This window comes from Hyla sarda, chromosome 10 (assembly GCF_029499605.1).
Source record: "Hyla sarda isolate aHylSar1 chromosome 10, aHylSar1.hap1, whole genome shotgun sequence".
Classification (NCBI taxonomy): Eukaryota; Metazoa; Chordata; class Amphibia; order Anura; family Hylidae; genus Hyla; species Hyla sarda.
Window position 1 is genome coordinate 32,378,998 of NC_079198.1, and position 288,358 is coordinate 32,667,355.

The window sequence follows — 288,358 nt, forward strand, 5'->3', positions numbered from 1 at the left end:
CCAGCAGATGGCTTTCTGTGCGAGCGGCGGGCATCACGCGCCTTTCCCCGACTTGCGAGGCGAACTCGTGGGAGAGCCGGAAGTGACGAGTAACAACAAACCAGCGTGGACGGTCACGTGCGAAGTCTCTGAGGCAACCACTGGCGTCACTCCCTGCGCATGCTCATGCGGCTGTCGGGGAGATCGGACGCCATCTTTAAGAAGGGAAAAGGTTTTGGCAATGATGTGGCAATCTCCTGGTAGGTATTACTTGCTCGGGGACCGCACAGGGAGTCCCGGGTACCGGTGCACCCCTGTGTAGTCCTGGGTGGGGTTGTACCTGGTCAGCCGCCATAGGTAGCCAGCCTGGGTCGTCCTAGAGCTACCCGTCACTGGAGAAGTGCCAGAATTGGAGCGAAGATGTGAGGTTGAGGGTGGTTAGGGAGACTGTTGTGATGTCCAGTGGAAAGCTGACCAATGAGCAAACCAACTTCATCCTTTCCCTTTTACAAATTGTTTTGACCAAAAATTATTTCACATTCAACGACACCTTCTACGTGCAATTGGTCGGGACCGCGATGGGCACGAACGTCGCGCCCACCTACGCTAATCTATATGTCACACGCCTTGAGGAAGAGTACGTCTATGTGTCTCCCCACTTCGACTACGTTCTGAAGTGGTGGAGATACATAGACGACATTTTCCTCATTTGGACAGGCACCGAAACCCAACTCTCCGAATTCCATCATTTTCTCAACTCCACCTCATCCGGTCTACAATTCACACTCACAGCATCCAAATCCCAAATACATTTTCTGGACACCACCATCATCATTAACAACAACCATCTTGAGACCGACATTTACTCTAAACCTACTGACTGCAACTCCATGCTAAGATTTGACAGCCATCACCCCCGCAGCATGGTCCGCTCCCTGCCTCTCAGCCAAATGATCCAGGCAAAAAGGATCATCCACTCGGAGGAGAAAGCGGACCATGCGCTTGACAACATGGTCACCAATTTTCTCACAAGAGGTTACCCCAAACACCTTGTTACTGACAGCAAACGCAAAGCCATGTCCCTAGACAGAGACACTCTCCTCAAATCTCAAAACAAACAGCCACAAAACCGACTCGCCTTTGTATCCACCTTTTCGGGCACGTCCCACAAAATATCCAACATAATTAGGAAACACTGGCATCTTCTCCGTGATGGAACTGACAACATTCCAGAGTTCAACAACTACCCAATTATGTCATACAGACGCCCTGCGAATATCAAAGACAAACTCGTCAAAGCTGACATAACAGCACATAAAAGCAGCCAAAGCTACCTTACCAGCATCAATCAGGGCTCCTTTCCCTGCAGAACATGTGTCAATTGCCCCTACATGACAAAAGGCAAACATTTCACCCACCCCAGTACTGGCAAACAGTACGCCATCAAACAATACATGACCTGTACAACCCCTTACGTGGTCTACGTCCTTCAATGCCCTTGCAATCTCCTATATGTTGGGGAAACCACATTGGAAGCAAAGGTAAGGATAACCCAACATAGATACACGATAAGGAAAGGTAAGCTTGATTTACCAGTCCCCAAACACTTTGCAGAACACAAACACACTGAGAAAGATCTTAAATTCACTCTAGTCGATCATGTCCCCATTCTCAAACGGGGGGGGTAATCGAACAGCCAAACTCAAAAGGAAGGAACTATGGTGGATATATGAATTGAACTCTCTGAAACCAGCAGGGCTCAATGTTGAATTTATTGTAACTCATGATATTTGCAACGAGCGCTAAATCCAGGTTGTAGCATCTTTTTGTGTGTCATCCCTAAATCGTGTAGGATTGGTTTGTCTATTTATTTCCATTATTATTTCTCACTGTCACCCCCACATGGCACATTTTTGTACTAACTACCTTCTCTCTCTCTTTTTGCATCCACAGAAGTGGGCCCACGGTCTCTCACTCATTTCCCTCGTTCCTACTGACAGACACGGCAACAGACAGGGGGCACCCGCCTTTCCCATCCGCAACATCAGCATTCCACTGGACATCACAACAGTCTCCCTAACCACTCTCAACCTCACGTCTTCGCTCCAATTCTGGCACTTTTCCAGTGACGGGTAGCTCTAGGACGACCCAGGCTGGCTACCTATGGTGGCTGACCAGGGACAACCCCACCCAGGACTACACAGGGGTGCTCCGGTACCCGGGACTCCCTGTGCGGTCCCCGAGCAAGAAATACCTACCAGGAGATTGCCACATCATTGCCAAAACCTTTTCCCTTCTTAAAGATGGCGTCCAATCTCCCCGACAGCCGCATGAGCATGCGCAGGGAGTGACGCCAGTGGTTGCCTCAGAGACTTCGCACGTGACCGTCAACGCTGGTCTGTTGTTACTCGTCACTTCCGGCTCTCCCACGAGTTCGCCTCGCAAGTCGGGGAAAGGCGCGTGATGCCCGCCGCTCGCACAGGAAGCCATCTGCTGGGTGAGTGACCGGATCCTCCGCCCACTTTTGCTAAAGAGAGACTTTTAATGCACTGTACTCCATATAACAATGATTTTACTGCAATACATGGATGGATTATTGCTAATGCCTGTATATACATTGTTGTATAACTTGTTTCTTTTGCTTGATCACTGTGCACCACCACGATTTCGTTTTGTTTACATGTCAATCATGCTTTATTGATGGGCGGTCCTGCGTGACTATAAAAACCCACTGTGAATAACCATTTGTTGCTTGACAAAGACAGCGAGAGGCTGTCGAAACGTAGCTCACGGTGGAGTGAATAAAAGACATCACTTTGCACTGAATCAACGGGAGTGCCCCTGCTTCTTTTTTGGATATACGCTTATTGGACCTCTTACCAAGGTTTACAACAGGAGGCACCCACGCATCTTATCTTTCGGAGTGCTGCTTTCCTCTCCTTCTATATATATATACATATATATATATATATATATATGTATACTAGCTGAGTACCCGGCGTTGCCCGGTTTTTCCTTCCTAATCCTTGTTGGGGAGGAAAATAAACAAAGGAGGAAGCTTTTGACTTCATATCCCGTCCTCATATATTGTTGCCATATCCTGACCTCCTATCCCAACTTCCTATCCCGTCCTCCTATCCCGTCCTCCTATCCCGTCCTCCTATCCCGACCTTCTATCCCGTTCTCATATCCCGTCCTCCTATCTCGACCTCCTATCCCGACCTCCTATCCCGACCTCCTATCCCGTCCTCCTATCGCGTCCTCGTATCCCATCCTCCTATCCCATCCTCCTATCCCGTCCTCCTATCCCGACCTCCTAACCCATCCTCCTATCCCATCCTCCTATCCCATCCTCCTATCCCATCCTCCTATCCTGACCTCCTATCTCGACCACCTATCCCAACCTCCTATCAATTCCTCCTATCCGGTCCTCCTATCCCATCCGCCTATCCCTTCCACCTATCCCGTCCTCCTATCCCGTCCTCCTATCCCGTCCTCCTATCTCGACCTCCTATCTCGACCTCCTATCCCGTCCTCATATCCCATCCTCATATCCCGTCCTCCTATCCCGTCTTCCTATCTCAACCTCCTATCCTGACCTCCTATGCCTTCCTCATATCCCGTCCTTATATCTCGACCTCTTATCTCGTCCTTCTATCCCGTCCTCATATCCCGTTCTCCTATCTCGACCTCCTATCTCGAACTCCCATGCCGACCTCCTATCCTGACCCGTAATATTTGTACCAGGTATTGAAATATGTCCAGCCCGACAGAAGTTATTTGGGAACATACATTTCCCATTGATTTGCATGGGACTTTAAACAAAAACCCTGACCCTCACAAATGGGGGTAGTTAAGGGTTAAATTAACTATCCTATATTTTAAGTGGACATATAAGTAACATGTGACCAAGTATTATCGAAATATCTCCAGCCGTTTGGAAGTTATGCAGTAACATATATTTCCCTTAGACTTGTATGGGACTTTAAACAAAAACCCTGCCCCTGGCAAATGGGGGTGAGTAAGGGTTAAATCACCTATCCTATGTTTGTTGTTGACATATAAGTAACATGTGTGCCAAGTTTCATGTTAATATCTTTAGCCGTTTGGACGTGATGCTGGAACATACATACATACATACATAAACACACACATTGAGTTTTATACATATAGATTTATGTGATATATATGTATACATATGGGATTTAACTATGATGTTAAAAATACATTCATGTTTGTTTGTTTTTTTGTTTTTTTTTTGTATGTGAAATATAATAAAATAAATGTGTTACATAAATTTTGAAAATAGTGCCCCCAAACAGTGATAGTGTCCTCTTTGTGCCCCTATCTGTAGTTATATCCCTTTTTCTGTACCCCTATCTGTAGTAAGGACCTCTCCTGTGCTCCCATCTGCAGTTGGGCCCCCTCTTTTGGCCCCTATCTGTAGTTAGGCACCCTATTTGTACTAAATAAACAGTGTCACTGAACCCCTTGATGCACTATGCCATTATGCTGTTCCACTACCACAACTATGCACTATTTCCCTTATGAACTGTTCCACCTAAATTAACTGTGCCCTAATGAACTGTGACACTATACCACTGTGCCCTGCAGAGGCGGCTCTCTAATTAGGCGATTTAGGCGGACGCCTAAGGCCTCGTGCTAAAAGGGGCCTCGCGGCCGCCTAAATGGTCTAGTTAGAGCTGTGATTTTGGCGCCATTTTCTTATTTTTTTTTCAAATGTCCCGCCCGGGCCTGCGCGCAGGGGGGAAGGGAAGCCTGCGTGCGCACTGCGCACACAGCATCCTCCTGCGTCCCCTGCTCGAATCTCCCCTTTGCGGCGCAGTGAGACGAAAATGGTGCTTGACGGCGGAGAGAGCTGCATTTGCGACGGACTGCTGTGGAACTGCAAGCTGCGCGGGCCGGTGTGAGGTGAGATTTCCGAAGGTACCGTACCCTTTCCTCCCCCCTGTTACCCCTTCTCAACCCTGTCCAACCACCGTCACCCAGGTCCACCCTCTGCACCCCCCCCCCCGTCACACATGTCCACCCCCCCTGTCATCCATGTCCGCCTTGTCTACCTCCCGGTCCATCCCTGTCACCCATGTCTAGCCCCCCTCAAACCCCGCTAGTCCAGTGTTTCCCAACCAGGGTGCCTCCACCTGTTGCAAAACTACAGCCTAAGTTTGTCCAGGCATGCTGGGAGTTATAGTTTTGCAACAGCTGGAGGCACCCTGGTTGGGAAACATTGATCCAGTCCATACTCATCCCACACCATGGCCAGTTAGGATGTCAGCTGTGTACACTGTCTGTAATAATGTTATAATAACATGTTCACCCCCCTGTCACCCATGCCCACCCCCCTGTCACCCATGTCCACCCCCGTGTCACCCATGTCCACCCCACTGTCAACCATGGTCACCCTTGTTCACCCTCCTGTCACCCCTGTTCACCCTCCTGTCACCCGTGCCCACCCCCCTGCCACCCCAGTTCACCCCCCTGCCACCCTTGTTCACCTACTGTCACCCCTGTCCACCCCCCTGACACCCCTGTTCACCCTCCTGTCACCCCTGTCCACCCCCTGTCACCCCTGTCCACCCCCCTGCCACCCCTGTTCACCCCCTGTCACCCGTGTCCACCCCCTGTCACCCCTGTTCACCCCCTGTCACCCCTGTCCACCCCCCTGACACCCCTGTTCACCCTCCTGTCACCCCTGTCCACCCCCTGTCACCCCTGTCCACCCCCCTGCCACCCCTGTTCACCCCCTGTCACCCGTGTCCACCCCCTGTCACCCATGTTCACCCTCCTGTCACCCATGTCCACCCCCTATCACCCATGTCCTCCCCCTATCACCCATGTCCACCCCACCCTCTCACCTATGTCCACCCTCCTATCATCCCGTCACTCATGTCCACCCTCCTGTCATACATGTCCGCCTTGTCCACTTCGCTGTCTATCCCTGTCACCCATGTTTTACCCCCGTCTACCCCTGTAGTCTACCCTGTCACCCATGTCCACCCTCCTGTTCACCCATCTGTCCCTTTGTTACCCCAGTCCACCCCTCTGTCACTCATGTCCCTCTTTTACCCCCTTGTCACCCTTGTCCACCCCTCTGACCCCCAGTCTTTCATGTCCACCCTCCTGTCATCTATGTCCACCCCCCCCCCATCCAACCCTCTGTCACCCCTGTCCATCCCTGTCACCCATGTTCACCCTCCATTGTCCACCCCCCTGACCACATCCTTGTCACCCATGTCCACCCCCTATTCACCCCTCTGTCACCCCTGTCCACCCCTCTGTTACCACCTTGTCACTCCTGTCCACCCCTCTGTCACCACCCATGTTCACTCTTCTACACCCATATGTCACCCTTGTACACCTCCCTACACCCCTCTGTACACTCCTCTACACCCCTCTGTCACCCATGTACACTCCTCTACACCCCTCTGTCACCCATGTACACTCCTCTACACCCCTCTGTCACCCATGTACACTTCTCTACACCCCTCTGTCACCCATGTACACTCCTCTACACCCCTGTCACCCATGTACACTCCTCTACACCCATGTACACTCCTCTACACCCCTCTTTCATCCATGTACACTCCTCTACACCCCTCTGTCACCCATGTACACTCCTCTACACCCCTCTGCCACCCATGTACACTCCTCTACACTCCTCTGTCACCCATGTACACTCCTCTACACTCACTATCACCCATGTACACTCCTCTACACCCCCTGTCACCCATGTACACTCCTCTACACTCACTATCACCCATGTACACCCCTCTGTCACCCATGTACACTCCTCTACACCCCTCTGTCACCCATGTACCCTCCTCTACACCCATCTGTCACCCATGTACACTCCTCTACACCCCTGTCACCCATGTACACTCCTCTACACCCCTCTTTCATCCATGTACACTTCTCTACACCCCTCTGTCACCCATGTACACTCCTCTACACCCCTCTGTCACCCATGTACACTCCTCTACACCCCTCTGTCACCCATGTACACTCCTCTACACCCCTCTGTCACCCATGTACACTCCTCTACACCCCCTGTCACCCATGTACACTCCTCTGCACTCACTATCACCCATGTACACCCCTCTGTCACCCATGTACACTCCTCTACACCCTTCTGTCACCCATGTACACTCCTCTACACCCCTCTTTCATCCATGTACACTTCTCTACACCCCTCTGTCACCCATGTACACTCCTCTACACCCCTCTGTCACCCATGTACACTCCTCTACACTCCTCTGTCACCCATGTACACACCTCTACACTCACTATCACCCATGTACACCCCTCTGTCACCCATGTACACTCTTCTACACCCCTCTTTCCTCCATGTACACTCCTCTACACCCCTCTGTCACCCATGTACACTCCTCTACACCCCTCTGTACACCCCTCTGTCACCCATGTACACTCCTCTATACCCCTGTCACCCATGTACACTCCTCTACACCCCTCTTTCATCCATGTACACTCCTCTACACCCCTCTTTCATCCATGTACACTCCTCTACACCCCTCTATCACCCATGTGCACTCCTCTACACCATCTGTCACCCTTGTACATTCCTCTACACCCCTCTTTCACCCATGTACACTCTTCTACATCCCTCTGTCACTCATGGAAAAAAAAAAGTGCGGAGCCTTATAGGTTTGTTTTGCAGGTTTAACGGTGAAGAATTGTGGGTGGAAGAAATTGTCATGATGGCCCAGACCAAGTGGAGAAGAGAAGGCAACGAAGCAAATTAGAGAAGACGTCATTTGTGAGTTGCTGTATAAAGCAGCACTTTAAACTACATACCCACTGATAAATAGATATAGTGCATTGCGGGTTTTTTATCACGCTTGGGGGGCCTCAGATATATTTTTGCTTATGGCCTCAAAAATTCTAGAGCCGCCTCTGGTGCCCTGATAAAGTATGCCACTGTGCATTAATAAACTGTTACCACGGTGCCCTTAAAAACTGTGCCAGTGAGCCAATGTGCGTAAATTAATCCATGCCCTTGTCCCCTCATGGATTGTGGCACCATGCCCTAATATACTGTGCCACCGTGCCCCTAATAATCCCTAATGAACTGTGCAATTTTTCCCCTCACTGACCTGCCATTGCCCCTAATGAAGTACCACTTAGTCACAATAAACTGTTACACCGTTGCCTTAATGAATTGTGCCACTGACCCCTTAATCATTGCTTCTTAATCTGTGGCTCATCAGCTGATGCAACACTCCAAATCCCATCATGTCATGACAACAGTGCAAGATGGGAGTTGCAGTTTTGTACAAACTGGAGAGCCACAGATTGGGAAGCACTGACCCTAAATGAACAGTCCCCAGAGAATACTCACTTGTCCCAGAAACTGCATTACTCCACTGCTCTGGCCTCTCCTGGTTAGGCCTAGCCAGAGCAATAAGATACAGAACTAATCGCACCATCTGCATTATGCTGGGCAGCCAGGCAGAGAGCAGTGACCTCCTCGCTACAGCCAGTGCTTAGCTATTCAGTTGTATGTGTTGTAGGGAGAGCTAGGTGGAGGACTCGAGGTGTGCACCATTGGTGCCCTCACCATAATCCGGGGCATGTGCCCTGGATCTCTGAGTGGGCCCTCTTTTAAAGGGGTACTCCGGTGGAAAACTTTTTTTTTTAAATGAACTGGTGCCAGAAAGTTAAACAGATTTTTAAATTACTTCTATTAAAAAACCTAATCCTTTTGGTACTTTTTAGCAGCTGTATGCAAGAGAGGAAATTCTTTTTTGTGTTGTCCACAGTGCTCTCTGCTGACACCTCTGTCCGTGTCAGGAACTGTCCAGAGCAGCATAGGTTTGCTATGGGGATTTTCTCTTGCTCTGGACACTTTCGGATATGGGCATCAGGTGTCGGCAGAGAGCACTGTGGACAACACGGAAAAAAAAGTGTCTATTCAAAAAATAAAGATTTTCCTCTGTAGCATACAGCTGCTAAAAAGTACTGAAAGGACTTAGATTTTTTAATAGAAGTAATTTACAAATCTGCCCCCTCCCATAGACTTGCATTGAGGGGGTGTGACGTGACGTCACGAGCCTCACTGCCCGCACCCAGCGTTTGGAACAAAATGTTCCGGATGCTGGGCCAGTGGAGTACACCTTTAAATTACCTAAACAACCCTTTTAATCCTCTGGCAGTACCAGGTCATCAATCTGATCACAATGTAAACCGTGCCGCATATTTGAAATAATTTCCAAAATAGCAGGAAAAATAGGTTGGAGCCAGTACTTAAAGAGACATTTCACTACAATAAGCAAGAAAAAATGTGTGCCTTCCCAACTCCACATTCATCCACATTAATATAATAAAAAAGAATAATGTCACAACCCCAGATATTGCATTGCTAGATTTACTGCCAGAGGTCCGCCTTAGTAGGTGAGCATTTGGGGCAAGCTGTAAGGTAGAAGGAAGGCCCCTTACCATAGAGGTATAATGAAAGAATAGGCCACTCTGTTTAAAATGCATCCGTAATTGCTTACTGGCCATTGAGGAGCATGTGGTTAGAAGTCCAGAGCACAGTTTGTCTGCCTAGTCAACCAGATCTATTTTATCAGAATATGTTTTTGTGTGAATACATGAGGAGTAGCACTGTTTCTGCCTATTTTATAACATATAACATTTTTACCAATATGATATCCCATCTGCATGCTCAATATGTAATGTCCCTGATCTAGTAGGTGCAATCTAGCTGCATGATATCTCATATATTGTCACGATGCCGGCTGGCAGGTAGTGGATCCTCTGTGCCAGAGAGGGATTGGCGTGGACCGTGCTAGTGGACCGGTTCTAAGCCACTACTGGTTTTCACCAGAGCCCGCCGCAAAGCGGGATGGTCTTGCTGCGGCGGTAGTGACCAGGTCGTATCCACTAGCAACGGCTCACCTCTCTGGCTGCTGAAGATAGGCGCGGTACAAGGGAGTAGGCAAAAGCAAGGTCGGACGTAGCAGAAGGTCGGGGCAGGCAGCAAGGATCGTAGTCAGGGGCAACGGCAGAAGGTCTGGAAACACAGGCAAGGAACACACAAGGAACGCTTTCACTGGCACTAAGGCAACAAGATCCGGCAAGGGAGTGCAGGGGAAGTGAGGTGATATAGGGAAGTGCACAGGTGAACACACTAATTGGGACCACTGCGCCAATCAGCGGCGCAGTGGCCCTTTAAATCGCAGAGACCCGGCGCGCGCGCGCCCTAGGGAGCGGGGCCGCGCGCGCCGGGACAGAACAGACGGAGAGCGAGTCAGGTAGGGGAGCCGGGGTGCGCATCGCGAGCGGGCGCTACCCGCATCGCGAATCGCATCCCGGCTGGCAGCGGAATCGCAGCGCCCCGGGTCAGAGGACGTGACCGGAGCGCTGCCGCGGGGAGAGTGAAGCGAGCGCTCCGGGGAGGAGCGGGGACCCGGAGCGCTCGGCGTAACAGTACCCCCCCCCTTGGGTCTCCCCCTCTTCTTGGAGCCTGAGAACCTGAGGAGCAGACTTTTGTCTAGGATGTTGTCCTCAGGTTCCCAGGATCTCTCTTCAGGACCACAACCCTCCCAGTCCACTAAAAAAAAATTTTTCCCTCTGACCTTTTTGGCAGCTAAAATTTCTTTGACCGAGAAGATGTCCGAGGAGCCAGAAACAGGAGTGGGAGGAACAGATTTGGGAGAAAAACGGTTGAGGATGAGTGGTTTGAGAAGAGAGACGTGAAAGGCATTAGGGATACGAAGAGAGGGAGGAAGAAGAAGTTTATAAGAGACAGGATTAATTTGACACAAAATTTTGAAAGGACCAAGATAGCGTGGTCCCAACTTGTAGCTAGGGACACGGAAGCGGACATATTTAGCGGAGAGCCATACCTTGTCTCCAGGGGAAAAAACGGGGGGAGCTCTTCTTTTCTTATCCGCGAACTTCTTCATGCGTGATGAAGCCTGTAAGAGAGAATTTTGGGTCTCTCTCCATATGATGGAAAGGTCACGAGAAATTTCATCCACAGCGGGCAGACCAGAGGGCAAGGGAGTAGGGAGGGGGGGAAGAGGGTGACGGCCGTACACCACGAAAAATGGGGATTTGGAGGAAGACTCAGAGACCCTGAAGTTATACGAGAATTCGGCCCATGGGAGGAGATCTGCCCAGTCATCCTGGCGGGAGGAAACAAAATGTCGCAAATAATCACCCAAGATCTGGTTAATCCTTTCTACTTGTCCATTGGACTGGGGATGATATGCAGAAGAAAAATTTAATTTAATCTTGAGTTGTTTACAGAGAGCCCTCCAGAATTTAGACACGAATTGGACGCCTCTATCCGAGACAATCTGCGTAGGCAACCCGTGAAGACGAAAAATGTGTACAAAAAATTGTTTAGCCAACTGAGGCGCAGAAGGAAGACCAGGAAGAGGGATGAAATGTGCCATTTTGGAGAATCGATCAACGACCACCCAAATAACAGTGTTGCCACGGGAAGGGGGTAAATCAGTAATAAAATCCATACCAATCAGAGACCAAGGCTGTTCGGGGACAGGCAGAGGATGAAGAAAACCAGCGGGCTTCTGGCGAGGAGTCTTATCCCGGGCACAGATAGTGCAGGCTCGCACAAAGTCCACAACATCCGTCTCCAGAGTCGGCCACCAATAGAAGCGGGAGATGAGTTGCACAGATTTCTTGATACCCGCATGACCTGCGAGATGGGAGGAGTGACCCCATTTGAGGATTCCGAGGCGTTGGCGAGGAGAAACAAAGGTCTTTCCTGGAGGAGTCTGCCTGATGGAGGCGGGAGAAGTGGAGATCAGGCAGTCAGGTGGAATGATGTGTTGCGGAGAGAGTTCAACTTCTGAGGCATCCGAGGAACGAGAGAGAGCATCGGCCCTAATGTTCTTATCGGCAGGACGAAAGTGAATCTCAAAATTAAATCGGGCAAAGAACAGAGACCACCGGGCCTGGCGAGGATTCAGCCGTTGGGCAGACTGGAGGTAGGAGAGGTTCTTGTGGTCGGTGTAGATAATAACAGGAGAACTTGATCCCTCCAGCAGATGCCTCCATTCCTCAAGTGCTAATTTGATGGCTAGAAGCTCTCGATCCCCGATGGAGTAGTTCCTCTCCGCTGGAGAGAAGGTCCTAGAGAAAAAACCACAAGTGACAGCATGCCCGGAAGAATTTTTTTGTAGAAGAACAGCTCCAGCTCCCACTGAGGAGGCATCAACCTCCAATAGGAAGGGTTTGGAAGGGTCAGGTCTGGAGAGGACGGGAGCCGAAGAAAAGGCAGACTTGAGTCGTTTAAAGGCGTCTTCTGCTTGAGGAGGCCAGGACTTGGGATCAGCATTTTTTTTGGTTAAAGCCACGATAGGAGCCACAATGGTAGAAAAATGTGGAATAAATTGCCTGTAATAATTGGCGAACCCCAAAAAGCGTTGGATAGCACGGAGTCCGGAGGGGCGTGGCCAATCTAAGACGGCAGAGAGTTTGTCTGGATCCATCTGTAGTCCCTGGCCAGAGACCAAATATCCTAGAAAAGGAAGAGATTGGCATTCAAACAGACATTTCTCAATTTTGGCATAGAGTTGGTTGTCACGAAGTCTCTGAAGAACCATACGGACATGCTGGCGGTGTTCTTCTAGATTGGCAGAAAAAATTAGGATATCGTCCAGATATACAACAACACAGGAGTATAACAAATCACGAAAAATTTCATTGACAAAGTCTTGGAAGACGGCAGGGGCGTTGCACAGTCCAAAGGGCATGACCAGATACTCAAAGTGTCCATCTATGGTGTTAAATGCCGTTTTCCACTCGTCCCCCTCTCTGATGCGGATGAGGTTATAGGCGCCTCTTAAGTCCAATTTAGTGAAGATGTGGGCACCTTGGAGGCGATCAAAGAGTTCAGAGATGAGGGGTAAGGGGTAGCGGTTCTTAACCGTGATTTTATTAAGACCGCGGTAGTCAATGCAAGGACGTAGGGAGCCATCTTTTTTGGACACAAAGAAGAATCCGGCTCCGGCAGGAGAGGAGGATTTACGGATAAAGCCCTTTTTTAGATTCTCCTGGACGTATTCGGACATGGCAAGAGTCTCTGGGGCAGAGAGAGGATAAATTCTGCCCCGGGGTGGAGTAGTGCCCGGGAGGAGGTCGATAGGGCAATCATAAGGCCTGTGAGGAGGTAGAGTCTCAGCTTGTTTTTTGCAGAAAACATCCGCGAAGTCCATATAGGCCTTAGGGAGACCGGTTACTGGAGGAACCACAGAGTTACGGCAAGGGTTACTGGGAACCGGTTTTAGACAGTTCTTGGAACAAGAGGACCCCCAACTCTTGATCTCCCCAGTGGACCAATCCAGGGTAGGGGAATGAAGTTGAAGCCAGGGAAGTCCAAGGAGAATTTCCGAGGTGCAATTGGGGAGGACCAAAAGCTCAATCCTCTCATGATGAGATCCGATGCTCATAAGAAGGGGCTCCGTGCGGAAACGTATGGTACAGTCCAATCTTTCATTATTTACACAATTGATGTAGAGGGGTCTGGCGAGACTGGTCACCGGGATGTTGAACCTGTTGACGAGAGAGGCCAAAATAAAATTTCCTGCAGATCCTGAGTCCAAGAAGGCCACTGTAGAGAAGGAGAAGGCAGAGGCAGACATCCGCACAGGCACAGTAAGACGTGGAGAAGCAGAGTAGACATCAAGGACTGTCTCACCATTGTGCGGAGTCAGCGTACGTCTTTCCAGGCGAGGAGGACGGATAGGACAATCTCTCAGGAAGTGTTCGGTACTAGCACAGTACAGGCAGAGGTTCTCCATACGGCGTCGTGTCCTCTCTTGAGGTGTCAGGCGAGACCGGTCGACCTGCATAGCCTCCACGGCGGGAGGCACAGGAACAGATTGCAGGGGACCAGAGGAGAGAGGAGCCGAGGAGAAGAAACGCCTCGTGCGAACAGAGTCCATATCTTGGCGGAGTTCCTGACGCCTTTCGGAAAAACGCATGTCAATGCGAGTGGCTAGGTGAATAAGTTCATGTAGATTAGCAGGAATTTCTCGTGCGGCCAGAACATCTTTAATGTTGCTGGATAGGCCTTTTTTGAAGGTCGCGCAGAGGGCCTCATTATTCCAGGACAATTCTGAAGCAAGAGTACGGAATTGTACGGCATACTCGCCAACGGAAGAATTACCCTGGACCAGGTTCAACAGGGCAGTCTCAGCAGAAGAGGCTCGGGCAGGTTCCTCAAAGACACTTCGGATTTCCGAGAAGAAGGAGTGTACAGAGGCAGTGACGGGGTCATTGCGGTCCCAGAGCGGTGTGGCCCATGACAGGGCTTTTCCGGACAGAAGGCTGACTACGAAAGCCACCTTAGACCTTTCAGTGGGAAACAGGTCCGACATCATCTCCAGATGCAGGGAACATTGGGAAAGAAAGCCACGGCAAAATTTAGAGTCCCCATCAAATTTATCCGGCAAGGAGCCCAGGAGCGGCCACTCGCTGCGGAGGAGGTGCAGGAGCTGGCGGAGGAGATGACTGCTGAAGCTGTGGTAGTAACTGTTGTAGCATAACGGTCAGTTGAGACAGCTGTTGGCCTTGTTGCGCTATCTGTTGTGACTGCTGGGCGACCACCGTGGTGAGGTCAGCGACAACTGGCAGAGGAACTTCAGCGGGATCCATGGCCGGATCTACTGTCACGATGCCGGCTGGCAGGTAGTGGATCCTCTGTGCCAGAGAGGGATTGGCGTGGACCGTGCTAGTGGACCGGTTCTAAGCCACTACTGGTTTTCACCAGAGCCCGCCGCAAAGCGGGATGGTCTTGCTGCGGCGGTAGTGACCAGGTCGTATCCACTAGCAACGGCTCACCTCTCTGGCTGCTGAAGATAGGCGCGGTACAAGGGAGTAGGCAAAAGCAAGGTCGGACGTAGCAGAAGGTCGGGGCAGGCAGCAAGGATCGTAGTCAGGGGCAACGGCAGAAGGTCTGGAAACACAGGCAAGGAACACACAAGGAACGCTTTCACTGGCACTAAGGCAACAAGATCCGGCAAGGGAGTGCAGGGGAAGTGAGGTGATATAGGGAAGTGCACAGGTGAACACACTAATTGGGACCACTGCGCCAATCAGCGGCGCAGTGGCCCTTTAAATCGCAGAGACCCGGCGCGCGCGCGCCCTAGGGAGCGGGGCCGCGCGCGCCGGGACAGAACAGACGGAGAGCGAGTCAGGTAGGGGAGCCGGGGTGCGCATCGCGAGCGGGCGCTACCCGCATCGCAAATCGCATCCCGGCTGGCAGCGGAATCGCAGCGCCCCGGGTCAGAGGACGTGACCGGAGCGCTGCCGCGGGGAGAGTGAAGCGAGCGCTCCGGGGAGGAGCGGGGACCCGGAGCGCTCGGCGTAACATATATATTGCACACACAGAAAAGGGCATTATTTTCCCCTATATCTTTATAGAACACTATCAGAAGCAGCAGCATGGAGGACACTATAGAGCAGTTCTGAGCAGTATAAACTGTAAATCAATCAGTGAAGTGAGATCCAACACTTACTAAAGCTTCAGTCATTTCTTTGGGTCTCTCTGCCTCTATCTCACTCCACAATTACCTTCTTCTTCCTCCTTTGTCCTTAAGCTAGGATTCCACTTGTTTTTTTTTTCTGGCAGTTTTTGGAATACTGCCACTGCAGTTTTTGAGCCAAAGTCAGAAGTGGATCCATAAGGGAGGAGAAGTATAAGTCCTTCCTTTATATATCCTATTCCTTTTGAATACACTTCTGGCTTTAGCTCAAAAACTGCAGTGGCAGTTTTCCAAAAACTGCTAGAAAAAAGTGGAAACTTAGCCTCAGACTTCTATTGGCAACATGTAATTAGATCCCTCAGTGAGATAATATTCCATTTCATCTCTCAAGACAGACTTAGCAGTTTCTTACAGCATGTATGATACATTTAGAAGGGGAGGAGAGAAGCTAATATATATATATATATATTTTTTTTTTAAAGAGTCATTTTGTCTTAATAAGAGATGTTATAAACGTATTTGTTGATTTTTATAGTGTTTGTTGAACGGTTGCCGATCATTTATGTTTGGTCAGTATGCAACAGTATGTATTTTTTTTCAGTACGTATGTCAAATGTAACAAAATAATCAGCAAGAAGGTGTATAATATATATATTATACTCCTTTTGCTGTATATTTTGCTGCATTTCATTATGTCTGGGAACACAGCTAATTATATTAACAGTATTTCAGTTCATATAAGGATTAAGAAGGGTGTAACCAGCTGACTCAATGTCAGAAAAAATTCCATCTACGAATGATCCTTCTTTGTTTCTTCTTCACTTATTTTACACGATTTGTTGTTCATACCTCAGTTGGTCACTGATGCATTTACATGTATGAACTTTTTAGTCCTTTATGAATGTTCATGTGTTTACAATGTATCATATTGAAAGGATACAAACAAGTACTTTCACTTTCGGCACCCCTGGCTCAGAGTATGGTGTGAAATATGAGAACACCTTGATATTTCAAGATTATTCTTGTGAAAGTGAAAGGTATTTTGAAGGGCGTATGTCTTGTTATATGAGATGTTTACCTGTGTTTATAGCATATGGAATTCATGAATGCTGGCGTTTCTGCACTAGTGGGCTGCATACAGGTTAGTGACAACATTATTTACATACAACTATAGAAAAAACTGCATTAGGACAATAAATTGTCTCTTTATCTAGTAAGAATCATTACATCTCTATGTTTATATGACTTGAGAATTAATTAACAAGAACGTTCTGCTTTGCTTTTAATAGTGTAAGACGCACTGACTTTTTTTGTGGCAAAAGTCTCATCCTTATTAAGTGACCGTTGCAGTCCACAGGAGTGCACTAAATCACATGCAATGAAATTAGGCATACATACATATATATATATGTATATGTACAGTGGTCTCTCAATATACGATGGTAATCCGTTCCAAATGAACCATCGTTTGTTGAAACCATCGAATGTTGAGGGATCCGTGCAATGTAAAGTATAGGACAGTGGTCTCCAACCTGCGGACCTCCAGATGTTGCAAAACTACAACACCCAGCATGCTGGGAGTTGTAGTTTTGCAACATCTGGAGGTCCGCAGGTTGGAGACCACTGGTATAGGAAGTTGTACTTACCTGTCCCTGCCGCTCCGGACCGTCACCGCTCGTCACCGCTGCCCTGGATGTCGCCTTCCATCGCTGTCGCAGCCTCCCCGGGGTATCCCCGACACTCCGGCAAGGACTCTGCTTCCCCGGAATCCTCACTCTTCTTCACCGCCATCACGTCGCTACGCACGCTGCTCCTATTGGATGACGGGACGGCGTGCGCAGCGACATGATGACGACGATGGAGAGCGCCGACGATGCAGGGGATCACGAAGAGGACGCGCCGGAGCCCCGAGGACAGGTAAGTGATCGTCAGTGGACCACACGGCGCACCGTAAACGGCTATCCGGCGGTGCCTGAAGCAGTGTGCGCTGTTGGATAGCCGTTTATGCGATGGCCCCGACATACAAAAGCATCGTATGTTGATGCTGCCTTCAACATGCGATGGCCTCTGAGAGGCCATCGTATGTTGAAATGATCGTATGTAGGGGCCATCGTAGGTCGGGGGTCACTGTATATATATATATATATATATATATATATATATATATATATATATTATACTTACGGTACCTTGATTTTGTCACCTACTGCACTGCTTTTTGTTTTGCATTACCTTCATCTATCTTTTGATCTCGTGTTGCAGCACGCTCGACTCATTAGGTTGTATGTTTCAAAAATGGGCATGGTTTAGGCTTGTTCTAGTTTCACAAAGTTTCTGTCAAAAGGTTTTGTCACAACAATACCGACTCATATGTTGTATTAATTTAAACTGCAGAATTTACCTTTTGCATGCATAGTGGTGCAGTAAGCACTTGCCAGATTTTTAAACCATCACAGTTAATAATATAATATAACAGTAGACAAACGCCGCCACTCTAGTTATAACTATACATAATCCATCTTAAAAATGGCCATAAAAAGCCACTTCAAACAAATAAAATGAATTATTTCTTTGAAGAGACACTGTATGGCCATTTTTAAGATGGATTTAGAATAAAGTAGATTTTAACTAAAGTAGATGACTGCTGTTGGGTATGTTTAGGAGATTTTTCTTACTCTGCAAAGTCTTTGACTTTCAGAGGGCGGCAGAAATTGCTACGATATTGGGGTGGGATCACAGAGCCCTCAAATGTTTTTTTGCATATAGTCAATAGGGTGACGAGCAATGTGTTGAGAAAAAAAAGACACAAATTGACTGCCGAAGATTTCAGAAGATTTAAACATGAAGTTACAAAAAAAACATTATCCTCCAGGGCTGTCATGTTTCAGAACTGCAACCTACCTGGAGTGGTCAGTACTAGGTACTTCAGTGCTGAGAGGGCTTTGTAGTTGTTTAATAATACAATTAATCCTTAAAACTACAACTTGCCTAATAAGGGCTAATTCACACTTCCAAATCTGTGCACTGGGATATTCCAAGTGTGTTCTGCTGAAAGAATTAAAGGGGTACTCCGGTGAAAAACTTTTTTTTTTTTAAATCAACTGGTGCCAGAAAGTTAAACAGATTTGTAAATTACTTCTATAAAAAAAAATATATATATATTAATCCTTCCTGTACTTATTAGCTGCTGAATACTACAGTGGAAATGCTTTTCCGTTTGAAACACAGAGCTGTCTGCTGACATCATGAGCACAGTGCTCTCTGCTGACATCTCTGTCCATTTTAGGAACTGCCAGAGTAAAAGGAAATCCCCAGAGCAAACATATGCTGTTCTGGCAGTTCCTAAAATGGACAGAGATGTCAGCAGAGAGCACTGTGCTCGTGATGTCAGCAGAGAGCTCTGTGTTTCAAAAAGAAAATAATTTCCGCTGTAATATTCAGCAGCTAATAAGTACAGGAAGGATTAAGATTTCTGTTTAACTTTCTGGCACCAGCTGATTTAAAAAAAAAAAAAAAGTTTTTCACCGGAGTACCCCTTTAACATGTTGGAATCTGGGGTTTAAAATTTCTGAGGCAAAACTCGATTTTATGTAATGGACAAACACAAAGTATTCCATCTTTTGGAAGCGTGGAAAAATATTATGTGGATTTCAAAATAATTTACAAATAAAAACCCAAAAAGTGTTATATGAATATGCATTAACTTACTGTGAAACCCCTAACAAAGATCTGGTGCAAGTCACATTATTAGTAAATAGGGTCTGCAGTTTAATTTCAGTACAAATACTCCTGTTCTGTGAATGCCTCAGAGTTTGTTGGAGAGCATTACTGGACAAAGAGCAGCATGAAAACCAAGGACCTCACCAAAGAGGTCAGGCATAAAGTTGTGGAGAAGTGCAATGCAGAGTTAGGATTAAAAAAAAAATCACAAGCTTTTAACATCTCATGGAGCACCATAAAATCCATCATCAGAAAATGGAAAGAATAATGGCACAACTGCAAACCTACCAAGACAAGGCCGTCCACCGAAACTGACAAGCCGGGCAAGGAGAAAACTAATCAGAGAAGAAACCAAGATGTTACTTTGAAGAACGTTCTTCATCTGGGGTGGGAGAATTTGTCTACAGGACAACTATTAGTCATGCACTCCACAAATCTGGCCTTCATGAAACAGTGGCAAGAAGAAAGCCGTTGTTGAGCAAACCACAAGAAATCATGTTTGGAATGTGCCACAAGCCATGTAGGAGACACATCAAACGTGGAAAAAGGTGGTTTGGTCAGATGAGACCAAAATTGAATGCTATGTTTGGCAGAAACCCAACACTACCCATCCCCCTAAGCACACCATCCCCACAGACTAACATAGTGGTGGTAGCATCTTGCTGTGGGGAGGCTTCTCAGCAGGTACAGGGAAACTCGTCAGAGTGGATTGAAAGATGGATAAAGAAATGGATTGAAAGAAAATCTGATGCAGTTTGCAAAAGACTTGAGACTGAGACAGAGGTTCATCTTTTAGCAGGACAATTACCCATTTATACAGCCAGAGAACTACAATGGGACAGTTTATATGGAAGCATGTTAATATTACCAAATGATTCAAGCAAAGCCCAGACCTTAATTCAATTGAGAATCTATGACAAGACTTAATAATTGCTGTTCAATGACGGTCTCCATCCAATCCGAGCTTCTTCTTGAGCTTCAGCTGTAATTGTAGAGAAAGGTGTTGAATACTTATGCATGTATGTTGTATTCTCAAAGTACTGTGCATGTTTTGTTGATTAAATGGTATAAGTCTATCTAAGTCCATTGAATTCAAGTTTGTAAGAGTAGAAAAATGGGCAAAATGTTCAATGGGATAAATGCTTATGCAAGGCACTATAATGGCGCCACTATCAAGAAACACATTGAGTTCATACAGTAAAATGGAAGAGTATGAACATTAGTTTGGGGGCAGAAAGAGAGTTTAGAAGGGGTCAGTAAGGGAAGAGAAGATTTATTGTGGGATGAAAGAATAGTAAAGAGAGAACACATCAATGCGTGGGTAGGTAGAGGGCATGGTAGTGCTGTAGTGCAGGTAGTACAACATCACTGCTGGGGCTTTAGGAAACTGGAAAAGCGTGTCAGCATGCAGTATGCATGCCACCCAGTTTTTCCATTCTCCTGAAGAGCTCCAATATGGTTGCTGTACCAGACAAATATTCTCTTCAGGAGACTTGGAAAGCTGAGGAAGTACTATGAGCCATGAACTGTGTACTGTGTGCCACCCAGATTTCCCAGTCTCCAAAAGAGTTTCAATATGATTGCTTTACCAGACACACATTTTCAGACTGGAAAAGCTAGGAGGCTGCCAGTACTCACTGCAGGGCTCACAGTGCTCCCCCAGCTTTCCCAGTCTCTTTACAAGACTATCAGTCTGGTGAAGCATCCATGTATATACCATTGTTGCCTGAGCAACGGCCGGGTCTAAAGCCTCACGCTGGTGGGGGCCTCGCTTTTGCCCCGACAACCGTGATGTCACAGTACAGGGATAATACACACAGTGGTGTCACAGTACAGGGATAATACACACAATGATGTCACAGTACAGGAATAATACACACAGTGATGTCACAGTACAGGGATAATACACACAATGATGTCACAGTACAGGAATAATACACACAGTGATGTCACAGTACAGGGATAATACACACAGTGATGTCACAGTACAGGGATAATACACAGAGTGATGTCACAGTACAGGGATAATACACACAGTGATGTCACAGTACAGGGATAATACACACAGTGATGTCACAGTACAGGGATAATACACACAGTGATGTCACAGTACAGGGATTATACACACAATGATGTCACAGTACATGGATAATACACACAGTGATGTCACAGTACATGGATAATACACACAGTGATGTCACAGTACAGGGATAATACACACAGTGATGTCACAGTACAGGGATAATACACACAGTGATGTCACATTACAGGGATAATACACACAGTGATGTCACAGTACAGGAATAATACACACAGTGATGTCACAGTACAGGGATAATACACACAGTGGTGTCACAGTACAGGAATAATACACACAGTGATGTCACAGTACAGGAATAATACACACAGTGATGTCACAGTACAGGAATAATACACACAGTGATGTCACAGTACAGGAATAATACACACAGTGATGTCACAGTACAGGAATAATACACACAGTGATGTCTCAGTACAGGAGGAGAAGCTAGGAAGGTGGAAGCTGAGACCGCGCTGTCATGGATTTTGGACGATTCCAGGAAATAATGTAAGAATGTTTTACTCATAAAACACACGCAACGCGCTTCAAAACCATCCGTTTTTTTCATCAGGACGCCTGATGAAAAAAACGGATGGTTTTGAAACATGTTGCGTGTGTTTTATGAATAAAACATTCTTACATTATTTCCTGGAATCATCCAAAATCCATGACAGCGTGGTCTCAGCTTCCACCTTCCTAGCTTCTCCTCCTGCATATCGTCACGCTCGCGAGTCGGCGTGGGAAGCCGCTGCAGTCTTTCGGATTATACACCTTTGTGAGCGTTGTGCCTTCCTAGCACAACTGAACCAGGTGAGCGAGTCATTTACAAATACTGCTTCACCGTTATTCCATATTTATTCCACACAGGGAGCGCTCCGTGTTCTTTGATTAGGTCACAATACAGACATAATACACACAGTGATGTAACAATACAGGGATAATACATACAGTGATGTAACTGTACAGACATAATACACAGTGATGTCACAATACAGCGATAATACGCACAGTGATGTCACAATACAGGGATAATACACACAGTAGTTAGTTGAGTAAATAACAACACGATTGCATTGTATGTGTATAGCAACTTTACAATCTTCATTCATTATATGTTGTATTATTTATTTTATAGACAACATTTATACAAAAGAGCTCTAAATATGTAAGGTATGGCCGATTTGAGTTCTAAAAGGTTTTCTCATAGGAAGGAGCCGGTTTGTGTTTGTTTTCTTGGGTCCATATACCAGTCTTTATAGATTCATTGCTTACAGAGGTCCTATTAGTTATAATTAAAGATATAAAGACTTGTTCCCCTCAGACCCAGTCACTGATCCACTATGGAGCGTCCTGTGATATTGACTTTGCTGTATACTGTAGTGCTCTTTTACTAGCTCATTCACTTCTCTTTTTACACGTCGCTCCGTGGCTCTACACTGAAGCTGCTTTGCATAAATGCAACTGAAATAATTTACTTGGCAGCGTTAATAACAGTCGGAATAACTCCACAATGCTCTTACGAGAAGTCACATGACTAAAGCCAAAGTGTCCTCATTGTGTTTGACAGCAGATACTTAACAACAGACAGCAGTAGAGACCCGGCGGCATCACAATCACCAAATACATGTATTGTCAAATACAGCACCAGCACTTTATCTCAAGTCTTCCACTCAGTGAGAACCACACTTTTATTTAACCCCTTAAGGACGCAACCCTTTTTCACCTTAAGGACTGAGCCCTTTTTCGCAATTCTGACCACCGTCACTTTACGAATTAATAACGCGAAAACGCTTTTACCGAATATTCTGATTCTGAGATTGTTTTTTCGTGACATATTCTACTTTATTTTGGGGGTAAATTTTCGGCGTTAATTGCATCCTTTTTTGGTGAAAAATCCCAAAATGTCATGAAAATTTTGAAAATTTTGAATTTTTCTAACTTTGAAGCTCTCTACTTGTAAGGAAAATGGATATTCACAATAAATTTTATTTTTCTTCACAAATACAATATGTCCACTTTATGTTGGCATCATAAAATGGACATACTTTTGCTTTTTGAAAAAATTAGAGGGCTTCAAAGTAGAGCAGCAATTTTAAAAAATTTCATGAAAATTGCTAAATCTGAAGGGACAGATGTTACAGAACTACAACTCCCAGCATGCCTGGGCAGTCGAGGCATGCTGAGAGTTGTAGTTTGGCAACATCTGGAGGCCTATTGTTTGGGCACCACTGTAACAGTGGTCTCCAAACTGTGACCCTCCAGATGTTGCAAAACTACAACTCCCAGCATACCCAGACAGCCTTTGGCTGTCTGGGCATGCTGGGAGTTGCAGTTTGGCCCCTCTAGTGGTTGCCACAGTAAAGATCGTTTTACTTTCACTTTCAATTCCCCCCCCCACCCCACACTGTCGATTTCCTACCTGAGCAAAGATCCAGCAGGCTCCAACGAAGATCCCAGGTCCCCAGGCATCTTCTCCTGCAGGTACGGCCTCCATCTTCTTTCCAGATCCCCTCGACATCCAGGGGCGGGCAGAACGGGGGGTTGCCATGGCAACCCCCTGTCCTGCGCTGCCATTGGTCAGAACTCCGTTCTGACTAATGCCAGGGGATAGGAGGAGATCGCAGCTTTGCGACCTCACTCCTATCCTTTAGGCTGATCGGGGCTGTTGCTGACAGCTCCGATCAACCCTATTTTCCAGGTGATCGGGTCACCAGAGACCCGATCAGCCCGGAATTGGAGAAAATCGCATGTCTGAATTGACATGCGATTTTCTCTGATCGCCGACATGGGGGGTCTCAGGACCCCCCTGGGCGATGTGCCGGGGTGCCTGCTGAATGATTTCAGCAGGCATCCGGCTCCGGTCCCCAACCGGCTAGCGGTGGGGACCGGATTTCCCACGGGCGTATGGATACGGCCTCGGTCCTTAAGGACTCGGAATGCAGGGCATATCCATACGCAGGTCAGTCCCTCGCCGCCGTCGCTCCTGGGGCCCCGATCCCAACAGGGACGCCGGGGAGCGGATTGCGGGAGTGACACAGCAGCAAGTGCCCTGATTGGTCGGCCGGTAAACCGCCCGACGAATCAGGGCGATCGTGAGGTGGCACCAGTGCCACCTCACCCCTGCTGGCTCTGGCTGTTCGGGGCCATCAGAGACAGCCCCGATCAGCCAGTAATTCCGGGTCACCGGGTCACTGGAGACTCGATTGACCCGGAATCGCAGCAGATCACTGGACTGAGTTGTCCAGCGATCTGCGGCCATCGCCGACATGGGGGGGCATAATGAACCCCTGGGCGATATGCCGCGATGCCTGCTGAACGATTTCAGCAGGCATCCGGCTCCGGTCCCCAACCGGCTAGCGGTGGGGACCGGATTTCCCACGGGCGTATGGATACGCCCTCGGTCCTTAAGGACTCGGAATGCAGGGCATATCCATACGCCCTGTGTCCTGAAGAGGTTAACATTTTAAAAATTCGGCCGAAATGATTTAAATGTCTTAAATATTTTTCAAAACATTTTTCAAAATATTTGCAAAAAATTTACAGCATTTACAGTGGACCCATAATGGATGAAATACATAAAAATAAAAAAAAATACCAATGCACTGTGAAAAAAAAATGTGCAGACCTGCATTGCAAATCCATAGTATGTCGAATGTATGTCGAATTCCACAGTATGACCAATTCCTTGGTTGAACTTGATGGACGTATGTCTTTTTTCAACCGTACTAACTATGTAACTATGAATTACATTTCGGGTATGCTGCAAATTTTCCCCATTGACCTCAATGTCTGGAATTAATCTGTAGTGTTAGGTTATGTTCAATGATTGACATGTCTATTCTTTCTGCAGACACCGGAATTTGAATATCTGCACCGGAAACATATGGCGCGGAAATTCAAATTCCACTATGTGAACAGCGCAGCAGAATCCTTGCAGAAACACTGCAACAGGGGAATTCTAAACAGACTGAGATACATGGAGGGAGCGTGTTGGCCGCAGCTTCCTGCAGGGGTCGGAACAGCCACTTCCGGCACTGGGGCCACATTCAGGAGATTGTGAGGGACCTAAGGATTTCATCTACATAACTGAAATCTTCTTAAACAATGTTTACTCTTTAAAGGGGTACTCCGGTGCTTAGACATCTTATCCCCTAACCAAAGGATAGGGAATAAGATGCCTGATCGCGGGAGTCCCGCCGATGGGGACCCCCGTGATCTTGCATGCAGCACCCCGTTTGTAATCAGTCCCGGAGCGTGTTTGCTCCGGGGACTGATTACTGGCAACTACAGGGCGGGCGGCGTGTGACCTCACGCCCCCGCCCCTGTGTGATGTCACGCTCCGCCCCTCAATGCAAGCCCACGGGAGGGGGCTTGACAGCTATCACGCCCCCTCCCGTAGGCTTGCATTGAGGGGAGAAGCGTGACATCACACGGGGGCGGAGGCGTGACATCACACTCCGCCCGCCCTGTAGTCGCCGGTAATCAGTCCCTGAGCGAACACGCTCCGGGGACTGATTACAAACGGGGTGCCGCATGCAAGATCACGGGGGTCCCCAGCAGCGGGACTCCTGCGATCAGGCATCTTATCCCCTATCCTTTGGATAGGGGATAAGATGTCTAAGCACCGGAGTACCCCTTTAAGGTAATGGGGTTTGTTAAAAACCTATCTGCTTATATTGTACTGTGTATCTTTGCAGAAGTATCCGCAGCTTGAGATTCCAAAATATTTGCAATGTGAGAGCTCATCCTAATACCAGTTCAGGTTTAATATAAAATAATTGAACTAATGCATTTATAAACTTATTTCCTCACTGCGATGGAGTACCCTGGGACAATATGGAACCCACACCCACCTCAAAGCCACCAACCTCAACCACAAAACCTTAAGTCTGGTCTGGTCTGCTTCAGTTCACCCATTAAAGACCATGGGTTTTTTTCCGTTTTTTCCACTTAGATTTTTTCCTCATCACCTTCTAAAAATCATAACGCTGCTGAGGAAAAGTCCTACGGAGGACTTGAAACGCGTCCAGCTTTCCCTTCTAAGTGGCACTCCATACAGCCAATATCCCAGAGACAGAACCCTTCAATTTTCGGTGCATCAAACCTCTGTGCAACGCTACAGCCACGAGGATACGCTACACCGGGCTAATTATCAGAGCCATTACAAGGATCGGATCCTCTACAATTTGCTGTATCTTTTGAGACAAGCCTTGTCTGTAACAGCCGACCATCATCTGTTCTAAGCCGGGACCACCAGCGCCACATCAGGTACTATGTATACAGCTATGCTGTACTTTTGAAGCGCTGTAGTCCCCTGTTTATTTGCCCACCAAAACCCACTGCATAATTTGAGACAGCAAACTCTCTAGCAGCAGGTGTTTCATTCAAGAGAGCTAAACCCTTTACACAATTGTATGCATACATAGTATCACTTGTCTAGCAACAATGTATCCTCCCTATAAGCTCACTTCAGACATCGCTGCATATCGTTGAGACTGCACAGTCTCTAGCAGCGGGCTCTTTGCATAAAGAGCCAGAACTTATACATCAGATTACAAACGATTCACATACAAGGGGATTCATTTGAACAAAACTACTAAGAGATTAATATGCACTTTATTTTCATGGTACCCACCATCTGAACTATTAGATCAATTTCTCAAAAATATCTCAATTTTTTCGGCAGGCTTATCGGACACTGTGAATAATTTTAGCTGATTTATCGGATACTGTGGACACTCTTATATTTTAAAAATTTTATGAATTTTACTAATACCTATTGATATGAGTTACAAGTTACAATTGCCGTATTATATTTGTATATTTATTGGGAATTTTTATAGTGGATTTGCCGACTCACAAGGGCCCTGTGAGGTTCGGCACACACTTTAATTATCATATATATTTTATTATTATAAATATATGATCATCCAATATTCATTGACCCGTAGCCTAGATTTCCATTTTTTATTTATTGCATGCATTTTACACCGTGGGTATAGAAGTTATTTGAGTAGCTCGGGTCCCAGGAAACTAGTTGATAAGAGCCTCTCCTACTCTTTATACATTCATAACCCTTTCAGTTTTGCACCTACAGACTCATATGAGGGCTTTTTTTTGCGCCACCAATTGTACTTTGTAATGACATCAGTCATTTCACACAAAATTTACGGGGGGGGGGGGGGGCACAATTGGAGAGAAAAAACACCATTTTGTAACTTTTGGGGGCTTCTTATTCTATGTAGTGCACTTTTCATAAAAATGACAATATACATTTATTCTGTAGGTCCATATGGTTACAATGATACCAAATTTATATATTCGGACATTTACGCACGCAGCAATACTACATATGTTTATTTTTATTATATTTATATAATTTTTATGTGTAATTTGGGAAATGGGAGTGATTAAAATTTTAATAATGTGTTAAATAATGTGTTATTTAAAAAAAATTACTTTTTTTTTTTTTACACTTTTCAAGTCATTTGATTCCTCGTACAGATCAATGTGGTTTCATAGAACCACATTCATCTGTGTGCTCTCTGTGGTCCTGCCAGGCTTTATCATTCACAGCTCAGAAGTGGATCGCCCCCCGCGATCACGCTGCGGGGGGGGGGTATTGATCCACCCCACTAGACCACCAGGGAGCATTTACAGGAATCTTTAGATGCTGCTGTGAGCTTTGATAGTGGCGATGTAAAGGATTAATAGTCGACCACGGCGATTGCCACGTGCCGGCTATTAACGCCGGCTCTCAGCTACAAGAATCAGCTGAGGGCCGACCAGTATGGAGCAGGCTCAAGTCGGGAGCCCGCACCATACCCCGTTAACGGCACATAGGGACCAGGTGGACAAGATTTAAGAGTTAGGAAAGATCGAAGATAGGCGCTTTTTGAACCCTGAAAACATTTCTCCTGTTTAACAAAAAAATGATTGTCATGTTGCATTTATGTAGAAACAAAGTATTAGACTGGAGGGGCAAGCTGTGCATAACTAGCTTGCCCCCTGACTGGTGAGCAGTTAAGGGGTTAAGAAATATACAGGCAATGTTTTTTAGCCCCCTCCCCCGCCTGTAAAAACTTGTTGCTAACTATAGTGGTATGTCCCATGGGTGGGGGGGAAGGAGTGCACCAATCAGGGGTCTAATAGTTTCCCGGGCTTTCAGGGGCCCTCCCCTGGGTATTTATAGCTGTGGTGCCTCCCTTCCCCCCTCAATCTGCCCAGGACCCGGAGTTTTGACTGCTGGCTGGTATGTGTCTTTCCCTTATTTATGGCCTGGATGGAGCAGGAGGGTGAGGGCTGGCATGCTCCCTTGTGGCTGAGCTGGCCTCCCCTCCTGTTGCACCCTTGGCGGGTTCAGGAGGCTGGTGGACCTCTTATCAGTCCTGCCCTCCTTTCCCACTGTAATCCCTGTGAGCCCTGTCCCGTTCTTTTGCCCTCTCCCCTGCCTGTACTTTGATCCCTGGAGCAGGCTCTGATTACCTACTTGCCCCGTCCGTCTCTTTTTTCCCCCCTGTTGCGGTCCCCTTCATCTGCCTCCCCCCCCCCCTGTTGCGGTCCTTACCATAACCCCCCCCCTCCCGCCTGTTTGTCCCCTCCGCTCTGGAGGTGGCGGCCCCTGGGTGGCTGCTGCTGTTTTAACCCCCTTTAACGTTTGCGCAAATGGACGTTTATTAACGTCCATTTGCGCGTCCCCAGCTATAATCCGCGCTCACATAGTGAGCGCGCATTATAGCTGTTGGGTCCCAGTTGCTATTAGCGACCAGGACCCCTGATAATGCCGGACATCGCCGATCTGGCAGATGTCCGGCATCACCTTTTCAGACGCGGCGATCAAAGTCATCGCCGCGTCTGAAAATGTAATTGAACGCATCCCGGCTGCTCAGCGGGCTGATCGGGACCATCGCGATAAAATCGCGATGTCCCGATCAGCTGGGACGCAGCAGGAGGGTCACTCACCTGCCTCCTGCGCGTCCGCTCCTCAATTGATTGCTCCAAGCCTGAAATTCAGGCTTCAGCAATCAATCATTGATAACACCGATCATTGCCATGTTACTACATGGCAAGTGATCGGTGTCAGGTTCAGTGTGTGCAGTGTTATAGCTCCTAGGGGAGCTATAGCATTGCAAAAAAAAAAAAAAAAATGTTGAAGTATTTGAATAGTTAAGTTAATAAAGATCTTTTAACCCTTGCAATTTTACACGTTTGATCACCCCCCTTTTCCCCATCATAAAATAAATAAATAAAAAATAAAAATTAATAATAAAAAATAAAAAAAATAAAAAATAAAATAAAAATATCATAATAGTAATGATAAAAAATTAAAATCTATAAATAAAATAATAATACATAAAATACTGTATATTACAACAACATACACATGTGTGGTATCGCCGCGTGCCTACATGCCCGTAGTATAAAAAAATTAATTAATTAATTAATTAAAAAAATTAATAAATAAATATAGTCATTTAAAGCGCTCCGTCTATGGCGTACGTGTATAATATAAAAAAAAAAAAAAACATTACAAATTTATTAATTAATGAATAAAATACATAAATAAGTAATATTACTTGAATAAATAAATTTCACAGTCCAAAATAGCGTATTTTTGACCCCTTTTTATACCGTAAATATGAAAAACGGCGATCTCAAACTCTGATCGAAACGACAATGGTACTGCGGACAGCTTCAGATCACAACGCCAACTATATGAGCCCTCATACCGTCCCCACTCCTTTGCCCGGCTCCTTACCCCCACCACACTAGCACTCCCCCCCTGCCCACTGCTGCTGCTGCCCCCCCCTTTTTCCTCGTGCTCTTCCAGTGCTCCCCATGGTTCTTGCATCCACTGCGCCCCCCCCCCCACGCCTCCCCATCACCTCTCTGCCCCGAGTTCCCAACCCCCCCCCTTCCCCCACTGCTGCCGCTGCTGTCCTCCTTCCTCCTGCCTCTCCAATGCCCCCCGAGGAGGGGTAGGGAGTGCTCCCCTGATTTCGTGTTGCTCTTCCCCCCTCTGGGGCCGGATGGGGGCATAGACGTATTTGTCGCCGCTCTCGCTCTGGTCCTGGGGGGCGGCACAGGCGGTGTTTTTTGGGCCTTCTGTTCACCTGCGGGGAGTAGGTGTTTCGGTTCTTCCCGCAGGGTTCTCCCTCGGAGTCCTCTACTGCTGTTTTCCCGGCGTGGTTTCCGGCGCCGTTCCGGGCGGCGGCCGAGTGCCCGCGACCCGGCGGTCTCCAGCGTGCCTTGTCCCACGCCTGCGGCGGTGGTGAAGTGGTTCCTCCCTCTGTTGTGCTTCTCCATTTTCTGGAATTAGTGAGTGTTCTGATGTGGGGCTTTGCCCCTTCCCTGGTTTGTGTGCTCATTGCTACGTCTGTGTAGTGTTCGTCCTTTTGTTCCCGTGTGTTTGTTGAGTTTGGGTCTCGGATATGGGTGCATATCTGTGTTGGTCTCTGGTTGTGAGTTGGGTACGTCTCTTCTTGACGGGGTGCTTTGGTAGGGTATCATTTTCTGCGGTGCGCGCTTGGGTGTGTGGTCTTTTGGCCTTACGCTCTAGGTGGCCGGGGTTTTGCTGACTTAGCTCCCGTAGGCATGTTCCTTTTCCTGAATCGGTGGCTGCCACCCAGTCACGGTTTTGTTTCTTTGGGTTTTCTCCCCCTTTGTTTGGTTTATCTCTCCATCTTAAGTTGTAGTCTCTCTCCGCTGCTCCATTGTCCTAGTATATTTGTCTGCTGTTTTTTCCTGTTTCGCCCAATCTCATGTAGGCATGGGACTCCTGTATGTCGTGCTGGGTGCTTTGGCTGATGTGGCGGAGGGTAGGTTTCGCTTGAGTCTCTGGGGGTAGGTTTTGCTTGTGTCTCCGTTTGTCTTGCCTGTGTGGTTTCTTCTGTTCGTGGTGGTATTCCGGAGGGTGATTCTCCTGTGCTCTACACTTGTTGGGGTGTGGTTTGTTGCTGCAAGGCTGACATGCAAATTTGTGAAGCGTCCATATTTTGTGCTCGCTTCGGCAGCATGTATGTTAAAATTGGAACGATTTTGAGGAGATTAGCATGTCTTCCGCATGCCTTGTTGGCGTTGGTTTGCTGCTTTCCTATGGTCAGGGAGTAATTGCGTTTTCTCTGTTTTGGTTTCTTCAGGGCTCGCTATGTGCCCCGGTTCCGGTCCTTGCTGGTTTACTGAATGTTCCACGTGGAATGTGGTTCAGGGCGGAGTCTTTTCCTGCAGGTTGTCTCTGGCCGCCGAGCGTGTGTGGTATCTGTGCCCCCGCACATGTGCCCCTGGTGCACTAAGGGCTGACGTTCCGGTTGGTTGGGGTTTTTTCAGGCGTGATGCAGTGGTCAGGCCTGCTTTCAGTCCCCCGTTGCAGCTCATGGGGAGCTCGCTCTGTTCCCGGGTGAGGCTGGTTTGGTTGGTTGTTGGTGTGGTGTTTTGGTTTTCCAGTGGTGCTGCAGGGTGGTTTACTACTGGGTGTCTTGGTAGTCAGTGGGTTTCTGCCATGCTTGGGTTTTTTGTTTGTGCTTTTTCCTTTAGTGTTGGTTGTGGGACTTTGGGTGCTTGCTTCGGCAGTTCATGTTCTAGGATTGTAACGGTACTGTGTGGGTTGGCGTGGCCCCTGTGCTTGATTGCGCTATAATTTGATGATGCTTTTCTTTTTTGGGTGTGATTTGAGTGATCGGGGGCGTTTTGTCGGTCTGACATTTGGGGCGTTGTCACTGTTATTATTTCTTTCTTTCGGCTTTCTTCCTGCGCTCGGCTTGTTGCACCTAGTGCTTCGCTGTTTGGAGATAAGGTTTATTTTGCGGCTGTACTCCCTGGGGTCGGTATTGGGTGTTGACGCTTTGTCCCGTTCTCTGGCAGTGGTTCCGGAGGTTGCTCCCTCGGGTGGAGTCGGAAGGTTTGCTCATGTGGCTGTGGAATGGGAGACCACCTCGGGTTCGGGTCCTGGGGTAGGACTGAGTGATACAGTTGTGGTTAAATTTTCGCCCTGTGGGTCATCGTGGAGATTGGTGTATTTCTTGGTCCGCTTTAGTGGCTCCTGCGACTTGGTCGCACTCACGGTGAGGCGCTTGTGAGTAGTTGGGGTTGGTGTGGAGGCCGGGATGTCTACAGTCTAGGAGGGTCCCGAAGGTTCCAAATGTGTCTGTGGATAGGGGTTTTGTTTTTTGTACCTACAAGGTTCTGCTGTTTGACTTCCTATTTCGTTTTGATAGGCTGTGATAAAATAAGTTAACTGCTGTGTCCTATCCAAGGAGGTTCGAGATTTGGGCTGTATTCTGCATGTATCCAATTAACATTCTTAGTATGTGACGCTGGGTATCTTCACCTGTTCGTGTGAATCACCTACTACTCAGTGCAAAAAAAAAAAAAAAAAAAAAAAAAAAAAAAAAAAAAGGGTGCTTTCCCACTGTGCTGCGATCCAGTGGGGTGAGGTTGCCGCATGGCGGGGGGTGATTTTTCTTTTCTGCTTTGCGGTTGGTGGGATGTTGGTGTGTACCTAGGGGCTGGGCCCGTGAGCGGGTGGCCTTGCTGTCGGCGACCGTTTTTTCCTATCAGTTTTTGGGTCGCTTGGTGGCGGCTGTGGGTCGGATTTTTGGTTGTCGCTTTTGCGTCGTTTTTTCTGATCCGAGGTTTTGCGCTGGCTTTTTTCGGGGCTAGGTGGATGGGGCACTTTCTTTCTCCTCGTCTCCTTCCATGACACTTGGGTGTCTGATGTGTTTTTTGGGTGCCTATTTTGTGCGTTTTCAGGTCCGTCGGTCCGAGATTGCTTAGGCGATCTGGGACACACAGCTTGTGCTGCATTATGTCCACGAATGACTGTTTTTTCCGGTTGTCGTCCTATTGTTGACTGGACTGCGGTGGGGGCCTCCCCCCCCCTTTTTCTTTTATGCTCCCCGCCCTCGATTGTCTGTTTTGGGTTTTGGCTTCTCTTTGTAGGAGGGGGTGTTGTGAGTTTGGGATTCGCTCTCTTTTTGTGTCGGTGTCGGCGGAGAGGGCTCAGTTTCCGGAGAGGGTAGCGCAGCGCGTGGGGCGCGGGCGATCTGCATGTTGCGTTGCTATTTTCGCCCAGTTTGATGTTTCCCACATGTGTTTTTTGTTTTGCGAGCGGCTTTCCGCAAGGTGGTGCGAGTGCTGCGGCACTCTTCGGTGTATGGGCGAGTCTGAGAAATGAGTTCACACAAGAGTTAGTGAATACAAAAAAAATAAAAATTACAAAAAAATAAAAATAAAATGCAAAAACATAGGACCTGGCGGCAGGTACCTCGGATTTCCTGGAGAGGTTATGTGTTGGGCGAATTTCCTGGAGAGGAAATGTGTTGGGCGACTTTCCTGGAGAGGAAATGTGTTGGGTGTGTTCGGGGGGCTGAGTTGGCCCCAGGTGTTGGCTATCCAGTATCTCTTGGGTGGGGGTCGGAGCCCAGTGTAGGGCTAACTGGTCTCCTCCGTGGCGGTAAGAAGACGGTGAAAGCGGGGTCAACCCGGGGTAGACCTCCACACAGGACAGTGTGGCAGCACCTCTCGGGTTGGCAAGAAGCCAATCGGTGTCTTTGTTACAGTTAAATTGTTATTTATATAAGTAATTTTATAAATAAAGCTGTGGCCGATCCCCACCCACGGAAAAGTTGAATTGTTGTTGTGTCAGTTATTATTTAATTAATTATTGTAGTAAGGGGGAGGGGTAGTTATAGCCTGCTCGGAGCTAATTGGGTCTCAACAGTCTTGTGGTTTAGTATCTAGTTCACACATAGTTTATTATAGTCCTAGTGGTTGTAGAGGGACTGCTGGAGATCTTGTCCTTAGATCAGTGTTTCCCAACCAGGGTGCCTCCAGCTGTTGCAAATCTACAACTCCCAGCATGCCCAGACAGCCTTTCGCTGTCCGGGCATGCTGGGAGTTATAGTTTTGCAAGTGTTGGGAAACACTGCCTTAGATAGTGTGGCTGGGGCACGTGTATGTGCTCATTGTTCTATCACTGCAGACAATCAATGTCTGGGACATAGAGACATGTGACATGTGTAGAAGATGTGACATTATTTATGGATCCTTTGTGACATATTCTATAGTAAGTTTCATCATCCTAGGGACCATAGCAAACAGTTGTGTCACTAATTTAGCAAATAAAATGATGGGTTATAGCAATGGTCTCCAAACTGTGGACCTCCAGATGTTGCAAAACTGCAACTTCCAGCATGCCCAAAAACCCAGCTGTCCGGGCATGATGGGAGTTGTAGTTTTGCAACATCTGGAGGTCCACAGTTTGGAGCCAGTTGGGTTGTAGCATAGAAAGCTATGGAATGGTGTAAAATATGGGTTCTGTACTTTCATCCGGTAGGTCTCAGCTATATACTTCCGTTATCACTTTGTTCTCCAAAATGAGATTTTGGATCTTTATTTTCTCTTGCGGCGGCGCACAATGTGATGTCACGATGCTGATGCAGCCTTCACAGATCTTTTAAAGGAGCGGAAGGATCTATCACCAGCGGTCGGATGGAGGCATCATCAAAATGTAAGTAAATAATTCTATGTGAAGGGAGGGGGTGTAAATAAGGGGGGGGGGAGGGGTGTAAATAAGGGGGGGAGGGAGGGGGTGTAAATAAGGGGGGGAGGGAGGGGGTGTAAATAAGGGGGGAGGAAGGGGGTGTAAATAAGGGGGGAGAGGGAGGGGGTGTAAATAAGGGGGAGGGAGGGGTTATAATTAAGGGGGGTGCCAAACAAAGGGTCTATTCCGGTTGCCAAATGCTCTAGGTACGTCATGAAGTATCTGTAGTACACATTTTTATAATCCCCTGTGCTCGGGCTGCAAAAGGTAATAAAACAAACTTTAACTTACCTTCCTACGTTTCCCTCCGCTGTTATCGGTGTCTTGGTGCTGTGGTCCTCTGGTGTAACCGGCTTCTTCCTGCTTCCTGGGGACTGTCATTCATACTGCGCTCAGCGTATTGCCGGCAGTGATAGGCTGAGCGCACTGTCATGTAAGGAGCTTGGGCCCCACCTTCTCCCTGCTGCCCGGGCTTCTTACATGACAGTGCGCTCAGCCTATCACTGCCGGCAATACGCTGAGCGCAGTATGAATGACAGTCCCCAGGAAGCAGGAAGAAGCCCATCACCGAAGGACCGAGACACCGATAACGGCCCAATGGGGGGAACGTCTGAACGTGAGTTAAAGTTTGTTTTGTTACTTTTTGCAACCCGGGCACAGGGGATTGTAAAAAATGTGTACTACAGATCTCCTTCAAAGGGATATTCCAAGAATTTTTTTTATTTGACTGTGCTACAGGGGCTGTAAAGTTAGTGTAGTTCATAACATAGTGTCTGTACCTGTGTGTGACGGTCGTCTTAAAATTCTTCTGTGCTTATTTATTTTTAACCGCATACAAAATTACTCATGTCTCGGGATTTCCCAGGTTGCAGTGCGTTGAGACCTGACATCACTATTCAGGTGATCAAAGGTAGCCTGTCCTACTTCAATTTTGCAACAGCTGTAGCCCCCTGGTTAGAAAACACTGTGTTTTAATGGGTGGGGTGGCTGATGTGTGGGAGGAAGGAAAGTGATCTCAAACTCTCAAGCACGGAACTATGGGATCCAACAGGAAATACCCAGTTCTGGCAGGTAAGTACTAAAATCACCTTTTGGTGGAAACCCCTTTAAGGACAACTATGTAAATGTCCCAACTTGAACCCAATGGAATTTCCCTGGAGAGACCTGAAAATGGCTTCCACCAATAGGATTTGTCCACCCTCATGGAGCTTGAAAGAATCTGCAGAGAAGTATGAAAGAACATCCCCAAATCCCAGTGTGAAAACCTTGTGGCATCAACACCGAGAAGGTTGTAATAGCTGTCAAAGGTGTTTCAACTAAGAACAGGGTCTGAATACGTATATCACTGCAAAACCTGAATTTTTCCTTTTCAACAAGTTAGCAAAGATTTTTTTTACATTTTTTTCATCATGGGGTAATACGTTCATAATGATGATGTTTTTTTTATTTTAGCACAACATAACAAAATATTTAAAAAAATCTCAAAGATCTGTGTCTTTGAGAGAATTGGACTAAACAGGGTTATCTTTTTAAGACAATTTTTTATTTTAGAAGTATTCCTTGCCATAAGCTGATCACAAGGTATCCCAGACCTGGACCCGCCAGATATATGAAAACAGTGGTGGAATCTGGCAACAAGTGTTCACTTATACTATAGCGCCACTACAGGGAAAATGAAGCATTACACAGTTCCAGATGAAATCAATAAGCAGCTCATATATACGTGTTGTGTCCTCCAGCAGTGCTCATTGCAGCTTCTCTTTACAAAGGTATGACGGTCCTGATCAGGCTAACCTTTCTATTAACCCTTTAGTTCAAAATGGGTTTTCTAAACCAGACAATTCCTGTTAGCATGCTTTGGATTATAGCTGACCGCCGCGTCTGAAGCGAAAGTGACACTAACCCGGCTGTTCAGTCGGACTGTTCGGGACCGCCGCGATTTTACCATGGCAGTCCCGAACAGCCGGACTGAATAGCCGGGTTAGTGCTTACAGGACACCGGGAGGGACCTTACCTACCTCCTCGGTGTCTTCTCCATTCAGGGATCTCCTGTATGGCCGGCGCTCTCCTTCCTCGTCATCACGTCGTTGCGTAGTGTGTCGGCGTGTGTAACGACGTGAGGACGGCGACGGAGAGCAAGGATACCCAGCCGGCAGCAGAGACATTCCGGAGCGACGGGGACACGGTGACAGCGGTGGAGCGACATCCAGGGCAGCGGTGACGGGTCCGGAGCGGCAGGGACACGTGAGTATTACCTCCTATGCAGTGGTCTTCAATCTGCGGACCTCCAGATGTTGCAAAACTACAACTCCCAGCATGCCCGGACAGCCAACGGCTGTACGGGCATGCTGGGAGTTGTAGTTTTGCAACATCTGGAGGTCCGCAGGTTGAAGACCACTATTGGGTTCAAAATCTTTATTTTTTTAGATTTTGCACCTATAAATTGGGTGCGTCTTATACGCCGGTGCGTCCTATAGGGCGAAAAATACGGTATATGAAAACACAGTGGGGGGAATTTATCATTTGTGCCCATTTTACTCTACTTTTCTAGCTTGCACTGTTAACCTTGTGCCAGTTTCTAATTGCCAAGTTTATCATATTCTTGCGCGTGTATGTATGGTAAATTTAGAGCATTTTTTAAAATCACTTTTTTTGCTTTAAATTGCACAAAATTTGGTAACCGTTTAAAAAAATAGCAAATAACAAAAATGTCTAAAATCCTTGTTTCAATGAAACCACACTGCCAACATCTGTCAAAAAGCAAAGCTTGCTAGCTAGGCAGAAAATTGGCACAAATGTATAATAAATATGTTGAGGTAAAGAAGTCTATGAAAAATGAATTTTTGCTAAACCATAGGTGTACAAGAAATGTTGAATTCCCCACTTGAGTGTCTGAGTTACTGTAATATAGTACTCCTGGGACCATATGTGCAATTGCAAGGCTTCCTGTACACATCTGGTATTATAATAAGTTTTTAACCTCCATCTTTCAGTTTCGCATGTTACAGTTCACTGCATCCATGAGTATATATAATTTACATGAAAATGTTTAGTAACCTTCCCGCATCATCATGTACATGTACCTGATGAGAATAAACTGTCACAGCGCCGTCGGGCAGTGTGACAGTTTATTGAGCTTGTCTGTGCTGCACAGCTGAGCCCCCCTGAAGCTGGCCAGGGACAAATCGCAGCGGTCACCGGCCGGCGATCGCTGCTATTGGTCCGTCAGTACCGTGTGAAGCGATTGGTGGTGAGGGGGGCCCAATCGGAGGAGGCTGCGCTCCGATCCTGGGTTAATCCTTAATCCTGTAGAGCTCCCTCTGTCACTGATCGACGCTCTGAAAAGTAAAAGCAGAGCACTGATGGTTGTCATGGCAACATGAGCGATTAATCCCTATCTAGGGACTGATCTATCCTATGCCTGTCAGTACTGACAGACATAGGCATAATTCAATGGAGTACAGATGTGTACTCCATTGAATTATGTGTATAATGGTAGGGGGAAAAAGTGTGAAAAAAGTGGAAAAAAGTGAAAAATGTGAAAAAAAAGATTTTTTTTTTTAAATATCAAAATAATAAAATAAATGATATATCTGTATAATACACCCCCAAAAATAGTCCCCCTCAAATACATCAACATATCCTGCATAAAAAAAGTCCTCACACAATTGCGTCAGTGAAAAAATAAAAAAGTTGCAGCTCACAGAATGCGGTGACTTACAAACATGATTTAAAAAAAAAATTGTTCTCATGCCATAAATGAACTAAAATATTTTAAAAAGTATATAAATTTGGTATTGCCGTAATCGTATCAACCTGCAGTGTACGTTAACATGTCATTTATACTGCACGACGAACAACCTAAAAAATAAAAATAAAAGACAACCGCAGAATAGATTTTTTTATCTATACCACCTCATAAAAAATAAAATAAAAAACGATCAGAGTGTCACATGTCCCCCAGAATGGTACCAATGAAAGTGTCAACTTGTCTCCCAAAAAATATTTTTCACCCCAAGGCCTCTGCAATTTTATATGATGCCAACAAAATATCCTAAACTAAAATGATGCCCCAAAATCCACACAGCACGCCATGTCTGAGGCCTGTGTGAGAGACACGTAGCGCACAAAGGCCACATATAGGATATTTCTAAGTACGTCAGAATTCAGGGAATAAATCTTGAGTTTTTTTTCTTTGTCAACACCTATTGTGTTACAGAAAAAAATGGATTAAAAAGGAAAAATCTACAAAAAAAATGTATTTAACCCCTTAAGGACGCAGGACGTAAATGTACGTCCTGGTGAGGTGGTACTTAACGCACCAGGACGTACATTTACGTCCTAAGCATAACCGCGGGCATCGGAGCGATGCCCGTGTCATGCGCGGCTGATCCCGGCTGCTGATCGCAGCCAGGGACCCGCCGGCAATGGCCGACACCCGCGATCTCGCGGGCGTCCGCCATTAACCCCTCAGGTGCCGGGATCAATACAGATCCCGGCATCTGCGGCAGTTCGCGATTAAAATGAACGATCGGATCGCCCGCAGCGCTGCTGCGGGGATCCGATCATTCAGAACGCCGGACGGAGGTCCCCTCACCTTCCTCCGTGCGGCTCCCGGCGTCTCCTGCTCTGGTCTGTGATCGAGCAGACCAGAGCAGGAGATGACCGATAATACTGATCTGTTCTATGTCCTATACATAGAACAGATCAGTATTAGCAATCATGGTATTGCTATGAATAGTCCCCTATGGGGACTATTCAAGTGTAAAAAAAAATGTAAAAAAATGTAAAAGTAAAAGTAAAAAAAAAGTGAAAAATCCCCTCCCCCAATAAAAAAGTAAAACGTCCGTTTTTTCCTATTTTACCCCCAAAAAGCGTAAAAAAAATTTTTTATAGACATATTTGGTATCGCCGCGTGCGTAAATGTCCGAACTATTAAAATAAAATGTTAATGATCCCGTACGGTGAACGGCGTGAACGAAAAAAAATTTAAAAAGTCCAAAATTCCTACTTTTTTAATACATTTTATTAAAAAAAAAATTATAAAAAATGTATTAAAAGTTTTTTATATGCAAATGTGGTATCAAAAAAAAGTACAGATCATGGCGCAAAAAATGAGCCCCCATACCGCCGCTTATACGGAAAAATAAAAAAGTTAGAGGTCATCAAAATAAAGGGATTATAAACGTACTAATTTGGTTAAAAAGTTTGTGATTTTTTTTAAGCGCAACAATAATATAAAAGTATATAATAATGGGTATCATTTTAATCGTATTGACCCTCAGAATAAAGAACACACTTCATTTTTACCATAAATTGTACGGCGTGAAAACAAAACCTTCCAAAATTTGCAAAATTGCGTTTTTCGTTTTAATTTCCCCACAAAAATAGTGTTTTTTGGTTGCGCCATACATTTTATGATATAATGAGTGATGTCATTACAAAGGACAACTGGTCGCGCAAAAAACAAGCCCTCATACTAGTCTGTGGATGAAAATATAAAAGAGTTATGATTTTTAGAAGGCGAGGAGGAAAAAATGAAAACGTAAAAATTAAATTGTCTGAGTCCTTAAGGCCAAAATGGGCTGAGTCCTTAAGGGGTTAAAAATTCCGCCTCCACATTGCTTTTATTCCTATGAAACACCAAAAGGGTTAATAAACTTCTTTGATGTCATTCTGACTACTTTAAGGGGTGCAGTTTATAAAATGGGGTGCTTTATGGGATTATCTATCATACAGGCCTCTCAATTCCACTGCAGAACTGAACTGGTCCCTGAAAAATCAGATTTTGCTATTTTTTTGAAAATCTGGAAAATTGCTACTAAACTTATAAACATTCTAAAAAAGTAAAGTAATGTTTATAAAATAATGGGAACATAAAGTAGACATATTGTAGAAGTGAATTAATCATTAATTTGGTGGGACATGGCTATTTGTGGTACGAGCAGAAAATATGAAATCTAGAAGAATGCAAATTTTACTTTTTTTTTTTTTACATATTTTTTTTTACAAAAACTGCTAAATATATCAATCAAAATGTACCACTAATGTAAAGTACAATATGTCATGAAAAAACTATCTCAGAATTGCTTTCATAGGTGAAAGCATTCCAAAGTTATTGCCAAATAAGTGGATGCATGTCAGGTTAAAAAAAATCTGCCTTGGTCATTAAGGTCAAAACAGGCTGTTGAGTAAAGGGGTTAAATAGGGTTACAGAAAAGTATACACTGCATACCAAAGGCTGTGCTGGGTCAGAGACAAGTTATATAGGCTACACCTCGTAAGAAAGATAAATTGTATATTCTTCCTTGAAGAAACTCAATGCTTTATATATTATGACATGTGGGACTGCTATATGTGTATAGGGGAATATATTTGTGTATATATCCTATATGTACCTAAATTACAGCATAGTAGGATATGATACCTGGCAGCACCAAAGGGTTGTATTGGTGTAGCTGGCAACAGGAATGGACTAACAGCCAAAGTGGTAGGTACAGCTGCTGGTGGGGGGATGGTAACAATGATGCACTCTATGGGAAGGCATTAAAATGCATAGGTTTGGCGACAGTCAGTAAGTGTGTGGACAACCCTTGGGTTGTTTCAGTGGAAAGTGTTACTGGATTGTGTAGTGAAGAAGTAGGTCTAAAGCTTGGTATCAAGGGCATCTGCTGGAAGGTTCTAAGGCATTAGTGGAAAAAAGGCTAGAAGTCATTCTTCAGGCCCATGTAAAGCCGTGTAAGGTTACCAGTGAAGAGAAGAATGGGCCTTTGGGGGAGAAGAGCTTGTGCTACTTTGCCAAGTAAGACCTTGTTCTTGCAGAGCAACTGGTGAGCTAATATTAATCACTACTATTCTTTTGCTAGGAAAGAACAACCATGGAGAATAGTGGTGATCCATGTTCAGTGTGGGCCACTTCTAATGCACTGTACACAAAATGTACTGTCAGCCTGTGAGTAGTTGGCTCTAGGTAGTCTCCTTGGACCTTGGGGCCAAAGTTAGGGTCTATTCACATGGGCAGAATTTCCGCTGGAATGAAAGCCCAACACTTCTATGGAATTCCGCTCTCCTGTTGACACTTTGGAAATCCCACTTGTGGAATAGAAAGATTTCTGAAGTATTGGCTGCTGGAAATTCCACCCATGTGAGTAGACCCTTAGGGTGCATTTTCATCTAGAGTTGCCCGGAGTCAAGAAGTCCTAATACCAAAACCCCAGGGCCGAAGCCCAGGGTAAAAAATACCCCTATATACTCAATCCTAAAATGTAACTTTTATTGAGTATACATTAAAACATAACCCCAAAAGTGAAAAGTTAAAACTGGCACAAGGACAGGGTAATGTGGAAATAACAGTTGTTAGCCCGGAGAGAGAATCACATGGTACGCGTATGCGGTACTGCAGTTTACCGCTGATAAAGTTCCCTGCCTTAGTGTCCTATTGAAACATACACAACATGCCGACCTCTATATGTTTAGCCACTACAATGGCATTCTCAAGAGGCATATAGTGGCAATGGTTTGACATAAAATGGCGGAGGGGGTATTTATAATAGTGCTTATGACATCATAAGTCAAGAAGTGTCTCTGGTTGGCTCATTTTCTGATCATATCTAGTTTTTGACCATGGATTTAAGTCTGGTTGAGAAAACGGATATGGATCAGCCAACTGGAGACACTTCCCTCCTCGTGATGGTCCATTGAAATTAATGGGGTATGGCATGGATCCGGCAGAGAAACAGCAAGAAGCGGTTTTGAAATTCTTCTGCCATATCCGGCTGCCAGATCTACAAATCCCAAATGTAAATTCACCGTTAGTCCTGTTTGGGTGAGGCAAGTGGTAAAGTAATCTTACACCGGAGAGGCTATGGTTATTGCCTTTTAGGAGCTGAGGGAAAATTACTAGTTTCAGTGGTATATTGCTGTGGTGGAGTATGGTTGCTGTGCAGGTCTGTAAAGGGGCCTGGAAAGTTAATGTGTCACTAGAAAATGACATGTTCTTTTAAATCAAGTTCTTGTCTTCACATATGTTTTTAAGGAATGTTGGTGATGTTTTTCTCATTTTTCATTTTACTTTATATAGTATTAACACAATCCTAAAATATAGCATTTTTTATTCTGATCAGTAAGCCTAAAACTATGTTGAGACTTGCTGTTCTGTCTCTGATGATTGACAATATTACAGTACAAGAGAAGTCAATAGGAGCTCTGCCTTCTCTGTCCTGTAGAATGAAATCTGCATGTCACAGGGGTCACAGAGCATCTTTATTAGTCCCATACAAAGAATAGGGTCTAGATATGTTTATTGTGCCTAGATGACACTTTAGAAGCAGGATCTGCAAGGTAGGTCACCAGATAACCAGCAGGAAATGTGTGACAGCTGGGGACTTGTGTGAAGTACCAAAGTCCTGTGAGACTCCTGGGGCGTAATCGGAGCCTAAAACTATTTTTATATTTTTGAAGATATTCATTTTTTATCAACATTGTATTTCTAGAAATATTTCTTTAGAACTTGTTAGAAGCACCTTGTGTGAATGTAACCACTACACTTGAGAGTTTGCTGATGGAGATGACACTTGTATTGGTCTTGCACTATTAAAAGAAAAACACAAGCAGCATGAAATAGGGACAGGTTACCTTATCACAATCCTCTATGAGTGGTTCTAACACCCAAAAATCTGTTTAAAGGGAATATTTCACCTAGATTTTTTTCAGTTTAAAACTTGATGCTAAGGCAGGTTGTTTTTCCAATCTGTTTCTATTTTCTGATTGTAAATTGTTTCATTTCATTTTTTGTACATTATTATGGGGGCTGTCATCTTGCCTGAGGTGCTTTTAACAGCATTTAGAGACATTCTTTACTGTAGGATCTATGGACCATAGACAGGATCCATCCCATTCACTTGAATTGAAAATGTTATCTGTGAAATTCTACAGGGAAGGAGGTTGATGAGCTATGCTGTGAGTGGTGGTGGATCCAGTGTTATCTCTCCACTAGCATTTTCTTTTTATCATACTCCTTGTCTGTTTTGATGTAAAAAGGCATTACCGGCTATTGATCTGTACAGAACAGAAAGTCTTCACTTTGTTTTGGGCCTAGTGTCCAGAATGAAAATTACAAGATCTCATTATTATTATCAAATCTAGATGGTATAATGGAAAACTAGAAAATAAGCATCACTGTTATGGTTAACGCAAAAAAGGATCTAAACAACGTTTTTTTTATGATACTTTCCCATTAAAAACTGTCTGGGAATGAGACTCCAGGTCTGAGATGATCCCAGCTGGCTTTTCCCTTATTTTAGTTTAAATGAGATCTGTTGATCAAGCTGGGGGGGGGGGGGGGGGTGAAAAGAAGACTTATTCGTGGTCAACTCTTCAACTATGACTTCTCTGGTGCACTGCAGTTTTTACGGACGAAACATAAAACGTAATATGGGAACCTGTCCCCGTTTAATGCGGTTTCTGGTTTGGGCAACAACGCAAAAAGAATGAGATGCTACTATTTGTTCAGGGAATCAGTCAGGTGGTGTGAACTTGATTTTGATAATGGGAATGAATATCAGGTGATGGGTAGGATTATACAGTCAGAAGGTATGTACACCTAATACACACCCCTCAATGTAAAATGTACACACCCCTAACTGTATAAACCCGCTTATAACCTGATATTAATTCCCATTATTAAAATTAACGTTCCGTCAATCTGTCGATTCCCTGAATTGTGAGAAAAATTATAAACCACATTTTTTAGGTACGGAAGGGCGTATCAAGAAAATGTAGAAAAGGAGCATAATCAGGTCCCACTAAGCTATTTAATGATGGTATCGTCTTTTTGGTGTTGGCTACAGATCCTCTTTAAGAATGAGGAAGCCACCAAATTAGGAGCATCTTGTGCAAGTTCTAATGTACTTATTCTGTGGTGCAGGTGCACACCTGATCTTCTGCTACTTATTCTACTGTGGTCAGATCCAGTTTCACTTCTCTCAAGACAGCAATTGAAAACCTGTAAACAATCAGGATACACCCCTATAAAGTCAGTAAAGGTTTTGTATTTATGTAGTCACACATCTACTTGTTACAATCACTAACCAATATAAAATAGTATAAATAGCAGAGTGACCAAAGAATACTGTTACATAAGGATTAAATAATACCACCACATTATAACCAGACATTACCACCACATAGGGATCAAATCATGTGACCATGCAAAGACTGAATCACACCATCACATGGAGACTGAATTGCTCCACCATGCTAAGACCAATTAAAAGAGTAGTCCAATGTAGAACAACGTATCCCCTATCCTAAGGATAGGGGATAAGTTTCCCCCTGCGATCTCCAGTATGGGGCCCCTGCTCGCTGGCCAGAGAGTGCGTGCCGACCACCGCACAAAGTGCTCCGGCTCTGCCATAGCGCTGTATTGAGGGGGCATGTCGCCGCTTCGTGCGATGGTGGGCACGCGCTCTCTGGCCAACGAGCCGAGGCTCCATACGGAAAATTGCGGGGGGGCCCCAGTGGTCGGACCCCCCACCCCCCGCGATCTGAAACTTATCCCCTATCCTTAGGTTAGGGAATAAGTTGTTCTACACTGGACTACTCCTTTAATACCACCATATACTGACAGAGTAATATCACCATACAAATGAACAATACTACCATACAACAAATTAATAATATTTATATTCTGCGACTGGAGGATAAAGCCAAACTGTGGTGAGATACTATTGCCAAATAGGCACACTGCAGAGTATTATCATATTGTAGATCATATTAATATAATATGGTGGTATCATTCATACAATTCCCCATCTAAAATGTCCCACAGTAAATACCACCATTAGCATCATGCCCCTTCTAAAGATTGGTAAAAAAAAACAAAAAACATTGTGTAATACATATAGTGCTCTACATAAAATTATGGCAGGTATATAGTGTGCCTCAAAGTACCCCATCTAATCTGTTGATATTACACAGTGGCCTATAATAATTACAATTCCTTTATGTATATAGCAATAACACATTCAACAGTGTTATAGAGAGCTTGTCATGACTCATGTTGGTCTCGGTCCCTATAGCTCACAATCTAAATTTCAAATTTACCTAGAAGTATGTTTTGGAGTGTGGAAACCAGAGCAAACCTATGCAAACTCTATGCAGATGTTGTCCGGGGTGGGATTTAACCCACTAGGTCTCCAATGCTGAATGGCAGCAATGATAACTGCTGAGCCACCTTGATGCCTATATAGCTTAGGCTTCTTTCACACTGACGTTTGTGACCATCAGTGTACCAGCCGTTAGGAAGATAGTGGGAGAAAAATGTGTGTATGAAATGTCTTTTTCTCCCGCTATCTTCGGCCGCAATAACGAGAGCTTTAACGGACGTTAGAGGAATCCCATTCAAGTGAATGGGATCCTCTTTGCCCGTTACAACTCCCATTACGCTCCGTTACAATAACGGACGTTAATGGCAGCCAAAGTAAAAAAAGAGCCATTAACGTTTGTTTGTAACGGAGAAACAGTCATAGTGTGAAAGAAGCCTTAGATCATCATAGAACCTCTATTCTCAGTTGTCCATGTCCTCCCACAACTTTCTTATACTTTGATCACCACTAGTGATCAAAGTAATAAGACTGAGGTGTAGTCTTATTACGACACCAGACACCAGCCTTCATCTAAAATAATGGGTTAGACTTTTGCTTGCATGACATTACTGTCACGTTGTCGACGTGACATTTTCTCTGCAATCAACTGTCTAAGTTAGCTTTATTTCCCTCAAGGACATTGTACCATGACTTCTATAATCTGTGCTCGGCAGTCAGCTCTTTCTCATGCCATCCCTTCTAGCAATGAAATCACATGATCATAGCACTATGTAAAAAAATGATGGGCCTATTAGGACATTTATGCTGCCCTCTCTAAAAGTAGCGTGCTTCTCCTGCATTCAAGCTACTGGCGGACAGCTTTCTGATGATCAACCTACTTCTATAATATAGCCACCCAGGGGCGTAGGAAGCCCCACAAATCTGGGGGATAGCATTGTAACTGGGTATGGCTTTGAAAAAGGCAGAGCCATAAAAGGGGAGGGACTAAAAGGGGCAAGGTCACTCAATTTTGCATGGCAATATAAGCTCCTTATCACAGGTACCTTCAGGGAGCAGTGAATTCAAGAGATAGGTATCTGTCAGAACTGTGGGAGGTAGGCTGTGTGTGTGAGGTCGGGACAAGGGGTTAGTGTAGGCACCATTGACACCATGATGAAACAGGGTGTAAATGTATGCTTTGGTAGCAGTCTGGGTGTATGAAGTGCGCTGACAAGCTGAGCGCTCTTCGTTTATTGCTAATGCCGGACATCAGTGATCACATCCCTCCCCTAATAAAAGTGTAAACAAAAATAAACACATTTGGTATCGCCGCATGTGGAAATGACAGAACTATTAAAATATAACATTAATGAAACCGCATTGTGAATGTTGTAAATTTTTAAAAAATACTTAAGTCCATAATTGCTGATTTTTGGTCTCTTCATATACCAGAAAAAGTTTATTAAAAGTGATCAAAAAGTCCCATCAAAACAAAAATGATACCGATAGAAACTACAGACCATGGAGCAAAAAAATAAGTCCCATAAGTAAAAGTCTTATAGAAGAGGACAATTTTAAGCATTTAAACCAGGAAGAATAAAATCACCATACATATTACCACCATACTATTACTGACCAAATCCTGAATACTAAGACCAATATTACCAATAATCTTAGTATACAAGGAACAAATTATGCCAGCACACAAAGACTGGATAATACCACCATACTGAGTAAAAACCACTATGTACAGAGTAACAATACCAATAATACCAGAACATAAACAATAACAGGACCAAATAATACTTCATCATCAAGAACACACTTTACATCACACAGTTACTGACTAAGGCATCATACTGTTATTGAATAAAACCACTATACACAGACCTGTATCTCCCTGTACATTGACCATAAAGAAGTAGATACCAGCTGTACACAGAATCTGTATATAGAAAAGCAATAGAAGACAGCACTGGATAAATCCATTGTCCCTGTAGTCATCCCCAGATAGCCAATACGAATACCAAACATACAACAAAGTCCAAGACCAAAGCACCAAAAATGGAAAACTCCGGCTATGTGAAAAGATCTATCATTTATTGGTTCCTCAAAAAAAGCTTTTGGGGAACCAGTAAACTACTGCTCTTTTGCACATAGCAACAGTTTTCAATTTTTGGTGCTGTGGTCTTGGACTTTGTTGCAGGACCTGTATACCATATAAGTGATGGTATACAGGACCATATAAAGGTAGATACCAGCTGTATACAGTATCTGTACACCATATAAATGATTATAGTTATATCTAGGGACTTACAGGTACGGTCATTTCTGATCAACGATGTCCTCTTTCCTTTTCATCTGCATCTGGATCAGACTGACATGTTAACTTCTTCCAGCAAAAAAACATCTCTTTAGCATCTGCAGAAAAAACATGTTAGACTTAGCATTTTTCCAGTGCACTAACCTCCCATAATTAGGATAGCAGGTCCCCCATTAAGTATGCCTCTCCCCCACTGTAGACCTCCCCCCCAGTAGGTAAAAACATCAGAAAATAGGTAATATGTTAGCTAGGTAGATAGGCAGGTAAGTAGGTAGCTATCTACATGCATAGGTTGTTGGCTACGTAGGTAGCTAGGTATGTTCAAAGTTAGATTGGTTGTTAGCTAGATAGGTAGATAAGTGGATAGATTGGTAGGTATCTAGGTAGGTTGTTAGCTAGCTAAGTAGATAGCCATACAGGTAGCTAGTTAGGTTGCTAGGTAGATAGTTAGCTAGGTAGGTAGCTAGGTTGGTTGTTAGCAAGATAGGGGGGTAGCTAGCTAGGTAGGTTGTTAGCTAGGTAGGTAGGTAGCCAGGTTGCTAGATAGCTAGAAAACCAAGTAGGTAAGTAGCTAGGTAGGCAGGCAGGCAGCTAGCTTGCTACATAAGTAGCCAGGTAGTTAGATAGCTAGGGAAGTAGGTAACAAGGTAGGTAGGTTGTTAGCTTACTAGGTAGGTAGGTATTAACACTTATCAGGTTAAAATGGTGGGTCTCCAAGTACCTTAATAATATAAACTGATTTGAATAGGGACCTTCCATATGATAAAATATACCTGGTTATATGTGGTTTAGCCCACATTCATCATATTGCACTTGAGTATTTGTTTTGTTACATGACATCAATTCCTTTATATATCAATATGTTCTCATTTATGTCACTGTTCACATGTAACTCTGTTTATTTACTGTATCTGACTACGTTCATTCTGGGGTTGGTAACTAGCCTTCACATGTACCAGTTGTGATATTCTATTATATTCTATTGCAAACAAACAATTATACTCGCCCCCCCCCCAGTCACTGTGGTTGGTCCGATCTGTTAGCAGTCATCATGTTAGTTACCATAAAAGAACAATATAAATACTGGAATATCGGAATAACTAACCACAGTGACTAAGGAGAGCGTACTTGTTTGTTTGCAATAGAATATCCACGGACTAAAAAAAGTACATATGTGTGAACAGTGGCTTGGAGAAATAACTGGTACATGTGAAGGCTAGTTACCATCCCTAGAATGAATGTGGTCAGATACAGTGAATAAACAGAGTTACATGTGAACAGTAACATATATATATATATATATATATATATATATATATATATATATAATCCTTTATACTCCAAATTCTTTTATACTTGTATTTAACTATAGGAAAAACCATAATGACGAGAAAAGAGAATGCTACTGTAATACAAAAGAACTGATGGGAAGGACGGGTTTGTTTCCCAGGTTACACAAATGCCTGTCCTCAAGGTGCAATACTCTGCATAGGTTTGACACTTAGCTTGCTTATAATACCTGTATGCCTTTGTGCGTTGATCTCCATATCTCAAAGAATGTCCAGGTAGAATTCCGTGCAGAAGGTCTGTTTTCACACAGGTATTATAAGCAGGTTAAGTGTCAAACCTATGCAGAGTATCGCACCTTGAGGACGGGCATTTGTGTAACCTGGGAAACAAACCCGTCCTTCCCCTCAGTTCTTTTGTATTACAGAAGCATTCTCTTTTCTCTTCATTATTATTTTTACTATCATTAAATACAAGTATACAAAAATACAGAGTATAAAGGATTTTATATGCTGAGTATATATATATATATATATATATATATATATATATATATATATTCTGAAGTATTTCTTCCCTTCTCAGTTCACTCATCAGGTGGTATATATATATAGAACAAGCTTTAGCCATTACACTTGTATTCCATTTACTGTTAATAAACTCACTTGTTAAATAATATAAATAGCCTTGATTAATATTATTTTTGGCAGCTAGAATATTATTATTAGCCAAACCCCCCCCCCCCACCTTCCGGTCATCATGCCCCACCAACCCCAATCCCCTCCTACCCCAGAGTACAAAAAAAATAACAGAAAAAACTCACCTAGTCCCACGCAGCGATCTCCAGAAGAGTCGGGCCGCATTCTCTCTTCTCCACAGTGCAGGCGCTGATGAGTGACGTCATGGGCACCTGCATCGGAGCAGAGGTCACGGCCGTCTTTGAACTGTGTGCACGCATGCACATGCAGTTCAAAGAGGCTCCGCACCGGTAATTGTAGAAAACATTAAATCACCGGTGCGTGACTGGCAACGGACCCAGGGAACATTTAATTTGGCAAAGTCTGCAGGACTTGGGGGGGGGGGGATTCCCCATTGATCTGTCCCCCCGCATGATTTTCTTGGGTGATGTGTCCCCCCCAGTCGTCATCCCCCCCCCTCCCCCGATTCCTACACCAGTGTAGCCACCTTTACCAACATAAGTGTGATCTTATATCTTTGTACATGACAACACTGAATCGCATTCAGTATTCACATTTCAATGTTTATTAAATGTTTCAATATAAAGATGATGTATCTAGTCATCCTGGATACATGGAGTTGTTGGTTGGTTTGACAAGGATAGTAATCCCTGATATGTCACATGGCTAAGTGGTGCAACCAAGCATTGTCTGTATCCCCCTCATTTTTATCTAAATAAATTAAGTTTTAGCAATTTTTTTTTTTTTGCATGAGTAAAATCTCTATACATGAGCTTCTATATACTCATTGGTCCCAAGGCGACTTTTTTTGGTCGGATTGTCCAGTCTCTTCCCTACGATAAAACGTTCTAATGTAAATGTAGACAGATGTAGGTGACTCTCTATATGTCCTAATTATTTGCACTTACAGAACAAGGTCTTTTTTTGGCAGGGCTGAACTGTGGCTAAAGAGACTGTAGAAACTGCAGGACTTCAGGCTAGCAACGGGCTTGACTTGCTTGTAGACGGTACTAGAGGAAATGAGGCCTATTTGTTGGAGGTATGCCTTACATTACCTATACCTAAGCTCACAGAAATCAGCCTCCTTAGGAATGTGTGGTATATAACAGCAAAGTTACTGACATGACTATGGCCACGGAAGAAGTTCCCTGGAGAAGAGATAAAGAACCACCTGTATTTCCAGGCTAGGGGGGGGGGGGGGTGAAGTTAGGACAATTTCTGCATTAAATGGCTAGGAGTCTTACTCTGCTGTCAGAGAAAATACTTCAACAACTGTAATGTGAGACAAGTTTTAGCAAGACTGTACTGTCTGCACGCTGGAGACCTCATTGTATACATGTGCCTCCAGCACTTGAAATACACACATTACTGTCCAGCAAACCTTATATTCATTTTAGCCAACCAACTAAGATCAGTGTAGCTGCTGGTACAGCTTGTGCTGGGCCATCACAGTTTTCCCTTATGTCCTGGAACAAGTCAATGAAACCTAATAAACCCTGCAAATGAATTGTAAAAATAACCATTTAGTCATAGTGATTTGTAATATCATGGACTCATTGTTAATCCCATGCGCCAAAGGGAAAAAATTGAAATGTGTTTTGACAAGAAATGTAGGTTATTGGTAAGGGTACCACGTAAACCCCAGGATTTATTCAATTACATCCATCATCAATACAAGAACTAATATGAGGCCTAGTGCTCGGGATGTGCATAAAACCTAATGTTTACTATATGCAATTAAAATAGTAATAATGTGCCCAAGTGGGCACATTATTACTATTTTAATTGCATACAGTAAACGTTAAGTTTTATGCACATCCCGAGCACTAGGCCTCATATTAGTTCTAGAAATGTGTTTTGCCATCATTTCATAATTCCCAAAAGTGAAAAGTTTTGTTTCCCGACTATCAAGATAATGTTCTGATTTATTTCTACATCAGTATCATTTATATGTTTTTGTTACCCCATAGAGAATCAGCTAACACATCCTGAAGCCATAAATCTGTCTCCACTGTATATTAGGATAAGAAATTGATAATCTTACAGTTACAACAACAAACACAAGTTTCTAGCCACTGTTCACCAGGATTGACCTCATGTTGCATTTGCAGTCCAAAGTACACAATTGACTTCATGACTAATGGATTTGCTGACCTCCAATGATATTATATCCCTTCAAAAGCTAAATAAAGGGCCAAAATACGTTTTTACAAGTGAATGTTTTTCGCACTCATAGGAAGCAAACAAGTTATTTAGCCTTAAAGTGTGATGTTTGATTTTAAGCTGTTTTCCCAGAAACAGCACTTAAATAGCCATAACTGTTTCAACAAATTTAGCATAAATAAATAGTACAAGCAAATGTAAGAAACATCGGGCTACTTTGCTGTCCACCTTAAACTTTTATTCACTGTGAAAAACAGCTTAATTCTGTCTTGTGTTTAGAAACTAGCTCTTTTTCCAGGTTTTCAGTGTAAGTTTATGGAGAGGAGAGGAGTGAGAAGGGAGATGAGAGTGACTGAAGCTCATTCCAGGGCTTGATTCACAGTGTAGACTGTTCATTACTGCTTTATAATGTCCTCCATGCTGCTGCTACTTCTTAGGGTGTGTAATAAAGAAATAGAAGAGCAGGATCCATGTCTGTGCGTGTGTGCGTGTGTGTGTGTGTGTGTGTGTGCAATTTATGGGAGCCACCATAGAAGCTAGGATATACCCAATAGATCAGGGACAACTGAAAATTAGAGATGGAGCATGGTGAAAAATCAGGGAAGAAATAGGGATGCTCCTTATGTAAACACACCATAGCTTATCCTGCAAAGTTACCTGAAAGGAAAGTGCTTTAGAAAGTGTCCTTGTCAGGGCCGGTTCTGCCTAAAGGCAAAATAGGCAGCTGCCTAAAGCGCCCTCTTGATGAGAGTACCGCTCTGCCCACTGAAAGAAAGTTAGTAGCCAACACCACCATCACCCCCCCCCCCCCACCACCACCACCGTCCGTTACCATAATAATCAGCATTCTTCAGCCTGCTGGAGGAGCGCAGTGCCACCTCCGAGGCAAGACAGGCAGGTCAGGTCTGTCCAGCATCCTGACATTGCAAGCGCCTCCATACATCCGCCCCATGAGGAGGAGGTTTGTCACAGTGTGTCACCCCTGTAGTAAGGTAGGCGTGTCAAAGGGCGGAGCCAATGGGCGGGGTGGAAAAAAAAATCTTTTGCCTAAGGTAGCAAAAATCCTTGCACCTGCCCTGGTCCTTGTCAGGGGCTTTACTGCTGGGATCTCCACCCATCATGAAATCAGGGTTCATTTGGCCCTAGATCAGATGCACCTGCAAACGTCAGCATTGTTGCTTGTCATAACTGGTTCTTACTCATCTACCACAAAGTAGGAAATCTGCCTGTTTTATTAGCTACAGTTTCTCTTTCACTTGAATGCCTGAAAATTCAGCACATCCTACCTGTCCTATTGTTATAGTGCTCCCCTGTTAACCCCTACAGCAATCTGCCCAACAACATAACTCACAAGGGTTGGATTTCCCCATATTGCTAAGGCACAACTTAAGACATTCAATCATAAGACATAGTCAGACATATTCTGTACATATAAATTAGCGCAGAGATGACAATAATAGCAACAAAAGGAGTTTATCAGGTGACAACTCTGTCCTGTTAACTTGGATTGGGGTCCATCCATCCAAATCAGCACATACAGTTTAATCTAAACAGAAATATTATGTAAGAACTTATATTCGTTTTTAAAGGCGCATCTTAAAATATACATCCTTAAAGAGACAAGGGCATAATAACAAATTCATATAGTTGATGCCAGTCACATCCCACTGGTACAACACCTGTCTATGGATATCTTTTGTGGTCTCCCAATTTGTTTGCCCTATAAGTACAGTAGATCTAATAAAAATACTTGATACTTAGGTGGGCACCTTTAAGAGATACAATGCCAGGCCAAGTGCCATTTGTAGCCTCTGGATGGCCTTTGAGTAAATAACCTCCGTCACCAAAATTTGATCCGAAATTTGACCTGAATGTTAAAAGGGTATTCCGTTAATTTTTTTAGTTTGACTATGCTACAGGGGCTGTAAAGTTAGTGTAGTTCATAATATAGTGTCTTTACCTGTGTGTGACGGTTTTCTCACAATTCTTATGTGATTTTCATCCCAATATTTATTTTTAACAGCATACAAAATGACTGCTGTCTCGGATTTTTCCCAGCTTGCAATGCGGTAAAGACCTGACTCACTAGTCCGCTGATGACAGGAAGCCTGTCTGCTTCAATGGGTGGAGAGAGCAATCTGCAAGTAATGCAACAGCTGGAGGCACTCTGATTGAAAACCACAGGTCTGCAGCTCATTTATGTTTTAATGGGTGTGGTAGCTGGTGTGGGAAGGAGGAAAATGCTATCATGGGATTTGTAGGCAAACAAGAAAACTGAAAACAGGAAATACAAGTTCAGAGAAAGCTAGCCACAGTGTTCTGGTAATCTCACAGCTTAGCCATTTAGCCCAAGACAAGTGCAGATCCTTCCTAAGCATGTCCATTACTGTCTGCCAGGTACGTACTAAAATCATCTTATGCTGGATAACCCCTTTAATATGCTTCTCAGTGTAATTTAATGAATATAGACACTAATATAAAATAACACAAGGATATATAAATGAGCTACAACTGAAGTCAAACCTTGGCATAAATGTCAGAATATTCCGAAGACACCTAGTGGCGATGTAACATATGACAGCACATGTGCAGGATAGAAACAGAAAGTACATAAACCATACCTTGCTGAAGTTATATCTGAACTATTGCATAAAAGGGGGTTATATTTGCAGTTGGTGCTTTATTTTATACTCTAGATTGTATAATAGGACTTATGTTGGCCACAAAATATGTTGACAATTGTGTCCTACTGATGAACAGGCAAACAACATGATTATATTGCCTTGTAGTAAAGATTCATTATTCTTTCATTAAAGTATAGCAAAAATGTGATCCTTTTCTGAGTCCCTCTTTAAAGGGCAATAAATGGAGGAAAAAAGCGGAGGTAGCGCCGGGTGCGGTGTAGGTCTTTAGCCGGTGTAGGTGGGTACCCAGGTGGGGGTAGCGTATTCCTTGCCGGTGATGGTAGCTTGGTATGCAGGCCAGCAGCGTGAGGACGGAGCCCAGAGGAGAGTCCGTAGAGTAATGCAGAGGTATAGGAGAGAAAAGCTGCGATGGCGCTCCCAAGGAAGTAACCCAAAGTCATGGGTATTGGTGCAAAATAAATAATAATTTATTCTTACAGCATAAGAAATCTAAGAAAATATTAAATATAAAGCAAGATGCATTTCGGGAGTCACAGCTCCCTTTTTCAATTGCAGGTGGTTGCTGTATGGCAAGGTGACAGGTATAAGTGTTTAAATACATGAAAAAATGGCGCCAAAACCAGGTGAGCTGGTGACGTCATGTGGGGTAGATGCCGGGGCCAGGTAAGGGCCGGGCATTAAAGACCTATATAATAAAACATATTCAATGAAGGGGCATGAAAATCACATAAAACATGTAAAAAAGCATAGGTATAGTCTTTTACAGGAGTATTTGGATGTTCAAACTGAACCACGAGAAATGTCCTTGGTGGCGACCAATCAGGAAGCTGCCGGCGTCAAGTCTTTGTCGCTGGTGGCGGTGGAAAAAAGTTCAAAAGTGTCAGCCAATCGCTGCTGGACCAATCCTGGTGGCGGCCAATCAGAATGAAGACGTGTATATCCTCTACGGGTGTATCCTAGAGGCATCGGCGGCAAATCCATTTTGAAGAATACGACCAATAGCTGCTGGGCAGGTCCCGGCGGCGACCAATCATGAAGTGGGATGTGTTGTAGTGCTGTCAGGATGCCGGTGTCAGACTTTATCATCGTCCGGGCGGGCTGTCATCTAATCTGGAGGTCATTGAAGTCCGGAACACACTCGGAACTTGTCATAGAGGAGTTGTAAACCTGTAAGGGGGTAAAGAGGTAGAAGGGGAGAGGAGAGAAAGGTGGTTCAGGCGGCGGCTTGCTGTCAGCTTGTCCCGCAGTGAGGAGGCATCTGGTGCGACTGTCATCGAAGTCCGGAACACACTCGGAACTTGTCATGGAGGAGCTGTAAACCTGTAAGGGAGTAGAGAGGTAGAAAGGGAGGAAAGAGACAGGTGGTTTTGGCGGCGGCTTGCTGTCAGCTTGTTCCGCAGTGAGGAGGCATCTGGTGCGGCTGTCATGATGTCATCGGGACCTTGTGCTGCCTTCTGGTATGGCATCTGGCATCAGAGAATGGGCTGGGGGTATGGATTACGTGACGTTTTCAATGTATTCATTCAGACCCGATGTATTCATTCAGTCAAGGTTTTGAGGGTGAAGATCCAGAAATTTTCACGTTTCCTCAGTACTGTGAAGCGGTGGGCGGTGTCGGCGGAGGTGTGTTCAATGGGTGTGATGGTGTGACACCTGAAGTCGCTGCTGTGCTTTTCCGCTGCATGCCTGGAGACACTGTGGAGTTGGTACCCCTTGGTGACCTTGGATCTGTGCTTGTTAATGCGCTGATTCAGTGGTTGGATGGTATGTCTGACGTACTGGAGACCACAGGGGCACTCGAGGAGGTAGATCACGTAGGAGGAGCTGCAGTTGATGAAACTCTTGATGGGGTAAGTGATGTTGGTGATCCTGCAGGTGAACTTAGTGCATTTGTTTGCAATGTTGTTGCAGCATTTGCAAAGGGGTTTGCTGCACTTGTATGAGCCGGTGACAGGTGGGGTGTCCAGCAGGGTAGTTTGTTTCTTTGGTGCTTTGAGCTTACTGGGTGCCAGCATATTTTTGAGAGACCTGTTCTTTCTGAAATTGATATTCGGTCTGGGTGGCGGAATGTCTTTAAGGAAGGGGTCCAGCAGGAGATTCTTCCAGTGGTCTGTGATGATCTTCTTGATGCTTTTGTGGTCATCATTGTAGGTAGTGATGAAGTTGAAGGAGTGGGTATGTTCTGGTGGGTCATTGTTGGTGACCTTAGGTTTCAAACACTCTTTCTGTGAGAATTTGCTAGCCTTGAGTTTGCTCTGGTTGATGAGTGAGGTGGGGTAGCCTTTGGATTTGAAGCGCTGGTCCAGGATTCTACTTTGGTCCACAAAGTCTGAGGGTTCGGTGCAGTTTCTTCTGATTCTTTTGTATTGACCAAAGGGGATGTTCTGAGTCCACTTCTTGAAGTGGCAGCTGTCATAGTTGAGGTAGCTGTTCCCATCCACTGACTTGAAGTAGGTCTTAGTCTGGACCTGGTTGTCCTCGGTGTGGTAGACAATGACATCCAGGTATTCAATGGAGTCCCCTTGAGTGGTTAGAGGTGAATTGGATGTTCCAGGAGTTTTCATTGAGGGACCTAAGGAAGTTGTTGAATTTCTCCTTAGAGCTGTCCCAGATGATGAAGATGTCATCTACGTATCTTTTGTACAGTATGCAGTGTTTGAACAGTTCATGTCTGTACAGTACAGTGTCTTCGAAGTGTCCCATGAAGAGGTTAGCGAGATTAGGTGCGAATCGGCTCCCCATCGCTGTGCCACAAGACTGGTGGTAAATGCTGCCGTTGAACTGGAACGTATTGTTCTGCAGGATGAAGAGGATTCTGTCCAAGATGAATTGGCACTGGAGTGGTGGCATGGTGGGATCACTTTGAAGAAAGTGGGATACCGAAGCAATTCCCAGGTGGTGGTCAATGATAGTATACAGTGATGTAATGTCCGTACATTACACTACAACACATCCCTCTTCATGATTGGTCGCCGCCGGGACCTGCCCAGCAGCTATTGGTCGTATTCTTCAAAATGGATTTGCTGCCGATGCCTCTAGGATTCACCCGTAGAAGATATACACGTCTTCATTCTGATTGGCCGCCACCCGGATTGGTCCAGCAGCGATTGGCTGACACTTTTGAACTTTTTCTACCGCCACCAGCGACAAAGACTTGTAACCCGGACTTATACGTCCTCCCTCTGATTGGCTCATCTAAGATCTCGGACAGCCAATTAGCATCCCGCCCACATCTTTGGACTTCATCCTCATACGGCCTATGACAGCATAACTATACACAGCCAAGTACGGCTCGCTCTTGATTGGCCACCTCTTCACATCTCGTAGCAAGCGGCCAATCAGCTTCAAGAGGCTCGTCTCCATTCATTTCCCACAGCGGCAACCCTGCACAGCGATGACAGCCTCCTCCTACTGCCTCCTGATTGGTCCCACGGACGCCGGCAGCTTCCTGATTGGTCGCCACCACGGACATTTCTCGCGGTTCAGTTTGAACATCCAAATACTCCTGTAAAAGACTATACCTATGCTTTTTTACATGTTTTATGTGGTTTTCATGCCCCTTCATGAATATGTTTTATTTTATAGGTCTTTAATGCCCGGCCCGTCTTTAATGGCCCCGGCATCTACCCCACATGACGTCACCAGCTCACCTGGTTTTGGCGCAATTTTTTCATGTATTTAAACACTTATACCTGTCACCTTGCCATACAGCAACCACCTGCAATTGAAAAAGGGAGCTGTGACTCCCGAAACGCGTCTTGCTTTATATTTATTATTTTCTTTGATTTCTTATGCTGTAAGAGTAAATTATTATTTATTTTGCACCAATACCCACGACTTTGGGTCACTTCCTTGGGAGCACCATCGCAGCTTCTTTAAAGGGGTACTCCGCTGGAAAAAATGTATTTTTATATCAACTGATGCCAGAAACTTAAACAGATTTGTTTATTACTTTTATTTAAAAATCTTAATCCTTCCAGTTCTTATCAGCTGCTGTATGCACCACAGGATGTTCTTTCCTTTTTGAATTTCCTTTCTGCCTGACCACAGTGCTCTTCTGTCCATTTTAGGAACTGTCCAGAGTAGGAGTGAATCCCCATAGCAAACCGCTCCTGCTCTGGACAGTTCCTGACATGGACAGAGGTGTCAGCAGAGAGTACTGTGGTCAGGCAGAAAGGAAATTCAAAAAGAAAAGAACTTCCTCTGGAGCGTACAGCAGCTGATAAGTACTGGGAGGGTTAAGATTTTTAAATAGAAGTAATTTACAAATCTAAAGAAAAAAAGGAAATTTTAGGTGCAGCTCACAACTATACACTTACCGAGGTGAAATGGGGTAGACACCTGTACCACGGTGTGTTGGAAATATCAATAAAGAAAGAAAATGGTTTCCCCCACCTCAAGGTTCGTGTTTATAATAGAGATAATTATAAAAAATATTACAATAAGACCGTACTTCAATTATTCTAATATTTTATTAGAATTTATCATACATATTTTAAATTCCACTCTCACAGGGCCCCTGTGGGAGAAGAAATATATTTAAAATACAAATGGAAATAAAAAACAATATGATCAATATGTCACTCAATTGCTATATTATTTGCAAAGATAAATTCATGGACACCAAGATATCTATTGAATATAGCTGTCCTTTGTATTGTAGCAATAGTTACTACAATGTTAATATATTGTCTCTGGTCAGATTTTTCAATGTAACTGTGGACTGTAACAGATGTTATAATAAATGGTGATCTATTACCAGTTCTTTGTAGTCGGCAGTTACTCACTGAGCTGCAGATATACTTGCAGGAACATGTGCTGGCATGCACAGGTGGCGGCTGGTCCTGACGGCGCAGGGCCCGGGTAATACCGCCCAATGGAGTCCGAGGCGATGAATGCAGAGCCTCGTGGTTACTGGTCCTGATGGCGCAGAACCCGGATAATGCCACCCGATGGAATCGAGGAAATGATTGCAGAGCCTCGTGTTCTCAGCGTCTGACGTCAGAGTTCATGCGGACTATGGGAGCTGAGACTGGTTAGACTCAGACTTAGATGCAGGTAAGTCCTGGAGATGGATTGCTCGTTCAGAGCTATAGATATTGTCCAGAGTACGGCTGTCCAGAGTCTTAGCAGTAAAAGGTCTTTAGGCAATGAGTGGCATAGATAGCATATGTAAAAAACTAGACGCGTTTCAGGGTGCTTAGTAATCTCTGACCCTTTCTTCAGTAGTCATATTTTCTAATGGCAACAATGGTCTTTTCATATACAACTATTTCCAATTAACTAAATTAAAAGAGCAAGAAGCAGTAAAAATGTGACATGGATTTTTGTATTATCAAGGCCTATCATTACCAATGGGTGAATCGTGCGGTGCATAAACGCTTAATGTGAATAAATTCTTTATATCCCATTGTTCTTTTCGATAAATAAGTAAATAGTATATGAATTACTGAGGCAGATAAAAATTTTGATATGTGTATCATGTAAGTAAGGTTCCATGAAAGAATATTGTATAATAAGATTTTTCTTGCAGGAAAAATTGACACCAGTGGGTCTCTAATATGTCGGCGCAGTAATAGATATCTTGGTGTCCATGAATTTAACTTTGCAAATAATATAGTAATTGAGTGACATATTGATCATATTGTTTTTTTATTGTATTTCCATTTGTATTTTAAATATATTTCTTCTCCCACGAGGGCCCTGTGAGAGTGGAATTTAAAATATGTATGATAAATTTTAATAAAATATTAGAATAATTGAAGCACGGTCTTATTGCAATATTTTTATAATTATCTCTATTATAAACACGAACCTTGAGGTGGGGGAAACCATTTTCCTTCTTTATTAAATTACAAATCTGTTTAACTTTCTGGCATCAGTTGATTTCAAGAAAAATGTTTTCCAGCGGAGTACCCCTTTAACACTGTCCTGAAGAAAGATCTTAATTTTAAATTTTTCTTTTCAAAACGTGGAAACTTCATTCTCGTCATTTAACCCCTTAAAGAGGGAACTCAAGGGAACTGAACTTCTCAGACACTTGTCCCCTATCCACAGGATAGAGCATGAGTGTCTGACAACCAATCAGAATGCTTCTTTAATTTTTCATAAGCCATTTTAAAGAAGCAATTTGATTGGTTGCTTTGGCAACTGGTTGTTTCCTCTGCACAGGTTTTGATAACTCCCCCAAAATGTACAATCATCTGCTAAATAATAAAACATTAGGTAAAACTTCTACCAATAAGGATGTGGAGGTACTGGTGGACAGTAAGGTCAACTTTAGTGACCAGTAAGGCGTAGAAGCTCGTGACAGGAACATAGTTTTTCTTCTTTATAAATCATTAGTCAGACCACATGTGGAGTGTTGTATCCAATTTTGGGCACCTGTATATAAAAAGGACATGGCTGAACTGGAGCAGGTGCAGAGGACGACGACAAAGGTAATTAACCCCTTGGGGATGGAGCCCATTATGACCCTAAGGACGGGAGCATTTTTTTGCAAATCTGACCACTGTCACTTTAAGCATTAATAACTCTGGGATGCTTTTACTTATAAATTTGATTCCGAGATAGTTTTTTCATGATATATTCTACTTTATGGTAGTGGTAAATTTTTGTCAATACTTGCATCATTTCCCGGTGAAAAATTCAAAAATTTCATTAAAAATTTGAAAATGTTGAACTTTGAAGCTCTCTGCTTGTAAGGAAAATAGACATTCCAAATAAATTATATATTGATTCACATATACAATATGTCTACTTTATGTTTCCATCATAAAGGTGACATGTTTTTACTTTTGGAAGACATCAGAGGGCTTCAAAGTTCAGCAGCAATTTTCCAATTTTTCACAAAATTTTCAAAATCGGGACCAGTTCTGTTTTGAAGTGGATTTGAAGGGCCTTCAAATTAGAAATACCCCACAAATGACCCAATTATAAAAACTGCACCCCTCAAAGTATCCAAAATGACATTTAGTAAGTTTGGTAACCCTTTAGGTGTTTCACAGGAATAGCAGCAAAGTGAAGGAGAAAATTCTAAATCTTCATTTTTTACACTTGTATGTTCTTGTAGACCCAGTTTTTGAATTTTTACAAGGGGTAATAGGAGAAAAAGCCCCCAAAATTTGTAACCCAATTTCTCTCGATTAAGGAAATACCTCATATGTGCATGTCAAGTGTTCGGCGGGCGCAGTAGAGGTCTCATAAGGGAATGAGCAACAATGGGATTTTGGAGAGTGAATTTTGCAGAAATTGATTTTGGGGGGCATGTCACATTTAGAAAGCCCCTATTGTGCAGTAAGTATTTTTCATTTTCACGGACCACTGTTCCAAAAATCTGTCAGACACCTGTGGGGCGTAAATGCTCACTGTACCCCTTATTACATTACGTGAGGGGTGTAGTTTCCAAAATGGGGTCACATGTCGGGGGGTCCATTGTTCTGGCACTATGGGGGCTTTGTAAACACACGTGGCCTTCAATTCCGGACACATTTTCTCTTCAAAAGCCCAATGGCACTCCTTCTCTTCTGAGCATTGTAGTGCGCCAGCAGAGCACTTTACATCCACATATGGGGTATGTTCTTACTCAGAAGAAATGGGGCTACACATTTTGGGGGGCTTTTTTCCTATTTTCCCTTGTGAAAATGAAAAATTTAGGGTAACACCAGCATTTTTGTGAAAACTTTTTTTTTTAACGTTTTCCCATCCAATTTTAACACCTGTGGGGTGTTAATGCTCACTATACCCTTTGTTACGTTCCGTGAGGAGTGTAGATTCCAAGATGGGGTCACATGTGGGTATTTATGTTTTTGCGTTTATGTCAGAACTGCTGTAGAATCAGCCACCCCTGTGCAAATCACCAATTTAGGCCTCAAATGTACATAGTGCGCTCTCACTCCTGAGCCTTGTTGTGCGCCCGCAGAGCATTTTACTCCCACATATGGGGTATTTCCGTACTCAGAAGAAATTGCATTACACATTTTGGGGGTCTTTTTTTCCTTTTACTGCTTGTGAAAATAAAAATATGGGGCAACACCAGCATGTTAGTGTAAAATGTTCTATTTTTTTACGCTAACAGGCTGGTGTAGCCCCCAACTTTTCCTTTTCATAAGGGGTAAAAGGAGAAAAAGCCCCCCAAATTTTTAGTGCAATTTCTCCCGAGTACGGAAATACCCCATATGTGGCCCTAAACTGTTTGCTTGAAATACGACAGCCCTCTGAAGTGAGAGAGCGCCATGCGCATTTGAGGACTAAATTACGGATTGCATAGGGGTATTCTACGCCAGTGATTCCAAAACAGGGTGCCTCCAGCTGTTGCTAAACTCAGTCAGTGGCTGTCCAGAAATGCTGGGAGTTGTTGTTTTGCAACAGCTGGAGGCTCCGTTTTGGAAACCCTGCCGTACAATATGTTTTTCATTTTTACTGAGGGGGACAGTGTAAGGGGGTGTATATGTAGTGTTTTACCCTTTATTATGTGTTAGTGTAGTGTAGTGTAGTGTTTTCAGGGTACATTCACACTGGCGTGTTACGGTGAAATTCCCGCTAGGAGTTTGCGCTGCGGCGAAAAACTTGCTGCAGCCCAAACTTGAAGCAGGAAACTTACTGTAAACCTGCCCGTGTGAATGTACCCTGTATGTTCACATGGGGGGGGGGGGGGCAAACCTCCAGCTGTTTCAAAACTACAACTCCCAGCATGTACTGACTGAGGAGTTGTACTTTTGCAACAGCTGGAGGCACACAGTTACATAGTTACATAGTTACATAGTTAGTATGGTTGAAAAAAGACATACGTCCATCAAGTCCAACCAGGGGATTGAAGGGAAGGATGTAAGGGGATAAGGGAAAGGGATGTAGTTTTATAATTCTGCATAAGCATTAATGTTATTTTGTTCCAGGAATGTATCTAACCCTGCTTTAAAGCTGTTAATTGTTCCTGCTGTGACCAGTTCCTGAGGTAGACCGTTCCATAAATTCACAGTCCTCACGGTAAAGAAGGCGTGCCGCCCCTTTAGACTAAACCTTTTCTTCTCCAGACGGAGGGAGTGCCCCCTCGTCCTTTGGGGGGGTTTAACCTGGAACAGTTTTTCTCCATATTTTTTGTATGGGCCATTTATATACTTATATACGTTTATCATATCCCCCCTTAAACGTCTCTTCTCAAGACTAAACAATTGTAACTCCTTTAATCGCTCCTCATAGCTAAGATGTTCCATGCCCCATATTAGTTTAGTCGCGCGTCTCTGCACCCTTTCCAACTCCGCAGTGTCCCTTTTATGAACAGGCGACCAAAACTGAACAGCATATTCCAGGTGAGGCCGTACCAATGCTTTATAAAGGGGGAGTATTATGTCCCTGCCCCTCGAGTCCATGCCTCTTTTTATACATGACAATATCCTGCCGGCTTTGGAAGCAGCAGCCTGACATTGCATGCTATTTTGTAGTCTGTGATCTACAAGTACACCCAGATCCTTCTCTACCAGTGACTCTGCCAGTTTAATCCCCCCTAAGACATACGACGCATGCAGGTTATTAGTACCCAGATGCATAACTTTACATTTATCCACATTGAACCTCATTTGCCAAGTGGATGCCCAGACACTTAGTCTATCCAAGTCATCTTGTAACCTATACACCTCCTCTATAGACTGTACCGTGCTACAAAGCTTGGTGTCATCTGCAAAGATAGAAACAGAGCTGTTAATACCATCCTCTATATCATTGATAAATAAATTAAACAGCAGCGGGCCCAGTACTGAACCTTGGGGTACACCACTAATAACCGGGGACCAATCAGAGTACGAATCATTTACCACCACTCTCTGGGTACGATCTATGAGCCAGTGTTCAATCCAGTTACAAACTAAAGTTTCCAAGCCCAAGGACCTTAACTTACCTGTCAGATGTCTGTGAGGGACAGTATCAAATGCTTTGGCAAAATCCAGAAACACTATATCCACAGCCATTCCTCTGTCAAGGCTTCTACTCACCTCTTCATAAAAGCAAATTAGATTGGTTTGACAACTTCTATCCTTAGTAAACCCATGCTGGCTATCACTTATAATACTATTATCCCCTATGTATTCCTGTATGTAATCCCTTATAAGTCCTTCAAACAATTTACCCACAATGCACGTTAGACTTACCGGTCTATAATTGCCTGGCGAAGACCTAGAGCCCTTCTTGAAGATTGGTACCACATTAGCCTTGCGCCAGTCCCTTGGCACAATACCAGACACCAGAGAATCTCTAAATATCATGAACAAGGGTACAGATATTACTGAACTTACCTCTCTAAGAACTCTTGGGTGTAGTCCATCCGGCCCTGGAGATTTGCTTACATTTACTTTACTTAACTTACCTTGTACCATCTCTACATTAAGCCAGTTCAATACATTATATGATGTGTTACCAGCACTGACCTGACCAATGTCAGCTCCTTCTTCCATAGTATATACAGAACTAAAGAACCCATTCAGTAGCTCCGCCTTCTCTTGATCGCCCGTGACAACCTCCCCATTATCATTATTAAGGGGTCCTACATGCTCTGTCCTTGGTTTTTTTGTATTTATATATCTAAAAAAAATATTTAGGATTAGTTTTGCTTTCTTCGGCCACCTGTCTCTCATTTTGAATTTTTGCTGTTTTTATTACATTTTTACAGATTTTATTAAGCTCCTTGTACTGTTTAAATGTTATAGCTGACCCATCAGATTTGTATTTTTTGAAGGCTATTTTTTTGTTGTTTATTGCTCTTTTAACCTCATTTGTCAGCCATGTAGGATTTAGTTTTAATCGTTTATATTTGTTCCCCTTTGGTATATATTTAGCTGTATAGTTATTTAGAGTTGATTTAAAGATGTCCCATTTACCTTCTGTATCAGTATTTGAGAACACCTCCCCCCAGTCTATGTCCTGTAGTGCAGCCCTCAGCCCAGGGAAATTTGCCTTTTTAAAGTTATATGTTTTTGCTTTCCCCGTCTGTCTTTGTTTTCTACATTTTAAGTCAAAAGTAACTATATTGTGGTCGCTATTACCAAGGTTTTCCCGCACAGTTACATTACCAACCAGCTCTGCGTTGTTGGAAATGATCAGATCCAACAAGGCATCACTTCTTGTTGGGTCCTCCACAAACTGGCCCATAAAATTATCCTGCAATAAATTTAGGAATTTTCTCCCCTTTGTAGTTTTAGCCAACCCCCGGCCCCAATCTATATCTGGATAGTTAAAATCTCCCATTATTACCACTGTACCTGCCCGGGCGGCCCTCTCTATTTGTTTATACAGCCGACCTTCTATCTCTTCAGTGATATTAGGGGGTCTGTAAATTACACCAAATATTATTTTTTCAGTATTTCCCTCCTTTTGTAATTCTACCCACAGTGATTCCACCTCCTCAGAATCATCACACACTATGGCATCGTTCACATTGACTTTCATACCACTTCTTACATACAGACAGACTCCACCACCTTTTCTGTTCATTCTATCCTTGCGAAACAATGTAAACCCCTGCAGATTGACAGCCCAGTCATGCGAGGAGTCCAGCCATGTCTCAGTGACCCCAACTATATCAATATGTTCCTCCAGTATCAAGGCCTCAAGCTCCCCCATTTTATTTGCTAGGCTTCTGGCATTTGTGAACATACACTTTACATTTCCATTAAGTTTTACACATATAGTCTCACTAATGGGATTTTCAGAGTTATTGGGGTTAATGTCATTTTTTGAGTTATAAGGGCTAATTGTACTATTTAAGTTATTGGGGCTAATGGGATTTTTTGAGTTATTGGGTCTAACGTTATTATTTAAGTTATTGGGGCTAATGGGATTTTTTGCGTTATTGCGTCTAACGTTGTTATTTAAGTTATTGGGGCTAATGGTATTTTTTGAGTTAATGGGGCTTATTGTAGTTATTGAGTTATTGGGGCTAATGGAATTTTTTGAATTATTGGGATTACAATTTTTCGGGCTACATTTATTTTTACAGCTGGTTTGTAACGCATGAATCTCCTTATCCACTGTTCTTAACCTCCCCCCACAGGACTCCTCTCCACCCGCCATTATGTCCTGACCCCTCTCTAACCTATCCATCCCACTGTCTGCTTTCTTTGCTTTATTATCCTCCCCCCACTCACCTAGATTGGAGAACCTTCAGTTAGGTTCTGTTAACTAACTCAGTATTTTCCAACCAGTGTGCCTCCAGCTGTTGCTAAACTACAACTCCCAGCATGTACTGACAGACCGTGCATGCTGGGAGTTGTACTTTTGCAACAGCTGGAGGCACACTGGTTGGAAAACCTTCAGTTAGGTTCTGTTAACTAACTCAGTATTTTCTAACCAGTGTGCCTCCAGCTGTTGCTAAACTACAACTCCCAGCATGTACTGACAGACCGTGCATGCTGGGAGTTGTACTTTTGCAACAGCTGGAGGCACACTGGTTGGAAAACCTTCAGTTAGGTTCTGTTACCTAACTCAGTATTTTACAACCAGTGTGCCTCCAGCTGTTGCAAAACTACGACTCCCAGCATGTACTGAGTGCCGAAGGGCATGCTGGGAGATGTAGTTATGCAACAGCTGGAGTTACGCAACTACAACTCCCAGCATGCCGAGACAGCTGTTTGATGTTTGGGCATCCTGGGATTTGCAGTTTTGCAACATCTGGAGGGCTACAGTTTTTAGACCACTGGACAGTGATCTCCAAACTGTGACCCTCCAAATGTTGCAAAACTACAAATCCCAGCATGCCCAGACAGCAAAGAGCTGTTTGGGCATGCTAGGAGTTGTAGTCTTGCAAGATCTGGAGGGATACAGTTTAGAGTCCACATTATAGTGGCCTCAAACTGCAGTCCTCCAGCTGTTGCAAAACTACATATTCCAGCATGCCCAAACAGCAAACAGCTGTCTGGGCATGCTGGTAATTGTAGTTTTGCAACATCTGGGGGGCTACAGGTTAGAGACCACTGCAGCCCTCCAGATGTTGCTAGGCAACTTACCGGCTTCCGTAGGATTCATTGGGCCGTCCTCTTCTGCCGCACGACATCGCCGCCCCCCGATCACCGTCGCCCACAGCGTCCGGAGGGGTAAGTGACCTTCGGCGTTCGATCCCCTTCGTTTCTTTGTTCTGCCCCGCCTATTGTGGGTGGGCAGGACGGGGAAAACTAAACTAAACCCCCTCCGCCCCCGATCTGCTATTGTTGGTCGCGTATAGACCACCAACAGCAGGGATAAGAGGGGTGGCATCTTTGCCACCTCACTCCTATCCCTTCAGGGGTATCGTAGGTGTCTTAGACAACCGTGATCCCCCTTATATTCCGGGTCACCATAGACCCATAATCGGCACAAATCGCAAGTGTGAATTCACTTGCGATTTGCGCCGACCGCCGACATGAGGGGGGGGTCTAATGACCCCCCTGGGCATTTGCACGTGGTGCGTGCTGATTGATATCAGCAGTCACCCCGGTCCGGTATGGATACGCCCGTCGTCCTTAAGTACCAGGACGCAAGGGTGTATGCATACGCCCTTCGTCCCCAACAGGTTAACGGTATGGGGGGATTACAGGACCAAGACAGGTTATCAAGCTTGGGGTTATTTAGTTTGGAGAAAAGAAATTTTAGGGGCGATTTGATCACAATGTACTAATATATGAATGGACAGTATACAGACCTTTCTAGCAATCTTTTTATACCTAGGCCGTTAATATGACAAAGGGGCATATTCGATGTCTAGAGGAAAGAAGGTTTCACCATCATCACAGACAGAGATTCTTTACTTTAACCTCTTCAGGACATAGGGCGTTTGGATACGCCCTGCATTCCGAGTCCTTAAGGACCGAGGGCGTATCCATACGCCCGTGGGAATTCCGGTCCCCACCGCTAGCCGGTTGGGGACCGGAGCCGGATGCCTGCTGAAATCGTTCAGCAGGCATCCCGGCATATCGCCCAGGGGGGTCATTATGCCCCCCCATGTCGGCGATGGCTGCAGATCGCTGGACAATTCAGTCCAGCGATCTGCGGCGATTCCGGGTCAATCGGGTCTCCAGTGACCCGGTGACCCGGAATTACTGGCTGACCGAACAGCCATAGCCAGCAGGGGTGAGGTGGCACTGGTGCCACCTCACGATCGCCCTGATTCGTCGTCCGGTTTACCGCAACCCGTCACTCCCGCAACCCGCTCCGCCCCTCTTCCAGAGGACGTGAGCGGGTGCGGTACCCCGATCCCCGGCGTCAATGTTGGGATCGGGGCCCCAGGTGCAGCGGCGACGACGAGGGACTGACCGGCGCGGCGTGGATCGTTGGAGGTGAGTGACAACAGATCCCAGCATGCAAAAAGGGCATGCTGGGAGCTGTAGTTATGCAACAGCAGGAGGCAGACCACCACAACTCCCAGCATTCCCTTATGGGCATGCTGGGACTTATAGTTTTGCAACAGCTGGAGGCACATTTTTTCTATGGAAAAGTGTACCTTCAGCTGTTGTATAACTACAACTCCCAGCTTGCACAAACAGCTAAAGTGCATGCTGGGAGTTGTAGTGGTGCATCTGCTGGTTGCATATCTACATCTCCCAGCATGCCCGTTGGCTGTCGGTGACTGCTGAGAGTTGTAGTTTTGCAACAGCTGAAGGCACAATGGTTGTGAAACTTAGAGTTTTTTTTTTTTACCTAACTCAGTGTTTCACGATCGGTGTGCCTCCAGCTGTTGCAAACTCCAACTCTCAGCAGTCAATGTACACCATGCACCGTACATGCTGGGAGTTGTAGTTTTGCAACAGCTGGAGGCACACTGGTTGTGAAACACCGAGTTAGTACACAAACTCAGTGATACATAACCAGTGTGCCTACAGCTGTTGCAAAACTAAAACTCTCAGTATGTACAGTCTGTCAGCGCATGCTGGGAGTTGTAGTTTTGCAACAGCTGAATGCTCCCCCCCCCCCCCCAATGTGAATGTACAGGGTACACTCACATGGGCGGAGGTTTGCAGCAAGTATCTGGCAGCAAGTTTGAGCACTACATATATCCCTACACAGCCCCCCTCCCCTCCCCAATAAAAATGAAAGCGTCTGGTACGCCACTGTTTCCAAAACGGAGCCTCCAGCTGTTGCAAAACAACAACTCCCAGTATTGTCGGACAGCCGTTGACTGTCCAGGCATGCTGGGAGTTTTGCAACAGCTGGAGGCACCCTGTTTGGGAATCACTGGCGTAGAATTCCCCTATGTCCACCCCTATGCAAGTCCCAAATTTAGGCCTCAAATGCGCATGGCGCTCTCACTTTGGAGCCCTGTCGTATTTCAAGGCAACAGTTTAGGGTCACATATGGGGTATCGCCGTACTCGGGAGAAATTTTGTTACAAATTTTGGGGGTATTTTCTGCTTTTAACCTTTTTAAAAATTTAAAATTTTGGGGAAAAGAAGCATTTTAGGTAAAAAAAATTTTTATTTTTTTTTACATATGCAAAAGTCGTGAAACACCTGTGGGGTATAAAGGTTCACTTAACCCCTTGTTACGTTCCCCGAGGGGTATGGTTTCCAAAATGGTATGCCATGTGGGTTTTTTTTTTGCTGTCCTGGCACCATAGGGGCTTCCTAAATGCAGCATGCCCCAGAGCATAATTTGCTTTCAAAAAGCCAAATGTGACTCCTTCTCTTCCGAGACCTGTAGTGCGCCAGCAGAGCACTTTTCACCCCCATATGGGGTGTTTTCTGAATCGGGAGAAATTGGGCTTAACATTTTTAGGGGTATTTTCTGCTATTACCCTTTTTAAAAATGTAAAATTTTTGGCAAAACAAGCCTTTTAGGTAAAAAATTTTTTTTTTTTTTACATTTGCAAAAGTCGTGAAACACCTGTGGGGTATAAAGGCTCACTTTATCCCAAGATACATTCCCCGAGGGGTCTAGTTTCCAAAATGGTATGCCATGTGTTTTTTTTTGCTGTTCTGGCACCATAAGGGCTTCCTAAATGCAACATGCCCCCTAAAAACCATTTCAGAAAAACATACTCTCCAAAATCCCCTTGTCGCTCCTTCCATTCTGAGCCCTCTACTGCGGCCGCCGAACACTTTACATAGACATATTAGATATGTGCTTACTCGAGAGAAATTGGGCTACAAATCCAAGTAAAAATTTTGTCCTTTTACCCCTTGTTAAAATTCAAAAATTGGGTCTACAAGAACATGTGAGTGTAAAAAATGATGATTGTGAATTTTCTCCTTCACTTTGCTGCTATTCGTGTGAAACACCTAAAGGGTTAAAACGCTGAATGAATGTCATTTTGAATACTTTGGGGGGTGTAGTTTTTATAATGGGGTCATTTATGGGGTATTTCTAATATGAAGACCCTTCAAATCCACTTCAAACCTGAACTGGTCCCTGAAAAATACCGAGTTTGAAAATTTTGTCAAAAATCGGAAAATTGCTGCTGACCGTTGAAGCCCTCTGGTGTCTTCCAAAAGTAAAAACTCGTCAATTTTATGATGCAAACATAAAGTAGACATATTGTATATGTGAACCAAAAAAATTTATTCGTAATATCCATTTTCCTTACAAGCAGAAAGCTTCAAAGTTAGAAAAATGCTAAATTTTCAAATTTTTCATCAAATTTACGGATTTTTCACCAAGAAAGGATGCAAGTATCAACAAAAATTTACCACTATGTTAAAGTAGAATATGTCACAAAAAAACAATCTCGGAATCAGAATGATAACTAAAAGCATTCCAGAGTTATTAATGTTTAAAGTGACAGTGGTCAGATGTGCAAAAAACGCTCCGGTCCTTAAGGCCAAAATGGGCTTGGTCCTGAAGGGGTTAAAGGGGTACTCCGCCCCTAGACATCTTATCCCCTATCCAAAGGTTAGGGGATAAGATGTCAGATCGCCGGGGTCCCGCTGCTGGGGACCCCCGGGATCGCCGCTGCGGCACCATGCTATCATTACTGCACAGAGCGAGTTCGCTCTGTGCGTAATGACGGGCGCTACAGGGGACAGAGCAGCGTGACGTCATGACTCCGCCCCTTGTGACATCACGGCCCTTAATGCAAGTCTATGGCAGGGGGCGTAAAGACCGCCACGCCCCCTCCCATGGACTTGTATTGAGGGGACAGGCCGTGACATCACGAGGTGTGGAGCCGAGACGTATCGATGCTCCGGCCCCTGTATCGCCCGTCATTACGCGCAGAGCGAACTCGCTCTGTGCAGTAATGACAGTGCGGTGCTGCAGCAGCCGATCCTGGGGGTTTCCAGCAGCGGGACCCCGGTGACCTGACATCTTATCCCCTAACCTTTGGATAGGTGATAAGATGTCAATGGGCGGAGTACCCCTTTAAGAGCAGTGAGACTACAGGACTCTTTGCTACATGATGTTGTGATGTTTTTCAGAAAAATTCAAATATTACAAGTTATTGATATTAGATTTATGGGGACAGAAAGTTGATCCAAGGATTTATTCTGATGCCATATTGGAGTCTAGTAGGACTTTTTCCTCTGTCATGGGGCAAATAGCATCAGCCTCATGGGGGGAAGGTTGCTTCCTCTTGATCCACACAGTAAGGTTTAAGGTTGAACTTGATAGATTCCTTTCTTTTTTCAACTTTATAAATGTTGTAACAATGTTTCCTCTATGTTTACCTTATTTCTGTATTGTATACACTATATATCCAATGTACATACATATTTTTTTCCCCTAATTATTTTTCCTCTAAGAAGTTCATAGATCCTGGTAATAATGTGAAAATTCCATATCCCACGCTGGCTAAGCATTCCTTCTACACACATGAGAGATTTCATTCATAAGAGCTGGATTTCAAAACAGATCATTGAGTGTCCCCTACAATAAAGGAACAGTGACATTCTCTATACAAGTGAAGGGCTGTTTATTAAGTGTGACCACTTTTATTACTGTGTAATTGACACATAGTCCACCCTCTGCATCTCAACATCTTTTAGACATTCATTTCAAGATTTAGTCCCCTATTAACACTACATATATTTTCCTCTATTTGTATAAATCCTAAAAACAGAGCACGGTGCTTATTACCATGATATTATACACAGAAGTGTTACTTGAAGCTTCTGGCCTCCAATTCAAAATCTATAGACTTCCTTCATGTTTCATTTGTAATATCAGTAGTGGTATCTTTTAATGTAGTAGAGAGACCCTTAGGCCCCTTTAGCCACCAGATACAACTGCTAACTCTGCACCCCATATAGCTACACCCCTGATACCAATATATATAGACATTCAAGTTTGTCCATACATATGCTGTCAACAAAACTTGTCTGCCCATTGGATTCCAATGATCAAAGCAGAAACCAATGAAACAACCTAAATTTTTCTTATAATCCTTTTTGTCATACGAAAATGGTGAGCTGGGTTGGGTTTATGCCAATTATACCAATTTGTTTGCCTAAAAAGCTACATTGTGGTCCCACTAAAGCAGAGGTCTCAAACTCAAATTATCCGGGGGCCACTGGAGGTAGCAGCTGGGTGAGGCTGGGCCGCATGCGCCCATTACATATAATGCCCTCATCATACGCCCCTCATCATCCACCAGCAACACCCTCCACCAGCAGTAGCACCCCCATCATCCACCAGCAACCCCCCCCCCCCCATTCCCCCTACCTGTGGTAATAGCATGAGCTGACGAATGATGGGGGTGCTACTTATGGGGGTTCCCCACATTAGGTAGGCAGCAGGTTCCCCACATTAGGTAGGCAGCAAGTTCCCCAAATTAGGTAGGCAGCAGGTTCCCCACATTATGTAGTAGCAGGTTCCCCACATTAGGTAGAAGCAGGTTCCCCACATTAGGTAGGAAGCAGGTTCCCCACATTAGGTAGGCAGCAGGTTCCCCACATTAGGTAGCAGCAGGTTCCCCTCATTAGGTAAGCAGCAGGTTCCCCACATTAGATAGGCAGCAGGTTCCCCACATTAGGTAGGCAACAGGTTCCCCACATTAGGTAGGCAGCAGGTTCCCCACATTAGGTGGGCAGCAAGTTCCCCACATTAGGCAGGCAGCAGGTTCCCCACATTACGTAGTAGCAGTTTCCCCACATTAGGTAGAAGCAGGTTCCCCACATTAGGTAGAAGCAAGTTCCCCACATTAGGTAGAAGCAGATTCCCCACATTAGGTAGAAGCAGATTCCCCACATTAGGTAGAAGCAGGTTACCCACATTAGGTAGCATTTTCGATTATCCCCCTCCCCCCCCACCAACTCTCTCACACACACACACAGACACATACAGACAGACACCCACACATGCACACACACATAGAGAGACAGACACACACACATGCACACACACATAGACAGACAGACACACACACATGCACACTGTCACGATGCCGGCTGGCAGGAGGTGGATCCTCTGTGCCAGAGAGGGATTGGCGTGGACCGTGCTAGTGGACCGGTTCTAAGTCACTACTGGTTTTCACCAGAGCCCGCCGCAAAGCGGGATGGTCTTGCTGCGGCGGTAGTGACCAGGTCGTATCCACTAGCAACGGCTCAACCTCTCTGACTGCTGAAGATAGGCGCGGTACAAGGGAGTAGACAGAAGCAAGGTCGGACGTAGCAGAAGGTCGGGGCAGGCAGCAAGGATCGTAGTCAGGGGCAACGGCAGGAGGTCTGGAACACAGGCTAGGAACACACAAGGAAACGCTTTCACTGGCACAATGGCAACAAGATCCGGCGAGGGAGTGCAGGGGAAGTGAGGTATAAATAGGGAGTGCACAGGTGAACACACTAATTAGAACCACTGCGCCAATCGGCGGCGCAGTGGCCCTTTAAATCGCAGAGACCCGGCGCGCGCGCGCGCCCTAGGGAGCGGGGCCGCGCGCGCCGGGACAGGACAGACGGAGAGCGAGTCAGGTACGGGAGCCGGGGTGCGCATCGCGAGCGGGCGCCACCCGCATCGCGAATCGCATCCCGGCTGGAGACGGTATCGCAGCGCACCGGGTCAGTGGATCTGACCGGAGCGCTGCAGTAGCGAGAGTGAAGCGAGCGCTCCGGGGAGGAGCGGGGACCCGGAGCGCTCGGCGTAACAGTACCCCCCCCTTGGCTCTCCCCCTCTTCTTAGAGCCTGAGAACCTGAGGAGCAGACTTTTGTCTAGGATATTGTCCTCAGGTTCCCAGGATCTCTCTTCAGGACCACAACCCTCCCAATCGACCAGAAAAAAAGTTTTCCCTCTGACCTTCTTGGAGGCCAGTATCTCTTTTACGGAGAAGATGTCCGAGGAGCCGGAAACAGGAGTGGGAGAAACAAGTTTGGGAGAGAAACGGTTGATGATGAGTGGTTTAAGAAGAGAAACGTGAAAGGCATTAGGAATACGAAGAGAAGGAGGAAGAAGAAGTTTGTAAGAGACAGGATTAATCTGGCACAAAATTTTGAAAGGACCAAGATAGCGTGGTCCCAATTTGTAGCTAGGGACACGGAAGCGGACATATTTAGCGGAAAGCCATACCTTGTCTCCAGGAGAAAAAATGGGGGGAGCTCTTCTTTTCCTATCAGCAAACTTCTTCATGCGTGATGAAGCCTGTAAAAGAGAATTTTGGGTCTCTTTCCATATGGTGGAAAGATCACGAGATATTTCATCCACAGCGGGCAAACCAGAGGGCAAGGGAGTAGGGAGGGGGGGAAGAGGGTGACGGCCGTACACCACGAAAAATGGGGATTTGGAGGAAGATTCAGAGACTCTGAAGTTATACGAGAATTCGGCCCATGGTAGAAGATCTGCCCAGTCATCCTGGCGGGAGGAAACAAAATGGCGTAAATAATCACCCAGGACCTGGTTAATTCTTTCCACTTGCCCATTGGATTGAGGATGATATGCAGAGGAAAAGTTTAATTTAATCTTGAGTTGTTTACAGAGAGCCCTCCAGAATTTTGACACGAATTGGACGCCTCTATCCGAGACGATCTGCGTGGGCAACCCGTGAAGACGAAAAATGTGTACAAAAAATTGTTTTGCCAACTGAGGCGCTGAAGGAAGACCAGGAAGAGGGATGAAATGTGCCATCTTGGAGAATCGATCAACGACCACCCAAACAACAGTGTTGCCACGGGATGGGGGTAAGTCTGTAATAAAGTCCATACCAATCAGAGACCAAGGCTGTTCGGGGACAGGCAGAGGATGAAGAAGGCCAGTGGGCTTCTGGCGAGGAGTCTTATCCCGGGCACAGTCAGTGCAGGCTCGCACAAAATCCACAACATCCGTCTCCAGAGTCGGCCACCAATAGAAACGAGAGATGAGTTGCACGGATTTCTTGATACCCGCATGACCTGCGAGATGGGAGGAGTGACCCCATTTGAGGATTCCGAGGTGTTGGCGTGGAGAAACGAAGGTCTTCCCTGGAGGAGTTTGCCTGATGGAGGCTGGAGAAGTGGAGATCAGGCAGTCAGGGGGAATGATGTGTTGCGGAGAGAGTTCTACTTCCGAGGCATCCGAGGAACGAGAGAGAGCATCGGCCCTAATGTTCTTATCGGCAGGCCGAAAGTGAATTTCAAAATTAAATCGGGCAAAGAACAGAGACCACCTGGCCTGGCGAGGATTCAGCCGTTGGGCAGACTGGAGATAGGAGAGGTTCTTGTGATCGGTGTAAATAATAACTGGAAATCTTGATCCCTCCAACAGATGCCTCCATTCCTCAAGCGCTAATTTAATGGCTAGAAGCTCTCGGTCCCCGATGGAGTAGTTCCTCTCAGCCGGAGAGAAGGTCCTAGAAAAAAAACCACAAGTAACAGCATGCCCGGAAGAATTTTTTTGTAGAAGGACCGCTCCAGCTCCTACAGAGGAGGCATCAACCTCCAATAGGAAGGGTTTGGATGGGTCAGGTCTGGAGAGCACGGGAGCTGAAGAAAAGGCAGACTTGAGCTGTTTAAAGGCGTCTTCCGCTTGAGGAGGCCATGACTTGGGATTGGCATTCTTTTTGGTTAAAGCCACGATAGGAGCCACAATGGTGGAAAAATGTGGAATAAATTGTCTGTAATAATTGGCGAACCCCAAAGAACGTTGGATAGCACGGAGTCCGGAGGGGCGTGGCCAATCTAAGACGGCAGAGAGTTTGTCTGGATCCATTTGTAGTCCCTGGCCAGAGACCAAGTATCCTAGGAAAGGAAGAGATTGACATTCAAACAGACATTTCTCCATTTTGGCATAAAGTTGATTGTCACAAAGTCTCTGAAGAACCATGCGGACATGCTGGCGGTGTTCTTCTAGGTTGGCAGAAAAAATCAGGATATCGTCCAGATATACAACAACACAGGAATATAAGAGATCACGAAAAATTTCATTAACAAAGTCTTGGAAGACGGCAGGGGCGTTGCACAGGCCAAAGGGCATGACCAGATACTCAAAGTGTCCATCTCTAGTGTTAAATGCCGTTTTCCATTCATCCCCCTCTCTGATGCGGATGAGATTATAAGCACCTCTTAAGTCCAGTTTGGTAAAGATGTGGGCACCTTGGAGGCGATCAAAGAGTTCAGAGATGAGAGGTAGGGGGTAGCGGTTTTTTACAGTGATTTTATTAAGACCGCGGTAGTCAATGCAAGGACGTAGGGAGCCATCTTTTTTGGACACAAAGAAAAATCCGGCTCCGGCAGGAGAGGAGGATTTGCGGATAAAGCCCTTCTTTAAATTTTCCTGGATATACTCAGACATAGCAAGAGTCTCTGGGACAGAGAGAGGATAAATTCTGCCCCGGGGTGGAGTAGTACCCGGGAGGAGGTCAATAGTACAGTCATAAGGCCTGTGAGGAGGTAATGTCTCAGCTTGTTTTTTGCAAAAAACATCCGCAAAGTCCATATAGGCCTTAGGGAGACCGGTTACAGGGGGAACCACAGGGTCACGGCAAGGAGTACTGGGAACCGGTTTAAGGCAGTCCTTGGAACAAGAGGGGCCCCAACTCTTGATCTCCCCAGTGGACCAATCCAGGGTTGGGGAGTGGTGTTGAAGCCAGGGTAGTCCAAGGAGAATTTCGGAAGTGCAATTGGGGAGGACCAAAAACTCAATTTTCTCATGATGAGGTCCGATGCACATTAGGAGGGGCTCCGTGCGGAAACGTATGGTACAGTCCAATCTTTCATTGTTAACACAATTGATGTAGAGGGGTCTGGCGAGACTGGTCACCGGGATGTTGAACCTGTTGATGAGAGAGGCCAAAATAAAATTTCCTGCAGATCCGGAATCCAAGAAGGCCATAGTAGAGAAGGAGAAGGTAGAGGCAGATATCCGCACAGGCACAGTAAGACGTGGAGAAGCAGAGTTGACATCAAGGACTGTCTCACCTTTGTGCGGAGTCAGCGTACGTCTTTCCAGGCGGGGAGGACGGATAGGACAATCCTTCAGGAAGTGTTCGGTACCGACACAGTACAGGCAGAGATTCTCCATGCGGCGTCGTGTCCTCTCTTGAGGTGTCAGGCGAGACCGGTCGACCTGCATAGCCTCCACGGCGGGAGGCACAGGAACGGATTGCAGGGGACCAGAGGAGAGAGGAGCCGGGGAGAAAAAACGCCTCGTGCGAACAAAGTCCATATCCTGGCGGAGCTCCTGACGCCTTTCGGAAAAACGCATGTCAATGCGAGTGGCTAGATGAATGAGTTCATGTAGGTTAGCAGGGATTTCTCGTGCGGCCAGAACATCTTTAATGTTGCTGGATAGGCCTTTTTTAAAGGTCGCGCAGAGGGCCTCATTATTCCAGGATAGTTCTGAAGCAAGAGTACGGAATTGTACGGCGTACTCGCCAACGGAAGAATTACCCTGGACCAGGTTCAACAGGGCAGTCTCAGCAGAAGAGGCTCGGGCAGGTTCCTCAAAGACACTTCGAATTTCCGAGAAGAAGGAGTGTACAGAGGCAGTGACGGGGTCATTGCGGTCCCAGAGTGGTGTAGCCCATGACAGAGCTTTTCCAGACAGAAGGCTGACTACGAAAGCCACCTTAGACCTTTCAGTAGGAAACTGGTCCGACATCATCTCCAAGTGCAGGGAACATTGAGAAAGAAAGCCACGGCAAAATTTAGAGTCCCCATCAAATTTATCCGGCAAGGATAGTCGTAGGCCTGAAGCGGCCACTCGCTGCGGAGGAGGTGCAGGAGCTGGCGGAGGAGATGGTTGCTGAAGCTGAGGTAGTAGCTGCTGTAGCATCACGGTCAGTTGAGACAGCTGGTGGCCTTGTTGCGCTATCTGTTGTGACTGCTGGGCGACCACCGTGGTGAGGTCGGCGACAACTGGCAGAGGAACTTCAGCGGGATCCATGGCCGGATCTACTGTCACGATGCCGGCTGGCAGGAGGTGGATCCTCTGTGCCAGAGAGGGATTGGCGTGGACCGTGCTAGTGGACCGGTTCTAAGTCACTACTGGTTTTCACCAGAGCCCGCCGCAAAGCGGGATGGTCTTGCTGCGGCGGTAGTGACCAGGTCGTATCCACTAGCAACGGCTCAACCTCTCTGACTGCTGAAGATAGGCGCGGTACAAGGGAGTAGACAGAAGCAAGGTCGGACGTAGCAGAAGGTCGGGGCAGGCAGCAAGGATCGTAGTCAGGGGCAACGGCAGGAGGTCTGGAACACAGGCTAGGAACACACAAGGAAACGCTTTCACTGGCACAATGGCAACAAGATCCGGCGAGGGAGTGCAGGGGAAGTGAGGTATAAATAGGGAGTGCACAGGTGAACACACTAATTAGAACCACTGCGCCAATCAGCGGCGCAGTGGCCCTTTAAATCGCAGAGACCCGGCGCGCGCGCGCCCTAGGGAGCGGGGCCGCGCGCGCCGGGACAGGACAGACGGAGAGCGAGTCAGGTACGGGAGCCGGGGTGCGCATCGCGAGCGGGCGCCACCCGCATCGCGAATCGCATCCCGGCTGGAGACGGTATCGCAGCGCACCGGGTCAGTGGATCTGACCGGAGCGCTGCAGTAGCGACAGTGAAGCGAGCGCTCCGGGGAGGAGCGGGGACCCGGAGCGCTCGGCGTAACACACACACACATAGACAGACAGACACACACACACATAGACAGACACACATGCACACACACACGCACACACACATAGACAGACACACATGCACACACACATGCAGACAGACACACATGCACACACACATAGACAGACACACACGCACATGCACACACACAGACACCCACACATGCACACACATATAGACAGACAGACACACACACACATGCACATAGACAGACACACACATGCATACACATATAGACAGACACACACACACACACACACATAGACAGACAGACACACACATGCACACACACATAGTTACATAGTTACATAGTTAGTACGGTCGAAAAAAGACATATGTCCATCAAGTTCAACCAGGGAATTAAACAACAGTGGGCCCAGTACTGAACCTTGGGGTACACCACTAATAACCGGGGACCAATCAGAGTATGAATCATTGACCACCACTCTCTGGGTACGATCCATGAGCCAGTGTTCAATCCAGTTACAAACTAAAATTTCCAAACCCAAAGACCTTAACTTACCTGTCAGACGTCTATGAGGGACAGTATCAAATGCTTTAGCAAAATCCAGAAACACTATATCCACAGCCATTCCTCTGTCAAGGCTTCTACTCACCTCTTCATAAAAGCAAAATAGATTGGTTTGACAACTTCTATCCTTAGTAAACCCATGCTGGCTATCACTTATAATACAATTATCCCCTATGTATTCCTGTATGTAATCCCTTATAAGTCCTTCAAACTATTTACCCACAATGCACGTTAAACTTACCGGTCTATAGTTTCCCGGGGAAGACCTAGAGCCCTTCTTGAAGATTGGCACCACATTCGCCTTGCGCCAGTCCCTTGGCACAATACCAGACACCAGAGAATCTCTAAATATCATGAACAGGGGTACAGATATTGCTGAACTTACCTCTCTAAGAACTCTTGGGTGTAGTCCATCCGGCCCTGGGGATTTGCTTACATTTATATCACATAACTTACCTTGTACCATCTCTACATTAAGCCAGTTCAGTACATTACATGATGTGTTACCAGCACTGACCTGTCCAATGTCAGCTCCTTCTTCCATAGTATATACAGAACTAAAGAACCCATTCAGTAGCTCCGCCTTCTCTTGATCGCCTGAGACAACCTCCCCATTATCATTATTAAAGGGTCCTACATGCTCTGTCCTTGTTTTTTTTTTGCATTTATATATCTAAAAAAATATTTAGGATTAGTTTTGCTTTCTTTGGCCACCTGTCTCTCATTTTGAATTTTTGCTGTTTTTATTACATTTTTACAGATTTTATTAAGCTCCTTGTACTGTTTAAATGTTATAGCTGACCCATCAGATTTGTATTTTTTGAAGGCTATTTTTTTGTTGTTTATTGCTCTTTTAACATCATGTGTCAGCCATGAACAGACAGGCACACACACATGCACACACATAGACAGACAGACACACACATGCACACACACATAGACAGACAGGCACACACATGCACACACACATAGACAGACAGGCACACACACATGCACACACATAGACAGACAGACACCCACACATGCACACACACATAGACAGACACAGGGCCGGCCTGTGCGAGCTAACCTTGTGCCCCCCCCCCCCCCCCCCCTCCATAGACGTACACAAAGAGGAAAAAACATATTTGTGACAAATATTTTTATATCTAATAAGTCCCCTGCCCCCTTATCAGTCCCATGTACCCCTTCACCAGTCCCCTGTTCCCCTTAATCAGATGCAGTATAGTTCCCCCATATTAGGTGCAGTATAGCTCTCCACATTAGGTGCAGTATAGTGCCCACATTAGGTGCAGTATAGCTCCCCACATTAGGCGCAGTATAGTTCCCCACATTAGGTAGAAGCAGGTTCCCCACATTAGGTAGAAGCAAGTTCCCCACATTAGGTAGAAGCAGATTCCCCATATTAGGTAGAAGCAGGTTCCCCACATTAGGTAGAAGCAGGTTACCCACATTAGGTAGCATTTTCGATTATCCCCCCCCCCCCCCCCAACTCTCTCACACACACACAGACACATACAGACAGACACCCACACATGCACACACACATAGAGAGACAGACACACACACATGCACACACACATAGACAGACAGACACACACACATGCACACACACATAGACAGACACACATGCACACACACACACACACACACATAGACAGACACACATGCACACACACACGCAGACAGACACACATGCACACACACATAGACAGACACACACGCACATGCACACACACAGACACCCACACATGCACACACACATAGACAGACAGACACACACACACACACATGCACACACACATAGACAGACAGACACACACAGACATGCACACACACACATGCACACACATATAGACAGACACAGCTCGCACACCTTAAGGCCGGCCCTGGACAGACAGACACACACACATAGACAGACACACACACACATGCACACACGCAGACAGACACACACACACATAGACAACCTTACCTGTCCTGCACTGCGCTTCTCCTCTCCGGAGTAGTGAAGAAAACTGTGTCTTGAAGCGTTCTGTGTCCCGAATAGCTGAGGAAAGTGCTGAGACACTGTGATTGGTTGATGGGGGGGCATGTGCAGTCTCTGCTCTGCTCAGGACACAGAACTGCTTCAAGACACAGTTTTCTTCACTACATACCTGGCTCCGGCCACAAACTTTCGATCCGCAGGCCGGGAGTTTGAGACCCCTGCACTAAAGCATAGAACCCTTTCCATTTAATTTCAGATTCTTTAATGAGCCTCCTAGGACACGGTATCTGGCTTTATCTTTATTCCTCCTACATAGACTAGAACTGGACAGAAGTCGTTCTTTCATCTCTCTCCTAGTTCTCTGTTATTAGTCTCTTAGAGGCTTCTCTAATGCACGGTCAATGGCAGATACACAGAAGTGTCATATATATGTTTCATATGAATGGACAACTATCCAGTTGGCTTTCCAAGGGAAGCCAAGCAGAAATGAATGGGCAGAGCACTTAGCTGTGCTGATCTACCTTTTCATGTTAGCAATCAGTGGTGCTCAGTAGTTACAATTGGCACTGCATAATTCTGCTAATGCTTTAATAATTTGATTGAATAAAGTGGTTTCAAGGTGTTAAAATAGTGTAACAGTAGTAAAAAACAAAAGAAAAACAAAGGGTACGCTCCTAGCATGTCATCATCGGGATAAAATTCGGGTAGATACAATCCAATTCACTTACTGCGCTGAGGGCACAACACCTTGATAGGCTTGTAGACTCGCAAAGTGAAGTGGAGCAGCAGCGGCGTCCTCCCGAGATCAGTCTGGTCCAGTATGCGAAATGAATAAAATGGGTCCTGGCAGGTATCCACGTGTAGAAGCAGCAGCCGAAGCCCATTTTTTACACGTGGATACCTGCCAGGTTCTGTTTTATTCAAATAGTATAACACGCCTTTAAGAATATTGACATGAATGGGGATGTAATACCTATGCACTCTATGCAATACTCATTGTAATATTCCATGCTGAGTGTTTATAGGAACACTGATCCCTTGCTGCATGATAACAGTTGATTGGTGGGGATCCCAGCATGAGCGGCAGGGGCCATATTTGAATTTCGTGAAAATATATACGAATATTCGTCCTATGTTTGCAAAATTCGCATATTCGCTATGTTCATTCCCTCATTTCCATGCAAAAATTCATAATGAAATTTGCATAGTGCGCATGCGCCATTATATTTTTCACCTAAAAGAAGGAAGGGATTAGTGTCCTCTAGAAGTGCCGATATATGCGAATATTTGCATATTCGCATATACGGAATAATCACTCTCCAATAAATAATATTGGAGCCTTCTTTGGACCACAAGCTGGAAGCAGGGAGGGATGATCACTTTTTTTTTACACAATACACATCATTGTTGGGATGTGTACTGTGAAGGGAAAAAAACAATGTTCGTCATTACAAATATATATCACTATATTCTAAATATTTGCGAAATTGCGAAGTGTCGATATTTATGGTAAAAATTTTGAATATTCACGCTCAACACTACCCAGCAGTGGGAAATGCTGTAATCAGCTTCTAAGGTGCGAGACCTCCTAATAGTGATTGCCCAAAGTGGACAATGCCTGTCTATATAACCTTTTATGGAATATGATGTCATAGAGTGGGGTCAGTGCTCAGTAAGGATAGAACCCATTCTGGGGGACCTGAGCTGTCCATTTGTTACACAGAGGACCACTATGTATAGCAGCAAAGCTTGATATACAAATCATTACATTATTTACGATTTGCATAAAAAATTTAAAAGTAAGATAAAAAAAACAAGCAGCCAACATAGAAAAACCTGATCTATAGTTAATCATGTGCTTTAAACAAACAGTGCGGTAGATAAACAGCAGCAAAACGTACACTGGAAAGAAACCCACAGTAATGATCTATTGTGAGCATAGCAGCTAAATGCCCAGGGGGTGCGGAATAAGGGCATCCCTGTTATAGTTCCACATACATCACATTCACAAATTTCATTTCTTACTCTTCCAGGAATCCCGAAAGTGCCAGAAGTCACAGGAATAACATTCATTAAGGAGTCATAAGTCCTGGAAATAATATCATTAACCATAACTGTGCCAGGAAGGAAACTGATGATACATTTATAAATATATCACAGATTCTCAGGGCGTTCAATGGAGGCAAACAGTCTTGGCTTTGTTTCCTAAAGAGCAGATGAGAAGGCTATCATGTCAAATGTAGGAGTAATAGGCAAATACCTAAACTCCAGGGGTGAGTTTAGCTCTGTGCACCTGACACATGCCATTTAAGGCCAGGTTTACTGGGCAGAATTTCTGCGCTAAATTCTGCTAGAAAATTCTGCATGGATTTATACCCCACTCACTTCAATAGAATTCCTGCAGAGGAAATTCTGCAGCAGAAATTCTGCTGTGTGAATTGGACAGTGGAATCCCATTGAAGTGTATAGGCTATAAATTCATGCAGAATTCATTGCAGAAATTTTGCTGTGAGAATCCGGCCTCAAACTTTTAAGTTTTAAAAATTTAAAAAGAGTTGCACAATGTTTCCCTCATCCTGGTTACATTCTCACAAAGTGTTGTCAGTTAGTCTTTAAATGGGTAATCTGTGGAATTCACTGATATATATATATATATATATATATATATATATATATATAAAAAAGTATACAAGATTGTAATTTACCTTTAACCCTTTAACCCCTTAAGGACCCAGCCAATTTTCACTGTAGGACCCGGCCATTTTTTGCACATCTGGCCACTGTCACTTTAAGCATTGATAACTTTGGGATGCTTTTACCTTTCATTCTGATTCCGAGAAATTTTTTTCGTGACACATTCTTCTTTATGTTAGTGGTAAAATTTTGTCGATACTTGCATCATTTCTTGGTGAAAAATTCAAAAATTTGATGACAAAATTGAAAATGTAGCATTTTTTTTACTTTGAAGCTCTCTGCTTATAAGGAAAATTAATATTCCAAATAAATTATATATTGACTAACATATACAATATGTATACTTTATGTTTGCATCATAAAGTTGAAATGTTTTTACTTTCGAAGACATCAGAGGGCTTCAAAGTATAGCAGCAACTTTCCACAAAATTTTCAGAATCTAAATTTTTCAGGGACTAGTTCAGTTTTGAAGTGGATTTGAAGGGCCTTCATATTAGAAAAACCCCATAAATGACCCCATTATAAAAACTGCACCCCTCAAAGTATTCAAAATGACATTCAAAAGGTTTGTTTACCCTTTAGGTGTTTCACAGGAATAGCAGCAATTTGAAGGAGAAAATTCCAAATCTTCATTTTTTACACTGGCATGTTCTTGTAGACCAAATTACTGAATTTTTACAAGGGGTAAAAGGAGAGAAATCTTCCTAAAATGTGTAACCCAATTTCTCTCGAGTAAGGAAGTGCCCCATATGTGTATGTCAAGTGTTCGGCAGGTGCAGTAGAGGGCTCAGAAGGGAAGGAGCGACAGTGGGATTTTGGAGAGTGAGTTTTTCTGAAATGGTTTTTGGGGGGCATGTCACATTTAGGAAGCCCCTATGGTGCCAGAATAGCAAAAAAAAAAAACACATGGCATACTATTTTGGAAAATACACCCCTCAAGGCATGTAACAAGGGGTCCAGTGAGCCTTAACACCACACAGGTGTTTGACGACTTTTCGTTAAAGTTGGATGTGTAAATGAGTTTTTTTTTTTTTCACTAAAATGATGGTTTTCCCTCAAATTTTAAGTTTTTACAAGCGATAATAGGACAAAATGCCCCCCAAAATTTGTAACCCCATCTCTTCTGAGTATGGAAATACCCCATGTGTGGACGTCAAGTGCTCTGCTGGCGCACTTCAATGCTCAGAAGAGAAGGAGTCACATTTGGCTTTTGAAAAGTGAATTTTGCTGAAATGGTTTTTGGAGGGCATGTCGAATTTAGGAAGCCCCTATTCTGCCAGAAAAGCAAAAAAAATCCCACATGGCATACTATTTTGGAAACTACACCCCTCAAGGAACACAACAAGGGGTACAGTGAGCCTTAACATCTCACAGGTGTTTGACGACTTTTTGTTAAAGTCGGATGTGTAAATGAAAAAAAAATGTTTTCACTGAAATGCTGGTTTTTCCCAAAATTTTACATTTTTACAAGGGGTAATAGGAGAAAATGACCCCCAAAATTTGTAACCCCATTTCTTCTGAGTATGGAAATACCCAATGTGTGGACGTCAAGTGATCTGCTGGCGCACTACAATGCTCAGAAGAGGAGGAGCGCCATTGAGCTTTTGGAGACAGAATTTGGTTGGAATAGAAGTCGGGGGCCATGTGCGTTTACCAGAACAGTGGACCCCCCCACATGTGACCCCATTTTGGAAACTGCACCCCTCACAGAATTTAATGAGCGGTGCAGTGAGTATTTACACCCCACTGGCGTTTGACAGATTTTTGGAACAGTGGGCTGTGCAAATGAAAAATTTAATTTTTCATTTTCATGGACCACTGTTCCAAAAATCTGTCAGACACCTCTGGGGAGTAAATGTTCACTGCACCCCTTATTACATTACGTGAGGGGTGTAGTTTCCCATATGGGGTCACATGTGGGGGGGGGGTCCATTGTTGTGGCACTATGGGGGCTTTGTAAACACACGTGGCCTTCAATTCCGGACAAATTTTATCTTCAAAATCCCAATGGCCCTCCTTCTCTTCTGAGCATTGTAGTGCACCCACAGAGCACTTTAAATCCACACATGGGGTAAGTTATCACTCAGAAGAAATGGGGGTACAAATTTTGGGGAGCTTTTTTCCTATTTTCCCTTGTGAAAATGAAAAACTTTAGGGTAACACCAGCATTTTAGTGAAAATTTTATTTTTTTCAATTTTCCATCCAACTTTGAATAATTTTCATTAAACACCTGTGTGGTGTTAAGGCTCACTATACTCCTTTTTACGTTTTGTGAGGGGTGTAGTTTCCAAAATGGGGTCACATGAGTGTATTTCTTTTTTTGCTTTTACCGCATTAACCACTGTAAAATCAGCCACCCCTGTGCAAATCACCAATTTAGGCCTCAAATGTACATAGTGCGCTCTCACTCCTGAGCCTTGTTGTGCGCATTTGAGGAATAAATTAGGGATTGCATTGGGGTGGACATAGGGGTATTCTACGCCAGTGATTCCAAAACAGGGTGCCTCCAGCTGTTGCTAAACTCTCAGCATGCCTGGACAGTCAGTGGCTTTCCAGAAATGCTGGAAGTTGTTGTTTTGCAACAGCTGGAGGCTCCGTTTTGGGAACACTGCCGTACAATACATTTTCCTTTTTATAGGGGGGGACAGTGTAAGGGGGTGTATATGTAGTGTTTTACCCTTTATTATGTGTTAGTGTAGTGTAGTGTTTTTAGGGTACTTTCACACTGGCGACGGTTTACAGTGAGTTTACCGCTAGGAGTTTGCGCTGCGGCGAAAAATTTGCCGCAGCTCATACTTGAAGCAGGAAACTTACTGTAAACCTTCCCGTGTGAATGTACCCTGTACGTTCACATGGGGGGGGGGGGCAAACCTCCAGCTGTTTCAAAACTACAATTCCCAGCATGACTAGTTGGAAAACCTTCAGTTAGGTTCTGTTACCTGACTCAGTATTACCCCAACATGTCATTCCCCACTTTCAAGAGACTGGCTATCCAAATGATTGAGCCTGGGACTGAGTTAGAGGGAGCTTGTCCACCTGTCCAAGAGCCATTAGGGGCGGTAGCTAGACCTATACCAGCCCCCGCCCCAGTGTCACCTGCTTTGCCAATCACCGCCGTTTCAGATTTACAGAGTGTTAGGCGAGACATTGAACTGTTGACTAAGGCTGTGAAGAAGCTTGCCACCTGGTCCGCTCCACCTGACCATGAACCGTCCCTGTATAGAAAACCTACACTTGCTCCTGCTCCCCGCAATTTCAACCCCAGCAACCCTCGACCCAGTAGAACCCCAGGGACTCAACGACCCTTTTGTATCCATTGTAATAAACCTGGACATTGAAAAACGCACTTTGGGATTTTATCGGATTTCCCCTGAGGTTGCAAACCTCAGGAAAACAGTCATCAGATCCAATCCCCGAACAACCTAAGTCAGGACTCTTACTGTATGTCGCCTCCTTCCCCTATGTAAAAATTATTGTATAAGGTGTACCATTGGAGGCGTTGATAGATACAGGGTCACACGTGTCTACTATACCTAAAAACGTTTTCTATCAACACTGGGATGCTAGTTTATTGTGTGAACCGGAGGATGTTAACTTCAGAGAAGTTGTGAGTAATGGGCAACCAGTCCCCATACATGGATACTGAGAGCCAACCATTCAGTTGGGAGAGCATGTACTTAGCGGGCAGGGAGTGATGGTAACTAAGGCATCTGCTGAGTTCATATTGGGGATGAACACTGTGAAAAACTGCTTTGTTGAAATAGTAGATGCTTTGCATGCCTCTCTTCCCCATATGTCCCCTTCAGGTCAGCGGGCTGCGCAGCACCACTTGAAGGTTCTACAAGCAGAGCGGGAGTTTGCCAACAAGTAAAGTGAATTCTGCAGAGTTAGAGTACAAGACATCAGGTCGGTGACCTTGCAACCCAACACAAAGACATCATCTGGTGTCGTGCACGTCCCAGAGTCAAGAATAGAGACTACTAAGCCCTGTTGGAGCCTCTGCAACTAGAAGACCACCCTCTTGTCACTGTTACCAACGGGAGAGTTCCTGTCCGACTAGTCAACTTGTCTGATGTTGCTACTGTGTTACCCAAATGCACCCCAGTAGCCCAGTTGTATCTCATAGACTCGAAGGACATCTTAACAGAACGTATGGTGACCCGACAGCGTGCAGTCCAAGTGGCTGAAGGAACCAGTATGAGTCCTCCTGAGCCCTGGAGGGCACAACTCCAAGTTGGAGACGACACTACCCCAAGGGATCAAATCAAGGGAGTCATCAATGTTGCCAAAAGGTACCATGAAGCTTTTAGCAAACACCCCACAGATTTCGGACATACGTCCATGATCCAACACCGAATCCTCACAGGCGACAGCCCACCTATCAAGGAAAGAAACCGTCCCATCGTGCCAGGCATGTATCAGACTGTCAAGAAGATGCTGGCTGACATGAAAGAGGCAGACGTCATCCAAGAAAGTCAGAGTTACTGGGCAGTGCCACTTGTCCTGGTCAAGAAAAAAGACAGAATCATCCGCATAAGGACGCTTATCCTTGGCCAAGGATCGAAGAGTCACTCACGGCCCTCAGGTCTTCTGCTTATTTCTCCACCCTGGACTTAACAAGTGGATATTGGCAAGTGCCCATGGCCGTGGAAAACTGGGAGAAGACCGCCTTCGTGACACTCATGGGACTGTTTGAGTTTAAAAGTATGCCATTTGGGCTGTGTAATGCCCCTGCTACATTCCAGCATTTGATGGAAAGATGCCTCTGCGATCTAAATTTTCAAAGTGTCCTATTGTACCTGGACGATGTCATTGTGTATTCCAAGTCCTAGCAGGAGCACCTCAGTTATCTGTCAGACATTTTCCAAGTCCTGATCAAGCATGGGCTGAAGATCAAGCTGTCAAAGTGTCACTTGCTTAATCCTCAGGTACATTACCTGGGTCATGTTTTCAGCACCGAGGGAGTCCAGCCCAATCCTGAAAAGGTGGAAGGTGTCAAGAACTGGCCTACCCCGCCCACGGTGAAAGATGTCAGGAGCTTCCTGGGATTTGCCAGCTACTACCGCCGCTTCATTCCCCACTTTGCCCAGATTGCAGAACCCCTCACAGCACTCTTACAAGGTACGGTGAAGGAGAACTACAATGGAAGACTACCTGTCGCATGGGCCGAAGAGCATGAGACAATGTTCCGAGCTCTTAAATGTCTGCTGACAGAACCACCCATCCTGGTGTATCCAGACTATAGTCAGCCATTCCGGTTATATACCAATGCCAATTTCAAAGGTCTGGGAGCCGTCCTGTCCCAAGTCCAGGGAGGACAGGAGCGGGTAGTTGCATATGCCAGTCGTAACCTGTGAAGAGCCGAAAAGAACGATGCAAACTACAGCTCATTCAAATTGGAACTTCTCGCTTTGGTATGAGCCGTGACTGAAAAGTTCAAAGACTACTTGGCTGCCACACCATTTACTGTCTACACAGATGATAACCCATGGCCCACCTGAACACCGCCAAGTCGGGTGCCATCGACCAATGTTGGGCTTCAAGATTAGCCAATTATAGTTTCACCATCAAGTAACAAGCGGCAAGTCGAATGTCAATGCCGATGTACTGTCTCGGATGACCCGCGGCGAAGAACCCCCTGTTGAAGATGTGTGGGAGGACATGGAGATACCCTCATTTTATCAACAGTTTGAGAATCAAAATGTTGTGACCGCCCTCAGGTACGGCGAGCCCAGGTCCGAAAAGGTTCAAGAAGACCTATACATCTGGAAGACTCTTCAAGACGAAAGTCTAGTCATGGGGGATCTGTTGGACTACCTGCTGGTGAAAAAGGTACCAACCCGTCTATGACCCAGTGTGATTAATGTGCTGAAACATCTGTGGTGACGGAGGAAGCGACTGTGCACAAGAGACTGTTGTGCTGAAATTCTTTGGATCTGGTCTCTGGTGATCGACTTCATCAGATTCTGGTTCCCCGAAGAGACGCGGCGATGGTCCTCAATGAATACTATGATCAGTTGGGACACTTTGGAGACCACAAGACAGAAGATACTGTCAGGAGCAGAATCTACTGAATCGGGATGTGGAGCGACATTGAGAAATGGTGCAGGGAATGTGCAGTCTGTAATGTCACCAAGAATGTGTGCAAGGACGCCAGACCACTGCTCCATTCCATCCAGAGTGAAAGGCCTAACCAATTGGTCACCCTAGACCTTGTCAAGTTATCTCTTACCTGGTCTGGGTACACTTATGCTCTCACCATGGTGGATCATTACTCTAAATGGGTTGTCGTTGTACCCGTTAAAGACCTTACAGCCAAGACAGTGGCCCAGATGTTCCAGTCCAATTGGGTGCAAACCCTTGGGTGTCTGTAATCTGTCCTACGGACCTTGGAATGGCCTTTGAGGCCCAACTCTTCCAAGAACTGTGTCAATTCCGTGCCTTCAAGAAACTCCGGACTACTGATAACCACCCCCAGGGGAGCCGGCTCTGTGAACACATCAATCAAGTCTTTATCCACATGTTGCGAGCAGCTTCTGTGCCATGACAAGAAGAGTGGCCCCGACTGCTGCCTCAACTATTGGAGATTTATAATAACATAGTCCACTGTTCTACGTGGTACACCCCTTTCTACTTGATGATGGGGCGCCATGGACAGCTGCCTAAAGACCGAACATTTGGGCTCCAAGCCCCATTCAAAAACTCTCCGCAAGCTTACCTGGAGTGGGTTTCTGACCACCAGAGAAGAATCCAAGAGGCCAAAAAAATTGTCAGCAAGAAGATGGGAGAGGCCCAGCAGAGACAACAGGAGGATTATAACTGTCATGCTTCTGCCAAACCACTTCAATTGGGCGCTAAAGTGTGGCTGCGGAAGATTACAAGATACCATGAATTGAACTCGATTTGGGAGACTCAACCATACACAGTGACAGCCATACCCTATGCAGACTCCGACGTGTACGAAGTACAAAAGCCTGGTTATGAGCCACAAGTTGTTCATCACAACCAAATCAAACTGTGTCTAAAAGAAGATCTGCCAGTGCTCCCCGCACCATCTCCTCCAGCTGACCTGCAAGAGAGTATGTCCTAGGCGAGGCGATTCATCCATCTATGGACTTCCCTATGTTTTCCCCAAGTCAGCCTGCAGTCTTCTGTGTCTCAGCAGCCTTGGGGTCTGTTCCACCAACATTAATTTATACTCCAGCTCCAGTCCTGTCACCGTTGGCTCCAGTTTATACACCAGTTCCCAGAGTCACCAGTCTCTCCAACACCTCAATCAGCGACTCCGAGTGCTGCAAATCCGGACCCTCTACCAATTCGAGAATTTGCTGAGGAAGACCCCGTCATAGTTCCAACTGTATCGAGAGCTCCAGAAGATGCAAGTGTTCCAGACACCAGTAGCCAAGTAATTGGGTAGATAGCCTCAGGCAGCCCAATCCGAAAATGTCTCGTAAAGTTGTTATGTATATAATTGTTGAAGAGTGTCGAGAAGGAGATTACAGGGTCAAAAATCTCCACCCACATTTAGAACATGTTTCCCAGACCTGGAAATGACATTGTGCAAATATGCCCCAGGAACTGTCATTGTCCCCAGTGGGCACTTCGGTCCTCCGCCCTCCAGGACTGGACGTCGAGTGCGACTATAATTAAGAGGCAGAGTTTGTGGTGGCCCAGTACGGGATGGTGTTTCCCCATACCTTTCCTGCCCTGCAGTTGTTTCCCCCATTTAAATATATTGGCCCTCATTTACAAAGACTGGAGTGTCGGTTAGGTTTTTTTTTCAGTGTACTCGTCTTTTTTTTCCTCGTGATTTACTAATCTGTCGCATGTGTCGGGCTTTTTTGTGTCGCACGATATTAAATTCTGTTGCACGGGAATAAAAAGTGTCGCACTGGAAAAATAAAAATTAAACCAAATAAATAAAGTAAAGTTACTCTGCATAAGGATGTAACTTTACATTCATGATTGTTAATGGGTTAACAACCCAAAAGTTTTTTAAAAATATATATATATATAAAAAAAAAATATATATATATATATATATATATATATATATAAATTAAAAAAATCTATTACATAATTTAATCATAAAAGCGTTGAGGGGTTAAAAATGCTTTTAAAGTATAAAACAAGTAATTTAATCATGAACCACAATGGTCAGCTGTCCCTTCCTCAAAACACTAAATTTTTCCATTTTCACTCGACCCCTGGGCTGTCGGTTTTTCAGAGTTGAGAAATCACACTTTTTTCAGAGTGATTTCACAATAACTCCGAGTTATTTTTCCATTTTGTCAGGTTAACGCCCATTTTTGAGTAAACCACGCCCATTTTGTAGGTTAAATTAAACTCTCCGAGTGTTTTTCAAAATGTAGGTTGTGCGCCTAAATTTTGGGCACAGATTTGGTCTCATGCGGGATGCGACCAAATTTTGGGCGCAATAACCGAGAAAAAACGTTGGTTCTCCATTAGTAAATGAGGGCTATTGTGTAGTATATTGTGTGTTGTATCTTTAACCCCTTAAGGACGCAGCCCTTTTTCACCTTAAGGACTGAGCCCTTTTTCGCAATTCTGACCACCATCGCTTTACGCATTAATAACTCTAAAACGCTTTTACCGAATATTCTGATTCTGAGATTGTTTTTTCGTGACATAGTCTACTTTATTTTGGTGGCAAATTTTCGTCGTTACTTGCATCCTTTTTTGGTGAAGAATCCCAAAATTTGGTGAAAAGTTTGAAAATTTAGCATTTTCTAACTTTGAAGCTCTCTGCTTGTAAGGAAAATGGATATTCCAAATAAATTTTATATTGATTCACAAATACAATATGTCCACTTTATGTTGGCATCATAAAATGGACATATTTTTACTTTTTGAAAAAATTAGAGGGCTTCAAAATAGAGCAGCAATTTTCAAAAATTTCCTGAAAATTTCTAAATCTGAAGGGACAGATGTTACAGAACTACAACTCCCAGCATGCCTGGGCAGTCTAGGCATGCTGAGAGTTGTAGTTTGGCAACATCTTGAGGGCTACCGTTTGGGCACCACTGTAACAGTGGTCTCCAAACTGTGACCCTCCAGATACTGCAAAACTACAACTCCCAGCATGACCAATGGCAGGGATAGGAGGAGATCGCAGCACTGCGACCTTGCTCCTATCCCTCAGGATGATCGGGGCTGTCACTGACAGCTCCGATCATCCCTATTTTACGGGTGATCGGGTCACCAGAGACCCGATCAGCTCGGAATAGCAGAAAATCGCATGTCTGAATTGACATGCAATTTTGTGCGATCGCCGACATGGGGGGGTCTCAGGACCCCCCCTCGGCGATGTGCCATTATGCCTGCTGAATGATTTCAGCAGGCATCCCGGTCCGGTCCCCAACCTGCTAGCGACGGGGACCGGAATTCCCACGGGCATATGCATACGCCCCACGTCCTTAAGGACTCGGGATGCAGGGCGTATGCATATGCCCGGCGTCCTTAAAAGGTTAATAAATGTACCATGTGATTGTTACCCAGGAGGTACTAGTGACCAGCTGACCCCAAAGGTGACTGATGGGCTACGTGCTAGTCTCCCCCATATAAACGCAGGGTGGTGCTAGCTTCTCTTGTTCCTGAGGTCCAGTGCAGTCAAGTAGTCTTAGTGTGTGTGTCCAGAACATTGGAGGCCTTAGTCAAGTCCTGCAGCTACAAGTCAAGTCCTGCAGCCTTAAGTCAAGTCCTGCAGCCACAAGTTAAGTGCAAAGTAAGCTAAAGTCACAGTCCTGTCAGTCAAGTCTTCTGTCTATCCAGTGTGGCCTGCACTAAATTCTCCTGTCAAACCTGCGAGGTCTCTGTGTCACTTGGTACCTCCTTGGGCCTTAGCTGTTCTGCATAGACTTTAACAACTATCTACCCTCAGTAAAGCTACCGTTGTTCGTAACTTGGCGTTGGTGTCTTCATTGCCCCCGTGCCTAGCCCAGGATCCAGCGCTATACCTTCGGGTGGTTAAGGCTAAACCACGCCCTGGCATCACAAGGGGTTGATGCCATCTGCCCCTGGGGCAACAACATCTGCCCTGCACCACACACCAAGCTATTAACACACTCAGCTTTTACTTTACCAGAGCTCGTTAGCTGAGATGTGATATATTGCTGTGGGAACCTATTTTCTCTCACATAGTTTGATAAATCTGGGCCAATGTGCCGTAAATTTTGCGGAATTTCCAATCTGGATGTTTCTGCAGAATTTCACGGAATTCCACTTAGAAATTCTGCTGTGTGAACATAGCCTAATAGTTGACACCCCCAGCAATGACTAGAACAAAGTGACAGCGGCACTTACATAGTTACATAGTTAGTATGGTTGAAAAAAGACATACGTCCATCAAGTCCAACCAGGGAATTGAAGTGAAGGGTGTAAGGGGATAAGGGAAAGGGATGTAGTTTTATAATTCTGCATAAGCATTAATGTTATTTTATTCCAGGGATGTATATAACCCTGTTTTAAAGCTATTAATTGTTCCTGCTGTGACCAGTTCCTGAGGTAGACCGTTCCATAAATTCACAGTCCTCACGGTAAAGAAGGCGTGTCACCCCTTTAGACTAAACCTTTTCTTCTCCAGACGAAGGGAGTGCCCCCTCGTCCTTTGGGGGGGTTTAACCTAGAACAGTTTTTCTCCATATTTTTTGTATGGGCCATTTATATACTTATATACATTTATCATATCCCCCCTTAAACGTCTCTTCTCAAGACTAAACAACTTAGAAATTACTTAGCCACTTAATCTCCTGCTACCCCAAAAATTTTTAGGGTGGCATCATATACCACTATTAATGCCAATGGCCACTGGTGCAGCCCCTTGTGGCTTTCCAAACACCACAATACACACCGGTACTACAGACTAGAATCTATCACAGTGATCTAAAGGGTAGTTAAAGGGGTACTCCACTGGAAAAAAAATGTTTAAATCAACTGTAAACAGATTTGTAAATTACTTCTTTTAAAAAATCTTAAAGCTTCTGTACTGAAGTACTTTTCTTTTTGAATTTCCTTTCTGTCTGACCACAGTGCCCTCTGCTGACACCTCTGTCCATTTTAGGAACTGTCCAGAGTAGGAGCAAATCCCCATAGCAAACCTATCTTGCTCTGGACAGTTCCTAAAATGGACAGAGGTGTCAGTAGAGAGCACTGTGGTCAGACCAGGGGCGGATCCAGAGTCTAGTCTCGGGAGGGGCACTATTAGAGTATTTTGTGTTGGCGGACAGAAAACAAGATGTTGCTCACGGAACTTACAATATTATTAAATGTATCATACAGTCCTAACCTTGTTTAAGACTCTTAAGCCATGTTCACATGTCAGAATAATTATCAAATATACTAATTGCCACAGAATGGGAAAGTGCTAAAGAGGTTTTTACCATTTAAAACTACAGCTTCCAGTATGACCTAAGCAGTGGTGAGGGGATGCTGGGAGTTGTTGTTTCACCCATCATTACTGCAGAACTTACAAGTGACTCCAGCTCTGATGGGACACACACAGGAGGATACAGAATGATATCAGTGACTACAGGTGACATCTTCTCTATAGTCTTTCCTTATCTAATTCAGATGTACATACCGCCAGGAATTGTTCCAGCTATATTTTCTCTCAGCAGAACTTGACGCCCAGATGGTTTCTCTGTCAGCGGATTCTGATCCTCTATATGAAAACAATAATTATTATAATACTGCCAAACACTGTATTCTTCTAATACAATACCGCCACACACCCTCTGAATATAATTCTGACACACTGTACCTCCTGAATATACAACACACTGTACCCTCTGAATATAATACTGCCACACACCGTACCCTCTGTATATAATACTACCACACACTGTGTTCTCTAAATGTAATACTACCACACACTGCACTCTGTGAATGTAACTTGCTGTGCAGTGCACCCTCTCAATAAAATACCCAAATGTTTTTTGGCCCATAAAAAACGTACCACCCCAGAAATTCCTCATCATATACACTATACTTCTGAAATACAAAACTCTCTGTGCCTTCACATATAGTAATAATGCCCCATCTTGTGCCCCTACATATAATAATTATGACCCGTCCTGTTCCCCCCACATAATAATAATGCCCTCTGTCCTGTGCCCCTAACATATATTGCCCTCTGTGCTGTGCCCTTCACATATAATGCCCCCGTTATTTGCCCCTCACATATAATGCCCCCATCATGCGCCCCTCACATATAATGCCCCGTGCTGTGCCCTTCACATTTAATGCCCCTGTTCATTGCCCCTGAAATATAATGCCCCCATCATGCGCCCCTCACATATAATGCCCCGTGCTGTGCCCTTCACATATAATGCCCCCGTTTTTTGCCCCTCACATATAATGCCCACATCATGCGCCCCTCACATATAAGGCCCCCTGTGCTGTGCCCCTCACATATAATGCCCCCTGTGCTGTGCCCCTCACATATAATGCCCCCATCCTGTCCCCTCAGGAGCATTATTTGTGTGGGGCATAGCACATGGGGCATTATATGTGAGGGGCGCATGACGGGGGCATTATATGTGAAGGGCGCATGATGGGGGCATTATATATGAGGGGTGCATGATGGGGGCATTATATATGAGGGGTGCATGATGGGGCATGATATGTGTGGGGCACAGCACAGGGGGCATTATATGTGAGGGGCACAGCACAGGAGGCATTATTTCATATAATGCCCCCTGTGCTGTGCTCCACACATATAATGCCCCCTGTGCTGTGCCCCTCACATATAATGCCCCCTGTGCTGTGCCCCACACACATAATTTATATGTGTGGGACACAGCACAGGGGGCATTATATGTGAGGGGCACAGCAAAGGGGGCATTATTTCATATAATGCCCCCTGTGCTATGCCCCTCACATATAATGCCCCCTGTGCTGTGCCCCAAACATATAATTTATATGTGTGGGACACAGCACAGGGGGCATTATATGTGAGGGGCACAGCACAGGGGGGCCCCCTGCCATGTGCTCTTCCCATATAATGCCTCCTGTGCTTTGCCCTGTAGCCCCTCACATTAAATATTCCCTTTTCCCAAGTTTTTAAATCCCCCTCCCCCTCCTCCTGTACGATATAGTTCCCCAAATCCCCTGGGCCCTGAGCATACTCTTCAGTACTTACAGTATGCGGGCTGCGGGGACAGGATCTCCGGGTGCCGGCACGATGATGTGATGTCATCGCGCCGGCCTCTAGTGGATCGCGTCCCCGCAGCTCACACACTGTGTAATCACAGCATGTGAAAGTTTAGTGAATGGTGGAGCTGGAGCTTACAGCTTCGGCTCCACCATGCAAGGTGGTGGGGCGGGTGCTGCATGCTGCAATTTCGGGGGGGCGGGGGCATTTGCCCCGTTGCCCCCCCCCCTGGATCCGCCACTGGGTCAGACAGAAAGGAAATTCAAAAAGAAAAGAACTTCCTCTGGAGCAAACAGCAGCTGATAAGTGCTGGAAGGATAAAGATTTTTTAATAGATGTAATTTGCAAATCTGTTTAACTTTTCGGCACCAGATGATTTAAATAAAAAAAAAATTTCAGGGGAGTACCCCTTTAATAGGTCAGCTTAACCCCTTAACGACGCAGGACGTATATTTACGTCCTGCGCCGGCTCCCGCGATATGAAGCAGGATCGCGCCGCGATCCCGCATCATATCGCATCGGTCCTGGCGCTCATCAACGGCCGGGACCCACGGCTAATACCACACATTGCCGATCGCGGCGATGTGCGGTATTAACCCTTTAGAAGCGGCGGTCAAAGCTGACCGCCGCTTCTAAAGCAAAAGTGAAAGTGACCCGGCTGCTCAGTCGGGCTGTTCGGGACCGCCGCGGTGAAATCGCGGCGTCCCGAACAGCTGGCAGGACACCGGGAAGGCCCTTACCTGCCTCCTCGGTGTCCGATCGACGAATGACTGCTCCGTGCCTGAGATCCAGGCAGGAGCAGTCAAGCGCCGATAACACTGATCACAGGCATGTTAATACATGCCAGTGATCTGTGCAAGTGATCAGTGTGTGCAGTGCTATAGGTCCCTATGGGACCTATAACACTGCAAAAAAAAATGTAAAAAAAAAAGTGTTAATAAAGGTCATTTAACCCCTTCCCTAATAAAAGTTTGAATCACCCCCCTTTTCCCATAAAAAAAATAAAACAGTGTAAAAAAAAAATAAATAAACATATGTGATATCGCCGCGTGCGTAAATGTCCGAACTATAAAAATATATCATTAATTTAACCGTACGGTCAATGGCGTATGCGCAAAAAAATTCCAAAGTCAAAAAAAGCGCATTTTTGGTCACTTTTTATACCATTAAAAAATGAATAAAAAGTGATTAAAAAGTCCGATCAAAACAAAAATCATACCGATAAAAACTTCAGATCACGGCGCAAAAAATTAGTCCTCATACCGCCCTGTATGTGGAAAAATAAAAAAGTTATAGGGGTCAGAAGATGACATTTTTAAACGTATACATTTTCCTGCATGTAGTTATGATTTTTTCCAGAAGTGCGACAAAATCAAATCTATATAAGTAGGGTATCATTTTAACCGTATGGACCTACAGAATAATGATAAGGTTTAATTTTTACCGAAATATGCACTGCGTAGAAACGGAAGCCCCTAAAAGTTACAAAATGGCATTTTTTCTTCGATTTTGTCGAACAATGATTTTTTTTTTCGTTTCGCCATGCATTTTTGGGTAAAATGACTAATGTCACTGCAAAGTAGAATGGCAACGCAAAAAATAAGCCATAATATGGATTTTTAGGTGGAAAATTGAAAGGGTTAGGATTTTTAAAAGGTAAGGAGGAAAAAACGAAAGTGCAAAAACAGAAAAACCCTGAGTCCTTAAGGGGTTAAACGTGCTCTTTAAATAATTTTGAAATAGAATTTAGCTGGTATATTTGCCACCCATGTGTTTAACAAAATGGCATTTGTATAAATGCTGTAAATAGTTAATAGTGGCCAGTAGGAAAGCAGCTCTAATGTGAATACAGATTTTCGGAATATATTACTACAGACCTTTTCTCAGACAGTTTTCCTTTTCTCAACATAAAGGCTTTTCCTCATTGAGCATTTTATTTACAGATAATCATTGAATATAGTTTAATGTTTCAGAATTTGCAGTCATTAACTGCCATACGCATCCAGTTTTTAAAAACATTTTTATTGTCATTGCTGAGAGCCCCCATTTTGTGGGTCTTATTTAGTGTATCAGGAGCAACAAATTTAACTAACAGTGCTCCCTGATCAGCTCTGTAACCACCCCCTACTTTTTATTCCCACTTTAACTGTAAAGACCAAATCAGTTCTATTGCATTCTATTAAAAAGTACCACTCATGATCTTGTTAACTTTTACAATCCTCCCACCTCACTGCCCTCATCATGATAAACCACCCCCAGACTTTATTTTTCTTATTTTTTAGTTTTTTTTCCCTTGATATTATTGCTGTGCATTTTCTGCTCAGTCAGATTCACAGACTGGGAAGGGGCTTTACCCAGCAGGCTGTGACATCATCTGAAGCCATACAGGGGAGAACTTCCTCCCTCACTCTGCCACACACAGCCCAGAGCAATTCAGTACATTTTTTTTAACAGCATCTCAGGTTTTCCCAGGTTGCAGTGCGCCCTGAGACATTACATCACTAGTCAGGTGTTCAAAGGGAGCCTGTCTTTGCTTCAATGGGTGGAGCAACCACTGGGTTGGAGGGAGATCATTCTGCAAGAATTCTGGTTTTTCAACAGCTGGAGGCACCCTGGTAAGAAAACACTGGTGTATTGCATTGAAGGGATCACAGGTGTGTTTCAATGGGTGGGGTGGCTGATGTATTGGAGGAAGAAGATGACATCACACTTACAAGGAAGGAATTATGGGATTGTAGTTTAAGGGAATGAATTCCAACAGGAAATAGCCAGTTCAAAAAACGATAGCCAATGCATTATGGTAATCTCACAACACAGACATTTAGTCCGAAGACAAGCATGAATCCTTCCTAAGCAGGTCCATTACTGTCTGACAGGTAAGCACTAAAATCATCTTGTGGTGGATAACCCATTTAACACAGCTCAAGCACCAGTTGGGGAGAGCTGCATGAGAGATCACTGGATCATTTGTATGGCCCTCCGCTGCAATAAGTCTTTGGCTGCACATTTCCATTATATGGCAGATTGCTGACATGATGATTTTTTGACAGGTACAAAATGACCTGATCAGCCGACATCACGGCACACCATATACCTTGGGCCCTCATACGCACTATACAGAATTAGGCTAAAAAAATTTGAAGGAATGGTAGACTGTATGGGGTTTCCTGACTCTACCTCAAAATGTTGGGGTAAAGAGGGATTGAAGATGTAAAATTGTAATGCCTAATCCATTTGTTATCCTTGGAGACATTCTTGGATAAGCTGCCGTCAAATGTGTCTGGACACAACTTTTTCTTCTTTCTCCATTGAATATACACATGGTTAGGGAAATTGATTGTGCATGTGCATGAGGAGGTTGCCACAGCTGCAACAGCTACTAAATGTGTATTGACAGTTTTTGTTGGCCAGTTTTACCACAATCTTGCAGCCATCTGTAAGCACTTTAGAACTAGTAGATTGGTGAACATTAGACCTCACTCCCTTCATATACGTAATGTATGAATAAGGAGCTCTGTTATTCTTGTAGACTTTCCATTTGTTGTTTTTTAGCCATTCAGCATTTTTCAGGGCAGCTAACAGCAGGAAACTCGCTGTAAACCTGACTGTGTAAATGTAACCTAAAGGGGTTATACAGAATTAGAATAACATAGCTGTTTTTTCACCTCTTAAGGACGCAGATATTTTTCACCTTAAGGATCCAGCCCTTTTTTGCAAAAGTGACCACTGTCACTTTAAGCATTAACCCCTTAAGGACCCAGCCAATTTTCACTGTAGAACACGGCCATTTTTTCACATCTGACCACTGTCACTTTAAACATTAATAACTCTGGGATGCTTTTACCTTTCATTCTGATTCCGAGATAGTTTTTTCGAGACATATTCTACTTTATGTTAGTGGTAAAATGTTGTCGATACTTGCATCATTTCTTGGTGAAAAATTCCAAAATTTGATGAAAAAATTGAAAATGTTGCATTTTTTTTTTACTTTGAAGCTCTCTGCTTATAAGGAAAATGAAAATTCCAAATAAATTCTATATTGATTCACATATACAATATGTCTACTTTATGTTTCCATCATAAAGTTGACATGTTTTTACTTTTGGAAGACATCGGAGGGCTTCAAAGTATAGCAGCAATTTTCCGATTTTCACAAAATTTTCAAAATCGAAATTTTTCTGTGACAAGTTCTGTTTTGAAGTAGATTTGAAGGGCCTTCTTATTAGAAATATCCCACAAATGACCCCATTATAATAACTGCACCCCCCCCCCCAAGTATCCAAAATGACATTCAAAAGATTTATTAACCCTTTAGGTGTTTCACAGGAATAGCAGCAAATTGAAGGAGAAAATTCAAAATCTTAATTTTTTACACTCGCATGTTCTTGTAGACCCAGTTATTGAATTTTTACAAGGGGTAAAAGGAGAGAAATCTTCCTAAAATGTGTAACCCAATTTCTCTCGAGTAAGAAAATACCTCATATGTATATGTCAAGTGTTCGGCGGGCGCAGTAGAGGGCTCAAAAGGGAAGGAGCAACAATGGGATTTTGGAGAGTGAGTTTTTCTGAAATGGTTTTTGGGGGGCATGTCACATTTAGGAAGCCCCTATGGTGCCAGAACAGCAAAAAAAATACCCACATGGCATGCTATTTTGGAAACTACACCCCTCAAGGCATGTAACAAGGGGTCCAGTGAGCTTTAACACCCCACAGGTGTTTGACGACTTTTCGTTAAAGTTGGATGTGAAAATGATTTTTTTTTTTTCACTAAAATGCTAGTTTTCCCTCAAATTTAAATTTTTTACAAGGGATAATAGGACAAAATGACCCCCAAAATTTGTAACCCCATCTCTTCTGAGTATGGAAATACCCCATGTTAGGATGTAAAATGCTTTGCGGGCAAACTACAATGCTCAGAAGAGAAGGAGTCACATTTGGCTTTTGAAAAGCAAAATTTGCTGAAATGGTTTTTGGGGGGCATGTCGCATTTAGGAAGCCCCTATGGTGCCAGGACAGCAAAAAAAAACAAAAACACATGGCATGCTATTTTGGAAACTACACCCCTCAAGGCACATAACAAGTGGTCCAGTGAGCCTTAACACCCCACAGGTGTTTGACGACTATTCATGAAAGTTGGATGTGTAAATTATTATTTTTTTTCCACTAAAATGCTAGTTTTCCCTCAAATTAACATTTTTTTTACAAGGGGTAATAGGACAAAATGCCCCCCCAAAATTTGAAACCCCATCTCTTCTGAGTATGGAAATACCCCATGTGTGGACGTCAAGTGCTCTGCTGGCGCACTACAATGCTCAGAAGAGAAGGAGCGCGATTGAGCTTTTGGGAAAAAAATTGCTAGGAATGGAAGTCAGGGGCCATGTGAGTTTACAAAACCAATTTAGGCCTCAAATGTACATGGTGCGCTCTCACTTCTGAGCCTTGTTGTGCACCCGCAGAGCATTTTACGACCACATATGGGGTATTTCTGTACTCAGGAGAAATTGCGTTACAAATTTTGGGGGTCTTTTTTTCCTTTCAACGCTTGTGAAAATAAAAAGTATGGGGCAACACCAGCATGTTAGTGTAAAATGTTTTATTTTTTTTACACTAACAAGCTGGTGTAGCCCCCAACTTTTCCTTTTCATAAGGGGTAAAAGGAGGAAAAGCCCCCCCAAAATTTGTAGTGCAATTTCTCCCGAGTACGGAGATACCCCATATGTGGCCCTAAACTGTTTCCTTGAAATACGACAGGGCTCTGAAGTGAGAGAGCACCATGCGCATTTGAGGACTAAATTAGGCATTGCATAGGGGTGGACATAGGGGTATTCTACGTCAGTGATTCCCAAACAGGATGCCTCCAGCTGTTGCTAAACTCCCAGCATGCCTGGACAGTCAGTGGCTGTCCAGAAATGCTGGGAGTTGTTGTTTTGCAACAGCTGGAGGCTCCGTTTTGGAAACACTGCCATACAATACGTTTTTAATTTTTATTGGGGGGGGGGGGTGTAAGGGGTGTATATGTAGTGTTTTACTCTTTATTATGTGGTAGTGTAGTGTTTTTAGGGTACGTTCGCACTGGCGTGTTACAGTGAGTTTCCCGCTAGGAGTTTGCGCTGCGGCAAAAAATTTGCCGCAGCCCAAACTTGAAGCAAGAAACCTGCCCATGTGAATGTACCCTGTACGTTCACCTGGGGGGGGCAAACCTCCAGCTGTTTCAAAACTACAACTCCCAGCATGTACTGACAGACCGTGCATGCTGGGAGTTGTAGTTTTGCAACAGCTGGAGGCACACTGGGGTGAAAGCCTTCAGTTAGGTTCTGTTATCTAACTCAGTATTTTCCAACCAGTGTGCCTCCAGCTGCAAAACTACAACTCCCAGCATGTACTGATCACCAAAGGGCATGCTGGGAGATGTAGTTATGCAACAGCTGGAGGTACGCAACTACAACTCCCAGCATGCCGAGACAGCTGTTTGGGCATGCTGGGATTTGCAATTTTGCAACATCTGGAGGGCTACAGTTTTAGAGACCACTGCAAAGTGATCTCCAAACTGTGGTCCTCCAGCTGTTGCAAAACTACAAATCCCAGCATTCCTGGACAGCAAACAGCTGTTTGGGCATGCTAGGAGTTGTAGTTTTGCAAGATCTGGAGGGATACAGTTTAGAGACCACTAGATAGTGGTCTCAAACTGTAGCCCTTCAGCTGTTGCAAAACTACATATTCCAGCATGCCCAAACCGCTGTCTGGGCATGCTGGGAGTTGTAGTTTTGCAACATCTGGAGGGCTACAGTTAGAGACCACTATCTAGTGGTCTCAGACTGTACCCTCCAGATGTCTCTAGGCAACTTACCGGCTTCCATAGGATCCAGCCGCACAACGTCGCCGCCCGCCGATCTCCGTCGCCGCCCGCCGATCTCCGACGCCCGCAGCCTCCGGATCGGTAAGTGGACCTTCGGCGCCAGTCCCTGTCGGGTTTCCCCGTCCTGCCCCGCCTATTGTTGGTGGGCAAGATGGGAAAAACTAAAGTTAACCCCCCCGCCCCTGATCTGCTATTGGTGGTCGCGTCTAGACCACCAATAGCAGGGATAGGAGGGGTGGCACCCCTGCCACCTCACTCCTATCCCTTCAGGGGGATTGTGGGTGTCATGGACACCCGTGATCCCCCTTCTATTCCGGGTCACCGGGTCACCATAGACCCGTAATGACCCGGAATCGCGCAAATCGCAAGTGTGAATTAACTTGCGATTTGCCGCGATCGCCAACATGGGGGGGGGGGGGTCTGATGATCCCCCTGGGCCTTTGCATGGGATGCCTGCTGAATTATTTCAGCAGGCATACCGGTCCGATCCCCGCCCGGTGCTCGTGGGGGCCGGAATTCTCCATGACTTACGCGTAAGTACCAGGGTGTCATGACGTATGCGTACGTCAAGGGTCCTTAAGGGGTTAATAACTCTGGAATGCTCTTACCTTTCATTCTGATTCCAAGAGTGTTTTTTGTGACATATGCTACTTTAACATAGTGGTAAATTTTCGCCGTTACTTGCATCCTTTCTTGGTGAAAAATTCTACAATTTCATGAAAATTTAGCATTTTTCTAACCTTGATATTCTCTGCTTGCAAGGAAAATGGATATTCCAAATAAATTATATAGTGATTCACAAATACAATATGTCTACTTTATGTTGACATCATAAAGTTGACATGTTTTCACTATTTGAAGACATTAGAGGGCTTCAAAATATAGCAGCAATTTTTCAAATATTCACAAAAATTTCAAAATCTGAATTTTTCGGGGACCAGTTAAGTTTGAAGGGGATTTGAGGGGCCTTTCTGTTAGAAATACCACATAAATTACCCCATTATAGAAACTATACCCCTCAAAGTATTCAAAATGACATTCAGAAAGTTTGTTAACCCTTTAAGTGTTTCACAAGAACAACAGCAAAGTGGAGGAGAAAAATCTAAATCTGCATTTTTTTACACTAATATGCTCTTGTAGCCCCATGTTTAAAATTTTTAAAAGTGGTATAAGGAGAAAAAGCCCCCCAAAATGTGTAGCCCAATTTCTCTCGAGTATGGAAATACCTAACATGTTGACATAAAGTGCTCTGCGGGCTCACAACATGGCTCAAGAGGGAAAGAGCAACTGTGGGATTTTTGAAAATAAATTTTGCTGTCATGGTTTTTGGGGGCCATGTTGCATTTAGGAAGCCCCCATGGTGCCAGAACAGCAAAAAAAAAAAAAAAAAAACACATGGCATACTATTTTGGAAACTACACCCCTCAAGGCATGTAACAAGGGGTATATTGAGCCTTAACACCTCACAGGTGTTTGACGACTTTGCATTGAAGTTGGACATGAAAATGGAAAATTAGATTTTTAACACTGAAATGATGGTATTACCCCAAATTTTTCTTTTTCACAAAGGGTAATAGGAGAAAATGGACCCCAAAATTTTAAGCCCAATTTCTTCCGATTAGGAAGAATGTTAAATGCTCTGCTGGCGCACTACAATGCTCAGAAGACAAGGAGCAAAATTTGGCTTTTTGAAATAGAATGTTGCTTAAATGTTTTTTGGGAGCATGTTGCATTTGGGAAGCCCCCGTGGTGCCAGAATGGCAAAAAAAAAAAAAAAAAAAAGCCCACATGGCATACTATTTTGGAAACTACACCCCTCAAGGAAGGTAACAAGGGGTATAGTGAACCTTAACACCTCACAGGTGTTTGACGAATTTGCATTGAAGTTGGACGTGAAAATGGAAAAATTGTATTTTAACACTAAAATAATGGTGTTACCCCAAATTTTTATTTTTCACATGGTGTAATTGGGAAAATGGACCCCAAAATTTGAAGCCCAATTTCTCCAGATTAAAAAAAACTCTTCATATGTTGAAATTAAGTGCTCTGCTGGTACGCTACAGGTCTCAGAACTGAAGGACCACCATTGGACTTTTTTTTTTAAAATTCGTTTTATTGAACAGGAAATAAAGATAACAAAACAGTAAAACCAAAACATATGGCTCCGCACAAGCCATGCTTACACACGACAAAATTCCCACGCAGGGGAGACATTGATGTACAGGGATAAAAGCATAGTACAGCGGTCAGGTGCAGTGTAAATAAGACGTAGGAGTGCTCCGTGACATGATAAAAACCAATGTATCGTATATATCAGATGGAAATAACTATGGGCACTATCCGCAAGCCACTGCCACTGTCAAAACAAAGAGAAATGGGGGGGGGTGGACGGGAGGAGTAAGGAAAACGAAAGAATCAGTTAGCGCAGAACTAAACAAAAAAAAAAAAAAGGGGGAAACAGGGAGGGCCAAAGGGAGGAAGGGGAAAGCACTAAAAAGGAAAAATAGAACGAAGAGGGGAAGGAAGAGAGGGGGGGATCAAAGGGAGGGTCCCCAGGTAGACAACAATTAACAATTGTCTCAGGGTGGAGTGCGAGGCAGCAATGCGTCCCTAGATGTATAGTAGTCGTGGGCTGTAAACAGAGTATCAGTAGAAGCGCACCACACACCCCACACCTTATCAAACTTTGCTTCGCATTTCCTATGTTTATATACCAAGCGTTCAAATGGTAATACATTGTTTATCAATCTCTTCCACATAGACACATTAGGAGGTCTAGGATCCATCCACCTTAAAGCTATGGCCTTACGGGCCATGAACAGTGATTCTCTTAGCAAAACTCTAGTGAAATAAGGCCAACTGTCTTCATCAATAATACCAAACAGACAAAACAGGGGTATACGAGGGACAGTTCTACCTAATAATGAGGAGAGAAAGGATGTGACCTCCTTCCAAAAATAGCACACATATGGGCAAGACCAAATAAGGTGCCAAAAATCTGCCCTGGGAGAGCTACACCTGTGGCACTGGTCACTCTGAGTCCCACCCATTCGATGCAGTCTAATCGGTGTGAGATAGCAACTATGAATAATGTAGAGTTGGGTAATCTTATTGTTCGCAGCGGGGGACACCAGTGTGTGAGACGATTGAACCTCCCTCCACTGTTCCTCAGTCAAACCAGGGATATGGGATCTCCAGTATGCTTCCGCAGGGAGAGGTGTCCGAGCATGCTTAATTTCAATAATATGAGCGTAAAGAACAGAAACTAACCCCCCAGGACCTTGAGACCTGATAACTCCTATCAGTGGGTAATCAGAGATTTTAGTGGTGGACGGGGGGAATTGAGTCAATAAGGCATGGCGCAACTGCAGGTATTTATAAAAAGCCGTTCTAGGTAGGTCAAATTTTCCTTGTAGCTGGGTAAAGGAAGAAAGAATATTATCCGAGTACAGGTGAGACAATTCTCTAATGCCATGGGATTTCCAAAAGGTCGGGTCTAAGTCAGCCGTCAAGTGCGTCAGATATGGGGCATCCCAAAGCGGAAGGTCAGTCGCTACGTCCGTAAAGTCATGAAGCTTCTTGACCATTGTCCACACCTGCGAGGCCAGGCGATGTAAAGGTAAGAGTCTACCGCTCCCAGAGGAAGGCCTGTCCAACCAGGCCCTTAAATGGGTCTGATGAGCATAATGGGCAAGGTGGTGTTCCGAGTTGGGTAGTGGCTCCGCCCTGACCCATGAGCGAAGTAGCCTCAATTGTCCAGCCAAGTAGTACGCCTGGAAGTCCGGGAGGGCATAACCCGCCCGGGCCTTCATGCGCTGCAAGGTTACCAACTTCAATTTAGACCGGGAATTGCCCCAGATAAAAGAAGGTAAAAGCGAGTGGAGGGACTTAAAGAAGGACATGGGCACGGGAGTAGCAGCATGCTCCAGAATGTAGAGACATTTAGGCAAAATGATCATTTTGATCAAGTTTATCCGGCCCGGGACAGACAGAGGCAAAGTACCTCAGATCTTAAATTTGTCTTTAATCAAGGAGAGGAGTGGGAGGGCGTTTAATGCAAAGTCATTAGACATATCTCTATGGACCAGGATACCCAGATACTTAAACTGTTCGACCACCTGGAGGCCCGCAAAAACAGCGGGCCACCCAGAAGGCCGAAGAGGAAGTAAAAAGGACTTGGACCAGTTAATAACAAGACCAGAGTACACACCAAATCTATCTATCGTAGATATGACTAGAGGAAGTGAGGACCGCGGGTTACTCAAGAACAAGACCATGTCATCAGCATATAAACCGATTCGGTCCTCCCTACCACCATACACTATACCGGAAACATCCCGGTCCTGTCTAATGTGGATAGCCAAGGGCTCCGCCGCAATAGCATACAACAGAGGCGAGAGCGGGCACCCTTGTCTGGTACCCCTCCCAAGACTAAAAAGGGTAGAGCAAATCCCATTAACACATACTTGCGCCCTGGGATTCGTGTAAAGAATACGTATCCAGCGAATGAACTTAGCTCCAAAGCCAAACTTCTGTAGTACTGCCAGGAGATAAGGCCATTCAACTGAATCAAAGGCCTTGGCCGCGTAAAGCGAGGCCAAAGCCCAGTCCTGTTCCAATGCGGACCCCAATTGCACTGCCATTTGGACCCTTCTTAGATTATCAGTAGTGGATCTGCCCGGCATAAAGCCGGACTGATCTTCATGAATAATGGTCCGTATACATTTATTCAGGCGCCACCATTGGACTTTTAGAGAGAGAATTTTGCTGAAATTGAAGTCGGGGCCATATGCATTTACAAACCCCCCATGTTGCCAGAACAACACATGTGACACCATTTTGGAAACTAGACCCCCTCCAGGAAATAACAACGGTTACAGTGAGTACTTATACCTCACAGCTTTTTTGAAAAGTGGGCCGTAAAAGTGAAAAATTCGATTTTTAACACTAAAATGATGGTGTTAATCCAAATTTTTCATTTTCACATGGTGTAATAGGAGAAAATGGACCCCAAAATTTGAAGCCCAATTTCTTCTGATAAAGAAAATGCCCCATATGTGGACATTAAGTGCTCTGCTGGCACACTACAGGTCTCAGAGCAGAAGGAGCACCATTGGACTTTTGGTTGAGAGAATTTAGCTGGAATTGAAGTCAGGCCATGTGCATTTTCAAACCTCCCATAGAGACAGAACAGCAGAAACCCCCCACATGTGACACCATTTTGGAAACTACACCCCTCCAGGAATGTAACAAGGGTTACAGTGAGTGTAACAATGGTTTTCAGTGCAATTTTGCCTGAGAAAGAAAATACCCCATATGAGGATGTAAAGTGCTCTGCGGGCGCACTGCAATGCTCAGAATAGAAGGAGTGCCATAGGGCTTTTGGAGTCAAAAGTTTGTTGGAATTGATGTCGGGGGCCATGTGCGTTTACAAAGCCCCCGTTGTGAAAGAACAGCAGTAACCCCACACATGTGACACCATATTAGAAACTACACCCCTCAAGGAACATAACAAGGGTTATAGTAAGTACTTACACCTCACATGTTTTTTGAACAGTGGGCCGTAAAAGTTAAAGAATTGATTTTTAACACAGAATTGCTGGTATTACCCAAAACATTTTTAGTTTCACAAGTAGTAAGAGAAAAAAGCTCCACAAAATTTGTAGCCCAATTTCTTCAGAATAAGGAAACACCCCATATAAGGTGGTAAAGCACTATGCGGGTGAAAAACAGGCTTTAGGAGTGAGACAGCACTGATGAGATTTGAGGCCTAAAGTGGTGCTTCGCACTGTAATTGTTGAGGTTCTGACATAAAATCTAAAAAAATAAAACCCCAACAAGTGACCACAATTTTGAAACTACACCCCTCAAGGAAGGTAACAAAGGGTACAGTGAGTACTTACACCTCACAGTTTTTTTTTGAAAGTGGGCCATAATTTGACATTTTTAATTTTTTTACACTAAAATGCTGGGGTTACCCAATTTTAAAATTTTCACAAGGGGTAATGGGAGAAATTGGGTAACAAATTTTGGAAGGCTTTTTCCCCTGACTATGGAAATACATTCACATATGGGGTAATGTGCTGGGGCCTGTTTGCATTTGAGGCCTATGGCATATCAGTAACTGACGGTTACATACATTTAGAGGAGAATGCAAAAATAAAACACCCACATGATACACCATTACAGAAAGTACCCACCCTGAGGATAGGGGTAAAGAGGACATTTTGAACGCACGGGTGTTTCCTAAATTTATTTTCCAGGAATGGATGAAGGGTGGCTTTTTTAAATTGAAATGTTCAACCTATGCTCTGCTTCATCATTCTGTGAACAACTAATATGTGACTCCGAATTGTCACCTGGAAATACGACAGACCTCATGAGCGAGAACTCTTCGCATTTGAGGCCAATGTTTCTTACGGCCTTAACAGTTACATACATTTGAGGAAAATACAAGAAAGGAACACCCACATGTGAGCCTATTACAAACATTACACCCCCTAGGGAAGGTGTATAGGGGTGAAGTGGAGATTTGGAACAGCCGGGTGCTCCCTAAATTTATTTTCCAGGAATGGATGAAGTGTACTATGGGGGGGGGGATGATTAAAATTGCAATTTTAATACTGATATGCCAATTATTTTCCAAGAATGATGACCCAGAGTATAGCCGAAAGTAAAAATGATGCCCGCCCCAAACCCTATGCTCTGAATCATGTGATGTGTGTGGCCGTCCCTATTCTGTTACCTCAAATGCGCACCCCGCTCAGGTGGGGAGAGAGCGCTGCGCATTTTGAGGCAATTGCAAACCCCCAATGCTGTTGGCTCTGTGTCCCATGACCCATTTTTTTTTTGGGGGGGGGTGAAATATTGGGGGTATTAGCAAAGAGGTTTTTTTTTTTCGAGGTTTTGGTGTGTTTTTTTTAGGGGGGGTGTTTTGGTTTTAAATTTGGAAGACAATGTACTCATTCTGGGGAATGAAAATCAGGTGAAAGGATTAACAATTTAGAACTCCATGGAAGTGTGATACTCCCTGAAACAGTCTTTAATGCAGAGGCCCGGATGATCGGAGCAAGTGTCGAGTGGTAGTATCCTTCCGAATCCCCCCTTTCAACACACATTGCATTTTTTCTGGGATCGTCCCTTCTTTCCAGTGTGGGGGACCTCACGATCCGGGGGCCCACAGTTCCAGAGGTGCTCTGACCCGCTCTTTGGTGGTCACCAAAGATGAGGGGTTTTAGAACTTCCTCTTGAAACTGCAGGTATATCCCTCTGTTGCCAGCATACTGGGACAGTACAAAAGAGTACCGCAACTTTTATGTACCATACCCATGTTTTCTGCATGGCATTATATGGCTTGAGGACTTGATCAGAAAGATCAACTCCCCCATGTACCGATTGTAGTCCAGAATACAATAGTGCTTGAGGACCGTTTCCACGGTACCTCGAACAGGGACAGGGGTGCTGCCGTTCCCATGAATTGTGGTGAGCATAAGGACATTCCTCTTGTCCTTATACCTGACCAGCAACAGGTTTTCATGGGTAAGAGCACGGGACTCACCCCGAGGAATAGGAATTTGGAGGGGATAGGAAGGAAGGCCTCTTTGATCCTTCCCGACTGTCCCACAAGCGAGCGTGGATCTGGCGGCGAGGCATGTAAAGAGAGGGATACTAGTATAAAAGTTATCCACGTAAAGGTGGTAACCTTTATCTAGAAATGGGTGCAAAAGGCCCCAAACGATTTTCCCACTAACACCCAGACTGGGGGGGGGGGGCATTCTCGGGGTTCAATACTGGAATCTCGTCCCTCATACACCATAAACTTGCAAGTCTACCCTGAGGTACTCTCGCAAAGTTTATACATCTTCATTCCATACTGTGCTTGCTTTGTTGGGATGTATTGCCGGAAGCTGAGTCTCTACTTAAAGCTGATGAGAGACTCCTCAATAGCGACCTCCCTTCCAGGGACATAGGCCTCCCAAAATTTGGCCCCGAAGTGATTGATGACCGGCCTGATTTTTAAAGGTGGTCATACACGGGATCAGTTCAGTGGGGACATACCGCATTATCAGCATAATCCAAACATTTCCGAATGGCCTAGAACCAGGGACGTGCCATGGCCATACTGTAGAGCGGGGTCTGGTAAAAGAAGTCCCCAATCCAATATTGCCTGAGACAAGACAAGTTTTTTGACCAGGCCCATATGCAGCACGAGGACCCAAAATGTCTTCATTTCACCTGCATCGACTGGGAACCAGCCATTGGGCCTAGCCAAAAGTTTTATTTTTTAAATGGACTTCTAGCGCAAAAAAAAGCCCTGCGCCAAAAGATGGGAGGGAGCGCAGAACAGTGGTTGGTGTCACGTACACAGACCCCCACACAAAATACCCCCCCCCCCCCCCAAAAAAAAATTGACCCGTCTGAACCCTAAAAAAATGCTGATCAGTGATAAATCACTGACAGCGGTGGGACAGGCCGTCCACACAGCACAGGCCTGCTACTTGTGGCACAGACCACCTATAATTGCAAAAAATAAAAAAGCAGCTATAACCCGAAAAAGCACTGATCAGTACTACGGGACTGATCAGCGGCGGGTGTGCTTTAGCTAACGGTGGCAGACCGCTCTTTTATAGCTAAGAGGGCCCGGCCACACGTTTAGCAAAAAAAAAAGGTCTGTGCCAAATTTAAAAAAACGCTGGCGGCAGACTGCAGAGTCCCAGTAGGGCCGCGGTCACGCAGCTAAAATAGCTACGGACGCGTGGACACCCATGGATGGTACACTGAAAAAACTCCCAACCTGTCCCTACCTAATTTAATCTGTCCCTGTTTGCTTTCTGTGCCAAGGGGCCACAGAAAGGGGGCACTTTTTCACTATGAGGGGGGAGATGGCAGCACGGGAATTGACCGGCGATTTCCGGCGATCGCCGACATGCGGGGGTCTCAGGACCCCCCTCGGTGATGTGCCAAGATGCCTGCTGAATGATTGCAGCAGGCATCCCCGTCTGGTCCCCGACCGACTAGTGGGGGGGACCGGAATTCCCATGGGCATGTCTGTACGCCCTACGTCCTTAAGGACTCAGGATGCAGGGCGTATGCACACGCCCTGCGTCCTGAAGAGGTTAATAAAAACAGTGCATTCATGTCCTCAGGTTAATGATGGTATTACAACTCAACTCCATTCAGGCAAATAAACTGAGCTGCAATACCACATTCAAACTGAGAACCAGGGTGTCTCTGTTTCTAGAAGAAAGCAGCTATGCTCTAACCCTAATAAAGGGATTGGATAGCTCGACTCTCCCAGATTAGTAAATAGTCAAACAAATCCTAATGTCAAAAAGATTTTGTATCCTTCAAAAACAAAAGTAAGTAAATAAAAAAGTGTGTACGTCACCCTTTAGTTTGACTAAAACTAGTAGTTCAGTGAATAGTAGACCTCAAATAAATAATGTATGAAGTAAGTTGTTGTTGATTAGCCATTCAGTGTTTCTTTCAGGGCAGACCTTACAAGATGTTTTCAGGGCATTTTGTATTCTCATTGCTTCTCATTCTCCCATTTCTTCTTCACATTCTTCAGCTTCTCTTGACGCACATTTTTTTAAACTATTTGTTCATGGGATTTCGTTATTTATTAAGACATTTTTCCCATCTCAACCTCATAACTGTCTCTTAGCAAGGGTACAACAAATCTTAGGCACCAGGTTGCTATGAAGACTTTTATCCTGGCACCTAGGTGATTGTTGGCCCGAGTACCAGAAGTGGCTGGGCGGTGTATAGCAATTGGCGGCTGATGCATCACCTTTTAGTTAAGCAATGAACCACGTTTGCTGAGAGGGACCCTGCTCTGTGCTCTCCCTGGTGAATTCCCTCAGTAGCTCCTCCCGCACTTTCTCCAATTTACAGGTTTCTGTGCACGAGGCTGCGGTGTGGCCATAGCGGAGCAGTAGAGAAGGGCGTGTCTTGGCCTCAGTCACTGTGTGCCCTCCAAAACTGCAGAAGCTGTCAGCTATCAGCTGCACTGATGCCTACTAACCAGGTTAGTGCTGTAGGTGCTGCCATCTGTGGAAGTGGGGCAGAAGACTGTATACCAGGCCCTTGCACTGCAAGTTAATGTTATTCCTCAGCAGAGATGAATGAACTTTTGAAAAGTTCAATTCGCCAGGCTCACCGAACTTTCGGAATATGTTTGGTTGCATCAAACTAGTTCACTGTAAACCGGCAATTATATAACCATCAATACATATATAACACTGCCTAGGAGCTCTAAAGCCCTCTATAACACTTCTAGAAATGTTTTCAAGTAGTTTTACAGTGGTTTTCAATTAATGTTAAAGTTACGGCAACATGCGGTAACCCATGGTAAGTAAAAACTTGTTTAACCCCTAAGAACAATTTTAGTTTTTGCACTTTCGTTTCTTCCTCCTCACCTTCTAAAAATCATATTGCGTTCAATTTTGTACCTACAGACCCATATAAGGGCTTGTTTTTTTGCGTCACCAATTGTACTTTGTAATGACATTACTTATTTTATAACATAATCTGCGACGAAAACAAAAAAAATTATTTGTGGGATGAAAGGGAAAAAAACGCTATTTTGCAACTTTTTAGGGCTTCCGTTTCTACGCAGTGCACTTTTCGGTAAAAATGACACCTTATCTTTAGTCTGTAGGTCCATACAGTTACAGGGATACCCAATTTATGTAGGTTTTATTTATTTTACTACTTTTTTTTTTGTTACTACTACATTTTTGGTGACATGGTCTGCAGTTTTTATTGGTACCATTTTTGTTTTGATGGGACTTTTTGATTGCTTTTTATTAATATTTTTATGGTATATGAAGTGACCACAAATTCAAAATTTTGGACTTTGGTATTTTTTTATGTGTATGCCATCGACCGTGCGGTTTAGCTAACCTTATATTTTAATAACTGCAACTGTGAAGGTTCACTATTAGTTTACCTTTTGCCTTTTCGCTGTGAAAGTGTCTATTTGAGCTGTTATATTGTTGCACTAAGAGAAACTTCACACTGTATGTACCGTATCATATATATTTTTAAGCATGCAAGAGTTAAATTTGTTCAGGGCTATGTGATACTCCCACAGTGACATACCTGATCAGCAGGTATTTTACCTGGTCAACGTCACTGGAGAGGTGTGGTATGGAGAAGCGCCGGGAGCTGCGCGAAATAGCTATTACCATCATGGCTCCCGTTCAGTGCTGGTCTGATGCATTTTAACACCTACCTGGCGTCCCTGCTGCTGTAACAACCTCCTGAATAAAGTCCAGACAAGAAAAAATGTGTGTGAGTGCCCCCTGTCTTCTTTTTCGCTTATATTTTAATAGTTTGGACATTTACGCAGTACGCGGTACGACATATGATTTTTTTATTTATTACATTATTTTTTTTACAGGTTTGGAGCAGTAGATCACCGATCGGATGACCAGGAGGCAGGTGAGGACCCTCCTGTCGTCCAGTAAGTTGATCGGGACATTGCGATTCTTTCACTTTTGACGCCGCAGTCAACTTTGATCGTGGCATCTAAAGGGTTAATGCCGAGCATTGGCCCGATTGGTGGTGCCCGGAATTAGCCATGGGTCCTGGCTGCCTGTAGCAACCGGGACCCACCGGGTTTAACCCGTTCTCCACGGTTTAAACCCCGTGAACGGGACTCAAGAAGTACAGGTACGCCCTGAGTCCTTAAGTACCAGGACGTCAAAGCATACCTGTATGCCCTGCGTCCTTAAGGGGTTGAAAAGACACAGCCCTAGCAGGTTTTGTATGCTTTTTAACACTAAAATAATAATCATAAAATGTACACGGAGGTATCGGAAGACACAATGGCTTTTTCTAAGTGTTCAAAAATTCAAAAATTTTGGTAGTTGCAACAGAATTAGTGTCCCAAAATAGTGAAGAAAAAACAGCTTTTGTATGAAAAGCTGCAAAAAATTTTTTGGGAATCATGGGTTGTGTATGTGTAGGCCTGGCTGGTAGAAGCAGTAGTAGCAAGGATAGCAGACTGGTATTAGTGACTGTGTCTCAAAATAGTGAAGAAGTTGCTTTATTAAATGTTGACAATTTGAAAAATGGACTACTCATACTTGAATCCAGGTCTTGTGATGCCTCTTCATGTGATTATGTAGAACCTTATTCCTAAAGTCAAATTCTGGCTATGCCTTACTTTCACTGTGCATGGTTTTTATTTGGCAAGATAGTAAAGAATTTCCAAACAGAAGGATAGGTAAAGAGATAGGTACACCACCATATGACTGTGCTCCTATTCTAGAAGGCTTTTTTCATAAGCCTACAGATGCTGCAGCAGCAGCTTCTGAGCTGATCAGACCAATAGGCCTGCTGACATCCTTATTATCAAACTCCTTTGTGTCTGATTGTGGTCTCCTTGCTTGGGATATTCACTATGTTGCCTTGCAGCATCCCCACCACACTTACCACCACCAGTACCACTAGTGCTATGCTCAGCCACTGTTTTCACCTTCAACACCTTAGCAACACATTTCAATGGCTGACTGTGACACTATCCCTCTGCCTAGCACTAGGGGGTAACAAAATAGAGATGACAGAACAGACCATCTAGGATGGACATTTCCATCATGCCATGTAGCTGTAGATGATGAGAAATCAACTGACTGTTGGCTCACTGTCATATTGTCAGACTTTACTTTATTCTGCTGAGAAAACGTCAAATGGGTCAACCAGTCCACAAGGGTCGTACTCTCCTCTGAAACCACAAACCCAGGAAGACAGTGAGAGCTTATGCTTGCTTACACAGCTGCTACTACCACCACAAGGCAACTGGCTGCTGCTGTTACCTGTACTGGTGCTGGTACAGCCTCCAAAATTCTTACTAGCAAAGGTCATTACAGGGGTGCTCTGTTCTCTACCCCGTCCAACAATTCCTTTACCAGGCATAATTTTTTTTTTTTTTTTTTGTAAAAAAAATTTTTGGTTATTTTTATCTTTTTGGAATGATTTGTTACTCACCTACTAGTCAACTTTCACTCTCAAAGCTTTAAACTGTGTTGTTATCTTAAACCCAGTTATAAAAGCCAGAAAATACACATAACTGTGCTTCAGATGGCTAATATGTGTTTACTTTCAACACTTTAAAATGTGTTGTTAGGTCCCTGTCTGAGGCCAGCCAACTTACCAATGCTTTTCTCTGTTTGTAATGTGATAGTATTTTATAAGCTGGATCATTGCTGACTGGGATATGTAGTGTACCAACAGACTTCTGCAGTTAGGGACAGGGCAGGAGGTCCCTGTCTGAGATCAGCCCACGCAGTAATGCTGTTCTCAGCTTGCCTTGAAATTGTATGGATTAGAATTTGTGAAGGCTTTCAGGCTTCAGTAGTTTGTGCTCCATCACAGCTCTCTCTCTCTCTCTCTCTCTCTCCAAATGCTATATATGGGTCTTTTTCATTGTCTAAAACCCATCCATGTACAGTGGCCAATTGGGCTGGGAGCTAAATGACATATGAATGCTAGCAAATCATTGCATAACCTGGGCTCATGTGATAGCATTAAGGTATGCTAGGTATACCCTAACATCATCTCACTGCCCCAGTACTTCCTCCTTTCCTGTGGGTGTCAAAACGCCATGTGTTCCTCATCCCTTATCGGGCAAGTCGAACCTGGCAGTCTTCGAAAGTTCTGCATGCCAGAGATCGAATCCAGGTTCACAGGGCTCGGTTCGCTCATCTCTACTCTTCAGGCTTAAAAGGAATACAAAGAAAAGTCTAAAGACCTTGAACTGCACCAGTTCAATGCCTGGTAGATTTTGAAAGTTTGCTGATGCCTATATGGGGAACACACATTATTTTGAAAGAATGTACAATATGTTTACAATAGATTGGACTGAAATAAGAACCACTGTGTTTTGCAAAGGTATAAAATTGATTCTTTAATTTTTAGAGACCTTTTAAGAAAATTAAGGAAGCAATCTGATTGGTTGCTATGGGCAACTGCTCCACTTTTCCTCTGTACATGTTTTGATAACTCTCCCCCTATGTTGGCATTATCAGGGATTTGAGCTGTTTACTGCAGACTTTCCTTCATTGTTGAAGCTAGGCATTATGTATTGTACCAGCAAATTCTACAGGGAAAAGTCAGAGTATCCATCTGTCAATGGACCTAAAAAATTATATTGGTGCAAAATTCCTTCAGGCTGAAGCAAGATAATTGTCTTAACTTTGTTGTTTTAGCATGGATTACACTTCGCATTTAAATCCATTGACGTCAAGAAGAATTTGGTACAATTCCAAAACGCATAGTCTTATCCACACTTAACTTAGTTATACTAGTCATACAATTCCATGTTCCCAAAGATTTTGGATTCTTAGAGAACAATAAACAGTGATTACAGACAGCTTTCAATTTACAGCATTTTCCTTTAGACTCTATGGCAGGAGCAATTAAAGTAGCAGGTGAAGTATTTTCTTTAAAGGGGTACTCTGTCCCTAGAGATCTTATCCCCTATCCAAAGGATAGCTGTGGGACCCCCGTGATCTCTGTGCAGCACCTGGCGTTTGTTTAGAATGCTGGTGTGGGCTGCAGGGGTCATGACGTCACAGCCACACACCCTCAATGCAAGTCTATGGGAGGAGCAGCCATCACGCCCCCTCCCATAGACTTGCTTAAGGGAGCATGGCGTGAAGTCACGAGGGGTGTGGCCATGATGTAACGACCCCCGAGGCCAGCCCCAGCATTCGAAACTAAATGTTCAGAACGCTGGGGCAGTAGAGTACCCATTTAAATAAGAATACAAACACAGACAAATAGAACAATCTAATTCTTTGCTTTTTATCTATTTAAAGGGCTATTCTGTGATTTTTGGTTCTTTGAATGTGAGACAGGGGCACCAAAGTTAGTCTAGTTACTAATATACTTTGCTTACCTTTGTTTGATGGCTGGTATCAGATTTCTTTGTCTTTCTTTTCCCCGGAAGTTCGTATTCTGCAGCCTACAAAAGGAGTGTTGTCTTTCTCAGCTTGCTGTGTGACCTGAGACAATATATCACAAGTCAGGTGCTAAAAGGGGCTTGGCTGCTTCATCTATTGTATGTGAAGCTAGCCCTGATGACTTTATCGGCACACATGTGAATGCCTTAGTCATCATACAGATCCACAGCTTGTGTGACAGGTGATGTCTGGCAAGTCATGTAATTAAAGGGAGCGCGGCTGTACTGCAATGGGTGGGGCGATGAATGTGTGGGAGGGAAATTCGTCACTTTCCACCTTGAAACAAAGGAACCTGGGGATTGTAGTCTGAGGGAGGCCACATAAAAGGAAGTAGCTTGTTCCCAAAAACAAGCCAGCAGCATGATGGGGGAAACAGGACACGGTCTTTTACCACCAACACAAGCACAGATCCTTGGTAAGCATGTATGTACTGACACTTAATTACTAAAGTCATCATATGTGGAATAACCCCTTTAAGAATTGCAATGGTAAGCTTGGTGGTTTCTAATATTACAGTGGGTATAATTTTTTACAGTTACAACACACTAAGGGCAAAATGACTTAAACATGGTGGAAGTTTTCAGAAGACAAATCAACAGGCTGGGTTCCCACAGTGCTATTGTTGAACATCTCATGTATACATCAGCATACTGAACATTTCCACATGTAAAGTGGCCCGTAGTATTCACTAGCTGTCTATGTTTGGACAATTAACCTCTAAACGCAACATATATGTCATGTTATGGAGGTATGAAGAAAGCTCGGAAGCTCCAATGCCAGCTATTTGAATCAAAATGCTGCTGTCAATGCTATTAGTGCCATCTAGACAGAGGCCACAGCATAAGTGGGTATGGGGTCCAATCGCAGGGAAGTATGGTGTCGCAGGGGAGCCGAAGTATGGTGTCACAGGGCAGCCCAGGGCCTTCCCTAGATCTGGCATTACAACACTTATTAATGGGGGTTTGCATAACACAAAGGGATTGTCTAAAAAGAGAAAATCCCTAAATTACAATTTACAGTGTCTCACATAAGTGGGTAAACCCCTCACATTTTTGTAAATATTTTATAATATCTTTTCATGTAACACCATGTAAAAGACACCCTTCTACAATGTAAAGTAGTGAGTTTACAGACTGTTTTTTTTTGTTTGTTTGTTTTTTTTTCTTTTTTGCTGTCCCCTCAAAATAACTCAACACACAGTTATTATAATTTAAACCTTCGCAACATAAGTGAGTAACCCCTAAGGGGAAATGTCCCAATTGGTCCCAATTAGCCATTTTCCCACCCTGATGTCATGTGACTTGTTAGTGTTACAAGGTCTCTGTTATGATCCACGCTCCGATCGCTCACGCTGGCCATGAGCGAGTTGCTCTGCTCCCCCCACCAGCCAGCGGGGCTGGGATTCGCATCGCAGGACACGGCCACATGCGAGTCCCAGCCCGTCGCTCACCCCGGTCTTCTGCTGTCTCCTCTCCCGCTTCTCAGCTCCAGCACGTACGTCCCCATCTCCTAGGGTGCGCGCGCACTGGAGCTTTAAGATTTAAAGGGCCAGTGCACCCATAATTAGCTTTGCACCTGTCACTCACTTATAAATTCCTGCTCCTCCAACACTTCCCTGCCAGATCTTTGTTGCCTTGTGCCATTGAGAAAGCATTACTGTGATTTGCCTTGCCGTGTTTCTGACCCCATGCTCTGTGACCTGACCTTGCTTCTGTGCCGCAAGCCTTCAATACTCGTGTATTGAAGGCAGGCGGCACAGTGATGCCTTTCGGTCTCTGCAATGCTCCTGCCATTTTTCAAGAATTTGTCAATGATATTTTTTTGTCATTGAGTTCTTCTCTACACCTGTGTTGTTGTGTACATAGATGACATCTTGATCTTCTCTACCAACTTAGAGGAGCATCGTACTCATGTTCGTCAGGTTCTTCAGCATTTTCGGAAAAATCATCTCTACACCAAACTGGGAAATGCCTATTTGAGAAGTCTAGTCTTCCGTTTCTCAGCTACATTGTCTTTCATCAAGGCCTGCAGATGGATCCAGAAAAATTGTCTGCAGTATTGTATTGGCCTCATCCTTCTGGTCTATGAGCTATTCAATGCTTTCTGGGGTTCGCTAATTATTATCGACAATTCATTCCTCATTTCTCTTCCTAGGTTGCTCCAATCGTGGCTCTCACTAAAAAGGACGCTAATCCCAAATCTTGGTCTCCTGAGGCCATGCAGTCTCAAGTCTGCCTTTGCCTCTGCTCCCGTGCGTTGTAGACCAGATCCGGATCCGAAGCCTTTTGTCTTGGAGGTTGATGCATCGTCAGTTGGAGCTTACTCAGAAAAAACTGTATCTTGTGGTTTCTTTTCCAAGACTTTCTCACCTGCTGAGAGGAACTACTCCATAGGAGATCAGGAACTCCCCACTATCAAGCTTGCCTTGGAAGAATGGCAACATTTATTGGAAGCCTCTTCTCATCCGGTCAGCATCTACTCAGACCATAAGAATCTTTTGTACCTTCAGTCTGCTCAGCAATTGGATCCCCGCCAGGCTAGGTGGTCTTTGTTTTTTTTCTAGATTCAATTTCTTTTTCTTTGGCCAACATTTCTTGTTCTAAAAATTTTCTCAAAAAACAATAAATATCATTTAAACCAATTTCTTTATTCACTTTCGTCCAGCCAGAAAGAACACTAGAGCTGATGCTCTCTCCAGGTCCTCTGACGGTGTAGGTTTGGACTACACACCAAGGCATATTATTCCTCCAGATCCCTTAATTTCTGCTGCTCCTGCCGATATTCAACAAGTCTCTACTGGAAAATACTTTGTGCCCGCCAGATTGAGATGCAAGGTTCTGAAATGGGGTCATTCTTCTTTGTTGGCAGGTCATCCTGGAGCACGTAAGACTTTACTTCTGATTAGTGTTGAGCGGCATAGGCCATATTCGAATTCGCGAATATTCGCGAATATATGGGCGAATATTCGGCATATATTCGCGAATATTCGCATATTCGTTATATTCTCCTTGCATTTTCGCATATGCGAAAATTCGTGTATGCGAAAATTCGTATATGCTACTTTTCGCATGTGCGAAAATTAGCATATGCGAAAATTAGCATATGCGAATTTTCGCACGCCAGTCTCACACAGTAGTATTAGAGCCTTCTTTACACCACACAAGCTGGAAGCAGAGAGGGATGATCACTGTGATGTGTACTGTGAAAAAAAAAAAATAAAAAAAAAAGAATATTCGTAATTACGAATATATAGCGCTATATTCGCGAAATTCGCGAATTCGCGAATATGCGATATTCGCGAATAATATTCGAATTGCGAATATTCGTGAGCAACACTACTTCTGATCTCTCGGCACTACTGGTGGCCCCAACTAGAACGTGATGTCCCCGATTTTGTTAGTTCTTTTATCACTTGTGCCAGAGCCTTTGCGCATTCCAGAGACACCGTGGTTCCATATCGCTATGGATTTTATCACTGATCTGCCACCATCCCATAATAACTCGATCATTTGGGTCATGGTTGATCGGTTCTCCAAGATGGCTCATTTTATCCCTCTACCTGGTCTCCCATTTGCTTCACAGCTGGCAAAGTACTTTTTGCTTCATATCTTCCGTCTACATGGTTTTCCACAGCATATTATTTCGGATCACGGAGTTCAGTTCGTTTCTAAGTTCTGGAGAGCTCTCTGTACCCGTCTAGACATCAAACTGGACTTCTCCTCGGCCTACCACCCTTAGTCTAACGGACAAGTGGAGAGGGTTAATCAAATTCTGGAGACTTATCTTCGTCATTTTGTCTCTGCCCGCCAAGACGATTGGGTCAACCTTCTTCCTTATTCTCATATAATCATAAGGGTACCGATTCCACGAGGTCTTCACCTTTCTTTGTTGTTTACGGACTCCATCTTCGTCCTCCTATTCCACTTCCAGTTTCTTCCAATGTGCCTGCTGTTGATGACCTTGTCAGTGACTTTTCTTCCATCGGGCATCAAACTCGACAGTCATTATCACAAGCTTCCACATGCATGAAGGCACAGGCTGATAAGTGTAGAAGACCTCCTCCGCCCTTCTCTCCTGGTGACATGGTTTGGCTTTCCTCTAAATACATTTGGTTCAGGAATCCCTGCTACAAGCTCAGTCCTCGCTTTCTAGGTCCCTTCCAGGATTTGCTAAATATTAATTCAGTCTCCTACAAACTCCGTTTACCTGCTACTTTACGCATTCCCAACTTTTTTAATGTTTCCCTCCTCAAGCCTCTAGTCATCAACCGGTTTTCTCTGAAGAATTTTGTCCCCATACCTGTCTCCGGCTCTTCTGATGTTTACAAGGTCAGAGAGATTCTTAACACCAAGACCGTGAGAGGTAAACAATTCTTCTTGGTTGATCGGGAAGGTTATGGTCCAGAGGAAAGATCTTGGGAACCGGAGGAGAATATGCTGGACAATCACCTTCTCAGTAAATTTCTGCACCACAAAAAGAGGGGGAGACCAAAGGGGGGGTACTGTTATGATCCACGCTCCGGCCGCCCACGCTGGCCGTGAGCACATTGCCCTGCTCCCCCCCCATCAGCCGGCGGGGCTGGGATTTGCATCGCGGGACACATCCGCATGCGAGTCCCAGCCCCTCGCTCACCCTGGTCCTCTGCTGTCTCCTCTGCCGTTTCTCAGCTCCGGCGTGCATATCCCCGTCTCCTGAGCTTTAAGATTTAAAGGGCCAGTGCGCCCATAATTAGTTTTGCACCTGTCACTCACTTATAAATTCCTGCTCCTCCCACACTTCCCTGCCGGATATATGTTGCCTCGTGCCATTGAGAAAGCATTACTGTGATTAGCCTTGCCATGTTTCTGACCCCTTGATCTGTGACCTGACCTTGCTTCTGTGCCGCCTGCCTACAGACCTCCTGCTATGTTCCTGACTACGCACCAGTGCCGCCTGCCCTGACCTTCTGCTATCCTGACTACGAGTGTTACGTTATGCGCTCTGGCCGCACATGCTGGCCGTGAGTGCATGGTCCTGTTACCCGCTGCTGCCGGTGGGGCTGGGATTCCCATTGCAGGTACCACCCACATGCGAATCCCAGCCCATCCCTCACCTGGTGCTTCTCCTGCCCCCGTCTCTGCCTCTCTGCTCCGGCGCGCGTGTCCCCATCCCCTAGGGCGCGTGCGAACCGGAGCTTTAAAATTTAAAGGGCCAGTGTGCCCATTAGTGAAGTAACACCAGTGGCTCATTGATAAATTCCTCCACCTTCCACACTTCCCTGCCGGATCTTTGTTGCCCTAGTGCCTGAGAGAAAGCGCTCCTGAGAGTTGCCTTGCCGGGTATCATAACCTTTGCTCAATGACCTGACCTTGCTCCTTTGAAGCCTGCCTACTGACCACTTGCTACGTTCCTAACAATGCTACTGTGCCACCAGCCCTGACCTTCTGTCTGCTATCCTGACCATGAGTTGCCTTATCCCACCTGTCCCTGGAATCTCCTCAGCCGCCTGTGTGGTTGAGCCAGGGGTAGCAACCTGGGTTCTGCCTGCTGCAGCAAGTCCATCCCACTTTGCGGCGAGCTCTTGTGAAAACCAGCGGCATCTTAGACTTCGCTCCCTGGTACGATCCGAGTAATCTACCACACAGGTCCAGCTGTTCCAGTCTACTGAAATGTGAGTGTTACAGTAAGATCCATCCATAGAACAGGCTGAGGTACCCCTGCCTGAAGTTGCGGATCTTCCCTCCGTTGTGGTCCATCAGTCTCAGCAATTGGCGCAACAGATGCAGCAACTTACCCAACTGTCTGCTATGATGCAACAGTTATTGGCCTTGCAGCAACAACAGCAGGTACAGAACCTGGCCCCATATCGCCATGGATTTCATCACTGATTTCCACCATCTCATAATAACACTGTCATTTGGGTCGTTGTAGATCGGTTTTCCAAGATGGCTCATTTTATTCCTCTACCAGGTCTTCCTTCTGCCCCACAGCTGGCGAAGTACTTCTTGTTGCATGTCTTTCGTTTACATGGTCTTCCTCAGCATATCGTTTTGGATCGAGATGTACAGTTTGTCTCTAAGTTCTGGTGATCCCTTTGTAACTGTCTGGACATCAATCTGGACTTCTCCTCGGCCTACCACCCTCAGTCCAATGGTCAGGTGGAGAGGGTTAATCAAATCCTTGAGACTTATCTTCGACATTTGTTTCAGCTCGCCAAGACGATTGGGTCGACCTTCTCCCCTGGGCTGAATTCTCTTATAATCACAAGGATTCTGAATCCACGAGGCTGCTTCCCTTTTTTGTTGTCTAAGGACTCCATCTCCTTTCTCTTCTTCCTCTCCCAGTTTCCTCCGGTGTGCCTGCTGTTGATGAGCTGGTCCGCCATCTGGCAACAGACCCGACAGTCGTTATCCCAGGCTTCTTCACGCATGAAGGCAGAAGCTGATAAGAGTAGAAGATCTCCTCTGTCCTCTCCTGATGACATAGTGTGGCTTTCATCCAAGTACATCCACTTCAAGATACCCTGTTACAAGCTTGGTCCTCGCTACCTTGGTCCCTTCCAGATTCTACAAAAGATTAATCCTGTCTCCTACAAACTCCGTCTAACTGCTATGCTACGTATTCCTAATTCCTTCCATGTCTCTCTCCTCAAGCCTCTTGTCATAAACCGGTTTTCTCAAAAGAATCTCCCCTGTTATGTTATGCTCTCCGGCTGTATAATAAGAAGTAGTACCATATCAATGCACTTAGGGTATTTCGTGTGACTTAACAAATGGATGCTTACTTCATATTCAGACATGTAGAAAAATCACGCTGCACACGATTTGCATTTAAAAGTTTACTTTTTAGTTGCATTAACCCTTAGGTCATGTATTGGATCACCATACAAAAAGAATTCACCCAAGTGCTCACTGTACTGCGCGACTGTCCATAAGGTCTCCGGATTCTATTTCCCCCTTCCACGGGCATTCCAGAGTCCATGTGGCTCACCTTCCTCTCACGAAGAAGCCACAAATGAGTGCCGGACACTTCTGACGTTTCGGAGGCCACACCTCCTTTCTCAAGCATGAGCATGCTTGAGAAAGGAGGTGTGGACTCCGAAACGTCGGAAGTGTCCGGCGCTCATTTGCGACTTCTCCTTCGTGAGAGGAAGGTGAACCACATGGACTCTGGAATGCCCGTGGAAGGGTGAAATAGAATCCAGAGACCTTATGGAAAGTCGCGCAGTACAGTGAGCACTTGGGTGAATTCTTTTTGTACGGTGATCCAATACATGACCTAAGGGTTAATGCAACTAAAAAGTAAGCTTTTAAATGCAAATCGTATGCAGCGTGATTTTTCTACATGCTCTCCGGCTGCACATGGTGGCCATGAGCGCATGGTCCCGTTTCCTGCTGCTACCGGCGGAGCCCCAGTCCGTCACTCACCTGGTGCTTCTCCTGCCCCAGCCTCTGCCTCACTGCTCCGGCACGCGTGTCCCTGTCCCCTAGGGCGCGCGTGCCGGAGCTTTAAGATTTAAAGGGCCAGTGCGCTCATTAGTTTGATTCACCTGTGGCTCATTTATATATTCCTCCACTCTCCTCACTCCCCTGCCTGATCTTGTTGCCTTGAGCCTGAGAAAGCATTCCTGTTTCTGCCTTGCCGTGTATCTGATCCTTCGCTTTTTGACCTGACCTTGCTTCTCTGCATCCTGCCTATTGACCTCCTGCTACGTCCTGACTACGCAACCGTGCCGCCTGCCCTGACCTTCTGCTATCCAGACTACAAGCTGCCTTATCCCTCCTGTGCCTCGCATCTCCTCAGCCGCCTGTGTGGTCGAGCCGTGCCAGGGGTAGTGACCTGGGTGCCGCCTGCCGCAGAAAGTCCATCCCGCTTTGCGGTGGGCTCTGGTGAAAACCAGTGGCACCTTAGACTCAGCTCCCTGGTACAGTCGGAGTCATCTGCCACAAGGGTCCAGCGGATCCACATCCACTGGGGTTCCTGTCTTCTGAAACGTGAGTGTTACATCCCCACACCTGTCTCCAGCTCTTCTGACGTCTACACAGTTAAACACTAAAACCGTGAGAGGTAAACAATTTCTTCTAGTCGACTGGGAGGGTTACGTTCCTGAGGAGAGATCTTGGGAGCCTAAGGAGAATATTCTGAACCGTGACCTTCTCAGGAGTTTTCTGAATCGTAAAAGGAGGGATAGAATAAAGGGGGGGATACTGTTAAGTTATGCACTCCAGCCTCACACACTGGCCGTTACCAACTGCTGCCGGTGGGACTGGGATTCGCATCACGGGACGTGCCCGCATGTGAATCCCAGCCCGTCACTCACCTGGTTCTTCTCCTGCCCCCCGCCTCTGCCTCTCTGCTCAGGCACGTGTGTCCCCATCCCCTAGTGTGCGCGCATCCCGGAGCTTTAAGATTTAAAGGGCCAGTGTGCCCATTAGGGAAGTAACACCTGTGGCTCATTGATAAATTCCTCCACCTCTGTCACGATTCGGCTGGCAGGAGGTGGATCCTCTGTGCCAGAGAGGGATTGGCGTGGACCGTGCTAGTGGACCGGTTCTAAGTTACTACTGGTATTCACCAGAGCCCGCCGCAAAGCGGGATGGTCTTGCAGCGGCGGTAGTAACCAGGTCGTATCCACTAGCAACGGCTCAACCTCTCTGACTGCTGAAGATAGGCGCGGTACAAGGGAGTAGACAAGAGCAAGGTCGGACGTAGCAGAAGGTCGGGGCAGGCAGCAAGGATCGTAGTCAGGGGCAACGGCAGGAGGTCTGGAACACAGGCTAGGAACACACTAGGAAACGCTTTCACTGGCACAATGGCAACAAGATCCGGCGAGGGAGTGCAGGGGAAGTGAGGTATACATAGGGAGTGCACAGGTGAACACACTAATTAGAACAACTGCGCCAATCAGTGGCGCAGTGGCCCTTTAAATCGCAGAGACCCGGCGCGCGCGCGCCCTAGGGAGCGGGGCCGCGCGCGCCGGGACAGGACCGACGGAGAGCGAGTCAGGTACGGGAGCCGGGGTGCGCATCGCGAGCGGGCGCCACCCGCATCGCGAATCGCATCCCGGCTGGAGGCGGTATCGCAGCGAACCCGGTCAGTGGATCTGACCGGGGCGCTGCAGTAGCGAGGATGTGGCGAGCGCTCCGGGGAGGAGCGGGGACCCGGAGCGCTCGGCGTAACAGTACCCCCCCCCTTGGGTCTCCCCCTCTTCTTGGAGCCTGAGAACCTGAGGACCAGACTTTTGTCTAGGATGTTGTCCTCAGGTTCCCAGGATCTCTCTTCAGGACCACAGCCCTCCCAATCGACCAAAAAAATTTTTTTCCCTCTGACCGTCTTGGAGGCCGGAAACAGGAGTGGGAGAAACAAGTTTGGGAGAGAAACGGTTGATGATGAGTGGTTTAAGAAGAGAGACATGAAAGGCATTAGGAATACGAAGAGAAGGAGGAAGAAGAAGTTTGTAAGAGACAGGATTAATTTGGCACAAGATTTTGAAAGGACCAAGATAGCGTGGTCCCAGTTTGTAGCTGGGGACACGGAAGCGGACATATTTAGCGGAGAGCCATACCTTGTCTCCGGGAGAAAAAATGGGGGGAGCTCTTCTTTTCTTATCGGCAAACTTTTTCATGCGAGATGAAGCCTGTAAAAGAGAATTTTGGGTCTCTTTCCATATGGTGGAAAGATCACGAGTCACTTCATCCACAGCGGGCAAACCAGAGGGCAAGGGAGTAGGGAGGGGGGAAGAGGGTGACGGCCGTACACCACGAAAAATGGGGATTTAGAAGAAGATTCAGAGACTCTGAAGTTGTACGAGAATTCGGCCCATGGTAGAAGATCTGCCCAGTCATCCTGGCGGGAGGAAACAAAATGCCGTAAATAGTCACCCAGGACCTGGTTAATTCTTTCTACTTGCCCATTGGATTGAGGATGATAAGCAGAAGAGAAGTTTAATTTAATCTTGAGTTGATTACAGAGAGCCCTCCAGAATTTTGACACGAATTGGACGCCTCTATCCGAGACGATCTGCGTGGGCAAACCGTGAAGACGAAAAATGTGTACAAAAAATTGTTTTGCCAACTGAGGCGCTGAAGGAAGACCAGGAAGAGGAATAAAATGTGCCATCTTGGAAAATCGATCAACGACCACCCAAACAACAGTGTTGCCACGGGATGGGGGTAAGTCTGTAATAAAGTCCATACCAATCAGAGACCAAGGCTGTTCGGGGACAGGCAGAGGATGAAGGAGACCAGCAGGCTTCTGGCGAGGAGTCTTATCCCGGGCACAGACAGTACAGGCCCGCACAAAATCAACAACATCCGTCTCCAGAGTCGGCCACCAATAGAAGCGAGAGATGAGTTGCAAAGACTTTTTGATGCCCGCATGGCCAGCGAGGTGGGAGGAGTGACCCCATTTGAGAATCCCGAGACGTTGGCGTGGAGAAACGAAGGTCTTCCCTGGAGGAGTTTGCCTGATGGAGGCTGGAGAAGTGGAGATCAGACAGTCAGGAGGAATGATGTGTTGCGGAGAGACCTCTACTTCCGAAGCATCCGAGGAACGAGAGAGAGCATCGGCCCTAATGTTCTTGTCGGCAGGGCGAAAATGAATTTCAAAGTTAAAACGGGCAAAGAACAAAGACCACCTGGCCTGGCGAGGATTCAGCCGTTGGGCAGACTGGAGATAGGAGAGATTCTTGTGGTCGGTGTAAATGATAACTGGAAATTTTGATCCCTCCAGCAGATGCCTCCATTCCTCAAGTGCCAATTTAATGGCCAGTAGTTCTCGATCCCCGATGGAGTAGTTCCTCTCCGCCGGAGAGAAGGTCCTAGAAAAAAAACCACAAGTAACAGCATGCCCGGAAGAATTTTTTTGTAGAAGGACCGCTCCAGCTCCCACTGAGGAGGCATCAACCTCCAATAGGAAGGGTTTAGATGGGTCAGGTCTGGAGAGCACGGGAGCAGAAGAAAAGGCATACTTGAGCCGTTTAAATGCGTCTTCCGCTTGAGGAGACCAGGACTTAGGATTGGCATTCTTCTTTGTTAAAGCCACGATAGGAGCCACAATAGTGGAAAAATGAGGAATAAATTGTCTGTAATAATTGGCGAACCCCAAAAAACGTTGGATAGCACGGAGTCCGGAGGGGCGTGGCCAATCTAAGACGGCAGAGAGTTTATCTGGGTCCATTTGTAGTCCCTGGCCAGAGACCAAGTATCCTAGGAAAGGAAGAGATTGACATTCAAACATCAAGAACTGTCTCACCCAAAGATAGTCGTAGGCCGGAAGCGGCCACTCGCTGCGGAGGAGGTGCAGGAGCTGGCGGAGGAGATGATTGCTGGAGCTGTGGTAGTAGCTGCTGTAGCATCACGGTCAGTTGAGACAGCTGGTGGCCTGTTGCGACTGCTGGGCGACCACCGTGGTGAGGTCGGCGACAACTGGCAGAGGAACTTCAGCGGGATCCATGGCCGGATCTACTGTCACGATTCGGCTGGCAGGAGGTGGATCCTCTGTGCCAGAGAGGGATTGGCGTGGACCGTGCTAGTGGACCGGTTCTAAGTTACTACTGGTATTCACCAGAGCCCGCCGCAAAGCGGGATGGTCTTGCAGCGGCGGTAGTAACCAGGTCGTATCCACTAGCAACGGCTCAACCTCTCTGACTGCTGAAGATAGGCGCGGTACAAGGGAGTAGACAAGAGCAAGGTCGGACGTAGCAGAAGGTCGGGGCAGGCAGCAAGGATCGTAGTCAGGGGCAACGGCAGGAGGTCTGGAACACAGGCTAGGAACACACTAGGAAACGCTTTCACTGGCACAATGGCAACAAGATCCGGCGAGGGAGTGCAGGGGAAGTGAGGTATACATAGGGAGTGCACAGGTGAACACACTAATTAGAACAACTGCGGCAATCAGTGGCGCAGTGGCCCTTTAAATCGCAGAGACCCGGCGCGCGCGCGCCCTAGAGAGCGGGGCCGCGCGCGCCGGGACAGGACCGACGGAGAGCGAGTCAGGTACGGGAGCCGGGGTGCGCATCGCGAGCGGGCGCCACCCGCATCGCGAATCGCATCCCGGCTGGAGGCGGTATCGCAGCGCACCCGGTCAGTGGATCTGACCGGGGCGCTGCAGTAGCGAGGATGTGGCGAGCGCTCCGGGGAGGAGCGGGGACCCGGAGCGCTCGGCGTAACAACCTCCCACACTTCCCTGCCGGATCTTTGTTGCCCTAGTGCCTGAGAGACAGTTTCTGAGAGTTGCCTTTGAGAGTTACGCTTTTCTCAGTGACCTGACCTTGCTCCTTTGCCGCCTGCCTACTGACCACTTGCTACGTTCCTGACTACGCTACTGTGCTGTCAGTCCTGACCTTCTGCTTTCCTGACCATGAGTTGCCTTTTCCCACCTGTGCCTCGAGTCTCCTCAGCCGCCTGTGTGGTTGAGCCACACCAGGGGTAGCGACCTGGGTGCCGCCTGCCGCAGCAAGTCCATCCCACTTAGCGGTGGGCTCTGTAGAAAACCAGCGGCACCTTATCCAGAGGTTGTCTTTGGGAAATAGACATAAGTTCTGCCAGAATTGCTGCAATGGATGAAAGGGTGGGGGGACAGCCTGTCAGTGTGCAGTCCATAGGCTGCACACTGCATTAAATTGGTCTGCATGGCTGTCACCCCAGAAGGAAGCTTCTTCCAAAGATAAAACTCAAGAAAGCCTATAAACAGTTTGCTTAGAACAAGCAGACTAAGGACATGGATTACTGGAACCATGTCCTGTGGACTAATGAGACCAAGATAAATTTATTAGGTTCAGATGGTTACATAGTTACATTATTAGTACAGTTGAAAAAGACAAATGTCCATCAACTTCAACCATATGGTATCAAGGGTTTGTGGCAGTAACCAGGTGAGGAGTACAAGGACAAGTGTGTCTTGTCTACAGTCAAGCATGGTGGTGGGACTGTCATGGTCTGGGGCTGCATAATTACTGCTGGGACTGGGGAGCTACAGTTTCTCTGCCAAGATATACTGTGACATACTGAAACAGAGTATGATCTCCTCCCTTCGGAGACTTGGCCACAGGGCAGTATACCAACATGATAACAACCCCAAACACACCTCCAAGATTACCACTGCCTTGCAAAAGAAGCTGAGAGTAAAGGTGATGGACTGACCAAGCATGTCTCCAGGCCTAAATCCTATTGAGCATCTGTGGGTCATCCTTAAATGGAAGGTAGGAATGCACAAGGCCTCTACCATCCACCAGCTCGAGTGATGTCCCACTGTCGCAGGTTTGCCCCTACATGTCTTGCTGCTCACCCACAGTGCTAGCTACACATTTAACTGTAAATGGATCCTAACATCATCAATAGATATAACTGCACTGTAATAACTTATATAGCTTGACATGGTAATGATAGTGGTTATGGTGTGGCGGTATTATTTGGGCATATAGGGGCATCACTGGATATATAAATGTACTGTAATCACTTATATGGTCTGTCATGGTAATGATAGAGATTACTGTCAGTCTATCAGTGTTGGAGGTCCTATTCACATTTAAAGTGTTCTGTGCATATTTGATGTTGCAGATTTCAAGCTGTCTTCAGGTATTTAGTTTACATCTGCAGCATAAAATAGGAGAAGGATATTGCACGTGTGAATACACCCTGAAGGGATATTCCCACAGTTTTAAATAGGTAGGTGATCAGTAGGGGTATGATTGCTGGGACCCCGCCAATTATCAGAATGGAGGTGAAATATCCCTTAAAGAAAAATGAAGTGGATTAGCGCTCCATTTATTCTCTACAGAGACAGGCATTGCCCTATAAACAAAGAATGGAGTGTTGGACGCACTTGAGCAATGTGTTATAAACAGCAGTGGAAAAATATTGAATATTTGAAAAAGGAGATCTGGTGCACTTGGATATCGCTGAGATTTCCAATGTGTCAGGGCTGTCAATCACATCTATGTAGCCGTTATCAGGAACGAAGAGGACCGATTACAGCCCTGTGTGCGGGGGCTACTTGTTAACGCTGCACCGCCCAGGGGACTACTTGAAAATAATTTACATAAAGCGCGGGACATTTATAAAGCCTGAGTTCTCAAGATTACAGTTATCATTTCGGGATGTAGAAACATGGTAGAATGTGTTGCTATTGGTTACAGAGGCTAAAAAGTAGTGACAAGTTCCCTTTAACAGAGGGGCCTACACCAACTATATGGGGGGGGGGGGCTTGGCCTTGAGCTGTGTAAGGGGCCCCAACATTTCTGATGGGAGCCCTGCCTGTGAAGCTCTGGTGAACTCCATGCCCAAAAGACTGAAAGGGGTTTTAGTACTTACCTGCCAGACAGTAATAGCAATGCTTAGGAAGGATCCGCATTTGTCTTTGGGCTGAATGGCTATGTTGTGAGATTACCATAAAGCTGGGGCTATCTTTTTGTGAACTAGCTATTTCCTGTTGGAGTTTGTTCCCTTAAGCTACAAATTCCATGATTCCTTGTTTGGAAGTGTGAGGTCACTTTTCTCCCTCCCACACATCAGCCACCCTATTTATTGAAACACACCTGTGATCCCTTCACTGCAATAGAACAGTGTTTTTTAACTAGGGTACCTCCAGCTGTTGCAAAAACAGAATGATTTCCCTCCCACCCAGCGGTCGCTCCACCCATTGAACCAAAGACAGGCTCCCTCTGAACAACTTTGAACTCATTTTGTATGCTGTTGAAAATAAACTTTGGGGCAAAAAACACAGAATAATTGCAAGACCACCGTCACACACAGGTACAGACACTCTATTATGAACTACACTAACTTCAAAGCCCCTGTAGCATAGTGAAATAAAATAAATCCCGGAATACCCCTTTAAGATAGTGCTTTTGGCCCAATTTGGACATTTTCACACCATTTGGGATGTACTACTTTTGTTGCCAATGTTTAGACATTAAAGGGGTATTCCGGGTTTATACATCTTATCCCCCTATTCAAAGGATAGGGGATAAAATGTATTATCGCAGGGGTCCCGCCGCTGGAGACCACTCACGATCTCGATGCAGCCTCCAGCATTCTGTGTCGGGCGCTGCCTCCGAGATGGGGATGTGATGTCACACCACGCCCCCTCCATTCATGACTATGCATCAAGATCGTGGGGGTCCTCAGCGGCGGGACCCCTGCGATCATAGATCTTATCCCCTATGCTTTAGATAGGGTGATAAGATGTATAAATTCGGAATACCCCTTTAATGGCTTTCTGTTGAGATCTTCTGAGGGGAAAGAACATTTAACACTGTTATACAGGCTGTACACTTACTATTTTACATTGTAGAAGAGTGTCACTTGTCACATGAAAAGATATACAGTGGTCCTTCAACATACGATGGTAATTCGTTCCAAACGACCCATCATTTGTCGAATCCATCGTATGTTGAGGGATCAGTGCAATGTAAAGTATAGGAAGTTATACTCACCTGTCCCCGCCGCTCCAGACCGCGTCCTCACCGCTCCCGATGCTGTCCCAGGGGCTCCCGATGCTGTCCCGCTGCTCCGGTGTCTTCTTCGGGATCCTCCGGCTTCTTCCGCATCTTCTGCAGGGTCCGGGCCTCGCTTTCTGGTGACGTTATTACGCTGCTGCGCCGGCACGGCGTGCGTAGTGACGTAATAAAGATGCCGGAAAGCGAGGCCCGGACCCCAGAGAAGATGCAGGAGACGCCGGAGGATCGCGAAGTGGACCCGGAGCAGCGGGGATAGGTAAGCAAACTTGCCCGGGATGCTTAAACTGCTATCCGACAGCAGCTTAAGCATTTTGCGCTGTCGGATAGAAGCTAATGTGATTGCCCCGACAAAAGCATCATATGTCGATGCTGACATCGACATGCGATGGCCTCTGAGAGGTCATCGTATGTCGATTTTATCATATGTCGGGGCCATCGCATGTCGGGGGGTTATTGTAATAACATATTTACAAAAATGTAAAGGGGTACTCACTTATGTGAATTAGTATTTATTGGTGTGGTTCTCTGTGGCAGCCATTGTTTCTGTGATGCTTTGTCTGTGGGGTGGTGCAGCCCAGAGCCGGGGGCTTGGTCGGGCAGCAGTGGGGCTGCCTGGCCACTAGGTAATTCCCCCTGTGGGTATGGGGTCTCAGAGGCAGTGGTCGCCGCCAGGCGCTACGCCAGTGTCAAGTTAGGGACCCACTCTAATGAGGTGGCCTTGACGTGGTGAGTGGGCTTGTACTGTTTGATCAAAATGTATACTAACAACCTGTTAGTGTTTGAAATTATGCTGAGAAACAAGTAGATCAAAATACAAATGGTAACTTTAAAGGTAAAATTCGAAAGCACCGAAATTCTTTCAGCTATTTAATTTCCTTTGCAATCAATTGGTTAAAGTTGTCACTTTGTGGGGGAAATGTTGGTATTAGCAGTCATGTGAATTATTGTAAGGATGTCTTTATCATTGCCTGCTATCTCACAGAGCGGTAGTCATACGATTATATCTAAATATTCCCCTCAACTGTTGCAAGTTTGATTTCACGGTTTCTAAAGAGCTTTGAGACGCCTGTATACAGAAGCAGGGTTTAGTCTGACGAAAGCAGAAATAGATGCACATTAGTAACATACGGTAAATTGATTTTTTTTTTAGAGTATCCTGGGAACTGTATCACAATCTGTCAATTATTAGCACAGCTGTGTTATGCCCGAGTACACTTTATTTACAATGTGACATCATTCACTGACAAATTTTGAGACATTAAAACTTTGAGACAATTAACATTTTGAGACATCAAAACATTAAAATCGATGAATGAAAATAGAATCTTGAAAGGGTTAAAATATATATTATGCATTTGATGGCCAAAAATCATGCTGAATAAGAGAAATCGCTAATCCACATTTGCCAAAATTGTCACACAGCCACAAGAGCTGACAAGAGGTGTGGGGGGGTTAACTTATGCATACATAAAATAACTTTTCTTAAAGGGACAGCAACCCTAAAGTCTGTCTTATCTCCATATGTTGTGCAGTCTGTTTTTATCAGACAATTCGGGTGGGGGCTGACTGTAGTGTTCTTTAATTGATGACTTACAAAGACTGGGGGGAAAAAATTCTCTACTTAATCTCCAGTGCCGAGAAGCTCCAGAAACAGTTACATACATATTTGTAAGTCATATAGTACTTGCAGCTCTTTCTACAAGCTTCTTTTCTAACACTGCCCGGTTTCAGCTTTAGTGTTGCTTTAACTCCACAAATACCAAACATCAATTGTGCAAAACTACAATGTAAGTACGGCAAGCTGAATGGGTTAACATACACTAAATGCTAATATTTTGTCTTTAATTCTAACCAGGAAGACGTGTAATGTTCTATGAATTTGGAAATAGGAGACGTATTGTCTTCTCTGGCTGCGATGTTAATATTGCGATCCTTGTGATGCTGTCTGCTTTCCCAGTTCTTTGCTATATATCACCCAGTTCCAATAATTATGGTGTTAATAAGATTATTTGGAAAGAGATATAGGGGAGAGAAGAATAAAAAAGCCTCGTGGTAGGGGGTGACTTCCTGTTATCATTTCAGCTTCTGTTTGTAATGACATTTGCACTGCAGGGAAAGAGAATAAAAAAGAGATAGAGCATTACAAGTCCACCCCTTTACCAACATCACCCTCAGCACTTCCAGGAATACTCAGGGAGGGAGGGCTGAGTGGGAACTTGGGGAGGAGGGACTCAGCGAGGCATCAGCCAAGCAAACAGACCCAAACCTTACTCTGACAAATAGCATGCCTGCAACGGAGAAAAAACACACACACCATGAAAAAACAACCCCCTCCCCTTCAAAAAGTAAAGCTTTGAATGTGGTGGAGTCTGACTCCAATGGGAAAATTGCATGAAGAATGCAGAACCAAGAAGACTTTTGCAGACAAGCACATACCCCCCTCCAGCATTATTTATGGATTAATATTTGCATTTACCTCCATTAAAATCCTAAGAACCTGTCCTTCTACCCATGCTGTTGGCTATACATAGATATGTATTAGCCTTCTATTTACCCCCATGCATCATGTTGCAAAATCCTAAGAACCTGTCCTTCTACCCATGCTGTTGGCTACACATAGATATGTATTAGCCTTCTATTTACCACCATGAATCATGTTACATCTGATATTCCAGATAGTCTGTTCAAGTTGCTTGGAAGCAATATAGGGGGACGCTATGCAACAAGGTAAGGTGCATTTATTTTATGTTTATATTGAGCTACTTATGGCCCCTCTCCCCGCACCCTGTAATATGTATGCACAATATGGCACCTCTTTTTGTAAAACTTTACCTCTCCTTCTAGCTATGTTTATGTAGAGAAGGTTTACAGCATGTCAGCTGACCTGTGTGTCACGGCATTATGCATGCATATATGCAAATGTTATTCTTGTTATTCCTGATAATTGACACTTTTAAGATCCCACATCCTCATCTGTTCCGGGAACAAACCTTGTAATGTTTGCATAAATATTTATAATATTTTTCATGAATATTAAGTTGTGAAGGACGATATTGATTGCAGCCCAGCAGCCTGTTCTACGATCACAAGGAGCTGGTACTCAGAGGCATTGCATGAACAGAATACATTACTGTGTTTACCGTAATTAAAACACAGCGCCATAATCCAATCATAAATCAATTGTACTTAGTCTCTTACGTCGGCAAATGAATTGCACATCAGATAAACGATATATTGTGTTTATAGGTTAATGCACATATATTCTTGTATCGCAGTAGCTATTCTGTTGCCATAGCCCACAAATCATTCTAAACTGTATATTACAACACTTGCCACATAAAATTGCAATCTATACATATAGCCACGTTGAATTTTTATATTTTTTTTATTCAGCACTAAGAGTTCAGTCCTATGGAAAGACACACATAACCTATAGCTGTGCCCTATGACAAACTCATCACTCCAACACTGACGGACTCAGCTCTGCTGCATCTGTACTTAGGGCAACATATTCAGTCATATCAACATAAGACTTGCTGAAAATATGTATAAACAGTGAAAATGACTGGAAATTTTCCGCTCACGTTGGACACAGTTCACCCCCCAGAGCTAATAATCTCTCAGGTTCATCTCTAAAATGTTCTCACAGGTTTAGATAATTATACACGTATGGATTGATAATGTGTTTGTGGCATTACAGTGTAGCTTCATTTCTAGCTTCAAATTATTATTTATAGTTATGGCTGTTGAGGCTTTACGCTATAATGTATTATGCAATTTAGCAATTGTAATGTTATGTATGAGGACATCCGTTCTAAACTAGCAGAGGTAGCCTGGCATGTCTCCAGCATAGAACCAGGTGGTAATTCTTTCTTGCTCTATTGAGATGAATGGAAAGTTTGGGAATGCGCATTGAGGATTAGACACCAGCCTGCAAAATACTTACTGGAGGCTTAAAATAGATGCTTGGGCTGTATTCCACACAATGTTTCTGTGTCCCAAGAGGCTTCCTACACTTTCCTTTTGTTACAAGTTCTACAATACAGAAATACCAGACACATATGAGGAGCCTATGACAATAAAGTGGAAAATGTCACTGAGGATGCATAACAATAGACACTGATGTTGTATTCTCCATAGAGATAAGATGGGTCCGTAGGGATCAGTGAACTTGTCACCCATAAAGAAGTATGGTAAAAAAAGAAGGGTCCTGCAGCCAGGTTTGGGATCCCAATTCCTTTAGGAATCATTCACAGGTTGTATTTAAAGGGAGTTCATAGAACAGACATAAAAGTCCTCAAAGTTACAATAGAAGATGTGCTGCAACTGGAGACCCAGTGGTCTAATGGTGGTCTCAACATCCGTGTCAGCCCCACAACTTCACATCAACTATCAAGTGAAACGAATCGTAGTTATAGAAACTTCAGTACATGAACACCCATAGATTTCCTTTATATTCATTTCAATAGGGAGGGGATTGCGCATGCGCACTGACCTCTGTGTTGACCATTGAGGCGGAGGGAGGGTTTATAGGTTTCCATAACTTCAATGAAAAGTGAATAACGTCAATGGAAAGGAATATCCATAACCACCTGAAAGCAAATAATAGATCCCCTATATTCTGTAGATCAGTGAGGTCCTAGACATGACTGAACACATTTTCATAGGAAACTTGAAAATAGTACAATGTTTTAGGTGCAACTGAACATAACCATTTGCTTATAATGGAACATCCACATATAAGTTACTTGTTACTATTAACAGGTATTCCCACATTTTCACATATGGCAAATTGATAATGGACCACTGTTCTCCCGGGGACACATCCTAATAATATGTAAAAAATGGCCACAAGGCTAAACGTTCATATGTGGATTATTTTAGGTTTTCTAAATGGCATGCTCTACCTAGCCAAGGAGCAGCCATAATAAAACATGACATGCCTTTACAAAGCTCAATAGATATGTCGACATACAATACATCTAAATACATTTAGTATTACCTGTTTATAAAAACAATAGCCAGATCAGAGGATTACTATGCAAAATTGTGACATGTTAGCAATATAATTTCATAAAACAGATGGAGGCCCTTTGCAGTAGACACTGGGATTGAGAAGTTGGTGCCTGCTACATATTGGCTTTTTCTTAGACTTTAGGAGCTTTTAGTTTGCTAATATTATTGCATCATATATAACCAGTTGAAGAGACAATGCTTTTAAAGCTATGTAACAGAAAAGAGACCATGTTCTTCTGCATTGGCTGAAAATATGATAGGATCCAATTTAACCAGGCCCCTCCCCAAGCAAGAGAGAATGTGCCTTAAGAGAGTGATGCCCACCATTCTGATAAGAGGGATGGGATTTCATGATTAAATCCACTTTCACAGTTCAGGAAATACTGTCTTAGAGATTCTCTACAATGTTCATGAATATCTCACATATGAGCTTCAGATCTTCAGAAAGGTTAGTACACATAGAGTTAAGGAAAGCTCTACCAAGACTCATTATATTGTCCTGGACAAGTCAAAGATATTTTATAGATAGATAGATAGATGTAGATATTTGTAGACCCCTGACAGCCCCCAACATAGCAGTGAAAATCTACTACAAAACAAATTGTGAGACCTTAACCTTATTAAATTAAACATATAATGTGACGGTATTAAGTTGTTGGTTTAACCTATTGACTCGGTTAACTGACTTGGACATTGTTATTTGCCTGTATTCATTGGATCACACTTGCACATCTCCAGTTCTGAAAGGATTAATACGCTTCCTCCTTCGCGAGGATATAATGCATAATTTCCACCATATCGTTTCCAAGTCAGCTGCTTTTTCACTGTATGGAAAACATTGACATTTCTCCTAGTTATTTCCAAGCGAATGCTGAAGTCAGAAGGTTATACTTTAATCAGGTTTGGAGACTTCTCAGCATCCTGGAAGCTAGCACCCCCTTAAATGTTTCTTTTTCTCCCTTAGTAAATTTATGACAGTATGTCTCTCTCTTTAGTTCCATTGACTGTAACAACCCAAGTCAGGCTGATTGTTGTCCTTTCTTTGAGGAGCATTTAAGGTCCATGAAAGCTCAGTTGGAGCAAGTTACCTTTTTATGGGCTCTTTTATACATTTTTTTGGTCATTTGGGAATTAGTCTATTTGAAAGAAATTGGAAACAGTGCCATAAACATGTAAGGCATCCCAAGATATTATATTTTTGAAATTATTTTTATTTTTTTTGTATAGGACTGTGAAGTACAGTGTTTTGGGTTTTTGTTCTTTTTTTTTCTTAATGGATTCATTGGCCTCACATAAATTGGTAAGCACTTGTAAGCACATGTGAGGCTCAGTCTCAATATTAACTCTGTCTGTAGAGCTGTTTTGGGGATTTACGGTGCAAGTAGATGGGATTGAGGACTGTTTATATACATTCCTCATAAATATAGGCATTTGTCCTGAATGAGATTTGTAGCCTAAAGCTATGGAGATACTCAGGTGTATCTTATCCAAAAGCCATCTGTATGCATATAAACAACCCCTACTACATTTAAAGTTCTCAACTAAGCTCTTCAGACTGGATTTTAATGTTGTAGAAACTGTAGCAAAGTATACATGTGCTCTGTTGCTAAAGTCCAGATTACATAATAAAAATACTATAAAATATTATTAGATTAATATTCTTTCTTATAAAGTATTCCAAAACTAAGATGTTGCCATTGGATTTACCTTGAGGTAGGTTATTTTAGAGTAGGAGCATCCCTACAAAGGATATAGAAGTTGTTCTCCCATCTGAGCTATGGAGTATCATGAGGCCCAAAAGTTCCTCTGCCCTATACAGATTTTGAACTGGGGACCAAAAACTTCAAGTTGCCCTTCTGTTTTGGAACATTCTACCCCTTGCAATAAAACTTAACATCAGCAAGTGTGTGTGTTCTTAATGGTCCATTTATTCACAGACCTGCAGCTTTTCTATTTGTTACTATGGAACCATTTTTATACAATAGAAGCTGGTATTTTAGACTCTTTTGTGCTAAATTGGGGAAATACAGTTTCACAATAGGAAACTCACTTGTGGAAGAATCAGCAAGTCTCTTTAATAATATCCACAACATGTAACAAGCAAAATATCAATTCATTATATCATGTGTGTAAGTAAATACTTTGATGGTCAGATTTAGTTTTCTTTAGTATTTAATTTAATTTAATCATTTTACTACTTGGATTACTAAAATGGACAAAAAGCCAGTCTAGTTATAATAAACATAAATATAATACTAAAGAATGTGTTAGGACTTGGGAGTAGCATGTGATCACTTTAATTAAGCAGTACAATTGGTTGGCATTTTGGTCAGTATTTAGCTAAAACCAGGAGTGGGTCCAAAACACAAAAAAGGTGCAAATATCTTCATTATAGTTTTTCTCTGTGTTGGTTTAGCTCAAGGGTTGTGGATAAAATACTGAATAATGTACTATGTGTAAACCCAGTCTATGGGTGGTGCTGTGAGATGTCAATACTAAATAACTGTATAATTATTATAAATGAAGTGTATATAGTGTATTTTATTTAACATGCACGTGTCTCTACATACTACTAAGTCCAGATACAATTGGATTGTAACATTTACCTCTATGTCTCCAATTTGCATGGTTGATCCATAGGACGGCAAAGGCCACCATGAGGCAAAATTCTAATCTTCCTAATTTTAGAGAAAGATTACTTATAATAATATCACCCTTAAAAGTATATCCAGGCCCCCTTTGAATTCTCTTAAAGAGTTCAAGTAATGACATGTTCCTAAGGTAGAGAGGAGGCCTAACCTGATTCCCAGTGGGCTGGCCTTTCTGGGTAACAGTACGCCACGTTACAGGTTCCCAGTAGCCCACCCAAGCTAGCATGTAAGATCCTGACACTAGAATGCAGAAACCATGATACACACACAGGATGTGCTTCTACTTGCTAACACTAGGATGCTCCGTGGGTACTGTGCTCTCTATTAACAGTGTGTAAAGCAGAGATCTAAAAAAAATACCTTGCCTACCAATTACTTCTGTAGGTCACAGGCTGAACAGGCCTTTGCTCTATGAGAGGCCATCTGTGTCCTGGTGTAGGGGATTTGATGATGTCATATCCCATCACATTCACCAGACTTGAGCAATGTGGGAGTGGGGAGAAGATAATTGATTAATTATTTATTTTTTTTTTTTTTAAGAATACCCTTACCCTACTAAGGTGGGTACGCATGTACCTAATCTGAGGGACTTGCTACCAAGCTATCAACCTTATATGTGGGCACCAAGTACCTATTAACCTTATATGGGGGACCTACTTAATACGTGGAGTTTTCCTAAATACCTTATACTAGGGGTCTATCTATTTACTTATATAGTTGGTATACCTAACTAATATGGATGGTCTACCTATTATAAAGCGTTTACCTAACCACCTTCTTATAGGTGGATATTGGTGTAAAAAGGACAATGTTAAGGGTGAGGGGTGACCTACTCACCTAATAAGAATTGACTTGCCTACCTACACAGGGCCGGATCATCATTGGCGCTCATGGAGCGCCTGCTCCGGACCTCGAGCCCACAGGGGGCCCCCATCACATTCAGGACATCCCTGTGTCCTGAAAAATCTTTTCAGGACACAAGGATGCCCCGATTTCCTCTCTGCAGCCCCGCGTTAACTTTAAAAATGCAGGGGCCGCCGGGAGGTAGCACACGCAGGGACGTCACTGACGTCCCGTGCGTGCGCCCATCGGAGAAAAGCGCAGCGTAGCAGAGTATCGAGGAGGACGCGTGCGCATGGTAAGTTACCAGCGGCACGTCATCTTCAGTGTTCCGACCTCCGCTCCTCTCCGGTCCCGGCACCTACTACTATTGCCCATAGGCCATAGCAGTAGATCATGACCGGGGTCCCCGGACCGGAGAAGCGGTGGTCGGAACACTGAAGTGGGGCAGTAAACAGCCATACAGCCTCCAGCAATACACTGTATATGGCTGAAGGCTGTATGTCTGTGGGGGAACTGTACTGCACCTAATGTGGGGAACTATATTGCACCTAATTTGGGGAACTATACTGCACCTAATGTGGGGAACTATACTGCACCTAATGTGGGGGAACTATACTGCACCTAATGTGGGGGAACTGTACTGCACCTAATGTGGGGGAACTGTACTGCACCTAATGTGGGGGAACTATACTGCACCTAATGTGGGGAACTGTACTGCACCTAATGTGGGGGAACTGTACTGCACCTAATGTGGGGGAACTATACTGCACCTAATGTGGGGGAACTATACTGCACCTAATGTGGGGAACTGTACTGCACCTAATGTAGGGGAACTGTACTGCACCTAATGTGGGAGAACTGTACTGCACCTAATGTGGGGGAACTATACTGCACCTAATGTGGGGAACTTTACTGCACCTAATGTGGGGGAACTGTGCTGCACCTAATGTGGGGGAACTGTACTGTACCTAATGTGGGGGAACTGTACTGTACCTCATGTAGGGGAACTGTACTGCACCTAATGTGGGGGAACTATACTGCACCTAATGTGGGGGAACTGTCGGGGGGAGGCCCCATGATAAGGAAGTGCTCCGTCTTCCAGGCAGCCTTAATCTGGCCCGGTATCTACCTAATGGGGGGCCTATCTATTATATGGAGGGAGGTCTACCAGTCCACTAAATGTTTAATCTACCTACCTATTGTTTGGAGACACTAAGGACTACAACTGTATAGATGCATAAAGGGGCAACATTACTGTATGGGGACACAAAAAGGACTCTGCTAATGTCTGCCATTTAATTGTATAGGGGCATTATTAGTGTTGGTGTGCACTATTACTGCATGGGACACCAAACAGGGGCATTATTACTATTTGGGGCAGTAAAGATAAAAAGTTTAAGAAAAAGGTGGGGTAAACACTGAAAATGTAAGGAGCCTGAGTTGTTTGTCCAGCAAATACTGCAGAGACAAGTTACGGCTGGAAGGATAGGATAACATTTTACAAAATTCACTGCAGAGCATAGTGCACTAGTGTTATTTTCTGCAATATGGAGTGGGAAATAATAGAGAATATAAACTGATTTGTGGGATTTGGGTGCTAAGCAACCTTTTAATCCCAGTAAGGCCCTGGTAGAAAGTTTTATGGTATTACTGCTATTACAGTAAATTATCTCCTTCTTTGTTGGTGTAAAAACCTTCTTTCTTCTTAAACAAGAACTCCACCAGTTTAACACTTATACCCTATTCACAGGTATGCTTTAAACCATTTCTGAGCAATATTTGCAGTGTGGTAGGGAGTGCAAATATTGAAGCAGAATAGGAGAACACCTGTAAGAAAACTGTGGAATAACTGGGACTTGTGGTCTTATGCCAGTCATGGCTCCTGTCAAATTGGTCATACTTGAACAAGGATTTCCATAGGGTTATCTTATACTCTATGGGCTTGCACAGTAATGGGGGATGTAAAACCTGGAACATGTCAGTCCTCAGATTTGCACAAATCTCAGGAGAGATTTCTATGGGATTAAAGGAGTACTTCACGGAATATTATTTTTTTTTTAAATCAACTGGTGTCAGAAAGTTAAAGGGGTACTCCGGTGGAAAACCTTTCTTTTGTAATCAACTGGTGCCAAAAAGTTAAACAGATTAATCCTTCCAGTTAGAGATGAGCGAACCTTTGGAAAATTTGATTCGGCCTATTCGCCGCAATTTCAATAAAAATTTGTTTTGGGTCGAATTTATTTGCGTCAAATCTATATTAAAAATGTCTATTTCTAGCCTACAGAGAGCCTCAATAGGGGTGTAGAATACTTTACTTTGTTCTAACACACATATGGAGTGTGCTGGGGTAGTGAAATAATATTGTTATCCAGAATGACATGCAGATTACAGGCATCGCTATTAGAATCACTGCCGCAGAGAGGCACAATAACAGAGCCTGGAGGTGTCATCAGTATGAGGAGACCATACAGTGGCTGAATGACACAGCGTGGAGGTGTTGGCAGCATTAGGATACCATATAGTGTCTGAATGGCACCGCCTGGAGTTGGCTGAATTATGAGGAGACCATATAGTGTCTGAATGGCACAGCCTGGAGTTGGCTGAAGCATGAAGAGAGACCATTTATTGTCTGAATGGCACAGCCTGGAGTTGGCTGAAGCATGACGAGACCATATAGTGGCTAAATGGCACAGACTGGAGGTGGCTGAAGCATGAAGAGAGACCATATTGTGTCTGAATGGCACAGCCTGGAGTTGGCTGAAGCCTAAGGAGACCATACAGTGGCTAATTGGCACAGCCTGGAGTTGGCTGAATCATGAGTATACCATATAGTAGCTGAATGGCACAGCCTGGAGTTGGCTGAAGCATGAGGAGACCATATAGTGTCTGATTGGCACAGCCTAGAGTTGGCTGAAGCATGAGGATACTATATAGTGGCTGAATGGCACAACCTGGAGTTGGCTGAAGCATGAGGATACCATATAGTGGCTGAATGGCACAGCCTGGAGGTGGCTGAAGCATGAGAAGAGACCATGTAGTGGCTGAATGGCACAGCGTGGTGTTGGCTGAATCATGAGTATACCATGTAGTGGCTGAATGGAACAGCCTGGAGTTGGCTGGATCATGAGTTTACCATATAGTGGCTGAATGGCACAGCCTGGAGTTGGCTGAAGCATGAGGAGACCATATAGTGTTTGAATGGCACAGACTGGAGTTGGCTGAAGCATGAGGATACCATATAGTGTCTCAATGGCACAGCTTGGAAGTGGCTGAAGCATGAGGATACCATATAGTGGCTGAATGGCACAGCCTGGAGGTGGCTGAAGCGTGAGAAGAGAACATGTAGTGGCTGAATGGCACAGCTTGGAGGTGGCTGAAGCATGAGAGGAGACCATGTAGTGGCTGAATGGCACAGCCTGGAGTTGGCTGGATCATGAGTATACCATATAGTGGCTGAATGGCAGAGCCTTGAGTTGGCTGAATCATGAGGAGACCATATAGTGTTTGAATGGCACAGCCTGGAGTTGGCTGAAGCATGAGGATACCATTTAGTGTCTCAATGGCACAGCTTGGAAGTGGCTGAAGCATGAGGATACCATATAGTGGCTGAATTGCACAGCCTGGAGTTGGCTGAAGCATGAGGATACAATATAGTGGCTGAATGGCACAGCCTAGAGTTGGCTAAAGCATGAGGATACCACATAGTGTCTGAATGGCACAGCCTGTAGTTGGCTGAAGTATAAGGATACCATATAGTGTCTGAATGGCACAGCTTGGAGGTGGCTGAGGCATGAGGAGACCATATAATGGCTGAATGAGACAGCCTGGGGTGGCAGCAGCAGCATCAGGAGTCCTGAAAGTGACCCTAATGCAGAGGAATTTCTGAAACTGGGGACCAGCACCTTAATTATGTTTTGCAGTATCCATGGCAGCACAATAAGTGAGCCTGGAGATGGTAGCCTCAGAATGAGGAGATCATATAGTAGCACAATTAGAGAGCCTGGAGGTGGCAGCATCAGCATGAGGAGACCATATCGTGGCACAATGACATAGCCTGGAGTTGGTAGCATCAGCATGAGGAGACCATATGATGGCACAATGACAGAGCGTGGAGGTGGTAGTATTAGCACGAGGATACCATCGAGCAGCAGAATGAAAGAGCCTGGAGGTGGTAGCATTAGGAGACCATAGAGCAGCACAATGACAGAGGCTGGAGGTGGCATCAGCAGCTTGAGGGCCATGCCAACTGAGGGTTGAGTCTGAGGAACCCACCGACTGTTGACTGTGGAGGTTGGATGTCACTTGGGATAAGGTGGATAACCGAGTGAACCGATAAATCACGGCTGCTGGGTTGCTGGTCGCGACACTACTGCTAGCTGACCTCTCGCTGCGACTCCGGCTGGCACAAACACCTACTCTGCTGCGACCTCTGCCTGCGCTTGATGAATTTAGGCTTCTGCCACTCCTCTGTGCATGTCCTGGCACTACTCTTCCTGACATACTTATTGCGTATATTAGGGGAGTACAATACGCTTCACTACGCTTAAACAGTATTTGTCTAGAGCAGCAACAGGTGTGTACTATTGGCTGTCCTTTCACAGTATTTAGGCCCTTGACAGATTAAAAGATACAAAATAGTGCACCACTTAGATGTAGGTATGTGGTATGCACTTATGAGGGCAGAAAAATATGCTACAGTACGCTTCAAATTTTTTTTTTTAGTAAAAAAAACAGCCGGTGATTACTTTTCCCTGGCCTTTCACATTATCTAGGCCCTTGAGTATTTACCAGGAACAAAATAGTACACTACTTAGATGTAGGTATGTGGTATGCACTTATGAGGCCAGAAAAATGCGCTACAGTACACTTAACAAAGTATCTGAGTACAACACCAGCCGTTACAGTACGCTACAGTACGCTTAAAACATTTTATTTTAGTACAACACACAACACCATTGAGTACTTTTGCCTGGACTTTCACAGTATCTAGGCCCTTGACAGATTAACCCCTTAATAACGAAGGACGTTAATGTACATCCTGGTGATGTGGTACTTAACGCACAAGGACGTACATTTGTGTCCTAAGCATAACCGCGGGCACCGGGCATCCGATGCCCGGATCATGCGCGGCAGGTCCCGGCTGTTGATCGCAGCCAGGGACCCGCCGGTAATGGCGAACACCCGCAATCCCGCGGATGTCCACCATTAACCCCTCAGATGCCGTGATCAATACAGATCACAGCATCTGCAGCATTGCGGACACTAAAATGGACGATCGGATCGATCGCATCCGATCATCCTGCATGGCAGCCGGAGGTCCCCTCACCTGCCTCCGCTGTCTTCCAGGAGTATTCTGCTCTGATCTGCCTTCCCGCTGATCAGTGCTGTGTCCTGTACATAGCACTGAACAGGATTAGCAATCGAATGATTGCTATAAATAGTCCCCTATGGGGACTATTAAAGTGCAAAAATAAAAGTAAAAAAAGTTAAAAAATAAAGTAAAAAAAATGTGAAAACCCCCCTCTCCCAATAAAAACGTAAATTGTCCCATTTTCCCTATTTCACCCCCAAAAAGTGTTAAAAAAAAATGTTATATACATATTTGGTATTGCCGCGTGCGTAAATATCTGCACTATTAAAATAAAATGTTAATGATACCGTACGGTGAACGCCGTGAACGTAAAAAAAAAAAGTCCAAAATAGCTGCTTTTTTATAACATTTTATTCCCCAAAAAATTAATAAAAAATGTATTAAACGTTTAATATAAGCAAACATGGTGTCAATAAAAAGTACAGATCACAGCGCAAAAAATTAGCCCTCATACAGCTGCTAATACGGAAAAATGAAAAAGTTATAGGTCTTCAAAATAGGGGGATTTTAAATGCACTAATTTGGTTAAAAAGTTTGTGATTTTTTTAAAGCGCAACAGTAATAGAAAAGTATGTTATTATGGGTATCATTTTAATCGTATTGACCCAAAGAATAAATAACATATGTCATTTTTACTGTAAATTGTACGGCGTGGAAATGAAACCTTCCAAAATTTGCAAAATTGCGGTTTTCTTTTTAATTTCCCCACACAAATAGTATTTTTTTGGTTGCGCCATACATTTTATGGTAAAGTGAGTGATGGCAAAAAAACAAGCCCTCATACTAGTCTGTGGATGAAAATATAAAAGAGTTATGATTTTTTGAAGGCGAGGAGGAAAAAACATAAAAATAAAATTGTCTGCGTCCTTAAGGCCCAAATGGGCTGCGTCCTTAAGGGGTTAACAGGTACAAAACAGTACACTACTTAGATGTATTTATGTGGTATGCACTTATGAGGGCAGAAAAATTTGCTACTGTACGCTTCAAAAATTATTTGAGTAAAAATCCAGCTGGTGATTACTTTTTGCTGTCCTTTCACAGTATTTAATCCCTTGACAGATTAACAGATACAAAATAGTACACCACTTAGATGTAGGTATGTGCTATGCACTTATGAGGGCAGAAAAATGTGCTACAATACGCTTAAAACATTTTTAGTAAAAAAAAACAGCCAGTGATTACTTTTCCCTGGCCTTTCACATTATCTAGGCCCTTGAGTGTTTACCAGGTACAAAATAGTACACTACTTAAATGTAGGTATGTGGTATGCACTTATGAGGGCAGAAAAATGCGCTACAGTACACTTAAAAAAGTAGAACACCAGCCATTGAGTACTTTTGCCAGGACTTTCACAGTATCTAGGCCCTTGACAGATTAACAGGTACAAAAGAGTACATTACTTAGATGTACGTATGTGGTATGCACTTATGAGGGCAGAAAAATGTGCTACTGTACGCTTCAAAAATTATTTGAGTAAAACACCAGCCGGTGATTACTTTTAGCTGTCTTTTCACAGTATGTAGGCCCTTGTCAGATTAACAGGTACACGATAGTACACCACTTAGATGTAGGTATGTGTTATGCACTTATGAGAGCAGAAAAATGCGCTACTGTACGCTTCAAAAATTATTTGAGTAAAAATCCAGCTGGTGATTACTTTTGGCTGTCCTTTCACAGTATTTAGGCCCTTGACAGATTAACAGGTACAAAAAACAAAATAGTACACCACTTAGATGTAGGTATGTGGTATGAACTTATGAAGTCAGAAAAATGCGCCACAGTACACTAAAAAAAAATTGCCCACAACACCAGCAGTACATAACAATGCTGCAGCACACAGTCACTGCGTACTAAACCCAGTATTGCAAAAAGACTCTCTCTCTCAAATACTATTAGGAATGGACTGCTTGGTGTGGATTAAACCGTCTACAGACTAGTATAACCAGTAGACCAATTGTTGTGGAACAAAGACACAGATTTGCCCTAAAAAAGTTTGCCACCGGAGTACCCCTTTTAACAGATTTGTAAATTACTCCTATTTAAAAATCTTAATCCTTCCAGTATTTATCAGCAATTGTATGCTCCTGAGGAATTTATTTTCTGTTTTACCATAGTGCTCTCTGCTGACACCTCTGTCCATGTCAGGAACTGTCCCTGCTCCGGACAGTTCCTGACATGGACAGAGGTGTCAGCATAGAGCACTGTGTTCAAGCAGAAAAGAAATTAAAAAAGAAATGAACTTCATGAGGAGCATACAGCAGCTGATAAGTACTGGATAGATTAACATGTGTAAATAGAAGTAATTTACAAATCTGTTTAACTTGCTTGTAGACACTGCAGGATCTCACTCTTATACAGTGTAATGTGCTATCACTTGTTTTCTTGGCGACTATGGTCCCAGCTGCCTTGAGATCATTGACAAGACCCTCCTGTGTAGTTCTGTCCTTATTCCTAACCGCTGTCATGATCATCGAAGCATGTAAGATCTTGCATGGAGCCCCCGACTGAGGGACATTGACAATTATTTTGTATTTCTTCCATTTTCTAATAATCACACCAACTATTGTAACCTTCTCACCAAGCTGCTTTTGGCCTTGTGTAGGTCTACAATCTAGACCCTGAGATCCTTGGACAGCTTTGGTCTTGGCCATGGGGGAGATGTAGGAATCTGATTGATTGACTGCTTTATTGCTTCTGTGGACAGGTGTCTTCTATACAGGTAACAAGCTGAGATTAGCAGCACTCGCTTTAAAGGAGATCTGTAGTGCTCTGAACTTTATCCCCTATCTGAAGGATAGGGGATAAGTTTTAGATTGCAGGGGGTCCGAGCGCTGGGGCCGTGGCAATGTACAGGAAAGGGGGCGTTCCGTCCCCGCATGACGTGGCAGCCACCACACCCCTCCATGAATCCCATAGAGATGCATGGAGGGGCGTGCCGGCTGCCGCGTCATGCAGGGACGGAACACCCCCTTTCCTGTACATTGCCGCAGCTCCGTACAGGAGATCGCAGGGGGGCCCAACGCTCGGACCCCCCGCAATCTAAAACTTATCCCCTATCCTTCGGCTAGGGGATAAAGTTCAGAGCACTACAGATTTCCTTTAAGAGAGTGCTCCTAATCTCAGCTCATCACCTGTATAAAAAGAAAGCTGGGAGCTAGAAATCTTACTGACTGATCAAATACTTATTTCAGGTATAAAAAATGCAAACCAGTTTTTTACTTATTTAAAATTTGCTTTTCTGGATTTTATTCAGTCTCTCATTGTTCAAATAAACCTACAAATAAAATTATAGATTTATTTTTTTGTCACTGGGCAAATGTACAAAATCAGCAGGGGATCAAATCGTTTTTTTTCCTTCACTGTAACATCCACATGAATGCCAGGACCCCTGGTTTCACAGCAGTAAACTGCCCATGTCACCATACTTTCTGCACCAGCTTGTCTTCTTCCCACAATTTATCTTGGTGCCATGTTTTTTCTCAGGTAAGTGATGTAAACACACCAGCCTGTTACATAATGTATATAAAATGTGATTTATCATACCGGGCCATCTTTTTCCATTGCTCCTTTTCTTGCTCAAGTGCCCTTTGGGTAGTAGTTGGCTTAGGAGCCCCAATTGGTCTCCAAATATGCCAAACCATATGATGCAATGCCCTATGTAACAACTTCTATCATAAACATAATAATATTTATAAGCAATTAGTGCTATAAAAACTCTTCTTCAGGATATTCTTATGGCTAGCCTTCATTCCTTTTACACATAAATTTACTTTTGGCACCCATTACCTTTTTGCTAGTTCATCAGTTGTTCTTCCTAGGACCACCTTAGGTAAGTACCATTCACTGCATATCAGAAATTTCATTTTGGAGATGATTTGACCCAGTCAACTAGCCATCACAATTTAATCCCTGCCAAAGTAGCTCTGGTTCTTATATTTGCTTATTTTTATGTTTCCATTACATCACCTATCAATAGTTTTACTGTCATGGTTCATGTTTGAAAACAGTTATTAGATCCCCCATCAGCTGTCTAAATTAAAAAAAAATATATAAGATAAATAATTTTTCTGGGTACTGAAGTCTACCTATTCCATGTATTACTCTGGTTGCCCACGTTGGACCCTTATTCTTGTGCACACAATTTTGCAATAGTGAATTGTAGTGCAAAGTTTTTATCATGTGCATTTATTCTCCTTTTATCTAATCATCTAATCATATTTATGGACATTTATCAACGGGTTTAGTCAGGTTTTCTTTACTATAATTGTCGCAAAATTGTCGCAACTGCGACTACACGCTTTTTCGTGCGACATTTTGACTGGAAAGCGAGAAAAGCAAGTTTTCCTAAAATTTACTGTGTAGTAATAATTTTAAAATGGTCTACGGGTAGTCAGGTATTTATTAACTGCGACAGTCGCAACTGCGCAAAAAAAAGTCGCAACAGCGTTAAAAATTGACTAAATTTACTCCAGCTCAAACATGGAGCAGAAAAAGCTACTATCAAAGTAAAAAAGGAAAAATTGCTTACGTGAAAGAAAATTATCAACAGGCTGAAACCAGTTGATAAATACGTCGCACATAAGCAAAAAAAAAGTAAGGAAAAAATTACTAAAAAAAGGAATACATAAGCAAACATTGATAAATGTCCCTCATTTTCCTTGACAACTAGTGTTGAGCAGCATAGGCCATATTCGAATTCGCGATATTTCGCGAATATATGAACGAATATTCTTCATATATTCGCTAAATTGGCATATTCGTAATATTCGCGTTATATTTTCGCATGTGAAAAAATTTGCATAAACGAAAATTCACATGTGCGAAAATTTGTATATGCGAATATTTATATAAGCGAAAATTCGCATATGGGAAAATTAGCATATGCAAATTTTCCCATATGCGAAAATTCGTACGCCAGTCTCACACAGTAGTATTAGAGCCTTCTTTAGACCACACAAGCTGGAAGCAGAGAGGGATCATCACTGGAAAAAAAAAAAAAAAACAATATTCGTAATTACGAATATGTAGTGCTATATTCGCATTGCGTATATTCGCGAGCAACACTATTGACAGCAGAGGCCTGACACTTTTTGCTAGCATCAAGTTTACTATCAACTGAAATAACTGTCTTTTTCCATGTTAGTAACACCCATTGCTTTCCCAAGTCATAAGTAACCTTGACATGGATTCTCCCTTCCCATGTGCATTACTTTACATTTATGAGTGTTATATCTCACCTGCCCAGTCTCAGCCCAAGCCTCCGTATATTGTTCTCTTTTACACAGTTTAGAATCATCTACAAAATTTAGACTTTTACTATGTAATCCCTCTACAAGGTCATTAATAATTATATGGATGGACATTTATCAAACGGTTTACCCGTTTTTTTTTTTGTGTAAATTTGTCGCAAGAAAGTCGCAATTGCGACACCGTGGTTTTTTTGTGCGACATTTTACCAAGAAAGCGAGAAGAGCAGTTTTTGTTTTCCTGGGTAATTTACGCTGTTTTGAAAATCTGACTTGACATAGTCAAACATTTATTAACCGCGACTTTCGCATAAAAGTCTCAATGGCTTGAAAACCCTGCTAAATTTACTCCAGGTCAAGCTAGGCTTACAAACCTGTACATTTTACTCATTTTCAGAGAATCTGTTAGCAAACAAACGGATAGCAATATTTTGGTATAGTTTGATACTTTTCCAACTAGTCTAGCTGTGTAATCTTTTGGGTAATTTCTAACTAAAATGGACAAATTTCTAACTAAATTGGACAAATTTTAAATGTGGTGTGCAAAATCTTGAAAAAAATCCCATGCTGGCGAATAAAGACTAGAGAGAATTTCTTGATTTTGGGTTCTTTAATGAACAAGAACGTTCACCACCGTCATCGGGACTTTGCTTTCACTGCCGCGATCAGGGTGGGGAGCGGAAGGTGTAGACTGCGGATTTATAACCGGAGCCATCAAAGGCCATCGGCCATGGTGGTTAACCCCCCCGTCAGAGATTTATGTGAAGCACAGATTAATTCAATAGGTGTATTACAGCAAATCATGGCTGCCTAAGCATGGTGGGAGTTGTACTTCGGCAACCTCTGACCCTTCCAACTTTGCAAAACTACAGCATGCATTCCAGCATGCTGTAGCAGGCAGAGCATGCTGGGAGATAGATTTTTGCAACAGCTGGAGGCACACTACTTGGGAAACACTGTTTGATTCTTAAAGGGGTTGTGCACTGCCCTAATTTTCGGAGCTCCACTCACAGCATCTGGAAGTTCATTACTCCGAACGCTGTGTGAGGGCTTCCGTGTTCGCGGCCGCCGGGCGTGACGTCTCGCCCGCCCCCTCGTGACGTCGCGCCCCCTTCCCATAGACTTTCGTTGAGGGGGCGGGCAAGACGTCACGAGGGGGCGGGTGAGACGTCGCGAGGGGCCGGGCGGACGGAAGCCCGCACACAGCATTCGGAGTAATGAACTTCCGGATGCTGTGAGCGGAGCTCCGAAAGTCAGGGCAGTGCACAACCCCTTTAACTCTGTGTTTCCAAAACCGGGTGCCTCTAGCTGTAGCAATACTATATCTCCCAGCATGCACTAAAAGACCATGCATGCTGGGAGATTTAGTTTTGCAACAGCTGGAGGCTCCCGGTTTGGGAAACACAAAGACAAGTTTCAAACTTTCATGGGTTAAGCAACCAGGGTGCCTTCACCTGTTGCCTTACTCCAACCCCCGCATTCATGGACAGCTAAAGGGCAAGCTGGGAGTTGTTGCAGGATGCCTCCTGCTGTTGCATAACTACAACTTTAAGCATTTCCTTCTGCTGTCAGTTTACAGTTGGAAAACATGCATCTGCCAGCATAACCAGACAGCCAAAGGCTGCATGGACATGCTGGCAGTTGTAGTTTTGCAACAGCTGGAGTCTGCCAGGTTGGGAAACACTGGGTGAGCCACTTGGCCAGTGTCTGCCAACCCAGGTGGCTTCAGCCGTTGAAAAAAGCCAACTGCCAGCATGTCTAGAGAGCCTTTGGCTGACATTGGCTTGCTTAGAGGGGGCAAAGCAGGACCAAATCGGATTTAGCAAACATATTTTGGGAAAAATGGTCCGGTATTACCTCTTTCAGTACCATGATATCAGGATGTCAAATGAGGTCCACTGTGGTAAGAAGAAGCATGTCAAATTAACCTTTAATTAAAACTATGAAAAGTTTACAAATTAATCTTTAATAGAAAATACCTCGTCCACAAGAATCTCAATTTCAGGGTCGGTGAATTTTTTTTTTCCACAGAAACCAAATGTCGCTTGTGAGGAACAACTGTATCCCCACAGTTTGAATCCTCTTGAGAGGGAGGAACAAGTAAGGTTTGAGAGTGGTGTGAGGTAGCAATAGCTGCTGACATATTGCTGAGAATCTCCTCTGCAGGAGTAGGCTGAGAAAGATGTTTTTTTTTCCTTGCCGTTTTCCCCCCAACTCCTGACATGTTATGATTCTTTAAAAAGCTTCAAAACTAAAAGGGAAGGGCAAAGAGTCAGTTGACACAATTTTACCCGATATACTCAAACACCGGATAATAAATATCCTGCAGAGAGCACGAAATGACCTTTTCCAATGGGTAGAAATTTTCTGACTAAAAAAATCGCTATACTGTGCGACAATCCTGAATTCGCTTACGTGCGACAAATTTACAAAACCCGTGCCACAAGATAATAAATTTGTCGCACGTATGCGAAAAACAGGTAAAAAAAAAACAGAGGAAAAATTTACATATGTAGCAGAGGTTTAATAAATGCCCCTCATTATCCCTTTAGGACCAGTTCTATTTTGGTCTTAAAGAGGACCTGTGGCCAATCCCCAAAACATGAGATTATAATTAAATATCTTAGGAAGCCCAGATCACCTTTTTACAATTTCTTGATACACCCTCCTTTTCCAGAGATATGAGGGTTTATAGTTTGTATAATTTAGAGGATTAGTCAGATGGGCGTGAACTTTATTCTAATGATGGGAGTAAATTCAGGTGATAGGCAGGATTATACAGCCAGGAGTGTGAATATTGTACACTGAGGGGCCTGTATGTTTAATACACACCCCTGACTGTAGAATTCCATCCATCACCTGAATTTACTCCAATCAATTAAATTAAGGGGTTATTCTAGGATTTTTTTTTCTTCAGTCTTTGAGCTTGTGATGTCAAGTAAAAATACTGTGTAACATGCTTCTTACCTCCATGTGATGCTCTGTCTCTTTTTCATGCACACCTGGTTCTGTAGTGCAAATCTTTTTATTTTAACATTGTCTCTTACCTTTCCCATCCTTCCTTGCCGCCAGTGACAATATGTCATAAGTCACATGGTCTCCAGGATCCAAAAAGAAAAAGAAACACGCAAAACAGCGCACACCCATAGATATCAAAAGAGTACTTTTATTAATACATGAATCAAAGAGACAGACAAGATTGTTTTAAAAACATTTAAAACAGGCCTAAAGCAGCCAAAGCACAAAAACGGGGTGAGCTCCCTCAACAAAGGGATCCCCACCCAGGGCACATGTCTAATACATTACATCAATATCGTCCCTATGTCATACAAATAAACTACCGCATGACACAAAATTCATCACAACAGCCCATATACAACCTGTATTCTCATGTAGCAAGTAGTGAAGTGACACAGGACGGTAAATGGAGGTGTTACCAGGCAAGTGCCCCCCTAAAGACCCCACGCGTTCCGTTGCCCGTCGGCAACTTCCTCAGGGGTGTTGTGCTTCTATTTCCCTACATCTGTCTTATATACACTCCATAATCAATTTAATTACAAAGGTCTGTTTGACCAGAAGGAGATACCTGTGAGTCTCTGTGGTTTCATGTCCGAACTCTACTTCCGGGTCTCCTACCCGGGCGCTGTCGCTCGCTTGAACTTCCGGGTCGTGCCCATAGCTCCACATATCCACCACTCCATAATCCAAACTTCCGGATCACACCCACAACTCTAAAACGTCATCCACACATGCGCACTCCATACTACAAAATTCATTACTTGCGCTTGCGCAGTGCGCTCCAGATTACACTTAGTCATTCATTCATTCTTGGGCTACGTCCTGACAATCCCCTATGTGTAACATTTGTAGCTGTGCGCTTTACTATGGTCACAAATTAATTCATCTATAGTCTTTCAAATAGTGGTTCCCCAGTACTATGTGTTTCAATAAACCAATATTATGAACAAAAAATACATATATATAGAAAATTTTTATAGACAATTTAAGATCAATAAATAATGATAATAAAATTATACTACTGAAAAAATGGTTAAATAGCAATATATATATAATTCATATCCCCAAATAAATTCGTACACCATTCCCTATATGAATTCATGATAATACATCCAAGTGATTATAACTCCCAGTGAGTATAAATTATAAATTAACGTAAATACAAAATCACATAAATTACACATAGTGTTACAAAGGCTATAAAGGTAATAATAATATAGTGTTAAAATATAAAAAATATATATATATAATAAAAAATAAAAAATAATAAAAAATATATAAATAATAATAAATATCAACTAAAGCAGTTTATATTATAATCATAGGTAATTCTTATGCCATTATTATTATGTATCATCAATAGGAACCATTTGTTTGTTATTTCAAGTGTTTACCATACTCAATACAGGCGTAACCATAGTGACAAGTACGCACTAAGGAGCCCATAAAATGGGGCCCAGTATTGCTGTATAACCCCGATGAGATACCTATTTTCTCCCACATAATGTAATAGAGTACATGATTAGGCAAAGGGGAACGCACCCCAACATATCTCGATAAGAACCACAACATACATAGACCCACATTATTTCATCATATCATACCACATGTACACATAATTCACACAGTACCACACAGTTATTCTTCATCCTCTACCTATTAGACCACAGGTATCTCCTTCAAACTCAGTATATTGTCATGTAACTATATTTTGTTGAACAGACTAGTTGTTTATAACCAATTAATCAAAGACTAGTGTCATATGTATGTACAGTATACATAGTGCGGCCAAATATAACCCCCACCAGCTCGCCCCACCCCAACATATTTCTGGTGATTCTTGCTCTGGAGGGCAAAAACATTTCCAAAAGCCTATTGTCCATTATCTCCCGTTTCACCCATCAATATGAGCACATTCTGAGTTGTTCCCAGACATAGCGTTTCTTAGTGTTACCCATCAATATGAACACATTCCCCATATCTTCTACACATAACATATCCTAGGGAGTCCAAGTCTCCTCCGTGGCCAGGATCGTATTCTCATAGGGTCGAATGTCCTCTGATAGCATTTAGATGTCCTCATCACTCCAGTTATTTCACACTCTCCAATCTTTATCTGCCTCAATATATGGATGTTATATGAACAGGTAATCTAGAATATCAATGTAATATATATTGTTAGAATTTGGAAAATATGTACCAGCAGTTCCGAATATCCTCCTTAGTCCTAATCTCTGGGGATCTAGTATTGTAATTCCTGGGGCGCATAAATCAGTTCGTAAGCGTGAAATCAGAATCTGGTGTGCACCATAATCTACATATACTGTATACTAATCTCAATAGTAAGGTGGGATAGTTGTGCGTGTCCCCCATCCCAAAACCACCCAGCGTGAATAAATGATACCTAACTACCCATCCCTCAATTCCTAATAATGTCGTGGTGTGCCAACTAAATCTATTATGAAGATTGGAAGCTGTAGGTGTGCGCCCAGACACACTAATAGTGCATCCCAGCGCCCACCCACTTCCCCCAATACAGTGTATTATGTGAATAAAACTGTGTACCCGTGTAGGTAGTGTGTTGATATGTGCAACCCAATACAATAATCCCTATGTGCTGAATATTGAGTATACTACCCCCCCCCCCCCCCAAACCACACTAACCTCTATGGTTACAACCACCCTCATCCACTCGTGCCTCGCAGTGCCACCATCACCATAGACCCACCACTAAAGTCAATATATTTGCTTATAATTACAGGCCCATCACCAGATCCATCCCATATATGTGTCCCCAGATAGAGTCAGGGAATCCCAAAATAAGACTCAAGGAGGAAAGGTACCAACATAGATTAAATAAAAGTAGATTAGATTGGATTGGAGTGGAAGAGATTAGGATAGGATTAGAATGAATTGGAAAGAACACTTACCCCAAGAAGCCTGTGAACAGGAGTTCTTCATTAAGACCTCGTGGTGTCTCTGTCCCCAAGTCATAGATCCACTTTGACTCCGCCTGTAGAAGCTTCCTTGTCACTGAACCACCCCTAATGTTAGTAGCTACTTTTTCAAGGCCAACCACTCGTAGCCCAATAGATTTTCCTGCATGATACTTCAAAAAATGCCCTGCAACAGAAGTAAGGGGTTTGTACAGTGTTGTTTGTACTGACGTCTGGCCAGGGCTATGGTCGAGAGGTGTTTTTGCACCCTCTTCCGCAGCTGCTGGCCAGTCTGACCCACATAGGTCTTTCCGCATGGGCAGATCAATGCATATATTACCTGGGTGGTCTTGCAGTTGATGTAATCTCTCAGGGGAAAGTCTTGTCCGTTAGTCCGATTGACGAACTTCTCCGTGGGTGTCATGTGTTGACACACACTACAGCTTCCACATGGGAAGGAACCCTTCAGTTTTCTTCCTCTCCCCAGGCTTCTTGTCGGTCTCTGGAAATGACTCTTTGTGAGTATATCTTTTAGGTTAGGAGCTCTCTTCGCTACCACCAGAGGTGACTTGGGAATAATCCCACGAATCCTATTGTCCGACTGTAGTATGCTCCAGTTGTCCTGCAGAATTTTCCTCAAACCTGACCATTGGTTATTGAACGTCGTCACAAACCTCAGGGAATCATCCTTTCTTTTCTTGTCCTTTCTGTTGGTTTTAAGTAACATCTGGCGGTCAGAGCTATTGGCCCTCTGATATGCCTTGGAAATCACCTTTTTCGGGTAGCCTCGTTCACGGAATCTAGAAGTCAACTCTGAGGCTTCCATCTTGAAATCTGGGTTTTCCGTGCAATTGCGCTTCACCCTCAAAAACTGCCCCACTGGAATCCCTCGTCGTGTATGTTCTGGATGGAAAGATGCATAGTGAAGCAAACTGTTCGTAGCTGTTTCCTTTCTGTATAGTTTCGTCATCAGGTAGTCATCCTTTTTCGTGATCCGGAGGTCCAAAAATTCAACTGTGTTGGGGGAGATGGAGAAAGTTAGAGAAATATTCAGATCATTGTGGTTGAGGGAGGAGATAAACTCAAGACACTCCTCCCTCGAACCCTGCCAAACAAATAAAATATCATCTATGAATCTGAACCAATGCAAAACCCGATCAAAGTACCGCGACGGGTACACACACGCCCCCTCCCACCAACCCAAAAATAGGTTGGCGAAAGAGGGGGCACAGCGAGCACCCATCGCGGTACCAGACACCTGTAAATAAAAATGACTGTCAAAAACAAAATAGTTGTGGCGAAGAACAAAATCCAGAAGTTGCAAAACAAATAAATCTAAGTCTAATGCTCTCTCTCCATCTCCCCTTTCCTCCAAAAAGTGTGAGACCGCTCTAATCCCATGGTCATGGGCAATATTAGAGTAAAGGGACTCCACATCACAGGTGACAAGATAAGCTTCATCCGGTAAAGATATACCCTGAATAGCCTCAATTAAATGGCTGGAGTCCCGAATGTAAGATGGTAAGTTCCTGACCATAGGCTGTAGATGGTAATCAACAAACTCACATGCCTTTTCACACAGACTGCCTATGCCCGAAATTATTGGGCGTCCAGGTGGGTCCACTAGTCTCTTATGTACCTTAGGAAGCATGTAAAAGGTAGCAACACAAGGTTCTCTCACCTGCATAAAATCATGTTCTCTCTTGGATATGGTTCCTGCTTCCCTTGCTGTGTCAAGCAGGTGCGATAATTTCCGCTTGAAGACCTCAGTAGGGTCCATAGGTAACTTCTGGTAGTATTGTTTATTATCCAACTGACGCTGTGCTTCCTTCATGTACTGTTCAACCGGCCACAACACAACATTTCCTCCCTTGTCCACTTCTTTTATCAAGAATTTATCGTTTTTCTGTAGGTTGTTCAATGCCAATCGTTCTTCCCCAGAGAGGTTTTGGCCTATAAGAGAATTTTTGGGTAGTCCCTGAATATGTTCTCTTACAGTATTGAAGAAGACTTGAATAGCTGGAAATAGGGACAATGGTGGTGCAGTCTTTGAGGGTACATAGCAAGGACAACGGTCATCTTGATTCCTTACCTCATTTTCATTCAGTAGTTCCATGAGATTCCGCAGGACATCCTGGTCATCTGTCTCCAAGTCATTAAGTGCTGATGGTTGAGAATGTATCATTTTGAGGGTTAGTTTCCTACAAAAAAGATATAAATCTTTGGTCAATTCAAAGTGGTTGACCCTGTACATAGGGGAAAAGGAGAGCCCGCGTTTTAATACCGATATTTCCGCATCCGTTAACACATGATTGGAAAGGTTAACTATCTGTAGTTCCTTGTTGGAGACCTCCATCCCTCTGGCCTCACCAGTATTGAGCTCAAATTCTGGCGAGGAGATTATTGGACCGATCACTTGTGTTTCCTCCTGCGGAGGTTGGGGGGTGGGCCCCCTACTCTCGGGCCCCCTCTTTTTATTATTCCGTTTCCCCCGTCTGGTCCTCCTCCGTCCGTGTCGCTCCCTTCCGTGGACAAAAAATCACTACTGCTTGTAGCTCTTTCTCCCTCCTTGTCCTCATTAGAATTTTTCCTTCTATATCTAGGTCTCCTATTCCCTTTATGATTCCACCTATAGGCATTTTGTCGCTCATAATCACCTCTATCACGATTAAACTTCCATTTTTTGCCCTCCATAACATCCCTCTCAAATTTATCCATAATTGTTTTAAGCTTTTCCTGGAAAGGGACTACCAAAGTGTCTTTATCAAACAATGGCAATTGTACCTCCAAACTCTTCAATTTCTCCTTTAGCTCTTTCAATACCTCCTTGTCATGATCCAATAACATATTAACCAGAATCTTAGAGCACAGGGCCAGGCCTGTCTCCCAGGTTTGCTTAAAGTCAGAAGTGACCTCCCACGAAGGGAATATTTGTACCCTTAGCCCCCTAGGATACAGGGAGAGTTTAACATACTCCTCTAGGCTAGATATGTTCCACCATATCCTGGTAATCTGTTTCTGTGTATTAATTATCTCACGGCTGAGCTGGTCAAAATCTTTGTTAGCCCCAGACGAGATTTCTGGACTAAATATATTCCCTTTTTGACTGCTCCACAAGGCCTCCCTAGACTCCATCATATACAGGGTATATTGCACAATGTCAAGCCCAACAGAACACCAAAAACCGCAATTTCCTAAATATATCAAAATATCACCATCAAAGGGGGAAAAAAGAGAAGGGGAGGGAAATTTAAACCACACTATGCTCACAGTATATCATTGAAAAATGCTGTTCAATTTGCTGCAGATAATCAATGCGAGCTCCACTCTAGAAACCCAGGGGTAAACCTCCCCAATCAAGAGGCCCCTGGACAACAAACTACAAACACTACAATGTGAGCGGGCTCAGCTATATCAATTAGAGAAGGGGTGCTGCTATACTTATCAACGTAATACAATAGCCAAAAAGAAAAAGAAACACGCAAAACAGCGCACACCCATAGATATCAAAAGAGTACTTTTATTAATACATGAATCAAAGAGACAGACAAGATTGTTTTAAAAACATTTAAAACAGGCCTAAAGCAGCCAAAGCACAAAAACGGGGTGAGCTCCCTCAACAAAGGGATCCCCACCCAGGGCACATGCCTAATACAGTACATCAATATCGTCCCTATGTCATACAAATAAACTACCGCATGACACTAAATTCATCACAACAGCCCATATACAACCTGTATTCTCATGTAGCAAGTAGTGAAGTGACACAGGACGGTAAATGGAGGTGTTACCAGGCAAGTGCCCCCCTAAAGAACCCACGCGTTCCGTTGCCCGTCGGCAACTTCCTCAGGGGTGTTGTGCTTCTATTTCCCTACATGGTCTCCAGGAGGCATGGCTATGCTGTAGTGAGTGGGTGGATAGCAGGGTGGAAGGGATTTACTGAAGTAATGCTATCTACCAAACTACTGTACAGGAAGAGTGGCAATCGTTGGCATGGAAGTAAGCAGGAGGCCTGTTGCCGCCATGTTAACCCATTGGTCTTTCGGCTTGTAATTAAGCCAGGACTGGTCATGTTATGCCCATGTAAAACCAGAAACAAACAAAAGTAGCCATAGAAGTCACAATAACTCATTTATTCTGGTGTTTGGTAAGGCATCTGCCTATATCTGGAATTTCCTCACAAGATGTTGCTTAATGATCACAAACATTAACTGAACACTAAACCAGCATCATTTCTTAAAGCTGTACTCCACTGCCCCAGTGTCTGAAACATTTTGTTCTGAACGCTGGGTGCAGGCTACTGGGGTTGTGATGTCATGCACACGCCCCCAAGTGATGTTATGCCATGCCCCCTCAATGCAAGTCTATGGGAGGGGGTGTGGCAGCCGCCACGCCCCCTCCTATAGACTGGCATTAAGGGGGCGTGACATCACTAGGGGGCGTGTGCATGACGTCACGACCCTCGCTGACTGCACCCAGCGTTCGGAACAAAATGTTCCGGACGCTGGGGCAGTGGAGTACCCCTGTAAGGAAGTTCCCAGTATGACTAAGAATGCTTTCATGTAAAAACAAGTACCATCTATGAGAAGTGCTTATTATCCCCCTCTCATGTAAACCTATTATCACTTAAATTTTAGGGTGGTAAATATTCATGGCTCGCTTTACAGTAAGAAGCGTCATTCTTTAAAATATTCAGTGGATTAAAATTGTATATAACTTTGGTATTTACTTGTAGTCAGTTTAACAAAAAAGGCATTTGTATCTCAAAATACTGTAGAAGTTGAACTTCTACAGAACCAGGAATTGGTTCTTTCAAAAGATTATTATAGCGTCCTAGTTTTGGTGGTTTTGATTGCTTTACATTTAGCTGATAAGATTAGAGAATTTCTGGATGTGTGAACTGATGCATGCATATTTTACTCCAGCTTTCAGCTTCTTTATAATGACAGTGCAAGAAAGTATATTGGCATAATGAGAATGATATGTACTAAGACATTCAGCACTGTACTATCAATTATCAATGTTATTTAAAAATTTAAAAAAAAGCCTCCTCACCTTGAAGACTTTCTGCATAAAAAAAAACTGAGAAATTTCTTATAATTTGTTAATAAGTGTTTCGATAAGGACTGGATGTTCAGTTTCTTTACAGCTATCAAAATGGGGAACTAGTTACAAGAATTAAAAAAAAGGATCTAAGGAACAGAAAGATATATTTAATTGTATTTAATTTTATTGGTTAGGACACTAAGTCATCTATTGAAGATTCCCTTTGTGAATTTGTTACATCTTTTCTACAAATTTTGGGTTATTGCCAAGAGTATTTGATACTGCAGATGCCTCGATGACCTTCCCTAGAGTTAGCCCATTGCTGTGCCCAAGTGTCCGCTCATAGCAACAATCTGCCGCTACAAGCAGACACATCTTAGACTAGCTCAGGGAATCTTAGCTAGGGATCTTAGACTAGCTCAGGGAACAAGGGGAGCGATCGCGATGTCTGTGTGTAAACTGCGCATGCCAGCGCGACTTACAGATCCCTGTGTGTCTTCTACGAGTGGACACACAGGCATAGAAGTGGGCTCACTCTAGGGATGGTCATCGAATACGCTGCAAATGTGTTCCATGTGACCCTACCCATAATCCCATAACAAGCACTGCACAGTGTTTTCACAGTGGCCATGGAAAGGAACCTGTTGAATTGTTACCAACATAATGCTATAGAGCAAAAGGAGCTGGGCAGATTGATATATATATAGCCCAGAAGTAGTAAGTTATCCAAAACGGTTGGCATCCTGAGGCTTCTCCAGTCTGCTTTTCCTATGTGGGGGTTTGTTGCTGATTTTGCTATATGTTCAGTTACTTTTGTTGCATGTGTACTTTATTTGTGGAGCTCGTACTTTCATCCTGTACCTTAGCATTTATATACCTTTGTGAGGCTTTTGCACATTACGTTACATAGAGCACTTTATCTGTAGTAGCCAGGACTGCCTCTGTGTTTTCAGTTCCCGCCATCTGTTATTTGTTTGTGTATCCTGTAATTGTCTTTTTGCCTATGGCTTTATGTCTATTTTATGGATCTCAAGCACGTATTTTTATCTGATTTTTGTTGCCGCAAATTGGTTTTTTGTAGGTTGTGTATTTTCGATATTGCATTACGGCAGAGTTCACATGATCCATACTGTTATCTTGGGATACACATAGAGATGTAATATAACAATTTAGTCTCTTTCCACTACATAGCTGTCTTTCACACTGAATCTTTTGTTGGTTGATACATTTTTCTCTGCTAAGTAGTCCAGTGGGCAGTGTCACAATCTCCTGCACTATAGCATGATGTTGGTAGATCAGACTACATGTACAATGCAACAGGTTCCTTTTCATGGCAAGGACAAAAACACTAAGAATAAAAAGAGCAGGGATGTCAATCAATAGTTTAGAAGTTATATTGCATCTTTCTCCCACAAAAAAAAAAATAAAAAAAAAAAAAAAAAAATATATATATATATATATATACACAGTGGTCCCTCAACATACGATGGTAATCCATTCCAAATGAACCATTGTTTGTTGAAACCATCATATGTTGAGGGATCCGTGCAATGTAAAGTATAGGAAGTAATACTCACCTGTCCCCGCCGCTCCGGACCCATCACCGCTCGTCACCGCTGCCCTGGATGTCACCCTCCATCGCTGTCTCTGCGTCCCCGGGGTGTCACTCCGGACATCTCTGCTTCCCCGGGATCCTCGCTCTCCGACGAAGGAGAGCGCCGGCGATGCAGCGGAGCCTGAAGAGGAGGCTCCGGAGCCCCGAGGACAGGTGAGTGATCGTCACTGCAGCACATGGGCACCGTAAACGGCTATCCGGTGACAGCTGAAGCAGTCTGCGCTGCCGGATAGCCGTTTATGTGATGGCCCCGACATACAAAAGTTTCATATGTTGATGCTGCCTTCAACATGTGAAGGCCTCTGAGAGGCCATGGCATGTTGAAATTATCGTTTGTCGGGGCCATCGTAGGTCGGAGGGTCACTGTATATATATATACAGTGGTCCCTCAACATACGATGGTAATTCGTTCCCAATGGCCCATCGTTTGTCGAATCCATTGTATGTTGAGGAATCTGTGCAATGTAAAGTATGGGAAGCTGTACTCACCTGTCCCCGCCGCTCCGGACCAGGTCCTCACCACTCCCGATGCTGTCCCAGGGGCTCCCGATGCTGTCCCGCTGCTCCGGTGTCTTCTTTGCCATCCTCTGGCTTCTTCCGCATCTTCTGCAGGGTCCGGACCTCGCTTTCTGGTGACGTTATTACGCTGCTGCGCCGGCGCGGCGTGCGTACTGATGTAATAACGACGCCGGAAAGCGAGGCCCGGACCCTGGAGAAGATGCGGAAGCGCCGGAGGATCGCGAAGTGGACCCGGAGCAGCGGGAATAGGTAAGCGAACCTGCCCGGGATGCTTAAACTGCTATCCGACAGCAGCTTAAGCATTTTGCGCTGTCGGTTAGCAGTTAATGCGATGGCCCCGACATATAAAAGCATCGTATGTCGATGCTGACATCGACATGCGATGGCCTCAGAGAGGCCATCGTATGTCGATTTTATCATATGTCTGGGCCACCGCATGTTGGGGGGGTTACTGTATATATCTGGTTAGCTCTTTATGCTGATAGATTAGATAGCATTTTCATGGAGATTTTTTACATCCGTGCATGCTTAGGATGAATATTGCCGCACTATACATTGTCATTCCTGATGCCCAGGCTATTGCTATTAGTTTTAGAGCATCAGGGCATAGATGAGGGACTTGTAGAGTTGGTTTACCCTTTTAAATTCCTATTGCTACAGTCAGTGTCAGACTTGCTCTCTAGATTACCAGAGGATCCACCGGTAGGCCAAAGCTATGACACAATACTGTTCGCTTATCTTAGGGCTGAAAATGTTTAACAGAAGACAGCCCCATTTGGAGATTATTTGAAACCAGTCACCAAATATTCTATTAAACCTTGGGTGTGATATAATGTGTGCTCTAAAGTAGACTCAAAATAATTTCCTCTGCTGGAACCAAAGAACTCCAATCCAACATATGCTGCAGTCAATAGCATGTATAGCTACAAAGTAAGAGTAAACTCTATTAGCCCATTGGCTCTCTGTGACAAGATTGTGGGGTGCCAATGCTTTACAATGGTAGCTAATGGTCTAAGAAAGGTCCCCAAATTTGCCATAAGCATTAGTGTGGGGCGCGAATATTCGCATTTCGCATTTTTATCGTGAATATCGCAAATTATGAATATTCCCTTTTTACGGCAAATGCACATATTTGCATATGCATATATTTGCATATGTGAATATTCGCATGTTCCTTCTTTTCACTTCTTTATATATTCACGAAATATCGCAAATTCGAATATGGGCAATGCCGCTCATCACTAATAAGCATCTGCCTTTTAGGACGTACCAGAGACATGTAACACTGACATACAATGATGCTCAGTCATGTTTTTCAAAGCATTAGAGACAGGTAAATGATTGCAGCCTTCAAGTTCCACTGTTGGAACAAAATTATGTTATAATTTAAACATAATTATGTTAAAGCTTTATTTAAAAATATATAATACCATAAACTATTTTCTTATAAAAATAAATAAATATTTCACCATAAATAAAAAATTATGAATTGGTCACCCTATTATGCCCATTATCAAAGCATTCGGACATCCAAAGCATGTTTTGTTATTTTGGTTAAAAAGACAAACTTGTCTCACACCTCTTAACCCCTTAAGGACCGAGCCATTTTATACCTTAAGGACCGGAGCGTTTTTTGCAATTCTGACCACTGTCACTTTAAACATTAATAACTCTGGGATGGTTTTAGTTATCATTCTGATTCCGAGATTGTTTTTTCGTGACATATTCTACTTTAACTTAGTGGTAAAATTTTATGGTAACTTGCATCCTTTCTTGGTGAAAAATCCCAAAATTTGATGAAAAAAATGAAAATTTAGCATTTTTCTAACTTTGAAGCTCTCTGCTTGTAAGGAAAATGGATATTCAAAATATATTTTTTTTGGGTTCACATATACAATATGTCTACTTTATGTTTGCATCATAAAATGTATGAGTTTTTACTTTTGGAAGACACCATAGGGCTTCAAAGTTCAGCAGCAATTTTGAAATTTTTCACAAAATTTTCAAACTCACTATATTTCAGGGACCAGTTCAGTTTTGAAGTGGATTTGAAGGGTCTTCATATTAGAAATACCCCATAAATGACCCCATTATAAAAACTACACCCCCTAAAGTATTCAAAAAAACATTCAGTAAGTGTATTAACCCTTTAGGTGTTTCACAGGAATAGTAGCAAAGTGAAGGAGAAAATTCAAAATCTTCATTTTTTACACTCGCATGTTCTTGTAGACCCAATTTTTGAATTTTTGCAAGGGATAAAAAGGAGAAAATTTTTACTTGTATTTGAAACCCAATTTCTCTCGAGTAAGCACATACCTCATATGTCTATGTTAATTGTTCGGCGGGCGCAGTAGAGGGCTCAGAAGGGAAGGAGCGACAAATGGTTTTTGGGGGGCATGCCGCATTTAGGAAGCCCCTATGGTGCCAGGACAGCAAAAAAAAACACATGGCATACCATTTTGGAAACTAGACCCCTCAGGGAACGTAACAAGGGGTAAAGTGAACCTAAATACCCTACAGGTGATTCACGACTTTTGCATATGTAAAAAAAATATATATTTTTTTTACCTAAAATGCTTGGTTTCCCAAAAATTTTACATTTTTAAAAAGGGTAATAGCAGAAAATACCCCCCAAAATTTGAAGCCCAATTTCTCCCGATACAGAAAACACCTTGCATGGGGGTGAAAAGTTCTCTGCTGGCGCACTACAGGTCTCAGTAGAGAAGGAGTCACATTTGGCTTTTTGAAAGCAAATTTTGCTCTGGGGGCATGCCGCATTTAGGAAGCCCCTATGGTGCCAGAACAGCAAAAAAAAAACACATGGCATACCATTTTGGAAACTAGACCCCTCAGGGAACGTAACAAGGGGTAACGTGAACCTTAATGCCCTACAGGTGTTTCACAACTTTTGCATATGTAAAAAAATATATATTTTTTTTTTACCTAAAATGCTTGTTTTCCCAAAATGTTTACATTTTTAAAAAGGGTAATAGCGGAAAATACCCCCCAAAATTTGAAGCCCAATTTCTCCCGATTCAGAAAACACCCCATATGGGGGTGAAAAGTGCTCTGCTGGCGCACTACAGGTCTCAGAAGAGAAGGAGTAACATTTGGCTTTTTGAAAGCAAATTTTGCTCTGGGGGCATGCCGCATTTAGGAAGCCCCTATGGTGCCAGGACAGCAAAAAAAAACACATGGCGTACCATTTTGGAAACTAGACCCCTCGGGGAACGTAACAAGGGGTAATGTGAACCTTAATACCCTACAGGTGTTTCACGACTTTTGCATATGTAAAAAAATATATTTTTTTTTTACCTAAAATGCTTGGTTTCCCAAAATTTTTACAATTTTAAAAAGGGTAATAGCAGAAAATACCCCCCAAAATTTGAAGCCCAATTTCTCCCGATTCAGAAAACACCCCATATGGGTGTGAAAAGTGCTCTGCTGGCGCACTACATGTCTCAGAAGAGAAGGAGTCACATTTGGCTTTTTGAAAGCGAATTTTGCTCTGGGGGCATGCCGCATTTAGGAAGCCCCTATGGTGCCAGGACAGCAAAAAAAAACACATGGCATACCATTTTAGAAACTAGACCCCTCGGGGAACGTAACAAGGGGTAATTTGAACCTTAATACCCTACAGGTGTTTCACGACTTTTGCATATGTAAAAAAAATATTTTTTTTTTACCTAAAATGCTTGTTTTCCCAAAAATTTTACATTTTTTAAAAGGGTAATAGCAGAAAATACCCCCCAAAATTTGAAGCCCAATTTCTCCCGAGTACGGCGATACCCCATATGTGGCCCTAAACTGTTGCCTTGAAATACGACAGGGCTCCAAAGTGAGAGCGCCATGCGCATTTGAGGCCTAAATTAGGGACTTGCATAGGGGTGGACATAGGGGTATTCTACGCCAGTGATTCCCAAACAGGGTGCCTCCAGCTGTTGTAAAACTCCCAGCATGCCTGGACAGTCAACGGCTATCTGGCAATACTGGGAGTAGTTGTTTTGCAACAGCTGGAGGCTCCGTTTTGGAAACAGTGGCGTACCAGACGTTTTTCATTTTTATTGGGGAGGGGGGTTGTATAGGGGTATGTGTATATGTAGTGTTTTTTACTTTTTATTTTATTTTGTGGTAGTGTAGTGTAGTGTTTTTAGGGTACAGTCACACGGGCGGGGGGTTCACAGTAGTTTCTCGCTGGCAGTTTGAGCTACGGCAGAAAATTTGACGCAGCTCAAACTTGCAGCCGGATACTTACTGTAATCCTCCGCCCATGTGAGTGTACCCTGTACATTCACATTGGGGGGGGGGGGGGGAACATCCAGCTGTTGCAAAACTACAACTCCCAGCATGTACGGTCTATCAGTGCATGCTGGGAGTTGTAGTTTTGCAACAGCTGGAGGCACACTGGTTGTGAAACACCGAGTTTGGTAACAAACTCAGTGTTTTGCAACCAGTGTGCCTTCAGCTGTTGCAAAAGCTACAACCCCCAGCATGTACGGACAGCGGAAGGGCATGCTGGGTGTTGTAGTTATGCAACAGCTGGAGGCATACTACTTTGGCTGGTAATTGTAGTTATGCAACAGCTGGAGACACACTGGTTTGCTACTTAACTCAGTGTGCCTTCAGCTGTTGCAAAACTACAACTCTCAGCAGTCACCGACAGCCAACGGGCATGCTGGGAGTTGTAGTTATGCAACCACCAGATGCACCACTACAACTCCCAGCATGCACTTTAGCTGATTGTGCAAGCTGGGAGTTGTAGTTACACAACAGCTGAAGGTACACTTTTCCATAGAAAGAATGTGCCTCCAGCTGTTGCAAAACTACAAGTCCCAGCATGCCCATAAGGGCATGCTGGGAGTTGTGGTGGTCTGCCTCCTGCTGTTGCATAACTACAGCTCCCAGCATGCCCTTTTTGCATGCTGGGAGCTGTTGCTAAGCAACAGCAGGAGGCTGTCACTCACCTCCAACGTTCCAGCCGCATCAGGTCAGTCCCTCGTCGTCTCCGCCGCCGCCGCCGCTGCTCCTGGGGCCCCGATCCCAACAGGGGCACCGGGGATCGGGGTCCCCAGCACCCGGGGTGCACGTCCCGCACCCGCTCACGTCCTCCGGAAGAGGGGCAGAGCGGGTTGCGGGAGTGACACCCGCAGCAGGCGCCCCGATTGGTCGGCCGGTAATCCGGCCGACGAATCAGGGCGATCGTGAGGTGGCACCAGTGCCACCTCACCCCTGCTGGCTCTGGCTGATCGGGGCCGTCTCTGACGGCCCCGATCAGCCAATAATTCCGGGTCACCGGGTCACTGGAGACCCGATTGACCCGGAATCCGCCGCAGATCGCTGGACTGAATTGTCCAGCGATCTGCGGCCATCGCCGACATGGGGGGTCATAATGACCCCCCTGGGCGATATGCCCCGATGCCTGCTGAACGATTTCAGCAGGCATCGGGGACCGGCTCCGCTCCAGATGGTTGCGGGGGGCCGGTAAAACACATGACGTTCTCATACGTCATGTGTCCTTAAGGACTCGGAAATGGAGACGTATGAGAACGTCATGTGTCCTTAAGGGGTTAAAGGCAGATTCTGAGGAAAGAATTTTTGGCTGTGATCAGCTTCTCATCACAGTACCCGTCTAACAAAAAGGGATTCTCTGATTGTCCAAAAATAAAAAATAAACTCTTTATAGAACATCAATATTAGATCAGATAGGGTCCGATCAGCGAAAGGGTGGCAGCATTTCTGTGAGCACCGTGTCCACTTCATTGTGTGCCAGGCACTGCTGTTCTGGAAATTGATGCTCTGGACAGAGGTAAGCATTTTGTTTCATCCTGGCATGGGATGAGGCTGACTACCTACCTAGCTACTTGGCTACCTATTTGCCTACCAACATATCTACATGCTTATTTCTTTACCTACTTACTTATTTATTTATCTAATTACCTAGCTACCTGGGTACCTAGCTACTTGGCTACCTATTTACTTAGCTACCTACTTACCTAGCTACCTACTTACCTGGCTACCTATTTACCTACCCACCTGGCTTCCTATCTGACATATTTACCAACTGGTAATGGGGGGGGGGATTGGTCGATCTACCTGCTTACCTAAGGATGTATCAACTTATTAGGGTGGTGAAGCTACGGGGGGCTATCTAATAAGGAAACTAACTACTGTGGGACATACCTACCTAATGGGGAACTTAATAAAACTATTATAAAGTAATCCAAAACAAATACAGAGGTTTTTTTTTTTAAAGAAAAAATAGCATGTTCAATTCTATGGTATAATTAGTTATATATATCTTTACTGGCATTATCTTTGAGTGGACCACTTCTCTAGAAGACAGTTTTTTTACTGAAATTTTGAATGGTTTCCATTGTATTGTTTTGCATTGTATATTATTGTTAATTTAAAGGGACCCTGTCACATTCATTAGTAAAAATAGCCTGTTATAAAGCAAATAGACTGTTTTGGTCCAAGGTGTCCAGTGGGTGGACCTACTCAGTAACTGACAGCCTACACTGTGTGAGCATGGAGAGATAGCTGTCAGTCAAACCACCCAATCGACTCCTAATCCCAGAATGAGCAGAGGTTTGCATAAATTAACTTCAGTTCTACAGATTCTTTTCCCAGCTTTTTTGCTACAGAAAAAACACTGTAGATTTTGCTACCATTGACTTCAATGAGTCAGTGGGAAATTACTATTGCAGATTTGTAGATCCATTAAAGTCAATGGTTGCAGAATCTTCTCCAGATTTTCTACAGCAAAAATGCTGTGGAAAAGCTGCAGGAAATCTGCCTGTGTGAATGGACCCTCAGGGTTTATTCACATGTGCATATTTTGAGGCGTATTTTGCTCCAGATTTCCTGCTGCTGATTAATGCTGCAAAATATGGCTTGTGTCACCCTACCCTAGGGGTATATTCTGCATGTATAGGTTCTTAGATCACTGAGTCATAGTATGTCTTCACTTATATAGGCAGAAGAGGTAGAGTAAGGCTATTACCTCAAGTCTCAGTATCAAGGTCTAATTTATTTAAATAAGCTAACTGGAAATGACTAATATAGTTCTGCTGGTTTGTTCAGGTAAGGATGTTGTAGAATTGAGGAGCCAATCAGTTTAATTTAGAGGCCAAATTTTTTTTTCTCAATGACCTCAATAGCAATGATTCCCACATGTTGGTTTGTTAGTTTTTTGTTCAGCAGAGCACGGGCTCTGTGCAGTTCTCATAACATCCTTTCCTATGGAAAAACTGTGTATTCTGTGGTTAATAAATAGGATGCTTACATATTTTGCGCTTCAATTAACCCGTTCAATTTTGGAACCTTGTAGGAAAAAGTTGGCCTTTAAATTGGGATAAAATAGGCCTCTTATAAGGCCGATGTCTGTGATATAAAGTCAATCTTTGTTGTATGGCAGTGTGTTTGCAGTGTAAATGTTTTGCACAGCGCTGAAATAAGGAGCAAGCCTGTGGTTTGGAAATCCGTCCGGTTACTGCCGCTCCTTCTCCGTGACAGCAGCAGAACCCCCTGCCTGGGCATCCAACACTCTCCGGCTCACGCTTCTCATCATTTCCCAGAAGTGAAGCACTCTAGTAACCTGTTACTGCTGATTGTGAACTCCAGATAAAAAGCTCTATTTAACAACTTGCAAGAAGAGGCGGCCAACAGCATGGATGAGTGGAAACCTTTAACCTCTTCACTAACTGCAGTAAATGTGAAATGGGGGTTAACCCTTTGGCAACAACTCTGTTCCTTTTATACATCCAGTAAAAAACCTTCCTAGTTGATGTAATGTGGGCATTTCCCAAAAGCAATGAATGAGCGCTAGTGTAGAGTGCTATTTAACGAGCCCGTTGTAGGAGAAGCATGCAATTACTGTTTTACTGCTGTCTTGTAGTGTGCAGACGTAATGAAAGTCACCTGTCTTCCCAGTACACTCTGCACAGATAATGAAGCGTTTGTAAAATAGACATTGAACTGGGAATATTGTCAGTGGAAGGTCCTAAACTTCTCCAGACTTAAAAAAAAGTCTAGCTTGATCTTGGGGGGGAAATGTGTAGGTTAGTGACGTCCCTACACTGTAATCTAAACAGTCTGGTAATTGTAATGTCAAAGGCAGGTTGTCAACATCCAGCTTGACCAACTTAAGGGTATTAGAATGGACGTGTGGCCTAATTTGTTCCAGATTGCCAAGAAAACAAACGTACACTTGTTATGGTGCTCAAGAACTTAAGGGTTTACATAGTCTAGTTAGGGCATGAATAATTAATTAAAACTAAATTTTAAAGAAATATAACTGATTTTTTTGGGCATATAAAATAGTTAGCCAAAAGCCACACCTTCTGATCCACTCATAAATATGAATGTGTTGATCAGCCAAACTGGGCATCAAATTGTGCTGGTGGTCCACTACCATCTTGACCAAATTCAGGGGATTACAGTGGAGGTATGGCCAAAATTCTTCTGGATTTAAATATATATATATTGTGACGTTCCGTCTCGGGGATTAGCTTTCCTCGCAATAACTCGCCAAACAACCGTTAAGCATGCAAGTCTGGCACCTCAACAGCTTTATTTGCACAGGTTGCAGGAAAAGCAAAACAGGAACAAACCAAAGTCCTAGACTGTCTAGTCACTGACTACACATGTAAGCATGCCCTGACTACTAACTGGTGAGCTACCCTCAGCCAGCATAAAACATGTGCCCCTGCAACCTGTTTTACTCACAGTTCACACCACTTCTTGAACCACTCACACCTCCCACTGTGCGCTTCCTCAACAGGGTCCGTGTGTCTCCCCCTACAGCGACATGCTGTTTCCCAGGGAGAGCCCCAACTATTCTGTTTCCTTTCCTTTTAAACACACTTCCCCTTTCTGATACCTCATTAATTAGGCCACAGGTGGAGGATTCTCCAGAGTTAGCAAGGGAAATACACCCTTTCCTTGCCACACTGCCACATATCTCCCCCCCCCTCCCCCCCTCTGCTCAAACCACTGGGATGAAGCACTTGTATTCAAAAGGCAGAATCCAACTGCCTTTCCTTTTCCTTCAACAACTCCATCCAACAGGTTTTGAGGCACTTGCCTTCCTTCTTCAGCAGATTTTATCATTAATCATTAATTAGGCCACAGGTGGAGGATTCTCCAGAGTTAGCAAGGGAAATACACCATTTCCTTGCCACACTGCCGCAATATATATATATATATATATATATATATATATATATATATACACACACACCCACTTGTTAGGGAGCTCATAAACTAGGGGATGCACATAGGTTAGTTATAGAATGAAGAAATAAAACTGATTTTGAGACATTGAGATCTAGGCTAGGTTTGCACACAGGTTTTTTCTGGTGTTTTTTTTTTTTTTTTTAAAGACTGCCACTGCAGTCTTTTTGAGCCAAAGTCAGAAGTGTATTTAAAAGGAATGGGAAATATAAAGGAAGGACTTATAGTTCTCCTTTCTACCTGATCCACTTCTGACTGGCTCAAAAACTGCAGCGGAAGTTATTGAAAAAACGGCCGAAAATAACCTGTGTGTAAACCCAACCTTATGCAGGACAAACACATACGATAGCTTCCAAGCAACAGCTACCTCTTTGGGCCCTCCAATAAATATGATGCATAGATCAGCCAAGTTAGGGAAAAAAATGTACATTGTTCAGTGGCACAGGAGTTTTTATATAGTTTGGTACATAACAATCTTGTCTTACTTTATAGACCGACCTGAAGTTCTTGCTATTATTGTTGGTCAGGAAAGAGCAACATGTGTTATGTCTGCTGGCTCTTTACTAAAAAGCCTAAGTTTGATATAAACTTATATGCAAGCCATTTCGATTTAACAGTAATTTCTATTTAACAGGTTTAATCCTGAATTGTGCCAGAACGGATAGTGGGCTAACAATTGATATATCACAGAAACAAAATTTCAATGAAAGGTCCTACATTTTTCCAGATTTAATAAATCAGACTTGACCTTGTAGTGGAAATGAGTAGGGTAGTGACATACCCATTCTGTAATCTAAGAAAGCTAGGAATCGTAATGTCAAAAGCAGGTAGTTTACTTCCATCTCGGCCAATTAAGGATATTGGAATTGAGTGTTGTCTAATGTGTCCTGGATTTCCAAAAAACTAAAGGTACATTTGCTTTGGTACTCAGAGACTAAAGGATGTACATAGAATAGTTAGGGCAGAGGGGATGAATAAGTAAAAATATGATATTTTTGAATAAATTAGACTGACTTAAGCTGTAAAATCACATAAAATATTCAGCCAACAGCTACCTCTCCTGACCCTCCCATAAATTTGCATGTGTAGTTGGGGATTAAAGTCTGCTGAAAGGTAATGTACACTGCCCAATGGCACAGTAGCTTATACATAATTTGGAACATAACCTGTTACTCTTAGTTTAAAGATCAGTTTGAAGTTCTCATAAATTCTGGTTTTTGTGGTGAGGCAAGAACAAGATGTGTAATGTATGTTGGCTCTTTACTCCAAAGTCTCTGATTGAATTTGACATGCGCACATATATAGTATATGCAAGACGTTTGTTAGAAGTCATATTGTCATAATTTAATTTTCTATTACTGAGTTGTGCAATAGTGAATATTGGACTAACGGTTGACATTATATAAAAAAAAACTATTTTCAGTGGAAGATTGTGAGTTCTCCAGATTTATAACATCAACCAGGCCTTAGGGTGGAAATGTATAGGGTAGTGGTGTGACCATTCTGGAAACTAAACTATCTGGAAATTGTGAAGGTGTTTTGGATGTGTTCCAAGTGGCCGCTCTAGGTTGATGTGCTGCTCCAAATTAGATAAATATGTGCACGGAGAAAACAGACGCTGACTCTCTCTTTGGGTCAAAGCAGTTCTCTGATTTATTGTATAGCGTACACACAAGATATATCATTCAGTAGGGCAAAGCACATCGCATAAGCCTTCTAATTGGTTAGCAGACTACTTTACGCAAGCATTGCATCATATTCTCTCTGTGCCAAAAGGGGATGGTCACACAGGGTGTAATACAAGATGTAACCTCCATTTTAGAAGAATGATCTTCATTTTACATATACTATCCATAACAAAGGCAGGTGGTCTTCTACTATGAAATTAATGTTGGTACAGTGGACATGCCACTTATTTTTTTTTCCGGAATTTAAAAAGAAAAGAAAATGTACATTATCCAGTAGCACAGTAGCTTCTACACAGTTTGGAACATAACTCTTAGTTTAAAGACCAATTTGAAGTTCGTATTAATTCTGGTATTGGTAAAACAAGATGTGTAATGTCTGCTGGCTGTTTACTCTAAAACCTTTGAATAAATTAGAAATCTATATTTAGGCAAGACGTGTTTAAACCCTTAATGACAATGGCCATAAATGTACGTCATGGTGACGTGGTACTTAACGCACCATGACGTACATTTATGCGCCGCCATGATCGCGAGCACCAGAGCGGTGCTCGCATCATGCGCAGCAGGTCCCGGCTGCTATCAGAAGCCAGGGACCAGCCGGTAATGGCGGACATCCATGATCGCGCTGATGTCCACCATTAACCCCTCAGATGCCATGATCAATACAGATCACGGCATCTGCGGCAGTGCGGTACTTTGAATGGATGATCAGATTGCCCGCAGCGCTGCCGCGGGGATCCGATCATCCGGCACAGCAGCCGGAGGTCTCCTCACCTGGCTCCGGCCGTCTCCCAGGGTCTTCTGCTCTGTTCTGAGATCGAGCAGACCAGAGCAGAAGCTCACCGATAACACTGATCAGTGCTATGTCCTATACATAGCTCTGAACAGTATTAGCAATCAAATGATCCTATTGGGACTGTTAAAGTGTAAAAAAAAAAAAAAAAAGGAAAAAAATAAAAAATAAAAAATAAAAAAGGAAAAAAATTTGAAAAATCCACTCCCCCAATAAAAAAGTAAAATGTCCGTTTTTCCCATTTTACCCCCAAAAAAGCTTAAAAAAATATTTAATACACATATTTGGAATCGCCATGTGCATAAAAGTCTGAAATATTAAAATATATTGTTAATTATCCCATACGGTGAACGGCACAAACGTAAAAAAATTTAAAAAGTCCAAAATTGCTGCTTTTTTGTCACATTTTATTCCCAAAATTTTTTTTAAAAAATTTATAAAAAGTCAAACCTAAGCAAAGGTGGTACTGATAAAAACTACAGATCATAGTGCAAAAAATAAGCCCTCATACCGCCCCATACACAGAAAAATTTGAAAGTTATAGGTGGTCAAAATAGGGCAATTTCAAACATACAAATTTTGTTAAAATGGTTTGAGATTTTTTTTAAGCGGTACAATTATAGAAAAGCATATAACATAGGTATCATTTTAATCGTATTTACCCACAGAATAAAGAAAACACGTCATTTCTACCGTAAAGTGTACAGAGTGAGAACGAAATCTTCCAAAATTGGCTAAATTGCTTTTTTCTTTTCAATTTTCCCACATAAACAATATTTGTTTGGTTGCGCCGTACATTTTATGGTAAAATAAGTGATGTAAATACAAAGTACAATAGGTGACACAAAAACAAGCCCTCATATGGGTCTGTGGATGGAAATATAAAAGAGTTATGATTTTTAGAAGGCAAGGAGGAAAAAACAAAAATGCAAAAATAAAATTGGTCTGGTCCTTATGGCCAAAATGGGTCTGGTCCTTAAGGGGTTAAAGTAATGCAGTCACTTCTATTTAATTTGACACTTACTGGTCTATGACTGGACTGGATGGTGGGCTGACAATTGACATATCATATGGAAATAAATTTTCGATAGAAAGTCAACAATTTCTCCAGATTTATAACATCAAGCTTGGTCTTGTGGCGGAAGTGTGTAGGTTAGTGTAGTGGAGGTAGCAGGTGTACTTGAGTCCTTCTGCTTTAGGGGGTCAAAAGGTCCTTTGCTACTAAACAAGACACAACCATTAGGACTAGCAAGAAGTAGGTAGGGGCCTTATTACACATTTAGCATAGGAGCCCAGGAGCTTGATGTGTAATAAGGCCCGTGCCTACTTGGTATGACTCTGGTTGAGGCTTTCCCTGTATCTTAGGAACCTATGTTACAAATCAACGCACCCAACACATAGAAAATACATTCTCTTTGTTGGCTAAAAATCGGTTTACCAATGTGTAAAATCAGACACAATGGGGGAGATTTATTAATAACTATATAGAGGAAGAGTGATGCAGTTGCCTATAGCAACCAATCAGATCGCTTCTTTCATTTTTCACAGTATACGGATAAGTAATGTGATCAGTTGCTATGGGCAGCAGCACAACTCTTCTTCTACACAGATATTGATAAATCCCCCCTATGGTCTTTTTTTGCATCTCAATAGGCTAGTAAATGTTTGGGCATTTTAAGCCATACAAGACACACAAGTCTTGTTCTAACTTCAGTTCTAAAATGTTATGTTATAAGAAACACTGTAGTCTAAATGCCAGTATGTCTACGTGGGTCGGCATTAGACTAAAGGGTCTGATACAACACTCAATGATCCAAATAGAAACATGTAAACCCACTCTACAAGTCTGAATTGTAATTGGATCAAGGGAAAATGCATGTGAGAGAGAACAAACGCAGGTGACCATTATTAATAAACAAAAATAACAGAGCTACATTCTAGTATAGTAAACACAGAAACCTAATGCATTAAATTAAGTAAAGCCTGACAATCTGACTAGTATGTAATTCAAAGTTATTTGTGTTACCAGTACATAAAATATTTGTGTATGTGGGAACACAGCAGCATTTATGGTTAGTAGTAAATACATTTGACATGGAAGTATACAAACTACACATTATTAGGGTAAGAAATCTGCTAAAACCCACAACTGTGTAAAAAAACAGTCCACCACCCTTTAATAGTATGTATTTATGTATGTTTGAAATCTTTAAACTGCTCTGAAAAGCAAACACCCTCGTGGTATTCAGCTTGTAGCTGTGTATTTTAAGGATAAAGTTATATAAAGCAAAAAGGCAAATATAAATTGGTCAAAGTTAAAAGCACAAACACATTGGGGACCATATTGAAAGGGGATGTCTCGTGTATTTAAGTGTAGTTTCAATCATTACAATTAAGTCTGTAGAAGTATAATTAACGTATTTTTCGCTGTATAAGACGCACTTTTTCTTCCCCAAAACTGGGGGGGAAAAGTTAGTGCGTCTTATAAGGCGAATACACACCTATGGCGGAAGTCCCTGCGGCCATCAACGGCCGGGACCCACGGCTAATACAGGACATCACCGATCGTGGTGATGCCCTGTATTAACCCTTCAGACGCGGCGATCAAAGCTGACCGCCGCGTCTGAAGTAAAAATAACACTAACCCGGCTGTTCAGTCTGGCTGTTCGGGACCGCCACGGTGAAATCGCGGTGTCCCGAACAGCTTACAGGACACCGGGAGGGACCTTGCCTGCCTCCTCTGTGTCTGCTTGGATCCCCTGCATGGTTGGCGCTCTCCTTCGTCGTCATCACGTCGTTGCGCACGCCGTCCCGTCATCCAATAGGAGCGGTGTGCATAACGACGTCATGGCAGCGACGGAGAGCTAGGATACCGGGCAGCAGAGACATTCCGGAGCGACGGGGACACCCCAGGGACACGGCGACAGTGATGGAGGGCGACATCCAGGGCAGCGGTGATGGGTTCGGAGCGGCGGGGACACGTGAGTATAACCTCCTATCCAGTGGTCATCAACCAGCGGACCTCCAGATGTTGCAAAAGTACAACTCCCAGCATGCCCGGACAGCCAACGGCTGTCTGGGCATGCTGGGAGTTGTAGTTTCGCAACTTCTGAAGGTCCGCAGGTTGAAGATCACTGTCCTATACTTTACATTGTATTTGTTTCAGAATCTTTATTTTCCCGAATTTTATCCTATAAATTAGGTGCGTCTTTTATGCCGGAGCGTCTTATATGACGAAAAATACTAATAATTGATTAATAATTTATGTTTCACTTTTAAAACTTCACCTGGTGGCAGCCATATTGGAAGCATCATTTGTTATGGTCTGCTTAGGAGGTGCAGTAGGGTGTGATTGCTTTATAACAGCTACAGTAAATTAGAGTTATTTGACAGAGAAGATGTCATAGGCTAATCCAATCTCCAGGAAATGATGATGTACAGCCTTTCTCCAGGGACCAGGGAGTGACAGGGGAGATGCAGAGTTTTATCTGTATGTACAGTGGGTCTGTCTTATCTATACCGCAAGCAGCACTGTAGAGCTGTCATAAACTCTACTGCACTCTAATGAAAATGACTCTTCTCATATTGTCCCAGTCTATTCAGCAAAGCTATATAGACTGGGACTGGGTGTCACCTTATTATAAGGCTATGTTCAAAATTTCTGTGCATACATTCCGAAAACTGCGAGCGCCGGCATAACACACTGGTAATAAGACCGCACAGGAATGCGCCATCTCATGGTCGGCTATGCATTACATGCAAAGTCCGCAGAAAGAATAAACAGGTTCATACTTTATGGGGACATGGAAATGGGAATTACCGTGAGAGAAACATCTGACACAGAAATTTTGCTGTGTGCACAGCGCAGCAGAATCCCACTGAATTCAACTGGACTCTGTTACTCTGGAATCTCCATGCAGAATTACAATGCAAAATTCCGTGTGGAAATTCCAAAGTGTGTCAATGTTAAATGTCCTGAGTCCTTTCCCTTTCTATAACACGGGGCCACGACGTGGCCCAGCATCATAGCGGGTTGGGCCCGGCCGGGACCCGTGGCTAATAGCGGGGGGCAATGATCGCGGTGCTGTGCGCTATTAACCCTTTAGACGCGACGCTCAAAGTTCAACGCCGCGTCTAAAGTGAAAGTAAATCACTGCTGGTTAGCTCAGGGGGCTGTTCAGGATGTCTGCGGCGAAATTGTGGCATCCCAAACAGCTCTGGGACACGAGGAGGGTCTCCTACCTTGCCTTCTGGTGTCCGATCGCTGAATGACTGCTCAGTGCCTGAGATCCAGGCATGAGCAGTCAAGCGGCAGAATCATTGATCACTGGTTTCCTTTGAGCTCAGTGTGTGCAGTGTTATAGCCCCCTATGGGAGCTATAACACTGCAAAGAAAAGTGGTAAAAAAAAAAAGTGAGTAAAGATCATTTATCCCCTCCCCTAATAAAAGTTTGAATCACCCCCCTTTTCCTATTTAAAAAAAAATGTGTAAATAAAAATATGTGGTATAGCCGCGTGCGGAAATGTCCGAATTATGAAAAATATATCATTAATGAAACCGCACAGTCAATGGCATACGCACAAAAAAATTCCAAAGTCCAAAATAGTGTATCCAAAATAGCGATCATCAAGTCCAATCAATACAAAAATGGTACCACTAAAAACTTCAGATAACAGTACAAAAAATGAGCCCTCATACCGCCCCATACGCGGAAAAATAAAAAAGTTATAGGGGTCAGAAATTGACAATTTTAAACGTATAAATTTTCCTACATGTAGTTATGATTTTTTTCAGAAGTACGACAAAATCAAACCTATATAAGTATGGTATCATTTTAACCATATGGACCTACAGAATAAAGAGAATGTGTAATTTTTACCAAAAATTTTACTGAGTAGAAACAGAAGCCCCCAAAAGTTACAATTTTCCAATTTTGTCTCACAATGATTTTTATTTCCGTTTCGCCGTAGATTGTTGGGTAAAATGGCTGATGTTATTACAAAGTAGAATTGGTGGCGCAAAAAATAAGCCATCATATGGATTTTTAGATGCAAAATTGAAAGAGTTATGATTTTTTAAAGGTAAAGAGGAAAAAACAAAAGTGTAAAAACCCTCGGTGTAGTCCAGTGGTGACCCAGTGGTGAACAACTTATCCCCTATCCTAAGGATAGGGGATAAGTTGCAGATCGCGGGGGGTCGGACCGCTGGGGCCCCTGCAATCTCCTGTATGGAGCCCCGACAGCCCGCGGGAAGGGGGCGTGTCGAGCTCTGCACGAGGCGGCGGCCGACACCCCCCCTCAATACAACTCTATGGCAGAGCCGAAGCGCTGCCTTCGGCAATCTCTGGCTCTGCCATTGAGATGTATTGAGGGGGCGTGTCGGCCGCCGCCTCGTGCGGGGGTAGACACCCGATATCTGGGCGGAGAGCCGGGGCCCCGTACAGAGAGATCGCAGGGGGCCCCAGTGGTCGGACCCCCCGCGATCTCAAACTTATCCCCTATCCTTAGGATAGGGGATAAGTTTTTCACCACTGGACTACCCCTTTAAGGGGTTAAGATTCTTATGTAGATATGTTTAAGAAGCAAAAAAGCATTGTTTAGGTATGTTTATTATGTAAACATGATAATGTGAGTTATTTACTGGGGTGATCCTGACTATTTTTTCGCGGGTTCTGCACCCAAATTGTTTGCATATTTAATGCGCCAGATTTTACGACCAAAAATTCAAAATACCCGAAGGAACTATTTGTTTTATTCTGAAAACCTGAAAGGGGTGTGGCAATTGAGAAAGGAGGTGTGACAGTCAAAAAAGGGGCATGTCTCCGACAGTTTGGAAGAATCCCAACAAATTTACTAATGTTCCCACATAAAAAGTTGTGTATTTGAGCTCAGAGCAGTTGTAAAAAGCAGCAAAACCTTGGGAAAAGCACCACATAGTAAATACCATGGAAAACTACCTGTCTGGAAAAAATTTCCACAATAAAAACAACACTCCCAATATGTCAATAACTGATGATACGTTCCCTATAAAAGATGAGAGACTCAAATTCAGGAGCATAACAAAAGGAGGTGCAGATGTTGCAGTCACACTTGGGCCTGGGTGTTTGAGAGTGCTCAGTGGTACTCCGGTGAAAAACTTTTTTTTTTTTTTTAAATCAACTGGTGCCAGAAAGTTAAACAGATTTGTAAATTACTTCTATTAAAAAATCTTAATCCTTCCTCTACTTATTAGCTGCTGAATACTACAGGGGAAATTATTTTCTGTTTGAAACACAGAGCTCTCTGCTGACATCATGAGCACAGTGTTCTCTGCTGACATCTCTGTCCATTTTAGGAACTGTCCAGGGTAAAAGGAAATCCCCATAGCAAACATATGCTGTTCTGGACAGTTCATGATGTCAGCAGACAGCTCTGTGTTGCAAAAAGAAAAGAATCTCTGCTGTAGTATTCAGCAGCTAATAAGTACAGGAAGGATTAAGATTTTTTAATAGAAGTAATTTACAAATCTGTTACTTTCTGGCACAAGTTGATAAAAAAAAAAAAAAAGTTTTTCACCGGAGTACCCCTTTGATAGCTCTCAACAACTTAAGAGGATACCAGATTTAGCTTCATGGTCCCAGAAATTCAAGTTATAACTCTGATCAAATTCTAGGTTAAAGGATAAATAGAACACTTTTGCATGCAAAGCTGGCAATGCCTATATAACATTACACACCCAGGTAAGACTTAAAGAGTACCTATCATGAACTCATCTGTCCCTAATTCCCCTTCCCCCCATCTTTCCCTGACTCTTCCTGACTCTAATCCTACTTTTTTTCCCCCATTTTTCAACTTTTCCTACATTTTTCAATCCCTTGTTAGTTGTTCATTTTCCTGTCCTCTGTGAGAGAGGAAGGGAGAGTGGCCCAGTAGGCGTGACGTCAGTTGAAGCCTGGCTGGGCTCACTTCCGCCCTTCTTCTGTGGCCTGCTTTTAATTCAGACCCACCTTGTAATCCGCTTATCCGGTAAACGGGGGGGTTTATAATCCGGGGGGGCCTGTTAGCCCCGCGATCTGCCTGCTTGAAACCACGGGGGGTAGGGGTGCTGACAGGCTCTGCGGGCCGTCCTGCCTGCCATGCACAGCGCTGCTCCCGGCTGTCTGATTGACAGTCAGGGAGCTGTGCTGTATTTTTCAGTGTCCCGGCTGCACTGCATCCAGGCCAGCATGAATCCAAAATCATTGAGCCTGGACATGTAGTTTTTCAAAGTAAAAAAAATATATAAAGATACATTTTTGTTAATCACATGTATTAGAAAGTTGTTTCTCTTTTCAATTAAGTTTTATTGATAATTAAACATGTGATATCAGGGAGTTTCTAATACATTGATTAACAAAATACAAAAGAAAATTTTGGGTGACAGGTACTCTTTAAGGTTAAGTTTCTACTTGTTTTTTTGTGCTGCGTTTTTTGGGATTAAAAAAACGCATGAAAAAACGCTAGTGCAATGTCCTGCGTCTGGCGTTTTTTTTGGCGTTTTTTCCTTTGTGTGGAAATTGCATTTTTGGCACCTTTTGGCATTTTTTTTTTTGGTCTCAGTCCTGACACCCGATGCAATCGTCCATTATATAGCAGAGATGTGGCTCTATACATCGCTCACATCTCTGCTCTGTACTCCGGCCAGTGATGTGAATAGAACATCACTCATTCATATTTCCTACCCAGAGTGGTGATTGGCCGGATGGTTGCAGCCAATCACAGCTCTGAGGGAAACATCAATGAGTGAGTGGCCAGAGTACAGAGCAGAGATGTGAGCGATGTATACAGTCGCTCCATCTCTGCTATAGACAGGACAATCGCAGCGGGTGTCATTAGTGACATCCACTGTGATGTGTCCTTAAGCAGGCACTACTACTCCCAACATGGAGCACTCTCTGCTCCATGCTGGGAGCTGTAGTTTCTGCATTAATAGACAGATCGCAGCGAGTGTAACTTCTGACACTCACTGCGATCTGTCTCTTAATGCAGGTACTACAGCTCTCAGCATGGAGCAGATTGTGCTCCATGTTGGGAGTGGTAGTACCTGCAGTTATGGAAAGATCACAGCGGGTATCACTCCTGACACCCGCTGTGATCCTCTTGTATAATATATAGCTGCAGCGGCCGCTCTTCTATGGTCCCCTGCACTGCCGTATATATACACATATTCTGTGATTGGCTGGAACCATCTGGCCAATCACAGCTCTCTGCGGGAAATATGAATATGTGTATATATATACGTCAGTGCAGGGGACCATAGAAGAGTGGCCGCTGCATCTATACATTATACAGAAGGATCACAACGGTCGATCTTTCAATTAGTACAGGTACTACTACTCCCATCATGAAACAGTGTATTCTATGCTGGGAGTAGTAGTACTACCTAAAAAATTTTTTAAAAATAAAGAAAATAAAGTGAAAAACACACACACACACTACATTTTTTATTATTGTCGGCTACATTTTTAGGTCCCCACCCGCCCACATAAATTGATCCCTCTTTAAAAATGAATAAAAATTTTGTAATAAAATTGTTAGATACAATTTTTTTCCTTCACTACTGTACCCTAATGGTACCCTACAAAATGTTATTAAAAAAGGTATCTCCATCACTTTTTTGGGTTGCTAAAGTCCAAAAAAGAATAAAAACCGCCTGCAAAAACGCCAAAGTTAAAACCCACATATCATTTTTCTTGGCGTTTTTTCACTCCCATAGACTTCTATGGGAGAAAAACGCCACGATTTTGACAAAAAAAACGTCAGTGGCTCAACATGCTGCGATTAACAACAATTTTAAAAACGCAAGAAAAGAGTGAAAAAACGCCAAAAGGATTCAAAAAACGCCAAAGTGAAAAACGCCAAGTGGAATAAGAATTTTGCGATTTCTCATTGATTTACAGATAACATCTGGCTGCAGCGTTTTTTGGCCGAAAAAACGCCATGCGGCAGAATTGGCGCTTTTCTTAGCATTTCCCCCCAAAAAATTAAGTGGAATCCTAGCCTAAGACAAAAATTCTCTGTAACATTATGTTCTCTGTAACATTCCTGACGCATGTCTGCACAAGTCTCTTTATATTAGGCATTGGAAAAGCTTCTCACATTTTGGATTACTAAATATGTTAATTATAGGATTACAAGTGCAATTGTGCAGAACAACAGAAATCTCACAGGAAAATTGATGCATTCCTTTGATTAGATTTCAACATAATTTTAACTACTTAAGGACCATGGGCGTACAGGTAAGCCCTGGCTCCCAGGTACTGAAGGACTGTACACCCGTGGGAATTCCAGTCCCCACCGTTTGCCAGGCGGGGACCAGACCGGGATACCTGCCGAAATCATTCAGCAAGCATCCTGTGGCAACGCCTGGGATGGGTTAATTCAGACCGGCCATCTGCGGCGATTCAGGGTCATACAAGTCTCCGGTGACCAAGAAAATAAGGGGAATCGGGGCTGTCCAAGACACCCCCGATCCCCCTGAAGGGATAGGAGTGAGTTGGCAGGGGTGGTGCCACCCCTCCTTTCCCTGCTATTGGTCGGTAAGAAGCGACCAACCAATAGCAGATCGGGGGTGGGTTAAAGTTTGGTTCCCCCGCTCTGGCCACCCACCGTAATCCGGGCAGAGCTGGGGAACTGTGCTGGGATCGGCATCGGAGGTCCCTTACCAGAGGCGATCCACCTCTCTGTGGCAGCAATCCTCCTTTCTGCGGTGATCCTTCAACTGACAAGTGAGTTGATGCCTAGCAACATCTGGAGGGCCACAGTTTACAGTGGTTTCTAAGCTGTAGCCTTCCAGATGTTGCAAAACTACAACTCCCAGCATGCCCAGACAGCCGTTTGCCATTTGGGCATGCTGGGATTTGTAGTTTTGCAAGATTTAGAGGGGTACAGTTTGGAGATTACTGTGCAGTGGTCTCTAAACTGTGGCCCTCTAGATCTTGCAAAACTACAACTCCCAGCATGCCCACACAGCAGTTTGCTGACAGAGCATGCTGGGATTTGTAGTTCTGCAACATCTGAAGGGCCACACTTTGGAGATCACTGTGCGGTGGTTTCTAAATCATGGCCCTCCAAATCTAACAAAGCTACAACTCCCAGCATGCACGAACAGCAAACGGCTGTCTTGGCATGCTGGGAGTTGTAGTTGCGTGCCCCCAGCATAAGTTGCATAACTACATCTCCCAGCATGCCCTTTGGTGATCAGCACTTCTGCAACAGCTGGAGGCGCACTGGTTGCAAACATAACTCAAGGGTAGAATCTAACTCAAGGTTTTCCAACCAGTGTGCCCCCAGCTGTTGCAAAAGTACAACTCCCAGTATGCAAGGTCTGTCAGTGCATGGTGGTAGTTGTAGATTTGCAACAGCTGGAGATTTGCCCCCCCCCCCCCCCTATGTGAATATACAGGGTACATTCACAGGTGCATGGGTTTACAGTGAGTTTCCTGCTTCAAGTTTGAGCTGCGTCGAATTTCCCACCGCAGCTCAAACTCCTAATGGGAAACTCACCGTAAACCCACGCCAATGCGAATGTACCCTAAAAACACTACACTACACAAAAGAAAGGGTAAAACACCACATATACAGCTGGAGGCACCCTGTTTGGGAATCACTGGCGTAGAATACCCTTATGTCCACCCCTATGCAATCCCTAATTTAGGCCTCAAATGCGCATGGTGCTCTCTCACTTCAGAGCCCTGTCATATTTCAAGGAAACAGTTTAGGGCCACATATGGGGTATTTCCGTACTCAGGAGCAATTGCGTTACCAGTTTTGGGGGGCTTTTTCTCCTTTCACCCCTTATGAAAAGGAAAAGACTGAGTCTACACCAGCCTGTTAGTGTAAAAAAAATAAGAAAAAAATTACACTAACATGCTGGTGTTGCCCCAGACCTTTCATTTTCACAAGAGATAAAAGAAAAAAAGACCCCCAAAATTTGTAACGTAATGGAAATACTACATATGTGGGCGTAAAATGGTCTGCGGACACACAACAAGGCTCAGAAGTGAGAGCGCACTATGTACATTTGAGGCATAAATTGTTGACTTGCACAGGGTTGGCTGATTTTACAATAGTTCTGACATAAACGCAAAAAAATTTATACTCACACGTGACCCCATTTTAGAAACAACACCCCTCAAGGAACGTAAAAAGGGGTATAGTGAGCCTTTACACCACACAGTTGTTTGGCGAATGTTCGTTAAAGTTGGATGGGAAAATGAAAAAAAAATTATTTTTTTTACTAAAATGCTGGTGTTACCCTAAATTTTTCATTTTCACAAGGAAAAGTATTAAAGAAGCTCCCCAAAATTTGTAACCCCATTTCTTCTGAGTAAGGGAATACCCCATATGTGGATGTAAAGTGCTCTGCGGGTGCACTACAATGCTCAGAAGAGAATGAGCGCTATTGGGCTTTTGGAGAGAAAATTTGTCCGGAATTGAAGGCCACATGTGTTTACAAAGCCCCCATGGTGCCAGAACAATGCACCCCCCACATGTGTCGCCATTTTGGAAACTACACCCCTCATGTAATGTAACAAGGGGTGCAGTGAGCATTTACACCCCACAGGTGTCTGACAGATTATTGGAACAGTGATTCGTGAAAATGGAAAATAAAATTTTTCTTTTGCACAGCCCACTGTTCCAAAGATCTGTCAAATGCCAGTGGGGTGTAAATGCTCACTGCACCCCTTATTACATTCTGTGAGGGGTGTAGTTTCCGAAATGAAATGGGGTCACATGTGGTGGGCCCATTGTTCTGGCACCAAGGGGGCTATGTAAACGCACATGGCACCCAACTTCCATTCCAAACAAATTCTCTCTCTTCAAAAGCTCAATGGCGCTCCTTCTCTTCTGAGCATTGTAGTTCGCACGCAGAGCACTTTACATCCACATATGGGGTATTTACACATCCCACATTTACGAAAAGTCGTCAAACACCTGTTGGGTGTTAAGGCTCATTGTACCCCTTGTTACGTTCCTTGAGGGGTGTCGTTTCCAAAATAGTATGCCATGTGGGTGTTTTTTTTTAGTTTTTTTGTTTTTTGCTGTTATGGCACCATAGGGGCTTCCTAAATGCGACATGCCCCTCAAAACCATTTCAGCAAAATTTGCTTTCCAAGAGCATTGTAGTTCACCCACAGAGCATTTTATGTCCGCACATTTCAGCTATTATGGGGAGTCCCAACATCATGTTGAACTGTGATCTGCTTATCTGCAGGGGACTTTAAAACATCTCTTGCAATTTATAAAAAAACAAACATCTGAACATCTATTCTCTGTGTATCCCTATGTTGTCTTGTTTACAATACTGAATTACTTGGGGGGGGAGCACTCTTTTTGGGCCAGCCATCAACTAGCTGCAGTTAAAGGGGTATTCTGGGCAAAAACATTTTATCCCCTATCCAAAGGATGTCTGATCGCGGGGGCCCCGCTGCTGAGACCCCTCGCCATCTCCCTGCAGCACCCGCATTCTATGCAGGGGCTGCATCTCTAGTTTCGGAAACCTCTGGGTTTCCGGGACTGGGGACGTGACGTCACGCCAAGCCCCCTCCATTCATGTCTATGGGAGGGGGCGTGCTGGCCGTCACGCCCCCTCCCATAGACATGAATGGAGGGGGCGTGGCATGACGTCACGTCCCAGGTCCCGGAAACCTGGAGGTCTCCAAAACTGGAGATTCAGCACCAGCATAGAATGCAGGTGCTGCAGGGAGATCGCGGGAGGTCTCAGCAGCGGGCCCCCCGCAATCAAACACCTTGGAGATAAAATATTTTTGCCCAAAATACCCCTTTAACCAGGGCTACCAGAGTTTTCTGAAGGTTACTGGTGATCACTGGAAATTGTAGCAGCAACACCCTAAGAACATCATATTTTCTGGAGGAACCCTTCTAACAAAAAGGACTTATATAAGCCAAGCCGGAGAGTATATTAGTTTATTTTTTTGTTTTTTGTTTAGTGTTTTCGTAGCTAGTATAAAATGCTGATAAGGGACATGACTATACCTTGTTTTAGGAAATCCAGCCAATTATTTATTTAGATAGCTGGAAGTACCCATTACCAAGCCAGAAATAGTGTCCATAGGCACAGTATGACATCAAAGGAATCCCGTTTAATTATGTGGTCAGACAATAAGAAATATCTCTACTTTTTTGGAAGGTACAGTCATTTCCTTGCCGGCTGAACTGCTTGTAACGCACAGCTCTGGGGTTTTAGTGTTGGGCAGCAGTCATTAAAGTGTTAGCAGCTATTAATCACCCAGAATATACAGTCACACTGTGAAGTTTACAGTCAGTATTAGAACGAATGAATAATGCACGACGGCAATCACTTAGAACACAATGAGATGATAAACATGAATCAATGGAAAGGCTTTTTCTATGTCCCCAATATCATTAATATTTGGCGTTTCTGCTCTTCCTGCTGTAAGAATGGCTGGGCAGCTCAGGTATTTAAAAATGTAGATGATTGTTACATGCTAATTGAAGAGCACTTCCCAGTAAGACGGTAACAAATCAGAATAAAGATAAGTAACGCTACTTTCTGGGAATAAGCATCTCTAACTTTGCTTTTATGACACAATACATCATATCATGTCTGACTTAAGGCTGAAATTAGTTGTCTCTTATTCAATTACAGAATTCCTGCAATATCAGATTGACTTATTCATTCCTTTTGTAAGTGCTTCACATCTATTAGTTATTGCTAAGGGGTAGTCATGTATATATGTGGATCCTTGTGAGGACAGCAGCATCTGGATGATGGATGGAAGTCATCAATTTTGGGTACATTTCTGCTGCATCCCAAATCAGATTGTCTGTAATGAGTTTCAACAATTGCGATATTCCTGGAAATGCACAATAGTGGTTTCTTTGTTCTCAAGTCTTCCTAGACCACTGGGGAGAACCCATTTGTTAAAGAATTTGACAGTATGGAAACCGTTTACCAGAATAATAAAAAAAAAAAAAAAAAAAAGACTACTTATAGTCAGAAGAAGTGTTAGTTGTGAAGGAACACAAGTCCATGGGAAGAATGTAATTATGCAAAACATTTCATGGGAAGCACAAGGCTCCTGTGGGCAGTACAGCATCTCAATAGGCACATTGGCCAGCACTGAAGTCATGAGATTGAAATATGAAAGGTCAGTGTATTTCACAGTTACATGTTTTATTCTACCACTAGTAGGGGAGCGAAGTGGGTAGCATGAATGCCATGCTGCAGGGTTTGAATCTAATAAACCTCTGCACTGAGTTGGGTTTCCTCCAGTTGCTTATGTTTCCTTTCAAAATGGTATTGCAAGCCTAATGTGGGACAGGGACTTAATCAGTAAATATAAATGTACAGTGCTACGGAAAAAATGTCAAGACTCTGGGAAATATTTGGAAAGCAAATAGAGGGGATCAGGATTTTGTTGGATCCAAATACCGTATATACTCAAGTATAAGCCGACCCGAATATAAGCCGAGGCCCCTAATTTCACCCCAAAAACCCGGGAAAAGTTATTGACTCGACTATAAGCCTAGGGTGGGAAATACATCATCATCCCCCCATGTCATCATCCCCCCCCCCGTCATCATCCAGACCACCGTCACAATCCCCCCCTTCATCATCACCACCTGTCAATCCCTTCATCAGTGGTCTTCAACCTGTGAACCTGCAGATGTTGCAAAACTACAACTCCCAGCATGCTGGGAGTTGTAGTTTTGAAACCTCTGGAGGTCTGCAGGTTAAGACCACTGCGGCCTTCGTCATCATCCAGACCTTCCCCCCCTTAGTTATCTACTCACCTCCCCTCAGTGGGAAGGAAGGGTGAGCTGGTCCGGGCCATCTATGCTGCAGGGACCGTCCAGTGGGGAGAGTAAGTCGTTCCGGGCTCTCAATTTTCACCGGGGGGCCCTCTTCTCCGCACTCCAGGCCTGCCCAGGACTAGTGACGTTACCTTGACGACGACGCACAGGGATGTTCATGCGTGTCCCTGTGCATCTTCGTCAAGGCAACGTCACTAGTCCGGGGCAGGCCCGGAGCGCGGAGAAGAGGGCCCCCCCTTCGGTGAAAATGGACAGCCCGAAACGACTAACCCTCCCCACCGAATGGTCCCTGCAGCATAGATGGCCCGGACAGCTCACCCTTCCTTCCCACCGAGGGGTGGTGAGTAGAAAACTAAAGGGGGGGGGGTCTGGATGATGACGATGGCCGCAGTGGTCTTCAACTTGCGGACCTCCAGAGGTTTCAAAACGTCAACTCCGGGCAAGCTGGGAGTTGTAGTTTTGCAACATCTGAAGGTCCGCAGGTTGAAGACCACTGAGAAGGGATTGACAGGTGGAGAGTTCACTTGAGCCGAGGGGGCGTTTTCAACACTAAAAATCATGCTGAAAAACTCGGCTTATACTCAAGTATATACGGTAATCTAATTCTGCTTTAAATTACATGGCCATCATCACTAGTACTCTCTGGCTTTTCTCTAGTCCAGTCTATTTAAGCCGAATGCCTAATTTCTAATGCAATGAACAGTGGGAGAGTTACGTGAGACAGAGCGTGTGGTATAGCTTCCACAAGATTCTCCCATGCTTTGTGGGCAGACGCAGTAAAAGGGGGGTGCACAATATAGGTAGATCATATAATGCCCCCAGGGCACACCATGTAATAGTGCCTGGTGTTGTAATTAGGTGGTGTCCTTAATGGTGAGTGTGAAAACCATCAACCAGAAATGAGTATGAGTAAAAGGCAACACAGTACTTTACTCAGAAAACAAATCTTCCACAAAAAACGGAGGTACAGTCACTTGCAGAGTAATAAATAAAGTGATGGCTGGAGTGAGAGGAGAAAGTAGTGTATGTGGGTCTCTTAAACAGTCTATGCTCCTCTCTAACTGCACTAGTCCTTGGAATCTTTACTGAGGGGTGTACAATGAATGTCTCCCAGAATCTGTGCAGAATAAAGATACTCAGTATACCGAGCTGCAATGCCCACTGTGGAGTGCAGGTCTCTGGATAATCTTGTGACATGGCAGAAAAAAGTCTCTAGGCCTTGCCTAAAGCCTTTAAAGGGGTACTCCGGCGCTTAGACATCTTATCCCCTATCCAAAGGAAAGGGGATAAGATGCCTCATCGCGGGGGTCCCGCCGACCGTGATCTTGCACGCAGCGCCCCAGTTAAAATCAGTCCCCGGAGCGTGTTCACTCCGGGTCTGATTACCGGCGACCAGGGGGCAGGCGGTGTGTGATGTTACACCTCCACCCCCGTGTGATATCACGCTCCGCCCCTCAATGCAAGCCTATGGGAGGGGGCGTGACAGTTGTCATGCCCCCTCCCACAGGCTTGCATTGAGGAGCGGATGAGATTCTAAGCGCCGGAGTACCCCTTTAAATGTCCTAGACATGCAGGTTATATCCAAATCTCCTCCTCTAATCCCTCAGGTTTGTCTAGGTGTGACGCATTCTACACCTCCTCCAGTATTTGTAGCTTGGTAACAATATAGACTGTAAGCCAAATATCCTACCTCATAATAGCAAAGACAAAGATATAACTGTGACTGAGGCATAAATATAAGGTTTTAAAATGTACCACTCAAAAACATTACAAAAACTTTTTATATAATGTAGATAATGCCATTATATGTATATTTGTAATATACTTTGATTAAAAATTGTGTATATTTTTGGGTGAAAAAATGTCCCTGCAGCTATTGCCTGTGTGTCTCTGAGGAGTCCAAATACAGGAAGTGAGGGTCGGACAAGCAGGGATCTGTGCAGGCTCCTGGCTTGTCAATCATCCTGATGTATGAGCCTGGAGTATGTTATAGAGCCTCAGTGCACACTGTCCTGCTTTTTCTTAGTGTACAGAGCCTTGATTATCAACCCTCACTTCCTGTATTTGGACTCCTCATAGAGACACACAGACAATAGCTGCAGGGACAAAAATATACACATTTTTCAACCAATGTATATTACAAATATACATATAATGGTATTATCTACATTATATAAAAAGTTTTTGTTGACGACAGGTACATTTTAAGTACAGACCAAAATAGATCTGAAAATGATATTGCAGGGTCCATTAAATAAATGCAAATAAAAAATAACAGGACTCAAACAAGGCTCATTCACATTCAACCCAAACTACACCACTGTCCTCTATTTTTCAGAGAAATGTCTTAATAGAAAAAGCATCAATATAGAAAAGTCATTTGGTATTTGTACTGTGAATGATTATGAATTTCCAAGCTGTTGTGAATTAACGAGAAGGAATATTAAAGAATGAATCACTGACCTGAATATTTCTGGTACCACAAGTACAAATGAGTCACCATAATAGACATATAACTGTATCAAATACTAGAAAGCATGAATAAACTCACCCCAGCCATTAAAGAATCATGATAAGCATTAAACAATGCACATTCTTCTGTTACTATTCACAAAGAACATTAACAGAGGAAAACCTATTTGGGAGGTCAGTAATGGCTGTGCTTCTGTCTACAATTTTTTTAAATTGTTTTATTTGCAAAATTCATTAAAAACAAAAATATACAAAATACCTGTATGTTCTCATGTACAGGATCCTGCGCAGATTTGATGCCCAGGATTTGATGCGCAGGAGTTTCTGCTACAGATTTCAATGTAAACTAAAAGAGCACAGCTTCTAATCTGCAGTAAAGTGCAAATGTGCGCAGGATCCTGTATGTGTGAACATACCCTAAAGGGGTACTTCGGTGGGAAAAAAATGTCTTCAAATCAACTGGTGCTAGAAAGTTAAACAGATTTGTAAATTACTTCTATTTAAAAATCTTAATCCTTCCAGTACTTATGAGCTATTGTATGCTCCAGAGGAAGTTGTATTGTTTGGTCTTAAAGGGGTACTCCGGTGGAAAACTATTCTTTACTAATGAACTGGTGCCAAAAAGTTATACAGTTTTGTAAACTATTTCTATTTAAAAATCTTACTCCTTCCAGTACAGGAAGTTGTATAGTTCTTTCTGACCACAGTGCTCTCTGCTGACACCTCTGTCCATGTCAGGAACTGTCCAGAGTACACGGAAATCCCCATAGCAAACCTCTCCTGCTCTTGAGAGTTCCTGACACAGACAGAGGTGTCAGCAGAGAGCACTGTGGTCAGAAAGAACTATACAACTTCCTGTACTGGAAGGAGTAAGATTTTTAAATAGAAATAGTTTACAAAACTGTATAACTTTTTGGCACCAGTTCATTAGTAAAGAATAGTTTTCCACCGGAGTACCCCTTTAAGACCAAAAACACTTTTCCAGAGAAACATGCTTAGCCACCTTGTTAAACTTCAAGATTTAATTTTACAAATAATTTTACAGCTGATAAGTACTGGAAGGATTACGATTTTTAAATAGAAGTAATTTACAAATCTGTATTTGTTTTCAAGCAAACAGAAAAGTAATAGTTCTCCTTTTACTGTGTGGAGTAAACTACAAGGTCTCCACTAACAGGGAGATCTACATGTGTCTTTTTATAGTAGCAGTTGTCATGAACTGTCTTGGAACCTGCATAGGGAATACAGTAATTTTTAGTATACAGATTCCTTAGCAGGTCATGGCTCCAACTGACATGTACCTGAGCAGAAGTAGCTTTCCAATTGATAAATGTGGATTTTGAATTTGCAGTGACCACTAAGATGCAAATTTGTGGATCAGGTTGTTTTTCCAGAAACAACATTAAAGGGGTATTCCAGGCAAAAACTTTTTTTATATATCAACTGGCTCCGGAAAGTTAAACAGATTTGTAAATTACTTCTATTAAAAAATCTTAATCCTTCCAATAGTTATTAGCTTCTGAAGTTGAGTTGCTGTTTTCTGTCTAACTGCTTTCTGATGACTCACGTCCCGGGAGCTGTCCAGCTCCTATGGGGATATTTTCCCATCATGCAAGGGATATTCTCCCATCATGCACAGCTCCCGGGACGTGACATAATCATTGAGCAGTTAGACAGAAAACTTCAGAAGCTTATAACTATTGGAAGGATTAAGATTTTTTAATAGAAGTAATTTACAAATCTGGTTAACTTTCCGGAGCCAGTTGATATATATATAAAAAAAAAAAAGTTTTTGCCTCGAATACCCCTTTAAGCTGTGACAGTATTGCATTTTCTAGCCAACGGTAGAAACAGGTAAAGCCGACACTACGGACTGCGGGGATCAGTTTACACAAACAGGAGGAGTAAGCTGCACTGTGGTCTGGATAGTAAGACGCTGTGACAGGTAGTGCTCAGTCAAGGCCGGGGTATAGTCCATTACAGTAAGAGATAGGGACGGCACTCACCAGTAAGCTTTTCTTCTTTATCAAGGGGCAATGGGAAAGACTGTTTCACACAATCAAGTGCTTCCTCTAGCCGGTGCGCCAAGGCGCACCGGCTAGAGGAAGCACTTGATTGTGTAAAACGGTCTTTCCTGATGCCCCGCCATTCCTGCTCCAACTGCTTTGTGATGTTGTGAATTAATAAAGAAGAAAAGCTTACTGGTGAGTGCCGTCCCTATCTCTTACTGTATTCGAGTATTGTATTTTCACCTAAATGAATACAAGTAACCCAGACATAGCAAAAAAAATATGACTAGCACCGTTTCTGGAAGGAAATTGAATTGTGACATTAGAGATCTCCAAACTTTACTGATTTTCAGCTACAACAAATACAACAGGTGATGTTGAGCCACTCTTGGTGATAAAAGTTTAAAAGTCTATTACAAATATGAATGTGAGTCACATATAAATCACACGGTTTATAAGCCAATACAAAATGTCTTGTGCTATTATGACCTTCGTTATGTCACTAGGGTACAATAATATTTAAAGTAGCCCTCAGCTGGAGAGGCATGTGGAGAGCCTAAGAGCTACATGTGACTTTCAAGCTACCGATTGGGGACAACTGTCCTATATAATCTACATATATTACACTTCTATTTGCTTTTGCAAGACTTTCCTGTTCATTGGAATAAATATATTAAAGGGGTACGCCGGTGAAAACCTTTTTTCTTTTAAATCAACTGGTGCCAGAAAGTTAAACATATTTGTAAATTACTTCTATTAAAAAATCTTAATCCTTCCAGTACTTATTAGCTGCTGAATACTACAGAGGAAATTCTTTTCTTTTTGGAATGCTCTCTGATGACATCACGAGCACTACTGACATTATAATAATAATAATAATAAGTCTTTATTTATTTATTGTTGTCCTTAGTGGGATTTGAACCCAAGGCCCCAGCAGCAGTGCTAACTACTTAGCCACCATGCTGCCCTTAGCATACACCTGCTATGCACAGTTGCTAAAATGGACAGAGATGTCAGCAGAAAGCACTGCGCTCGTGATGTCATCAGTGTTCCAAAAAGAAAGGAATTTCCTCTGTAGCATTCAGCAGCTAATAAGTACTGGAAGGATTACGATTTTTAAATAGAAGTCATTTACAAATATGTTTAACTTTCTGGCACCAGTTGATTTAAAAGAAAAAAGGCTTTCACCGGAGTACCCCTTTAAGCTCTTTAGTTCCAATAAATTGTTCTTTTTGGTACATTATACTAATTATTTTTGTTGTTTTTTATTTTACAGATGAATTGGGAAGGTGGACACAGATGAGCGCTAGAGGTGGTGCAAACAATTAAGCACAATCAGCCTTGGTCTTCCTCTCAAAACGTGTTCATTAGTTTGACGATGGTCACACTTCGCTGGAATTGCTTCCATCGCTGCTTCTGTCCATCATCCATCCTTGCAGCCATGAGCTCACAGGCTGCCCAGTTGTCTTACCACTACAAATCTTTCTGTGGAGACTATGAAAGGGTGGAGACTGCACTTGAGAGGCTGGAGGCCAGTGGCTACTACTGGAGCACCCTCTCTGGTACTGAAGCCAAAAAGCTCTTATCTGACCAGCCTGTTGGATCCTTTCTTATCCGCGACTCTTCAGACCATCACCATCTGTTTACCCTCAGCCTTCGCACATCTGCTGGCATTACCAATTTACGCATTAAGCTAGAGGGAACTTCTTTCTACCTGGAAACGGTAGCGGGAGCAGAAAGCCCCCCAACATTTCCCTGTGTGGTGAAGCTGGTTGAACATTATATGCGCTTGACGGCAGCAGGAGAGTCTGACTCTAATCTCTGCTACATTGAAGGGAAAGAGCATCCTGTCCCTCTTATGCTTACACAACCACTAAATTGTAAAGTGGTGTCTCTACAGTATTTATGTAAAAGGACAGTGGTGGCCAACATGCCTGCAGAAGCGTCTGGTTCCGACGGGAACTTGGAGGAACTTCCTGTGTCTAAGATGCTTCGTAACGCCTTTCAAAACTAGATATGTTTAGTTAAGCTGGAAAACAATTCAGGAGAGACTAATAAAGTAACCTCATGGCAGTCTCTAAAATAAAATGCCTAGAGAACCTTTGTTTTCATCTTTCCCTGTATGAGGTCATACAGAAAAGTAAAAGGAAAAATAAACAAACTTGTTTAAAATTCACAGAAAATATCTTTCCAGAAAAAAAGATTATCCTGGTGCAGAGAACAGTAGATTATTTCTTTATATATAGAGATATGGCTTTTACCTAGAGGGAACACGTGGATGATATTCAACTGTCAAGTATTTTAAGTTTTTCACATTTATTTCCTTACTGTATTAATTTATCAGCATCTCGCAGACACAGTCAGATAAGGAGCATGACGTCTGTAATGGAACAGTATGTGACATTTATCAAAATAACACTTTAAAAGGCATCAGACAAACTATACCATTGATACTTTCAGATATTAAAGTTAATAATTCACTTGACCGCTCGGGTCCCGTCCATTGTGGTCATTCATTGCGCTGTATGTATAAACCGGGTATAACCCGTGTGCAGACGATCTGGTAATCACCTCAACATTTTGTGACTGGTGGGTCTCTTTCAAAAATAATACAGGCGATCAGTATGGTGATGTTGGGTCACATTGGGTTTAAAGGGAGAACTTTTATTAAAGATTAGTTAAAGGGGTACTCCCGTGGAAAACTTTTTTTTTTTTTAAATCAACTGGTGCCAGAAAGTTAAACAGATTTGTAAATCACTTCTATTAAAAAATCTTAATTCTTCCAGTTCTTTTTAGGGGCTGTATACTAAAGAGAAATCCAAAAAAGAAATGCATTTCCTCTGATGTCCTGACCACAGTGCTCTCTGCTGACCTCTGCTGTCCATTTTAGGATACTGTCCAGAGCAGCATATGTTTGCTATGGAGATTTTCACCTGCTCTGGACAGTTCCTAAAATGGACAGCAGAGGTAAGCAGAGAGCACTGTGGTCAGGACATCACAGGAAATGCATTTCTTTTTTGGATTTCCCTTTAGCATACAGCCCCTAAAAAGTACTGGAAGGATTAAGATTTTTTTATAGAAGTGATTTACGAATCTGTTTAACTTTCTGGCACCAGTTGATTTAAAAAAAAAAAGTTTTCCATGGGAGAACCCCTTTAAGATTTTGAAATTCCACTTGGAAATTCTGGTACAGCAATGGGCAATGGAATTCCGCTGCACAGCGCACACTGCAAGGTTTTCAAGGCAGACTTTCTGCCCAGAGAGTCCACTCAAAAAATTACACTAGTACATTGAACTTGTTCAAGGTTCTGGCGGATTTTCGCCCTGCAGACATTGCTGTCTATGGTGATGGCAATACCTGTGCGGCCCTAGTGTCGACTGATTCATGCTCAGAAGCTTCACAAGTGTGAGCACGGCCGAATTCTACCAGATTATTGCCCTACATGTTAAACTCACAAGGTGGATTACAGAGTACAAAAGAAAAAAGCCAGAGGCATGCCCTTGGATTTCTCGGTCACATGTTCACTAGTGTTGCTCGCGAATATTCGCAATTCGAATTTTATTTGCTAATATCGCATATTCGCGAATTCGCGAATATTCGCGAATATAGCGCTAAATATTAATAATTACGAATATTCGTTTTTTTTTTTTTTTTTCACAGTAAACATCACAGTGATCATCCCTCTCTGTTTCCAGCTTATGTGGTGTAAGAAGGCTCTAATACTACTGTGTGAGACTGGTGTGCGAATTTTCGCTTATGTTCATTTTTGTATATGCAAATTTTCGCATATGCAAATTTTCGCACACGCGAATATTCACATATGCGAAAATAAAACGAGAACATTACGAATATGCGAATATTCGCGAATATGACGAATATTCGTCCATATATTCGCGAATTCGAATATGGCCTGTGCCGCTCAACACTAATGTTCACCCTTAAAGTGGTACTCCGATGGAAAACCAATTTTTTTCAAATTAACTGGTGGCAAAAAAGTAAACAGATTTGTAAGTTACTTCTATTTAAGAAATCTTAATCCTTCCATTACTTATCAGCTGCTGTATACTACAGAGGAAGTTGTGTAATTCTTTCCAATCTGACCACAGTGCTCTCCGCTGACACCTCTGTCCATGTCAGGAACTGTCCAGAGAAGGAACAAATCCCCATAGCAAACTTCTCCTGCTCTGGACAGTTCCTGAGATGCAGAGTGGTGTCACCAGAGAGCACTGTGGTCAGACAAAAAAGAACTGATAAGTACTGGAAGGATTAATATTTTTAAATAGAAGTAATTTACAGATCTGTTTAACTTTCTGGCACCGGTTGATTAAAAAAAAAATAATAATAATTCCACCGGAGTAACCATTTAATGCCTCTTATTTTGTAAGGTCAGATTTACCCCACTATATGGCTACCCAGATTGGTTAACACACAAATATGAGCATATGACATACCACTTATTTTTTTTACTGTAACTCAGATTTCAAATATGCAATGGAAAACATCTGCACCGTGTGAACTAAAGTGCTGATTTCCACTAACAAGAGTGGGTAACATTTTTCATGTAGTTTTCATGCAGATTCTGTAATCAGTATGGCAACCCAACGTGTGAACATTAACTCCTACAGGGCCCTTCACTTCTTACAGCAGGACTCATCTCTCTTACCATCCTGTGGAAAATCTGTAGCAGAGTTATAAACAATGTGATCCTTGCTGTTTTCATAAAACTCTTGTCTTGCTGTACGTCTTTTGTTATGTTAAACAGCAACCTACTGTAATTGTGTCTTCTGCTATATGTTCCTGCTATCTATCCCTTAATGGTGCCTCAACATCAAGGGATCGATAACAATGACATATAACAGATCTTCTGCAAACAGATGAACCCATATAGTAGTGCTAGGGAGTCACTGTTGTGTTTTATCCATTAGTTAAAAAAAAAATTACTGTATATGAGTAAGTCCCCCTCTGCTATTAGAACCCATAGCAGCTTTTCCAAGATTTTCCTGGTTCCTTAAAGGGGTACTCCACCCCTAGACATCTTATCCCCTATCCAAAGGATAGGGGATAAGATGTCTGATCGCGGGGACCCGACCCAATATAGCATGCGGCACCCACCTGTAGAGATGAGCGAACTTACAGTAAATTTGATTCGTCACAAACTTGTCGGCTCGGCAGTTGATGACTTATCCTGCATGAATTAGTTCAGCCTTCAGGTGCTCCGGTGGTCTGGAAAAGGTGGATACAGTCCTAGGAAAGAGTCTCCTAGGACTGTATCCACCTTTTCCAGCTCATCGGAGCACCTGAAAGCTGAACTCATTTATGCAGGAAAAGTCATCAACTGCCAAGCCGAGAAGTTCGTGACAAATCGAATTTACTGTAAGTTCGCTCATCTCTAGTCACCTGTTTCTTGGAGGATCTGGGTCGCGACCACGGGAACGGAAGTCTGTGACACCACGACTCTGCCCCCCGTGTGACATCACGCCCCATCCCCTCAATGCAAGTCTATGGGAGGGGGCGTGACGGCCGTCACGCCCCCTCCCATAGACTTGCATTGAGGGGACGGGGCGTGACATCACACGGGGCAGAGTCATGACGTCACAGACTTCCATTCCAGTGGTCGCGACCCAGACCCCTCAGCACTTCCGGACAAGAAACAGGTGGGTGCCGCATGCTATATTGCGGGGGTCCCCAGCGGCGGGACCCCCGTGATCAGACATCTTATCCCCTATATTTTGGATAGGGGATAAGATGTCTAGGGGTGGAGTACAATTGCTGATCAATCAAATTTAGTCGGTGTTTCTTTTAGGGAGCTCTTTTTGTTTGTGCTTTGAATACTCCTGAAGAAAAGACTAAGAGGAAGATTTATCTAAACTTGTGCAGAGGAAAAGTGGTGCAGTTGCACATAGCAACCTCGGTAAAATTAAAGAAGCAATCTCATTGGTTGCTATGGGCAACTGTGCTACTCTTTCTCTGCACAGGTTTTGATAAATCTCCCCCTAAAAGTCTTAAATGCACTGTAATCTGTATTTTGTACAAGAAGATGCCATATCCAGGACAAACTACACAATTAGGGCCCCAGTACAAAAACTTTAAAGGGCTTAAAGGGGTACTCCCGCGGAAAACTTTTTTTTTATCAACTGGTGCCAGAAAGTTAAACAGATTTGTTAATTACTTCTATAAAAAAAAATCTTAATCCTTCCAGTACTTATTAGCTTCTGAATACTACAGAGGAAATGGTTTTCTTTTTGGAACACTGAGCTCTCTGCTGATATCATGACCACAGTGCTCTCTGCTGACATCTCTGTCCATTTTAGGAACTGTCCAGAGCAGCATATGTTTGCTATGGGGATTTTCTCCTGCTCTGGACAGTTCCTAAAATGGACAGAAATGTCAGCAGAGACCACTATGGTCATGATGTCAGCAGAGAGCTCTGTGTTCCAAAAAGAAAACCATTTCCTCTGTAGTATTCCGCAGCTAATAAGTACTGGAAGGATTAAGATTTTTTAATAGAAGTAATTTACAAATCTGTATAACTTTCTGGCACCAGTTTATTTAAAAAAAAAAGTTATCCACGGGAGTACCCCTTTAACAACCATCACACACTTGGATGGGGCAAAGAGAACTTTTTTAGTTACGTAGTTAGTATGATTGAAAAAAGACTTTTGTCCATCAAGTTCAATCAAGGAATTGAAGGGAAGGGATTTGGTTGGATGAAGGGGGAGGGATGTGATTATATTTCTGCATAACCATTAATGTTATAATGTTCTAAGAATGTATCTAACCCTGTTTTGAAGCTTTCAATTGTTCCTGCTGTGACCAGTTCCTGAGGTAGACTCTTCCATAAATTCACAGTTGTTATGGTAAAGAACGATTATCGCCTCTTGAGACTAAACCTTTTCTTCTCCAGACGGAGGGAGTGCCCCTTGTCCTTTGAGGGGGTTTAACCTGGAACAGTTTTTCCTATATTTTTTGTATGGGCCATTTATATACATATATACATTGATCATATCCCCCTTAAACATCTTTTCTCAAGACTAAACAAATTTAATTATTTTAATTATTTCTCATAGCTAAGATGTTCCATGCCCCTAATTAGTTTAATCATGCGTCTCTGCACGCTCTCCTGCTCCACAACGTCCCTTTTATGATCTGGTGCCCAAAACTGAACAGCATATTCCAGGTGAGGCCATACCAATGCTTTATAAAGGGATAGTATTGTGTCCCTATCCCTGCCTCCTATCCTGCTGGCCTTAGAGGCGGCTGCCTGACATTGTGCTATTCTGTAGTCTATTATGTACAAGTACTCCAAGATCCTTCTGTACCAATGACTATCCCCCCTAAAATATACGATGCATATGCAGATTTTTTGTATCCAGATGCATAACTTTACATTTATCCACATTGAACCTCATTTGCCAAGTGGATGCCCAGACACTTAGTCTATCCAAGTCATCTTGTAACTTATGCACATCCTCTATAAACTGTACCGTGCTACAAACCTTGGTGTCATCTGAAACAGAGCTGTTAATACCATCCTCTATATCATCAATAAATAAATTAAACAAGAGTGGGCCCAGCACTGAACCTTGGGGTACACCACTTATAACCGGGGACCAATCAGAGTACGAATCATTGACCACCACTCTCGGGGGGACATGTATCATTATTTGTGTATGGTAGAAGCATTTTACCCCTTTTCCCGAATTCTAAATTATGTGCAGAAGCGCTAAATTTATCAATCAAGCGCAATGAGCTTCATAAATTGCGGGTAAATATAGTAATCTCCTCAATCCACTCTTTGGAATTATAGAATCGATGATTTAGAACATCTTTCTACGTTAAGTCCAAGATGGCTTATATTTGCGCAAAAAAAAAAACAGCTCTTGCGGCAAAATTTTTGGTGTAAAGGAAAAGTACGCAGTTAATAAATCCTTGCATACTATAGATGTCACTCCAAGGTACCCCGATTCAGCCACATCTGGAGAACATGCTCTACCAAAACGTGCGCAAAAAAATGCGCAAAAAAAGGGCTTGCGCAAAATTTTGCGTAAAAAAATACACACAAAACAGGGGTAAAATCTTTGATACATATCCCCCTCTGGGTACAATCCTTAAAGGAGTACTCCGGCGCGCACTTTTTTCCTTTTATCCCGTCCGGGCTGCAAAATAAAAGAAAACACACTTTCTCCTACCTGCCAACGAGCCCCCGGAGCTCCGGTACAGGAGTTCGGTCCCCGGGCTGTGTTCTTCTTACTTCCTGTTAGCCCGGCACGTCACACGGAGCTTCAGCCTATCACCGGCCACAGCGATGTCCCGCCTCGGCCGGTGATAGGCTGAAGCTCCGTGTGACGTGCCGGGCTAACAGGAAGTAAGAAGAATACAGCCCGGGGACCGAACACCTGTACCGGAGTGTACCAGAGCTCCGGGGGCTCGTTGGCAGGTAAGAGAAAGTGTGTTTTCTTTTATTTTGCAGCCCGGACGGGATAAAAGGAAAAAAGTGCGCGCCGGAGTACTCCTTTAAGCCAGTTTTCATACCAATTACAAACTAAAATTTCCAAACCCAAAGAACTTAACTTACCTATCAGACATCTATGAGAGACATCAAACACTTTCGCAAAATCCAAAAACACCATATCCACAGCCATTCCTCTGTCAAGGCTTCCACTCACATCTTCATAAAAGTAAATTAGGTTGGTTTGACAACTTCTATCCTTAGTAAACCCATGCTGGCTATCACTTATAACTCTTTAACAATGCAGGACGTATATTTATGTGCTTCGCCAGCTCCTGCAATATAATGCTGGGTCACTACGAACCATTGCCGCCTGCCTTGACCTTTTGCTACGTCCGACCTTGCCTTCGCCTTATCCTTGTGTACCACGCCTGTCTCAGCTGTCAGTGAGGTCGAGTCGCTATCAGGGGATACGACCTGGGAGTTACCGCCGCAGCAAGTCCGGGCTCTGGTGAAAACCAGTAACTTCTTAGAACCTGTCCCCTGGTACGGCCCACGTCCTCGCCTCACTGACACAGAGGATCCACTACCTGCATACCAGTCCAGTTCCTGACAGTAGATCCGGCCATGGATCCCGCTGAGGTGCCGCTGCCAAGTCTCACTGACCTCACTACCGTGGTTGCCCAGCAGTCTCAGCAGATCGCCCAACAAGGACAACAGCTGTCGCAGTTGTTCCCATGCTCCAGCAGCTTCTGCCTTCACAGCCTCTACCATCTCCTCTGCCAGCTCCAGCATCTCCTCCACTCCGAGCTGTCGCTACTTCCTCTAGAGTCCGTTTGTCTCTTCCTGAGAAATTTGATGGGGACTCTAAGATGTGCCGGGGATTCCTGTCCCAATGTTCCCTGCACCTGGAGATGATGTCGGACCAGTTCCCCACAGAACGGTCTAAGGTGGCTTTCGTGGTCAGTTTACTATCTGGAAAGGCCTTGTCCTGGGCCACACCGCTTTGGGACCGCAGCGATCCTGCCACTGCTTCCATCCAGTCCTTCTTCTCCGAAGTACGCAGTGTCTTCGAGGAGCCAGCCCGGGCCTCCTCTGCCGAGACGGCTCTTCTGAATCTCGTCCAAGGGAGCTCTTCAGTGGGTGAATATGCCATCCAGTTCCGCACCCTCACCTCTGAGCTAGCTTGGAACAATCAGGCCCTCTGCGCGACCTTCAAGAAAGGTTTATCCAGCCCCATCAAAGATGTTCTGGTCGCACGAGAAATTCCCACTACCTTGCCTGAACTTATCCAGTTGGCCACCCACATTGATATGCGTTTCTCGGAAAGACGCCAGGAGCTCCTCCAAGAAAAGGATCTTGTTCACACCGGTTTTCTCGCTTGGCACCTCTCTTCCAGAGTCAATGACATTTTTCGGGACTTACTGTATACCTGTGTTGTTGTCTATCTAGACGACATCCTAATTTTTTCCTCCAACCTTGAGGAACACCAGCTCCATGTCCGTCAAGTGCTCCAGCGCCTTCGTGTAAATCATCTTTACACCAAGTTTGAAAAATGCCTTTTTGAACGCAGCTGTCTTCCTTTCCTGGGGTACCTGGTCTCTGGACAAGGTCTTCAAATGGATCCTGAAAAGCTCTCCGCGGTCTTGGATTGGCCGCGCCCCTCTGGACTCCATGCTATCCAGCGCTTCCTCTGATTCGCCAACTACTATCGTCAGTTTATTCCCCACTTCTCCACCATCATTTGTGGCACTGACAAAGAAAAACGCGAATCTGAGGTCCTGGCCTCCCCAAGCAGATTGTTACGCCTAGCGCTCCGGGTCCCCGCTCCTCCCCGGAGCGCTCACGGCGTCTTTCTCCCTGCAGCGCCCCGGTCAGTCCCGCTGACCGGGAGCGCTGCACTGTCTTGGCCGTTGGGGATGCGATTCGCACAGCGGGACGCGCCCGCTCGCGAATCGCATCCCAGGTCACTTACCCGTCCCGGTCCCCTGCTGTCATGTGCTGGCGCGCGCGGCTCCGCTCTCTAGGGCGCGCTCGCGCCAGCTCTCTGAGACTTAAAGGGCCAGTGCACCAATGATTGGTGCCTGGCCCAATTAGCTTAATTGGCTTCCACCTGCTCCCTGGCTATATCTGATCTCCTCCCATGCACTCCCTTGCCGGATCTTGTTGCCTTGTGCCAGTGAAAGCGTTTAGTGTGTCCAAAGCCTGTGTACCTGAACTTCTGCTACCCATCCTGACTACGAACCTTGCCGCCTGCCCCCGACCTTCTGCTACGTCTGACCTTGCCTCTGCCTAGTCCTTCTGTCCCACGCCTTCTCAGCAGTCAGCGAGGTAGAGCCGTTGCTAGTGGATACGACCTGGTTGCTACTGCCGCAGCAAGACCATCCCGCTTTGCGGCGGGCTCTGGTGAAAACCAGTAGCCTCTTAGAACCGGTCCACTAGCACGGTCCACGCCAATCCCTCGCTGACACAGAGGATCCACTACCTGGAAGCCGAATCGTGACAGTAGATCCGGCCATGGATCCCGCTGAGGTGCCGCTGCCAAGTCTCGCTGATCTTCCCACGGTGGTCGCTCAGCAATCGCAGCAGATTGCCCAACAAGGACAGCAGCTGTCGCAGTTGACCGCCATGTTACAGCAACTTCTGCCTCTGCTACAGCAGCAACCATCTCCTCCGCCAGCTCCTGCACCTCCTCCGCAGCGAGTGGCCGCTCCTAACCTCCGCTTGTCCCTGCCGGACAAATTTGATGGGGACTCTAAACTCTGCCGTGGATTTTTGTCTCAGTGTTCCCTGCATATGGAGATGTTGTCGGACTTGTTTCCTTCAGAACGGTCTAAGGTGGCGTTCGTAGTAAGCCTTCTTTCAGGAAAGGCCTTGTCTTGGGCCACACCGCTCTGGGACCGCAATGATCCTGCCACAGCCACAGTCCAGGCCTTCTTCACTGAACTCCGGAGTGTCTTCGAGGAGCCAGCCCGAGCTTCTTCTGCCGAGACTGCCCTGTTGAACCTGGTCCAGGGTAATTCTTCAGTGGGCGAGTACGCCATCCAATTTCGTACTCTTGCTTCCGAGTTATCATGGAATAACGAGGCTCTCTGCGCGACCTTTAAAAAAGGCCTATCCAGTCGCATCAAGGATGTGCTGGCCGCACGAGAGATTCCTGCCAATCTGCAAGAACTCATCCATCTAGCTACCCGCATTGACATGCATTTTTCTGAGCGACACCAAGAGCTCCGCCAGGAAAAAGACTTAGATCTCTGGGCACCTCTCCCACAGTATCCGTTGCAATCTACGCCTGGGCCTCCCGCCGAGGAGGCCATGCAAGTGGATAAGTCTCGCCTGACCCAGGAAGAGAGGAATCGCCGTAGGGAAGAAAATCTCTGTCTGTACTGTGCCAGTACCGAGCATTTCTTGGTGGATTGCCCTATCCGTCCTCCACGCCTGGGAAACGCACGCACGCACCCAGCTCACGTGGGTGTGGCGTCTCTTGGTTCCAAGTCTGCTCCTCCACGTCTCACGGTACCCGTGCGGATTTCTTCTTCAGCCAACTCCTCCCTCTCAGCCGTGGCCTGCTTGGACTCCGGTGCCTCTGGAAATTTTATTTTGGAGTCCTTTGTTAATAAATTCAGAATCCCGGTGACCCGTCTCGTCAAGCCGCTCTACATTTCCGCGGTCAACGGAGCCAGATTGGACTGCACCGTGCGTCACCGCACAGAGCCCCTCCTCATGTCTATTGGACCCCACCTTGAGAGGATTGAGTTCTTCATTCTCCCCAACTGTACCTCTGAGGTCCTCCTCGGTCTGCCTTGGCTCCGGCTTCATTCCCCCACCATTGATTGGACCACCGGGGAGATCAGGAACTGGGACTCTGCCTGCCATAGGAAGTGCCTCTCCCCCCCTCCCAGTCCCGTCAGGCAAGCCTCTGTGCCTCCCCATGGCCCCCGTCCTGGTGTCACACTGCCCCGTGCCAGGCCTCGCCCTCTGCCCTCCCTCCCCATTCCCACTCCTGCTGTACTGCCTGCCGTTGAGGAAACCCTCCATTCTTTCCCGGTGTCCTCATCCCAGGGGAGGCAGTTACCGGACAAAGAGAAGGGGAGACCTAAGGGGGGGGGTACTGTTACGCCTAGCGCTCCGGGTCCCCGCTCCTCCCCGGAGCGCTCACGGCGTCTTTCTCCCTGCAGCGCCCCGGTCAGTCCCGCTGACCGGGAGCGCTGCACTGTCTTGGCCGTTGGGGATGCGATTCGCACAGCGGGACGCGCCCGCTCGCGAATCGCATCCCAGGTCACTTACCCGTCCCGGTCCCCTGCTGTCATGTGCTGGCGCGCGCGGCTCCGCTCTCTAGGGCGCGCTCGCGCCAGCTCTCTGAGACTTAAAGGGCCAGTGCACCAATGATTGGTGCCTGGCCCAATTAGCTTAATTGGCTTCCACCTGCTCCCTGGCTATATCTGATCTCCTCCCATGCACTCCCTTGCCGGATCTTGTTGCCTTGTGCCAGTGAAAGCGTTTAGTGTGTCCAAAGCCTGTGTACCTGAACTTCTGCTACCCATCCTGACTACGAACCTTGCCGCCTGCCCCCGACCTTCTGCTACGTCTGACCTTGCCTCTGCCTAGTCCTTCTGTCCCACGCCTTCTCAGCAGTCAGCGAGGTAGAGCCGTTGCTAGTGGATACGACCTGGTTGCTACTGCCGCAGCAAGACCATCCCGCTTTGCGGCGGGCTCTGGTGAAAACCAGTAGCCTCTTAGAACCGGTCCACTAGCACGGTCCACGCCAATCCCTCGCTGACACAGAGGATCCACTACCTGGAAGCCGAATCGTGACACAGATGAAGCTTTTACTCGCCTTAAGACCGCCTTCGCTTCTGCACCAGTCTTGTCCAGGCCAGATCCTCTGAAGCCTTTCTTCCTTGAGGTTGACACCTCCTCAGTGGGAGCTGGAGCTGTCCTTCTACAAAAAACCACCAAGGGAAAAAACGTCACTTGCGTTTTTTTCTCCAAAACCTTTTCGCCTCCTGAAAAAAATTATTCTATAGGAGACCGAGAACTGTTGGCCATCAAGTTGGCACTTGAGGAGTGGAGACACCTCCTGGAGGGATCCCTTCACCCCGTCACCATTTACACTGACCATAAAAACCTGTCTTATCTCCAGTCCGCCCAGCAGTTAAATCCTCGCCAGGCCAGATGGTGCTTGTTTTTTGCCCACTTCAATTTTCAAATCCATTTTCGCCCTGCAGACAAGAATGTCAGAACTGATGCTCTATCACGTTCCACCGATGCCTCAGAAGCCGAGCCTCTTCCTCAGCACATCATACCTCTTGAGTGTCTGATCTCTTCTGCTCCTGCTTCTCTGGTGCCAATTCCTCCAGGAAAAACTTATGTCCCTCCACGTCTTCGCCTCCGGACTCTCAAATGGGGCCATTCCTCCCATCTGGCTGGTCACGCTGGAATCAAAAAATCTATACAGTTGATTGCCCGACTCTATTGGTGGTCCTCCCTGGAAAAAGATGTGACCGATTTCGTACGAGCCTGTACAGTGTGTGCACGTGACAAGACTCCACGCCAGAAGCCTGCAGGTCTTCTCCTTCCTCTGCCGGTGCCTAAACAGCCTTGGTCTCACATAGCTATGGACTTCATCACTGACCTTCCTGTATCTCATGGCAACACTGTCATTTGGGTGGTCGTTGATCGCTTTTCCAAAATGGCCCTTTTTATCCCGCTTCCTGGCCTTCCTTCTGTGCCACAGTTGGCGAAGCAATTTTTTCTGCAGATTTTTCGTCTTCACCGGCTTCCCACGCATATTGTCTCGGATAGAGGCGTCCAATTTGTTTCAAAATTTTGGAGAGCACTCTGCAATCAATTAAAGATCAAATTGAATTTCTCTTCCTCCTATCACCCCCAATCCAATGGACAAGTGGAAAGAGTAAATCAGATTCTTGGTGACTACTTGCGACATTTTGTCTCCTCCCGTCAAAATGATTGGGTCGACCTTCTGCCCTGGGCTGAATTCTCGTACAATTTCAAAAATTCTGAGTCTTCCGCCAAATCTCCATTCTTTGTGGTGTATGGCCGTCATCCGCTGCCCAACCCCCCCCCCCCCTCCCCATTCCCACTTCGTCTGGAGTTCCTGCCGTGGATTAATTAACCCGGGACTTCTCCTCTATCTGGATGGAGACTCAAAAGTCGCTCTTACTGGCCTCTTTTCGCATGAAGAGACATGAGGATAAAAAGAGAAGAACTCCTCATGTCTTTGCCCCCGGTGACAAAGTGTGGCTCTCTGGCAAATACATACGGTTTCGTGTCCCTAGCTATAAGCTGGGTCCTCGTTACCTCGAGCCATTTAAAATCAAAAAACAAATCAACCCTGTCTCCTACAAGCTCCATCTTCCTTCTTCTCTTCACATTCCTAACTCTTTCCATGTTTCTCTTCTCAAACCTCTCATTCTTAACCGCTTTTCTCCCAAGGTCACTGTTCCTGCTCCTGTCTCTGGCTCCTCTGATGTCTTCTCTGTCAAGGAGATCCTCGCCTTCAAGGTCGTCCAAAGTAAAAAAAAAAAAAAAAAAAAAACTCTTGTTGATTGGGAGAATTGTGGTCCTGAAGAGAGGTCCTGGGAGCCGGTGGCCAATATTTTGGACAAGGAGCTGATCCACAAATTTCTTGCTTCCAAAAAGAGGGGGAGACCTAAGGGGGGGTTACTGTAGCGCTCCGGGTCCCGCTCCTCCCCCAGGAGTGCTCGCAGCATTCTGATCTTGATTGCAGCGCCCCGGTCAGACTTGCTAAACGGGAGTGCTGCTCTGTGTCCCCCGGCGGGTCGCATCCCATTTCATTCACCTGCCCCATCCTCCTGCTCAGTCCCGGCGCACGCGGCCCTCCTCTCTAGGGCGCACGCGCGCCAGTCTCTCAGATTTAAAGGGCCAGTGCACCATTAATTGATGCCTGGTCCAATCAGTTCCAATCACTCCCTACACATATAACCCCACTTCCCCTTCCTTTCTTTGCCGGATCTTGCTGCCCTAGTGCCCTGAGAAAGCATTTTGTGTGTATCCCTAGCCTGTGTATCCAGACCCTTTGCCGTTGCCCCTGACTACGAACCATTGCCGCCTGCCATGACCTTTTGCTACGTCCGACCTTGCCTTCACCTTATCCTTGTGTACCACGCCTGTCTCAGCTGTCAGTGAGGTCGAGCCGCTATCAGGGGATACGACCTGGGAGTTACCTTGCAGCGGGCTCTGGTGAAAACCAGTAACTTCTTTGAACCGGTCCCCTGGTACGGCCCACGTCATCGCCTCACTGACACAGAGGATCCACTACCCGCATACCAGTCCAGTTCCTGACACTGCACATCCGATCGCCGAATGACTGCTCCGTGCCTGAGATCCAGGCAGGAGCAGTCGAGCAGTGATAACACTGATCAATGCGATGCTATTGCATGGCAGTGATCACTGTAGGAAATCAGTGTATGCAATGTTATAGTCCCCTATGGGGGCTATAACATTGCAAAAAAAAAAAAAGTGTAATAATTGTGATTTAACTCCTTCCCTAATAAAAGTCTGAATCTCCTCCTTTTCCGAGAAAAAAAAACTATGTAAATAAAAATAAATATAAACATATGTGGTATCGCGGCATGCATGAATGTTCGAACTTAAAAAATATATTGTTAATTAAACCGCACGGTCAATGGCGCAAAAAATTCCAAAGTCCAAAATAGCGTTTTTTTTTGTCACTTTTTATACATAAATAAATTAATAAAAAGGATCAAAAAGTCAGATCAAAACAAAAATGGTAACAATAAAAACTTTAGATCACGACGCAAAAAATTAGCCCTCATACATCCCCATATGCGGAAAAATCTAAAAGTTATAGGGGTCAGAATAGGACATTTTTATACGTATTAATTTTCTTGCATGTTTTTTCCAGAATTAAGACAAAATCAAAACCTATATAAGTAGGGTATCATTTTAATCCTATGGACTTACAAAATAAAGATAAGGTGTCATTTTTACTGAAAAATGCACTGCGTAGAAACGGAAACCCCCAAAAGTTACAAAATGGCATTTGTTTGTTTTTTCAATTTTGTCGCACAACGATTTTTTTTTTGTTTCAACGTCGATTTTTTGGTAAAAGTAGAATTGGTGGTGCAAAAAAATAAGCCATGTAAGGAGGAAAAAACGAAAGTGCAAAAACTGAAAAACGCTGAGTCCTTAAGGGGATAATACTATTTCCCCCTAAGTTTTCCTGTATGTAGTCCCTTCAAACTATTTTTCCATAATGCACGCTAAGTTTACCGGTCTATAATTGCCTGGGGAAGACCTAGAGCCCTTTTTGAAGATTGGTACCAAATTTGCCTTGCGCTAGTCCCTTAGCACAATACCAGACACCAGAGAATCTCTAAATATCATGAACAAGGGTACAGAAAGGTTACTGAACTTAGTTCTCTAAGAACTCTTGGGTGTAATCCATCCAGTTCTGGAGATTTGCCATGGACCATTTCTACATTAAGCCAGTTCAGTATATAACTTGATGTGTTACCAGCACTGGCCCGGCCTGCATCAGCTCTTCCCTCTTCCTTTGTATATACAGAACTAAAGAAACAATATAGTAGCTTTGCCTTCTCTTGATCACCAGTGACCACTTCCCATTATCATTATTGAGGGGTCCTTTATGCTCTGTCATTGTCTTTAATTTTTTTTGCATTTATATATCTAAAAAAATATTTGGGATTAGTTTTGCTTTCTTTGACCACCTGTCTCTCATTTAGAATTTTTGCTGTTTTTATTACATTTTTACAGATTTTATTAAGCTCTTTGTAATGTTTAACCCCTTAAGGACCAAGGACGTACCGGTACGTCCTTGGTCCTGCTCTTCTGATATAACGCGGGGTTACACAGTAACCCCGAGTCATATCACGGCGGGCCCGGCGTCATAGTGAAGCCGGGACCCGCCTCTAATAGCACGCAGGGCCGATCGCGGTGCCGCGCGCTATTAACCCTTTAGCCGCGCGCTCAGAGCTGAGCCGCGCGGCTAAAAGTGAAAGTGAAAGTTCCCGACTAGCTCAGTCGAGCTGTTCGGGATAGCCGCGGCTAATCGCGGCATCCCGAACAGCTGACAGGACAGCGGGAGGGCCCCTTCCTGCCTCCTCGCTGTTCGATCGCCGAATGACTGCTCAGTGCCTGAGATCCAGGCATGAGCAGTCATGCGGCAGAATCGTTGATCACTGGTTTCTTATGAGAAACCAGTGATCAACATAGAAGATCAGTGTGTGCAGTGTTATAGGTCCCTATGGGACCTATAACACTGCAAAAAAAAAAGTGGAAAAAAAAGTGAATAAAGATCATTTAACTCCTCCCCTATTAAAAGTTTGAATCACCCCCCTTTTCCAATAAAAAAAAAACACAGTGTAAATAAAAATAAACATATGTGGTATCACCGCGTGCGGAAATGTCCGAATTATAAAAATATATCATTAATTAAACCGCTCGGTCAATGGCGTGCGCGCAAAGAAATTCCAAAGTCCAAAATAGTGCATTTTTGGTCACTTTTTATATCATTTAAAAATGAATAAAAAGTGATCAATAAGTCCTATCAATGCAAAAATGGTACCGTTAAAAACTTCAGATCACGGCGCAAAAAATGAGCCCTCATACCGCCCCATACACGGAAAAATAAAAAAGTTATAGGGGTCAGAAGATGACAATTTTAAACGTATTGTTACGCCGAGCGCTCCGGGTCCCCGCTCCTCCCCGGAGCGCTCGCTACACTCCCCTCACTGCAGCGCTCCGGTCGGTTCCAAGGACCCGGGGCGCTGCGATACCGCCTCCGGCCGGGATGCGATTCGCGATGCGGGTAGCGCCCGCTCGCGATGCGCACCCCGGCTCCCGTACCTGACTCGCTCTCCGTCAGTTCTGTCCCGGCGCGCGCGGCCCCGCTCCCTAGGGCGCGCGCGCGCCGGGTCTTTGCGATTTAAAGGGCCACTGCGCCGCTGATTGGCGCAGTGGTTCCAATTAGTGTTTACACCTGTGCACTTCCCTATATCACCTCACTTCCCCTTCACTCCCTCGCCGGATCTTGTTGCCATCGTGCCAGTGAAAGCGTTTCCTTGTGTGTTCCTAGCCTGTGTTCCAGACCTCCTGCCGTTGCCCCTGACTACGATCCTTGCTGCCTGCCCCGACCTTCTGCTACGTCCGACCTTGCTTCTGTCTACTCCCTTGTACCGCGCCTATCTTCAGCAGCCAGAGAGGTTGAGCCGTTGCTAGGGGATACGACCTGGTCACTACCGCCGCAGCAAGACCATCCCGCTTTGCGGCGGGCTCTGGTGAAAACCAGTAGTGACTTAGAACCGATCCTCTAGCACGGTCCACGCCAATCCCTCTCTGGCACAGAGGATCCACTACCTGCCAGCCGGCATCGTGACAGTAGATCCGGCCATGGATCCCGCTGAAGTTCCTCTGCCAGTTGTCGCTGACCTCACCACGGTGGTCGCCCAGCAGTCACAACAGATAGCGCAACAAGGCCAACAGCTGTCTCAACTGACTGTTATGCTACAACAGTTACTACCACAGCTCCAGCAATCATCTCCTCTGCCAGCTCCTGTACCTCCTCCGCAGCGAGTGGCCGCTTCTGGACTACGACTATCCTTGCCGGATAAATTTGATGGGGACTCTAAGTTTTGCCGTGGCTTTCTTTCCCAATGTTCATTACACTTGGAGATGATGTCGGACCAGTTCCCCACTGAAAGGTCTAAGGTGGCTTTCGTAGTCAGCCTGCTGTCTGGAAAAGCCCTGGCTTGGGCCACACCGCTCTGGGACCGCAATGACCCCGTCACTGCCTCTGTACACTCCTTCTTCTCGGAGATTCGAAGTGTCTTTGAGGAACCTGCCCGAGCCTCTTCTGCTGAGACTGCCCTGTTGAACCTGGTCCAGGGTAATTCTTCCGTTGGCGAGTATGCCGTACAATTCCGTACTCTTGCTTCAGAATTATCCTGGAATAATGAGGCACTCTGCGCGACCTTTAAAAAAGGCCTATCCAGCAACATTAAAGATGTTCTGGCCGCACGAGAAATCCCTGCTAATCTACATGAACTCATTCACCTAGCCACTCGCATTGACATGCGTTTTTCCGAAAGGCGTCAGGAGCTCCGCCAGGATATGGACTCTGTTCGCACGAGGCGTTTCTTCTCCCCGGCTCCTCTCTCCTCTGGTCCCCTGCAACCTGTTCCTGTGCCTCCCGCCGTGGAGGCTATGCAGGTCGACCGGTCTCGCCTGACACCTCAAGAGAGGACACGACGCCGCATGGAGAATCTCTGCCTGTACTGTGCTAGTACCGAACACTTCCTGAAGGATTGTCCTATCCGTCCTCCCCGCCTGGAAAGACGTACGCTGACTCCGCACAAAGGTGAGACAGTCCTTGATGTCTACTCTGCTTCTCCACGTCTTACTGTGCCTGTGCGGATGTCTGCCTCTGCCTTCTCCTTCTCTGCTGTGGCCTTCTTGGACTCTGGATCTGCAGGAAATTTTATTTTGGCCTCTCTCGTCAACAGGTTCAACATCCCGGTGACCAGTCTCGCCAGACCCCTCTACATCAATTGTGTAAACAATGAAAGATTGGACTGTACTATACGTTTCCGCACGGAGCCCCTTCTAATGTGCATCGGATCTCATCACGAGAGGATTGAACTTTTTGTCCTCCCCAATTGCACTTCTGAAATTCTCCTTGGTCTTCCCTGGCTTCAACTCCATTCCCCAACCCTGGATTGGTCCACTGGGGAGATCAAGAGTTGGGGGCCCTCTTGTTCCAAGGACTGCCTAAAACCGGTTCCCAGTAACCCTTGCCGTGTCTCTGTGGTTCCTCCTGTAACCGGTCTCCCTAAGGCCTATATGGACTTTGCGGACGTTTTTTGCAAAAAACAAGCTGAGACTCTACCTCCTCACAGGCCTTATGATTGTCCTATTGACCTCCTCCCGGGCACTACTCCACCCCGGGGCAGAATCTATCCTCTGTCCGTCCCAGAGACTCTTGCCATGTCTGAATACGTCCAGGAAAATTTAAAAAAGGGCTTTATCCGTAAATCCTCCTCTCCTGCCGGAGCCGGATTTTTCTTTGTGTCCAAAAAAGATGGCTCTCTACGTCCTTGCATTGACTACCGCGGTCTTAATAAAATCACGGTTAAGAACCGCTACCCCCTACCCCTCATCTCTGAACTCTTTGATCGTCTCCAAGGTGCCCATATTTTTACCAAACTGGACTTAAGAGGTGCTTATAATCTCATCCGCATCAGAGAGGGGGATGAATGGAAAACGGCATTTAACACCAGAGATGGACACTTTGAGTATCTGGTCATGCCCTTTGGCCTGTGCAACGCCCCTGCCGTCTTCCAAGACTTTGTTAATGAAATTTTTCGTGATCTCCTATACTCCTGTGTTGTGGTATATCTGGACGATATCCTGATTTTTTCTGCCAATCTAGAAGAACACCGCCAGCATGTCCGTATGGTTCTTCAGAGACTTCGTGACAATCAACTCTATGCCAAAATAGAGAAATGTCTGTTTGAATGCCAATCTCTTCCTTTTCTAGGATACTTGGTCTCTGGCCAGGGACTACAAATGGACCCAGATAAACTCTCTGCCGTCTTAGATTGGCCACGCCCCTCCGGACTCCGTGCCATCCAACGTTTTTTGGGGTTCGCCAATTATTACAGGCAATTTATTCCACATTTTTCTACCATTGTGGCTCCTATTGTGGCTTTAACCAAAAAAAATGCCGATCCCAAGTCTTGGCCTCCTCAAGCGGAAGACGCCTTTAAACGACTCAAGTCTGCCTTTTCTTCGGCTCCCGTGCTCTCCAGACCTGACCCATCTAAACCCTTCCTATTGGAGGTTGATGCCTCCTCAGTGGGAGCTGGAGCTGTCCTTCTACAAAAAAACTCTTCCGGGCATGCTGTTACTTGTGGTTTTTTTTCTAGGACCTTCTCTCCGGCGGAGAGGAACTACTCCATCGGGGATCGAGAGCTTCTAGCCATTAAATTAGCACTTGAGGAATGGAGGCATCTGCTGGAGGGATCAAGATTTCCAGTTATTATTTACACCGATCACAAGAACCTCTCCTACCTCCAGTCTGCCCAACGGCTGAATCCTCGTCAGGCTAGGTGGTCTCTGTTCTTTGCCCGATTTAATTTTGAAATTCACTTTCGGCCTGCTGATAAGAACATTAGGGCCGATGCTCTCTCTCGTTCCTCAGATGCTTCTGAAATTGAACTCTCTCCTCAACACATCATTCCTCCTGACTGCCTGATTTCCACTTCTCCAGCCTCCATCAGGCAAACTCCTCCAGGAAAGACCTTTGTTTCTCCACGCCAACGCCTCGGAATCCTCAAATGGGGTCACTCCTCCCATCTCGCAGGTCATGCGGGCATCAAGAAATCTGTGCAACTCATCTCTCGCTTCTATTGGTGGCCGACTCTAGAGACTGATGTGGTGGACTTTGTGCGAGCCTGCACTATCTGTGCCCGGGATAAGACTCCTCGCCAGAAGCCCGCTGGTTTTCTTCTTCCTCTGCCTGTCCCCGAACAACCTTGGTCTCTGATTGGTATGGATTTTATTACTGACTTACCCCCATCCCATGGCAACACTGTTATTTGGGTGGTCGTTGATCGATTCTCCAAAATGGCACATTTCATCCCTCTTCCTGGTCTTCCTTCAGCGCCTCAGTTGGCTAAACAATTTTTTGTACACATTTTTCGTCTTCACGGGTTGCCTACGCAGATCGTCTCGGATAGAGGCGTCCAATTTGTGTCTAAATTCTGGAGGGCTCTCTGTAAACAACTCAAGATTAAATTAAATTTTTCTTCTGCATACCATCCTCAATCCAATGGACAAGTAGAAAGAATTAACCAGGTCTTGGGTGACTATTTACGACATTTTGTTTCCTCCCGCCAGGATGACTGGGCAGATCTTCTACCTTGGGCCGAATTCTCGTATAATTTCAGAATCTCTGAATCTTCCTCCAAATCCTCGTTTTTCGTGGTGTACGGCCGTCACCCTCTTCCCCCCCTCCCTACCCCCTTGCCCTCTGGTCTGCCCGCTGTGGATGAAATTTCTCGTGATCTTTCCATCATATGGAGAGAGACCCAAAATTCTCTCTTACAGGCTTCTTCACGCATGAAGAGATTCGCGGATAAGAAAAGAAGAGCTCCTCCCATTTTTTCCCCTGGAGACAAGGTATGGCTCTCCGCTAAATATGTCCGCTTCCGTGTCCCTAGCTATAAGTTGGGACCACGCTATCTTGGTCCTTTCAAGATTTTGCGCCAGATTAATCCTGTCTCTTACAAACTTCTTCTTCCTCCTTCTCTTCGTATTCCTAATGCTTTTCATGTTTCTCTTCTTAAACCACTTATCATTAACCGTTTCTCTCCCAAATCTGTTCCCCCCACTCCTGTCTCCGGCTCCTCGGACATCTTCTCCGTCAAAGAAATTTTAGCATCTAAAAAGGTCAGAGGGAAAACCTTCTTTTTAGTGGATTGGGAGGGTTGTGGTCCAGAAGAGAGGTCCTGGGAACCTGAGGACAATATCCTGGACAAAAGTCTGGTCCTCAGGTTCTCAGGCTCCAAGAAGAGGGGGAGACCCAAGGGGGGGGGTACTGTTACGCCGAGCGCTCCGGGTCCCCGCTCCTCCCCGGAGCGCTCGCTACACTCCCCTCACTGCAGCGCTCCGGTCGGTTCCACGGACCCGGGGCGCTGCGATACCGCCTCCGGCCGGGATGCGATTCGCGATGCGGGTAGCGCCCGCTCGCGATGCGCACCCCGGCTCCCGTACCTGACTCGCTCTCCGTCAGTTCTGTCCCGGCGCGCGCGGCCCCGCTCCCTAGGGCGCGCGCGCGCCGGGTCTTTGCGATTTAAAGGGCCACTGCGCCGCTGATTGGCGCAGTGGTTCCAATTAGTGTTTACACCTGTGCACTTCCCTATATCACCTCACTTCCCCTTCACTCCCTCGCCGGATCTTGTTGCCATCGTGCCAGTGAAAGCGTTTCCTTGTGTGTTCCTAGCCTGTGTTCCAGACCTCCTGCCGTTGCCCCTGACTACGATCCTTGCTGCCTGCCCCGACCTTCTGCTACGTCCGACCTTGCTTCTGTCTACTCCCTTGTACCGCGCCTATCTTCAGCAGCCAGAGAGGTTGAGCCGTTGCTAGGGGATACGACCTGGTCACTACCGCCGCAGCAAGACCATCCCGCTTTGCGGCGGGCTCTGGTGAAAACCAGTAGTGACTTAGAACCGATCCTCTAGCACGGTCCACGCCAATCCCTCTCTGGCACAGAGGATCCACTACCTGCCAGCCGGCATCGTGACACGTATTAATTTTCCTGCATGTAGTTATGATTTTTTCCAGAAGTCCGACAAAATCAAACCTATATAAGTAGGGTATCATTTTAATTGTATGGACCTACAGAATACATATCAGGTGTCATTTTTACCGAAAAATGTACTACGTAGAAACGGAAGCCCCCAAAAGTTACAAAACAGCGTTTTTTTTTTCAATTTTGTCGCACAATGATTTTTTTTCCCGCTTCACCATAGATTTTTGGGCAAAATGAATGACGTCATTACAAAGTAGAATTGGTGGCGCAAAAAATAAGCCATCATATGGATTTTTAGGTGTAAATTTGAAAGAGTTATGATTTTTTTTAAAGGCAAGGAGCAAAAAACGAAAATGCAAAAACGGAAAAACCCCCGGTCCTTAAGGGGTTAAATGCTATAGCTGACCCCTTAGATTTGTATTTTTTAAATGCTATTTTTTTTTTTATTGCTCTTTTAGCATCAGTTGTCAGCCATGTAGGATTATACTTGTTCCACTTAGGAATACATTTAGCTATATAGTTATTCAGTGTTGATTTGAAAATGTTGAAAATCTATCAATATTTGACAACAGTTCCTCCCAATGGACAACAGTTCCCCCCAGTAGTATTGCTATCAGTTTGGTTTCCCCGTGACTGTCTAAGTAAGGATATAGTCAATATGACCAATAATATAAGGCTGGGCAATAACAATATAGTGTAGGGTCACACATAGCACATACGCGGCAGGTTTCCTGCAGCTGAAATTCCGCTTTTGCAAGCAGGTTATGTTGCTACCGATTGAAGTCAATGGGTTCATCTTGAGTGGAAAAGCCACAAGCGGAATTTCAGCTGTGGGAAACCCACTGCCGATGTGCTATGTGTGACCCTACCTTAAAGGGGACAAGTAGCAACCAGAAAATGACTACAAAAAGCAAATGAAGAGTATAAACCTCCCTGACCAGCACAGTCCACCTGACCCTATTTTAGAAAAATACAGCAAAAACAACAATGTTACCACAACCTCAACATGTGAACACAGCTTGAGTGCAGTAATCACTGTGATTTCTCCTGTTTTATGTCGGAAGAGTCAACAACAACCAAAAGCTTTATATAATAGAGTAAATCTTCACAATTGTCTCAATATACAACCCACATACGATAGATTTTCAAGAATATCACTCCTCATTGCTATAAATAAGATGGAGAACAAAGGTCAATGGTGACAGAGAAGATGAGAGCAAAAATAAATTTGTGTCCCTACAATGAGAATTCATAGAAGATGTCATAGGTATAAAGACAGCTCTAAAGAGGTTATTCAGGCATTCCTGCTACTCAGCACTTTTGGGTTCCTGTCTTGACACAAAGACATGAGCTCGTAGACAATCAATGGCCACAGCAGTGACCCGCACCAGCCAGCTATTAGCTAAGCGTGTATTTCCTTGTGTTTGAGTACGATCAAACGAGCATATTTTCTGCCAAACTCACAGCAAATTTTCGGCAATGGAATATCCACTGTTGAAAATCTGCCACAGACCCCAATGAAATAAATATGGTCTGTGGCAGATTTTCAACAGTGAAGAAATCTGCTGCGGAGAGCCTGCCCCCTTAAAACTCGCAGCGGGTAAGACACTTACTTAAATGGACACTGTCAGATTCAAAAACGTTTTATGTGTTGTACATCTTGCATCTGCAAAACATTAACCTTACTAATATACTTTAAAAAAAATGTATTTCCTTTTTATAGAAATCATGGCTTATAAAATAATGGCTTTGTCCAAGTTGAAGCATAGGCATGGACAAAGTCAAGGGTGGGCTAGCACTCCTCTGTGCTCTCTCTCCTGTCTGATAGTACTCCTCTGTGCTCTCTCCTGTCTAATAGTACTCCTTTGTGCTCTCTCCTGTCTGATAGCACTCCTCTGTGCTCTCTCCTGTCTGATAGGACTCCTCTGTGCTCTCTCCTGTCTGATAGTACTCCTCTGTGCTCTCTACTGTCTGAACTCCTCTGTGCTCTCTCCTCTCTGATAGCACTCCTCTGTGCTCTATACTGTCTGATAGTACTCCTCTGTGCTCTCTCCTGTCTGATAGTACTCCTCTGTGCTCTCTCCTGACTGATAGGACTCCTCTGTTCTCTCTCCTGTCTGATAGTACTCCTCTGTGCTCTCTACTGTCTGAACTCCTCTGTGCTCTCTCCTGTCTGATAGTACTCCTCTGTGCTCTATACTGTCTGATAGTACTCCTTTGTGCTCTCTCCTGTCTGATAGTACTCCTCTGTGCTCTCTCCTGTCTGATAGTACTTCTCTGTGCCCTCTACTGTCTGATAGTATTCCTCTGTGCTCTCTCCTGTCTGATAGTACTCCTCTGTGCTCTCTCCTGTCTGAGAGTACTCCTCTGTGCTCTCTCCTGTCTGATAGGCCTCTTTCACGCTCTCTCCTGTCTGATAGCACTCCTCCGTGCTCTCCCCTGTCTGATAGCACTCCTCTGTGCTCTCCCCTGTCTGATAGCACTCCTCTGTGCTTTCTCATGTATGGTAGGACTCCTCTGTGCTCTCTCCTGTCTGATAGTACTCCTCTGCGCTCTCTCCTGTCTGATAGTACTCCTCCATGCTCTCTCCTGTCTGGTAGTACTCCTCTGTTTGCTCTCCTGTCTGATAGTACTCCTCTGTGCTCTCTCCTGTCTGATAGTACTCCTCTGTGCTCTCTCCTGTCTGATAGTACTCCTCTATGCTCTCTCCTGTCCTATCAGACAGAGGAGTACTAGCCCACCTTCATTTGCTGGTCTTTGTCCATGCCTGTGCCTCAGCTTGGACCAAGCCATGATTTTATAAGCCATTATTTCTATAAAAAGGAATTAACATTTTCTTATGAAGTATATTAGAAAGGTTAATGTTTTGCCAAGATGTACAACATATAAAAAGTTTTTGTATCTGACCGTGCTTATTTAAGAACGAAACCAGGAAGTGCTAAGCAATGGGAATTGGGACTGTTGCAACAGCAAAAAGGGGTTAGGCAGCAGGCTGTACTTTAATACCACACATTAAAGATCTGAACAGGGGTGTTGCAGAGATTTAAAACATCTGGAGCACTTTAAGGGACTGGTCGAACAAGGGAAAACGGAGTCATTTAAAATGGGTACATTCTGTAGAAATAAAAAATATTGATTTTCAGCATCAGGGTACCAGGGAAAGGGTATAGGAGATGTGCCCATGGTCAGTGCCGGGGCCTGAAGGAACCAGTCTGAGCCATTGAGTAATTTATTTGACAAAAATCTATTGCAATGTGGATTGCGCATGAGATATTCATACTGGGTATATTATAATTCAAACTCATATAAACAAGCCATTTAAATCCTCTTCATTTTTAGAAATGTTTTATGCACTAGCATCTAAAGCTCCATAAATCCGGTACATTTATAGTAACGTTATGAATTTTACTCACAAAATAAATTTTATTTTATCTACTGATGGATTAAATTGGATAAAGACCCACATTAAAATGAGTGCAAATAAACTGCAGCTTCTTTAATACTAAATTAATATTGTCAGTTTGCAATTTGTTTACTATGTATTTTCTGTACAGAACATTTCTGTCTACAATCAAAAAGCCTAGAAATATCAGATATCATGAATCACCTGGGCCCAAATGCCCAATCTGTAACATGGCCCCTCCTGTTGTGCTATTTATAATATACTAACATAGTTTGTAAAGCTGAAAAAGGCAACAAGATTATGAGGTAGAAGCCAAATGTTTCCATTTAAGGGGAAAAATCCTTCCTGACTTTTCTCTAGAATCTACTAACTATAACATGTGAGTTTTTTTTTTTTTTTTTTTCACTTTTATACTATTTTAGTGACATCTTTATCTGGTAGAGAGTCCTTTTACATGGGCTGACAGGGCCCCATAATGAGGGTCAATCAAAGGCTTAGAGAGGATGTGATCACAATGTACAAATATATGAATGGACAATATAGAGATCTTTCTAGTGATCTATTTATATCTAGGCCGGTAACCATGACAAGGGGGAAAGAAGGTTTCACCATCATCACAGACAGAGATTCTTTACTGTAAGTGCAGTGAGACTATGGAACTCTCAGCCACATGATGTTGTGATGGTTGATTCATTAATTGTTTAAGAGGAACCCTGATGCCATTCTTTAAATTTAAAGGGGTACTCTGCCCCTAGACATCTTATCCCCTATCCAAAGGATAGGGGATAAGATGTCAGATCGCCGGGGTCCCGCTGCTGGGGACCTCCGGGATCTCCGCTACAGCACCCTGCTTTCATTACTGCACATTTCTCTGTGCGTACTGTGACCGGCAATACAGGGGCCGGAGCATAGTTATGTCACGGCTCCGCCCCCTCATGATGTCACGGCCCGCCCCCTTAATGCAAGTCTATGGGAGGGGGCGTGATGGCCGCCACCCCCCTCCCATAGACTTGTATTGAGGAGGCGGACCGTGATGTCACGAGGGGCGGAGCCATGACATAACGATGCTCCGGCCCCTGTATTGCCCGTCATTATGGACAGAGCGAGTTTGCTCTGTGCAGTAATGATAGCGGGACCCTGGCGATCTGACATCTTATCCCCTATCCTTTGGATAGGGGATAAGATGCCAGGGGCGGAGTACCCCTTTAATATTAAAAGTTATGGTTATAGATTCTTGAAGATAGCATATCGATCTAGGGATTTATTCTGATTGCCATACTTGAAGTCTAGAAATTGCCATATGTGAAGTCTGGTATGAGGCAATTGGCATCTGCCTAATGGTTAAGGGTAACCTAAAGATTGTTTGCCTTTAGAGATGGGCAAATTGAAGCTGAAAAAGTCAAATTCTATCCGAATTTCATGAAAAATCTGATTCTGAACGAATCGAATTTCCTCGCGCTTCGTGGTAATGAATCGCTTCATTCACTACATTTTGTGTAGGCCGGGGGGCTAAAATGGCGGTTACATGTGTGAGGACATGGGGCAAGAAAGTCTGGAAAGGTGGATAGTTGGGATCACCCTAAATCACATGACGTCATGCAGCCTATCAGCAGCCAACCAGCCCTGTGATGTCACAGCCCTATATATTTGGCAGCCATTGCCGAAGACTGGCATTTCCCAGACATATTGCTGAGAGAGCAGAGACTTTGTGTGCGCACTAATCACCATTACTGACAATACAGATCTTTACAGAGACGAATCCATTCACCTCAAGCCCGCATTCGTTCTGGCTAGAGAGAGAGCAGACACTGTGTGGTCACTAATCAGCATTACTGACAATACAGATCAGCGCAGGGGAAATCTATTGACCTCAAGCCCGCATCACTGCAGGCAGGGAGAGTTTAGAAGTCATTTTATAGTCTTCCAATTGAGATCATCACAGGAAACACATTAAAAGATTGCAAGCAACCATAGTGCAGAGAGAAAGAGTATGCTTTGAAAAATATACGCACTCCGCTATTCTAGGTTTTTTTTCTGGTTAAAGCTAATAGGAGGCAGTAAGGGTAAAAGCACTAAAAGACTTACGCACTAGATCGTTATGCTTAATTCTGGTGCAACCGTACTAGGGTATATTACTCTAAAAAAAAAAGTAAAATATATACGCACTCTGCTGTTGTACGTGTTTTCTGTTTTAAGCATATAGTGGCCTGTTAGTGTAAAAGCAGACATCTATATACACACACTGAGTGTTCTGCAAGTTTCTATTGCAGCCGTATAGGCGCGTTTTGCTTTATAAAAAGTTAAATATATATGCTCACCACTGTTCTACAAATATGTCAGGCAGAGAAGTTGTCTGAGCTCCTGGTATCAGCTAGAACCTGAAATTTAACCCTCGTGCCACCTCCACGATCTGCTATTGGTCGGTCGCTTCTGACCCACCAATAGCAGAGATAGGTAGGGTGGCACTCCTGCCACCTCACTCCTATCACTTCAGGGTGGAATCGCTGCAAATCTCCTGTCTGAATTGACCAAGGGGGGGGGGCTCAGGAGCCCCCCAGGGATTGGCACGGAATGCCTTCTGAACGATTTCAGCAGGCATCCCGTTCTGTTCACCGCCCGGTTACCAGCGGTGAACAGAAACGCTGAGGGCGTACAGGTATGCCCTTGGTCCTAGATAGGTTAATGAATTAATCAAACGCCACTCGCAGAATTCTGCAAGTGAAGTTTTAATGTGGCGGATGCCGCCAAAATCCGTTTTCTCCTCCTTCTCGATTTCTCCTATATGAAGATGTACAGACTACTGTGTTATTTCTCCTGTATGTTTGTGCTCCTGTACGTCCCTCCTGACATGATTTTCTCTCGAAGCTGCTGTGCAATGAACGCTGAGATGAAGACCACTGTACAAACCCTGTGCATCTCTGCTTCCCTGTATGAACCCCGTGCATCTCTGCTTCCCTGTATGGACCCTGTGCATCTCTGCTTCCCTGTATGGACCCCGTGCATCTCTGCTTCCCTGCATGGACCCCGTGCATCTCTGCTTCCCTGTATGGACCCCGTGCATATCTGCTTCCCTGTATGAACCCCGTGCATCTCTGCTTCCCTGTATGAACCCTGTGCATCTCTGCTTCCCTGTATGAACCCCGTGCATCTCTGCTTCCCTGTATGGAGCCCCTGCATCTCTGCTCCCTGTATGAACCCCGTGCATTTCTGCTTCCCTGTATGAACCCCATGCATCTCTGCTTCCCTGTATGATCCCCTGGCATCTCTGCTTCCCTATGCGTTCCCTGTGCATCTCTGCTTCCCTGTATTGACCCCGTGCATCTCTGCTTCCCTGTATAAACCCCGTGCATCTCTGCTTCCCTGTATGAACCCCGTGCATCTCTGATTCCCTGTATGGACCGCCTGCATTTCTGCTTCCATGTATGGACCCCGTGCATCTCTGCTGCCCTGTATGGACCCCGTGCATCTCTGCTTCCCTGTATGGACACCGTGCATCTGTGCTTCCCTGTATGAACACCATGCATATCTGCTTCCCTGTATGGACCCCGTGCATCTCTGCTTCCCTGTATGAACCCTGTGCATCTCTGCTTTCCTGTATGATCACCATGCATCTCTGCTTCCCTGTATGGACCCCGTGCATCTCTGCTTCCCTGTATGAACCCTGTGCATCTCTGCTTCTCTGTATGGACCCCCTGCATCTCTGCTCCCTGTATGAACCCCGTGCATTTCTGCTTCCCTGTATGAACCCTGTGCATCTCTGCTTCCCTGTATGATACCCTTGCATCTCTGCTTCCCTATACGAACCCTGTGCATCTATGCTTCCCTGTATGAACCCCGTGCATCTCTGCTTCCCTGTATGGAGCCCCTGCATCTCTGCTTCCCTGTATGATCCCCGTGCATTTCTGCTTCCCTGTGTGAACCCCATGCATCTCTGCTTCCCTGTATGATCCCCTGGCATCTCTGCTTCCCTATGCGAACCCTGTGCATCTCTGCTTCCCTGTATTGACCCCGTGCATCTCTGCTTCCCTGTATAAACCCCGTGCATCTCTGCTTCCCTGTATGAACCCCGTGCATCTCTGATTCCCTGTATGGACCCCGTGCATCTCTGCTTCCCTGCATGAACACCATGCATCTCTGCTTGCCTGTATGGACCCCGTGCATCTCTGCTTCCCTGTATGAACACCATGCATCTCTGCTTCCCTGTAAGGACCCCATGCATCTCTGCTTCCCTGTATGAACTCCGTGGATCTTTGCTTCCCTGAATGGACCCCCTGCATCTCTGCTCCCTGTATGAACCCCGTGCATTTCTGCTTCCCTGTATGAACCCTGTGCATCTCTGCTTCCCTGTATGATCCCCTTGCATCTCTGCTTCCCTATACGAACCCTGTGCATCTCTGCTTCCCTGTATGGACCCCGTGCATCTCTGCTTCCCTGTATAAACCCCATGCATCTCTGCTTCCCTTTATGGACCCCATGCATCTCTGCTCCCCTGTATGAACCCCATGCATTTCTGCTTCCCTGTATGGACCCCTGTGCATCTCTGCTTCCCTGTATGGACCCTGTGCATCTCTGTTTCCCTGTATGAACACCATGCATCTCTGCTTCCCTGTATGGACCCTGTGCATCTCTGCTTCCCTGTATGAACCCTGTGCATCTCTGCTTCCCTGTATGAACGCTGACATATAAATGCACAGGGTTCATACAGTGATGTTCATGTCCTGTACAAACACCATTCATTTATAGGTTCTCTTTATGGGGCTAATGAACACCCCTTGAAAAAGCAGAAACCAGCCCGTGCAGTTCATCCTCCCCCTTGCAGCTTGTGGAAACCTGCGTTATGCACAGCACACTAATATATATATATATATATATATATATATATATATATATATATACATACAGCGTTATACACAGCACACTAATATATATATATATATATATATATATATATACAGCGTTATACATAGCACACTTATATATATATATATACAACCTGTGTAGAGTTATACACAGCACACTAATATAACTAAGCCCTGGTTGGGATACACTGGCATACACACACAAAAGGGACTACAACTCCCTGCATGTGTCATTCAGGAGTCTTCAGTCTGTGGTATAACACCAGCATGCTGCCTCTGTAGTCTCCTGGGAGTTGTAGTTCACCAACACCTCTATTGTATCTCACTAGTCTCCTGGGAGTTGTAGTTCACCAACACCTCTATTGTATCTCAGTAGTCTCCTAGGGGTTGTAGTTCACCAACACCTCTATTGTATCTTAGTAGTCTCCTGGGAGTTGTAGTTCACAAACACCTCTATTGTATCTCTGTAGTCTCCTGGGAGTTGTAGTTCACCAACACATCTATTGTATCTCAGTAGTCTCTGGGGGTTGTAGTTCACCATAACCTCTATTGTATCTCAGTAGTCTCCAGGGAGTTGTAGTTCACCAACACTTATATTGTATCTCAGTAGTCTCCTGGGAGTTGTAGTTCACCAACACCTATATTGTATCTCAGTAGTCTCCTGGGGGTTGTAGTTCACCAACACCTCTATTGAATCTGAGTAGTCTCCTGGGGGTTGTAGTTCACCAATACCTCTATTGAATCTCAGTAGTCACCTGGGGGTTGTAGTTCACCAACACCTCTATTGTATCTCAGTAGTCTCCTGGGGGTTGTAGTTCACCAATACCTACATTGTATCTCAGTAGTCTCCTGGGAGTTGTAGTTCACCAACACCTCTATTGTATCTCTGTAGTCTCCTGGGAGTTGTAGTTCATACACCAGTGTTTACCAACCAGGGTGCCTCCAGATGTTGCAAAACTACTACTTCCAGCATTCCCTGGTTGGGAAACACTGGCATACACACATAACAGGGACTACAACTCCCAGCATGTGTCATTCAGGAATCTCCCCCTCACACATAGAAATCACCCCCAGTACGATATTTATTCCCCTGCAGTCTATGGGGGAGATTTATCAAAGGATTTAGACTGGTTTTTCCTGTCTAAATTTGTCGCACAGAAAGTCGGTCTAAATATGTGCGACTTTTCTGCGACTTTTGCTGTAGAGGATTTTCTAGAACATGATGCATGCAAATCTATTTTAGGGTGGGTTCACACTACGTTTTCTCCCATACGGGAGCGCATACGGCAGGGGGGAGCTAAAACCTTGCGCTCCCGTATGCCTTCGTATGCGCTCCCGTGTGTCATTAATTTCAATTAGCCGGCCGGAGTGAAACGTTCGGTCCGGTCGGCTCATTTTTGCGCCGTATGCGCTTTTACGACCGGACCTCAAACCGAACGTTTCACTCCGGCCGGCTCATTGAAATGAATTACATACGGGAGCGCATACGAAGGCATACGGGAGCGCGAGGTTTTAGCTCCCCCCTGCCGTATGCGCTCCCGTATGGGAGAAAACGTAGTGTGAACCCAGCCTTAGACGGAAATGCATTGGAAAATTCATTGGTGCTGAATTTATCAAGTGCGACTTTTGTGCTACAAGTCGCATCTGCCCAAAATACGCTGAAATGTCAGACCATGTTGGAGCAGGTCTAAATGCAGTTTAAGCTGTAGACCCTGAAGTCTGAGCACAGAATTTATCAAGGGCTGTGAGACCTTTGATAAATTAGGAGCACAATAGACAGGAGACTACCACATACGCTGGTCTATAAGCATACCCAGAATAGACTAGATTAGTAAATGTCCCCCAATGTCTCCTTCACACACAGAAATCCTCCCCGTGCAGTGCAGTCTTTCCTCCTTCACACATAGCTGTCATTATGGAGGTGAGGAGCTGTGTACAGACGTCCTCCCCCTCACCCCCCCCCCCCCCTGCTCTGTGTTTTCCCCGTGCAAACTTGCAACCTCCCCGTGGAAGATTAGGTCCTATGGAGACAGAGCAGGGGGAGGGGGATGGAGCTGTGTGCGGGGGAGGGGAGGAGCTGTGTACCGAGCTGTGTGCGTCCTCGCTCTCCCCCTGCTTCTTGTGTAATGTAAAGCGGGGGGGGTGAAGTGAGATTTCCAAACTTAAGGGGCATTGCTTATTTCCCCCTGCTGTGTCTTCCTGTGTAATGTAGAGCGGGGGGGTGTGAAGTGAGGTTTCTGAACCTAAGGGGTGTGGCTTAATTATCTCATGCAGAGGTGCGATCTCGGCCTCTGCCCTCTCTCCTCCCCGCTATAGCTTCGGAAAACGTCGGACAGCGAAGGGGAGGAGCGAAAGAGCTGAGGGGAGGAGCGGTTCGGTTTTTGCATGGGTTCGGAAATCTCACCTCACACCGACACCCCCAAACAACAGTCGGTGGGTTCCCCAGACTCAACCCTCAGTTGACAAGACTCGGGAGCAGTCCCTGTCCTCCAACTGCCTATGTCCTATGCTGTTCTCTCACGCATGGTAGTACTGTATGCTGTGGGCTCAGCTCCACTATACATGAGGGACAATCCACTGCTTCCTCCACTAGTAGTGATGAGGAGAGTGACGTGGGAGGTGGTGTTGCGAGCGTTAAGACACTGTTGAGGAACTTGAGGATGACATCAGTGACATGCAGACACAACTCGATGATGATGAAGCCAATCGCACTTGGGAGCCAGGTGCAGAAGGAGCTTCGTCATCATCAGGAGATGAGGGTGGCAGGTTGCTTGCGAGGCAGCAGTTGAGCCAGCAAGGTGGTAGCATGGTTGGGAGTCAGTAGGGTGGCAGCAGTGGGAAGTCTGAAGCCAAACATGCCTGGGGTAGACCACCTGCTTCGCAGGGGTTCCCGTGGAGCAGGGGTTCCCGTAGTCTTGGCAGTAGCAGTCAGTCAGTGCGCACTGTACGGGGGAAAATCAGCTACTCCAGAGGAGGTTAACATGGCCCAATGTTGGCACCATGGCCCTCCGTCAACATATGCAGCTCCAATGCGGTGGTCCAGCCTGCTACAGCAACCGCTGCATTATCCAGTGGCAAGCCGATCCCTGTTTCAGCCAGCCAAGGCTCCACCACCTAAGCCAAAGGGAGCTGTGTCATACCCATCTTCTGTTGGTCAAGATGCTCCTGCTCCTCCTACTTCTCGTCAATCATTCCAGCAGCAATCCATCACTGAAGCGCTTTCCAAGAAACAGCAGTATGCGCCCACGCATCCAACAGCGCAGAAGCTGAATGTGCTCATGTTCACGTTGCTGGTGCTCAGTCCCTCCCTTTTCAAGTAGTGGACTCTGCACCTTTCAGAGAACTGATTGCTTGTGCCGAGCCGAGGTGGAGAGCCCCAAACCGTAATTTCTTTTCAAAAAAGGCAGTATCAGCCCTGCACAAACATTTAGAACAGAAGGTGGGCCAGTCCTTGAGCTTGTCAGTGTGTACTAAAGGGCACAGCAGCATCGACATGTGGAGCTGTAACTACGGTCAGGCCCACTGGGTGAATCTGGTTCTTACACAGCCACACCAGCAACTTGGCCAGGTCACTCTGCTTCTGCCTCCATGCTCTCACACCGTTGGTCCTGCGACAATGTCCGACTCGGCCTCCTCATCCTCCACCATATAGGTACAAAGGAAAGAAAAAGATAGGAGGACAGCGCCTCGTGTAATTCCGACTGGTTACTTAGTCCTAAGGTGGACAAGTAGTCTGTCCACCTGGGGTGAACCTTGGGTTCATGCACGTAACCCCTCCATGTTGGGGTACTAAAATGGACTGTCCGGAGCTGCAGCTTGCAGGTTGTGGCCGATGTTCTCTCTGGGGTCGGCAGGAATCTGGAACAGGAGGGGTTACCTATCGGATGACACCGCTATATAAAATGGACTGTCCGGAGCTGCAGCTTGCAGGTTGTGGCCGATGTCCTCTCTGGGGTCGGCAGGAATCTGGAACAGGAGGGGTTACCTATCGGATGACACCGCTATACAAAGGTCTTTTTTCCCATAGACCTCACATTACCAAGTAGGCATCGATCCGTGTGTGGTCTGACTAGTGATTTGTACAGCGGTAGAATTATTTCCTTGTCGTGGGCATCTATGCCCCTATTGATGCACCCCATGATTTTATTTGCCTTGGCAGCAGCTGCCCGACACTTGTCACTACAGCTAAGTTTACTATTAACTAAGACTCCTAAATCCTTTTCCATGTCAGTCGTCCCAAATGTTCTCCCATTTAATACATAATCCCAGCCCAGATTTTTCTTTCCCATGTGCATTACCTTACATTTATCAGTGATGAACCTCATCTGCCACTTCCCAGCCCAAACCTCCAACCTATCCAGATCCATTTGCAACAGTGCACTGTCCTCTATAGTGTTTACCGCTTTACAGAGTTTAGTATCATTTGCAAAGATTGCTACTTTACTATTCAACCCCTCTACAAGGTCATTAATAAATATATTGAATAGAACAGGACCCAAGACGGACCCCTGTGGTACCCCACTAGTAACAGTCACCCAATCAGATTAAGTACCATTAATAACCACCCTCTATTTCCTATGATTTAGCCAGTTACTTACCCACTTGCACACATTCTCCCCCAGCCCCATCCTTCTAATTTTAGGCACCAACCTTTTATGTGGCACCGTATCAAATGCTTTGTAAAAATCCAGATATACGACATCCAACGATTTTCCCAGGTCCAGTCTGGAGCTCACCTCCTCATAAAAGCTGATCAGGTTAGTTTGACAGGACCGATCCCTCCCAGTCACTTGCACAAATGGCATGATGCATGCTTACTTGCTTGCATAGTGATTGATGAATTGACCCCATTTGGCAGCGGGATGACTTCTGTCTCTCCACCTTGTTGGATCCTCGTTACCGGCACAAAAGGGGGCCTTTTTTTGCAGCCACTGAGAGGGAGGACAAACTGACCTACTACAGAGACATCCTACTTAGTAAGTTGGCTGATCCCTATCTGCGCCATCATCCATCCTCTCGCAGGTCTGACTGGGGGGGCCCTCTGCACTCACTTTCCACTACCATGGCTGCAGGGGAGGGGTGGGGTGGCAGGAGCAGTACCAGCTCCATTAGCAGCAGCAGCCTGAGTCTACAGTCGCTGATGAGTAACTTTCTTCACCCGCATAGTGAAGCAACTAATTTGCAGCAGCAGGTAGACCTTGAGATGGAACTAAACCAGCAGGTGGTGACATAAACCTGCCAAGCCACATTGAAGATCTGCTGGACTTCTGGGCAGCCAAACTGGATTTGTGGCCGCAACTAGCAGAGTTTGCCTTGGAAAAGCTGTCCTGTCCAGCCAGTAGTGTGGTATCAGAATGGGTATTTAGTGCGGTGGGGGCTATAGTAACCCAAAGGAATACTCGCCTGTCCACCAAAAATGTGGAGGGACTGACCTTTGTCAAGATGAATCAGGCTTGGATCAGCCAGGATTTCTACCTCTCGATGCCTGATGCATCAGATTAGATTATCCATGGTGCCACACCAGCACTTTAACAAAAGAGACCGGTTTCTTCAGCCTACCGTCCTCAGCTACTATTTTGATCCGGCCACCCGCCTGATGCCACACATCTGATGCCAAGTGCTCTTTCTTTAACCCACCTTCATCAGCAGGTTGTGATATAGCCACCCACCGCCCCACTCTGTCACCGGGTCACTTTCAGGACTCCTGATGCTGCTGCTGCTACGTCCAGGCTCTGTCATTGTGCCTCCATATGATCTCCTCATGCTGCTACATCCGCCTTAAGGCTCTGTCATTGTGCCGCCATATGGTCTCATCATGCTGCTGCCACCTCCAGGCTCTGTCATTGTGCCGCCCTATTGTCTCTTCATGCTGCTGCCACCTCCATGCTCTGCAGCCTACATAGGCTGCCACCACCTCCAGGCTGTGTTGTTGTGCTGCCATGTGATCTCCTCATGCTGCTGGCACATTAAACTTGTTAATCTCTTCAAAATCTTGAATTGACATTTAAAAAATCTCTTTAAAGGGGTACTCCACCCCTAGACATCTTATCCCCTATCCAAAGGATAGGGGATAAGATGTCAGATCGCCGTGGTCCTGCTGCTGGGGATCCCCAGGATCCCCACTGCGGCACTGCGCTATCATTACAGCACAGAGCGAGTTCACTCTGCAGGTAATGACGGGCAATACAGGGGCCGGAGCATCGTTACGTCACAGCCCCGCCCCTTGTGACATCACAGCCCGCCCCTTTCAATACAAGTCTATGGGAGGGGGTGTGTCGGTCGTCACGCCCCCTGCCATAGACTTGCATTAAGGGGACAGGCCGTGATGTCACGAGGAGCGGAGCCATGACGTCACGCTGCTCCGTCCCCTGTATCGCCCGTCATTACGCACAGAGCGAACTCGCTCTGTGCTGTAATGATAGCGCGGTGCCGCAGCGGGGATCCCCGGGCTCCCCAGCAGCGGGACCGCGGCAATCTGACATCTTATCCCCTATCCTTTGGATAGGGGATAAGATGTCTAGGGCGGAGTACCCCTTTAATCTCTTCAATTGTGAGGCTCTATGGTCTCGTCAGGCTGCTATATCCAGGCTCCAAGGAAACGGGTTGGAGCGATAAAAATAAACCATAACATGGCACACGTTATCAAGCACTCCTTAAGTCTTCCACCCATCTGTAAGACATCCTAAAAATGGCCAGGAAACTTTGAATGCACTTCAGCCACTGGTACACCGCAAAGCACACCCTCCTTAAGCTGCTCATTGTCATACTGTATATTAGCTCTGGAATTACCACAAAAATCCAAGGAAAAAGGTTTGAGCGATAAAAAAAAAAAAAAAAAAAAACATTACTGATTAAATGACACATTTGAAGTTTCATATGCAGTTTCAAAGTACCATCCATGTTTACTTACACGTGCATGGCTTAATATTTTAGGCAAGCTTATGATACTGGCAGGATCTACCCAGTAGCCCTCCCGGGTCAGGCCTGCACCGTTGAGAGGGAGGACAAACTGACACACTACTCCATTGTGCCACTCTGCGGCCTACATAGGCTGCCGCCACTTCCAGACTGTGTCATTGTGCCACCATATGATCTCATGCTGCTGGTGGCACATTAAACTTGTTAATCTCTTTAAACTCTTCAATTGACATCTCAAAAATCTCTTTTATCTCTTCAATTGTGATGCCATATGGTCTCTCGACCCTGCTGCCACTTCCAGACTATGTCATTATGCCGCTCTGCGGCAGTGATTCTAATAGTGACGCCTGTTATGTGCATGTCATACTGAATAACAATATTATTTCACCACCCCACCACTGATTATGTGTGTTACGGCAAGGCAAAGTGTTCTACACCCCTATTGAGGCTCTCTGTAGCACGGAAATAGACGTTTTTAATAGCTATTCGTCGCAAATATATTCGGATCAAACCAAATTCTTTCGGAAAATTCAGCAAATAGGCCGAATCAAATTTTTGAAAATATTTGCCCAATCTCTATTTGCCTTCCTCGGAGTCAACACAGTACCTTAATGGACTTTTGTCCTTTTTCAACCTTATCAACTATGTAACTATAAATGTATACATAATCATTAGGTCTCCCTCGACTAAACCTTCATTTTGATAATCTTTTGATAATACTAGTGTCTTCTTTTGTGGCATAGGTGCCTTTGGGCTCCCTTGGGTACCATAACGGTACCTTAACGGTGTGGGATCGGGAATGCTTATTTTTATTAGGGGGGGTTATATTTTTAATAACACCTTTTCTTGACTTTATTTATACTTTTATGAAGGATAGGTGACAACAGCAACAGGGGGTGAAGCAGGAGGGAGGATTGACAGGAGGTGCAGCAGGAAGAAGGGGGACAGGAGGTGAAGCAGGAGGGAGGATGACAGAAGGTGCAGCAGGAAGAAGGGGGACAGGAGGTGAAGCAGGAGGCTCAAAATGCCCTGAAAACAGTTTGTGAGAGCTCTTTGAAAGAATAAAAAGGCTTAATGGCTAACCAACAACGGATGGGCAGTCTACAATAATAACTGAGCTTCTTACTTCATACATTACGTATTTTAGTAAATACAATAGTAAGGTCTAGTGTTCATCAAACCACTAGTAACATCGGCTTGAATGCTGCCAAGCTTCTTTGTCCCTTCTCTGAAGACTATTTGCTTGGCATTCACTGTCTAAAAGCTTCATCTTTTTGACAGGATAGGATTCTTAGACAGAACATCCCTAGTAACCAATCTGCCACAGGCCAAACTGGCAGTAGGCTATAGATAGAGCATACAAATAGAGAGAGTGAACAGGGTCTTGGCACGAATGTTGTTATTCCAAATGTATGCAACTTCTGTACACTGTAGAATCATGCGGCTGGAATGTACACAATTAGGTAATAATTCTTTGTATTTAAACCTGTATAATAAATCTACTCCCAGGTAGAAGATGGAAAGTGATTCTGAATATATTGAAAGTGCCTTCAACTATGAGGTGATCTAGAGTAGCTTAACGTATTCCCATAAGACCCATAACTGAAATGTTAAATTTGTTTGGTATGTATCCCAGCTGCCCTCTAACCTTGAGAAATATTGATGTTTAAATGGGTTCAAAGGGCACCAAGCAGGCAGTGCAAGTTATTAGTTGCAATATATTGCTAAGCATCATTGAAGACTTTACATCCTCTAAATAGCTTGTACTCCCTTTCCCCTCACATAATAAGAGTGGCTAATCCAACGCACAGGAAGAGGAGACCATTGATCCAAGAACATGCAGAGTGGACATAATGGTTGATGCTTTAGTCAGTGATTTTTAACTGATGGAATTGTGTAATGCTCATTATTATTTTCACTATACCGAGTACATTCAATGGATATGGTTTTATTACCTGACCTAAATCTAATGTTCATCAGGGAGTTGTCATTTTGACCAGGGAAGATATGTTTTTGAGATTTCCACATGCATAAAATGCATACACAATGAAACATTTATGAGTGAGGTGTAAAGACAATTAGAATTGTCCATGTAGTCTTCAGTTCTAGTAATATGCATATAAATAATGGTAGAAAACTTTGGCTGCAGATATCACTACACTTGATACAGAGTGGGACTTGATGGAGGTATATAAGGTGAGAGAAATCCATGCTATTAAAATGTTACCCAAAATTTGGAAAGACTGTACAGTAGGTCTATTCTAATAACTATTAATAACTATTACAATAACTATTATACCGCATCCTTTATAGATCCAACAATCTCTGCTGATTAATGTCTTAAAATAAATCTTTAGAAGAATCTGAGCTCCATTTTTCTCATACAGAGCTACAGACTCCAACATAGACAGAAAGCTTAAAGGAAAACTGTCAGCAAGTTCACCCACACTAAACCAAATACACTGGGTTATAGTGTGGGTGAACAGGCGTCCATACAGGGGTCATTTACATTTTTTGTTGGGTTGTCGCTGAGTTTTCGTCCTGTAAAGTCCTGTAATTCACCCCTTTAGTTGCGCTCTGCAGGCGTGTCCCCTGCCGGCATTCATACATTGGGTCACGGAGGAAGGTGCCTAAGCCCACCCCCCTTATTCACATCTGCATTTTCTTCAACTCCACGTCCCAGTGACATGGAGCCACACGCCCTCCTGAGCGCTGCGCTCTGTATGCAGAGCGCATGCGCTTAAGATTTTACGCAGCTCTCATGTTCAGTTTGTAAACTGCCTCTAGTGGTGGTAGTAGGCAGCCCCAATTTTGTAATGTAACTTTATAGCTATGTATCACAAAAATTTAACTCTATGTCTATGCAGCAGATTAGGGACTCTGTTTCACGAAAATGGGGCTCCACATACTTTAAAGATTAATTAAGTAGTTAATCGGCACAACATTTTGGACCTATTTAGAATAAAGGGGTGTGCAAAACCATTTAAGGTGAACATTTCATTTAAACACATATAGAACAAATATAATACAGTAACCCCCCGACCTACGATGGCCCCGACATATGATAAAATCGACATACGATGGCCTCTCAGAGGCCATCACATGTCGATGTCAGCATCGACATACGATGCTTTTATATGTCGGGGCCATCGCATTAACTGCTATCCGACAGCGCAAAATGCTTAAGCTGCTGTCGGATAGCAGTTTAAGCATCCCTGGCAGGTTCGCTTACCTATTCCCGCTGCTCCGGGTCCACTTCGCTATCCTCCGGTGTCTTGCGCATCTTCTCCAGGGTCCGGGCCTTGCTTTCCGACGTCGTTATTACGTCGCTACGCACGCCGCGCCGGTGCAGAAGCGTAATAACGTCACCAGAAAGCGAGGCCCGGACCCTGCAGAAGATGCTGAAGAAGCCGGAGGATCGCGAAGGAGACACCGTAGCAGCGGGACAGCATCGGGAGTCCCTGGGACAGCATCGGGAGCGGTGAGGACCTGGTCCGGAGCGACGGGGACAGTTGAGTACAGCTTCCTATACTTTACATTGCACGGATCCCTCAACATACGATGGATTCGACAAACGATGGGTCGTTTGGAACGAATTACCATCGTATGTTGAGGGACCACTGTATTAGACCGTTTTAATCTTTCCCCAACAAAAACTAACAATCAAAAGATGGTGTGGGGTTGGGGCTGGGGGGAGAGGGAGGGAAAAGAGAATGAGAAGAAGGGAAAAGGAGTTAAGTTAGGATATCAAGGCACCAGTGCCAAACCAAAGGGAATAAACTTGGGCAGCAGGGGTTTCTTATTTATTTCTGGACAAGGAGGTGAGTATTGAGCCATAAAAGAATATGTTTATTGGGGAAAACTGTACAATTGAAAGAAGTCTCTAGTACCCTGTTGAGCCGCCTCTAGCCTGGATAGCATCCTGGATGAGATAAGATCCAGTTGGGCATTAAGGCACAGAGAATCTGTATAGCATCCTGCATTACATTTGCATACACATGTTGCTGCAGGACCAGTATATACTGCACAATGGTATGTTTCTGAAGCTCAATCAACATACATGTTGCATCTGGTGACCAGGCAAGCCAATTAATTGTTTTAATCTGGAAGAGACATTATTAGGACATTTGCTGTGGGAAGGTGAGCATTATCCTACTGAAAAATGCCAACTGGAAATCCTGCTTTAAAAGGACAACACGTGACCACAGGATGTCCAACACATATTGCTGAGCTTTTAGTGTCCCTCATCTCACTACTAGGGAAGATCCCCTGCTATATGTGATGGCTTCCCAGATCATCACACCAGCAGTTGGGGGCAGTGTAAAGTGCTTACCAAGAGGCCTCCATACTTGAACCTGACCATCATCGAATCCCAAATGCTAGATTCATCACCAAACACAAAACAGTTCAAGTCAGTAGCAGTCTTGTCCACACCATTGTGATGAAGGTGTCACCTGTGTTTGGATGGTGGACAAGAAAACTGAGGGAGATTTTCATGCTTGTCAGTGGATCAAATGATTCCCTGTATTGGTGGTCTGTCTAAGCTACCCAGAGCCTGTTTATTATGTGTGTGTGTGCCATCACATAGCCACTGCTCCTAACACCTCCTAACAGCTTGGTCAGAACAACCTTCATTGCAGGCAGTTTTTTTGAAATGACCATACTGCTACTCTCAGACCAATGGGGCACCCCCTTTAAAGTATGGCAACTAGGTAAAATGTCTTTGTCTTCTTTTGAGAATGGCCAGACACAACATAGATTTATCTTCACTGTAGTTGGAATTACTTGTTCTGATGCATGTTTTTACATTAAAAGGATCATTTTAATTTACAAAAACAAGGTACTTCAATGAGGACCACATGCATTACACTGTATGCTAACCTCTTCCAAGGTTATTGGGATGGGTGGTATGCTATGTTGAAGCGCATGTGGTCAACCATGTGCATTACTGGCTCTGCTATATGTTTTGTTCATTTGGCAAGGTCCAGAGTCTGAATTGGTGGAGCTTTTGCATCATTTGAATTACAATAGCATAACATCAAATTGACTTACAAACACAGCGTTGAATCAACAACGTTCCTTAATTTTTAAGTAACTGGATGCACAACTTGTAACTCTTCCTCAGCACATGTAACTATCCTAGTTAGCCAGTTCCTAAGGTTAAAGCAGGTCTGTATGCAAGCCTCCAACATCCCACGAGAGTCAAGTACATACAAGGGGTGGGAGTTGGCCTATACAAAGACACTGGCTTTCACTGATATTCTCTCTATTTTTAATTATATATCCAGCCATGAATCTAGAAAAAGAAACAGGAAATCCCACCATAGGATCTGTATAAATTGTCTTCAGTCTTTGGTAGATAATCCTGATAAGAAGCGCCATCAAAAAATAATCCCTGTGCACTTTCTTTCCAACCAGACAGCCTGTTTGAATCACAGCTCAAGAGTATTCTTCAAAATCTCAGCTAAGAGAAAGGAGCGGAATTTTCAAAACTAAAGAAGAAACCATCCTTCAAGCCTTTTCGTGCACCATTTCAGAGATCACCCAGAAATAAGAGGTCAAGACATGAAGAACAAAAGATAAAACATATGGAAGTTCTTTCAGGGAACTATTCAAGAAAAAGAACTTCCAGTCTCAACATAAAAATAAAGAACAATGTCGCCAGAATTCTTCCTGTGGGTGCAAGACTCTGAAACTTAAAGTGTACCTGTCATTAACAAATCATTTTTATATAATGTTGAAAATAACATTATAGGGTATATTTGTAATAGTGTTGAGCAGCATAGGCCATATTCGAATTTGCGATATTTCACGAATATATGGACTAATATTCGTCGTATATTCGCTAAATTCGCATATTCGTAATATTCGCGTTTTATTTTCGCATATGTGAAAATTTGCATATGCTAAAATTTGCATCTGTGAAAAGCAGCATATGTAAAAATTAGCATATGCTAATTTTCGTTTATGTGAAAATTCGCACGCCAGTCTCACACAGTAGTATTAGAGCCTTCTTTACACCACACAAGCTGGAAGCAGAGAGGGAAGATCACTGTGATGTGTACTGTGAAAAAAAAACACGAATATTCGTAATTGCGAATATATAGTGCTATAGTCGCGAATATTCGCAAATTCGCGAATTTGCGATATTCACGAATAAAATTTGCATTGCGAATATTCGCAAGTAACACTAATTTGTAATATACATTGGTTAAAAAAATTTGTATATTTTTGTCCCTACAGCTATTGTCTGTTTGTCTCTGTGAGAAGACTGCTCTGTACACCTAGGACAAGCAGGGCTCTGTACACCTAGGACAAGCAGGGGTCTGTACACCTAGGACAAGAAGGGCTCTGTGCACTGAGGACAAGCAGGGTTCTGTACACCTAGGACAAGCAGGGCTCTATACACCTAGGACAAGCAGGGCTCTGTACACTGAGGACAAGCAGATTTCTGTGCACTGAGGCTCTGTGACACCCTTGCGGCTGACAATGCAGGATGACTGACAAGCCAGGAGCCTGCAAAAAGCTCTGCTTGTCCTGCAAACACTTCCTGTGTTTGGACTCCTCATAGAGACACACAGACAATAGCTGCAGGGACAGCATTTTTTCACCCAAAAGTATACACATTTTTAATGAATGTACAAATATACATACAATGGTATTATCTACATTATATAAAAAGTTTTTGTTAACGACAGGTACACCTTAAGTCAAAAGTGAGAAATAACGGGTGCATACTTGCATATCCCTATAGACAAATCCCACAGGAAGTTTCAGCATTTTAGTGTCATATGTCGAGAAGAAGTTGTTTAGTACCAGTCTACTTGTCTGTTATTTGGCATTTTGTTAGCCCCTTGCATTTTCACCAAGGTGATTATAGTGGTAGCAGCTCATCTATGGTGAGAGGGAACATTTGTACACCCATATCTAGACGTCTAGTTGGTGAAAGCCTCCTCAGGAACTCTGGTATAGTCACATCTCCAGACTATCTTTCAGGTGCTACAAAAACATGCCTCCCTAATTAACAGACAAAAGGCTCAGCTTGTTTCAAAAGAAAAAATCCACTTTCTAGGATTTGTGATATTCAAGTCAGCAATTCATGATATTTAAGAAATTCAAGTCAGCAATTCCCTGATTAATCGTCACCCTTGCTTAACCATCAGAACATCCACGAAGGTTCTATGAATGTTAAGTTCTACAATAGAAGCTATTCCATGGGCCAAAGCCCACTTTGGGAGCCTTCAAACAGATATATTCTGACAATGGACCAGGAATACAACAGCATTGGATTATTGAAATAAGCAGAGATACAATCCAGGATTTTCAATGGTGGAGGAAGGTAGACTTAAAATTTCAAAGTCTGAAACCAACTCCAGTATTAGTTCTCATTTCAGATGCATCCCACTGGGGTTGGGGAGCACATCTTGGTCACAACTGGGTCCAAAAGGAGTGGAGCAGGAGAGATCAACAACTATTATCCAATGTCAAGTAACCGAAATGAATCAAACTGCCTTTGATCTATTTTCAACAACTTCTTCATGGGTGCAGTGTCAAACCTCAAACAGACAACATGGCTGTCACCTTCTACATAAACAAACAAGGTGGCACAAAGAGAAATGTATTGAAACAAGAATGTGCTCACATAATAAAGTATGCAGAAGGGAATGCGAGCAGTATAACAGCAATTCACATAAAAGGAACTTCCAACACATGAGTGGACCTTCTAAGCCACAGAAAATTCAACCCAGATGAATGGTTGCTCAGCATGTTCACACGTACAGGATCTGCTGCATATTTTGTGAAGCTGATTTTGCTCGCCATTAAAGTCAATGGGTAGCAGAATCCGCTGCACAATATATGCATCAAAAATATGCAGCAGATCCTGTACGTATGAATGTACCTGTAAGGAGGTTTTGAAAGGACTAAAGAAATTGTGACGTCCAAAACATCACCTAGCTCCTTCTTGTGATTTATCCTTAGTGTCTAAATATCGGGTCCAACCACCATTTGAACCTTTATATCAAGTGGACTTGAATATTATTTCATGAAAACTACTTTTTCTAGTAACAATAACATCTGCCAGAAGAATCAGTTAACTCTAAGCACTCTCCTAGAGAACTCTATACCTCAGGAATCTCACAGAATGTTTGGTTCTAGGAACAGATCCATCTTACCTTCCAAAAGCTGCTTTTTCTTATCATTTGATCAAGAAATTTCTCTACCAGAATTTCAGCCAGAGTAATCTGAAGATATCTCAAATACCTTGATGTTAAAAGAGCAGTTCTACGCTTGCTTGACAAAGTTAAAGAATTCAGAAAAGATGAAGATTTATTCATCCAGATTTATTGGTCCCAATTTGGGGAAGAAAGAAAGTAAACCCATCTGGGCATGATGGATTGAAGCATCTGTAAGTAAAACGTACAGGTTTAAAGGTATTTCTTTGCCACTAAAAGAAAGGGCTTATGCTTCAAGGGCTACATCTGTTTCCTTGGCAGAATTATCTAATATATTACTGGACCAAATTTGTGAAGCAGCAAGGTGGTGGTCCCCTACAACTTTCACTAAACACTGTGGGCTGAACATCAACTCCACAAACAGTTCAGCCTTAGGCAAAAGAATGCTACAAAACTCAAGTGCTACAGTCCCTCCCTAAAATATTGCTTCACAAGTCCATTTGTCTACTGCCCGAGGATGACCAGAAAGAGGAAGATTTACTTACCTGAAATCTTTCTTTTCCTTTTATACTTGAAATCTGAGTCAAAATCTCCACTGTATATTAAATCAAAGATCTTTATTAACCATAACAATTAAAAGAATTTGTGGTCATGGCTTCCCATGAGAGAGACATACTTACCCAACCTATAAACAGTCTGAGGTGTGCCATAACCGTGCATATTGAGGGCACGCGTATAGAGGGCGTACCTCATTGTAAATATTATGAAAAGGGGGAAGGCTGGGTGGGACTAAGAGGGGGTTTATATAATGATCAGCCCCTTCCACAAATACAGCCCTTTGGGTTTTATACTTGTGGTCATGGCTTCCCATTAGAGAGACGTACTTGCCCAACCTATAACCTATAAGCGGTCTGAGGTGTGCCATAACCGCGCGTATTGAGAGCACGCCTACAGAGGGCAAAAGACAAGCCAAAATAGGTAAATCATTTCAATTATTAAGAGTTACAAAACTAACAACTTAAAGACATCAGACATTTCTTTCTCTGGATTTGAATATACCGAACGTAACAAGATGATTTCCCCCTACCCAACCTCTTAACGACATGTGCGGGCACCTTGTGTTTGGAGGCAGCCCCCATTCGGAAAGAATGTCCCGAAAAACTATGTGCCTCTAAACCTAGCATAGACAAGAAAGAATGGACCGAACTTATGAAAGAACTAGTGGTAAGCAGACCCATACCTACTGGTAGCAGAGGAGAATTAGGACCCATCCCGCTTGGGGCCACCAGAAACTCAAACATCCTCACCAGACACCACTTATGACCTGTGGGGAAATATGTAATCAACACTTCTGATTTAGACGTCTAAGTAGCCAAAAGGGACAAAACATATCTATCACCAACTTGTGCCAACTGCTGCCTTAGCACTGCTTTATCTCTCTCTTGATAGTAATTTTACCAGGCCTCAGAAAACCATAAAAGCTAAGTACATAGCTGTTTTGATTATGGAACTACGTACCAAACCAAACGGTGCTGAATCAAGCAGGACGGATAATTACTAAAAGTATCACCCGAAACTGGCAACCTGACCCCTCTCTTAATAGTCAATGTGCTACGTATACCACGCAGCACCGCCATAACAGCATGAACTGAGAACAGGGAAGGTCGGCTGGGGTATTCCATCAACAAGAAATGTTGTATGCCTACCAGTATACCTTAACCGTGTTATAAGATAACGTTTAGTATGATGGCAAAAATCACAAAACAAACTAAGTTAGATATAATCATTTGATTCCCTACCACCACCTACCATTGATATTATTGCTCTGAAAGCGTGTCAGTAAAAATAATTTCGCAGTGCTTCACCCTGAAGACATGGCAGGCATAACAGGTATACTACCGCCTATGAGTCATGATATTATTGCTCTGAAATCGTGTCAGTAGCAAAGTACGCAGTGCATCTCCCTGCAGACGTGGCAGGCATAACAGGTATACTACCCCATATCAGTTGTGATATTATTGATCTGAAAACATGTCTGTAACAATAATTGCGCACTGCATGCCCCTGCAGATGTGGAAGACATAACAGGTATACTACCGCATGGGTGGTGATATTATCGCTCTGAAGAGGTGTCAGTAACGACAATTGCGCAGTTCATCCCCCTGCAGGCATGGCAGGCATAACAGGTATACTACCGCCTATGGGTCATGATCTTATAGCTCTGAAGACGTGTCAGTAACAATAATTACACAGTGCCTCCCCCTGCAGACATGGCAGGAATAATGGGTATACTACCGCCTATGAGTTGTGATGATATTGCTCTGAAGACGTGTCAGTAACAATAATTACGCAGTGCCTTCCCCTGCAGGAATGGTAGGTGTGACATGTATGCTATCATCTATGACAAAACCTCTAAATATCGCTTGAAGTTATGTAAGGCTTCGAAAAACAATTGTACCAACCTGAATCAGCAACTGTCAGCTATAGTACCATAACCAGAATATCAGCTCTACTAACCTAAACACCAAAATCCTATATGCCGAACAGTATAAATTGTGAACCTACGCACATTCTACGCTATAACGTAAAAACTGTATAATAATAGAAACATGAACATGCTAAAAATGCTAATGCGGTGTATATGTACTAAAGATGTAATGAAGGTATATACTCTATGAACGGATGTCACTGTGATTCTATGAGTGTTTACTTCCCATACATGTTACCAAGAACATTTCACACTAAAAATGCTATGAATGCATACATATTCTAATGGAATAGAAAACTTACATATGCTGCTATAACCATGAACATTTTTTTTATGCTATGTATGAATTTTATGAGAGCATGTACAGTGAGAACGCCAATGAACTTATGTATAGTAATAGTTCTACGAGCGTATGTACAGTATAGATGCTATGAGCGTATGTACCGTATGGACCCTACGAGCGTACGTACTGTCTAAATGCTATGACCGTATGTACCATATGCTACTAGCGTATGACTAAAATAAATGTTATGAGAGTTTGAACAGAATGACTGCTATGAGCATATGAACCTTATGAAAGCTATAAATGTATGCCTGGCATGAATGCTATGAGCTTATGACCAGTGTAAAGCTATGCACCTATGTATAGCACCACACTATAAGCACATGGGCGTATGTGCGATATACAAGCTATGAGCATATGTGCAGTATAAAGGCTAAGAGCATATATGCAGTATGGGGGCTATGAGCATACGTGCAGTATAATGCTATAAGCGTGCGTGCAGTACAAACACTATGGCCCAGATTTACCAAACTGTGTGAGAGAAAAAATAGAGTGATTTTCCCACAGCAACCAATCACAGCTCAGCTAACGAGTTGAGGTAAAGTGAAACCTGAGCTGTGATTGGTTGCTGTGGTAAAATCCCTCAATTTTTTTTCTCAGAGTTTGATAAATCTGGGCCTTTGCGCATACGTGCAGTACGTACAGTATAAATGCTATGAGCTTATGTGCAGTATAAAACTATGATCATACGTACCGTATAATGCTATGAGAATACATGCAGTACAAATGCTATGAGAGTAAGTGCAGTATGAAAGTTTCAGATCTCGGGGATCTTACTGCTGGGGCCCCCCGCGATCATCTGTACGGAGCCCCTGCTCGCTGGCCAGATAGCGGGTGTCGACCACCGCACGAAGCGGCGCCCGACACGGATTGCCGAAGGGCAGCGCTCCGGCTCTGCCATAGAGTTGTACTGAGGGGGCGTGACAGCCGCCGATTGTGCGGTGTCAACACTCCCCCTTCCCTTCCTTAGGATAGGGGATACGTTTTTCAGTACTGGACTACTCCTTAAAAACAGTATCATGCATAGCTTTTACCATAATCTAGGTACAATTGCCTTTAAACTATGTGTTGTATCCCTGGGAAAACCTAAAGGAACCTACTCAGCTCGGGCATATGCATAGCAATGTAGCAGACTGATAACAAGATATTGTTTACAAAAGTTTTTTCCCATAATGACATCAACTGGGTTTAGCCTGCGACCCATTACACCTGTTTCCCTGCTTCTATATCCCCCTGGCTGGAGGAGACACAGGTTTGGTCTGATTTACGGAGAGCAGACAATCTGATTGGGCAATTGTTAGATGGATAATGATATGCAGAATCAGTGGATAGGTCAAGATGTGGATCTATGATGAATGTTGTGAAGGTGTGTGATATGTCATTATCTGATCGATAAACAGTCATGTCTATCAAATCGGAGGGAGATGATAGGTGAGAATGCTTGAAATCGATGATGGTTACTTTGTTGATGTGAATGTGATGCGTCACAATTTGAATGATATTCATGCCCATCAAATTTAGGGCAGATGATGGGAGAGGTGGTATATGATGTAATGTAAAAAACAATATATGTGTTTGGCTCCATAGGAAAGAGGTTAGTTTTATGGTCATGGATTGGTCCCAATGTGTGTACCAATATGTGTGATGTCATTGGGTCATTGGTATAGGTTATAAAAGGCAAGCAATGTATTGTTAGGCAGCCAGTTGCCCAGACCTCTGATAAAGCTTTGTGGAGCAAAACATGTCAGGGGGCTTTGTAGGTTGAATTTTTAAAGTTCTTTGTCTCTGGATGCTAGATGTTGATGGACTGCTATCCAGCAATATTGGTTTTTTAATTGTGTTGTGCCATTAATGTGTTTAAATATCAAAATAAAAGTAATGACTTATGGAAGGGGAAAATAGGGTATCAGTAATCCCTAATTTTGGAACTTGTGGAATAGGCGGTTAGAAAATTACCTTAGACCCTACTGGGGTAAGTTTTTGATTTGTTGATTATCAACAGATAAGAACACAAAAAATCCTTTGAGAGCGGTCCGAAAAATTCTCACCACACAAAAGCGCTGCGGAATCTGTAGGCGCTATATAAATAAATAAAATAAAAAAATAAAATAAAATAAAACCTCTGTTTGTAAGAAAAAGAAAAAAAATTACACTTGGTGAGTGGTTCTTTTTCAAACCACTCACACCCTTGAAACGCCCATATTCAAAATCCCATGTGGATCCTTATCCGCTGCAAACCATCCCGAATAGGAAGATAAAAAAAAAAAAAATTGGAGAGCGGACAGATTCCACTTAAAGTGCACGCAGTGTCCTACAAAAGACCTCTCCACACTTACTTCACCGTGAGGCATTTGTACGTCCTGAAACCCCTCTCAAACCTGTGAGCCTTCAAACAACTACTCCGAGTTCCTTCCTCTCCACGTTTCCTCCCCCATTTGGAAACAGCAGGCGCTCCTCAATGCTCCTTCTCACTTTGGAAACAGATGAAATCCAAAAACCTATTTTTCATAAGGGATCAAAGTATTAACATATTCCAATATTACAAAATTAAAAAAGTGTACATAGATCCGACGCATTGCGGGGATTATTCCCCTTCCTCAGGCATATGCATGACACTTTTTTAATTTTGTAATATTGGAATATGTTAATACATTGTTCCGTTGTGAAAAATACGTTTTTGGATTTCGGCTGTTTCCGAAGTGAGAAGGAGGATTGAGGAGTGCCTGCTGTTTCCAAACGGGGGAGGACGCGTGGAGAGCAAGGAACTCGGAGTAGTTGTTTGAAGGCCTACAGGATTGAGAGGGGTTTCTGGACGTACAAACCCATCTCGATGAAGTAAGTGTGGAGAGGCCTTTTGTATGACACTGCGTGCACTTTAAGTGGAATCTGTCCGCTCTCCAATTTTTGCATTTTTTAATTTTTATTAGCAACAAGAATACAACTGAGCAGTTATGCATTTAACCCCTTAAGGACCGAGTGTTTTTTCCATTTTTGCACTTTCGTTTTTTCCTCCTTACCTTTTAAAAACCATAACCCTTTCAATTTTGCACCTAAAAATCCATATGATGGCTTATTGTTTGCGCCACCAATTCTACTTTGTAATGACATCAGTCATTTTACCCAAAAATCTATGGCGAAACAAAAAAAAATCATTGTGTGACAAAGTTGAAGAAAAAACTCCATTTTGTAAATTTTGGGGGCTTCCGTTTCTACACACTACATTTTTTGGTAAAAATTACATCTTTTATTTATTCTGTAGGTCCACACGATTAAAATGATACCCTACTTATATAGGTTTGATTTTGTCAGAACTACATGCAAGAAAATTCATTCATTTAAAATTGTCATCTTCTGACCCCTATAACTTTTTTATTTTTCCGTGTACGGGGCAGTATGAGGGCTCATTTTTTGCGCCGTTATCTGAAGTTTTAAGCAGTACAATTTTTGTATTGATCAGACTTTTTGATCGCTTTTTTCATGATATAAAAAGTGACCAAAAATACGCTATCTTGGATTTTGGAATTTTTTTGCACGTACGCCATTGACAATGCAGTTTAAATAATGATATATTTTTATAGTTCGGACATTTACACACTCGGCAATACCACATATGTTTATTTTTATTATGGTTACATATTTTTTATATGGAATTTGAGAAAAGGGGGGTGATTTAAACTTTTAATAAGGAAGGGGTTAATGGGAGTTTTTTTAAACTTTTAATTTAACTTTTTTTTTTTTTTTTTTTACACTTTTAGTCCCCTTAGGGGACTTTTAGGAGGAATCATTAAATTCCTTATACAGATCAATGTGGTTTCATAGAACCACATTGATCTGTGTGCTCTGCGCTCGATTGATAAAGCCTGGTCCTGCCAGGTTTTATTATTCACATTGCAGCAGCCAGCACGGAAGGAGAGGTAAACCCTCCGGCTACCTCAGAAGTGGATCCACCCCACTGAACCACCAGGGATGGTTTAACCCCTTAAGGACCGGAGGTTTTTCCGTTTTTGCATTTTCGTTTTTTGCTCCTTGCCTTTAAAAAATCATAACTCTTTCAAATTTACACCTAAAAATCCATATGATGGCTTATTTTTTGCGCCACCAATTCTACTTTGTAATGACGTCAGTCATTTTGCCCAAAAATCTATGGTGAAGCGGGAAAAAAAATCATTGTGCGACAAAATTGTAAAAAAAACGCTGTTTTGTAACTTTTGGGGGCTTCCGTTTCTACGTAGTAAATTTTTCGGTAAAAATGACACCTGATATGTATTCTGTAGGTCCATACGATTAAAATGATACCCTACTTATATAGGTTTGATTTTGTCGGACTTCTGGAAAAAATCATAACTACATGCAGGAAAATTAATACGTTTAAAATTGTCATCTTCTGACCCCTATAACTTTTTTATTTTTCCGTGTATGGGGCGGTATGAGGGCTAATTTTTTGCGCCGTGATCTGAAGTTTTTAACGGTACCATTTTTGCATTGATAGGACTTATTGATCGCTTTTTATTCATTTTTTCATGATATAAAAAGTGACCAAAAATGCACTATTTTGGACTTTGGAATTTTTTTGCGCGCACGCCATTGACCGTGCGGTTTAATTAACGATATATTTTTATAATTCGGACATTTCCGCACGCGGCGATACCATTTATGTTTATTTTTATTTTTATTTACACTGTGTTTTTTCTTTTATGGGAAAAGGGGGGTGATTCAAACTTTTAATAGGGAAGGGGTTAAATGATGTTTATTCACTTTTTTTTTGCACTTTTTTTTTGCAGTGTTATAGGTCCCATAGGGACCTATAACACTGCACACACTGATCTTTTACATTGATCACTGGTTTCTCATAAGAAACCAGTGATCGATGATTCTGCCGCATGACTGCTCATGCCTGGATCTCAGGCACTGAGCAGTCATTCGGCGATCGGACAGCGAGGAGGCAGGTAGGGGCCCTCCCTGTCACGATGCCGGCTGGCAGGTAGTGGATCCTCTGTGCCAGAGAGGGATAGCGAGGACCGTGCTAGTGGACCGGTTCTAAGACACTACTGGTTTTCACCAGAGCCCGCCGCAAAGCGGGATGGTCTTGCTGCGGCGGTAGTGACCAGGTCGTATCCACTAGCAACGGCTCACCTCTCTGGCTGCTGAAGATAGGCGAGGTACAAGGGAGTAGGCAGAAGCAAAGTCGGACGTAGCAGAAGGTCGGGGGCAGGCGGCAAGGTTCGTAGTCAGGGGAGATAGCAAAGTTCTGGTACACAGGGTATAAACACACAAAAACGCTTTCACTAGGCTCTAGGGCAACAAGATCCGGCAAGGGAGTGCAAGGGAGGAGACTAGATATAAGGAGGGAACAGGTGGGAACAAATTAAGCTAATTGGGCCAGGCACCAATCATTGGTGCACTGGCCCTTTAAGTCTCAGGAAGCTGGCGCGCGCGCGCCCTAGAGAGCGGAGCCGCGCGCGCCAGCACATGACCGCAGGAGACGGGAACGGGTAAGTGACCTGGGATGCGATTCGCGAGCGGGCGCGTCCCGCTGTGCGAATCGCATCCCCAACGGCCATGAGAGAGCAGCGCTCCCGGTCAGCGGGACTGACCGGGGAGCTGCAGGGAAAGAGACGCCGTGAGCGCTCCGGGGAGGAGCGGGGACCCGGAGCGCTAGGCGTAACAGTACCCCCCCCCCTTAGGTCTCCCCTTCTCTTTATCGGGTAACTGCCTCCCCTGGGATGAGGACACCGGGAAAGGATGGAGGGATTCCTCAACGGCAGGCAGAACCGCAGGAGTAGGAATGGGGAGAGAGGGCAGAGGGCGGGACCTGGCACGGGGCAGTGTGACACCAGGAGGAGGGCCATGAGGGGACACAGAAGCTTGCCTGATGGAACTGGGAGGGGGGGAGGGGCATTTCCTGTGGCAGGCAGAGTCCTTAATGACCTTAGGGGGACCAGATACAGGAGGAACCACAGAGTTACGGCAAGGGTTACTGGGAACCGGTTTTAGACAGTTCTTGGAACAAGAGGACCCCCAACTCTTGATCTCCCCAGTGGACCAATCCAGGGTTGGGGAATGAAGTTGAAGCCAGGGAAGTCCAAGGAGAATTTCCGAGGTGCAATTGGGGAGGACCAAAAGTTCAATCCTCTCGTGGTGAGATCCGATGCTCATAAGAAGGGGCTCCGTGCGGAAACGTATGGTACAGTCCAACCTGGCTCCGTTGACCGCGGAGATGCGGAGTGGCTTGACAAGACGGGTCACCGGAATATGGAATTTATTCACAAAGGACTCCCGAATAAAATTTCCAGAAGCTCCAGAGTCCAGACAGGCCACGGCTGAGAGGGGAGAGCTGGCTGAAGTGGAAATCCGAACAGGTACCGTGAGACGTGGAGAAGCCGACTTGGCATCAAGAGACGCCACACCCACGAGAGCTGAGTGTGAGCGTGCGTTTCCCAGACGTGGAGGACGGATTGGGCAATCCACCAGAAAATGTTCAGTACTGGCACAGTACAAACAAAGATTCTCTTCCTTACGGCGATTCCTCTCTTCCAGGGTCAGGCGAGACCGATCCACTTGCATGGCCTCCTCGGCGGGAGGCCTAGGCGCAGATTGCAGTGGAGACTGTGGGAGAGGTGGCCAGAGATCTAAGTCTTTTTCCTGGCGGAGCTCTTGATGCCTCTCAGAAAAACGCATGTCAATGCGAGTGGCTAGATGAATGAGTTCATGCAGGCTAGCAGGAGTCTCTCGTGCGGCCAGAACATCTTTAATGTTGCTGGATAGGCCTTTTTTAAAGGTCGCGCAGAGAGCCTCATTATTCCAGGAAAGTTCAGAAGCAAGAGTACGGAATTGTATGGCGTACTCGCCAACGGAGGAATTACCCTGGACCAGGTTCAGCAGGGCAGTCTCAGCAGAAGAGGCTCGGGCAGGTTCCTCAAAGACACTTCGAATTTCCGAGAAGAAGGAGTGTACAGAGGCAGTGACGGGGTCATCACGGTCCCAGAGCGGTGTGGCCCATGACAGGGCTTTTCCAGACAGAAGGCTGACTACGAAAGCCACCTTAGACCTTTCAGTAGGAAACTGATCCGACATCATCTCCAGATGCAGGGAACATTGGGAAAGAAAGCCACGGCAAAACTTAGAGTCCCCATTAAATTTGTCCGGCAAAGACAGGCGGAGGCTAGGAGTGGCCACTCGCTGCGGAAGAGGTGCAGGAGCTGGCGGAGGAGATGGTTGCTGCTGCTGTAGCTGAGACTGAATCTGCTGTAGCTGCGACTGGAGTTGCTGAGTCATGGTGGTCAAGTACGACAGCTGGTGATCTTGTTGGGCAATCTGTCGGGCTTGCTGGGCGACCAGTGTGGGGAGGTCGGCGACAACAGGCAGAGGAACTTCAGCGGGATCCATGGCCGGATCTACTGTCACGATGCCGGCTGGCAGGTAGTGGATCCTCTGTGCCAGAGAGGGATAGCGAGGACCGTGCTAGTGGACCGGTTCTAAGACACTACTGGTTTTCACCAGAGCCCGCCGCAAAGCGGGATGGTCTTGCTGCGGCGGTAGTGACCAGGTCGTATCCACTAGCAACGGCTCACCTCTCTGGCTGCTGAAGATAGGCGAGGTACAAGGGAGTAGGCAGAAGCAAAGTCGGACGTAGCAGAAGGTCGGGGGCAGGCGGCAAGGTTCGTAGTCAGGGGAGATAGCAAAGTTCTGGTACACAGGGTATAAACACACAAAAACGCTTTCACTAGGCTCTAGGGCAACAAGATCCGGCAAGGGAGTGCAAGGGAGGAGACTAGATATAAGGAGGGAACAGGTGGGAACAAATTAAGCTAATTGGGCCAGGCACCAATCATTGGTGCACTGGCCCTTTAAGTCTCAGGAAGCTGGCGCGCGCGCGCGCCCTAGAGAGCGGAGCCGCGCGCGCCAGCACATGACCGCAGGAGACGGGAACGGGTAAGTGACCTGGGATGCGATTCGCGAGCGGGCGCGTCCCGCTGTGCGAATCGCATCCCCAACGGCCATGAGAGAGCAGCGCTCCCGGTCAGCGGGACTGACCGGGGAGCTGCAGGGAAAGAGACGCCGTGAGCGCTCCGGGGAGGAGCGGGGACCCGGAGCGCTAGGCGTAACACTCCCGCTGTCCTGTCAGCTGTTCGGGATGCCGCGATTTCACCGCGGCTATCCCGAACAGCCCACTGAGCTAGCCGGCATGCTTTCGGTTTCACTTTAGACGCGGCGTTCAACTTTGAACGCCGCGTCTAAAGGGTTAATAGCGCGCGGCACAGCGATCAATGCCGCGCGCTATTAGCCACGGGTCCCGGCCGTTGTTAGAGGCCGGGCCCGAACCGCTATGACGCGGGGCCACGCCGTGGCCCCGCGTTATAGATCGGGAGTGGACACATGACGTTCCAGTACGTCATGTGTCCTTAAGGGGTTAAATGTCCCTTTAGATGCCGCTGTGAACTTTGACAGTGGCGATCTAAAGGGTTAATAGCTGCCCGCGGCAATCGCCAAATGTCGGCTATTAATCCCGGCCCCCAGCTACAGGAATCAGCTGGGGGACAGCCGGTATGACTCGAGCCTGCATAATGCTCCACTTGTCGTCTCAGGATAAACTGTCGGTACTGACAGGTAGTGCAGGTGACACTGATGACAACAGTACTTACCTTGTCTCGGTCCGCACAGTCGTTCTTCGGTAATCTTTTCTGGTTTCTTTAGCTTTGGGCCCGACTCGGGGCACGGGTGGACCTTAGTGACGTCACCGCTGCTGTTCTCTAGCAGCGGGACCCAGCAGAGAGCAGCAGCAGTGATGTCGCTATGCTCTGCCCATACCCCAGGCCGCGTCCGAAGTTGAAGAAATCAGAGAAGATTACCGAAGAACGACGGCACAGACCGGGACAAGGTAAGTACCATTGTAATCATTGTCACCTGCACTACCTGTCGGTACCGACAGGTTAGTGTAGGTGACACTGGTGACAGATTTCCTTTAAGGCGGGGATTTCAAATTTTTTGCCTAGACTTCTACTTTATGGTTTCTGAAACAAATACATTTACATATATGTAGAAAAAACTAAATTCTATATCAATAATATATAATTTGTGTTCTTTGGGTTTATGTACTTGCTGTCATATTAGTAACAGTAGAGGCATTCTTGGTATTCTCTTTCTATAGGCATATCTACTTTAGAAAAGCAACAAGTAAAGATCTATTCAGTAAAGAATTTATATACATTATACCGTCCATATAAGTAGCTTTTGGATTTCTGCCATGTTGTATGTATGTGAAGGGCCTCAGTTCACATACCATATTCATTCCAGATCTCCCACTGGGAATTCACTGCTGGATTCCACACGGGTGGGGTCATTCAGTTTTATAGTCATTTAGCAAGAACATTCACCTATATTGAAGTAATTATAACACAAATTCACCTCTTAGATTTAAGGTGAGTTCAAAGCTGCAGTTATAATGTGCTGAGGTAGCAGTAGCACCCAGGACCTGATGCCACACAGCCACCTCACACATGATTGTTTCCATGTAAAGCATGTAAGGCATTTCATTTAGAGTCTAGGATAGGATCAGACTTCAAACTATCTAATTAGGAAATTTTTCCTCAATGCTTGTGAGCCCATAGGGTGGATCTGATCCCGTCTTTGACTGCAAAAATATATATTTGCAAATATATTTATAAATTGTGCTGAATTGGTAAAGAGTAAATATTGGCCCTAAACGCATATTTACCCTCTTGGATCTATAACTATTATCGAGTTTTACACTAGTAATACATCAATTGTAATCTACTATAAGGATGGATAATTACGGTGAACCAAAGAAGGAACGTACAGCTCATAATCTTGATAAAACTTCATATTTATTGAAAAAATGTATACAGTAGTCCAACAACATACAGGCACAAAAAAATGTATCTGACGCGTTTCAGTCTATAGGACCTTAATCATGGATTTATGTGATCTATGATTAAGGTCCTAAAGAATAACAGTATACAAGGAGGAATATTCTTACTATTCATATTACCATCATAATGTTACTGACCAAATACTGTATACTCAGACCAATAATACCAGTATACATGGAACAAATTATACCACCACACAAAGACTGGATAACTGAGTAAAAATTATACACAGACTAACAATACCAATAATACCAGTATACAAATTATACTGGCGCATCAGGAACACACTATACATCCCACAGTGACTGGCAAATGCACCATACAGTTACTGAATAAAACCACTGTACACAGACTGGTATTTCTCCCATACAGTGACCATAGAGAAGTAGATACCAGTTGTACACAGGATCTGTATATCATATAAGTGATTATATACAGGACCATCTAGAGGTAGATACCAGCTGTACACAGGATCTGTATACCATAACTGTAATTATAGTTACATCCAGGGACAAACAGGTGACGTCTTCTCTTATCATAGCCATTCTCTTTATTTTTATTTGGATTTCATCTCAGACCTGCATGGCGAATTCTTTCAGCTTTAAATCATACCCTCAACACCTCTACACAAAGTAACATGCTAACATGGTTTGTAGGGTTGAAAAAAGACCATCGAGTCCATCAAGTTCAACCTGAAAACCTACTGTGTTGATCTAGAGGATGGCAAAAAAAAAAAACATTAGGCTGATGCTAATTGCCCGACCAATTCTTCCCGAGTCCAATATGGCAATCAGAATAAATCCCTGGATCAACGTTCTATCCACATAAATCTAATATCTATAACTTGTGGCATAGCGTTGAACAGTGTATTCAACCAGAAGATTGCATGTAATAGTCGCCTATGGGGACAAAAAAATGGTGTAAAAAAAAAGTTAATAAATGTGAATTAACCCTTTCCATTAAAAAAAAAAGTTTGATCGCCCCCTTTTCCCATAAAAAATGTAAACAAAAATAAACATAAACTTATGTAGTATTGCCACATGCGTAAATGTCCGAACTATAAAAAATATATGTAATATACGTAAAAAAAATTCAAAAATCCAAAATTGTGTATTTTTGGGTCATTTTGTATAACCTAAAAATTTTTTTGAAAAAGCGATCAAAAAGTCCTATCAAAACAAAAATGGTACTGATAAAAACTGAACTGAAAGTGTTACGATTTTTAGAAGGTGAGGAGGAAAAAACTAAAGTGCAAAAAATTAAAAAAACCCTGAGTCCTTAACCCCTTAACGACGCAGGACGTATATTTACGTCCTGCGCCGGCTCCCGCGATATGAAGCGGGATCGCGCCGCGATCCCGCATCATATCGCGTCGGTCCCGGCGCTAATCAACGGCCGAGACCCGCGGCTAATACCACACATCGCCGATCGCGGCGATGTGCGGTATTAACCCTTTAGAAGCGGCGGTCAAAGCTGACCGCCGCTTCTAAAGTGAAAGTGAAAGTGACCCGGCTGCTCAGTCGGGCTGTTCGGGACCGCCGCGGTGAAATCGCGGCGTCCCGAACAGCTGATCGGACACCGGGAGGGCTCTTACCTGCCTCCCCGGTGTCCGATCGACGAATGACTGCTCCGTGCCTGAGATCCAGGCAGGAGCAGTCAAGCGCCGATAATGCTGATCACAGGCGTGTTAATGCACGCCAGTGATCAGCATTAGAGATCAGTGTGTGCAGTGTTATAGGTCCCTATGGGACCTATAACACTGCAAAAAAAATGTAAAAAAAAGTGTTAATAAAGGTCATTTAACCCCTTCCCTAATAAAAGTTTGAATCACCCCCCTTTTCCCATAAAAAAAATAAAACAGTGTAAAAAAAATAAAAAATAAACATATGTGGTATCGCCACGTGCGTAAATGTCCGAACTATAAAAATATATCATTAATTAAGCCGTACGGTCAATGGCGTACGCGCAAAAAAATTCCAAAGTCCAAAAAAGCGTATTTTGGTCACTTTTTATATCATTAAAAAATGAATAAAAAGTGATCAAAAAGTCCGATCAAAACAAAAATCATACCGATAAAAACTTCAGATCACGGCGCAAAAAATGAGTCCTCATACCACCCCATAAATGGAAAAATAAAAAGTTATAGGGGTCAGAAGATGACATTTTTAAACGTATAAATTTTCCTGCATGTAGTTATGATTTTTTCCAGAAGTGCGACAAAATCAAACCTATATAAGTAGGGTATCATTTTAACCATATGGACCTACAGAATAATGATACGGTTTAATTTTTACCGAAATATGCACTGCGTAGAAACGAAAGCCCCCAAAAGTTACAAAATGGCGTTTTTTTTTCGATTTTGTCGCACAATGATTTTTTTTTCCATTTCGCCGTGCATTTTTGGGTAAAATGACTAATGTCACTGCAAAGTAGAATTGGCGACGCAAAAAATAAGCCATAATATGGATTTTTAGGTGGAAAATTGAAAGGGTTATGATTTTTAAAAGGTAAGGAGGAAAAAACGAAAGTGCAAAAACGGAAAAACCCTGAGTCCTTAAGGGGTTAAAGAGTACTCCGTCCCTAGACATCTTATCCCCTAATCAAAGGAAAAGGGATAAGATGTCTGATCACGGGGGTTCCAGCTCCCGACGTTCTTTGAGAAGGCTGGTTATGGGCAGCCGGGGTCGTGACATCACGGTCAAGCCCCCTCGTGGCATCACGTCACGCCCCCTCAATGCAAGTCTATGGGAGGGGGCGTGATGGTGTGGGCGTGACGTTACAACCCCCCGCCGGCCGCACCCACAGTTCGGCACCAAATGTTCCGAACACTGGGGCAGCGGAGTACCCCTTTGAAGTGTTAATGCAGTACAATTATACAGTCCATTTTGTCTACATAGGTATGCTGCACAGTGGCTCAGTGGTTAGTCTTGTTGCCTTTTAGCACTGGCATTTTGGGTTTGGGTTTGAACAATACCACCCCAAAGAAACATTCTAGCCGGTGAACTGGCTTTCTTTGAAACAAGCCCTAATTTATGAGACTTGGTCTTAGACTTGTCTGAGATAAGGAGATTATTCTGGGGACTGAGACTGATGTGAGAGGTGAAAATAGGTGTATAATGAAGTGAAATATGTTGACCCGATATAAGTAATGGGAAACAAATACCCACTTTTTACCAAATTGCACTAGCATGTATTTATAGGCAATAAGTGCACTATGTTCTACAGTAGCCATTGATGTAACTAGTATAATACTACTATCTTGCCAGGATGCAGATGGCATAGTGATGTTACTAAAGATCATACCCCATCTGCCTATGCAGCTCAGTGTGTTCTATTTTAAGTTCCATTTGCAAATAACACAGGTTTGATGTCATGAATCAGCTTTCCTATTTTTCTTCTTCTGGGAAGTGTAACTGAGGCTGACATATTAAAATAGAAAGGAAACTTTGTTGTAGCAACTCAATTGAGAAAGTTTTTTCATTTTATAATTTTCTGCTCTATGATTCCATGTGATAGATGTTTTAAAGGGCTTACCATTTAAAGGGCTTAGGTGGACGTGCACATGGCGATACAATGTGAGCACTAAGGGGTGCTATACTATGTAAGTAAATGTCATTAATCTTCACTGCATAATTTTTAACATCATGTAAATTGCTAAATTGTTATTTTAATGATTTATACAATAGATATACTAACGGTGATAAAAATTTCTTTAAAATTGAATGAAGGAAATCAAAAAAATAGGCAGGTGGCGCTACAACCCGACTCCAATCACCATTGGCCAAATACAGATTTGACTCAGCGGGTGTCTGTGGGGGCTGTGAAAACCTGATCACTAGTCCATCACTACACCAATCAGCCAAGTCAACATATCTACATATAGATTCTCCAAGAGATCGTTCCCACAATCCAGGAAATAGGAAGAAGAACATAGAAAACAAATGGCCAGCGCTCGTGGATTCACAATTAATATCCAGTAAACAATATGGGCAATCCAAAGGTGTAACTTACTGCACTGTGGGGGGATAAGACTCACCAGTTATCACCACTCCTCTCTCAATCAAAACTTTAACAGGTTACTGTATTGGCACTCCGAGGTCAAGCTGGGGCCTCTAGAGTACCCCATTATACATTATTCTTCTCGTAAACCTTATGTAGTTACTATACACTTACTAAAAAACCCTTTAAAACTAGAAATGTTTTATCATAGTGTTTCCAAATTCCCCATGTCCATATGTATACCTGCCCTGAAAATGATCCAACTGCAATTAACCCTTCCATAATACAACTTTGTCTGACAAAGGTTACAATTTAAGGTATAGAGGGATGGTCCTTTTTCCATCTTTTTGCTACTGCAACTCTAGCAGCTACTAGAATATGAAATATGATTGTGTAGTGGTTAGACCAGAAGATGGTTAGAAGTAGTTAGAAGATTTTCCAAGTAAAGAGATAATAAAGCTACTTCTGGTTCCCAACATCTTACATATCAACCCTTATATATCAACCCCAAACCTGCTGCACCAAGGCACACTGCTACCAGACATGTAATAATGTCCCCATTCATTAAACATTTGGCGGGGAGATTTATAAAAACCTGTCAAGAGGAAAAGTTGCTGAGTTTCCCATAGCATCCAATCAGATCGCTTCTTTCATTTTTGACAAGGCCTCTAAAAAATGAAAGAAGAAATCTGGGCTATGGGCAACTCAGCAACTTCTCCTCTAGACAGGTTTTGATAAATCTCTTCTTAGGTCTATAAACAGTCCTTCTATTAAAACCCAATCACATTAATTGATAAATGACCTCTGTACTAACTCTATAGGCGTTCTTACTAGTTTCACACGTGTAGAAAGGTATTTTCTGATAGTAAGCATACATTACTGATCACTTACTGTACACTAGAACAGTGTCTGGCCCTCCGGCTCCACCATTTTGCTTACTAGACTTGTGGTATTTTTAAACATTCGCTTTAAATTGTCATCTAGTTTTACACATTTAATATTAGTGATGTGATTTGTTGAATTATTGTGAGTTTATTTGTTTTCATCGCTGGTTTGTAACACTTTCTCATCTTCTGCTCTTGACATCCCCCACAGGCCTCTTCTCCAACCACCATTATGTCCTGACTCCTTTCTAACATGTTTACATGCACTTTGTTTTTGTTGTGCTAGATACCAAAATATTTCTAACAGGTCTCAACCGCCACCCAACCAGAGCGCCAAGGCTAGCTTGTCTTAAGATAGGGAGTATACATTGGGAGCCTTGAGGGACCTTATGATGGTTGGCGTCAGATGAGATACCATATTTTGCATTTGTTTTATACTTTCATTTTGTTTTATGGTGTATTCTCATGTTCTATACCATCTGTGTTTCCTCTGGGTTGCCGCACGTCAGCACATATTTTTAGAAGTCATCCAAGTAACCTGATGATTACCTACTGCTGATGTGTTAAAGGGGTACTCCACCGAAAAACATCTTATCCCCTATCCAAAGCGGAAGGACCCCCACGATCTCCGGCGTTGCACCCCAGTCATTCGTGCATGTAGCGAACTCCGCTCCGTGCTGGATGACTGGTGACTACAGCCGCCACGCCCCCTCCATGGGAGGAGGTGTGGTGTGACATCACAAACACGTAAGCTCCAAGCTTCCGAGTTCCGGACGCCGCCACTGCCGGCCTGGAAATCGCGGGGATCCCCAGCGGCGGGACCCCTGCGATCAGACATCTTATCCCCTACCCTTTGGATAGGAGATAAGATGTTTTTTGGCAGAGTACCCCTTTAACTAGTTCTGTTAATGGAGTTTATACTTTTATCTGATTCTAGTGGAACTAATGGTTTTGAAAATTTAGGGTAATAAAGCTTAATCACTATAAGTTATTCATATCCTTGATGTTTCAGTTTCTCAACATTTGAGTTCATATCACACATAGTTACATAGTTCATAAGGTTGAAAAAAGACCAAAGTCCATCAAGTTCAACCTATATTCCTAATGAGTCCCTACTGAGTTGATCCAGAGGAAGGCAAAAACCCTCATACTAGAGGTAAAAATTCCTTCCTGACTCCAAATATGGCATCAGAATAAATCCCTTGATTAACGTTCTGTCCCTATAAATCTAGTATGCATAACCTGTAATGTTATTTCTCTCCAAAAATGCATCCAGGCCCCTTTTAAACTCTTTTACCAAGTTCACCATGATCACCTCCTCCAGGAGATAAAAATACACAGGGGGCGCTCCCTGATGAGGTGTATCCCTTGTTGTGTACCCTTCACCACACCCAGGTGATATACCGACCTTTTTAGAAGCTGCACCGAATTTTGTAGCGAATGGCGTAAGTAAAGCTGAACGCGGTAGTTGGCTGCTGCAACTGTATCTATAACAAGGGGGCATCCTGTACGTTTAGAGGAAAGAAGGTTTCTACACCAGCACAAACTGTGTTATAGACCGCTGTTATAGATACAGCCGGTATCGGACCCCAGTAGTGGTGACCGATGGAGGAGGATCCAGAAGACAGTTCCACAGTCTCACTGCTCTTACAGTAAAGGACCCCCGTCTGTGCTGGTGTAGAAACCTTCTTTCCTCTAAACGTACAGGATGCCCCCTTGTTATATATACAGTTCTGAGTATAAATAGGTAATGGGAGAGATCTCTGTACTTCCCCGGACATATGTTACAGTTGCACTCCGGCCAGACTCGCCGGCCATGAGTGCTTTCTGTCCCCGCTGTCGGCGGGGCTGAGATTCGCAGTGCGGGACGCGCCCGCCTGTGTCCTTGCTTCCTGGTGTCCCCGCAGCTCCAGCATGTGTGCCTCTGGCCCCTTGGGCGCGCGTGCCGGAGCTCTGTTTTTTAAAGGACCAGTACCCAATTAGTCTAAGTGTTTGCACCTGTCCCCTCTTGCCGAAGAGGCTATGGATGTGGACCGTTTGCACCTTTCTGTTCCTGCAGTGTCTCCTGGTTCCCAGCCTTGCCTGTCTGTACCTAGTCTGGAGTCCCAACATCCTTCCTTGCTACTAACTTTGTCTCTTGCCTAAGAGTTCTTGGATGTGGACCATTTGCCCCGTCTAGCTCCTGCAGTGTCTTTTGAACATCCTTCCTTGCTACCAACTTTGCCTCTTGCCGAAGAGGTCTTGGATGCGGACCATTTCCCCCGTCTGTCTCCTCCAGTGTCTTCTGGTTCCCAGCTACGCCTGTCTGTACCTCGTGTGGTGTCCCAACATCCTTCCTTGCTACCAACTTTGCCTCCTGCTGAAGAGGTCTTGGATGTAGACCATTTGCCCTGTCTGGCTCCTGCAGTGTCTTCTGGTTCCCAGCTTTGCCTGTCTGTACCTTGTGTGGTGTCCCAACATCCTTCCTTGCTACCAACTTTGCCTCTTGCCAAAGAGGCTATGGATGTGGACTGTCTTGTATTTTGCCTAGTTTTTTGTCTTGTTTCTTTTTCCTCTCCAGGTGGTCATCTTAGAAGATGGAGGATTCGTTGCCAGAAGCTTGTTAGTTCCTTTCAGCCTTTGCCCAGTCCTGTACCCCCTGGTCTCAGGTAGTGGAGAACTCTTCTAGTTCCAAAGAAGAGGGGAGACCAAAGGGGGGGGTACTGTTACAGTTGCGCTCCAGCCGGACTCGCCGGCCGTGAGCGCTTTCTGTCCCCGCTGCCGGCGGGGCTGAGATTCGCAGTGCGGGACGTGCCCGCATATGAGTCTCAGCTTGTCGCTCACCTTCCTGTGTCCTTGCTCCCTGGTGTCCCCGCAGCTCTGGCGTGTGTGCCTCTGGCCCCTTGGGCACGCACGCGCCGGAGCTCTGTTTCTTAAAGGACCAGTACCCAATTAGTCTAAGTGTTTGCACCTGTCCCCTGGTCCATACGTATCTGCTCCTTCCTGCTCCCTGGGCCGGATCTTGGTTGTCTGTCTTAGTCTTTGTCCTAGCCTGAGTCTTATCCTGTTTCTGAGTCTAGTCCTGTTCCTGAGTCAAGTCTTGTTCCAGAGTCAAGTCCTGTTCCAGAGTCTATGTACCTGTCCCTAGTTCCGGCCTGTCCTGTTCCCGTGTTCCTGCCTTGTCCTTCTGCCTTGCCAGTCACCTCCTGCCCACCACATCCTGCCCACCACGTCCTGGCTGCCATGTCTTGCCAGTCTCTGGTTGTGCCACATCACCCCCCCAGCTACCTGTGTGGAGTCATGCTAGGGGTAGCGACCTGGGTGTCACCCGCCGGTGGCACCTTAGACCCCGCTCCCTGGCATGGCTCAAGTCTCTAACCACACAGGCCCAGAGGATCCACCACCTGCTGTCCACCTGCCGTGATTCCTAACAATATATTTATACATAGTTATTAGGTCGCCCCTAAGCCTTCTTTTTTCTAAACTAAATAACCTTAATTTTGATAATCTTTCTGGGTACTGTAGTCCTCCCATTCCACGTATTACTCTGGTTGCCCGTCTTTGAACCCTCTCAAGCTCCTCTATATCTTTCTTGTACACTGGTGCCTAGTACTGTACACAGTATTCCATGTGTGGTCTGACTAGTGATTTGTACATTGGTAGAATGATTTCCTTGTCGTGGGCATCTATGCCCCTATTGATGCACCCCATGATTTTATTTACCTTGGCAGCAGCTGCCTGACACTGGTCAATACAGCAAAATTTACTGTTAACTAAAAGTCCTGAGTTCTTTTCCATGTCAGTCGTCCCCAGTGTTCTCCCATTTAATACATAATCCCAGCCCGGATTTTTCCTCCCCATGTGCATTACCTTACATTTATCAGTGTTGAACCTCATCTGCCACTTCCCAGCCCAAACTTCCAACCAATCCAGATCCATTTGTAACAGTAAACATAGTGTAGGAAACAGCTCACACTGTGGGGTTGGCAATGACAGTATTCACACAGGCAGCAGGTTTTAAACGTCCAAGAGGATGTTTATTTTAAATGATTTTAGGCACAAAGAACAGTGCAAACAAAACAACAAAACCTAAGCCTGTCTGGCTCTAACTAAACATCAGGATACCTCCCTATCCTACTGTGGGCCTAATGTCTGGCCCCAAGCAAACTCACAAAATGTCCATAGAGGAAGGTTCAAACCTGGTAGGTTTGAGCTGCAGTCTCTTGCTGTGGCTGCTTCTCATCTCAGTCTCTCTAGCACTCAAAAATGAACAGCCCTTTACTATAGGGCTTCCTCCCTAGCAATCAACAGAGGAAGCCTCACCTGAGAACACCTTGGATTGGGGAAACCTGTAGTGGGCAAGGGGTGTTGACTGGAGCACTCCCACTTCTAACCTGTCCTCAAATCCAGGAAATCCAGCCCATGTAATTTAAACAAAAGAGCCCCAGCAGACTATTCTCTGCTAAAGCAGCATATAACCTTCTAGATTTCCTTTATTGTACCTGGCTGAGGAATCCAGGTGAAAGATATACCCATCCACCATTTTCCCATACACTTTACCCCAATAGTATCAGTATTTTGTACTAAAACTAGTCCAAAAGGTACAAATCTGTTCATTATAGTTTTTCCTTGTGTCAGTTCCACCCCTGGATTAAAAAAAAAATGTATTCTAACCAAAATACAACAAATGAACATTTTATATGGGGTGGACTCGGTCTCCCAAATTTCTTTGGCAACATCTAATAAACCCCTTGGATGCCGGCCATAGACTAACTCAGAGGGTGAAAACCCTGTAGACGCCTGGGGCACCTCCCTGATAGAGAACATGAGGTAGGGGCTAGGGTAATAGACAGTCCCAGTCCCGGCCATCCCTTTCTACTACCTTTTTTAGCATATGTTTTAGGTTTTTTTTAAACCTCTCTACTAACCCTTCCGTTTGAGGTAAGGATGAGTTTGAGGTACTGATGAGTTTGAGGTACGGATGTGAGTGATTTTAAACAACTTGCATAGTTCTTTCATGACCTTTGACATAAAGGGCGTACCCTGGTCAGTAAGGATTTCTTTAGGGATCCCTGTGCAAGAGAACATGTAAAACAATTTCCTAGCGATACTTTTGGAAGCCATGTTTCTTAAGGGTACCACCTCCGGGTACCGGGTAGCATAATCCAATACATCAATATGTATTGTTGTCCCCTAGCAGATTTGACAATGGGCCCCACCAGATCCATGGCAATTCTCTCAAAGGGTACTTCAATAATGGAAAGTGGCACCAAGGGGCTATGGTAGTGTGGTGTTGGGGCACTTAATTGACATGTGGGGCATGACTCACAGTACCTTTTCACATCTTCATACACCACAGGCCAAAAAAAACATTTGGAGGACCCTCTCTTGTGTTTTGTTAGTCCCCAAATGCCCCCAAACACATGGTTATAGGCTATGTCCAGCACCATGCGGCGGTATGCTATAGGCACCAGAAGCTGTTCCACAATTTCATTGTTAACTTTGGTGACTAGGAGGTCGGGATAGGAGGTCGAGATATAATGATGGGATATGAGGTCAGGATATGAGGACGGGATAGGAGGTCAGGATATGAGGACGGGATAGGAGGTCGGGATAGGAGGTCGAGATATGAGGTCAGGATATGAAGACAGGATATGAGGACAGGATAGGAGGTCGAGATATGAGGACGGGATATGAGGTCGAGATAGGAGGTCGGGATATGAGGATGGGATAGGAGGACGGGATGTGAGGTCGAATATGAGGACGGGATAGGAGGTCGGGATATGATGATGGGATATGAGGACAGGATATAAGGTTAAGATATGAGGACGGGATATGGGGTTGGGATATGACAATAATGTATGAGGACGGGATATGAAGTCAAAAGCTTCCTCCTTTGTTGATTTTCCTCCCCAACAAGGATTAGGAAGGAAAAACTGGGCAACTCCAGGTTGAGATATGAGGACGGAGTATGAGGATGGAATAGGCGGTCGGGATAGGAGGTCGAGATATGAGGTCGAGATATGAAGACGGGATATGAGGACAGGATATGAGGACGGAATAGGAGGTCGGGATATGAGGTTGAGATATGAGGATGCGATAGGAGGTCGGGATATGATGACGGGATATGAGGACGGAATATGAGGTCGGGATATGAGGACAGGATATGAGGTTAAGATATGAGGTTAAGATACATAAAAGTATTCGGCCCCCTTGAACTTTTTGACCTTTTGCCACATTTCAGGCATCAAACATAAAGATATAAAACTGTAATATTTTGTGAAGAATCAACAACAAGTGGGACACAATCATGAAGTGGAACGAAAGTTATTGGATATTTCAAACTTTTTTAACAAATAAAAAAATGAAAAATTGGTTGTGCTAAATTATTCAGCCCCTTTACTTTCAGTGCAGCAAACTCTCTCCAGAAGTTCAGTGAGGATCTCTGTTGACCTAATGATCCAATAATGACCTAAATGACTAATGATGATAAATAGAATCCACCTGTGTGTAATCAAGTCTCCGTATAAATGCACCTGCACTGTGATAGTCTCAGAGGTCCGTTTAATGCAAAGAGAGCATCATGAAGATAAAGGAACACACCAGGCAGGTCCGAGATACTGTTGTGGAGAAGTTTAAAGCTGGATTTGGAAACAAAAAGATTTCCCAAGCTTTAAACATCCCAAGTAGCACTGTGCAAGCGATAATATTGAAATGGAAGGAGTATCAGACCACTGCAAATCTACGAAGACCTGGCCGACCCTCTAAACTTTCAGTTCATACAAGGAGAAGACTGATCAGAGATGCAGCCAAGAGGCCCATGATCACTCTGGATGAACTGCAGAGATCTACAGCTGAGGTGGGAGACTCTGTCCATAGGACAACAATCAGTCGTATACTGCACAAATCTGGCCTTTATAGAAGAGTGGCAAGAAGAAAGCCATTTCTTAAAGATATCCATAAAAAGTGTTGTTTAAAGTTTTCTACAACCACCTGGGAGACACCAAACATGTGGAAGAAGGTGCTCTGGTCAGATGAAACCAAAATCAAATTTTTTGGCAACAATGCAAAATGTTATGTTTGGCGTAAAAGCTACACAGCTCATCACCCTGAACACACCATCCCCACTGTAAAACATGGTGGTGGCAGCATCATGGGTTGGGCCTGCTTTTCTTCAGCAGGGACAGGGAAGATGGTTAAAATTGATGGGAAGATGGATGGAGCCAAATACACGACCCATTCTGGAAGAAAACCTGATGGAGTCAGCAAAAGGCGGGGACAGAGATTTGTCTTCCAACAAGACAATGATCCAAAACATAAAGCAAAATCTACAATGAAATGGTTCACAAATAAACATATCCAGGTGTTAGAATGGCCAAGTCAAAGTCCAGACCTGAATCTGTGGAAAGAACTGAAAACTAATGTTCAGAAACGCTCTACATCCAACTTCACTGAGCTTGAGCTGTTTTGCAAGGAGGAATGGGCAAAAATTTCAGTCTCTTGATGTGCAAAACTGATAGAGACATACCCCAAGCGACTTACAGCTGTAATTGCAGCAAAAGATGGCGCTACAAAGTATTAACTTAAGGGGGCTGAATAATTTTGCACGTCCAATTTTCAGTTTTTTATTTGTTAAAAAAGTTTGAAATATTCAATAATATTCGTTTCACTTCATTATTGTGCCCCACTTGTTGTTGATTCTTCACAAAAAATTACAGTTTTATATCTTTATGTTTGAAGCCTGAAATGTGGCAAAAGGCCGAAAAGTTCAAGGGGCCGAATACTTTCACTATGCACTATATGAGGACAGGATATGGGCTTTGGATATGACAACAATGTATGAGGACGGAATATGAAGTCAAAAGCTTCCTCTTTTGTTGATTTTCCTCCCCAACAAGGATTAGGAAGGAAAAACCGGGCAACTCTGGGTGCTCAGCTAGTTCCTGAAAAATGCTTCTTTCTTCTTTTTTTATTGGAAAAATCGGCTTTATTTACTGTTGTCATGGCAACATACATAAGGCTTAGTTCACATAAGCGTTGCGATCTGTTAATAGGAGCTTCACTGAAGTGAATAGCGAAACAACTGACACTTGACTGAAACCCGACGGAACCCATTCAAGGTTAAGAGGCTGTGGTGTCCATTGTGTTCTGACCTGTTCTGTGTCTGTTTGGCTTTTTGTTATGCTGAATGGACACAGAAAGTGTCGGAGCAGGGCTCAAGTCCTGCAGAAACGCGTGGGAACTGAGTTCCTGCACTTTTTCCACAGCAGGAATACCATTCCCATTAGCAGGACCAGCCCTTGAGTGAAACAGTGGGGGAGTTCCCACACTTTTTTTTTCCCAGGACTTGACCCCTGGGTCAGAGCACAATGGAGACCACTACCTAATTACTTTGAATTGAACGGGATGGAGCACAACGCTGGTGTAAACTTTGCCTAAGGGCTTTGCAACTACATGTGGTCATGTGGTCTGGGGCTCTATAGAACAGCTTCAGGGCTGCTGTGCATGCCTGGAGCTGTCCAATAGACCTTAAAGGGGTACTACGACTCTAGACATCTTATACCCTATCCAAAGGCGACCATCATGTCCACTCCCAAAGATTTGTATTGAGGGGGCGGAGCATGGAGTCACGAGGGGGCCGGGCCGTGACATCACGATACTCCGGGCCCTTTTTTCACTCATCATCAGGCACGGAGCAAAGTTCGCTCCGTGCAGCAGATGACACAGGGTGCTGCTGGAGTAATCGCAGGGGTTCCCAGCGGCAGAACCCCGCGATCAGACATCTTATGCCCTATTCTTTGCATAGGGGATAACATGTCTAGGGGCGGAGTACCCTTTTAATAGAGCCAAAGGGTGACAGAAAGGGAGCTACTTTGCGTGCTCCAGGAAATATAAATGAAGATACACAAGCACAATAAACAGTGGTCAAATCTGTAAATAATAAAAGTGATTTTGGATGAATATCTAGAGAATGCCACATATTTGTAACGAACATCTATTGAGTACCATTAATATTTTGACATTGGCTGTCAAAGTTAATTGATGAGATGGGAATACCTCTTTAGGTCTTTGACATAAATTGTATCCTTCCCCCTACACCCCACCATATAATAACAAGATCAACTTAAGATAATGGAGACCCTCATACATAAATTTTCTAGAGACTTCTATGAAAAGTGACTTGCCTGTTAACGTTGGTGGCAGAAGTAGTTTTGCAGACATTATTGTTTTAGCAAGAGGAAATAATAACTGTAATAACTGTCTCTCTATTACAGCCCAGCGTCCATGCTCTGCCAACAGAGCTCCTTATGGAATGTTGGACTGAAGTTTATAGACATCACACATATAAAATTCTGTCAGATGAAGTGTCTGGTAGGTGGGTGGGCAACACTTTTAGAGCAAGTAGAAGTGTGATTTTAAGTGACTTGCTTTACTGTTGGTAATAAAAGAAGTAATGTCTTCTACAGGTGACACTGTTATTTTCATTGATATCAATAAGACTTTGTTTTACTCACATGGATCTTTACATTTAGTGTAGACTATAGTAGGAATATTGTCACACATTTTACAGCAATTATATATATATATATATATATACACAAACTAGCATACTTAAAAGGGGTACTCCGCCCCTAGACATCTTATCTGATATCCAAAGGATAGGGGATAAGATGTCTGATTGTGGGGGTTCCCAGCGGCGATCTCTCCTGCAGCACCCTGTGTCATCTGATGCAGGGAGCGAACGTCCCTTTCTGCCTGATGATGAGCAAGAAAGGGGCTGGAGTATCATGACTTCACGGCCCCACCTCCTCATGACGTCACGGTCCCACCTCCTCATGACTTCACGGCCCCACCTCCTCATGACGTTACGGCCCCACCGACTCATGACGTCACATCCCGCCCCCACAATGCAAGTCTATGGGAGGGGGCGTGGTGACGTCACAAGTATTGGGGGGGCGGGCAGTGACGTCACAAGGGGTGGGTCGTGATGTAACGAGGGGGCAGGGGCGTGATGTCACGATACTCCGGCCCCTGTATTGCCCGTCATCAGGCACGGAGCTAAGTTCGCTCTGTGCAGCAGATGACGAAGGGCGCTGCAGGAGAGATCGCGGGGTTCCCAGCGGTGGGAACTGCGCGATCAGACATCTTATTCCCTTTGGATAGGGTGTAGAATGTCTTGGGGTGGAGTACCCCTTTAATTTTCCTTTCTCCCATAGAGGCACAAATACTTGGTAGTTAACAATATGCTTGTTGGCTTCAATCACACTTTGTCGGTAATTACTTTTGAACAGATGGACACTTGCAGAACACTAACCCAGTTTTGTTTTTTTCAATTCCTTACCGGAGCCTGATGGACTGTGTGCACACATCACAAATAATCCAGTATGTTAGGTTGTGTCTAAAATAGCCAACAGCTCCTAAACAAGAGAGACACTATGTATCTCTGGAAGGATAACCCCTAACACAGCCTGCCCCACCTAGAAATATTTTGTGAGGTTGCACTAGCCTATTTATATACAGTGGGCCTATCACCTCCAAAAAAAAATCATGACTATAAGGCCACTGCCTTTCTACACAAATTTAGCAATCACCTACAGTTGTAGCTGTATAAACATGAGCCCAAACTGAACTGACTGCTATCTCTAACCACTTCTTGGCCAACATAGTTGAGTCCTTGTAAAGCTGCCTTTTTAAAGGGGAACTCTGGTGGAAAACGAGTGGGAATCAAATGTTTTTAAATCAACTGGTGCCAGAAAGTTAAACATTGAAAATTACTTCTATTCAAAAATCTGAAGCCTTCCAGCACTTATCTGCTGTATACTACAGAGAAAATTGTGTCATTCTTTCCAGTCTGACCACAGTGCTCTCTGCTGACACCTCTGTCGATTTCAGGAACTGTCCAGAGTAAAAGAAAGTCCCCATAGAAAAATGTCCTGCCCTGGACAGTTCCTGACACTGTGGTCAGACTGAAAAGAACAAAACATTTTCCTCTGTAGTATACAGCAGATGATAAGTACTGGAAGGATTAAGATTTTTAAATAGAAGTCATTTACAAATTTGTATAACTTTCTGCCACCAGTTGATTTGAAAACATTTTTTTTTCACCGGAATTCACCTTTAAGAGTACATGTACATGGGCAGGTTTACAGAGAGTTTTCCCTGTTATGAGCCATGGCTGTTATTCTGTAGCTGATTTTTTAAATAAAGATAATTTTCCTTTGCCAAAAACACACAGGGGAGATTTAGCAAAACCTGTCCAGAAGAAAAGTTGTTAAGTTGCCCATAGCAACCAATCAGATTGCTTCTTTTATTTTTTACAAGCCTTTGCACAAATGAAAGAAGCAATCTGATTGGTTGCTATGGGCAACTCAGCAACTTTTCCTCAGCAAATTTTAGTGTTGTGTATCAACCCCTATTATCTTATTATGTTTCATTTGATGCAAATTGATTCAGAGGCAGCTCTAGACTTTGCCTTATAGGGGTACTCCAGTGCTAAGACATCTTATCCCCTTATCCGCCGCTGGGGACCCCATGATCTTGCACGCAGCACCCCGTTATAATCAGTCCCCGGAGCATGTTCACTCCAGGTCTGATTACTGGCGATCACAGGGGCCGGAGCATTGTGATGTCACAGCCCCGCCCCCATGTGATGTCACACTCCGCCCCCTCAATGCAAGCCTATGGGAGGGGGTGTGACTTGCATTGAGGGGGCGGAGCGTGACGTCACAATGCTCCGGCCCCCGTGATCGCCAATAATCAGACCTGGAGCGAACATGCTCCGGGGACTGATTATAACAGGGTGCTGCATGCAAAATTACAGGGATCCCCAGCGGCGGGAACCCTGCGATCAGGCATCTTATCCCCTATCCTTTGGATAGGGGATAAGATGTCTGAGCGCCGGGGTACCCCTATAATCGAAACTCGAAAAAGAGGCCCTCATTGACGAGATGTCACTGCGTAGTGTGGGTTGCCAGCACAAGGGCCGAGGCAAAGTAATGTGAGAAATACTGGGCAGCTGTTTGGATACAGGTATCACTGGTGCAAAGTCACAGAGCAGGTCACTACAGCAGCTCCAGATTTAAGGTTCTGCATTGTTTTTAACCCCTTCCTACAGACTCCCCATTTTTCCTCTATATGGACCCCTCCTACTGATCCTCCTTTAATAGGTACCCCACCTGCCCTCCTCCTCTTCTCCTACCCCCTTATAGACACCATCCTCCTCTTCTGCCCCCTTTTAGACATCTTCATCCCCTTCTATCCCCCTTATAGACCCCTCCACTCAACCTGTTCCCCCCTAAAGACCCATGATCTCCTCATGCCCCCTCTTAAATACCCCCTACTTTTGTACCCCTTATATAGAGCCCTCTTCTCCTCCTGTCCCCCATTAAAGAAAAAGTATTATGGGTGTGAGATCATTCCAATGTTTTATAATTACTACAATTGTGACTATATAGGAGTATATTATAACCAAAATGTCCTGAGCGACTGGGTGGACAGGGAGAGTGAGCTATAAGCTGTCCCTAGGGACACTCTCGCTGACCACTTGCCCAAACACCCTAAGAAGTGAATCGAAAACTTGGAGCTGGTCCCTGCCTGCGCTAAAGTGCAGTGGCGTAAAAACAAATAATATACATAGTCGGTCACAGGCCAGAAACAGAACAGGAATACAAAAACCAGAACAGATAAACCAGACAGGATACAAATAATAACAGGGCAGAATATAGTGTATTATCAAACAGTTCACAAACCGGAATCCAGGTAAGTGGCAGACATGATAAAACGAACAAGACTAGGCATGGTACGAGTGTACAACCGAAACCAGGAATTGCAGGGGATGAGCAGAAGAACTGAAAGCTAGTACACTAAACTGATCAGAAACATAGGACAATGTTCACCCTGGGACACAGAACAAACAAACTGGACAGGCTACTCCACAAAAAGTGTAGCCATTATAATAAAGTCAAATAGACTACTGGCCAGCGGGCACACTCCACCATGTGATCAGGATGCTGACCCAGTAGGGAACAGAAATATAATACATGAAACTCTAGACCAGAACCAGATGAGTCTAAATAGACGTCAGGATCCCAAACAGGAATTATTACATACAGAGCACAGGTAAAACTAGACTAGACTCAGACAGTGTGAACACAGACTAAGCAGAACGGACATACTAATCCTAAAACCTAATCCTAAATTACAATAAATAAGACTATTTAACCATGGCAAAAACTAAGATATATCACAGGATAAATACAAGGTGCATGCTGAAGCAGACTTGGAAGTGTATTGCACAATAACCCGCACCAGAATGCAGGGAAACTCTGGTTAAAATAGACACATCCGAGATCTCATTGGTTCAGAGCATTAACCATTCCAAATCCAGGGAGAATAGCAAACTGCTCAGAACAAACTAGTGTGTGAATACACGCCTAAACAGAAAAATATGAAAACAAATAAACGGACATTATGCAAAACATCTGAAATGTAACTAATCTTAATGTAAAATAGCTGACTTCTAATTCTCCTTGCACTCACTAACCCAACGAGCCAAAAAACTGTATGAGGCTTGATAAAAAGGCGATCGTCACTAATAACTATCACTAACTACCCCTGTGTCTGATGGGATCCTGATGGGATACACCCAAAATTATTAAAAGAGCTTAGTGGTGAGCTAGCAAAACTGTTAACAGATTTATTTAACCAGTCACTGGTAACAGCAGTCATCCCGGAATATTGGAAATTAGCAAAAGTTGTGCCCATTCACAAGAAAGGTAGTGGGGAGGAATCAAGCAACTATAGGCCAGTAAGTCTGACATCCATAGTGGGGAAATTAATGGAAACTCTACTAAAGGATAGGATTCTGGAACATCTAAAATCACATGGATTATGAAAATCAACATGGGTTTACATCAGGGAGATCATGTCAAACAAATCTTTTTTTTTTTTTTTTGACTGGTTGACTAAAATAATAGATGGCGGAGGGGCAGTAGACATCGCATATCTAGATTTTAGTAAGGCTTTTGACACTGTCCCACATTGAAGACTTATCAATAAACTACAGTCATTGAGCTTGGGCTCCCATATTATTGAGTGGATTGGGCAGAGGATGAGTGACAGACAACAGAGGGTTGTAGTCAATGGAGTATTTTCAGAGCAAGGTCTTGTTACCAGTGGGGACCTCAGGGATCAGTATCGGGACCAATTTTGTTTAATATCTTCATTAGTTATATTGCAAAAGGTCTCAATGGTAAGGTATGGGTTTTAGCTGTTGACACAAAGATATGTAACAGGGTTAATGTTCCTGGAAGGATATACCAAATGGAAAAGGATTTAGGTAAACTAGAAGAATGGTCAGAACTCTGGCAACTGAAACTTAATGTGGATAAGTGCAAGATAATGCACCTGGGGTGTAAAAACCCTCGGGCAGGATATAGAATATTTGACACAGTCCTGACCTCAGCATCTGAGAAGAGGGATTTAGGAGTAATTATTTCAGAAGAGCAGCAGTAAACACAAGAAGAGTGCTTGGATGTAAAGGGAGAGGTATAAGCAGTAGAAAGAGAGAAGTGCTCATGCCGCTGTACAGAACACTGGTGAGACCTCACTTGGTGTATTGTGCACAGTAATAGAGGCCGTATCTCTAAAAGGATATAGATACTCTAGAGAGCGTTCAGAGAAGATACTAAACTAGTACATGGATTGCAGGATAAAACGTATCCGGAAAGGTTAAAGGACCTTAACATGTATAGCTTGTAAGAAAGAAGAGAGAGAGGGGATATGATAAAGACTTTTAAATACATAAAGGGAATCAACACGGTAAAGGAGGAGAGCATATTTAAAAGAAGAAAAAATACCACAAGAGGACATAGTTTTAAATTAGAGGGGCAAATGTTTAAAAGTAATATCAGGAAGTATTACTTTACTGAGAGAGTAGTGGATGCATGGAAATAGCCTTCCTGCAGAATTGGTCGCTGCAAATACAGTGAAGGAGTTTAAGCATGCATGGGATAAGCATAAGGCTATCCTTCATATAAGATAGGGCAGGGACTATTCATGGTATTCAGATTATTGGGCAGACTAGATGGGCCAAATGGTTCTTATCTGCTGACACATTCTATGTTTCTATGTGTCTACCCCTAAAAATGCTGGTTGTGTATTGATTGTGTTAGAGACTGTAAAGCTACCTGCTGATTGGAATAGTCAAGGTAGGGCTGAGATAGGGCTCCCGTTTAAGAGGCCTGTTTTGACCTGTTTGATCATTAACTCTGCTCTCCTTAATAAAAGAGAAAGTATCGCTATTGGTTACCACTTCATTAGAACCTGGCTTTAAATGCAATGTATTAACCTCTGAGAGTTACTGTGGATAGATTAACTTTACAGTGAAAGAATGGTGACAGAGGTTGCACATGTGGTAATATCTATACTATGCAGGAGGGGATCCTCCCAAGTAATGAAAATTACTGTCATATAACATACATTTGCCAGCCTCTAGCATGCTGGTTGCGGATTAGTCAATATGAAGAACTGTGAAGCTACCAGTTGGATTAGCAATGAGAGAGGCTGAAAGAATTAATCATATTCCAAAAAGGCTGACCTCTAATACTTCTTGTACCTATTACTAACCTAATGAGCCAGAGAATTTTACGAGGCGTGAGATAAGGAAATTGACATTATAAACTAATTACCCTGTGCCTGCTCCTAAAAGCATGGGTTGTGTGTTAATCCTGGTGTGAGACTGTAAAGCTATCTGCTGAATGGAATAACTAAGGCTCCTGGCGTCCTGGTACTTAAAGGGGTACTCCTACCCTAGACATCTTATCCCCTATCCAAAGGATAGGGGCAGAGGCGGCTCTAGACTTTTTGAGGCCTTAGGCGAAAATAAATCTGAGGCCCCCCAAGTGCGATAAAAAGAAGAAAATAAAAACTACACCCCTCACAGAATTTAATAAGGGGTGCAGTGCGTATTTACACCCCACTGATGTTTGACAGATCTTTAGAACAGTGGGCTGTGCAAATGAAAAATTACATTTTTCATTTTCACGGACCACTGTTTCAAAAATCTGTCAGACACCTGTGGGGGTGTAAATGCTCACTGCACACCTTATTAAATTCTGTGAGGGGTGTAGTTCCAAAATGGGGTAACATGTGGGGGGGGTTCCACCGTTCTGGCACTATGGGGGCTTTGTAAACACACATGGCCTTCAATTCCATCCAAATTCTTTCTCCAAAAGCCAAATGGTGCTCCTTCTCTTCTGAGCATTGTAGTTCGCCCGCAGAGCACTTTACATCCACATGTGGGGTATTTATATACTCATAAGAAATGGGGTTACAAATTTTGTGAGGCTTTTTTCCTATTACCCCTTGTGAAAATGAAAAATTTGGGATAACATCATTTTAGTGAAAAAATAAAAAATTTTCATTTGCAACGAAAATTCTTCAAACACCAGTGGGTAGTTAAGGCTCACTATACCTCTTGTTACATTCTTTAAGATGTGTAGTTTCCAAAATGGGGTCACATGTGGGTGTTTTTTTTGCGTTTATGTCAGAACAGCTGTAACGGTCAGCCACCCCTGTGCAAATCAGCTCAAATGTACATGGCTCTCTCACTCCTGAGCCTTGTTGTGCGCCCGCAGAGCATTTTACGTTCACATATGGGCTATTTCTGTACTCAGGAGAAATTGCGTTACAAATTTTGGTGGTCTTTTTTCCCTTTTCCCTTTTGTGAAAATAAAAAGTATGGGGCAACACCAGCAAGGTACTGTACAAAATGTATTTTTTTACAATAACATGCTGGAGTAGACCCAACTGTACCTTTTCATAAAGGGTAAAAGGAGAAAAAGCCCTGCAAAATTTGTTAGGCAATTTCTCCCGATTACAGAAATACCCCATATGTGGTCCTAAACTGTTGCCTTGAAATACGACAGGGCTCCGAAGTGAAAGAGCTCCATGTGCATTTGAGGTCTAAATTAGGGATTTGCATAGGGATGGACATAGGGGTATTCTACGCCAGTGATTCCCAAACAGGGTGCCTCCAGCTGTTGCAAAACTCCCAGCCTGCTCGGACAGTCAATGGCTGTCCGGCAATACTGGGAGTTGTTGTTTTGCATCAGCTGGAGGCTCCGTTTTGGAAACGCTGCCGTACCTGATGTTTTTCATTTCTATTGGGGAGGAGGGAACTGTGTAGGGGTATGTGTATATGTAGTGTTTTACTTTTTATTTTGTGTAGTGTTTTCAGGGTAAATTTACATGGGCAGGTTCACAGCGAGTTGCAGTGTGAGACCCGCTGTAAACCCGTCCATGTGAGTGTACCCTGTACAAACCTGTTGCAAAACTACAATTCCCAGCATGCCCATTGTGCATGCTGGGAGTTGTAGTTTTGCAAGATCTGGAGGGCCGCAGCTTGGGGACCCCTGTACAGTGGTCTTCAATCTGTGCTATTCCAGATGTTGCAAAATTACAACTCCCAGCATGCCCAGACAGTCCAGAAATGCTGGGAGTTGTAGTTTTGTAACATCTGGCCCTTCAGATGTTGCCAAACTACAACTTCCAGCATGCCTGGGCAGTCTGGGCATGCTTGGAGTTGAAGTTTTGCAACATCTGGAGGGCCACAGTTTGGACACCACTACTTAGCGGTCTCCCAACTGTTCTCCTCCAGTTGTTGCAAAACTACAACTCCCAGCATGCCTTAGGCTGTCTGGGCATGCTGGGAGTTGTAGTTTTGCAACAACTGGAGGCACACTGGTTGGGAAACATTGTTTCCTAACTCAGTGTTTTCCAACCCGTGTGCCTCCAGCTGTTGCAAAACTTCAACTCCAAGCATGCCCAGACTGCCCAGGCATGCTGGGAGTTGTAGTTCGGCAACATCTGAAGGGCCAGATGTTATAGAACTACAACTCCCAGCATGCCTGGACTGTCTGGCCATGCTGAGAGTTGTAGTTTTGCAACATCTGGAAGAGCACAGATTGGAGACCACTGCACAGTGGTCTCCAAACTGAGGCCCTCCAGATGTTGCAAAACTACAACTCCCAGCATGCTGAGAGTTGTAGTTTTCAAACTCCTAGAAGCAGCAGTGAATATCACTTTACAGCGATGTTCACTGCTGCTTCCACTTGCCTGCCGCCGCTGCCTTCTAGACTTGCCTGCCGCCACCTCCAAGTGTGCCTGCTGCCGGTCCCCGGACCTTACTGCCGTGCCGTCCCTGCCGGTCCCGCCGCAGGTATGTGCCACTGCCCCCCGCAGCTCCCGGAATCCTCTTCCCCTGCTCTGCCCGACTTCTAGGGGCGGGCAGAGCAGGGGGATCAGAACTTTAAGCCCCCCAGTCAGCGATTACTGTGATTGGTCCACAAAGACCAATCACAGTGACCGCTGACCTGGACCATCCACAGATGGTCCTGGGAGGGCTTGCAGAAGTTGTCCCCCGCTGGTAACAGCGGGACTTCTGCCAGTTAACCTGTGCGATGCCTCGCATCGCCGGGTTTATTGCATGACAGATATAAATGTCATGATGCACGAACTACCTGTACATCATGACATTGATATATGTCATTCTGTGAGAACGAGGCCCCTTTTAGCGCGAGGCCTTAGGCGACCGCCTAAATCGCTTAATGAGAGAGCCGCCTCTGGATAGGGGATAAGATGTCTGATTGCGGGGGTCCCGCCGCTGGGGACCCCTGCAATATTGCATGCGGCACCCACCTGTTTCTTGTCTTCCCATAGACTTGAGGGGACAGGGCGTGACGTCACACGGTGGTGGAGTCCTGACGTCACGGACTTCCATTCCCGTGGTTGCGACCCAGACCCTCCAGCGCATCCGGACAAGAAACAGGTGGGTGCCGCATGCAATATTGCGGGGGGCCCCAGTGGCGGGACCCCCGGAATCAGACATTGACTGTCCAGGCATGCTGGGAGTTTTGCAACAGTTGGAGGCAACCTGTTTGGGAAACACTGCCGTAGGGTAATTTTGGTATCGGAGGCAAGTGTAATTCTTGCATCTGGGTCCGTCCCATGCAAATCGCTAATTAAGGCTTCAAATGCGCGTGGCACTCTCTTACTTCGGAGCCCTGTCGTATTTCAAGGCAACAGTTTAGGGCCACATATGGGGTATTTCCGTACTTGGGAGAAATTGCCTAACAAATTTTGGTGGGATTTTTCTCCTTTTACCCCTTATGAAAAGGTAAAGTTTGGGTCTACTCCAGCATGTTATTGTAAAAAATTAAATTTTTTACACTAACATGCTGGTGTTGCCCCATACTTTTCATTTTCACAAGAGGTAAAAGGAAGAAGCAACCCCCAAAATTTGTAACGCTATTTATTCTGAGTATGGAAATACCCCATATATGGACTTAAAATGCTCTGCGGGCGCATAACAAGGCTTAGGAGTGAGAGCACCGTGTACATTTGAGGTGATTTGCACAGGGGTGGCTGATTGTTACAGTGGTTCTGACATAAATGCAATCAAATCACCCACATGTGACCCCATTTTGGAAACTACACCCCTCAAGGAACATAACAAGAGGTATAGTGAGCCTTAACACCCCACAGGTGTTTGAAGAATTTTCGTTAAAGTTGGATGTGAAAATAAAAATAAAAAAATCACTAAAATGCTGGTGTTATCACAAATTTTTCATTTTCACAAGGGGTAATAGGAAAAATGCCCCCGATAATTTGTAACACCATTTCTTCTGAGTATATAAATACGCCATATGTGGATATAAAGTGCTCTGCTGGTGAACTACAATGCTCCGAAGAGAAGGAGCGCCATTGGGCTTTTGGAGAGAAAATGTGTCCGGAATTGAAGGCCATGTGCATTTATCAAACCCACATGGTGCCAGAACAGTGGACCCCCCCCACATGTGACCCTATTTTGGAAACTACATTCCTCAAGGAATGTAACAAGGGGTGCAATGAGCATTTACGCCTCACAAGTGTCTGACAGATGTTATTTTTCATTTGCACAGCCCACTCTTCCAAAGAACGCCAGTAGGGTGTAAATGCTCACTGCACCCCTTGTTACAGTCTGTTAGAAGCTTCATTTCCAAAATAGGGTCACATGTGGGGGATCCACTGTTCAGGCACACACATGGCCCCCGACTTCCATTCCAAACAAATTTTCTCTCCAAAAGCCCAATGGCGCTCCTTCTCTTCTGAGCATTGTAGTTTCCCACATAGCACTTTACATCCACATATGGGGTATTTCCTTACTCAGAAGAAATTTATGGGGTATTTCTAATATGAAGGCCCCTCAAATCCACTTCAAAACTGAACTGGTCCCTAAAAATTCAGATTTATAATTTTTTTTTTGTAAATGTTGAAAATTGTTGCTGAACTTTGAAGCCCTCTGATGTCTTCCAAATGTCAACTTTATCAATCATAAAGTACACATATCGTATATGTGAATCAATATATAATTTATTTGGTATGTCTATTTTCCTTACAAGCAAAGAGCTTCAAAGTTAGAAAAATGCTAAATGTGGAAAATTTTTATGAAATTTTGAAATTTTTTACCAAGAAATGATACAAGTATCAACAAATATTTACCACTATGCTAAAGTAGAATGTCACGGAAAAAAAATTCATAATCAAATTCATAAGTAATAGCATTCCAGAGTTATTAATGCTTAAAATGACAGTGTTCAGATGTGCACAAAATACTCTGGTCCTTAAAGGGGTACTCAGGTGCTTAAACATCTTATCCCCTATCCAAAGGATAGGGGATAAGATGCCTGATCGTGGGAGTCCCGCAGCTGGGGACGCCCGTGATCATGCACGCAGCACCACGTTTGTAATCAGTCCCCGGAGCGTGTTCGCTCCGGGTCTGACTACAGTCGACCGCAGGGCCGGCGGCGTGTGACGTCACGCCCCCACCCCCATGTGACGTCATGCTGCGCCCCTCAATGCAAGCCTGTGGGAGGGGGCATGAAAGCTATCACGCCCCCTCCCGTAGGCTTGCATTGAGGGGCGGAGCGTGACGTCACACGGGGTGGAGGCGTGACGTTACACGCCCCCGGCCCTGCGGTCGACCGTAATCAGACCCGGAGCGAACATGCTCCGGGGACTGATTACAAACGGGGTGCCACGTGCATGATCACGGGCGTCCCCAGCTGCGGGACTCCTGCGATCAGGCATCTTATCCCCTATCCTTTGGATAGGGGATAAGATGTGTAAGCATCGGAGTACCCCTTTAAGGTAAAAAATGGGCTTGGTCCTTAAGGGGTTAAGAGGGTTATTAACCAGATGAATTTAACCCTGGGTGGAGATATGGACCAAATAGCCAAGAAATCAATTATAAGAATATAGAAAGCAGCAACTTTGTAAACTGGATGGCAGGATCATGGACCGACATGCAATGTGTTTCACTGGGCATGGGCAGCTTCCTCAGGCTTCAACTTTGGTAAGGAGCTCCTGCCCCGCTGTCTTGTCCTCCTTACCGGGCCATACGTTACTTCACTATGGAGCGCTATTTTCTTATTTTAAATAAATCAATTAGTCCCACTAAAGACCTCAAAGAAAAAAAGGATCTGTAAGTGAGGGTGGGCTAGCTGTCAGATAGTACTCCTCTGTGCTCTCTTCTGTCTGATAGTACTCCTCTGTACTCTCTCCTGTCTGATAGCATTCCTCTGTGCTCTCTCCTGTCTGATAGGACTCCCATGTGCTCTCTCCTGTCTGAAGTACTCCTCTGTGCTCTCTCCTGTCTGATAGTACTCCTCTGTGCTCTCTCCTGTATGATTGCACTCCTCTGTGCTCTCTCCTGTCTGATAGCACTCCTCTGTGCTCTCTCCTGTCTGATTGTACTCCTCTGTGCTCTCTCCTGTCTGATTGCACTCCTCTGTGCTCTCTCCTGTCTGATAGTACTGCTCTGTGCTCTCTCCTGTCTGATAGTACTCCTCTGTGCTCTCTCCTGTCTGATTGTACTCCTCTGTGCTCTCTCCTGTCTGATAGTACTCCTCTGTGCTCTCTCCTGTCTGATTGTACTCCTCTGTGCTCTTTCTCCTGTCTGATTGTACTCCTCTGTGCTCTCTCCTGTCTGATAGTACTCCTCTGTGCTCTCTCCTGTCTGATTGTACTCCTCTGTGCTCTCTCTCCTGTCTGATTGTACTCCTCTGTGCTCTCTCCTGTCTGATAGTACTCCTCTGTGCTCTCTCCTGTCTGATAGTACTACTCTGTGCTCTCTCCTGTCCTATCAGCAAGCATAGAGGAGTGCTAGCCCAACCTCACTTATTGGGCTTTGTCCATGCCTGTGCTTCAGCTTGGATAAAGCCATGATTTTATAAGCCATGATTTCTATTAAAAAAAGGAAATTAAATTTCCTCAAGAAGTATATTAGAAAGGTTAATGTTTTATACAACATATAAAAAGTTTTTGTTTCTGACATTGCCCATTTAAGGATGGGGTGGGTGGAGGATTAGGACTTTTTTCATCTCTCTCATCCTCCTGCCTTCATCTTTTCTTTTGTTTTCTTCCCCCGTCTTTAAACACCTGGTACCATAATAACCAAAATACTATTGAATTCTTGATGGGAAAGTACAGGTTAAAATACTATGGAAAAGGGTAAAAATCTTAAAAGTATGATTGTAAATGAGGGAGCAACTTAAAAAAAGATTCACATAGTTAAATGGATGTAAAAAAATGTAATTGTTTAATGGATACACATGTATTGATATTGAATATTAGGGGAATGGGTGATAAATAAAAGAATAGCTATAAGAGCTATCAATCTTGATTTGTTTGGTTGAATCACATTTAACTAAAAATACTTCATGTCACATACAAAAAATGTACCTACACACCACCCTATGCTCTAAAATTTAAAGAGCCAGTGCGCCCATAATTGTATCCTTCAACTTTTACCAGTCTATAAGTTCCTGGACCTCCCTCTCTTCCCTGCCGGATCTTCAGTGCCCCTTGCCTGAGATTAAGCGTTCCCTACTGCCTGTTTGCCTTACCCGTGTATCCAGACCTTCCTGCTACGTTATTTGACTACGCACCTTTGCCACCTGCCTTGACATTCTGCTAAGTTCGACTACGCTACTGCCTCTTCCTTTGGTAACTCGCCTGCCTAGCTACCTGTGTGGTCGAGCCGTTGCCGGGGGTTGCAACCTGAGTGTCTCCTGTCGCAGAAAGCCCATCCTGCCTTGCGGTAGGCTCTGACGAAGACCAACGGCACCTTAGACTCCGCTCGCTGATACGGTCCGAGTCATCTGCCACACAGGTTAGAGGATCCACATCCAGCTCTGTAACAGTTTGCATTAGGTTTTTACTATTTATATCCTTTTATATGTTATGTATTTATGCTGGTGAAGGGTTACTCCTCCCCCTCCTCCCTCGTATCACATATGTACCTGAATAGTGATTCCAAAGGATCAGGAACCGGAAGATGCGTCGCTGACACGAAACCGCGCTGTTGTTCTACTGATGTGCTCCTGCTTTCAGCTGTGAGCGGCGTTCCCTCCCTGCACCCAGGTGATTTCTGTATCGATTGTATCTGGACATTGCTGCAATAAAGTCAGATTTTTACACTTCATACATGGTGAGTGCAGATATGCTTTTTTCCTCTTTTGGATTGTATTTATTTCTTTAACCCCTTAAGGACCCGGGCTTTTTCCGTTTTTTCATTTTCAATTTTTCCTCCTTAACTTTAAAAAATCATAACTCTTAAAAATTTTCACCTAAAATTCTATGTGATGGCTTATTTTTTGGGTTACTAATTCTACTTTGTAATGACATTAGTCATTTTACCCAAAAATCTACGGTGAAACGGGAAAAAAAATCAATGTGCGACAAAATTGATGAAAAAACACTATTTTGTAAGTTTTGGCGGCTTCCGTTTTTACGCAGTACATTTTTCAGCAAAAATGATACCTTATCGTTATTCTGTAGGTCCATACGGTTAAAATGATACCCTACTTGTATAGGTTTGATTTTGTATCACTTCAGAAAAAAATCATGAATACATGCAGGAAAATTTATACGTTTAAAATGGTAATCTTTTGACCCCTATAATTTTTTTATTTTTCTGTGTTCAGGGTGCTACGAGGGCTCATTTTTTGCTATCCTACTTATATAGGTTGGATATTGTCGTACTTCGGAAAAAAAAATCATAACTACATGCAGGAAAATTTATATGTTAAAAATTCTCATCTTCTAACCCCTATAGCTTTTTTATTTTTCCGCATACGGGCCGATATGAGGACTCATTTTTTTGCGCCGTGTTCTGAAGTTTTTATCGGTACCATTTTTGTATTGATCGAACTTTTTAATCGCTTTTTATTCATTTTTTCATGATATAAAAAGTGACCAAAAATACGCTATGTGGGACTTAGGAATTTTTTTGTGCGTACGCCATTGACCGTGCTGTTTAATTATCGATATATTTTTATAGTTTGGGCATTTCTTCACGCGGTGATACCCCATCTGTTTATTTATTTTATTTTTTTACACCTTTTTTGCACACATTGATCTTTTACCCTGATCCCTGCAAAGCCATAGCTTTGCATGGATCAGCAAGATAGGGGCTCGATTGCTCAAGCCTGTAGCTCAGGCTTGGAGCAATCAAATGCCGATCGGACGTGACGGAGCAAGGTAAGGGGGTCTCCGCTCGCGTCCTAGCTGATCGGGACATCACGATTTTATCGCGATGTTCCGATCAGCCCGACTGAGCTGCCGGGAAGCGTTTACTTTCATTTTTAGACCGCCGCCAAGTTGATCGCCGCGTCTGAAGGG

General features: G+C 44.4%; 1 protein-coding gene across 7 annotated transcripts; it reads left to right on the forward strand.

Moving 5' to 3' along the window:
- Positions 1 to 4,830: 4,830 nt before the first annotated feature.
- LOC130293522 (suppressor of cytokine signaling 3-like) lies at positions 4,831 to 201,396 on the forward strand. Of its 7 annotated transcripts, XM_056542323.1 has the most exons (4): positions 4,831 to 4,911; positions 7,676 to 7,774; positions 193,262 to 193,299; positions 200,188 to 201,396. In XM_056542323.1, the coding sequence occupies exon 4, from the start codon at positions 200,290 to 200,292 to the stop codon at positions 200,923 to 200,925; it is 636 nt and encodes a 211-aa protein (XP_056398298.1). In that variant the 5' UTR covers positions 4,831 to 4,911; positions 7,676 to 7,774; positions 193,262 to 193,299; positions 200,188 to 200,289; the 3' UTR covers positions 200,926 to 201,396. The 7 variants fall into 7 exon arrangements, with proteins under 7 accessions (XP_056398298.1, XP_056398299.1, XP_056398301.1 ...); XM_056542324.1 differs by lacking the exons at positions 4,831 to 4,911; positions 7,676 to 7,774; positions 193,262 to 193,299 and adding an exon at positions 16,546 to 16,617; XM_056542326.1 differs by lacking the exons at positions 4,831 to 4,911; positions 7,676 to 7,774; positions 193,262 to 193,299 and adding an exon at positions 51,193 to 51,247.
- The last annotated feature ends 86,962 nt before the right edge of the window (positions 201,397 to 288,358 follow it).

Excerpts from the sequence above, each read along its gene's own strand:
- LOC130293522 (XM_056542323.1), top strand. The coding sequence starts at position 200,290 with ATGGTCACACTTCGCTGGAATTGCTTCCATCGCTGCTTCTGTCCATCA.